This window comes from Lissotriton helveticus, chromosome 11 (assembly GCF_964261635.1).
Source record: "Lissotriton helveticus chromosome 11, aLisHel1.1, whole genome shotgun sequence".
NCBI classification, from domain to species: Eukaryota; Metazoa; Chordata; class Amphibia; order Caudata; family Salamandridae; genus Lissotriton; species Lissotriton helveticus.
The window spans coordinates 1,091,414,994-1,091,658,786 of record NC_136072.1 but is presented as its reverse complement, the minus strand read 5'-3'; the positions used below and the strand labels follow the sequence as shown (position 1 = coordinate 1,091,658,786).

At 46.0% G+C, this 243,793-nt stretch overlaps 1 protein-coding gene and 1 long non-coding RNA gene across 2 annotated transcripts; one reads left to right on the top strand and one right to left on the bottom strand.

Moving 5' to 3' along the window:
- The first annotated feature begins 5,362 nt into the window (after positions 1-5,362).
- On the top strand, positions 5,363-46,569 carry LOC144791522 (uncharacterized). The gene is made up of 3 exons (XR_013602412.1): positions 5,363-5,463; positions 5,551-5,643; positions 46,182-46,569. It is a non-coding gene; the product is annotated as an uncharacterized LOC144791522 (long non-coding RNA).
- A 6,623-nt stretch (positions 46,570-53,192) lies between these two features.
- Positions 53,193-115,419, bottom strand: DRG1 (developmentally regulated GTP binding protein 1). Its single transcript, XM_078667720.1, has 9 exons — positions 115,248-115,419; positions 113,692-113,815; positions 102,175-102,350; positions 92,510-92,579; positions 89,335-89,504; positions 72,145-72,275; positions 64,326-64,493; positions 56,685-56,807; positions 53,193-53,935 (listed from the first exon to the last, which is right to left on the bottom strand). The coding sequence occupies exons 1-9, from the start codon at positions 115,287-115,289 to the stop codon at positions 53,836-53,838; spliced, it is 1,104 nt and encodes a 367-aa protein (XP_078523846.1). The 5' UTR covers positions 115,290-115,419; the 3' UTR covers positions 53,193-53,835.
- Positions 115,420-243,793: the final 128,374 nt, after the last annotated feature.

Below are 243,793 nucleotides of genomic sequence, written 5' to 3'. Positions count from 1 at the left end.
CGCTTGCGTCCAAGATCAGAGCGCGACTGGAGCAGCACCGGGTTGATCGGATAGTGGATGATACAGGCGGGGCGCATTACACCCCAGAGGCCATAACGGAACAATTCCGTTGCTTTTATTCTGATCTATATGGCGAACGCACTACCGACCAGTGAGGACTTAGATGAGTATCTCGATGGTATAGCGTGTGCCTGGTTGTCAGACGCGCAACGCCAATACCTGTGTCTCCCTATCGACGAGCAGGATGTAAAGCAGGCAATAGCGGCGCTGGCTAATGGTAAGGCGCCGGGCCCAGACGGGCTCCCAGTTGAATTTTACAAGAGGTACGCTGATCTCCTTGCGCCACATCTTCTGGAAGTCTACGCAGAGGCACATGAGGTGGGGAGACTCCCTCCATCCCTGCGAGAGGCGCTCATCGTCACACTGCTTAAAAAGGACAAACCCCCGGAGCGGTGTGAATCCTATCGCCCTTTGTCCCTAATCAACATTGACGCAAAGATCCTGGCAAAAATTATAGCCACCAAACTGCAGCCCCTAATGCATGGTTTGGTCCTGCCGGATCAAACGGGCTTCATACCTGAGCGGTCCACATCGCACAATCTGCGCACACTCTTCTCCTCGACGCTGCTAAGGCGTTCGATTCGGTGGGGTGGCGATACATGCATTATGTCCTGAATCGGATGGGGTTCCCCCCTCTGTTCCTCCAATGGATAACAGTTCTGTACACCGCGCCGTCGGCCAGGGTGAGAGTCGGCGGCTTGACGTCTGAGCCACTGACAATTGAGCGGGGCACCCGGCAGGGCTGCTCGCTCTCTCCCATGCTATCTGCGATTGTCCTGGAGCCGCTTGCGTGTGTGATCCGACAGCGACATAGGGAGACGGCGTTGAATTTTAATCATCGTCCGGTTTCGATCTCCCTATATGCAGACGATATGGTGCTGTTTGTGCGCGAGCCGTCTTGATTTCTACTGCAACTGCTGCGAGAGCTTGTGAGGTTTGGATGTCTCTCTGGACTCCAGATAAATTGGGATAAGTCGTTCATAATCCCGCTCACGGCAGGGACCAGTTGCCCGGTTCTAGAATATCCGCTCGTGTGGTCAGACGCTCCAGTCAAGTACCTGGGAGTCTGGGTGCACCGCGATCCGACGGCTGTCGTGCGGGAAAACTACGGCAAAGCTTGCGTAAACCTTGAGAGCATGATTGAGAGTTGGTTATTGTTGCCGCTGTCAATAGCAGATCGTATAGCCCTCATCAAAATGGTGGTCTTGCCCCGTTTTCTGTATTTATTTGGGAACATTCCTATAGTACTAAATCTGTCCTTCTTTAAGACGCTTCGTGGACATCTGCTTCGTTTAGTCTGGGGGGGCAAGAGCGCGAGAGTTAAGTGGTCCACACTCACACTGGGTTATGAAAGCGGCGGATTTGCCGTCCCGGACTTCTATGTATATTATCTGAGCGCGCAGGCTCAATACCTGTACTACTGGTATAGACCGCATGCTTTCACGCCTCATGTCGCGGTGGAGGAGGGCGATGCGGCTCCGGTCCCGTTGCACAGCGTAGTCACGCACAGCTCGCGAGGTACTCCTAAAACGGAGATTAACTCAATAGATGCAACAATCTCAGCATGGCAACGAATAGGGCGATTGGCGCGGAAGTTGCCGCTTTATGCGCCAGACTTGAGATTGGAATGGCATGGGCGATTATCGGTCACCAGCGAGGGCCCGTCAATGAGAGTGCTCAGAGAGGCGGGAATCACTCACCTTAAAGATATTTACCCGGGCGGCACCTTCCTAGATCAAGGGGACCTTGGACACGTCGTGAATCAGACACTCATGTTCCGCTTCGCGGTCCATCGACTGAGAAGTGCAGCTAGGGAGCACTACACTACCTTTCCGGACGAGCCCCCAGCTCTGAGGTCGCTGCAGGCGGTTCTCACCGTGCCTAATAACAAACACCTATTGTGAAAATTGTATGCGCTGATTAAAAATGAATCAGAAGTAAGTGTTGATGAAAGCTGGGCAAAGTGGAATGCATGTCTGGACGCTGATATTTCGGAAGCCAACTGGAGGCATGTACGTGGGCTGACTGGCACGCTAAGTATGAATGGTAACCTCAGAATTATTCACTTCAAGTATTTGCATCAAGTGTATCACACGCCAGCACGACTGTATAAATATGGCCTACGAGACACGGCAAGATGTGATAGGTGTGGTCAAGACGACGCGTATTTTATGCACCTGGCGTGGAACTGCCGTCCGGTGGCTGCCTTTTGGGAGGCAGTAGTGAGTAGCATGTGTGAAATGGTTGGAGTTGATATCCCTTGTACGCCACTGGTGTGCCTCCTGTACTGTGTCCCACACATTAAAGGCGCGAATGGCAGGCTGGTGCGACTGGCGCTGCTTATGGCGGCAAGAAGGGTGGCGATGGCGTGGGGGAAGGGTAGACGTCCGGGTCTGAAGGATTGGCTGGCTGACTTGGTGTACTGCAGGGATAGCCTCAGTGTTTATGCGGAGGAACTGCCCCTTAGGTCCAGACCAAGGGACATCTGGGGCCCACTGCGCTTATATCTGCTAGCACATGCTGAGGAGAGCATAGATTGACCTCGCTGGGGAGGCATTGGCGTCTGTGGGGGAGAGATCGGGGATGGGCCCCCTAATGAGACACTGGAGCAGTTCATGTCTATGTTTCGACGCTAGGGGAGTACATGGATCGTTATGTCTGATATGGATGAGCTAGGATTGGATCGCGGTTTGCTTTATGTTTTTCTTTTCTAATTATTTTTCTGCTTATTGTTCAAAGAGAGTTTGTTTCTAATGCCTCAGGCAAGGTCCGCATTTGCAGAGCCCACTAGATAGCCGTGATGTACTCTCTTCGCATAGTCTAGACTGTGCCTGGATTGCAATGGAAACCTCACGTGCGACTTATCACATGTTTTATACTATGTTGCATATGTGGAAGTGTACTGTATTTGCTCCTATGTATGACAATTACTACTGCAAACTCAATAAAGAAATTTTAAAAATAAAAATAAAAAAAATAAAAACTTGTGGGGGAGGGAACTGTGACCTCACGGCCCCCATTCAGCTGTATATCACTTGCAGTGGTTCACCGCACCCTCTGGCTTACTCAGTCTATACCCCCAGCCAGGTGCCATTTAACTGTGTTGCTGCCTCAGGTTCTGCAAGTCTGCGTGGCCCGCAGGCTAGTCAGCACTGCTGCTGTGGTCTTAGTCTGATGGCGCTGATCTAGTGAAAGTTGGGTCTGCTTCGATCTGACACGGCAGTCTATGGACAGTTATTTATTCAGTGCTCACACTTTTGTGGGTTTGTTTGCAGCTTCCCGTAGTGCCGTTGCACTATTGTCCACTCGGGGCGGCCGGGCCCGGCACAGATGCACAGCCGTTAGGGATCAGCCGCCTCAGGCACTCACCCCCGTAGCACTGTCTATCCCGGTTCCGGGCAGCAATCCCAAATCCGCACGTCCCTGCCACTCACATCGTCTTACTGGCCTAGAATCTGGTTGCCTCGAGTTTGCTAGCCGCCGCAATCTTCTTCCTTCAGGAGTCACCCGCAGCCAAACAGTGGTTGGGGCTCTGCCCCTCAGGCTCACTCTCGGTCTCTTCCCTCTGCCGCGCGGCTTCACTTAAGCCACGAGTCGCAGCAGGCTCCAGACACCGGTTAGGTCTCATCCGCTCAGAAAATTGTGGCCGCCGACTTCTGCGACCTTGATTCTGGCTTGAGCATTTTTAGTTGGTACGGATACGTGTACGGATTAAGGGGATCAGAGCCACGGTAGTGTGCGGCCATCTTATCTGGCAGTTGGCCACGCCCCCTACAATGTAAATTTGTTGGGGCCAGAATTAATTTTCTGAAAAGAGCCACAGCACAGGGGGTTCATAATGTAAAGTACTGGTCCTCAGCTAGTTTTGAATTAAACCTGTTCATAGTATACACTTTGTGATGGTCCCTCATTCATCCTGAGTATAAATCTTAATGTGCCCATTGCAGATGGGCTGCAAAACCTAGTGCTGCACATTGGAATAGTTATGAATTAAGAATGGTGATGGATTAAACCCAGATCAGTTGACTGGGGTGAGTGTTTGATTTGCTCAAACGCTCCGTCCATCATCCCCTTTTGTATCGCTTTGTTCGCCCTAAGTGTGGCAGGGTATGCTCAGACGTGGTTCCCTTGTTCACTTGGCCACTGGATTCAAGATAGCCTGGCTGATGAGGATTATGAATCCGAAACCGGTCCCAGGATGCTTGTTTCCGGTCCAGGGAAGACATGGCTTGGCAGTTCGGGCTGGACTGTTCCCATGAGGCACAGGGTCAGACTGATTTGCATATGGCCATGTCTGAACTGGGGTGGCTGAGTAGCTAAAGAATGGTGATGGATTAAACCCAGAGTGTTTGATTTGCTCAAACGCTCCGTCCAGCATCCCTTTTTGTATCGCCTTGATTCTGGCTTGAGCATTTTTAGTTGGTACGTATACGTGTACGGATTCAGGGGATCAGAGCCACGTTAGTGTGCAGCCATCTTATCTGACAGTTGGCCACGCCCCCTACAATGGAAATTTGTTGGGGCCAGAATGAATTTTCTGAAAAGAGCCACAGCACAGGGGGTTCATAATGTAAAGTACTGGTCCTCAGCTAGTTTTGAATTAAACCTGTTCGTAGTATACACTTTGTGATGGTCCCTCATACATCCCGGGTATAAATCTTAATGTGCCCATTGCAGATGGGCTGCAAAACCTAGTGCTGAACATTGGAATAGTTATGAATGATGTTCTTAGCAGAAATATTGAACACCATGGGTGGCAAAGGGATATAATCAGGGTACGTGTTGTGGGAAGAAAAGTTCAGCTATTAAACTACTTGTATAAAAAGTGTTCACACCGTCTTGTCATAGTCCCCATTAATCAAGGTCATAATTCCCATTGCACTCCTAATGTTGGTATATAAAATATAAATGTCAGATTATGTCATACACAATGCCATTCCATTTGTTAAGCTATAACATGGTATATTGTCATTCAACTCCGCGGGCAGGTCTATCTACACTCGCTCAGGAATATAGTCTAAAAGGTGATTGAAGTCGTGAACAATCAGGGGCCCACCCACCGTGAGAGTAGTTGGGGTCAGAGAAAGGGCGATAATGGAAGAAAATTGTCCTCATTCACGAAAGGATACTATAGCGAGTCAGACTGTGCCCCATTATGCAAACAATTAAAAGGGCATAGACTCTTTATAAAATACAATGGGGGGTAGAATGGAGTGAATAGTGATAACAGTTATTAAGATCCACGAAAGAGCATAAGATGGTAATGTGTAATTACTCCATCATGGCCTTTACCTTTTTTCCCTCCTTTAGAATAAACTAAACTACCTAAGGATGGAAGAAGTTTGCTGAATTGCGGATATCTGACAATTACCCAATAATCAGTGACTTAATACTTGCTTAAAGGTAAATATGGCCGGATGTACGGTTTGGAGTGATACCTCTGCCACGCTGTGAAGACAGTATAGGTAACCTATTAATCTTTCTGTACAGGTACACATGATACACAGAACCTGTTGGCAGTACTGTTTCTGAGTTCCAGTTGGCATTATATTCTGGAGATTTTAACACTCCCAGAACTAACAGGTACTACAATGGCGAATTACTGTTAGTGATATGTTTACAAAAGTGTCAAAACATGAGGAAAAGTTTGAATGCTAAGAAGGATGCGAGAAAAATACCCTGAATACACCACCAGGATTATGCTAAATATAGGTTGAGGAACCTAGATATGGGTGGTGATATAATTAAATAAATGTATAGGTGAACCCCCGAAAAATATAGCTTTAAGAGATATTGAACTAATAGTGGTAAACTGGGTAGTTTACAGGCAGAACTGTGGGGCTTTTTTCAGTATGTATGTGTTGGCCTCAGTGGATTATGGTACGGACGAAGGGATGTTGTATTAAAAGAAGGTTTTGTTTATTAAATGACTGAATTGTATATATTTATTGTAACATTCATGTTTTTCAGATGTTTTCTTTGAGTGGGACTTTTTATAAATTTTCCCGAAGAAGCTGTTGGCCAACAATTTAGCGCCCACCGAAACGCGTCGATGCTTTTAAGAGAAAACCGTGTAAAATCTATAATGACAATTGTCTCTAATCACAGCATTTTTGTATATTAAGTATAGCTGTTACAATTGATCCGTGTATGATTTACTGGCTTTATTCTGCAATAGGAATTAGTTTTTCCTTGTATGTTCCCAATTACTTTTTCTGTATATTAATTTTGTGTATATTAATGTGTTATGTATATATACATTTGTGTTTTAAATAGAGCCTACACCGTATTCTAAAGAGAAAAAAGAGACAATATTTTTCCTTTCAGCCTATGACTGGAAGTGTTATAAACTTGTGATGTACATGGTGTTTTTAATTATTTTTAATTATCAATAAATGTGTCTATTTTTGGGCAGAAACCGGTCCTCTGTAGCTTGTTTCCGGTCCAGGGAAGGCATGGCTTGGCAGTTCGGGCTGGACAGTTCCCATGAGGCACAGGGTCAGACTGGTTTGCATATGGCCATGTCTGAACTGGGGTGGCAGAGTGGGCTAAAGAACGGTGATGGATTAAACCCAGATCAGTTGACTGGGGGTGAGTGCTTGTATTGCCAACGCACGTCCATCATTTCCTTTGGTTTTTATTTTTGGGCAGCACCCGGATTCGCCAGCCTCGCTACGCTCACGTGCACTGCTGGGTTGAGTCAGCGCCTGCCCGTTCCGATACGGCCACTGTGCCGATTGCGCGGAGGACGGAGCTAACTCTCCCACCTCCCTCACTTCCGATTACCAATCATTTCCGGTGGGTCGCGCTCCAGTCCTTCACCACGCCACTGTAATTAGGGGCTAGATGGGCGGGCGCCCAGCTGGCGTGCCGAAGAGCCCTGGCCACTTACTTCCCTGGTCCACAGATACACAACTAAGGAACTCCTACAGTTTACAAAGGCCAAGAATAGTTGTTGTAGTTGTTGTATCTTGAACCCTTGTGGAAATAGGGCAGTTTGCTCTTGTGGTTTTACACTCCCACCACAACAGACTATTCGAGCGCTCCACTCTCCCCCGCTTCCTCTGAGCAATTATTCGCCGAAACACTCAGCGATGATGGACATACACCGTGGGCTCACCAAAGTCAGGTCCCTCGCTAAGCACAAGTACGAAATTGCACACATGATTTTAGTTTTAAATTAGATATGCTTTTTATTACAGAAACCCAGGCAGATGCTGCCTCGGACTTTGTTACATCAACCCCACAGCATTTCGTTCTTTGAGTCAATAGGCCGATCAAAAGAGGGGGTGGAGTAGCGATCATTTTTAGGGAGCAGTTTGAGCTACTTTTCATCCATCTTCCAACCCCTTCTATGAGGCCCTACAGTTTGCCTTCGAACTCTGCCCTAGGAAAACCTTTAGAGGCATTTTACTCTATCGACTTCCTGGTGCTAGAAGCGCGTGTAAACAGAATTTAGACGTCTTCTAGAACCAACTCTCACCAGTAACGAGTTCACAATTCTGGGAGATTAAAATTTTTATCTCGAAGATATTGGGGACAAGGAGACTGTCGCCCTACTAGACACACTGGGAGCCTTGGGCTTATCTCAGCTGGTACAAACACCCACCCACGAGCCAGGGCATACACTGGATGGTATGTTTTCCTCGGTGCAGGGACCAGCATTAAAATAAACTCTCCCATTGACATGGACAGACCACTCCTTAATCAAGTTCGACTTATCAGTCCCCATTGTCCGGCAGGGTAGGACTACAATAACCCATTCTCTCACCTACACAGCCTGGAATAAAGTAGATAAAGTTACTCTCCAAACACATAGGGAGAGGTGTGGCGCCACGGCCAGGGCGACTGACGCTGGAATCTGGGGACCACGGTTCTATCCCCGGCTCCGGCGGCAGGTTAGCCCAGCACCATGTGACTCTGGGCAATAGCTCGCTTAATCTTCCCGACGGCCCCCAGCGCCTAGAGACCCTTACGGGTGATTGTGCGCTTTACAAATGTGGACTTTACTTTACTTTACTTTACATTTGGAGAGTACAGGACCACTGCTGAATGTTCCCCTGGAGTTAGCTGTCACTAAATACACAGACTGGCTCAACAAAGTGATTAAGGTCTCGGTGCCTACTAAGAAAACCTCAGGGAATAGGAGTTCTCCTTCGGCCCCCTCGACTGGAAAGACGCTGTAGAGTGAACTACGACACAGCGGATAAAGAGGTCTATAAAATTGCGCTAACCCAATATAAAAACCTACTGATAGTTGAGAAAAATCGATTTTTTCACTAAACAGACTGAGAAAGCTAGAAAATTCTCCAAAGAATTATTTGGGGTAGTAGACAAGTTGGCTTCTCTAACGAAGAACGTAGGGATTAAGGACGATCAAAAGTTTTGTGATAGGATCGCAGTAGCCTTTAAAACCAAAGTTATGGAGATCTATAACGCTTTCAAAGACACGTCAGCCCACTCCCACACAAAACTACTTAGGAGCCCGAATCCAAGGGAACACCCTTTATTGTTTCTCCCCAACATCATCGGAGGCAGTGGAAAAATACATAAGAGAAACTAAGTCGGGGTCTCCTTTTGACGCTTGCCCATCTGCATTTTTTAAAGAGATAGCGGAAGTGGTGAGCTCACAGAAATCTTTAACTCTAGGTTCAGCTCAGGCAACTTCCCATCTATATGGAAACATTTCTCCATCCTCCCATTGTTAAAAAAAAACTCAACCTAGATGTATCCTACCCAAACAACTATTGTCCCAAAGCGCGGCTGCCGCTCCCAGCCAAAATAGTCAAAAAAATTAGGGATACACAACTCATCCAGAAAACGAACTGCTATATCACTCTCAGTTTGGCTTCCGTCACAAGCACAGTACGGAAATGGCACTCATTAAAGCCGCTGAGGAGATCAGGGCTGTGATGGATAGAGGTGGCACAGCCACCCTTGTCCTCCTCGTCTTATCAGCCGCACTTGATACTGTTGATCACATTCTCCTGCAGCAGCAGCTGGAGATGTTGGGGGTCAAGGGAGCGACACTAGCCCTGCTTTCCTCCTTTCTGAACGATAGGAGACTAACAGTGACGGTAGATAGGTATCAATCGGAGCCATATGTCCTCCCATGTGGAGTTCCTCAGGGATCTTCTCTGAGCCCATCTCTTTTTAATGTCAATGTCTCGGAACTTGCCCCTTTGATCCGAGAATTTGGGTTTAGCTTGACATCTTACACAGGCGATACCCAGATAGTTGTAACAGCGTACAGACGTCATGCTTCTCTTCTACAGTTTCAGAACTGTATGAGAGACATAAATAGAAGGATGGTAACACATTGTCTTAAACTCAACTCCGAGAAGACCGAGATCTTCGGTAACCTGCTACCCAGCTGGGACAACCTCTGGTGGCCAGCGGAGATGGGTGAACCACCAGAGCAAAAGGCAACACATTTGGGAGTGTGGATTGATAACAAACTGGCACTCTCATACCAGACTAATGCCATCATCTCTGCTTCCCACTTTCTCATAAAGAAATTAAAGAAGATCCTACCTTACATCCCTCTTGACACTGGAAAGACGGTGGCAACAACGCTAATCCATTCAAAACTGGATTATTGCAATGGGCTCTACCTGAGCATACAGAGGCAATATCTAAAAAAAGCTTCAGACTGTTCAAAACACAGCTGCTCAATTGTTGGCAAACATCCCTAAGTACAAATCATTTACTAAAGAGATCCACAGACTTCACTGGCTCCCGGTAGCACAGCTAATTAAAAAGGCACTAGGTTTAGCATATAAGGCACTGAGCTACACAGGACCTTCTTTTCTCAGAAATCTTTTTGTCTGGTACGAGCCGGGCCAGACACCCACGCTCCACAGGTGCTAGACTCATGAAAGTACCGAGAATTTGATCTGCAGGCTGGGACGGCGTAGTTTCTACTATGGCACTGCAAAACTCTGGAATACGCTGCCTATTAAGCTCAGAAGTGTAAGCTCCCTCACCATCTTCAGGAAAGGGCTAAAAACCTGGCAATTCCAGAATTAGACACCGAGCTGGGTTTACTACCTTCATAGCGCCAAGACACCTCCGGGTATTCGCACGCTCAATAAATCTCATTAACAATAACATTACATTGTTTTATGAATGGGAAGGCGGCAAATGTTCCACACTGGAATTGGCCATTCACAGGTGGTAGGCCCCACAAGGTGTCGCACTTCTGAATCCAGGGGTTTAGTGCAGGTGTGTACCAGTTTGTTCCTCAGGTTAGTGCCCCTCTTAAATGAGAATGAGAGGCCAATCATTGGCAGTCTTACGAAAGATGTTACAACTTTTGTAATATTTTTCACTGCCGAAAATTTTTGCAATCTTGGTCACACACTTCAGCCTCTGACTTTTACTTAGGATGTGTTTCCAGGAGTGCTCCCCTAATGTCCAGTGCTTGTTTCTTGGCTTTGTTTGATTCTCGAAAGGGTATTCAGTGGCTCTCATCTTGTCTAAGTCTACCTGCCTGTCCTTTGAATATATCAATGTCGGAGCAGGGACATCTTATGCGTAAAAATTGTAGGTTTTTCCTAAGTGCTCGTGGATGATGAGCAAATCTGAGTAGACTAGATCAGTAGGTTTCTCATAAACTTTTGTTACAAACTTGTTGTTTTTAACCTGCATATTTAAGTCAAAAAAGTAATTGTCTCGTTACTTATGTGTGAATTTGAGGAAAATGTCCCTGATATTTACAGAATTATTGATATTCTGGGCAGACTCTCTATCCCCACGTTAGATCATGAGCACATTAATATATCTATGCCATATGATTGTGTGGGATGTCTGAGGAGTAGATGCTATCACAGTCCAATTGATGTACCTACAGACACAGGGTAAACGTGCTGCCCATCGAAGTCCCTTGTAATTGGTGGTATAGCGTTCTGTCCTACTCAAAATTAATTTTCAGTAAGATCTAAACTGGCTCATTCCAAAATAAAGTGAAAGGGAGTGGTGGTATCTATAGCAGCATTTCTCAGTGGGGTTTCAATGACCTGTAGCGTCTGTTCCTGATGGATACTGGTATACAGTGCCTCAGTTTTGTCATCAGAGGGTCCATAATAAAGTCAAAATTGAGGTCTTCCAAAAGACACAGGACATACTTTATGTTCTTAAGAAATTAAGGCATTTCTTTTACCAAGGGCCTATAGTACCAGTCACAGAATTAAGATAATGGTTCTAGTAGGGAGTTGATACCTGAAAGTATTGGTCTTCCAGGTGGTGAAACTTATTCTTAGGAATTATGGGAAGGATATAGAATTTGTTGCTCGTCTATCAGCTGGTTTAAAAACCACGTTGTGATTAAGATTCTTTAGAGCTCTTCTCTCTTGATTGGATAAATTGTGATAAGGTTTCTATTGCTTATATCCATGGCCTCAATTTCCCAGTTCACTGCCAATTCAAAGGTTTGTACCACTCCAGGAGTGGCTTGTGCTGGTGGCTGGAAGGTGGACCTATTCCTGAGGCCAGAATTCTTGAAGCCAGTCTAGGATTCTAAGGTATCCTGGAAAAAGGCCTAATGTTCCTAACAATTTGCCAGATCGCATCTTGTAGCTAATGTCTCTTTTTGTGGGGCTTCGATACATCCTAGTCTCTAATTCAGGACTTCAAGCTCCGTTACCGTAAATATTATTGGCCTTAAAGTTACCACTAAGTTTTACTCAGGCCTGTCTGACTGTTGTCCCTGCCCTTGCTCCTGGTTACAATTTGGGGTTCCTCTGCCCATTGAACCATGGCACCCTGTTTTTGTTTTCTTCTGCCCCTTCCTAAAAAAGAAGAGGGCTTTCATGTTGAAAAGGGAAACCTCTGCTGAAAATGTTAAGACTGAGGACACAAACCTGATGGGTATCCTGGATGTGGAGGGCCTAGTGGTGGTAAATAATGCTGGTATTGTCTTTCATTGTGTCTACTACGATCACCTGAACTGAAGGACCAATCAAATGGTGAGAGCAGACTCTTGGTATAGTTTTTCCTACTCAGTGGTTGTGCAGTGTTACCTTTTTATGTAATCAGTTTTATATGGAACAGTGTTTTTTTGGGCTGAATTTCTTAATCTTTTTGCACTTTGGTAATCTTTGAGTACGAAATTCCCTGTGGTGGGCCATGAACTTATTAATTTCATCAAGTCTCTTTTTGAATGTTTGTTTGGATTGCTGTTTTGAGATTACCTTCACTTGTCTATATCTGTATTTGCATGAAGTCTGAAATTACATCTTGGCTGTTTTAATGATTAATGCGAGCCCCTCCCATGTGCACTTCCAGGCGATAATGGCCATTCCTTTGGGAAAGTCAAATTGTCAGACAATGCGAGGTTCATTGGCCACTATAACCCTTTGGGGGCAGCCTTGGCTCGTAAATACTCAGTCATAATGGCACCATGGAGGGCTTTTTTTATTCGGTTCTTCTTGAGTTGTCAGTGTTTCCCAGTCAACTGCCTGGGCCAAGGATTGTGACAGTTGTATCACCCAGAATTGAAGGCACTTTCAACATATTGACTGTCTTAATCAAATGCTAAATCATTATGTTCAGACCTAGTGGGTGTGAAGTGTCTTGACCTCAATGGGTTAGCTTAATTGGATTCCAGGCAATATTAACCCCCTCCTCCGCCCCCTTGGCGGCTGTTCCTTAATCCCTCCTTCATCCTTGCCTGTATTCTCGCCAGGCCCTCCCACACTTTCTCCTATTTTTAGGACAACCTCAGGCTTTGTAGATCACTTGCTCAGCCCTGTGGCTCCAATCTAGATCTGCTTCCCATTCTGCATTCTCTGGAGGGGGGGTGGGGTCACTGGTCCCCACTCCCTTGCTTCCCATGCCCTTGCAATACATCTCTTGGCCACCCATGCTGTCAGCCTCGGCCAGATCCTGGTGACCCTAGGCCAGGTTTCCACAGTAATCCCCAGGCTCAAGCATTTCGTGTCCAGGAGCACCTGCCATGACATGACCATGGACATTATCTCAGTCGTTCTATTCCATTATCTCTGTGGGAGTGGGCCCTCCCACAGGACGTGGAAAACCATGCCCTCACCTTCACACCCCCTCCTACACAGTGGGGTCTATGCCCTACCTATTTTGTGTAAGAGTCTGTGAGTAGTAGGTTCCATGTAGTATTTTGAACGGGACCAACCTAAAGCGAACAAGAATGACTGCCTTGCGGGCTGTTGAGAGCCTCCATCCATCCCTCATCCTCTGTCTCTCAGGTCCCTTTCCAACGCTATTCTCAGCGGACCCAATATATCGGGGGGAGTTATTGACCAATTTCCGATAAATGCCGGACACCCGTTTGTCTGGCAATGCTTCTGCGAGTATCCAGTCCTCCAGAGGAGAGGACTCTGTAACCGCTCTTCTAATATGTGGCTCCGAGGGGTGTGTCCCAGATGTAAGTAATGAAAGGCCACCCAGGTTCTGCTAGAGCGTACTCATGGCTTATGTCTTCAAATCATATAATGGTTTGATCTCTCCAGACTATCACCCAAGTGTTCTATGCCTATTAGTTCCCACTTTGTGAACCCCTTCAGTTTTCCCACTTCAGACAGCAGTCGACTGTGCCAAAGTGACGTCAAACCTGTGAGTCTCCCTGTCCAGCACAGAAATCTTGTTGCTTTCACTCACATACCACATCATAGACACAGAGGTCCATTGCTCCTCGCCCCACTCTTTGGTCCCCCCTCGGGCCACAGCATATCTATCTACCCTGTATGCCGCGTGTTGGTAGTTCACGAAGACAAGGACCTATGAGGCCCAGTAATACTATCATACACCACTCTCTGCAGTTTGATCAGCGCTATTCTTGGAGTTCCGCCCTTCACAATAATTGACAGCCTGAGCAATTAAATTTCTTACAAATCTCCGGAGGAATTTTATAGAGCATATTTTGCATGATGTACAGAAAACATGGTAGACTCATTTTGTACAGGGCTGCTTGGCCCATTAGTGTTGGCAGCAAGCTGCCCCAGTGTCACATACCCCTTAGCCTCTTCAACTGGGGTAAAATGTTTCTACAGAGGTACTTCTGGGGATCTTGTGTATTTAATAGCCCCAAGTACCAAAACCCTTAGAAGGCAGTTGGAGCTCTACAATCCTTTGGCAGGCGGGGCTTTTGCCCAAATAATCGTAGGACCACAGTGGTCCCCAAAAACAGAACACCTGCATAATCTGAACTACTAAAGAAAGTGGTCACGTAACATGGAGGACGCCATCCGCATAAAGGAAGATCTGTTCCTCCCAACCACCTGAATCCCTCATATCAAGGGATCTTGGCAGACCCATGCCGCCAGTGGCTCGAGTGCCAAGGTGAATAACATGGGGGGGAAAGAGGGGAGGTTATCCCTGACGAGTGCCTCTCTGCAGCTTAAAGCTACAAGATGTCACACGATTCACTCGCACCCTGGTCATGAGGGACTGTTAGAGTAGCCTGATCCAAGCACAAAACCGCAGTCCAAAACCCAGGCTCTCCAACACAGCAAACATGTAACTTCATTCAACGGAGTCAAGTGCCATTCTGACGTCTACGGCCACTAGGACAGCGGAGTCCTCGGTCTGCAACTCCCTTCAGCTGTAGTACTCCATACAGGTGTCGAAAGTTAAGCTGTGTGCTCCTGTTGGGCATGAACATAGACCGATCTGGGTGCACAATCGAGGAGACCTCCCTCAATCGGGTTGCAAGGGCCTTAGCCAACACCTTGGCCTCCACATTCAACTAAGAGATGGGTCTATACGACCAACAGCCCATTGGAGTCTTGCCCTCTTTCTGTATAACAACTGTTCCCTGGTTCTCTGGTATACAACTGTCTTTGCTTGCCTCCTGAAGCATCGTGAGCATTGGCTCGTCCACTGTCAGCTAGCCCTTTGAACAGGCCAACCGCTAGCCGTTAGTGCCCTGTAGCTTCCCTGATTGGAGCTCGCGCCAGCACTGTCTGTCAGATCTGCCTCCAAGGTTTATCGCTTTTATCCAATAAGATCTTGAATGAAGATATCCTTGAGGAGATCGGTGCAGTCAGCAGCCTTGGTAGTATGCAGGGTCTCGTAATAAGAGGCAAAGACCTCTGCTATTGCTGCATTTTTGTACATGACACCAGTGCCATCTAGTATTGTAAGTACCCATGAGTTGTTCCTTATCTCGCCTGTCCAGCCAAACCAGAAGCTTACAGGCTTTATCTCCCACATCATATAGGCACCGCTGCGTTTCCAGTGCATGTTTACATACCAGATTCTCTGCCATTGCCTGCAGGACCTGTTGGCAGAGCTGCAATCGACTGTAGTGGTCCACACCCCCATGGCTCAGGCCACCTCCTCCAGTTCCTCTACTTCCTTTTCTATGATGGAGCACCGCAGTCTTGTTTGTTTTTCCCTCCTATGAGGGCCCCCCCAAAGTGTGAACGCTGACATGATTGAGCCTTGATTTTCTTTGACATATGTCTGCATTTTCACTCAGTTTGTCCGCCATTTTCCTAACACTAGATACCAAGTGTGAGAAGTTGGTCTGGTGTATGATGTCCATTAGTCTAGTGGGCACCCTGTACCAGTCGAAACAACCCTTATGGTGATGGTTGTAAAGTCAACCTAATAGACCAGCTATCCTAGTGGTAGCATGGACAAAGCAGTCTTAGGCTAAAACTTCGGAGAGCACGTGAAGTCAGCTGTTTTACCAATTATAATCCCTTGAATACCAAATGAAAGGACACCACACAAGGTATATATCAAATATAGATGTATTTATTACTAACATAACCCCTCTGCACTCTTTATGAGGTCAGAGTTCGAGATACATTACAAGTTACTCATTAAGCATACTATAAGTTGCACAAATACAATTCTGCCCTAGGGGCCTCACGAACCATATACTAAGTAAGTGGTATAAGAACCACTTCAGGAATAGTGAATAGGCCTAGGGAATCGGTGGGGCTACACTGAACAACCAAGGGAATGGAAGTAGGAGGCCCACGGGAGGCGTGTGCAGTTTCAACACACACGCGAGTTACCATAGAGTAGAATGGGAACGTAAAAGTTACAACATAGTAGATTTCGGACACTTCCGGATGGACTACGGTAGAACCCTGTTAAACTAGGACACTTGGATAGTTAATACCCTCGGGAGCACCGGAGTACTCGAGTTACCTCACCCAGGGAAGCCGGGTGCATAGGTGTTCTTTCGTGTCAAGTTTCGTCACTGTTTCCTATGGAGAGCTGCAAGAAAGTGCTGCAGGCGACCAGGAGAAAAGTGTCCGGGTGGATCCAAGGGTGGATCGGAGTCGAGAAGAACCTGAAAGCAGAGGGGACAGAGTCTGGGTCACTAGCCAGTGACCAGGAAGGAGCCAGGCGATGTCGAGATGCAATCAGGTGAAGAGGTGAAGCTTGTCTCTGCAGCCACGAGGACCAGGAGGCGTCGACGACGACCAGGCGCTGGATTCGAGCTGTCCCACGAAGGATCTTGTTGACTGCGGTGTCGGTATCTGGATTGGACCCAACAAGCCTTGGCAAACGCAATCCACGCAGGATGGGAAGATTGGCTTCAGGTCAGACCAGCAAGGTCTGGGGAGCTTCTCCTTCGCAGGGAAGCTGGAGCAAGCTCGGAGTAACCAGGCAAGTGGTGTAATTTCAAAAGGAAGTCTTCGTAGGGCTCACTAGCCAACGGGCTAGCAACCGGGAAGACGTGTCGAGCTGAAATGCAGGCGCAGTCCCCACGCTGCACTCATGGAGTGTGGAGGGCTGAGCTTCGGTGCAAATGCTGCTCGGGTCTGGGGCTTCTCAAACCATAATGCACAACTTCGAGGGTACCTCAGAAGCTGCACGGTTAGCAAAGAGCAGGTAGTCCAGGGTGTCCAGTCCCACGTCTCTTGTGTCTGCCACGGGTCTCAGCTTCGATGTGGAGCGGAGTCGGAGAGTCTGGAAGTCCAGTTCCTGAGTCGCTGAGTCTTCAGGTTCCAGCAGGAGCGTCGACAAAGCAAACCGGCAAGTTACTGGTGGTGCCTGTTTGCACAGGGTGGTCACTCCTTGACCACAAGGGAGATGTCTTCAGTCTTCCAGTCGATATGGAACGTCGAAGGTCCAAGAGTTTCGTTTCAGAGTTTATTTCCAGGATAATCTAATGTCTCTAGACACAGCTCCTATCTTTATACTAAACTAAGGGGCTGGATTACCTGCTAGGTCCCTCCTATGGGTGGAATCTGGGAAGGGGGTGGTTACATCCCTTTCCCTTTGTCCAGTTTCGCGCCAGAGCTGGGGCTGGAGTGCCCAAGCAACTGGTTTGAAACGGGCTATGCATTGAGCACCTTGTGTGCCCCAGGCAGTGTCTGGAAAAGCATCTTTGCATTGAACCCACCCTGCCCCAATACACTACAAGCTGTGTGGGAAGACCTATTGTCCAGGCCTCCCTTGCCGGAGTTTCGTCCAGCTGCAGGAGGTCAGACTCGTGTCTGTGGCAGCAGCATCCATTTTGGGATGCGGAGGCTCGGTTTAACTTTAACCGGGTAAAGCAGTAACTACATGTCTTCTCCCTCTAGAAGGGTGGAATGCTACCCCCACCGCCAGGACTGGCGGGGGGGAGGGGGGTAGTATTCCAAAGTTTTTGACACCTAACACAACATGTTTTGATAAAGCCAAACCAAAGTTAGCATTAACCGCGAGGATTATAATGCACTTAAGAGTATATGGTATGGCTATATCATAGAACAGCTATAAGGACCTGGTTCCGAAAGCTGCAGACGGGCTCAGTTCATGCTAGAGCACCATCTCACATAAAACTAAGCACTCTGCCTTCAGGATTGTCAAGGCCTGCCATAGGAGTGACTTATAGACATATATGTGTCTATATATAAGGGTAGATATAGGTATACTATATCTAAGCAAGGGGTGATTACACCACATTGCTCAAGCTGAGTGATCAGCCTGTGGTGTCAGTTTGGATGGCCAGCCAGGGGTGGCACAATTCATACTGCAGCCCCTGGTAGGCCTTGGATGCACCTATGCCCAGGGTACCTATGGTGTACTATACTGGGGCTCACAAGGTGACCCATTCCCCAATTTTAGGTATGTACCTAAAGTACATGGAGTCCATTTTACAGAGAGAGCAGATAGCCTGGGGCCCTGAATAGCAGGATCCCAGGCCAACTAAGTCAAACACTAGCTAAACACTAGGCAAAAAGTTGGGGTAACCATATAGTCAGATATTCACCTTCCTACACCAAGTATCTAGTCTGGATGCATCAAACCTTCGAGCTGGACCTAGTAGCTTGACCCCCACCAGGGAATGTTCACATTCACCACGTGAGGGGTATATTGTCAACCTTGACAACTGGGCTTGGTGTGTGAAATATGGTTCAGCTGGGAGAAGCTACTGTGCGAGGGAGAGAAGTACGTGTAGTGTCTATGCTGAGGGTTATGTTCCCTCCACAGGTCCACCAGTCAGAGAGCAGCTACAAATTGAGGCAGTAGCCCACATCACGGTCAGCGCTGCGCACCCTGTCTGACCCAGCTTCCATGATTGCATTTATGTCTCCTCCCATTACCATGACCCTGAGTGGCAATGTTGGTAGCAACTCTCCCAGGTCATAGAAGGTAATTGAAGGGAGCCGTGATGGGACATATGCTAAACACAGGTTTAATGTGGCACCCTCCCAAGTCCCCAACAATGCCATTAAGCAGTCATGGGTAACATGCTACACTCTGGGGTGTTAAGGGCATAGATTGGTTGATAAGGATCCCCGCTCCTCTAGAGTCAGTTGTGTATCCTGTGTTGGACTGTAATGTGTAAATGAACTTGTCTAGGACTCTGTACTCATTACCCTTAAGGTGTCTCCTGTAACATCACTGTCGGGCCATCTTGTCGCAAATGTTGCAGGACTAGTGTTAGTTTAATCTTGCTACCTAGACCATTTACATTCCAGGACCAGATGGTCAAGTTGCGTGTAACATCATGTCCCTGACATAGTAACCATCTGGGGAATTTTAGCCTTTACCACCCGAGCCGGTAGCCACAGCCTTTTTCATGCTCGAACCTGTCTGGAAACCCCTTACTCCCCTTTCCCCCCCTTTTCTTCTGTACAGTAAGTGCCTTATATAGTTTAGACAGATGTAAACAAAAACCAGGAAACAAACCCCCAAAACATAACTCACCCAGCAGCCCTGCATTTGTAAGTTCTGACCTACCCCCCCTCTCAAATTTGCAGAGCGAATGTCGCCCCTTAGTGAACAGCTAGTAACAGTGGTAGGCCTAGTTGGTGACAGTTCGCATAGGCTTAGCAACCAACATCTCCCTTGCGATGGAAGAGTACAAATGCTGTGCCAGCCCATCCTATATTTGTTTGGTTCCTGCTTGCCGCCCCTCCCAACCACTCCCATTCATGCACTTTAAGTCAAGTAGGGCACAGTGCTCGTTACTCAAAAGTTCTCGAAAAGGTCCCTACAAGTGCTGTTCAGGTGTCTGGTGGAGAGTGCTTTAATCTCTGGAGTCAAACTGTGGGGGAGGCTCTCCGCTCTGTTCACCCTGGTCCACTTCGGTCTGTGTTCATCATTTACTCCCCTGCCAGCCACTCTCCAACCCTCTAGCCAGTGCCACGCCACCTCATGCATGACAAAGTGCTAAGTCTTTCCCTAGGCAATTACTTTTAGCTTGGTGGGGAAAGCATCATGTATAACTTCTTTGGCCTGCAGCATCTTTTTATCTTCCTCCGTGCAGATGGCCCTACGACAGATGCTAAACTGCAGACTGTTCAGTCTCTGGTTTAGGATCCATGCCATTATAGTTTGTGGAGGGGCCCCAGGTTTTGGGGGAGGTCCCTGCCCTTGATGGGTCCTCCACTGAGAAATTAGACAGTCTTTTTGGTTTTAACTGGAGTACAAGGTCCTCCAGCAAGAGGTCAATGCTAGGACCCTCTGAGCCCTGAGGGATGCCCACCACTCTTATGTTATTTCTCCTGGTCCTCCAAATTTGCAGCCATGACAGTACTCTGCTTGGATAGTCTGTACTTGTTCCTCAAGCAGCTTCGTTGAGCGTAGTCTGATATGCGTCTCCGCCGCCACCAATTTTTCCTGTATCTTGTGGAAATCTGCCTGCAGTAGAGTAACACCTACAGTTATTGCATAGAGTTTGGGCTCAAGGTGCTATGGAGCTCTGCAGGTCCAGTAATGTGGCCATTATGGAGCATAGGAAAGGCTCCCCCTCCCTCCTGCTGCAGTTCTCCTTTCGCCCCTATAGTGTCTTAACCCCCCCCCCAACGGAAGACCACTTTACCGCATATTTGTCCAAGTAGGTTTGTTACGTGGATCTCTGGTGGCTGCCCCTTACCATGGCCCGGGCTCTAGCCACTTCCGAGCTTGCCAGCGCCTCGCTTGCCAAGTACTGTCTTTGCAGGCAGTGCCGGTGGGTTGTCACCTGTTTCCAGCTGAACCCCACAGCCCCCGCAAGTACAGTATCTAATCATGCAGTAGATGTGACATACAGCACTCTGTTGCTGAGGGGGAGAGGAGGTAGCCGGGCACCCTACTGACCCCATCTGCTGTCTTGCCACTGCAATTGGCTCCCCTGCTGTGGTGTGCTGGCAACACTCCTGCTCTGCCCCACCCTAAGCTTGCCTAGTTGTTCCTGTTGCGCCCTGCTGCTTCACCGACCAGGTCTTCTCTTCTGGCCCACCTGCTGAAGACCATAGGGTTCCACTCACCCGCACCGGTCCCCGCCAGGAGCCCTGCAGTCAGGGACAATGATGAAATCACCGGAGGGACGAGCTCACCATCTGTGAGCTTACATTGTGGGGGGGTTGCTCCCACTTACACCCTGTACCCAGTGGAGAGCTGGATGCAGAAGATTTATCCTAGCAGTACCCCTGCATGCCGGTAGGTGGCGTCAGTTGATGTATTCATCGTCATGTCTGTCATCAATATACACCACTCCAGTGCACTGTCAGTTCTTTTCTTTCCGTGCAAGCCAACGCCTATTCGTTTAAGAGAGCTACCCCCTATCAGTTTTTGACATTTTTTTCGATGTTTTGACAAGTCCTTTTGGTGTGTAGTATGTCATCCAAGAAGACCTCCGGCTTCAAGCTGTGTGGTGCCTGTCACTGCGCCATGTCGGTCACGGACCCACACTTAGTGAGTCTTTGGTGCCTGGAGCACCACCACGACTCAGTCGTGCTCCGACTGCTGGGCCATGGCGCCGAAAGCTTTGAGGGAGCGGTCCCTAAAGCTGCTCGCGGCCTGGGTCTGGCACTACTTAGGTTGCATCGCCTGTCTCGATCCCGGTCCAGGTCTCGGTCGAGAGGAAGGTCTGAGCACCGTTCCGGTGAATCGAAGACCTCTGTAGAAATCTTCGAAGTCTGGTAAAAGGCACCACAAAAAGCACAAGTAGTCAAAGTATGCTTCGGCTTCACCCTGCACGTCTCGTGACGTTGTGGAGGAACCTCTGCGTTCGAGGTCCCACCCCGAGGAGTGGGTGCCTGGTTCTGCTCTGAGTTTCCCTCCCTTTCCGGGTCTGGGAGCAGCCCCCGGGCAGCTTAAAGAGTTCTACAATGCCATGTGGGCTGTATTTGGGCTCTCTGACCCTGCCGGCATGCCTTCGGGCCCCTCAGGCTCAAATAATGGAGCGCTTGTGGGTTCTGCGGCTCCGGCCCTAGCGTCACTGCTTCCGGCTGGACCCGTTCCAGGGTCAGGACCGGCGCCAATTGCACCTCCATAGTGAACTTCCCCAGTGCCGCATCCAGCACCGAGGTCTTTGGCGTCGCCATCGCCCACCAGCTGCGCCTCCCCAATCCTCATACCCAATCTTGTGTAGCGTCCCCATCACAGACACCAGTGCCGACAGAGCAGCTGTACGACGCCATGTCGTTCACCTTGCCGTTTTCTGAAGGGTTGGGGATGGATGAAGAGGATTGGGAGGGGGGAGCAGGATCCCTTGGAAATCTACCAGCCACAAGAGATAGACTGGTCTAAGCAACAGGGTGATGCCATTGCTTTGGACACCTCCCCAGACTCTGGCATGCTGTCTCCACCTACCTTGGCTACAAAGCAGGGGGCTTCAATTGCCAAGGTGGTGGATAGGGCTGCGGAGGTCCTGGACCTGCAGCTCCCTACAGTGGCCGTCTAGATTAACGTCTTGACAGAGGTCCTGCAGCCTGGGGTCTCTAGCTCGTAACCCTTGCTGCCTTTTAATGAGGCTTTGACGGACGTCCTCCTGGGTACCTGGTCCAAACACTGCACGTGGGCCCCTTTCAGTAGGACACTTGCCTGCCACCATCTCCCTGCACAGAGAGACCCACATTTCCTCACCACCCACCCCACCCCACCCCACCCCACCCCACCAAGCTTGGTGGTCCAAACTTCCACTTTCTGTGGTGCGTTCCCTTCTGCACCTTCGGACAGGGAATCCAAAAGACTGGAGGATTTTGGGAAGAACATTTTTTCTTCCACCAGTCTTGCATTGCGGTCGGTGAACACCGCATGCCTTTTGGGCTGTTATTCCCATTCTATATGGGACATGGTTGCACAAGTTCTGCCCAGGGTCTCGGAGGATGACCAAGCTCTACTCTCCCAAGCTATTTCTGATGGGAGAAACGCAGTTAAGTTTTCCATCAGATTTGCCATCAGATGTGGCTTGGACATTACTGACTCGCTGGGCAGAGCGATTTCCATGACGGTCGCAGTCAGTCACCACTCCTGGCTGAGAACGTCTCGCTTCTCGGGGGATGTCCAAGCTAACCTCATGGACATGCCCTTTGATGGCTCCCGTCTCTTCAGAGACCAGGCAATTGCTGCCCTTGAGCGCTTCAAGTACTCGCGGGTCACGGCCAAGTCCTTGGGCTTCACCGCAGCTTACTGGACAGCATCTGCTTTTCGCTCCTTTCGTGGCTACAGTAGGGGCTATCAACCACGCCAACCCTTTTCTAGAGGGCCCGCAAGCTCAACAGCCTCTGCGTGGCCGTGGTGCACCTCTACCCCGCAGGTCGGGCGGCTAGAGGTTGAGCCAGGCCACAACCCCCTCCTCCACCACAAAACCTTCCTTGTCCGATCCTCATTTACAGCCAGTTGGCGGCAGAGTGTGCCGTCATCTCCACCACTGGAAGGATATTACGTCAGACAAGTGGGTGTTGTAAATAGTCTGAAGGGGTTACTCCCTTCCCTTTGAAACGACCCCTTCATCCATGCCTCCAGTATATGATCGGCTGATAGATTATCACCTTGCCCTACTACGCAAGGAAGTCAAGACTCTCTTGGCTAATGGAGCTTCAGAGAGGGTTCCCGGGTCAGAAGTGGGCTGTTGTTCCCGCTACTTTCTGGTCCTAAAGGACAGAGGCCTTTGTTCTACCCTAGATCTCGGACCCCTCAACTACTTATTCAAAAAAGAGAAGTTTAAGATGCTCACCCTAGCTCAGGTACTGTCTGCTCTGGACCCAGGAGACTGGATGGTAGCTTTGGACTTGCAGGACGCCTATTTTCATATCCCTGTCCTGTCTGCCCATTGTCTCTACCTGCGGTTTACGGTGTGCCACAAGCACTTTCAATCTACAGTGCTCCCCTTCGGACTAACCAGCGCACCTCAGGTGTTCATAAAGGTGATGGTGGTGGTCGGAGCTCATCTGCGGAGACCAGGGGTTCCAGTCTTCCCCTATCTCGACGACTGGTTGTTGAAGGCGGGCTCGCCCCAAACAGTTCTCTCCTACCTCCAGACTACAGCGAACCTCCTGCATTTGTTACTATCAACGTGCCAAAGTTGCACCAGACCCCCTCTCAGACACTCCCTTTCATTGGAGCTGTTCTGGACATGGTGCCGTTTCGAGCCTATCCTTCCGAATGGCGAGTCCAGGGTATTCAGGCTATGATACCGATGTTTCGGCCTCTATCCTGGATTTCCGTGAGAATGACTCGGCGGCTGTTGGGCTTTATGGGCTCCTGCATCCTTCTAGTGACCCATGCACGGTGGCCAGTGTGGGCTCTGCAGTTGGACCTGAAGTTTCAATGGGCAAAGCATTGAGGAAATCTCACCGACCTCAGATTTCAGAGAGACCTGCAGTGGCGGCTAAAAGACCGTGATTGGTTCAAGGGCAGACCCCTCTCCCTTCCACACCCAGATCTCATAGTAGTGCTAGATGTGTCCCTTCTGGGATGGGGTAGCTATCTGGGAGAGGTGGAGATCCAACGACTCTGGTCTCCGGCAGAAGCCAAGCTCCATATAAATCTATTGGAGCTTTGGGCGATCAGACTGGCACTGAAAGCCTTTTTGCTGTCATTAAAGGGAAGGGGCATACAAGTGTTCATGCACAATACTACCCCATACTGCAACAAACAGGGTGGAGTGGGGTCGTGGCCTTTGTCAAGAGGTCCTGCGTCTCTGAAATTGGGTGGAACAGGGGATTTCCCTGGTGGGTCAACACCTGGCGGTTCTCTGAACACCAGGGCGGACGAGCTCAGCCACAGATGCCTTGCGGATGGCATCTCCATCCAGAGGTGGCACAAAGTCTCTTCCAGCGGTGGGGAGAGCCTTAGATCTGTTTGCCTCTGAAGAGAACGGCTAATGTCAGCAGTTTTGCACATTGGAGTTTCCAAGGCGGCTCTTGCTTGGCAACGCTTTTTGCGGCGAGTGGAGCTCCGGCCTCCTATACGCCCATACCACTCCTGTCCAGAGTGCTCAAGAAGATCAGGAGCGACCGGGCACAAGTTATTCTTCTGGCTCTGGACTGGGCACGGAGATTTTGGTATCCCAAGCTTCTAGACATGAGCATCAATCCTCCGATCAGGCTACCCCTTGGGGAGGATCTTCTATTGCAGCAGCAGGGGAGGGTTCTCCACCAAAACCTGGCCACACTCCACCTCCTTGTGTGGAGATTGAGCGCCGACAGTTGACAGCTTTCGACCTCCCACCCGAAGTCTGTGAGGTTATTTTGGCAGCCAGGCGTTCCTCCACAAAATCAGTATATGCTTGCCAAATTTTATAAATATTGTGCAGACCGGTCTATTGACCCCCTATCTGCTTCTATATCTGAAGTCCTTCTGTTTATACTTTCCTTGGCCCAGCAGGGATCTGCTCTGGGCACATTGAAGGGCTCTCTTTTGGCCCTTTCCTCTTTTCTTCGGCTGCCTGATCAGCCTTCTCTTTTCAAATCACCTCTGGTGCAGAGATTATTGGAGGGGTTAGCCCACTTGTTTCCTCCTTCAACTTCTATTATGCCCCAATTCGACCTTAATTTGGTTCTCACTTTTCTGATGTGTGCACCGTTTGAGCAACTGCACAACTGCCTTCAGTGATTGCTCACCATCAAAACAGAGTTTTTGGTGGCAATAACCTCTGCCAGGAGGAGAACTCACCTTTGAGTAACCTTTGGCTGGAGAACACCATTGGTATCCACCTCCGTACCATCAGCAGATGGTCAGGGCGATGGCTGGATCCTTTTATTAATCTCATGTGACGACACTCCACCATTAAGGGTGGCCTGATGAGAATTTTTCAAGCCTTGGTTATTGCTCAAAAGGTAGAGCTGTATGACCTGTCTCCCTCTAGGTTCCACTCTGCGACACCACTTCCTAGACCCTAGTGTCCTTCTTCTTGTTTGTTTAGCCAAAGTCTGCAGCCCCCAGCCTTCTTCATGAAGAGTCCCTCAGCTGTAGATATTGGAAAAAATCTCGAGGCCCAATATTTAATATGTCCCTTACCACTTCAAAAGACGTAATATGCTCTCCTACTAGTTGATCCCCAATCCTTCTGAAGCCCCCATCTCCCATCTATTTAAACAATTATCCTGAAAAACCATGGGGAGCTGATCATTCCTAAGCAGAGGAGTATACCTACCAATTCTGCCCACCCCGAGTTTCTTCTGCACACGCCAAATTCTGAAAACTAATCAGAGTCTTGAACCGGGTTCTTTTAAAGTAACTTGGTTCGAAAACTTAGACAGACAGCCAGCCATTGGCAGTTGTCCCTATCAAAAGCTCATAAACTGAGGGAACATAGCCTACATCTACTTCCATTGCCTTGTTATCAAATAATGGGCTGTAGTATTGAAAGGCTGCTACTAGGTAACATAACTTAAAATTGGGGAGCCGCCCCCCTCACCTATCTCTGGTAGGCCCAAATGTTTTAGCCCTCCTAGTCCGACCATAAGACCAGATGAACCTTGCCACCATTCTCTCAATTGATTTGAACCAGTCGCTATGAACCTCCTGCGGAATCGCACAAAAAACATACAACAGCTTTGGCAATATCATCATTTTAACAAGATTGCATCACCCTATTATGGAGAACTTCAAATTATCCCATCGATAAAAATCCTTCTTGATCTTTTCCATAGTAGGGTTTAAATTTGAATCAACTATACATTCCACCTAAGCTAGGATACTGATTCCCAAGTAGATGGCTTCCTCTACAATCCTACTAACCGAGGCGGTCGTATGTTTATTTATCAAAACCTTTGTTTTAACTTCATTTCCACACAGCGGAGAGCCCCATCTGGATTGTGGGGAATATTGCCATGTCTTCCGCATAGGCCAATACTTTGTTGTCCCAGCCCTGAAGACTAACAGGAGGGATGTCCAGAGAGGCTTTCAGACTCCTACAAAAGGGATCGCTGGACAATGCAAATAGCAGGGAAGAAGAGGGACATCCCTGCCTCGTTCCCCTCCCGATCGAGAAGGGCTCCGATTTTGCTCCCATTATTTGTAATCGTGCATTGGGATTCAGATACATTTCCCAAATTGCATTGATAAAAGACAACCCCAGGCTGTTAGCCTCCATAGTCAGCCAAAGATAGTCCCATGACGCCCTATTGAACGCCTTCTCGGCATAGAGTAAGGCGCCCGCCATAGGTTTTGCAAGGACTTGGGCGGCATCTGTCATGCCTCGGGACTCCCCTACACTGTCCCTTTAAGAAGTGTGCTATTTAAAGCACCGGGACACAAGGAGCGACGCTTCACGTTCTTGCGTCAAGCTCCCTTCGTTTCCGCATCCGTCCTGTTTCCTGTGCCTGACTTCCGTTTTTGCCTTGAGTTCCTGTTGTGTGCGCTTTGCTCAGGAGAGTTTCCGTCTCTCCACTTTCCCAAGCGGTTCTTGGATTTCTCTTCTATTTGCACCGCATTTCTGTTTCCAGGCGTTTGCTTTGGCGCCTGCATGTACGAGTGCTGCCGGTTCACGGCATTCTACATTGAACTTCCTCCTGCCTTGCCTTTGAGTCCCGCCCGGCGGCCGGGCTTTGCTCCGCCATCCGGCTGGGCTCGAAACTCTACGTGAACCTTCCACTCACCTTTCCCTTGAGTCTCGCCCGGCGGCCGGGCTTCGCTCCGCTATCCGGCTGGGCTCAGCTTTGTGTTTTCCTTCGAGGGTGTTTCTCCAGACAGCCGGGCTTGGTCTCCGCTGCCTGGTGTTTGTTTTCCACACATCCCTTCATTTTCCCCCTTAGGTAGTTTAGCTAGTTTTCCTCCTACTAGTCCCCTTCTATTCCGCCCTCAAAATATTCCCTTACTGGATTCATCATTCTGGAATTCTACGCCCTGCATTTGGAGTGATTCTTGCGTGGACCATAGTGGGTACTGCTTTCAGCTTCACTACAGGGAATCACGGTAACAGTGCTTTTGCGCTACTTCATACTTTTATTGAGATTTGTTGTATTCATGATTATAATATGTTATGTTGATTTTCATAGAGGGTCAAGCCATCATAAGAAGAGTTGGGCTAAAGGTTCCTTATATACCACTCGCTAGTGAATGGTTCTTCAAGACTTCTACAAGACAACTGAAGTGAGAATTGTATCAATCAACTGTAGTATCTCTACTATATTTAGTACATGCCCATTAACACATTATGTCATCTTTGTCACAGCTCCAGATGAAGTTCCTTATATAAACTCTACATGTACATTCTACAACACGATAGGAACCAGGGGTATGTGTTGTTTCTATTTGTAGGTATCATAGTGTTTTCTTTTAGTGTGCAAATAGATTGTTACTTACTTACCTTTCTTTGCAGCCCACCAGTTTACCAGTTCCCCAATTGATGTACCACACATAGAATCCAGAAGATCACCATCGAACACCACTATTTCCATTCCCTCCTTTCCTTGTTTTGTTTCCCTGTTTTCCCCTGGCGTGTCTCTCGTACTCTAGTGCTTGATAGAGTCGGAAGGCCGTAGGGGAAGGCTGTGGACTATTCTTCGGATTCCTGACGCTCCTGCGGAACCAACCTGCAATCCTTACAGCATCGAACAATGCCATTACTCCAGTACATGGTCCGCTGTGCCTCTCCCCTGAATAAATCCATGCTGTTAGGGTGAAACAAGATGAAATGAAAAAGGCTTTTATATAGCGCATGGCTACCCGGAACGTTGTAGCAGCAACTAGAGTTGGCATGGCCCCTACGAAAAAAGCCAGGTCCATAGGTGTTTTCAAAATGTAAGGTGGTTGGATTCTTTACGAAGGTACAGCGGGAGGGTGTTCCAGAGATTGGTGGTGTTGTATGAAAAGAGCCGTCCACCGCTTCTGGCCTTCTTGATCCTGGGTATCGCTGCTAGGTGGAGCTCATCTGAGTGTAGTCTTCTGTTGGCCTTATGAGTTTTTGATGATAGGTGGTCCACTCCCTGCCAGAGACTTGTGGGCAACGCACAGGGCTTTAAATAGATTCTTTCTTGCACCGGGAGCCAGTGGAGAGCGCACAGTGCAGGCTTTGCTGAGCACTGATTGTGGGTCCACATGAGCAGTCTTGCGGCAGAGTTCTGCACTATCTTCAGTTTCATGACGGCGGAGTTTGGAGCACCTAGGTAGAGGGCATTGCCATAATCTATCCGAGACAGAATTAGGGCTTGGACCAGCAGTTTTTTGGCTTGACTAGGTAAGAGAGGAAGCACTTTGCGTATCATTATTAGCAGGCCGTAACATGATGCCGCCGTCTTCCTGGCTTGGACTTTAAATGAGAGGTCTTAATTTAACCAGATACCTAGACTTTTAATCTCAGGTTTTGGGATCGGAACCATACAGGCTGGCCACATGGTATTTGATTTTAAGCTTAGATGGTTGCCGAGAAGCATCAGCTCGGCCCAGTTCTATCGAACATTTTCATCTGAGTTAACCCCCTACCTGAAAAACGTCTTCAACGAAATAGTGGCCACATGACCGGTGTCATCCACCATGGGGGAAGCTTTAATCACTATAATCCCCAAGGCAGGAAAAGATCCAAAAATGTGTGCCTCAAACTGGCCGATAGCCCTCCTGAATTTGGACGCTAAACTCTTCTCCAAAATACTGGGCAGTTGTTTAGAAAATGTCCTACCTGCTCCAATTCACCATGCAGAAAAAACATCTCGGCGGCGCTTCTCTCACGAGATGCGGAGAAGGCCTTTAACTGCGTCGACTGGTCCTTCTTAACCCCTTCGATGCTTGTGACGGAACCATTCCGTCATCAGTCACGGTTGAGCTGTGCTGATGACGGAATGGTTCCGTCACGACCGCACCCTGTTCTGGAATGTCCAGCACAGGGGGGGAATCGGCGCCGCACGGAAGCGGTTAAACCGCACACAACACCTATTTGGGTTTAGCGAATCCTTTATAGGAATGGTGCAGGCCAATTATCACTCCCCCGGATCCAGAGTCCTCGTAAACAGAGAAGCCTCAGACTCTTTTCAATTCTTGCGAGGTACGAGAGAGGGCCGCCCCTTCTCCCCTATGCTCTTCGCTCTCTGTATTGAACCGCTGGCCACGCGGATAAGGGCGAATCCGACATGTCATTTTCAGCACAGACGAACATAAAATTTAGCTTTTTGCGTACAATGTTCTGCTACCCGTTACCGACCCGCTGGTTTTGCTGCCGGCTATCCAGGCTGAACTCCGCCTTTTTGAAAGGGACGCAGGATCCATAGTAAATCTGTCTAAATCCTCCTTCCTCAATCTAACGCGGCCTCAAGAAATTATGATTAAGGTAGAGGAGACTTCCCCTTTTTGATGCGTATGCAAAGAAATCACTTACCTTGGCATCAAAATCACCACAAACTCTCAGACCATTATAAGGCTAACTTCCCCTTACTGCAACAGCTCAAATCTGACTTTGAAAAAATGGGGATCTGCATTTATTACTTGGATAGGCAGAATAAATGCAATCAAGATGAATGTCCTACCCAGTCTCCTTTACCTCTTTCAGAGCCTTATGATTACAGTCGATAGAGAGATAAAAAAGATGACAACTAAATGTATTTGGAAGGGACAAAGGGCTCGCTTATCCTAGCAGCTATTGATTAGACCACACCTGGAGCCATAGCCAATAGGTCTCACCTTTGGGACCTTTTAAGTATTTAGTTATGTAGCATAATATCCTTGGTGCAACAACATCAACTGTTGCACGGCTAAACACTTATACGGTCTCAAAGGCGAAACCTATTGGCTATGCGAGTGCTTGAATTTCAAGGGAAGCTAAACCCCCCCACTATACACTCATCACACATATGGCTATTCATTCTTTGCCCAAAGGGAACATAAACTTCTGTAACCCAAGGACAGACTGGATCTTATGGGGGCAACCGGGACAATTCAAGTTAGACAGCATAGAGTATGTGCACCAAATTCTACGACCGATTCCGGTCCAAGAGTTTGTGTGGAAAGTACCCTAATAAATATTGAAATGAGAGCGACAGAAAGACAGAAATTGGGAGTAAGAGAATTAGTGAGCGGGAGAGAAAGACAGAGGGAGCGATAGAGAATGAATGACAAAGAAACTGAAACTAAAATATAGAGATGGAATTTCGTAATTAGGAGAGAATATGAGGGGAGGAGAGAGAGAGAAAGGAAAACGGCAGGTTACAGAGAGAAAGATGGAGGGGAGGAACAGGGAGATGAAATAATGTAAGAGACAAAGGTGGGTAAGTATTGAAGAGATAAGGCGGCTAGTGAACTTTGAAATTGGTGAGGCGCAAGACCAAGTACTGAATTATACTGTGCGAGGAAGTGCACTAAGTGAGCATGACTGCTACAAGAGACATTCATGGGAAATCTTCTGCTGAGAACATATAAATATATACTTTAAATGGAGTAAAGTAGTGAGTATTTTAGCAGTGTCTAAAAGAATTCGATCATAAATCCCCACAAATACCTTTCTTTGTGAGGGGTCATGTGGGCAGTGCACATATTGTTACCTTTGTGTAGTGCAGTAACCCTCTCTCTGCCATACTGCTCAGTGGCTGGTATTAGCAGATGGGTACACATGGACATGGGGTATATAAAGAGAAAGGAGTTATGGGATTGATGCTGGTGTGATTGAAAAGGGTTTAGGAGAAAGGGCCACCTTCCCTCTTCTGTGACCTTTACGCTCTTTGTTCCTTCCCTTCCACTATACCTCTCTCTCTATATGCCCACGCCTCTCCCTACTAGTTAATTGCATTCCTTTTCGCCTCCATCAACATGCCTCTCCGTTCCCTCCATTTTCCTTGCCCAGTATGTTCCCTCTTTCACCCAGTCCCTGTCTTGCCTTTACCAGATGCTTTTCCAATCGTTTTTCCTCAAAATTTCAAGTTGCCCCATCTCAGAAGTGAATTTAAGTTTAGAATGCAAAACTACAAACGCTAAAATGTAAAGACAAAAACTTTTTCATTTAAACTCCTCGCACCAGATCTGACAAAACTTCAGACCCCTGCCTCTGCCTCCCTTCTTTCTGACCTTCGGTACATCCTCTGTATTCCCTCATCCTCCTTGTCCCACTTCATCTCCAGCCTTCTCTCTTCTCTTCACACTGCCTTTTCCACTCAGTTACTTACCATTGTCTACAACCTTCTCTTTTTCATTGGATCTCACTTTAGTGATTTCAAATGGCCACAAGTGAGGTGTAAGCAGTTAGTCTATTTCGGTTTTCTTTACATTTCCCTACTTGTCGTTTCCTGTTTGCAAATGAAAAACAAGCATTTGCAATGCAATAGGTCTCGCATTAGGAAAGTGTGATCAATTGGTATTGTAAATGACAATTTTTTTTAATATGTGTTGGCTTTGAAAATATATAAATTAATAGCATCGTTATTCACAAAGCCAATAACTTACACTTTCCTAATGCGAGTCCTATTGGCTATGGCAATGCTTGTTGGTAGCAAGCAAGGACAGTGCTGTTGTGGTGCTGAGTGATGATGTGGTGGTGTTCCCGAGTGATGTGGTGGTATCCCCGAGTGATGTGGTGGTATCCCCGAGTGATGTGGTGGTATCCCCGCGTGATGTGGTGGTATCCCCGAGTGATGTGGTGGTATCCCCGAGTGATGTGGTGGTTTCCCCGAGTGATGTGGTGGTGCCCCCGAGCGGTGCCCCCGAATGATGTGGTGGTGTCCCAGAGTGATGTGGTGGTGTTCCAAGTGATGTGGTGGTGCCCCGAGTGATGTGGTGGTGTTCCCAGAGTGATGAGGTGGTGTTCCCAGAGTGATGAGTGTTAGGAATTAATCACATTGACATGCGAGGTTGCTGAGCTGTGGTCTTTTACCCAGGTCCCTAAGACCAAACAGCTAGTACTTTTCAGACGCTCCCTTAACAGTGAAAAGAGGCACGGCAGAACGTAGCCTTTGCTTGGCTTACTGTTCCGGTACCACGCCCCCTCTTCACTTCCTGGTTCCTGCCTCGATGTTTGGTGGCGTCCTGTGGAATCCAGCGAGTCTCCTTGGTCCCTTTCCAGCTTCCTTGCCTTCAATTCCCTGACCCTGCAGCCGCTGGCATTTCTTGTATTCTTAAGCGAGAGTTTACTCGCGACTACCCTTGCTTCTCTCACGAATTTCGCGGGCGTTATTTCGCTTCTGTTGTATGAAAGTAATACCTGGCGAGTTCTTTGTTGTTTAAACCCTCCTGTGAGAGTGAGCGCTCCGCCCTTGTCTCCTTTTAGGGCCGGGCGTCTCTCCTCGTGTGTGTGTGTGTGTGTGTACTGCTCCGCTGTTTCTGCCCACAACAGCCGGCCGGTGCTCCTCACATCCCCTATTTTTGTTTTATTTGTCTGGTGTGAATGTCCCTCGAGAGTTCAACTCCTCATATCCAGTCACCCATTATCCAGCTTCCCTTTCTTGAACTCTTCGAGGAAGTCTGCCTACTATACTAGTGGGGTAAGCACACCTGAATAATCACGCATGTCAATGTCTCCTGTATGAAGGTTAGTGAAATAAGGATATATTGTGTGTTTGGCCTATTTTGTTTTCTAGCCTGGACATCCACCTACGACTCCTGCTATACCCTGCATACCCCCTCGTATGAGGAGAGTGGTGGACACTCCTTGGGTAATTCCCTCATACTTTTAGGGGACAGTAGACAAGAGTGCGTTTCCATTCGCATTCTTGCTCCTGTGTCCTGGAGGTGTAGGGATCAGTCTTCGCTCCCGTGGAAACTTGGTGACTAACCTGACAATGAGGTGGTGTTCCCAGAGTGATGAGGTGGTGTTCCCAGAGTGATGAGGTGGTGTTCCCAGAGTGATGAGGTGGTGTTCCCAGAGTGATGAGGTGGTGTTCCCAGAGTGATGAGGTGGTGTTCCCCGAGTGATGAGGTGGTGTCCCCCGAGTGATGTGGTGGTGTCCCCCGAGTGATGTGGTGGTGTCCCCCGAGTGATGTGGTGGTGCCCCCCGAGTGATGTGGTGGTGTCCCCCGAGTGATGTGGTGGTGCCCCTGAGCGGTGCCACCGAGTGATGTGGTGGTGCCCCGAGTAATGTGGTGGTGTCTCCCGAGTGATGTGGTGGTGTCCCCCGAGTGATGTGGTGGTGTCCCCCGAGTGATGTGGTGGTGTCCCCCGAGTGATGTGGTGGTGTCCCCCGAGTGATGTGGTGGTGTCCCCCGAGTGATGTGGTGGTGTCCCCGAGTGATGTGGTGGTGTCCCCCGAGTGATGTGGTGGGTGTCCCCGAGTGATGTGGTGGTTTCCCCGAGTGATGTGGTGGTGCCCCTGAGCGGTGTCCCGAGTGATGTGGTGGTGTTCCCAGAGTGATGAGGTGGTGTTCCCAGAGTGATGAGGTGGTGTTCCCAGAGTGATGAGGTGGTGTTCCCAGAGTGATGAGGTGGTGTTCCCAGAGTGATGAGGTGGTGTTCCCAGAGTGATGAGGTGGTGTTTCCAGAGTGATGAGGTGGTTTCCCCGAGTGATGTGGTGGTGTCCCCCGAGTGATGTGGTGGTGCCCCCCGAGTGATGTGGTGGTGTCCCCCGAGTGATGTGGTGGTGCCCCTGAGCGGTGCCACCGAGTGATGTGGTGGTGCCCCGAGTAATGTGGTGGTGTCTCCCGAGTGATGTGGTGGTGTCTCCCGAGTGATGTGGTGGTGTCCCCCGAGTGATGTGGTGGTGTCCCCCGAGTGATGTGGTGGTGTCCCCCGAGTGATGTGGTGGTGTCCCCCGAGTGATGTGGTGGTGTCCCCCGAGTGATGTGGTGGTGTCCCTCGAGTGATGTGGTGGTGTGACTCGAGTGATGTGGTGGTTTCCCCGAGTGATGTGGTGGTGCCCCTGAGCGGTGCCCCCGAGTGATGTGGTGGTGCCCCTGAGCGGTGCCCCCGAGTGATGTGGTGGTGTCCCCGAGTGATGTGGTGGTGTCCCCGAGTGACGTGGTGGAGTGTGAAGTGTGGAGGATGGAGTGTGGAGGGTGCAGTCGGAGGGTGGAGTCGGAGGGTGGAGTTGGAGGGTCTGGTCAGAGGAGTATACATTAACAATATACATGCTGGAGTGAGAGGCATAGGGAGCTAACAGCATAGTATGGTTAGGTTTGGAATCATGTCAGCAGCGAATAGTAGCGAAAAACAAAGGTCAGGCCACAGATGTAATGCTGGCACGCTGAAAAAATGTTCACCTCTTGCACAAAATAATAGTAAAACAAACGCATCACCTAGAAGTCTAGGTTAAATTTAGTGTCCCAGCTAGAATATTTTTCAAACCTTCTGAAAAAAGATAGTTGTCTGTATACAATACATCCACAAATCATACACCTGGAGTAAGAGGGCAACTGTTGATGACATTTCTGAGACTCCAGTACAGCCCAAGTGGCTCTCGGCGGCCGATAGTGTTTAAAAATGCTATAAAAAGAAAGAAAGAAAGATATATATATTACCTACTGGCGGTCGCCAGTAGGTATATATAGTTAGGATTTTTTCTCTATGGGTTTTTTGAAAATTCTATGTCTAATAACTTTGGCGTTTGTGGACGGAATTGGCTGAAATTTTCAGGAAAATGGCACATTTTGTTTCTGAGCAGCCCTTGAAAATTTGGGGGGGGTTCGTCCAGTGGGGGCCGAGAAAAAAGGGGGGTCCCAAAACGTGTTTTTAACATTGAGTTTTCCATAGGGCGGTTGGCCTCACTTTTAGCCCGAACGGCTGAATGGATTTGCACGAAACTTGGCAAAATTGTAGGGACTGGTAGCCCGATGTGCCTTTTGTAGGTCTCAATATATGTGCTCCAGTGGATTTTGAGAAATTAACGTTTAAAAAAAGATATATATCTGTAACAGCGGACCGGGCAGCGCACTGGTTCGCGGACTTTTCGCGCAACGGAGCTTTGTGAAGCGAAGCTGATTGGTTCTCCGGCGTCTGTCAACATTCCAAACAGTCCGTAGCGGCCGCCATCTTGTCTCTCGGTAGGATCGAGAGACAAGAGGAGGTCAAAACAAAGGGGGAAATAACTATAAGGGGGCATAGTAGATCCTCGCTGACCCCCTAGGTTTGATGTGGAGGTTTTAAAAGGGCCCCGCGGGGCAAAAAAAAAAAAATAATAATAATAATTGAACGGCTGAATGGATTTGCACGAAACTTGGCAAAATATTAGGGACTGGTAGCCCGATGTGCCTTTGCTAGGTCTCAATATATGTGCTCCAGTGGATTTTGAGAAATTAACGTTCAAAAAAAGATATATATCTGTAACAGCGCTCCGCTTCGCGTAACGGAGGTTTGCGAAGCTGATTGGTCATTCTGTCACTGGGCTATAGTTGGGCTACATCTGGCTGATATTTGGGCTACATTTGTTTTTTTGTGTGTCTGGCGGCCATCTTTGGGCTACATTGGGCTACATTGGGCTTCATTGGGCTACATTCGGCTAATTAGCAAATAGCTCATCGCAAACTAGGAATGGTAAAGAATCGCTATTTATTCCTTAAAGTTCGCTATTTAGGAAATGCAAATAACTTTGATGATACATATGGCGGTTCATCTCTAACAAGATAAGAAGCATAGGGATACATTTATGATGACTGGCGCATCACCAGGGATGTGTTAGTCATTTTGTGCCGCTGTTCCGTCACCTATGGTGTGCTGCATTTACAATGCGGCGCATCATGGGGCAAAAACAGCACAGATGCGTGATGTATCTGTGCCGTAAAGGTGGCGCATTGCTGGAGTTGTATCGCAAGTGTGATGAAGCTCCAGCAAGGGTCGGGGGTGCCCCTGTCGCAGGGTTTCTGTTCTCACACAGAACTGTGGACAGAGGATTGGAACCTCGGCGAATTAGGGTGTCCCAAAACTCACGTTAGTAATCAAAAACTCCTTAGCAAGCTAGGTACAGTGTCACATTGGATATAACAAACTCTCAATGTTTAGACAATCCAGAATATGAACTTATAGTACCTCAGGATACGTGGAACTCATGAACAGTCGGTCGTTATAGATTTCTTAGAAACCAGAACATGGAGTTAAGAAGAACAGATGTGTATTTGAAATGTTTATTTACTAATGCCGTCTTCTCAGGCGTAGTACCTTAGATAATAAAAGTACACATATTATCAGTAGCAAAATTACCAGCATAGTTACTAGTACATAAAAAGTGAATGGTGATAGTATGTTAACATGCTGTAAATGAATAAGAGTTAGCAACACTTATAAGCAGCCGCGGGCCGTGGAGGGAGTTACGGTGAGGCAGGGAGGCGGGGAGGGGGAGAAGCAGGGTGGAGAATACAAGTACACATATTATCAGTAGCAAAATTACCAGCATAGTTACTAGTACATAAATAGCGAATGGTGACAGTATGTTAACATGCTGTAAATGAATAAGAGTTAGCAACACTTATAAGCAGCCGCGGGCCGTGGAGGGAGTTACGGTGGGGCAGGGAGGCGGAGGGGCAAGGTAGAGAGGGCTCCACCCTGCTTCTCCCCCTCCCCGCCTCCCTGCCCCATCGTAACTCCCTCCACGGCCCGCGGCTGCTTATATCTCACCCTCCCTAATACACATATTATATTATTTGCTAAGAAGGTCTCTTTGTGTTGGTTTAGGGCGTGCCCATACTTTAGTGTCTTAGATTTGAAGGAATCACATCAGCATACACCAGCTCTCTCTTCATGTGAACCGCATCAACTGTTGTGTATGTGTGTTCGGCAAAGCAATATAAAACCCGCCTCATGCCCAGAATTGGCAGAAGTTGCACTTATGTTATGAGTATGAAGTCGTGGAGATCAGACCTCATAACAATTCTGTATCGTGTTGTTCTTGAAACTTTAGCACTCGCTGTACAGATATAGTTTAACAAGTAAAGCAGATAGTAGACCAATAACATATTATTCTCATGTAAACCACGATGAACTACTAGGTGGAAAGCTAAAGCAACAACTAAGTGTCGTGTGCAGAAGTTGCAAAAAAGGAAAAATGGCGTTTAAACCGGTAATGAGCCCATGCTAACTTAACACGGTGTAAAGATATCCAGGACCTAGATGACACCTCCTCATGATCCGGAAACGAACTGAATAAGATAATAGAAGTGCCATCTCATGAGAGCAGATTGCAAGTTTATATGTGGACGGTCCGCAAGGTAAAGCATTAAAAACTAGGAAAATTTAATGCTAAAGAAAAATAAAACAGCCAAGTACTTTATCGAGTCTTAAGCCAATAGGCAAGGTAAATAATAAAAACTTGACAAATAAGTCAATGAATTGTCAATGAAATGCTAGTACTCAGCATATCAAACATGAAAAAGGTCTATGACATAACTGTGTATGCAAAATAAGCTGCAACAGCCTCCAATAGGAAGTCACCGTCTTCATCCGAAAACAGTTCAGCCATCCAATTTAAAAGCGGAAAAGAACATACGTGCTCTCCCAGCACCGGATCCTCTATCACCATCAGAGGACAGCTCGGTGGGTTTTCAAGAAAGCTCTGTTCCAAGAAAGACTGTGCTGCCGCCAGTAAATTCCAGGGACCAAGTAGTCCATGCATCAATGCCACAGCCATAATCCTTTCGCCAGGACAAACCAACTCGTGAGTAATGATAGGAGTCATCAGCTGATTAAAGTCGACGTCAGGAGAAACCGGTCCGCAGAGACACAAATCAATGGCCCAATCGAAATCACAGGTCAGGCAGTGAAATACAGGCTGGACACAGGTGAAGTAGGAGAACCGAAAAGATAATCCATATGCCGTGCTTAATATCGCCAACGGCATTGTGCCATAATATTCTAGCATGCGATTGCGGAACAGTGTCAGCAGCTGCAGGGTCGGAGGTTGCATAGGAGGGACATCCATATTTAAAAATGTAAAAAAGCACAAGAGCGTCCGCTGGTAATGCAAGTAAAAATGCCAATCTACGAACCAGAGTGCAGAAAATACAATGAAAGGAAGCAGGGATGACTCCAAAGATTTTCTCAAATGAAGTCACGAGACCACTGGTAACAACTTTAAAAAAGTGTGCCAGGGACTTTGTGGAGGATGCGTTAAAGATAGTCGGAAACATGTTACTGAAATTGAAAGGCAAATCTTAATTGAAAAGGGTGTGCACCTCTGTATGGGTGTTCGCTATGTGAAGTACGAAAGTTTCACGGGCCGAACTCAAGGCCACCTCTCTCTGAGACAAAAGAGCTCTTATTCTTGCCATGCCGTTGAAACGTGTCCCAAGGTTGGTATTTGTGGCCAGATTGAAAACTCCCTATGTTCATGTGTGGGAGGAAATAGAACATTTCTGCAGCAAATAACCCGTTCACTTACTGTTACGATAAAAGGAATACTTTTAATTAACTCAGAACAATCTTCATTATTGAGCATCAAATAACTACCATTTTCCAACAACTTGAACGTGGGGATGATAGCAGGAACTGGCGTGCCTTGCAACACGCAAGCCATATTTGGTCGGTGTTTGTTGCATGAACCGTGTAACTGTATGTGCCTACACATTAGTGAATGATCTGGCGTCTCAGTGCATTCCTCTCCATTCAGATAAACTTCTTGATCATCTTTGAAACATCTGTATGTGTATGGAAGCGACCAGACCTCATGAAGAAAAGCACTACCTAAAGGTTCATAACGACCTATTGGTATATATTTCATACAATTTGAAAACTTATATAAAGCAAAAGGCAGCGTTATTAAACCGTGGATAAGGCATGTTGCCAAAAAACCCGCAATCCTCTGCTGATGATGTCACTGAGCATGTCATGAATGATGTAATATGTGACATCATCAGCAGTGGATTACGGGTAATGGTATCTCTAGTTTACTCCCTTATAGCTGTGTTTCTTTTAACATAAGTGTCTGTTTCCTTCCCTTATACTTACTGTTTTTGGTTCGCTTCCGGTTCGCGTACCAGCGAGCGAACTAGGAAGCGAACTAAGAGAAATAGAGGTTGGCACAATTCCAAATATTGTACCAATTTTTTAATAACGGGGAGGTAGTTCTGAAAAGAACTTTTTTTTTTATTTTTCTGAACATTTTTTTACTGTTTTTGAATTTTTCGGAACAGTTTTATATTTTTTTGGGTTTTTCTTGGAGGGGGCAATGAAAACGATTCATTGTAAAGGGCTCAACAGGAGCAACAAAACAAAAAAAAGAAGTATTTATTATTTTGGGCGTTTCGGACAAACTTGCATATGATAGTCAATAGCTCTGTTGATCAGAGTGATGCTTTTTTCTCCGTAGGAAATGAATCCATCGCAAAATGCGCAGATGTGTTTTACATCACCAAATCTCATTTGTATATTTGGCACCATCTCCCTGCCCTCTGGTCCCGTTACTTCCGGTACAACAGATCTTCTGGCCATAATAGGGAGATTATCTAGGTCGTTCCGAAACTGTGCAGCACTGTAGTTGTTAGGATGCCACCTAGTCATATGGCGATGCATTGTGTAGTTTCCGAAACTGTATTTTTTGTCGGTCCCTCTGGACAGTCTATCTTGACATATAAGGCAAGTTACGTATCTTGCATTTACTTTTTTCTGACCTTTGGGAATTTTAAAAAATTGCCAAATGAAGTTTTCTTTCCGGTGAGACGTCCTGGGCTGCTCAGGCAAAAACTGCCTCTCTTCGTGCTCGTCCTCCTGTTCCTCTTCTTCTTCTTCTTGTTGAATTAGAACTTGAGCAGGTGGTCCACTCTTCCTTGGATGTGGTGGAGGTGGTGGGGAAGCACCAGCTGAAGCTACTAAAGAAGCCATTGCTCAGTGATCACAAAGGGTCTTTCTCTCACAATGATGAAAGTCAGAGTGAGGAAAGAAGGAGGGATTTTCATCATTTGGGAAAAACAAGAGTTCTCAACCAATCAAAAGTGTTCATTTTAGATTATATGACCTAGTCTTACATCATTAGGAAACCAAAAGTGAAATGAACCAATGAAAAGTGTTATTACCAAGTCACATGACTTGCTGTGTTTACGTTAAGCGCTTTGCAGGGCCTCCCGGTTTGCTTCCAGAAACCTGCGCTTTGCGACTCGCTTCGCGTACCAGTTCGCTAACGTAGCACGTCATATGACGTATCACGCGACAACGTGAAACGTCATGCGGACGGGAGGCGTCACGATGTTGTTTTCTAACGCGGCACTTGCGGTAAAGAAACGTTTACCGGCTCGCGGTCTATTTCGCGGCATCAAGGTCAGCTAACGGGAAGCTTCCCGATTCGCGAAGCGGGAACGAAGAAAAAAAAATATTTAAAAAAAAAATTATTCATAAACATATAAAATATATTTTTGGATTTAAAGAAGAATACATTTTACAGCTACAGATATTAGCTGTTAAAAAACCAATGAAATTCACAGAAAAAACCATAGGTTATAGACCATATATAGTTAGGAATTAGCATTTACAAAACCTTGAAAATTCACTGAAAAAACCATAGGTTATAGACCATATATAGTTAGGAATTAGCATTTAGAAAACCTTATTTTACTCACACAAAACCATTGAAATTCCATATATAGTTAGTTGCACTAACTATATATCGCGCACCCGCAATCCACTGCTGATGATGTCACATATTACATCATTCATGACATGGTCAGTGACATCACTGATGACATCACTGATGACATCTCAAATGACATCACTGATGACGTCTCATTTGGCATCATTCTTGTGCTAATACGATAAACCTCTTCAGACTCTAATATAACCTTAGATACACTCAGTGTATACAGACACTCACACACTGCCACTCATCCATGGAGTTACTCACACACCCAGTCAGTCATGCAAAGAAACAATCTCACCTCCATTTCTTCAACTATACAGTTATACACACCTTACTTATTGAAACATATACTAACACATATTTACTCTCTTATACAATCCCTGATACAAGTTCACAATGATCGATACAACCACTCACTCAGTGGCTCTCATGCACAGTTATTTATATATGCCAACTCTCACATGTACTGTGTTTTACATATGTACTTACTATGACATGTAGCATTGAGATATCCATTCACTCATCAATACACTCATGCACACAGTCAACTGCCCATGTAGCTGTTTCCACATGCACTCTTGAACTCATACACCTAGTGAATAAACTGCTCACACATCTATGCACAGAGTCACACACCTTCCAGCCACCCCCACACAAACTCAATCTCCCATAGAAATACTTGGGCAACCAATTAATAACACATATAGCCTCTCGTATAGCTAATGATCAACACATGCAGCAGTTTACATCACAACAGACATAATGATGCACAAATTAAGACAGTTTAGTCACTAACCCATGCATTCAGTGAGACACATTTAATCACTCACTCATACAGTCAGTCACGCACCTACTAAATCCTTCATCCAGACACTTATACATCCACTCATTCTTCAATATCTAAGACATATTTTAACTTTACAGAAACATACAGTCACTGGATGTTGTCATCAGTGATGTCATTTGAGATGTCATCAGTGATGTCATCAGTGATGTCACTGACCATGTCATGAATGATGTAATATGTGACATCATCAGCAGTGGATTGCGGGTGCGCGATATATAGTTAGTGCAACTAACTATATATGGAATTTCAATGGTTTTGTGTGAGTAAAATAAGGTTTTCTAAATGCTAATTCCTAACTATATATGGTCTATAACCTATGGTTTTTTCAGTGAATATATATATATATATATATATATATATATATATATATATATATATAGTGTATCCAAACACATTTGCATTCTGAGGTGGTTTAAAATATGTTTGGAGTCAGATTACCAGAGGCTGGCAGAGCTGCGGTCTCTGGTTTAAACCTGCCCTGGAGGTCGCCACAAATATTTACACACAGGTCTCTTATTTGTTGTGTTTTCAAAGGCAAACGTGGTGAATCCAGACTTTACCATTGGCAGTGTACATTCCCACACCGTCCCCACATAAAAAAATGTAAACGATTTTAACATAAGCCTTTCACCAGTCCAAACGTTTAACATTGAAGCTTAAAATAGGGTAACGTAGCGCAGTGCTACTACAGGCAAACTCCATACAGGCTTGGCATTCAGGACGGACACAGCAGGAAACGAGGAGTGACTATGGGGAAGTACCAAAACAAGCTTTCGGCATTGCGGGGGGGAGGGGGAGCAGCAGTAGCCTTTGATGTGGTGAGAAGAAAGAGTGTAAGTGAGAAATGGCAGAGGGGAAAAGAGCCACTGCGCTCAATTGGGCTACATTTGGGCGCTTTTGGGCGGCGCACCTCAGCGCGTATTCTCCGGCATTTCAAACACACTTTTTCGATTGGTTTTGCCGCTCTGCTTCTGATCGCCTTGACAGGTTGTAAAATACTGGCCAAAAGAGTGTGCACACGCTCTATATATATATTTTTGGTGATTGGCCTAGGTCTCTGACCTTTGACTACAGCTTTGCTGTGGGGGTTTGTAGGATACATTGAGTGTTTATACTTGTGTGCTGGTGGGCTGACCCATTCTACCCTTCGCGCCGAAGATTCAATAAAGGACGATTCCAGTGTGGCAACAACAGGGCAAACTTCAAAGCCCAGCATTCCGCAGGTGAGTGTTACAGATCATTCTAATCTTCCTCTGGGGGGTCGTACTCAACACTGCCTCCTGCAGTGGCAGCAGCTGACTCAGGACGTGTGGGTGTTGCAAACCGTCAAAGGTTTTCACTTAGAATTTTATACTCCTACTTTTCAGCGCGATCTCCCCGCAGATCTCCATTTTTCCCTACAAGATCAGTTTTATAACCAAAGAAATTGCAGAGTTGCTGCAGAAGCACGCGATAGCGCCGTGCAACAAGGGACCTCACGGCTCTTGCAGCAACGTCTTTATTGTGCAGAAGAAAGGGGGTGGGAACAGACTGGTTCTGAATCTCAAAGACTTCAATCAATTTTTCACCTACAACCATTTCAAGATGGAGGGGATACATCTGTTAGCAGACTTGTTGCAAGAAGGGGATTGGCTGGTCAGGTTGGACCTCAAGGACGCCTACCTCTCAATTCCGATCTTCCTGCCACACTGTCGCTTCCTCCAATTCCGGTAGGACGGTCAGTGGTACGAATATTTGGCCTTCCTTTCGGGCTCTCATCGGCTCCTTGGTGTTTCACCAAGGTGATGAAACCAGTGGTCGCACATCTACGGGAGCGAGGGGTAAGACTGATAATCTATCTGGACGATATTCTGATCATGGCGCAGAGTCCACTGATGCTCCTTCAGCATCTACGTCTTACAACGAACCTGCTCCAGAGCTTGGGGTTCGTGATCAACCTCGCAAAGTCAGTGGTTCTCCCGACGCAGTTGATAGACTTTCTCGGTTTCACGATAGACTCCAAGGCAGCTCAGCTGTGCCTTCCCAAGGCGAAGTTGAGAGATCTCAAAAAAGAAATCCTTGCCTTACTGAGCAAGCAGACTGTCTCGCTCAGGGCCCATTGCCAGAGTAGTGGGGATTCTTGCCTCGTCGATTCAGGCAATATTTCCGGGTCCTCTGCATTACAGGGCCCTCCAGCGTCTGAAGATCAGGCACCTTCAGAGAGGGTTGTCTTACGCAGACAACATACCATTGTCTCAGGAAGTCAGGACCGAACTACAGTGGTGTCTGGGCCACGTAGACGCCTGGAATTGCAGGGCCATCTTCGGTTCTCAACCAGAAGTGGTTATCGAGCTCGACGCCAGCCGCTGGGGCTAGGGCGCGCACTGCGGCGACATCTCCACTGGAGGAAGATGGTCTCCGCAAGAGTTGTCATTGCACATAAACTGCCTGGAGCTACTCGCCGGGTCTTTCGCAATTCGGACACTATCCCCGAAGCAGACCTCCTGTTGCATTCTTCTCCGCATAGACAACGTGTCCGCAGTGCGGTATATCAACAAGTTGGGAGGCACGAGATCGTCTCTTCTAGTCGAAATAGCCAAGGACTTTTGGCATTACTGCCTCAATCACCAGATATCAGTAATTGCGGAGTACATACCGGGCCAGTCCAATCAGGTAGCGGACTGGAATTCCAGACCCCTCAGGGACTACAGCGACTGGAAGTTGCTGCCCAAAGTGTTTCGGTGGCTTCAGAGAATTTGGGGTCCATTTCAGACAGACCTTTTCGCGTCCAGGCTCACGTGCCAGATCCCCCGTTTTTCAGCTGGAGACCGGATCCGATGGCATGGGCGACCGATGCTTTTCTCCAGGATTGGTCAGGCGCGATTCAGTATGCGTTTCCCCCATTCTTGCTGATCCCCAGGGTGATGACCCAGGTGATCAGGCAACGGGCAGAGATAGTCCTGGTGACACCGTGGTGGACGAAGTTGTTACAATGGAGTTGCGACCTTCCCGGGTTGCTCCCAGAGTCGAACTCGTTGCTGGGCCCTCTTCAGGAACGGTACCCCATGATTCTGGACGGGCGACTCACGCTGATGGCATGGAGGCTTTCAGGGAACAGTGGCACTTGCCAGGAGTTTCTGACAAGGCTTCGGAGTTTATCAAGCAAGCCTGGGCACCTTCCACCAGGAAGCGTTATTCCTCAGCCTGGAAAAGCTGGGTGGATTGGTGCTTGGAACGACATTTGGATCCCGTTGGGGCAGAACTAGTCCACCTGTTAAATTTCCTGTCGGACAAAGCGGTAGAAGGTCTGGCTTACCGCTCCGTCAACAATTTTCGATCAGCCATTTCAGCGGGGCATGCGCTGGTGGAGGGCAAACCAGTGGGTATGCACCCGGTTGTATGCAAACTCCTCAAAGGAATTAGGGTCGCTAATCCACCTAAACCCAGTTATTCGGGTCTGTGGGACGTTTCCTTAGTTATATCTTTGTTCAATCGTTGGCCTGTTAATGCCCTCCTATCTAGGAAGCAGCTCTCGGCCAAGTTGGCTATGTTGCTGTGCCTGTCGTCATGCAGACGTTCATCGGATGTGAGAGCCCTCCACATTACAGGTAGAGTATTTACCCCAGAAGGGGTTTCTTTCACTATTACTGGATGTACCAAAACATTGTCTTGTCATATGGATTAAAATGCTTTCCCAGAAAATGAGAAATTATGTGTAGTACAATGTTTAAAAACGTAGGAGGATTGTACAAAGGTCTTGAGAGCACAAGGTTGCTCTAAGCTGTTGATTGCACTGCAGAAACCAGTAACAGCTGCCACCATTGCCAGATGACTTCGTTTTATAATGCAAGAGGCTGGTATTGATATTCAAATGTTTGGTGCTCATTCTGTAAGGGGCGCTATGGCGTCAAAATCATACATGTTGGGTCCTAACATTCAGGACATTATGCGTTGTGCAGACTGGTCTTCAGAATCAACTTTTAAAACGTTTTATTATAAGCTGGTGGGTGATATTACTTCTGTGGTTTTTTAATGAGCGTTAAACTAGCATAATCTGAAGCCTCCGGTCCTGTAATAGAATCAAAAATTTGCTAGCATTCGCGCCAAGAATTTTCAATTCTATTAAGGACACGGAGGCGAGGATTATCCCACCCGGCTTTATTAGCAGTAAAAAAGCTTACCCGCCCATGTTCACTGTTCTGACATATTGGTTTATACAATGGTTACGGTTGTCTCATTTCCTTTATTTCAGGATCAGACAAGAAGTCTGAATAGAAGACGATGGATGACACGAGCTTACGCTTGAAGACTTGTTTATTCTTCCACGTTGGAGGAGGTTTTGGACTTATTGATGTGGATGTCTGGACTTGCGTTCTCTGCAAAGAAAGAGGATGATGGGACCACGCAGAGGGTTCTTATGGACTATGGAGGCGTGGCTTATATGTATGCATCATGGGCAATGTAGTTGTTTATACAAGAAAATGTGTTTCATTGGCTGCTGTGTTTCGCAATAAAGATAAGAGAAGCATAATCCTCGCCTCTGTGTCCTTAATGGAATTGAAAATTCTTGGCCCGAATACTAGCAAATTTTTGATTCTCCCCCTACTCCAGAGATAATCCAGCTGCCAGACTGCAGAAAACAATTGCAGCAGAAAAAAAGCAAACTGCAGCTGCTTTAACAAGCATTTGCAATGCAATAGGTCTCGCATTATGAAAGTTTGAGCTATTGGTCTTGTAAATGACAATTTTTTTATTTATGTGTTGATTTTGAAAATAGCTAAATTAATAGCTTTGTCATTTTCAATGCCAATAGTTATAACTTTCGCACATGTGACGACTATAGCATTTGTAATGCAACATGTTTTGTATTTACGTGACTTGGATGTATTGATATTACAAATAGCAACGGCTTTTAATTTTTTTAAATAATTAATACTTGAATAAAAGTGATTGTAATTTATATTGGCAATAGCTTAAACTTTTGTAAATAACGTTTGTGAAGATTATGTTCAGTGTATTTTATTGTGATGAAAATCCAAGAACAGAAGTGAAATAACATTTTTTTGTGACATTTGTAATAAAGCTTGAAACATTGAGAGAACATAATTGAACCAGTTGTTGTTGAATGGTGGCGCTGAGTGATGCTGTGGTGGCGCTGAGTGATGCTGTGGTGGCGCTGAGTGATGCTGTGGTGCTTCTGCACTCTGAATCTGCACTCACAATCTGCACTCTGCACACTGCACTCTGCCCACTGCACTCTGAATCCGCACTCTACATATGGTATGTTATGCTTACATACGTTCCATATATTATCCATGTATATGCCACATTTAGTTAAGAATATATGTTCTGTTTAGTTACATTACTTTGTTTGTATACCCTTTTATGCTGCTCTAAAGTTATTTCAATGGGTGAAATGCGGAGCCTGGGTAGCAGGAAGGAGAAGATAAGAGAGTGCATCGAGTGCGGACTTGTGAGCAAGCGCCTTAAGCCATCAGGATGCTACTTCAAGGCACGTAGACAGGGTCGTAATACCCAATGATACTCGTAAAGGTAGCTACAAAAAATGGCGTTAGGTTGTGCACACACCCTGCAAAGATGCGTGTAGCGCCTGAAGTCACAAGTTGAACCTGGTGTTGTTCGCTACAATAGACGATAGTTATCAGTGAGGTTTGTTCCACCATGAAACGAAAGTTGGCTGCCGAGAGTAACAAGGCAGTGCTGGGAGGGGGGCTGCGCACAAACTGAAGTGCTCTGGTTGCACGGCCTGCGGCCGTGTGAAGTGTTATCAGTGAGGTTTGTTCCACCATGAAACGAAAGTTGGCTGCCGAGAGTAACAAGGCAGTGCTGGGAGGGGGGCTGCGCACCAACTGAAGTGCTCTGGTTGCACGGCCTGCGGCCGTGTGAAGTGATAAGCCTTTGAAGTATGTCACGGCGCCTGAGGGGAGAGCAGAGAGAAGGGAAGGCTCGTGCGGGCAGAAAGGACGGCCGTGGGAGGAGAATTCGGCATGGCTGGGGAGGGGGAGGAGAAATGAAAGTAAAGGCTGTGCTTGCGGGGAGAGAGAGGGGAGGTGCTGGTGTGGGAGGAGTGCTGCTACGGCCTGGGGGAAGCTGGCTGGGGAGGGGGAGGAGAAATTAATGTAAGGCTGTGGGGAACAGAGTTTATGGCCCAAAAGCGCGTGCCTGTGGCCACGTGAACTTCAAGAAAACCACAAGGAACGAAGCCCTTGGTTTGACGAGGATTTCGAGCACTTGAATTCTCGCCCCCTCAATGCGCTTGCGCGCATTGTAGGTCACGAGACCTAAAAAGCTAGAAAACAAACTGCACAGCAAACTGGGAATATCTTGTCTTCCCTCTGTAAATCTTCTTGACTCAAATCTTCATGGGTTTTGTTTTGTGATGAATATTCGCAATACCATAATATAGCATTAACAAATGAAGACTTTCTGTGGAAGGCAGCAGGCCATGGACCGCAAACATTGCTTTATAAAATGCAATGCTGACATAGATATCGGCCAGTTTAAAACACCATTCACTGCCAGCCCCCAGCTACACGGAATTAAGTTATCAGGGCATTTGCAGAGGAGTACTCTATTTTTTTTTTTGTCTTATGTAGTGCTAAATGGAGTCGAAAGGATTGGAGCGCTTTACATGAAAACCAGCAACATTACTCACCGAAGAAGGAATGGCTTTTCATCTTCTTGACCAGACCAGCGTAACAGCAGGACAAACACAAACACCAGCATACTAATATGTTTAAAATGTGCAACCAGTCGTCATTAATGACACTTGTTGCACGCACAGTGGTTTTCCCTCCTACGCTCTTTCCCAACTCTTCACAGGCTGGATCCCACCCCAGCCTGTGACGAGTTGGGAGGTGCATCCTCGCTGAGTGACATACAGCCTCAGGCTGCACAGGGTTTGAACCTAAAGCGCCCAGGGTGCATTCAATCAGTGAGGATGCACACGTCACGGATGGGAGTGGCCCTACAGGCCTAAGAGGTGAAGTAGGCCAGGGCTGGAAGAAGGCAAGCCCTGAATAATATGCAACATAGCACATCCCCTTTATTGCACGTGCTTGTCAAACAGTTCCCCGACGCTGCCTGATGACCATTGCATAGAGCGAGGGTCAGAGGGACTAGGGGGCATATTATCATGGGGGTTTATCTCCGCTTTTTTGGCTTTAAAAGCCAAGAAAGCGGAGATAAAATGATCTCCCTATTACCTAGCTGTCGCTAACACCAGTTAGCGACAGCTAGTAGGAGATAGCGACCATCTTGGGCCCCACTTTGCATGTCAGTGATATTTATCACTAATGACATGCAAAGTGGGCGTGCCAAGATGTTAGCGACTGGAAACAGTCGCTAACATCGCTATCTCCTATTACCAACTTTTGGAGATATTCGCGCTAAGCGCGAATATCTCCAAAAACTAACACCTGCCCTGAGCAGTTCTTAGCCATGTTATCCAATGGGAGGTGGATAACATGGCTAAGAGCATTAGCTCGGTAATGCATGAATATCGCTGACTTTTCAGCGATATTCATGCATTGCGGCCGTTTTTTATCGCATTTGCGATAAACCTTGATAATAGCAAGGTTTATCTGCGATAATTTCTGACGATGCTTAGCGTTAAAAAATTCGTTGCTAAGCATCGTTAGCGATAAATATCGCTTAACGTTGGTAATATGCCCCTTTGGTTTTTTTTGTTTTGAAACTGAAAGTTCTTTTTATTATACACAAGGTGGAAACTGGGTCGAGTCTGCTGGCTCTGCGACCTCAGGCACGTTCAAACTTCCTGCCTAAAACAAAGTAGAAAACAGAAATAGTCGGAGGGGTGCAGCCCCCACGCCCATAAAAAGAAACTGCCCCTGCGGAGAGAGAAAGAGACCATGAGAATGCAAGAAAGCAAACCAAACAGATAGTGGAAAAGACAGTTAAAAATGGGGAGTTGGATAGAGAGCATTATACAATTGAGCATGATATTTAAGGCACTAAAAAGTAATTTAACATTTACGACAACTTCTCAGGTTGTCATACTCATATGTTCAGGATCATACTGAATGTACTGTATTTTGTTTCATTGCGGTAGCTATACAGCATGAACCTAGCCCCGAAGGTCAGCGTGACAAAGAGCAGACTGAAAGAGCCCTGAAACATAAGTAGGAATATAAACAAGTACGGACCATGTGTGCCAATTGATTTGCTGATCTTGGGGAAAACTATGTGCGTTTGGTTAATTTGAAAGATTTCGATTTTTTCCGAACAGTATTGCTACATGTAATATTCTTACTTCACTTGATATTTTTTCAGCCTTCAACAATGATATATGAAAAAATATTTTATAGACATTTTCAATTTTGCAAGGCCTTCTGCAGCGGAATTTACCTGCAGCGAGCATAACAACTGGCTTAGACTGCCATCTAGTGGTAGATAATTGTGTAGTCTTCTTGCTAGCAGAACAAAAGCATCCGCTTCGACTGTCGTCAATCCCTCACAACTTATTTCAGCAATCTAATGCCTTACGCCATGTATGTATTACTCTCTAGGGGGCTAGCCTAACCCCCCTCTTTCTTGCTTCTTTTTTTTCTAACTTTCTGTCCTTTCCTCCTTACATTTCCATTTTTCTAGTAAAATCCAACCAGCAGGAGGGCAATCACACTACACCAATGTACTAACTACATATGCCAATTGTGACTTACCCTGCAACAGTATTAATAATAGTATACAGTATATAAAAATAAAATAGAATGCAAGCATTTTTACATGCAAGGCCATCCCATGTTTATCTATTCTAGACCGCAAAGCGTCGTGCTCGCGCCAGTATCTTAAGCGAAGGACCTTTTGGAACTGCTGCTACTGTAAATGAATTTAGGTGGACCAATTTAGCAGTTCTGGGAATGAAATAACAAAAGAACAAACTATAAAAACAAAGATGAGAATAAGAGAAAAGGAAAGTGGGAAAAAGAACTAGAAAAATTAAACCTAACAGGAAAGTACGAAGTAAATAATCAAGAAAGAAGCAAAGGTGGGCTGAATGAAGGACACGAATGTGGACAGCAGTAAAGACAAGCGGTCTTCACTATTCAAGCACTCGCGTTTGTAATTAACGTGGCCGCGCCGCTGTTTGCTCCCGCAAAGTGGATGCCGCCACAAGCACGAGTGCAGTGATGGCTAAAGGCCCTCCTAGAGCAGCATCTGTAACTCTTGGCATATGAACTGTGCTTGGTGGAGCTACAATTGTTGTGTAATTTTCTAAAACCAATAAAAAGATTGACATAATATATTGTCCCCACACGGACACCCTGGGATGAAAATCGATTAGTCCAGATCTGGCATTAGTGGCCCTCATAAGGTCCTCATTATTCCTTAAATAGTTTAGCATCTAGACTGAACAAGAAGATTGCGCAATATGAACCACACTGGGAAGAATTTTGCCTGGTTTGGGAATCTGTTATTGCAGCATCCAGTCATGATTCCACCAGCGCTCCCATCTCTCCAAAAGGTGTAAACAATATAGTTACCAGTGATCTACAGATTTTATAAAAAGGCAGAGGTGCAGCTGTTTGGACCTGGGGCTTAACCCAGTTTCAATCAGTGTACAGTTCCGACCACTCCTCCACTGCGATTACGTCTTTCAAGGCCTCAGCTGGTGATTGGATTTTTATGTTTTGGGCCATGGTAGCATTCTAGGCACTCCCCCAATGGACTGCCCCCATTATACATGTTTTGGTACAAGTCCCGAAAGAACTCCGCTATATTCTGCCACCTACTCCCTGATCTCACAAACCCTATCCATGACAGCTTTTAGCTTTGCAGCCAATGGCCTCAGTTATGTGTTGCCTGACACAGAATTATGTTCGTGTTTTGAGAAGAGCATATTCCGCCTCGCCTACATCTAGTCCTTGGACTTGGGATCTGACCACCATGACCTTGCACTAGAATTTCTTTTTTAAAGTGTGGTATAATGAACAGATGCCTTGTTGTGGATAGAGTCTGATGGCGAATGGATGAAAAAGTGCCAAAAAGGCCAGTAGTAGCAGCATCAAAATATTGCAGCAGTCACTCAAACCAGCAAGTGTCTGCACTGTCTGTTGAGGGTCCATGCTCCACCTAGTTCACACCAAACAAGATGTGGACGCCTAGAAAACTCAGGTGATCTCCATGCTGGTCTCCTTATGATTTCTTTATTTATCACAGGAATCACATTCTATTTTGTTCATTAATGTTGGTTTATACGTTTTTGCAGTAGCAACAGTCATTTAGGTCCTGAAGAAAGCAAGGACAAATGTGTCCATAAGAATTGCTGAAACATGTTGGCCTCGCATTACATCTAGGCAGTTATTCTACAAAACTGTCACTGACTATTTTTAATGTTGGAGGAGTGAGTGGCACCACAATAAAAATGTTCAGTACTCCCTCATCCAATTTTAACACTTTTCTTTTTACAAATTTGTTTGCACTGCGACATCAGTCACTCTGTTCCACCTATATTCTCGAAACAGAGTAGCAAGACCATATTGAGACCTGTCTGAGCAGGTGAGGGCTTTTACCACCTTTGTCCTCATCTGTGAAGGACAGGAGCTCTTTCATATTGGTCATGAAGGAATCCCAAATGATGAAGGGCGGTTCAGTGTGGTGACTGATGGGTATCCTCAACTGACCGATTTGGGGGTTTGAGGTTAGATATTAGATTTTTGATTTAGATGCACAGAGTAGGTATAGCGGTGGTTTGGGTGTCCTGTTCACTTTAGCGTATATGTTTCTGTGTTAAAGACCCTTTGATACTTGTGTGTAGAAAAGTATTAGCAGGGAACGTGTCAAAGCTTGGTCTTAAAATTCCCTTGGGCCCTAGTGATCGTTGTGTTATTTCTCACACCAAACGGAGACTGAGAGGGCTGTGCAGCTCCAGGATACGAAGCTTTACATGTTAGGGATCAGTCTATATTGGTTATCAATTGTGCTGCAGTGTGCCTTTGGCTATACCTGAAGGATCTCACGGGTAGAAGACGGGTGTTAAGTGTGGTGGTTCGAATAGAAGACTGGGGAGGGAGGACCACAACAGCAGTGGTGAATGAGGGGATTGGTATCGATAACGGGTGGTGGTTTAATGTGGAGCACAAATCCCATGATTTGTTCTCCATCTGTCAAGCTCACCCTAGCATTTATTTTCCTTTGCAGTGTAAACAGTCATTTGCTTTGCCCGACATGCCCCCTCATGCACCTATCAGTTTTCTTTCCAATTAGTACAAGCTAAGCATGATTAGTTAATACATACGCATGAAAATATGCTTTGATTTTAATTTGTGAAGATGCATTGTACTCCTTCATAAACTACTCATTTGCAACAGGTTAAAGCAGAAATAAGATTTTCGTTGGATGAGCAGTCTTCGCTTTCTAGACCATATCCTTTGCCACCGACACTTTTACGATCAATGACAATGAAAGGTGGTTACAGGTCACAAGAGTCTACAAGTTTACATTGAATGGAGCACAATGTGGTCTTCCAAAAAACTGTTCCAAAACAAACGCACTGTACAGGAAACAAGAAGCAAACATCAGCAAGTTACATCTTATTACGACAGAGTACAATTTTGAAAGTTTGAGAGAATTAGCTAAAAAGCGTTTAAAACTGACCCGGCCTCACCAGCCTCTGGCACGTGTCACACGGAATAAAATAAGAATCCCTAAATTAGACCATGTGAGTAATTGAACGAAACCGAGAACATTTTGTTTTGCAGATTTACTGAAATTGATGTATACAGATGTTATGACAGAATGTCCCCAACATCAGATGGCAAGTAATGTTGACAGTTTGTTGCCAAAGCCATTCCTCCCACCTGAGCAAGTTTATTGACATGCCTGCTACAGTCTCTGGCATGCAAAAACAAGAAGGTGATGATAACTTATTTCTTCACAATCTGAATGACATCTTCGTCTTCCATAGTATGATCTTTCCCAACCTTCTGTGGGTTATGTTTCACGGATGACCCCCACACCAGGGAACTGAAGGAGAAGAGGAGATTCAATCAAAATTGATATACACCCCACAAAAGTCAACTCCTCAACTTATTTCTAAATCCGCTAAGCAGTCTCACCTACTACACTCCTCCCTGTAAACATAAAATCTCCTGCATTTCAGAAGCAACCTTCCATACCCAAAGCCAGCTTATGAGCAGCAGTACACAGTTCATCACAAAAAGTAATTTGCTTACATTCGTTCAGTACATACTAACATACCACAAAGCAGACTGGTCCAATGTTGATGCCAGATAAAAGACTCAATTGTTAAGTAAACATTTCCCACTTGGATTATAAAAGTCCGTTATTCAACTGCAAGCTACCCTTGGGCGAACATGCCCTTTACAAATGCACATTATGTTATTAAATATATGTACACATACCATATGTAAACAGCAGAAAATCTGGCATGTCAACGTGGATTAAGAAATTGACTCATGTCAGAATACTATACCATCAAAATATTGGCACATAAGCCCACAACGACATGCGTGTTTTTGCACAGTGTTTATGGGTAGCTAGTAAAACATACCAGTTTAACAAGCCACAGTCTAGTAAATCATCTCTGTTCGCCTAGTTTATCATCTTATCATTACAAGTTTGCCATCACAAATCATTTAGTCTGGCTGAAAACTCAGTGAAGCATGGTACCACAATCATTGCAGAAGTCAACAATGGTTTTGTAGCCCTTTCTTCCTACTTGACGTGGTTCCAAGGCCCTTTCAAGAAGGTCAGAAAATGGCTACTGCAATTTCCTTGTAAGGTTGGCTGAAGTTAGCGAGGAGTTGAAAATGTCAAGCCAATCTCTTGATCCTCCAGGCCCAACACCAAAAATACAAAAAACATCTTCAGAGAAAAATCCTTCTTTATCTGAGAACAACTGGACTGGTCAAAGAACAGACCCAAAGAACTATTTAAAATCATCAAGCAGCAAACATCCTTTTTCCCTCAACATGCAATTAACAAACCAACAAAACGCTGTGAAGAATTTGCAAACTTTTTCTATGAAAAAGTATCCAGTATTGAAGTCTCTCTTGAGCCTCCCTCCCCGCTAACCTGCACTAAGAAGTTGTTAGCAAAATACTTGGCAAACATGAAGCAGTCTTCGCAAATCTCAGACCCTCTTTCTGCGACACTTGTAATAAAGCTCAGTCACATCATCTGTCCGCAATGGACCAAAATCATCAACTCCTCCCTATCGCGCGGCTCCATTCCGGCTTCCCTCAAACTCAGCCAAGTAACCCCCATCCCTCAAAAAAAACGCCGACGTAAGGATCCTTAATAACTACAGACCCATAACTAACCTCCCTCTCCTCGCCAAAACCATTGAAAAATGTGTGCCTCCACAATTCGACACCCAAATTGAAAAATTCAACTTGCATTACACCTTCTAGTCGGGTTTAAGGAAAGGCTGCAGCACTGAAACTGCTGTATTAAACGTCAGATCTTCACAGATCACTGGACGAAAAACAGGCATGCCTCCTAGTCCTCCTGATTAATCAGCCCCCTTCGAAACCATCAACTATGACATTCTCCTAAACACCCTCTCAAAGAGAGCAGGCAAAGGAACTGTCCTACAGTGGTTTGCCCCTTTCTTCACCTAAACAAGCGCACACACAGCTAATCAAATTCAACAATAACATTTCGAATGCAAGCCCGTCTCATGAGGTGTCCCGCAAGGATCAACCCTGTCCCCTGCCCTATTGAACCTCTTTATGGAACCTCTTGCAGGGAACCTGATACAAGCTAGAATTGCACATCACCTTTTTACCGATGACACCTAACTACATGAACATCTCGTCAGTCAGACATCCAGCACCAAGTAGCACTCTACACACAGTTCACAGCCTTCTCCTGATTCTGCCTAAATTCAAGAAAGGGAACTTGCGTGCCAGCTCCTTCTCCAGGAATGCCGCTAGAATCTGAACGGCTCTACCTCAAGACTTGAGCGACAATCTTTACCCAACTTCAAGACAAAATCTAAACTCCTACTCCTCAACAAATATTTGAACCCACTCTCCTAAAGTTTGACTCATCCATGCTGCCAACCACAAAAATTAAAGACTAAACCTCATTACCTATATCGCTTGGGACCATCTATGGACACCCCTGAACTATTTCGCCCATCCAATCTACTGCATGCTATAGGCCACTGTTTCTACCTCAAAAATGCCCATCATTTTTTGCTTACATACTGCCATTGTGTCTTTATACCTACCAAAATATGTACTGTTAATATACAATGTTAAAACATTATCTAGATTTATAAACTGTTTCTACCTCAAAAATGTATCTGCTACCGATCCTAAAGCCTTCTTGTGTTTCGTTTACATACTGCTATTTTGCCTTCATGTGTACCCTAATTATGTGAACCACTTAAATATATACTATGCAAATACTGAAGCGCTCTGATGTCTTCGGGACAAGTTTGCACCATATAAAACTCTACAAATAAAATACAATTTGTAGATAAATATCGCAAACAAATCTATTGGTTATAATAGTAATATAGCACAATTTCTCAGAGGGTGGAAATGGTGCACAAGTATATTTAAAGAACAACATGCTTTTAAGTAAGAATAGGTGTAATCAACATCAGTAAAATAATTCTGTCAGGTCCCATCTTACAAGGGTTCAGCCTTACATGTGCACACAAACCCTCACAGGCCCACTGCAGACATTTTTGCATTAAATGCAGAATCACATCCACTCAAGTGCGCACACAAATACTTACTATTTAAAGTCTTTCATGAGACTTTTGTGGATCTTCGTGCAAAAGTCCTCCACGGTGGTCCTAGCGGATGGCAACACCACTGGTGAAGAATAGTCTGGTAATTGACCCTTGGGTTTTGTGTAGCTGAAACAAAGACATTAGTTCATTCTCACAGAATAGTTTACAGTTCATTGCAAGTTAATTATTGCCCTGATCCAGGATTTCAAAAAAAGACCGGAGGCTACCATTATGCAATAAACTTAATCGCTGCCCCAACATGCAGCCCTTTAAAGAACATACACTACATCATGAATAAAAACATTCCAAATAAGAACTTTCAAAACAGCATGTGTGTAGGAAAGTAGGATCTGCTTTCATGGTCACCCCTACTTTTTGCTGGTGCCATATTTTACCGTCTCGTCTGACTGGGATTCTGCTAATCATGACCCCAGTCTCTGTGCTTCTTCCCTAAATTGGACATGGTATGTACTTAGGTACACTCCTGATAAGTGTCTAGTATATGTTACTAAGGTAGCCAGGGCATAGGTACACCAGGGGCTGCGGATGGGCTGAAGCACGAGTTATGCTACCCATGGGAGATTACTCAAATTTGGACTACAGGGCTGCTGGTGCTAGCACCAACTATAACAGATATAGGTTTTCTTATATCTGATGTCACTGCACTTAAAACCCAAAAGTCACCCCTAAGGTAGGCTTTTCAATCCTGAAGGCAGGGTGCTCAGTTCTAAGTGTGAGGGTGCCCCTGCATGAGCAGGACATCCCTACAACCTTCGGACTTCATTCTCCCGGGTTGTAAGTGCATCATCCATTGAGATACATAGAGTGGCCATGCGTCATTATGCGACGACCATCTCTAAACATGCTGTAACGAACCATGTCGTGTTTTGTATCACACAAGCTCTTCCGGAAGGCCCTCAGTGCTCCCGGTACCAGTCTTCTAAACCCAGGCAGCAAGCTACGGCTGCTGCCGACCAGAGACACGATTCTACCCTCCTTCTGCTGAGACAAGCTTGAGCAGAGGAAGGCAGGACAATAGGTATGCTGTCATAGGGAGGTGTGACCACCTCCCAGATAGACTGTAGTGACCACCTCCCAGATAGGACTTAATGTATTAGGCTAGGGTGGTGGCATTTGCCAGCATCACTCAGACTGCTTGAAGGGCACATTTGGTGCCCCCCTTGCCATACTCCATTCCAACCCAGTTCAGGCAGCCGTTGGCTCCCACTCTGGCGTGAACCTGGACAAAGGACATGGGAGTATCCTCCCCACTGTCCAGCAATTCCTCTGGGAAGGACCCCTGAATAGTTCCAACCCTTTCCTTAGGGTACTTAAGGGCTTACCTGTGGGTGGGTCCCTAGATTAGTCGTGGGACAAGAATCAGATCATATACCACTTCAACTTCATCTGTCTGGGCACTCTGAACCTCGCTGGTCTTCGCATTGGGAACAGAGACTGCAACTGGGAAGACTACTGCTGCTCCTGGTCTCGTCGTCCTGCAAGTCTGCTGCAACGCCTGTCCCCGTGCTCTATACCGGTTCTTCACAAGGCCTGTGGACATCCAAGAAACCCGAAGGAATCTCCCTTGGAGTGAAGGACTGGTCTGCTGATCCTGAGCTCCCATGGACTTCGAAAGGCGCAGCAACACAGGTGGTGGTTGTGCAACTCCTGTGGCCTGCACGGTCTTCACACTGAGTTTGAGGTCTGTATCCCTCGTCAGAACCGCAGGAACAGAACCCCTGTGAACTGTGTCGACTTTGCGCTGCCAAGGCTGGTTGACTCTCACCTCCAGAGATCTTATGGCTCAAAGAAGCTCCAACCTCGTGCATCTTTTGCAGCCAAGATCTTTGCCTGCATCGCATCCTTTGCACTATGGGCCTGCATCCTTTGGTGAGCGGTTAGAGGTCCTCCTGCGGTTCCTATGCCTTTGGCCCGCGAGTCCTCTTCAGGATCTTCTTTGGATCCAGTGGGCTTCCCTGCTTGCTCGGGCCTGTTCTGACTTACCTGCTCATGGTGAGTCCCTTTGACCTTGCTGGTCCGGACACTGAACATTTTTCCTCACCTACATCGATTGTCATTGCCAAGGCTTGCTGGTGCCCCTGACAGACACTGACCCCTTGGCTTTTGACATCTGACGTGGGACAGCTCGTGCACGGCTCCTCGTCGTCCTCTGCGTGGGCTGGACCGTACAGCCTGGACCGTACAGCTGCAACCTCAAGGGTAGCCTCTACTCACCTGCATCCCAGACATCAGTGGCAATTTGTCTTGTGGACCTCCTGGTCACTCATGAGTGGCATAGACTCTGTCCCCTCTGCTTGCAGGTACCTCTCACCTTGAATCCACCTTTGGGTTCCATCAGACACTTTCACCTTCTTCGCCAGCGACATCTTTTCCAAAGTCCTCCAGTGTGGTCTACTGCGGTTTCTGACATCATTTCACACCTATGCACCTGGCTTCCCCAGTGTAGGTATCCTGGGGTATCCGTGGGTGGGGTGACTCTCCAACCTTCCATCTTCCACAGGATTTCTTTGGGGTCTGCTGGAAAGGGTCCTTCTTTTAAACTGCAACCTTGGTTGGTTCCTTGGGTCCCGGCTCTTCTACGTCTTCTGGGTCCATTCTTGACTTAGGTTATGGTTCGCATTCCACTATTTTAGTATATGGTTTGGTCTCCCCCTTTGGACCACTGTGTATTCTGTGCTACCTATGTAGTCTATTGACAAAGTATTGTGTTTATATCTCTGGGTAGGAGACAATATATTGCGTTAGCGAGTGTTAATAATAAATACTTATTTTTTTTATAACTAGACGGTGTGGTTCTTTTTCACTTAACATATACCATAAAACAAGCTGCTTTACACTCCTTCTGGACTAATCCTGGAAGCTGCTCTCCACAGCTACCTCCTAGAGTGCTTTCTAAGACCACTAAAACCTCCATAAGGGACTAACTGTAGGAACCTCTGTGTTGTGAATTGCATGAAAGTTTACAAACAAAAAATGCTTGAGTTCAGAACCGATGGTGAGAATCATTTATTGATTTCTTTTAGCAAACCCTATGGCAGTATCTACAGCTATTATTTCAAAATGGGTAAGAGTAGTGATGTCTGAGGCAGGGGTATTTTTGTCTAAACTCAGCGCACACGGTTCTCATGGTGCAATGGCCAGTAAAGTGTTCTGGGAAGGAAGTGCACATATATTGAAAGCGGCAGACTGGTCGAGTGCTTCAACTTTTGCAAGCTTTTACTTTATGATGTCAAGCATGTGAACAGTGTTATGTTATGTTAATAACATTTTTATAGCGCACAGCTGCCCCAGCCAAGGGGCGTCCCGGCGCTTCTGGTAAGGTCATCACACATAACACATCAAAACAGTGGGAGAGATATACTGAAGAGGAGTTAAAAAGGGATGAGGGAACAAATGAGTTTTAATAGCTTTCCTAAAGCTCAACAGCTCATCAATTTCTCGAATGCGGGAAGGTAAAGAATTCCACAGCTTAGCCGCCAGAACTCGAAAGGAACGACCTCCGGCTCTACTCAATCTGAATCGAGGGATCACAACCAGATTTTGGCCCAAGGATCTCAGAGCGCACGAGGGAACATAGAACTTCAAGAGATTATTAAGAATCGGCGGGGAGGCCATCCTGAGAATCTTGAATGACAGACAAAGGGTCTTAAAATAGATCCTCTGTGTGACCGGAAGCCAATGAAGCGAGCGGATGGTGCTCTCAGCAGAGCAGAACATTGGAAGCCCCACAAGGGCACTGGCTGCTGCATTCTGGATACGTTGCATTCGCATAATTTCAGCCTGGTTGGACCCCAAAAGTAATGAGCTGGCATAGTCAAGCCGTGATAGTATAGATGCTTGAATGACCAGCTGCCTAGTTGAGGCATCAAAAAACCTCAAGATTGGTCTTAGCCCTCGAAGAATACCAAAACATGTGGCCGCTGTTTTCTTCGTATGGCCACGAAAGCTGAGGGCAGGATCAAGCCAAACCCCCAAGTTCTTCGCCTCTGTCACAGGAATAGGGGTTACACCCAGCTCAGGGGACCACCACTCATCACCCCAGAGGTCCGCTCGCTTACCCACAATCATAACCTCCGTTTTTTTGGCGTTGAGCTGGAGACAGTTGGTATTCATCCAGCTAGCCACTGCCAAGAGTCCTTCCCGAAATCTGGGAGCGTCAAGGTCTGAGTCCCCACTCAGGGTGACCGCCAGCTGCGTGTCGTCCGCATACGAGGCCATAGTCAGACCCCACCGCCTGACGACATCGGCCAGCGGCCTCACATACAGATTGAATAGAGTGGGGCTCAATGATGAACCCTGAGGCACACACAGATCAAGGGGGTGGAGTTTGGACTCAACGGAGGAGTAGCAACCTTAAAGGTTCGGTGGGATAGAAAGGAGCAGAACCAATCGAGTGCCATGCCTTCGACCCCAGCCTCTCGCAGACGTTGAAGTAAGATTCTGTGCGAAACCGTGTCAAGCGGCTCAGGGAAGCTTTAAAATCATGCATAATGGTAACCTCCTGTTTTATAATAAAATGGCGATTCTCCAATTACCATACAGAGAAAATCTTGATTTCAAAAGACAATGGAGGCTAACATGATATGTGCCCAACCACCACACCCATGTGTTACTTTATAATGATGAAGTTGAAAGAGTTTTTGTGGGTTATGCATTAATATTGCTTATGCTGATTATTAATCTAATTATTGGGTGTGTCCCTCACAGAGGTAATGAATATTTACTTGCATTTTTCCCTATTGGTATCACTTCATTTTTTCCCCCAGAGAATTCTTTGCTGCAAGATTTTCACTAACCAAGCCAAGTGCAATTTGTTGAAATTTCCAGAATAAAGCAAAGTGGGATTTGTTGTTTTACTTCATCACAGCTTTAAGTGGAAGATACCTAGTTACCATGGGGCTGTATGCAGGGGCATAATAAAGGCCCCCGCATTGGGGCAGGCTAACCCATAGAGGGGGGGGGGGCCCTCAGCCCCTACTGATCTGAGTGTAGGTGGCCCCTTCAGCATATCTTGCAGGGAGGCCCCTCACGTTTTAATAAGCCACTGGTTATATGCGGTCTTATTTGAAATGTTTTTATTCACAATGTAGTGTATGTTCCTTAAAGCGCTGCATATTGGGGCAGCATTAAAAGGTTATTGAGTAATTTTAGCTCCGTTGTCTTTAATCACATCAAGATTATCTCTGTATGGTAATTCGAGACTCGCCATTCTCTTTCCACACACAACTAACAGCTGCATGTCAGCTGTAGCATTGCCAGACTGCGGGAGGAAACGCCAGAGGATAGGAGTAGCCCGCAGATCTTGGCCTGTAGCCAGTCCCTCTCCGTTTTATAGTCTTTTCCACAGACCCTGGTTTGGTACTGCAAGCCCAGGACAGGCCTCGTGTTGGCTCAACCAGTAAAAATCTTTCTATGCCAAGTTAAGTTATGAAGGCTTAGCCTGTGTCTAGTTTAAGTATTATAGTAAAGTCAATTCATACCCAACTCTCCTGGGCCCAACTAATGCTAATATCATAACAATCTTCTGCTGAAACCGCGAAGATTCCGGAAGGAAAAAACCTACAAACGCTCCTTCTCTGGTATGGCGCCCAGGATCTGGAACGCACTTCCTCCTGAAACAAGACTCATCTCTTCCTCCCTTCTTTTTAAGAAAGAAGTTAAAAGTATCCTTATGGCTAAATACACTTGAACAATTTCGCGTGTTTTACATTAAGAACAGTATTACCAGTCTGGCGCTATGATACTGCCTATATATTCCTATGCACGTGTTTATTTACAGCGAGTGGATGGCCGACGCTCCAATTTTGCCTGCTACCTCGTACCTGTACTATACGTTACATGAGTACTATGCTATATACTATATTGGTGCTATACGTTATATGAGTACTATGTTATATACTATATTGGTGCTATGTACATGAACCTGGTGATGACTTACGCTCCAACTATGCCCGCTACCTCACACCTGTACTTTACGTTATATGGGTACTATGTTATATACTATACTGGTGCTATGTACATGAACCTGGTGATGACTTACGCTCCAACTATGCCTGCTACCTCATACCTGTACTATACGTTATATTGGTACTATGTTATATACTGTATTGGTACTATGTACATAATCATGTTGAGCTACCTCCCCACTATGCCCCCTTGTTCCCCTGCCCTCCACCTGCCTTTGTAAAGCGCTCTGTTATCTGCAAAGATCTTGTTCGCGCTATATAAAACTCTCAAAATAAATAAATAAATAAATAAACAGTTCAAACAGGCTGCACAACACCACCCTTAAACAGCTTGAGAATTCTATATTCACGAAAGACAGATACCCTACGGGACTGTCCATCAGCCAGTACTATTCAAGTCCACAGAAAAACTACCAATCACCACCTGAACAGGCATGGAATAACTTTAGACATCTATCACATACCACTAGCCAACAGGGGACTCTAATGTAGTCCAACACGCTTTGCCCAAATAGGTACATACTAGGTATGCTTCTTAACATCTCACACAATCATATGAGACAATAATAAAGTTCATCCCAGCTCTTCCCACCCCACCTTCCCCACCAAGCAATGTCTGCTCAGGAACATAAACTGTAAACTAAAAATCTCGGAATGGACAACTGTCCAGTAACTTGCTCAGCATAAGGGGACCTGCGGAGCTGCTTAAAGAAGAAAGGTTACAGAAAACCGTAAACTCTCACACTTCATATATCACACTGCTAAGGGGTATGTCCTATAACACGATATCTTCACCTCAATGGTCATCATCAGGCACGACATGGGGCACTTTCCACATAGGGCCAAAATATAGACTATACACAGTGTAGCATGTTACTTATGTAGGCAAGTGCTTCAGCAGCCCATAGAGGGTAGAAACCGTAATATAAATGTTACAATAACTTCACGCTACCCAACACCGAGATGGTGAGCCATAGGGGATTGTATAGAAACTCATGAATAAATCAGTTATTGATGGATTCATGATTTGGGCAGGATGAAGGAAGGTGACCAATGGCCAATAACATTTTAATTCAATGTTTCAAGCGTCACCAGAAATCATGGCCAGGAGTGCTGGATGACATCCATGGGATAATTAGGACGTGCTGAGACTTAAGAGCCTCGAAACAGCAGCATCTGAACATGTTTTTAAGTAACCTGGACAAAGCTGCCAGGTCTTTTCACTCAACCATCCGAACTGAGCCAGAGTGGGACGTTCTTTGATAGTCTGAAGGGGTTCGAAAATCAAGACTAAGCAAGCAGATTTTATCATCTGTCAAAGGTTCCGACCACTAGCTCCAAAAACTACACATGTTTTAGGAAAAACGTCTGCAGGGAAAGTGATGAAACATCACAATGAAAAGGGAAGCCAAGTTGGCATAGCTATCATCCATGTTCCATGCCCTAGAGACAAAAAATATTTTCTTTGTCCTAACAAACAAAAAACCTGCAACGAAATCCTCATGTTGTGCTCGCTGATAGGGTTTTTTGGAGACTCCCTACTCTGGCAGTCATTTACATGTGTGGTCTGCAAAAGGAGATACAGCTGTATGTACATTCATCTTAGCCAAAATTCCTCTGCCATTCAGTGCACATAGAGTGACTTTGTACCACTTACATTCGCACCAGACGAAGGTAGTCCCACATCTTCTCCAGTAAGTCATCAAAATTCCAGCGGTGGTGAGCAGAGATGGGCACACAGTGGGGCACCTTGTAGATGATGTCCAGCTCCTCCAGGGAGATTTGATCAATCTTATTCAGCACATAAATACAGGGGATGTAAACTCTGCAAACACACAAACCAAACAAGTTCATCAGTAACTTATGAAAACAAGGGGAGAAGGGAGGAAGAAAGGTGACAGGCCAGCATTGTGTGGGTATTGAACATGTCAGAAATACTGAAACTATGAGAGAATGCAGTAAAGGAGACTAACAAAAGCTACATCTGAAGATCCAAAGAACTGACAGTCGGCAAAAGCTATAAAGCTGCAAAAAAAAAAAAAAAAAGGGAAAAAAACATTTCAAAGGAAAAGTTGCTTCAGAACAAACTTCTGTTGACAAAGATTTCTAACATGTCTATTTTCTTTAAGGATTTCTATGAGAGTTACATCTCTTTCTGGCTACCTAAGAGCACTATGATTACTGGCGGACGCGGTGCCTCCGTAGTAAGCACTGCTTAGAGTAGGTGAGGATGTGGGACTATAGTTTTGTGCCATAACAATGAACTAGTTCAGGAAATACACCAGTGGGTGGGGGAGAGAGGCAGCCTAACATACACACCCAGTTAAATCAATCAAATTAACTATAACCAGTGACAAGTCTGGATTGGGACCCATTACTCATCCCTGTAAACACCATGCCCAAAACTTGTGTGTCCAAGTAATTGGGATTAACAGTGCCTGCTAATACTTCAATAACTAGTGCACATTCATTTTGAGAGTATTTACCAATAGCAGCCAGGCTGACATGAAAGAGTAAACGGTACAAAGGAATCTCCATGATTTCATGAGCCATGCTGCTGTACAAAGTCTGGCTTTGGCACATAGGCCGGGTAACAGTCAGAGAACTGCTTGAGTTTGTTACGGTTCCCCTTTGTTTTCAAGAACTGAAGGAGCGGAGGAGGAGCTTCGCGCGCACCCAAGATGGTTGCGTGAGCACAGGGCTCCCGGACCCTCGCCACCTCCATCGACTATCCTGTAATTTATCCTGATTCGGACGACGGGTGTTTATTGGCACAGTTCTACTGCTCATTTATTTGTTTCAGCGAACTTTTTTGGACTTCGGGGTCCAGAGTTACAGACTGTCGCAGTTTCTGGCCTGCTCCAGGGTGACGCCCCGCGCTATCTTGTCTCGCTTGCCGTCCAGTAAGTGAACAACAACGGACTGCCAGACTTGCGTGGACTGGCGATAGCTTTCGGTTTCGATTCCTGTCCGGAGCTCAACCTGACTTTGCAGGCTCCGTGGACGGCCGGACGCTCCTACACCCTTGGTCTCTCCGTTCCTACTACCGATCTGTAGCGGCTTCCAGATCTGAGACTGGCACCACTTTCGCCCTTTTGGTCCTACATTTGCCTCCGCAGTCACCATTTTCACCCGTCAACAGGCGACCCGTATGGGTCCAGGATCCAAGATGGCCACCAAGCCAGAGGGTGGGAAGCGCGGGCCTAAATCGGGCGTTCGAGGGAGTGCTCTGCAAACTAACATTATGGACCGGTACACTCTAGCTAAGGGATCGCCGGGAGCAGTAGCTAAACCCTCGACGACAATGCCGGAGGACTCATCGATTGAAGACGAGCCCTCGCTGCGAGATCTCATGGGTGCCATCACCGGTATGAAGGCCTCATTGGGGCAACAATATGAGGCCTTGACTCTTAAACTGGATACGGTGGCGATTGATGTCAATCTGATCAGGGCGGACTTGGCGAAAACAAACGAAAAGGTCAAATCCCTGGATCTTCAGACCTCTAGCCTGGTCACCGATGTCTCTGAATTGCAGGCTGAAGTCGGGAATCTGAGGAAAGCCAATGATTATTTCTCGGGGCGCCTAGAGGACTATGAAAGCCGTGCCAGGCGCAATAACATCTGCCTGATTGGGGTCCCGGAATCATCGACTGCTGCCTCGACGGACCTATTGGTGGAAGACCTGGTGCTGAATCACCTGGCGCCCAAGGGTCTCAGCAAGTTCTTCGCTGTAGAACGTGCACATAGGATCCCTGGCGGCACACCTAAATCGGGTGCGAACCCTCGACCCATCATTGTGAGGATCTTTCATTTCCGGGACAGAGACGCTATCCTGCAGGCTTCACGGCAGTCTGGTCCCATCGCCTTTGAGAACTCTACTGTCAGCTTCTATCCGGACTTTACACAACAGGTCCAGAAACAGAGGCTGGGGTTCCAAGGGGTCAAGAAGAGACTCCGGGAAAGGTCTATGAAGTATGCCATGCTCTTTCCTGCCCGTCTGCGGGTGGTACATAGGGATCGTACCTTTTTCTTCGACCATCCTGGGGTAGTGAGTGACTGGCTTGACACGCTACCTACGGATCCTGAACCTTTTGAGGACTCTGGCAAGTCGGATCGGGCGGAAGGTGGCCCGACAGAGCAGGAGTAGCTGTTGACTTTGACCCCGTACCCTTCCCGTTGGCTTTGAACTGTGCTATGTTGTGTTCTTAGTGTTTGCAAGTAATGGTCTTTTTGGGGGTGGGTGGGGGGTGAACGGGTCCTTTCTCCTCCTGGGTTTTCTTTTCGTAGACTAGTTGGGTGGTTGGGCGACAGGCACACTGCAAGTTTATGGGGCTCTTTGGTCTTCAGCAGGGGTGCGGGGTGGGGGGTATAGTTGTTTTGACATTGTTGGGGGAACTGGGTTGTTTGTTTGAATTTTCTTGTTACTTGCAAGGCGAGGGAAGAGCGCAATCCTGTTTTTTGCAGTCACTTTGGGTGTGGGGCGGGGGAGGGGCTGAACACGGGGATGGGGGTAGGGGACTTCGGTTATTGTGTTGGAACGTAAACGGGTTGGGGGATGGGATTAAGAGGAGGGTGGTGTTGCAATTGCTGAAACGTTTGACTCCAGATGTTTTACTGCAGGAGACTCATTTGCTCGGCAACAAGTGCTACGCTTTGAATAGGCGTGGTTATCGCCTTGTGGCGCACTCGGGTTTTACTTCGGGCTCTAGGGGGGCGAGCATTCTGGTTCGGACCTCCCTCCCATTGGCCATTGATGATGTCATTCTGGATGATAAAGGACGATATGCCGCCATTGTGGGGCGCTGGGAGGGGAAGGTTCTTATTTTGATTTCTGTGTACGTGCCCCCGGGCCTCCAGGCCACCACATTTGCTGATCTGAGTGGACTTATCCGGAGTCTCCCCGAGGGTCTGCTTTTGATTGGGGGTGATTTTAATGCGGTGGTCTCGGGGATGCGTGATCGTCACCCTCCCAGGGAACTGCCGAAGGCCCAGACTTGGTTGAGTGACTTCCTGGAGACGCTGGGGCTCACTGATTGCTGGCGGTTGCTTCACCCGGGACAGTTGCAATACACCTATCATTCTGGTGCTCATGGTAGTCTCTCGAGGTTGGACCACGTATTACTGCCCTCGGTCCATGCATCCCTCATACGGGAAGTTAAACATCTGGCACGGGGCATCTCGGACCATTCTCCTCTTTGGCTGGTGGTTGATGCACGGCAGGGTTCGGCGGGCCGAGTGGCTCCGATCAACCCCTGGTATTTGAAGGACCCCAGGGTCAGGGATGAGCTGGTTAAAGCACATGATTGTTATTTTGAGGAAAATGTGGGCTCTGTTTCCTCCCCTAGTTTGCTTTGGGAAGCTTACAAGACGGTCATTCGTGGCCAGGCCCTCTCACTGATTGGTAGCGTGAAGTTGGCCAACCGCGCTGAGATGGTTCGACTCGAGGGGGAGGTCACGGCCCTGGAGGAGCGCTTGGAATCTGGGGTCACCGCTGAGGGGTTACATCTACTGGAGTTGAAGCAACATGAATACAGGGCTCTGGTCACTGAAGCTGCTAAGGAAATGGGGAGGGAACAGCAGGGACGCTTGTATGATGTGGGTGATAAGGCTGGGAAACTGCTTGCTTGGTTGGATAAGAGGGAGAATGCAAGTCGTGTCGTCCCTGTGATTGTTGCGGAGAATGGGGAGTGTTGTACAGACCCTGTTGATATTGTTGCATGTTTTGCCGATTATTTCCGCGAGGTGTACTCCCAGGTGTCTGATCGTTCAGAGCAGGACTCCTGCCTGCTATTGCGTGATATTGCACTTCCCCGATTGTCTGACATTGATAGAGATGCTCTGGATGCCCCGCCTACTGTGGACGAGATTGCCGCTGCTGTCCGTTCGGTCCGATCCGGCAAGGCCTCGGGCCCTAATGGGCTCCCCATTGAGCTATATAAACTGCGCCCGGATTCGCTGGCTCCTCATCTACGCTCTATGTTTCTTGAGTCTTTGGAGGTGGGTTTTCTCCCGCCGGACCAGAGACTGGCCACTATTTTTGTCATCCACAAGGATGGTAAACCTCGGGATCGCTGTGCCTCTTTTCGACCCATTTCGTTGATTAACGCGGAACCTAAAATCTTGGCCAGGTTGCTGGCGACACGTTTGGCGACCGTTATTGGTTCACCCTGATCAATCCGGCTTTATACCGCATCGTAACACGGCGCTTAACCTCCGAAGGTTGCATGGCGTCCTGGCACGGGCCGAGACGCTGCGTGAGCCCGCCATCTTGGCGTCCTTAGACGCTACAATGGCGTTTGATACAATAGAATGGCCGTATTTGTGGGCGGTTCTTGCTAAGTTTGGTTTCGGTTCGGAGTTCGTTCGGTGGGTCAAATTGCTTTACGCCGGTCCCATGGCTCAGGTGGTGGTCAACGGTCGGGTCTCTGCGCCCTTTGCACTGAGCAGAGGGACGCGACAGGGCTGTCCCTTGTCCCCCTTGTTGTTTGCTCTCGCCTTGGAACCGCTGGCGGCCTGGTTGAGGTGGGAACCGTCCCTGAAGGGCATTAGGTGGAACTCGGAGTTTGAGGACCGTGTATCTCTATACGCTGATGATATTCTGCTCTATCTTACATCACCCCGTAAATCCCTCATTGTGCTGTTCGATGTCTTAACGTCTTTTCGCAAAAACTCGGGTCTTGTCATCAACTGGTCGAAGTCCTGTGTATACGTCCTGTCGGGTGCCGCCCCCCTTCTGCCAAGTGGTTGTCCTATCGCGATTGTGAAAGATGGCTTTAAATACCTAGGCATTTTTATCTCACTGAGCCCTGCACTGCGGTTTGACCGTAACTTACTGCCCCCTCTTCAGCGCCTTCGGGCAGATGTGGTTGCTTGGGGGAAACTCCCTCTCTCTCCCCTGGGTAGAGCGGCATTGTTTAAGATGATGTCACTGCCCCGCTTCCTCTACGCATTGCAAAACACACTTGACGTCGTCCCGGCTACATACTTCCGTGAGGTTGAAAGTTTACAGAGGCAACTGGTGTGGGGGGGTAGGCCCCGGATCGCCATTGCTAAATTGTCGCTCCCGTGGTATGACGGTGGAATTGCTTTGCCCGATATCCGTCGCTATTATTGGGCGTCTCAACTGGGGGCGATAAATCATTGCATGTATGGCCCTTTGCCGAATCCGGACTTCGAGATGGACAAATGGTTATTACCGGGGGGTGACTTCAATAGAGCCCTCTACTCGAAACTCACCCCTCGCAACGTGACGGGCCCCACCAGGACGGCTGTCCAGGTGTGGCGACATGCTTCCATGGCGCTTGGGTGGACTGGTAAATTGACTCGTGCCACCCCCCTGTACGCGTCTGATAGACTTGGCTCACTTTGGCAGTTTCGGGGGTTCGATAGGTGGGACTTGATTGGTATCAGCAGGATTGATGATGTTTGGACTAAGGGGAGAATGAAGACGTTTGTGGAATTGAAAACTGAGTACGCTTTGAGCGATCGTGAATTTTTTCGCTATGTGCTCTCGGTCTTCCCTTCGGGTGTGGAGATACCGGAGTCGTCCCCGCTTGAGGACAGGGTACTGGACGGACATGTCCCTGACAGTACGATTTCGCTTATTTATAAAAAAATCAATCAACTCCAGGTCTGATCTCCTGGTTCGCCTTAGAGAGGTCTGGACTGGTGATGGGCTGGAGCTGGACGATGAGGACTGGCAGGCGGCGATCTCCTCCCCTAAGGAGGTGGCCATCCAGGCGCGCCTTAGATTTGTGCAACTTAAAATCCTGCATAGAGTGTATGTCACTGGTCCCCGTTTGGTACACATGGGCTTCTCTGTGGATGGTTTGTGTCGGCGTGGATGCGGTCTCCTGGGCACCTTTTTACATATCATCTGGGAGTGCCCTGAGATAGTGCGATTCTGGTCCCGTGTGCACGAGGTGATGAGTAAGGTTACGGGGGTGCGATCGATGCCGGAAGCTAGGAGATGCCTGCTGAACGTATGGGAACCGAATGATTACTCCGTGTCGCAGCTTCGGTGGGTGACCTTGGGCAATATGGTTGCCAAAAGAGACATTGCGCAACTGTGGGGCGCTCAGGGCCCGCCCGGGGTTCGGAAATGGAAACAAAACATGGACTGGTGCATGTTCAGAGAAAAAACTGTATATATTTCTCGAGGTACCCCCGTAAATGGGGGAAGATATGGACTCAATGGAACACTTATCGCGGTGATATATGTGCCCCTCCTCTTCCTGACCCAGATGTTACACCCACGTCCCCGTAACCCGAGGGTTCCTTCACATTCTATTGTATACTGGTTGCAATTTGTCTCTTCTGCCCCCCCCCCCTGTGTGATTCTTTCTAGATGGAACAAATGCTCATGGTATTGCCCCTCCCGCTCCAACGCCATGTACTGCAACGTTGTGTATACTGATGTCTCTTTTTCTTCTCTTCTTGCAAGTTGTTTGTGTTTGTGTTATAAAATCAATAAAAAGTTTTCAAAAAAAAAAAAAGAACTGAAGGAGCACGTAGATAAGAAAGACAACTGCTGATGTTGAAACCACACCTGTCCTCACACTATGAGAATGTATTCATGATCTGCTAAGATTTCGGTTTGATATTGTATAAGACAAACTTACGAAACACCACTGTCTGCCCACACATATGATTTAGCCATTTCAATGTATGTCAATGTAGTACAAGCAGTATATAAAGATTGTGCCAGCTCAGTTTGGCATACTTGGTAACCAACAGCTTTGTGTGTCTACGGCTTAAGCTTAAATAAATATACCTCCACAGCTTTGTTTGATTGCAGTCTCCTTTAACAGATAAAAGTGTACCTAATTTGTGCGTTCATACAACTCATACTGAAAGGCTTCCCAGGTCATCACTGATCTATGAAGGGCCTCCTCTGCAACAGGCTACCAGTGCACAGATACCAGGCTGAGTTAGAAGATAGCCTCACTAGCTCAGTCCACACGCGTGTATGCGTTTTCACATGCAACCAGCAGGGACCCTCTAACATAAGTAGACCTTTATCTTGAAGCTTGACACTAGCATTTAACACGCTCAATCCATTCTAACAGAGCTTAGAGAGAATGGAACTAGTGAGACTCACTCATGGGTGAAGTCAAACAACTGAAGTCCACACACAGATTAAATGGTTTGGAAACCATTTCACACAAATTATAGGGAAACTACAGAACCTTATATTAGGGTACAAGACATTTGTGGAATATGCAACTGAGAACATACACAAAAGATTTCGAATTGTTACTCTTTAATTAAAAGAACTCAATCGTAAATATTTCTTAATAATTTTTAACACAAATTACAATTTTAAAAAAATGTAAATACTGTTCCAGTGTACATTTCTAAGTAGTAATCATGCAAAGAGTTTCGTTTCATGATTTTACTTTTTCCATCTAAGTTTTGGAGCACTTTTATTTGATGCTTTTCTATACAGTGCAACCTGGTGGTAACACTCTACATACCTGTTCCCTTCAACCACATCTATGAGGTCATCAGCAGTGGCATCACTCCGTAGGGTAACATCAGCATTATGAATTTTATACTCTGCTAGAATGCTCTTCACGGTCTCATTATCCAACTCCGACTGAGTACACTGTGGGTTTCAAAAATAGAAAAGGTTACCAAATTTACAGCTACAGCGGGTGGAGGATGAGGGAGCCCTGCTATGCCTCGTAAAAAAAGTGCTTACCAACCACACTCACATCATTCTTGAACATGGATTGAGGATTTCCTTAAAAATCAACAATTAACACCTGTAGAACATTTCAGCCCTCGAGAAGAGGCTTAAATCACTGGTAATGGTTTGCGCAAAAACACATATTGGACACATTTATTCGCATAACCAAAAACTGTATGCTAAAGAAATGTTTGTGGTGAGAAGCTGATCAACTGGATCATCTTGTAAAAACATATCTGGTTGTTGAACTATACAATCCTAGCCTCTAATTCCTTTAATGTTATCTAGGCTCATGATCCGGAGGCTACACCCATATGGAGAAGATCAGACACAAGCACAGAACCCAAAACTGAGCAAAGAAAGTAAGCATTTACCAATAGAGATGGCTTAACCCCCGCCCCCCCCTCTCCCGCACAAACTACCGTAACATTAATGTACACACTCCTTTCTACTAAGTGCAGTGGCGAAAATTCCATTCACAAGACATAAGATTGCAAGTACACATTCAGGAAATAGGAGCAATATCACATTTAGTAATTAAGTAAGTGTCTAGGCCCTGCCTGCGGAGGAAGGTGAGCCAGGCACTGGAGGGTGATCCCAGGGGGTCCTGCTGCAGGAATCGGGGCAAAGTCACTAGGAGTCAGAGAGTGAGCACTAAATCGGAGCACAAAAAACACAGGACATGTGGGTTCCTGCAGGGACCAACCCGCTAGGATGGGCCTGCCTCCCACATGGGACTTTGGACCCAAACAGGAGAGAAGGGCATTGGTGTATTGCAGGGTCACCGGTATTATGCAGCTGCAGTTTTTTCCGCATAATTATGGATTTGCCGTACTTGCCACATAATCTTTCATCTGCTGCATAATCTGCCAAATTTAACCCCCCTCCTCTTCCAAAAAAGATTCTAGCTTAAATGGATCAAAAGATACTAATAATGCAGTGACATGTTCACAAGCAGAGGACGGTTCTTCGCAACAGTTAACTAGTCACCTTTCATTTTCTTATTTCTGTATTTTCTTGTTGGACTGATACTAATGATGTGAAATATTTGCCCAGACAGTATTACCATGTGTAACAATGACAAAATAATTACTCAATACTATCAAAACAATTTTCCGCATAATTTAGTCAACCCTGATGAATAATTTGGGGCTTCCCTGCTGCTTAATTCCAGTAGCTCTAGTGTATGGCCAGAGGGAGAGCTAACTCAAACAGAAAGCCTGACCACAGTAGGTAGAGAAAACCCCCACCGAACTTCCCATGTTATGAGGCGCACCGTCCCCTGCCAAAAATCTGTCACCTATGAGAAACAAGTGAATTTTTTGTTTATTACCAGGTAATATAATAGGTTTAAGTTTTGAAAAGTTAGATGTTGTACAGGATGAAAGGATGTGGAATGGGAGGATACATGCATGTTTATGGAGCTAAAACTACCATACCAAGAGCATTGACCAAGAGACTGTTCTTAGGGTGAGTGTAAGGAACTGTATTTATGTGGAAGCAAAGAACTAGAGAAAATATTGGGGGCAGTGAGGTGATAGTTGCACTGGCAAGCCAGACCCTAAAACACTTGTAGGTTAATGAATGCCATCCTCTGATCTGTGATGCTGCTGGAGAAAAACAATGTAAATTATCCAGCTACTTACAACACTTTGATAGCATTCTAATGTCATGTGTGCTACCATGAAATTTCACGTTAAGGCAGCTGGATAATTAAACAAAATGATCACAGTTGTGCGGAAGACAACCAGTTTTTTTGTGGAAGCACCCAACCCCTGCCCAATAAATTTTTTTACTCCTGGCTCTCAAATCGAGAGCGGAGCCAAAACCCTGCTTTAGTGAGCCTCACATAATTTTGTCTGGCGAAAGCTGGTCTGTCAAGTCAGATAATGAAAGCTGAATGCCGGGGTAAACACCCCAATAGTATGGGTGGGCGACTTCAACAATGCAATATCTGGAAACCCATGCTGACAACCAGCCAGGATGGGAAAGACTTCTAGATCGACAGCATGTCTTAAAGACTTATTAGAAACGATGGATCTAGCCAATATATAGAAGGTACAACATCCACAAGACTAAGAATTCACCATTCTGTTCACCCTCACACATCTCCTACACTAGGACTAACTATGTATTTATGTCAAAGAATCAGCTGAGGGATGTTCAGACACCTACTACTTGGGCATATTACTATCAGATCACTCGCTACATTGCTAACTAGTGACATCAGATTCGAGCCTCCACATGGTTTGTGAGAGTGGAAGCACTATCAGACAAGACATTTTGCGAAGACATGACAAAGTCTGAGTAGTCTGACAAACAACTAGAATAAAGCCTTAACTAGTTCACTAGAGTGGAACACATTGAAATCAACCTATAGACTATAGGAGAACACAGGAAGGGTGGCACCTTTAAATGTGTAAGTTCAGCACGTCTGTTGTACAAAAGCTCTTTTGGGTGATTTAATATACTACCCCTTTGCACCATGTATATTCAAAATATATCCCACATTGAGGAAAATCGAATTTTGCCTCGTCATGTGTGCCTACGTGTTCCCCATCCTATGTAATATGTGCATGATCAATATGCATATATCCCCCTATGACCGAATAAAGACGCCATTATAGTTGTGTCCAACGTTAGTATGTCAGTTATCCAGTCCCCGTGAAAGCAACGTGAATTAGGCTTCTAGGCCTATGTTGCCAACGTTTTACACTGTGCACGTTAATTCATCGAATTGTCCCCGTTTCTAGGCCTCATAAGGGCCTGAACACCAGATTCAAGCTCCAGTCTCCTGAAACCACTCCGAGGAGCGATGCAGCCCCTCCCGCATCCCTGACCCTTCGCTTACTTTCTGCCAAGCAACGCGGTGCCCGGCCTGGCCCGGCCTGCCTGCCTGTCTGCCAAGAATATGTTATGCCTCTAGTTATCAGTTCAGCTCTCCGTCTTCACATTCCTAAGCTAACGAACCGCATAAACATCTTCAGCTATAGTCTAGTCTTTCTGTCTCCATGCAAGTGAATTACTGTATTAATATCCATAGAAGATTCATAGTACACGCAATACATGAAGAATATATGCATGCACCAGCCTTAGTGTCAAGTAGCCTCTGCCCTGATGACTTTTAGACTCTATCAACATGTACTCCAAACACAAGATACCAGATATGCTATAGGTACATGTCGTCCTGACATCCTAGACTTTAGTCTCCTCTTCTAGTGCTAGAAGTCAGAGCCCCCAGTTCTCCCCAGTTACACGTCAAGGTTCCAGCTGCCCAGGTAGCCCCCTCCATGTATCCACCCATTTCATGACACTTATGTGACGTTCTCATCACATATCTTCGTGCACGCCCTGTGCACGCCTTCTTTGAACGCCCATGTGTTCTTATCTTACGTTTGTCACTTGTTACGCCTACTGTATGCAATGTAATTGTAATGTTTTCCTATATATACTATGTACTGTTGATGAGACGTTGCAGCTGCCATTCCATTCCATTACAGGCTGTTCCGATCCTGTCCCTTCCCTTGTGCCTGATTAAAGCCTGTTCAACTCAGATACCCCGGATCCTGCCTCTTATTTATTGAGCTATCTGTTTTAGTTAATGTATAGAAAAATAGTACCGGTAATTAATTATTTATTTACCACATAATGGCGCCCGAATAGGGACGAGCCCCTTCCCCACGCGCCGGAGATGTAACGCAGGCCCCCTGACCCTTCTACAGCCGTGACGGAACTCTACCGTGCACGTGCAGATATTTCTGCTTCATCAAGTCTCCCTCAGGCGCACGGAGGAGACGGAGACTGCGGTCCGGCATCCAGACGAGGCGGTGAGGAATGCGGTTCGTCCCGACCAGAGCCCAAGCAGAGAGAGCAAGGTCCGAGGTATCCGGAGGCCCACCTGTAACCGAAGCCCGAAGCGCATGCGTAGCAGTAACCAGACGTCGTAGCAGTCCAGTCCGAGGCCTTCAGTTTCTGCTTCCCGGTGAGTACCGTTGCGGGGGAAGTATCTAGACAGGTTCATTAGTTTGTCCCTGGTCCGATGGGTTTGGGTACACAGATCCAGTCCGAAGTATTCACCTAGGTGGATACGGTATGACGTATCTCTTTATGAGACCGGTATGTTCTGTACTGTTTTAGCAGTGCATCCAGCAATTCTAGTAAGCACGTTCTCGAGAAATTCAAGTGTTATGTTTTCAGTGTATCAGGTAGTATTCTGTTCGAACTGTTATTAATGTATTTCTATGTCGTGGTATGAGTGATTTGTTTGCCATTTCATTACTGTGATTATTGTGTATTTTGTTTAAGTTCAAGTACGACTCAAATATGCCTCTGTTTTCAAAGTTACGTCAGATAAGAACCAGAAAAGGGTTACTCGAAGAAGCAGTTCCTGTCCCTCCTAGGGACAGTCCTGGACACTTTATGTATCACAAGCATGGCTTAGATGCCATATTATATCTAGACTTATGGGTGGATTATACAAAGAATCTTGAAGAGAAATATAGATGGCCTGTATCAGGTACATGGGATGCCGAGTGCATCATGCGAGTAGAAGAAGCATTATGGAAAAGGAAAGACAGACAATCCCAGAAAGATGCCATAGAATTATGGCGTAAAGAATCCCATAAAAGATCCGAAAAAGATTTCAGAAAAGCAGAGTTAAGTAGGGAATCCTCAGAAAAAGCCCAAGAAAGGGAACTTCTAGAAGAAGGTGAACGAGTTAGAGCAGAACAGTCAGACAGACAGAGAAATGCCCTTATTAAAGGTATGTATCCTCTTCTTGCCGAGGGCTTGCCGAAGGCAACCCCGGAAGTACCCTGTAATTTACCGCCACCATTGGTCCCGACTAAGCTACGTCATAAACCGACTGCAGCTGAAATTTTCCTTTCGTCCTATTTGGACGATACAGTCCCCGAATATGCAAATCCTATTCCGCCTGCTCAACTTCAGCACCCTGTTAATAATGTAATTCCTGTTCCTCCAGCCACTGGTCCCGGGAACCCCATTAATGTGCCAGTACCCCCGGACCAGCCCACATTACATGTGCCCGTTTTGCCAGTCACTTTACCAGCACATTCAGTATTAACTGACGATTCTAGTTCAGGAGGAGCGGGGGGAGGTGCTCCTACCACCCCGCCTCAAGTAAAACGACTGACGCTGAGAGACGCAGCGTTACAGCGCACGCCAAAGGTGTCTACACACGCAGCCCTCAAGCAATACCTTACAGACTGCATATATGATTCAGTACCAGGCGAAGATCACATGATATTATATTCCGTACGTTTAAGACGAGTTGCCAACTTTTTGGCCACCCTGCCCGAGATGAAGGAACATCTAGACAGAATATATCATTTTATCCGAACAGGGGAGAATCCAGAGAGTATTCACGAAGCTATGACACACAGAAAGGTCGAGATTCAAAGTATGATTTTACAGTTCTTTATTAACTGTTTAATAAGAGAGCAGGATTATCCTGATAAAGACAAAGACGAGATGAAAGCCCTGACAAGGTGGAGTGACAATATAGCCGAGGGAAAACATAAGACACAGAATAGTATAGAAAGTATGTACAGGAAAATACGTAAAGAAATTCTAAGCATACACGAGAAGGAGAAAGCAATAAGAGCAACCGAGAAAGAGAATGACTCTTCAAGTGAAGAGGTAGACAGCAAGAATCCTGCCAGAATAGCGTATGTAGGTAGAACTAGATTTTCCGACCGACATTCACGCCTAGATTACAAGAAAGTTTTTTCCTCCTCCCGTACCAGAACAGTGTTCTCTTGAACAAGTATTCCAGGCCACCGATAAAATTCTGAAACTACGAATAGGTTATAGTGAGCTTAGTACCATGCATGAACAAGAACTAGCCCGATCAGCAGTCCGATGGACTAGTGATTCTACCACGTTTTCAGATGAAATAGTGGCCCAAACGTTTCTGAAGCTGCCCCCAGCCGAGCAGCGTCTGGTGGGTATGTACATGATCCAGCACCTCATTACACTGTATAAGGATCAACAGTCTGATCCAGGTCCTTTGTATGATGTACTGAACGAGTTACTCCTAAACAGATGGAAAGGTCTAGGTACCGATTTAATTAGTGTCATTTTAGAACAGCGCCACAAATACAGAACGTTCCTGAATCCACATTTTGTTCCTGTTCCACCCCCAGTAAGAAAATCATTCTACATAGACAGACAGAATCCGTTGCGAGAAGTACATCCAGTTAAGGGAGAGGGGGGGGGAGCTCGAACGAGTATTTGTTTACACCCCTATCACGAAAATAGAACTTCTAGAAATGAAAAAGTTAATACCCTGTCACGATAAAGATCCAGCAGGGTTCCACCGTGAATTGAAAGACATGCTCCGTATGGGAGAATACACGTATCCTGATATTATTAAAATGTTAAAGGTCTTGTTGCCTGCGGGCATATATGAAAAACTCAAAGAAAAAGAATGGGAGGTGGGAGAGAAAAAGATTGATTGGACCGCATTAGAGACTGAAGATAACACACGAGTTCCAGGTACCGGTCTTGGGGAAAAAGCTAAAGCATTACCCGAACTGTTAATACAAGTCTTGCCAAGATTACTAGCTACGAAAAAGGAAGACTGGGATGCCATCTCAGCCTGTAAACAGAAACAAGACGAAGACACTAGTGATTTTTATTCTAGATTTGAGAAATGTTTCATTATTAATAGCGGCCTGAAAACAAGTAGTGAATCGTATCCACATCTTTTTGTTACCAAACTAGTTGAGAATTCTTTACCACAAGTTAAAAATCGAGTACTGAAAGTCGAAAGTACCTGGCAAGCTAATAGTCCGTCACAAATGCTCCAGATGCTACAATATCACCAGAACAGAATCAGGGAGGAGCAAGAACATGAAAGGAGACGTATGAAAGACACGAAAATGAAAGTACTGGTTGCACAGTCTGTTCCACAAGATAGTCAGAAGAGGGGTCCGAATCAGACTAGTCATTCTACAACTCCTGTTAAAGGGACATGCAATTATTGTAAACAGCCAGGTCATTATATAAACGAATGTGCGGTTCTGAAACACAACATAGCTACTGGTAAAACGAAAGAGAGACCACGTCCTCCTAGACAAGAACATGTTCCGCAGAATGCCCAGCCACCGCAGAACGCACAACAGACAGTTACCGTACCGCAGCCTATACACAACACGTTACACAGCAGATGTACCAGTACGCACAGTCAGATTATCCAGACTATCAGCAGTATTCATGAAACAGCCTAGAGAGGGAGGTTGGCTTGCCTCTCATCGAGATTCCTGTAGATCAAGAGGGTCCCTATGTACACAGTCAAGTATTAGGGAAAGACAGAAAGTTTCTGATCGATACAGGGGCAAGTAGGACTACCATCAGTCATGACGAGGTTCCAGGGGCTCCGCTCTCAGGCTCTAGAAATGTTTCCCTTGGATTTTCAGGAAAGCCTATTGTTAATGAAATATCGAAACCAGTTTCCCTAGAAGTTGGTCCATTGTCCCGAACCACAGACTTGTTACTTACGAAATCCTGTCCTGAAAACTTACTAGGTATTAAGACATTGAAAGAATTAGGAGCAATCATTTGCTGCTCCCCAGAAGGAGTGAGATTGTTTTTACGTGATTTTAAAGGTCATTATGTATTACGTGATTTTGATCCAAGATTATTGAATGTACCACAGCATTTATGGGCGCAAGGTCCAACTGATGTAGGTTGTATGCACATTACACCATATCGTGTCACTCTGAAGCAAGGTGTTGTATTACCACGAATCCGACAGTACAAATTGCCACCTGAGGCTGTAGCAGCCTTATCAAAAATTATTGACGAGCTCATTGCTCAAGGAGTAGTTGTAGAAACTGACTCCAATGTATGTAATTCTCCCATCATTCCGATTCTTAAACGTACTGATCCAAATGCACCTCCAGTCTATCGATTAGTGATTGACCTTCGAGAACTTAATAAATCTATCATACCCCAGTACCCAGTGGTTCCAGATATCTCTTCCCTATTGACAGCCATTGATTCCGAAGCTACGTTCTTTACTGTTATTGATCTCAAGAACGCATTCTTTAGTGTCCCCATTCATCCAGACAGCCAGTTTCTTTTCGGATTCTGTTTAAATGGAAGAAGCTATAAATTCACACGAGCTCCTCAAGGCTTCACAGAAAGTCCTAGTATTTACAGTCAAGCACTTAAAAGACAACTAGACAATATTCATATGCCAACTGACACTGCCCTGCTCCAGTATGTCGATGATCTATTGATCACAGCCCGTTCTGAACGTGACTGCGAACGTGCGTCACTTACAGTCTTGTATTTTCTGGCAGACATGGGGCACAAGGTGTCCCCTTCGAAACTACAATTTTGTGTCCAGCAAGTGGTGTACCTTGGACACTTACTGTCCAAGAGGGGTAGGCAGTTGACACCAGACCGTATCCAGATAATAGCACATCTTCCACAGCCCAAGACTCAGAAGGAGGTACGAGCTTTTATCGGCCTCACTTCTTACTGCAGACAATGGATTCCTCAGTACGCATATCTAGCTAAACCACTGATACAGTTAACGACACAGGAGGCAGCCACATCGACTGTCCTCCCTTGGACCCAAGAACATACACTTGTTTTCAATGAGTTAAAGAAAGCTTTATGTAATGCACCTGTGTTAGCGACACCAAACTACAGTAAGCCTTTTACACTTTTTGTCACTGAACGTGATGGTACAGCATTGTCTGTTCTTACTCAAGATCAAGCGGGACAACACAAGCCTTGTGCTTATTTCTCTAGCACATTAGATCCGGTGGCCCAGGCTTTGCCTGCGTGCCTCAAGTCAGTTGCAGCCACAGCCCTAGCTATCAGACAGAGTGATTCCATAGTGTTAGGACACTCCCTGACAGTACAAGTTCCACACTCCGTGGAAGTTCTTTTAAACCGAACACAGACTCAGCATTTGACAATTGCACGTTTAACAGGATATGAACTGACATTGTTTCAGCCACACATAGAAATCAGACGCTGCAACATTTTAAATCCTGCTACACTGTTACCCTCAGTTACTTCAAATCCTGCCACACATGACTGTGTGGAAGTTGTTAACACCATGACAAAGCCAAGACAAGACTTGACAGACATTGCATTGCCTGATCCCGACCTGACGCTTTATGTGGATGGTTCATGTATGAGAACAAGTACAGGAGAACTAGTAGCCGCGTATGCAGTGACTACTGAAACCGAAGTTATAGAAACACATCGTATTGACACCCTGTCTGCTCAAACAGCAGAGCTCGTCGCTCTGACCCAAGCCTGCATACGAGCCAAGAACCTGAAAGTAAACATATACACAGATTCACGTTATGCATTCGGAGTCGTACACGACTTTGGAGTGCTCTGGCAAGAGAGAGGTTTCATGACTTCTCATGGAACCAAGATTCAGCATGGCCCCCTCATTCAAGCTCTGTTAGATGCAATACATTTACCGACAGCTATCGCCATTATGAAGTGCAAGGCACATACGAGAGTCACTGACATCATTTCCCAGGGTAACGACCTGGCAGATCGAACAGCCAAGCTTACAGCTCAGACTCCAGACATCCCAGTTAACACGACACAGACAGACGTCCCAGTTCAGACGACTTGTATGACAGTTAAGGACCCTACACAAGACGTACTAGATATACAGTCACATGCTACTCCCGATGAAATCAAGAAATGGTCTGAACAAGGAGGGGTCCAGACAGATCAGGGAATGGTTGACGAAGGGAAAAGCCACATGGTTTCTCCCCGACTCTATGGTTCAAGTCATTATTAACACCGCACATAGTCCAGCACACTTAGGAGAAAAAGCCATGTTAGACAGTATTCAGAACCTCTGGTTTAACAAACATCTACGAGCAGCAGCCAAGCAGAAAGTGCGTACCTGCATGATCTGTTGTCAGTTCAATCCAGGTAAAGGTGTCCCGGTGGAACAAGGTGGATTCCATCCTCCTGACCACCCTTTTGAAGTCCTCCAGATGGATTATATTCAGATGGATCGATGTCGAGGTTTCAAGTATGTCCTCGTAGTTGTATGCGCTTTGTCCAGGTGGACAGAAGCATATCCAGTTCCAGATTATACTGTCGCGACCACTGCCAGGCAGTTGGTTCGTGAGTATTTCCCCAGCTATGGATTACCGAGGGTCGTGTATTCAGATAACGGCCAGCCATTTTCCTCCGAACTCATGAAACAAGTATCCCTTCTGTTAGGGTACCAGTGGAAGTTCCACTGTGTACGACATCCCGAAGCAGCTGGTCTCGTCGAGAGACATAATCAGACCCTGAAAATCCGCATTGCAAAGGTATGCGCAGAGAAAGGCGTAGATTGGATGGTAGCACTGCCAGTCGCCCTTTTTTACATGAGAATGGTCGCTCACTCCCGTTCAGGTCTGTCCCCTTACGAGGTAGTTTTCGGTTGTCCCCCAAACATGTGGGGTACACCTAGGCCCCGTAAAATAACTGATGTTGACAGTAATATGCTGACAGATTACCTGGCTTCCTTGATGTCTGCACTACTCTCTTGTCGTTCACAGGTCGCCGCTGCCTTTCCAGACAACACTCAAGTGAAACCGCACGAGGTCATACCAGGCGACCTCGTTTTGATTAGAAATTTTGATCGTTCAAGTCCGCTGGAGCCCCGCTGGAAAGAACCAAAGCTCGTTCTGATGACAACAAGGACTGCGATTAAGGTGGAGGGCCGCAGAGGGTGGTTGCACTCCAGCCACGTGAAACGATTTCATGGACTCCGTCCAAAGACTTTTTTCAAAGACTGCCCCGTTCTCAAGGACTGCCCAGATACTGACTCTAAACTTCCCCTGTTAGAGAAAACTCCGCAGCAGGAGTATAAAGAAAAATTAAGGTCTAGTAAGTCAGCCAGTTTAATTGTCTAAGTCCCTCTCGGGTGAAACGGTTAGACAGGTTCCTGACATGTATGAGATAGACCCTCATAGTGAGAGAGTTAGTCGAAACTCTAAGAGAATACGTTATCACAAAGCTCTCCGAAGCCGATGCATTGTTACTCTTTTAATTTTATTATTTCTGAGTTTTGCGATTACAGGCATAAGTTATGTTTTATATGTATATTTTCCTCCTATCGTTTCACATGTACATTTTTCCTCTAATGTTACAGTAGAGCACACATTTAGTGAACTGCCTCCTCACGAGTTATCCTATCGTCTTGCCATGCGCAATAATACTTTTATCCGAATGTTACACTATTCACACCAGACCAGCAATGCCACAAATTGTTGGGTGTGTGGTCGACTCCCCCCTTTCCAGACACCGAAGGGAGTTCTGCCACTTTTTCCCTATCCGTTTTCACACAATGGTTCGTGTGGAGCATGGTCCACGTTAACGTCATCCTCAAACGATATGTCCCTTCTGAATAGAACATGTTTCCCAGACAAGGAAGGTCTTTCCCATAGAACAGGGTTAGATCTAGAAAATGAAGTATATGATCTAGGTAATTATTCCTCGAATTTCATGGTTTTGAATGTTCAGTCCGAGACTACTCCAGATTTGCCTGCTATTACAGTTCTACCAGTGAAAGGCGAATTATGTGTCAGAAAGAATGGTTCAGTACATCTAGGACACAGTGATTGTACTACTGTGGTCGAGTATAGTGACAGTGGGAAATCTACTTTCAAAGCCTCACGTCATTCTTATTTTGTATGTGGTCAGACCGCATATGTACGTCTGCCCCAAGATTGGGATGGAACATGTTACATTGCCTTCCTACTGCCACCAGTTTTCCTAGCCCCATCCGATTATCACAGAAACACACATCTAGTACACATTAGACATAGAAGGGAGATCGAGTCCCCAATTGTCGATCAGACTGAAACTGCCTTAGAACAGTATCAAGACTTCAATAAAGGTTTCTTTTTCTTCATAGGTCCTGTCCAAAATAGTAAGTTAATACGTAGGCTAACCAGAACCCTTGAAGCAGTAGTGAATGAGACTACTTCCGCTCTAGGTAACTTAACTGAAGAACAATCTGCTATGAGATTTGTCGTGCTTCAAAACCAGCTTGTCCTTGACGTCATACTGGCCGATAGGGGCGGAGCTTGTAGAGTAATCGGATCTAGTTGCTGCATTTTCATTCCTAATAACGCACCGCCTGTTTATTCAGCTATAACCAGACTTCATAAAATTGCCCATAAGTTGCACCAGAATCCAGGCACCTGGACATGGTCCGGTTGGCTCTGGAGTATAATATCTGCCTGGGGATGGAAAGTATTGTCATTCCTGGGTATAGCAGTAATGATCATATTCAGTTGCTGTCTCGGTTTACAATGTGGCCCTGCGATTTGCGGCTTGTGCGCTACATCTTGTATTCCAAGTCCAAAGTCCCGTTCCAAGAAGATTCGAGACGAGCAAATGATGCTGTATGAAATGATAGATGGTATCATGAATATTGATGTTTCCTGATGGAAACGTAGGGCACAAGGAGGGAATGAGGAAAATCGAATTTTGCCTTGTCATGTGTGCCTACGTGTTCCCCATCCTATGTAATATGTGCATGATCAATATGCATATATCCCCCTATGACCGAATAAAGACGCCATTATAGTGTGTCCAACGTTAGTATGTCAGTTATCCAGTCCCCGTGAAAGCAACGTGAATTAGGCTTCTAGGCCTATGTTGCCAACGTTTTACATTGTGCACGTTAATTCATCGAATTGTCCCCGTTTCTAGGCCTCATAAGGGCCTGAACACCAGATTCAAGCTCCAGTCTCCTGAAACCACTCCGAGGAGCGATGCAGCCCCTCCCGCATCCCTGACCCTTCGCTTACTTTCTGCCAAGCAACGCGGTGCCCGGCCTGGCCCGGCCTGCCTGCCTGTCTGCCAAGAATATGTTATGCCTCTAGTTATCAGTTCAGCTCTCCGTCTTCACATTCCTAAGCTAACGAACCGCATAAACAGCTTCAGCTATAGTCTAGTCTTTCTGTCTCCATGTAAGAGAATTACTGAATTAATATCCATAGAAGATTCATAGTACACGCAATACATGAAGAATATATGCATGCACCAGCCTTAGTGTCAAGTAGCCTCTGCCCTGATGACTTTTAGACTCTATCAACATGTACTCCAAACACAAGATACCAGATATGCTATAGGTACATGTCGTCCTGACATCCTAGACTTTAGTCTCCTCTTCTAGTGCTAGAAGTCAGAGCCCCCAGTTACACGTCATGGTCCGTTTGCGCGCACCACTAGGTTAAAGGTTCCAGCTGCCCAGGTAGCCCCCTCCATGTATCCACCCATTTCATGACACTTCTGTGACGTTCTCATCACATATCTTCGTGCACGCCCTGTGCACGCCTTCTTTGAACGCCCATGTGTTCTTATCTTACGTTTGTCACTTGTTACGCCTACTGTATGCAATGTAATTGTAATGTTTTCCTATATATACTATGTACTGTTGATGAGACGTTGCAGCTGCCATTCCATTCCATTCTGTTACAGGCTGTTCCGATCCTGTCCCTTCCCTTGTGCCTGATTAAAGCCTGTTCAACTCAGATACCCCGGATCCTGCCTCTTATTTATTGAGCTATCTGTTTTAGTTAATGTATAGAAAAATAGTACCGGTAATTAATTATTTATTTACCACAACATGATCCCGGACACTTGCTTCTTAGTTCACTAATAGCATTGTCATCAGGGGAGGGGTGGGGCGGCAGGAATGGTGTTCAGTTTAGATTTTAAAACTCATTTTTATTAAATATTAGTATAACATGATGTGATAACATTGAAGTATAGAAGGACTTTTCCATTGAAATGGCCACAAACTTTCCCACTCGCATGCAGTTTTACTAATGAAACAAATGACAATCTGTGAAAATCGGGTTTCACAAATTTTGCACATCCTCAAAGTATTTAGGTTTTTATATATCCCATTAAATCTTTGTTTTTATCACACTTCAGAATTTCAAAAAAGTCTTTGCCGAACTAATGAAGTATATTTTTAAATATTTGTACAATTTATAAGCTATTACAATAATTTACAAGCTATTTAAATACTGAGTGCCGAGCATGATTGACAGACAGTTCACTTTAAAAAAGACTAACTCTGCTGCCAGAGAAAGAAAAGTTAACACCAGTCTCCAGGGTAAAATAAGCAGCAATTTGTTAGAAGACATAAGTAGACATTTGACTATCCTTGAACGTGCAGAAAATCTGACAAGATAAAAACAAGATTTAAAAACCGGTTTATTGCTCATTCAGTTGAGCAGAACACCTGTTCTTTACCAGCTCAAACACTCTCACCGGGCTGGGCAAGTAGGCCTTAAAAACAGCACACACTGATAAAATATGACTTGCCATACATAGTAAGTGGGCGAGTATATTTCTCGAGGTCTGATCAGATAGAAGAAAGCAGTTTTCCAGTTTGTGGTATCTTCTAGATTCACATGCAGCACACTATTCTGCCATCTAGAGGTTGGGTATAGAATAGTCACTTCAACAAAGAATAGCAAGGGGTCAGCACAAATGCAAACTGAGTTAAATTCCTACGTGGTGAATAGAGGGAAAAGAAAGGGGTAGAACTACTAAGGTGTTGTGAAAAATACACATAGGGTCTCTCATCTTTGTGAAAAGATTCCCATCAGTCACCACTCGGATCCGCCCTTCATCATCTGGGATCCTTCTCCCTCGAAGGTAGATTATGAGACTCACTGTGGATTGGCAGATGTTGTGGAGCCTAATCCTACATGTGGTGCCCAGTGTGAGGAGAAAACATGATTTATAGTGTGGTGGCTGGAAGCAGTGCTCGGAGTGAGTGCAAAGTGAAGTTGTGAAAAACCTATAAAATTAGGTAAGGAAGAGAAAAAATTATTTATTGAGATTCTCTTCAATCCTAAAATAAAAAGAGTGCGTAGTGGTGTAAACAAATAACCACTAATAAGGATGGAAGGTCGACATGTTTCTGCAGACTAATTAGATCCACGTGGTATCTAGCTGCTTCCTCAGGACCATTACCGCTACTGCTTATGAAGAAATAAGTGAAAAAAAGATAAAATATCACCCGAAATATAGTGATAAAATCCTTCTCCTGACAATTGGGCAGGAGAGAAAAGTCCCACCTCACCTGGCTACAGCGCAGGTAAAACAGGGCACCGCTCTGTCCGTCGGTACCCCGGGCGTCCCTCTGGGCTGTCGTGGGAGGTCCCACGACAGCCCAGAGGGACGCCACGTGGATCTAATTAGTCTGCAGAAACATGTCGACCTTCCAAACTTATTAGTGGTTATTTGTTTACACCACTACGCACTCTTTATTTTAGGATTGAAGAGAATCTCAATAAATAATTTTTTCTCTTCCTTACCTAATTTTATAGGTTTTTCACAACTTCACTTTACACTCACTCTGAGCACTGCTTCCAGCCACCACACTATACATCATGTTTTCTCCTCACACTGGGCACCACATGTAGGATTAGGCTCCACAACATCTGCCAATCCACAGTGGGTCTCATAATCTACCTTCGAGGGAGAAGGATCCCAGATGATGAAGGGCGGATCAGAGTGGTGACTGATGGGAATCTTTTCACAAAGATGAGACCCTATGTGTATTTTTCACAACACCTTAGTAGTTCTACCCCTTTCTTTTCCCTCTATTCACCACGTAGGAATTTAACTCAGTTTGCATTTGTGCTGACCCCTTGCTATTCTTTGTTGAAGCGACTGTTCCTAGGGATAGTAGAATTGCTGGGTCGTTAAACCATCCCTTAGACCCTCACCCGCTCTGTTTGGTAATGGGTGTAGAATAGTCCTTTGTAGTCGCTCTCTTTTTTTTGCGTGGGCGTGGTTGACTCTCCAACTACTTGGTACTATGTCATCCTTGAGAGATGTCAGACCTACGCCCCGGAAGCGTCAACATAGTTGCATTGCCAGATTCTTATTTTGCCCTTCTTGGAGACTTTGATCTGCTCATTTCCTCAGTTTTTGTGGGTTTTTTGGTATTGGTTAGCATATACACCTCCCTTGGCAGAGGCAGATCGGTTGCATGTGAATCCAGAAAAATTCAAGCTGAAAAACTATTCCTACCAGTAAAATAACAATTTTGTTTTGATGTGTGCATCTATTCTGGATTCACAAGCTGTGCATTGATTATATAGCGGTATTCTGTTTCATGGGTTGGCTGGGTTCTCTGTAGCACTTGTTTTCAAACTTTTTTTTAGTACTCTTTAGCTCACTGTTGCGCCTCCTTGTTGGTTTGGATGTCCACAAAATAGTGTTTTGTGAAAGTGTGTTCAGAAGACCATGTGGCTGCAGCACAAATATCTTCCAGCGCCACCCTTCCTAAGGCCAGTGCTGTTCCCTTTTTTCTTGTCGAGTGTGCCTGTGGCCTCTCCTTTATTGTAACTCCTGCAGCCTTGTGGCAGTACTGGATTGTCTGGACTATCCATTTTACAATAATCTTAGAGACCAGTTTGCCCCGGTTCGTATGGGCAAAACAATTGTTCTTTCAAGACGATACATAATTGCTGGTCTTGCATCTAATGTGTATAGCTACTGTTCTGCCTGGGTCTTTGTATGTTGGAAAAAGTCTGGCAGGTGGATGGACCAAATGACATTGCAACCCCGATATAACCTTAGATATGACCCTTGGATTTGTTTGCATTACCATCTTGTCACACATACAGAACTTTGACTATGATTGCTTTAGGACTGTAGACAGATCACAATCGTCCAACTATTTAAGACAGTAATGCCAACACCACTGTGATTCTATGTTTCTCAACTCTTCTTTTTGTAAGCAGGTATTGCCCCCAGGTCTTACTGTGTATGCCTGCATATTTTGTCATCCTTGCATCCTGGGTAAATGCTCTGTAGATATATAGAGTTCTATTTTACCACCATTTGGAGCATGTTCTGTGCTGTACATTAGTCTATCATTAACTCTTGATCTTAACAGTCATTTCAAGCCCCCTTCTCTCAAACTTACAGTGGCGGTGAGGTTGACGCCTCCTTTGTCCTTTTTCTTGAAACCAATGTTCGGAGGTTGCTTGTTCAGACGTATTCCAAAACCCTCTAGTTCATTCTCAATTATCTTCTTGTGTCCTAGTGGCTTTAGTACATCCAGTACAATGAGAATCAGGTTGCAAGTGCGGGCAACTGTGGAAAGAAACAGGAATTAACCGATTTAGGGGATGAAGCGGGAGCAATGATAAAGAAGCCGACAGAACACCAATACCTCGCCTGAAAAATCACACACCGATGCCCTACAATCACTAATATTTAAATCACATGTCTGAATTTCAAATGCCCCAGACACTATTTTGACCAAGAAAATCTGAGGTGGAGTGACCCTTGAGTCTAGAAAATGATAGGCTAGCTTTGAGCTGCATTGAAAAATTCTCACTTTGATTCAATTACTGAATGTGCCTCAACGAGTTGGTACCTTAACACCCAAGAGAACATAACATCAACTGCTTCTAAGTGCAAGAGGCCACCAACAATTGGCAAGTGAAAAAGAAGTCCATTGTACAACTTCAGTGGCCAAGAACGATTTCCCAATATATTATTTAATTTAATTAAATAATAGCGTTTACATGTTGACTTGCAGGCACTTTGTATTCAGTAAGCCTACTCTGTATACAGCACATGCTGTTAGAAGCGATTTATACCCCAACCTGTGTGGTTGGTGTCATGTACCGGACAGACAAAAAAAATGGGGGGTATCTGCCAAGTAGAGGGTCCCCAGATGTATCCAAAAGGCTTCTTTGAACAGGGATGTTTCCATTTAGGGCTAGAACTACTACGCATAGGTGGTAGGGGACATCAGGATTTTAGATAATCTAATGGTATGGTCCAGACTCCAAACATCTTGATGTTTTCTTGCCCACTGGTTTCTCTTTAATTTAGTTGGTACACTGATCTTGACATGCAGTAGTGGGAAGGGATGAACCTTCTGAATCCGCCATGTGCTCGGGCCCCACATGATTAATGTCAAGCAAACAATCTTGCACTTGATTCTCCGCTCCACTGGATCCATGTGGGCGCCCTCATGGCAGGAGTTACAGGATTCACGATTGTTAGGATAAGGCAAAGCATTGAACCCCAATTTTGTATCAGTCAGCGCAGCCATAGGTCCTTTTGTGAGATACCTGCATTCACCTTGATAAAATAATACATGCAGGACAGGGCCACTGCTCTGTAGTCCAATCAGTGACATGCCCTCAACTAGAGGAATCTATCAGAGCATCATTAACTGTGGTTTAGTACTACTTACCAACCAATGATTTTAAGGAGAAATGCTGAAGTTAGAGTAGAACCAAAATGTGTAGTTCTTTTGGGCAAGGTATTTGGTCTGCTTGTGACGCCCGAGGTCAACTCAAATAGAATCACGTTTCTGTTATGTTGTAACGACTAGGAACATTTCCCATCCTCCGGTGTATTATAGCATCCTCAGCAAACATTTGGAATTGAAGTGGATGTCAGAGCAGATCCACCTGCTAACTCGAGGATGTTTAATAGTTGGGAGGGCAGGGAGTCATCCTGGAGAACCCTGGAAGTGTCAGTCTTTATTGGGAACAATGATGATCCAAGTAGACTAGTTAGAAATGAACAAAATAATGTTAAAGACTCATTCCTCAAACCCACTTAGGAGTAAGACTAGGAGACCTCGTGGTCCACCGTATGGTAGTCTGTGACTAGATTGAGAAAAATTTGCCCAGCGACATGTGGTAAAGGGCCTTCTCTTGTAACCTGCAAAGTAACCTCAGCTGACCTGCACCCTTCATTGGCAGTTATAAAGTAGTTGGTATGCCTTAAATTCTTTAAGGCTTCTGAGAAAACTTCCTGGGTGATTTTGCTGGCAAGGGAAGGTTTGTGACATTTAGATGTGAGTCCCGGAAATTTCTTTAGCACAGAAGTAACTATGGAATGTCCTAGTGCCTGAGGGGGGGGCGGGAGGGGGGGGGGAGAACTACACAAGCAGTTGCTTCAGCAAGATTGGAGATTTCAGTATTCCTCTGGCCTGAATAACCTAAGAGGTGATCATGAAGTAACACTGTATTGGTGATGCTAGTGTGCAGGCTAGAAAAGAGAAAGACATTGGCATCCTTTGGTGGTGGGGCACTTGCAGTTTTATAGCTTGGAATCTCATGTGCACTTCGAGTCAGTCTAGGACAGAAACAGAGAAATGCTTCCTGGGTATTTCAATACCTATTAGGAAGCAACCCAACTAAATCCGTGCTTCGAGAGCAGCCGCAAGGGCTGGTACCTTTTCAGAAGAGATCTGGCCCAAGCATGACCTGCATTGTGTACTGGGCCACTGACTGGTTGCTGGAAGCCAAAAGAATCAAAGTTGCGTGGGACAGACTGTGAATTTATCATCTAGTATATCTACTTACAAGCCATAGTCTTTCATAGGAATGACAATATAGAATGGGCTCGGTGCCCAAATTAAACCTGGATATCTACTCTAGGAACTAAAATTTGTCAATGTGATTAAGTGCCCCCTGAGATATATCATAAGCATTCAGTAAGTCTGAGTCCAGGATGCCCAGGAACTCAGTCCTTTAGATGATCACAAAACTCAGCGGCAACTTACAATATCGTTTTAACGTACAGTGGTGGCAGTTTCTCAGTACCAGTTCTTTGGATAGCTGAAGCTGGGTATTTTCAAGGAGAGCCTGCATCTTAAAATATCAGGTCTTCCTGTATGAAAAGCAGCAGATGAGTTCACAGTGTTCCAAAGTTATTCTGGGTTGAGTCTTAGTTCGGAGCAAGACAGTAAATCCTCTTCAGGGTGAGGCTTGGTCTAGACCCACAATTTGACCCTTAATGACTTGTTTGTGGCAGCCTCTCAGAACATTGTAGATTCTTTTTATTTGCCACCATCATAACAGTTCAGTTTCTTAAGGGGCCCCTGATGAAGTTGATACACTGTGACGGAATAACTTTACTGACAGTTTTCCGTATAACTGACATCTCCACATGACACTCCACATGACACTCAACATGCCTAAAACCTCACATCTTGAAAGTGGCTTGTTATCAGTATTATTACATGGACTGCAGGTGATAGTATAAGTATCAAAAGCATCCATGTTCAGTGAGAGCATGCTACATCAAAAGCTTAAGGTTAGAATTAAATGAATGGAAACTCTTCTCACCGGCAATGACTTGTCTGCCTCTGCCTTTTCCGTCTTTGGCACCTTCAATGATCCCTGGCAGATCAAGAAGCTGGATACATTGGAAAGAAAATTGGGAAAATTCAGTCAGGGCAATAAATTAGTCTCAAAATAATGGCAAACCAGCATAAAAAAATAAATAATCTTGAGGCAAACTTTTATCACCACCTTATTGAAGCATGCACTAAGCAGAATTCCACCTGAACGTCTGGGAAGCATGCACTAACAAACGACCAGGTCGCAAATAGCTGTGCAAGACAGACAGTCAAGCCAGTGAGCACATCCAGTCCTGAATGCAATTTCTGATGGCTGCTGGATTGCAATTTAACTTGGACCCCATGTGCTACACATCTTAACTATATAATGGCCCATTTCTTGAGGCTATAGTATATACCTATTTAAACTGGTTCACCTCCCAGTTGTGGCACATCCCAGAAATCCTTGCTCCCAGAAGCCACAGCACCCATAGTGCGGATCACAAACTTAAGAGGAGCCCTTACTGTCATCCACGAGCACACTAGTAAGCAAGTGAGATACAACCTAATAGAGCTTATCACTAACCCAATCTGCTACTTGCCAACTCATTTAATTGGCTAGTTCTCCCTTGGGTTCTCCAGCGCCAGGATGCCTCTCGAGGTGGTAGTGCGCTTTATAAGTATAATAAATAATAAATAATTCTCTTATCTCCTCACTACCTCATCTATAAAACATGCCTACACAAACCAACTGTGTGACTTAACCCTTCCAGATAAAGCAACAAACCAACTGTGTGACTTAACCCTTCCAGATAAAGCAACGTTGGGAAAGAAATTACTACGGCCATATTCTGCGCCAAGTCTTCTCAACTCTAAACAATCCAATGCAAACAACCCACATCCTTGCACTGGAAGAACTACCTTGACATACCTATCTCCCTTCTCAAAGTCGAACCAACAAACCAAGATCAGGGGGAGGAGCCAAGCTCGCGAGCGTAATGGTCGCCTTGTAGCTCGGCTCCGTCAGCCCTCTGGCCTGACTCGCATATCCTGTTGCATATCCTGCCCAGAGACCACATAATTCCGAAGAAATAGGAACGCAACGTTTCGCTCTTACTCACCGTTTGGCCTGGAGACTCCGGCGTGCTGCGGTTCCAAAGTTGTGCCCCCCGAAGGGACCTGGGCCTTCGTGGTGTTGAGACCGGGGCCTCGCCTATCGGATCCGACCTGGCGTTGTGGTGACCGTCGGCCCCGGCCGAGAGACTGCGCCACTGGTGAGAGCCGTTGTGAGAACATCCCGGTGACCCTGATCCGGGCCCGCCTTGACGGCCGTGAGGCTGGTGTGGGGCGCGGTGCTCCGTGGACTGATCGTGTGAAGGGGTCCCCCCGCCGCTGCTCCGTCCATCGACCCTGGACCCTCGTCCTCTGTTTGAGAGGAGCGCCAGAGATACTGCAGACGGCCCCCCGCCTTGGGCGAATCTCCTTTTTTCACCGAGGCTGCCATTGCTGGGACCCCCCGGAAATCTGTAAAGGCCCGCATTTGTGAACTGTTCCGAAAATCGCGGAGGGTGGTGAGGAGGCTGAATTCACAAAATGGCTGCCGACGACCTGTGCTGTGGGTCTCCTCGTGATGACGGACTTGGGTTGTTGGACTGCACGGGGGCCTGGACGTGTGTGCGTGAGCCTACGATTGGAGACGTTCTTGATGCCTTACGATCCTTACGCGCGGCCCTGGCCCCCGGTGCTCCGGGAGACTCGATTTGTTCCACCGCCATCTTGGGTGAACGCTCCTTCATGGTCCCCTCTTGTCTCAGTGATGCCACTGCCTCGCCTCCCTCGGTCGCTGCGAGGGTTACTGTCGCTATCCATCGACGGGTTTGCTGGCCGGTGGATTTGGAACCTCCTGCTCTTCGAAGTTTGGGGACTTGGGGACTTGGATGTCGTGCGGGGACCTGATCCTCCCCGGGTGCCTGAGAACAATGGTGGACCGCTGCCTGTTTTTGCCTTGATGAGGTCGTGTTTCTATTTTGCAGGGAAACCCCCGCTTTTCCTAACGGCGAGACTGAACTCCTGTCTATTATTGCCCTTGTTGCTATTGCTGAGACATTTGAACTGCCTATTTGAACTTTTGCCCACTTGCTTATTGATTGCCCTCCCTGGCCTACGCTTTGCTCGTACTTTCCTTCATTTGTGTGCTTGCCTCGCATCGTGTTGCTTACTTCACACTGTCCTGTGGTGGGTGGTAATTGTGGTTAGGAAGGGACTGGGGTGAGATGCACGGCTCCCGGTGGTTTATTGGTGTACAGATCCGTGGCGAAGTTGCTCATATTTCTAGTGCTGTGGGAGAACCCCCTGTACGTTTTTTTGGCGCTCGAGATTGTGTCGTTCTGGTTCACATGTAATATAATCGTATAGTTGGGTGGAGGGCTGTGGCCGACCGTATTTGTTTCTGTCCTTTTGCTCCTCCCTCCCATTTTTTTCTTTTTTTTCAGTTCCTTTTTTTTTTTGTCTCTATATTCTTCTTCTCTCTTGTCTCTACTACATTTCGGGTTCTGGTTTAGGGCGACAGGCGCGCTGTTTGGAGGGTAGGCCGTAGCCTTCTGCAGGGGTGCTGGGTGGGATGGGTGGGTTGGGTCTTCTTTGATGTTTTATTTTCCTCAGTTCTATGGCCCTTTTGTAACTCTTTATTGGAGTGCCGCGTCTGTCCTTGCCTTCCGTGGTATGATTGGGGTGGGGTCTGTAATGTCGCTGTTGTTCTTTTTGTAGTTCTGCTGCTTTCCATTGCGACTCCCATGCCCTCCTCGTTGCTGATATTACCGCTCTTTTATGTGTTCCTTGCTACGGGGCGCTTGTTTAGGCGCGGCATTCTTCTCTTTCGGTCTGTGTTTTCCTTTCCCCCTCTTCTTTCCTCTCCCCCCCCCCTCCCTTTTCCTTCTCTCCCAAGGTCAGTATGACGGGTTAGTCTTGGTGTTGTCGCTATTCCGGCCCCTTTGTTCTGTTTCCGATGTGATACTGGGTGGTGGGGATGCAAAGTTGTTCTTAATTATATACTGACTTGTGTTCACGGCCCTGTTTTTATACCGATATATACAGTGCTGACATTCCTGCATGGCTGCCCTTTAGCCTGTTACCAATGGTTTGATTTGGGAATCCGGATTCCTCTATATTGTCGTCGAGCCTGTCATGCTCCTTATTGCCCTATTATAAAAATAACCTTCTTTGCTCCTGTTTGCTGCCCGTTTGGATCCTCTCTCCTCCCCCCTTTTTATGATTGTATTGATTACGTTCCTCTATGATTGATTCTGCAACTTCATTCTGGACTTCTTGACTGCTTTCACGTATTATGGCCGGCCAGTTTGGTTGTAGGCCCAGATTTGTATATCCTGTCTATACCAATAAAGGTTTAAAAAAACCAACAAAAAAAAAAAACCAAGATCAACCGAAAAGTGAACACCAAATCATCAAATCCTTTTAAAGCCATGCCGCTGTGTCTGACATTTACATCTTTCTAAAAGGACTATAAACATATTTCTGGAAAAAAACCACACTCAAACTAAAACACACAGATGCAAGCTAAAATCTTCATCAGCCTGGTACTCCAAAGACCTCGCCGACAACAAATGCTATTTATGCCCAACAGGAAAAATAAATAAAAAATAGAATAGAAAACAGAAACTCAATGTCTTCACTCCATTGAAATCCCTCTGCACCACATGAGTAAAGCGCTAGAACTACCCCATCAATAGAGCTGCAAACAAAAAGCACAATTCTTTTTAAGACAATCAAGCAATGCATCAACACATTGGCTGACACGTCTATCCCTCAATCTGCAAACACGTGCAATTCCATCAAAAATACCTTGAGTGAAAAAATACAGAAGAGCCAACAGCACATCAACACTACCAAGCCTGCTTCTCCTCTTGGACCCATCCTATAATGGTCATCTTTCAACGCTCCATTGCACCGACATAACTTAATATCCTCAAAGCCCACCTCCTATGTAGAGAATGTCTTACAATCATCCTTCATTAAAGCGCTCTCCAGAAAAGCACACTCATCCCTATTCAGGATTGTTTAAGCCTCACTCAAGGCATCTTCTCAGAAGCTGTAACTACAGGCCAGATCCTCCACTCCGAAACTAACCTGCACTATGATGACGTCGCCCATCGCTCACCAACCTTTCATCTTCAAGATCAAAAAAGCAGTCTATACTCAACTCATACAGATCAACACCATCCATCTTCTCCACGACTACCAATATTGTTTTAGCCCATGCTACAGCAGAGACGACCATTCAGATCACTGACGACACCCTCAAATAGAAATGACAATGACCCCTATTTCCGTATTTGCTTGATATCTCAGCTACCTTCAACACAGTCGACTATTCTATCCTAGTCCACACCCTGAAGTTTTGAATGGGATTCACTGGTAAGGAGCTTCAATAGTTCTCATCCTCATCATATCTTTCCAAGTGACACCAATTCATTCATATGAGGACCTCCAGATCCCCATCAGGTGCAGAGTCCCCCAGAGTTACATACTGTTCCCAACAAATCTATAACTGCTACATTGAGCCTCGTTCAGCCCCACTCACCAATAACGTCATCAGTATTAACCAATTTGCTGACGATGGACAACTGCATTTCAAAGTCTCCTCTGCTCCACACATTCAACACTTCAAACATTGCTTGCACCTCATCCAGACCTGGATTTCCAGCACCTACCTGAAGCTCAGCCTCACCAAGAACAAGCAATACATAGTACAGACCTGGCTCAAGAAATAAACCTTAATAGCTATTGCCAAATCACTTAGATTAACCCTGGACAACAACCTTCCTCTCAAGAAACATATGGCCAAGAAGAGAAAGAGGGCATGATACCAGCTCCCCCTATTAAAGAAATTTAAGGCATTGCTCCCCGAAAGAGACTTCGGTACTGCCGTTCAGACCATCCTACTCCTGTAATTGAATGGTGGAAATATTCTGCACCCTGGCCTCTCAGGCTCTACACTCCTCAGCACTGCTAAGCCAGGCCCTGAAGAAACAGGATTATGGCACCCCATCCTGATAAAACTCCTGTCTCCTCTAACTGTGGCAGACTATCTTCAAAGCCAGCTGCATCATTTACAATGCTATCACGACCTTCACCCCTGCCTTTCTGGCGGACAAGTTTAGCATCTCTGGTGTCTTTCAGCATATCCACAGCCGTGACAAGATCATATTGGAGACAGAGAAGGGTGTAAAAAACATACATACACTAAGGACACAGGTGTTTCCCCATCTATTCATCCAGGATATGGAATGACATCCTGATATCCATCAGGTCTGCCCCTACCCACCTTTAAATTTAGGTAAGAGAAGTAGATATGCCTATTTAATACATCATAAACCAGTTAGTGGTGGGGGGCATGGCCTGACGTTACGCCGATGGAGTGAGCAGCGCTGCTCGGAGCTCCTCTCGGCCTACCCGTGCCCAGCACCCTCCTGATGTCCTGAGACCAGCTCGAGGGCCCTAATCATCCCTTCCGTGCTGTCCAACCACAGCAGAGTTACCACCTGAAGTGGCGCATTCCGGGGCAGAGGGGATAATGCTACAAGATATGGACGAGGAGATCGAGCGTCCGCCGGAGTGAAGATGGCGGCAGCCGCTCCGCTCTAACTGCAGAAAGAAGGGAGGAGACACGGTTGCAGCACGTGGGGCTAGAACGAAACTGGACCGCCCCGGAGCGAACGAGACCCGCTGTTGCAGCTGGTGGCACTGTGGCCGCTTCCACGGGACGGGAGCAGCCGTCCTTGAGAGGCTCTGCTGGGTGAGGACAAGACAAGTCCCAGCCCGCGCAGTACAGTCTAGCTGAGAATGCTGCAGTGTGAAATATAGCAGGCCATGGACCACAGAACCTGGAGGAGATTGGCGCCAAGGGCTTCTGTATTCCTCGGGTAGCGAAAGGTACTGGTACAACCCCCTCGTCCCCCCACCAGCCCTCCCCAGAAATGTTTAGGTCTCGCTGAGTCAGCGCGCAGGCGCTGCTCAGAGACCTTTAGTAAGTGAGTTTTGGAAATGCTGGTGGCTGACAAGCTTGAGTTCACGCGAGCGCGCACGCACGCACGCCAGCCTTCAGCGCCATCTGTCTTTTGGAAATGCTGCTGGCTGACAAGCTTGCGTCACGCGCGCCAGCCTTCAGCACCATCAGTCTTTCCTCTCGCTTTCTACAAGGCGCATTCTTGTTTGGCAGGCTTACAGTCCAGTAATTTATACAGTAAGCACTTTGGCACGCCGCGCTACTCCTTTAACAATAACGGACCCGTCATTAATTTTGTTGTGCACTTTAATTACAATAAAAACCTCCCTCGCACAAGATAAATCCGAAAACGCGTCCTCCGTGTACATTTATTTGTGCCCTGCCTCCCCTACTCCTCCGACGGCTTTTGTGAAAATGGGGCACTCATATGAAACAATACAATTTAATACCCTAAGTAAACAGTAAAGATGTAAAACCCATAACGAGGTCATCATGGCGTCTGTGGATACTATGTTATTGTTTAAGGCGCAGACCGCCACAGTGAGGAACAGGAGACTTCAAGCAGCCCTCTTATCCCGCCCCCTCCCCTTCCCATGCTGCCTTTGCAGAGCGCGTCAGATCGGGATCCAATTACAACTGTGCCCGTACAGCTCTCGCGTCTCCATGCGTCCTGCTCTCCTCATGGGGTCCCGCTCTTTGCTCCCCATGTACCTCCCTTGCTCCCTCCTTTTGCCCCTTTCTCCCTCTCCTTGCTTTCTTTTCACCTTCCCTACTTCTTTTCCGTTCTCCCACTTCACAAGCTCCTCCCGCCCTCACTCGCACGGACTACTCCATCCGCGCCAGAAGCTTCCCAAAGGAGTGAGTCATGGCTGCCAGGTGGCCCCGGGCCATGCGTGGCACTTTCAATCCAAGCAGAATTCCCAACCCGCGTTCACACACCTCGAGCCGCACGCGGACAATAGCCGCTATAGTGCCTGCACCATAGGAAACCGCAGCAAGGATCCCTGGAGATGCAGGCAGCAGAGCCCTTGCTGGGTAGGATTAAACATAACCGTAACTTACCAGGGTAGTCAGTGGGCCGGGTGCCTGCTGTAGAGGTGCGCACCCAACTGCCCGATTCCAGCTGGTTCACGCATGTTACACCCAAGATTAATGCGCAACCGCCAGTCCCACGTTTAAAGATGGTAGCTCAGCTGTTCATGTGCCTGCAGCATAGATCCCAACACAGCATGCAAACCGAGTTGGTGCACCAGCCAAGTGTGTGACTGCTGTTCCAAAGAGGATCGTGTGACCCCAATCCCAATGAGACAGTAGTTTATTCGGTTAAAACATGTGATGCCGAGTAGTGAGTAACTTTCAGATAATAATTCCAGCTGACAATGAGGCCTGCAGCAACGGTCTCTGCTTTCTCCCAGTTTGCATGCCTTTTTTCCGTATCAGCCATGCTCCACTTCTTTCCATTCCTGCCTCGCGTCTTCCTTCTTCACTCCTCGCTTTCCTTCCGACCCTCTGTGCTATCGAGAATGGACCTGGGGGGCACTGGCTGAGGTTTGGCGAGGTCCCTCTTTGGGACACTTTCCTGAGCGCTGGGAGAGGTGAGTGGGCTGGCGGTGAGTTGAACAGTGGACTATGCAAGGGTTGGGCAGACTGTGGTAGTAACAGACACTGTTGTGGACCCTCCCCCTGAGAGACTGCCAAAGCACGAGCCTGTCTCACTGCGCACTGTGATCCTTTCTGCCCTCAGAGTATCCAACCCATAGGCAAATATCTACCCACCTGTATGGAGTTTGCCCCACCCATTGGCCACTGCTTTTGAGGGACAGTTGAGGAAAACTAACCCCATCGGATTGAAGGTGCTAGTAATACTGGAGGGCAGGAATGCGGGGAGTCATGGTCTCCTGGCTTTGTCTCACCATGAGAAAATATGGTGAAGTCCTCCCATAGGTAGGAGCAGGACCCCAGGGGTGTGGCTAATCTACTGGGTGAAGGATGAGTCTCCGCCTGACGTCCTCTCTGGAGATCCCAGGCTACATGGCTGGATGGCATTCATTTCAGCTATTAATCTGGATGTCTTGACTGTTTGGGATGAAGGACTGGGGTCACTAGCACCACAAGTAACTGCACTTAAGCTCCTGGAGGTGGGCAAATGTCCACTAAGGTACTTTGAGAGAGCGGATAGGACCCTTATCCACATTACGGAGATCATCAGGCTCCTTATTATGAGCCCACTTCTGGTTCTCCATCAGGGTTCTACTAATGACTGGTGCACCAAACACAGAAAACTATTTAAAAGTATGCCTTGCATCATTATAATTGAGCCTTTGACCCTCACGTGTGTCAAGTAGCTCTCTACAAATCTACGGATTGATTTATGTGAAACCAATAAGAAATACTATTCTTTCATTTAGTAGACAAATAACACAAAATAGGTAATAAAAAACGGGATTCTATAACCGTAAATGAGCGTCCTGACTCTTTGGATCTCTGCAGCCTCCACACTGTTAATAAATTCCTCAGAAGTCACAGACAATGAAGGAGATCACCATCTCATAAGCACAAGACTGGCTGTTCACCAACCCATAGATCCTCCATCTGCACCTCTCATCAACAGTCTGCTTCAGCTCCGGGACACCCGCGTTGGGGGTAGATGTGCGCTTAATAAATTCCTAAATATATAAAGACTTTAAAAATGTTATAGTAATATATATATATATATATATATATATATATATATATATATATATATATATATATATATATTTTTTTAAATAATTGCTGTACCAATGTTCAGGTTTCAGGATCATCTTACATTAACGGTGGAAACAACCTTCTCACAACCCATTCAAGACTCTTGAAGTGCAAATAAGTTCCACCTCCATCATTTTGAATAACCATCCACAGGATTTCTTCTAGACCCTCAGAGGAAGCACCCTCAAAATCAGGATGCCACTTATTAAAGATGAGAAAGAGTAGATGACTGGACACAGGCCTTTGTTTAATGCTGGGTTATACAGATCTAGATGTGATAACTTGAATTGCTTTTGTCATGATGGTTGCACACTCCCAGTTATTGTTCAGCTCATGGTAGCATATAGTTTCACTATGAACCCACAACTTGTATATAATATTCTTTTTTTAAAGCAAGTCTCTTTGAAAAAGGCCTTTTCATGGATCTTCTCCACAAACTGCCAAGTCAACGAAATCAAACTGCTTTATGGTTCCGAACCAGTTGGGAATGACAGATTACGGAGCCAAACAAGTGCCTTCCAGTGCCTAAAGGGGGTGGAGGGGATCTTTCCTAGACTACTCTAAGCTTTCCATAGACCTCCTTCACCTAATGTTATTTGAAGGACGATGAAAACCCTGACCAAAAGCATCACCTACACCCAACGCTAGTGAACCTCTTTTACAAGCTTAAAGTAAGGAAGAGCTTAACTAAGAGAGCACACTTGAAGTTAGTTGCTTTTCATACCAAAATCAACCCTCTGATTGCAGCTCAACAAATAGATACATCTTTAAACTGCTTTGGCATAGTTGCTGGTTCCAGACTGCAAGAAGCACTAAGTGTCTTCAAGCTACTAACAGGGAAAATCATGTACCTAGCAGCAAGCAAACAGATTTTGCCACATCTGTTTAGCAAACATTCTTACCTGTATCTTGGCTCCTTTATATCGCACAACACCAGGCACTGTTGTCAGAGTGGTGAACTCATATGCTGCGACTTCAGAGTACACCCCAGCCAGGTTACTCAACAGGGTGGACTTCCCCACAGATGGGAAACCCACAAATCCAATTCTTGCATCTCCGGTCTTTGCAACATCAAAGCCTGGAAGATTTAAAATCATGTTTAAGGACACAAAAGGGCCTGTGAATGCGGTTTCCAACAAATTCTCTTCACAGATCTCAGTTTATTGCAAAAATGAAGGCGAAAAGCATATTGCTTACTACATTTCCAAATTATGAACAAAAACAAGCCTGCTTTAACCACTGTTCGGGATGCATCATTGTCACCTAGCTGTAATGTACTTGACCCATAAACTGGTCTCAAATTGTCAGATTGTATTTTTTCAGAGCCGCCTTGTTCTTCATTATCACATTTGAGAGCACCTCAAAAGATGCGAGTTCAGAATTTCTCTTGGGGAAAAAGAAAAACCTGTTTGATTAAACTTTTGCTCCGTGTATAAGAATCTACCCACATAAAGGGTACACGTGATTTGACAGGCCCCTGAGTTCACTCATAGCATTCCCATCAGGGCAGGGGGTCAGGAGTGTTTCTCAGTTCATGTTTAAAAACTCACTTTGAATATATCTTGCTAAAGCATGATGGTTAAGCGCACAACATTTACAGACAGTAAATTTCCCGCGCAAATGGCCAAAACCTCTCATCAACGTGCAGTTTACTGATAAAACTATATAGTGTATAAACAAACATTAATAATTTGCACATCACCAAGTAAGGTGCTCAGATTTGTTTTCACCCTAATAAAATACTTTTTCATCACAGACAATTACAAAAAAATGTGCTTTCATAACTACTGAAACGTATTTTGAAGTGTTTGTACAGTTCACGTTTTCGCTATTTGAATGTTGCGCGTTATTAAAAATCTGACACCCTACAGTCTTTCGTTTCACTTTGTACAGCACCTCAGACACTACACTTTACAAAATCCTTGAACTCTTCAGTCAGAATAAGAAAAGTAATTTTAACAAGATGTAAAATGACTTCTGACCTCGGTCTCTATACACAGAGCAGATGTGACAAGATAAAAATAAGACTTAAAGACATCTTAATGCTCCTTCACTTTTGAGTGAACAGAACACCTGCTCTGTGTCAGCCCGCCAACACAGGCGACAGGCCCCAAATATAACTCGCCCTGCTAAAATCTGATTCGCCACAGTGAGTGGGCAAGTCAATTCTAACAAGGCCAATGACTGGGAGGGTGGGAGTTACAAGTTTACAGTTTTAAGGAAATGCCTCTTTTTGTATGATTAAACCATACAATACAAAATACAATCCTCCTCTCCTTCCGCATTCTGCAATCACCCTCCTACCCAATAGATGTCCACCACCACCACGTCCACCACTACCACCATTACCACGTCCACCACCACCACCACCACGTCCACCACCACCACCACCACCACCACGTCCACCACCACCACCACCACCACCACGTCCCCCTGTGACGGGTAAAGCGTCACTGGAGGGCAGGGGTAACAGGAGTGTCAACCCCGGCTGGTTAAAGAACAGAGTCTTCCTCCAAGGAATTAAACTCTAGTGGGTAACTACTCCACACCCAATAGTTAGTTGTCCCGCAGATTATGGAACATTAAAACAGGATATCAATTCACATTTTATTAGTATCGAAAAAGTTAAATAAGGTAAACACTTAAAAACACATTAAAAATAGTTTGGTTTTTCATGTAACAATGTAAACTGTACATAAACAGCAGCCCATGGTGGAAACATAAGGCAACATACACAACATTACATCTTTGACATCGACATGAAAAGAATTTTTAACAATAATAAACACCTAACAAAGACACCATATGCGATAATATAATGAACAACAATACAGAAACAAAGACTAGACTATGAAAACGCCTACACGCGTTTCGGAACAAAAAACAGACATATACGCAGTTCCTTCTTCAGGGCGAAAAAATTGTAGCAGGTATTTCGAGGGCCATCTGCATACAATTGGAGCAACCACCGGATATGGGGTATCGCAAGCTCAAGCGGTTAATCTGCGGGAACAACAAAATAGATAAGGAACCTACACGATCTGATAAGACAATAAATAATAACAACCCAGTTTGAGCTTGAAAGGTGACATATGTCTAAGTATGTAAACATACTTGAAAGCAGCGTTACCAGTGTTTAGGTAAAAAGATCAGACTGCAGAAAAGACACCACCAGCTGAGGAGTAAAAAGGCTCAGCTTTGAGGCAGTCAGGCACCTACTGTGACAATTAAAAGTTTAGATCGACCCCATTTGCCCCTTTATAGTCGCCTTGTTTCTTTATCAGTGCCTGGAGTATGCACAGGTTATCGATTTTTCACTTTGTCTATATATTGATGCCAGGAACGCCGGTCTGGCCCATTTGGGTGTTTCTTTTCATTCGAGAACGCCGGTGCTCCATACTTCCGGGTTCCATACAGACGCGTTGCCTTGTGAGCACACTCCAGGCACTACTCCAGGCACTGATAAACACCAGCTGTAGAGGCTTCATTTGCTGGCGGTGGTGGCTCCGCCCCCTTCCGTCAGCATTTAAGGACGTCCGAATTGGGCGTCTTTCTCTATCACGGCAGGACCGGAGAGGCCGATACGGATACCTTCCATCTGTTTCTAGGTAAGCCATGCGTCCTTGCTTATACCCTTAGTATCCGTACTTTGTACCCGGAAGTGTGGGATCCTTTCCCCTGCTCGCCTCTATTTCACCGTGCCTCTCAGTCCTACCGCCATTGTATCCATCACTTTCATCTCTGGGTGTTCCTCATTTAAACGAGCGCTCGGTTTATTTAATTTCTTGTCTGACATGACCACTCGTTTGAGCGGGATTTCATTTCCTCCCTTTACACTTAAATCCACATTTAAACGAGTGCCCGGTTCGTTTTATTTCATTTTTTGTCTGACATCACCGCTCGATAGAGTGGGATTTCCGCTCCTCCCTTCTCAATTAAACCCATCCTCTTAACCTGTAGCCCCATGTGTGCCCAGGCTGAGGTTACAAACTCTTAAATTGACAGGTGGTCTGTCGGGAGGTCCCTGTGTAGGGTTTTATGTCCCGCGGGACTTTTCTCTCTTCTCCCCCCCACCCGGTCATGTTAATTGAGTCAGCTCAGATTAGAGAGGCTCATACTCCACGGTAGACTGCTTAAATGAGGTTTATATTTTTTGATATCGTGTTATTTTCCTAGAACGCCACACAGAAGCTTCACCTACCACTCCCCACGAGATATCACCCTTTTTTATCATAATTTTGTTCATCTATGGCTACTAGGAACAGGCATCTCTAGCTGTATGCAAGTATATCCTCTCTGGGCATTTCATATGATCTAATGGGACCCATAGCCTTCGGAGCACTCATGGGTTATTTATTCCTTTAGATTCAGGTTGTGACCTGCGCCCTTCTTTCTCTAACTATCTGTTTGGACACCAATAAGCTTAGGCACCAATAAGCCGTATCCTGCGCCCAGCCAGCTGGGTCTTCAGGTTGTCTGGTAGGTATACCCACTACTGCCTTTTGCAGCTCCCCTTACCCTATTTATTAGTAACCAGTAGAGAACCACACTTTTTCTGAACTTGGGGGCATATGTTTTGTCTCCTTAGTTCCCCGCAAAATCCTGGAAGGGGATGGTTACCTTTTAGTTCTACTATCGACAGTAAGCCTCTAGGATCCACCCACGTGTCGACTCACTATTGGTTCACATTGTGGTAATATTTACTTTTCATAATCTGCTCTTTTACTTCTGTTTTGTAACCCATGGTTTCTCTAGAGGAGGCCTCTCTAGTCATTCGTCTGTTATTTTTCTATTAGACTGCAGCGGATTTCTTTGACCTTTCTGATCCTTATCCTCATGGATTGAAGGACAACATTGGCGCTCTGTTTCTCCAGAGTAGGTGCTATAAGGATTATATGTATACGTAGACACTGACATTTATTTATCTTCTTTATCTAAACTTTTAATTGTCACAGTAGGTGCCTGACTGCCTCAAAGCTGAGCCTATTTACTCCTCAGGTGGTGGTGTCTTTTCTGTAGTCTGATCTTTTTACCTAAACACTGGTAACGTCGCTTTCCCGTATGTTTACATACTTAGACATATGTCACCTTTCAAGCTCAAACTGGGTTATTACTTATTGTAATATCAAAAAAGAGAGCAGGACAAAAGAGTGCAGAAGAGCAACGAGAGTTGTTGAAAAACACCTGGTCAGATAGTTTTTCTTGTAATCCGTTGTTTTGGCAAGCGTGCCGCCGAAAGTTACACAAAGGAGTAGTGGTGAAGCCAGCAGGTACTGGATAGTATGGGCTGTGACGGGGACAGAGAAACCTTCAGATTCATGGTTTCTTGAAAACAAAATACCTGGATGTTAAAAAAAAGTTTAACATTGTGTGACTTTGGGTGAAAAAGCATGTCACACTTTCAGAATTCATACGGTGAGGCTGTGAAGGGACCCTAATGATTTCTTCTAGTATCAGCTTTGCCAGGGTGGTTTCGTGTTTTAACTTCCAGGTGTATGCAACACATTCCTGCCATGAAGATGGACCTTGTGGGAGGTTTCTGTGGTATGTGCATGTGAATCAGTGCTGGGGCACATTGCTTTCCCTGTTTACACTGCATGTTAGTGGGCTGAGGTACAAAAAAGCGTTAGCTGTCAGGTATGTCGGGCAGTGTGTTTTTAAATCCCCGGAGGCCTGCTATGCTTGCTCCTTCACTGTTCCTGTTCGAATTTTTTTTTTGTATTTTAGTACATAAGCACTAATTACAAAACATGCTGTGCAGGGACACAGATGAGAGATAGCATGGGTGGACGGGGGCTAAAAGCACAGAGGTGAGAGCGCGGCGTGGACAGTAATAGAGCTCATAGCTGAGAGGGCAAAATAAACAACCAGTGGAAGGACTTCAGGAAGGAGCACAGAGAAGAGCATGTGAATCCTTCCTGCTAACAAAAGAGAAGAAAGGAAATGCCAGTGATGATGCAGCCAAGAAATGGACAGGCTTTAAGTCCCTTGCATGTAAAAAACAAGCATGCACCCATCAGAAACAATGCCCCGTCTAGGTTAACAAAAGACACAAACGATTATTTTTCCATCATACAAAACAGCAGTGGCCTTTGTTAAGATTCTACTCCCTGATTTCAGCATGTTTGCTCTACAGAACAGTGGCTAAGAGTGACACGGTTTCCTGAGGTAGGGCCGTACCGCACTACAGTGAGAAGCATCAATAGCTCTCCCACCCAGACACAAATGATTGGGGTCTTGGTCTGGATATTGAGTGTCCCTTAGTGGGAGGCCTCCTAAAGGAGCAGACAGCTGTGAAGCTTCCTTTGCTGGAATGCGGTGCCCACCTTGGTGCCCTGAAGATCCTGCGCAGCCTGCTAGACAATACCTAAAAAAAGATGGAGCAGTGGAGGAACTACATTCTGGCCCTCGATACTCCTGCCTCAAATGACTGGATCTGACGCCAACCCTGCAGCAGGGAAAAAACTAGCAGGACGGCACTTGGCAGCTTGTACAACTACTGCAGTTGTCCCTTGTGGTAGGCCCTGTGGTATGGCCTTGAACTGCAACCAATGCGAGGCGTACAACACTATGACATCAGGGATTTGCTGCAACACTCAGTGGAGTCTCCGGATAAATGATGTGAGCCCGAGGTGCATTGGACGACCCCCCATGTGAGGTGGATGGCATGTCCTGGCCTCCGGTTGCCATTGCGTGACTGCATCCTGCACCTGCCAGGGAAAGCTGAGTGAGACTGTGCAGGGCGGTCAACATTGCTCCTACCCAGCAGACAATAAAATGCAGATTACTCACTGCGTGTGGTGCCTGGACAGAGGTGTTTGCGTTTTGCAGGGAGGTTGCGGGTTACATGATGTTTTCGCTGCGCTGCAGCTGATGATGTGCCAGACCCGTGTATGTGTTTGTTTGTTTCAACTTAAAGCTACAAAACAAGAAAATTCCATTGTGCTCAGGAAGTGGTTGTTTTTGTGGCTCGCAAAGCAGCTGTGAAAAGTGATCAAAAAACAAAAGTGCTCCTAAAGTATACTAAATGCCATCACGAGTAAGAACACATGTAAAAGGGGCAGTCTGTATGGGAGGTTACAAAAGTCCAAAAGGAGGGACTAGTAAGCCATTTCACCAATCAAAAGTACCAATTTACGAAGGACAGTAAGAGGAACCAATGAAAAAGATGGGTGGTGCTTGAAACCCATATTGTAGATACAGCATGTCTCGAAGAGACAGCCTGCATGTGCTACCTAGGTGGGACTTAAGAAGAAAACTGAAAAACGATTTGCGGACATTACCACGATCCTTGTGAAAAGACCCAAAGCTATGTCTTGGAAATAGACAGTGGCACCACATTCAGCAACCAGAATTAAAGCATGATCAGAAACTGCACAAACTAAGAATACAGCCATAACCACACAAATTAGGTGGGTGACTGGCCACACAAAAACGACCAGCTGAACAAGCTCCTACTCACACTGGCTCCTAAAAAACACAATAAACCTCCATGAACAACTCATACCACAAACTGCCACATGCTTAACTATGCCCCTCATCCTCCCTTGAGGGTGTGAAGACAGATATTTGGAATGTACACATAACACAAAAATGAACCCTCTGACCTAGGCATTTTCTACCCACATTACTTTCATACAACCGCACACTAAATTAGGAAATAATAAAGTGTATTAAAGTGTATGATCGAAATAAGGAGAAACAAGATCCTAAAACTAGTTGTATCTGGAAAAAATAAAAAAGTTTCCAGCTGCCCAAAACTATAAAGTCTGTAAATAGTTCATTTTATATGCTTAACATGTTAATTGTGCTGTGTAATATAATTGGCAACATGAACATGACTAGCTACTGTGGCCGAATGCAGAGTGACTTGCTTAAAAAATTAAAGTGATTTAAAAATCAAAGAAATATATGCAAGTAAATCTTGGTCTCCAGTCCAGACTGAACCGAAAACCTCATAGTAAGCGGTCAATCTTCATCATAGTAGCTCATCTCTGGAATGCACTGTGTCCACATCCAAGGTATCAAAATAGTCTGGAAACATCCAAAACAAGCATTTACAATGCAACGGTTTCGCCTTTGGAAAAGTTAGAGCTATTGGCATTGTAAATGACAAAATTGTATTTATGTGTTGGTTTTGAAAACCGATAAATAAATGGCATTGTCATTTACATTGCCAATAGCTTAATCTCTCGCAAATGTGAGACCTATTGTACCCTACGGACGAGCTCAGCAGACAGCAATTACTACCACACACCCAGAGCCAGCCACACACACCCAGAGGCACACACACACCCAGAGCCCCACACACCCAGAGCAGTCACATACACACACCCACTGGAGCAGTCACACAAACACACTCTGGAGCAGTCACATACACACACACTCTGCAGTAGTCACATACACCCTGGAGCAGTCACATACACACACACCCTGGAGCAGTCACATACACATACACACACACACACACTGGAGCAGTCACACACGCACACACTCTGGAGCAGTCACATACACACACTGGAGTAGTCTCACACACACACACACACACACTCGGGATCAGTCACATACACACACACACTGGAGCTGTCACACACGCACACATTCTGGAGCAGTCACACACACACACACTGGAGCAGTCACACACACACTGGAGCAGTCACACACACACTGGAGCAGTCACACACACACTGGAGCAGTCACACACACACTGGAGCAGTCACACACACACTGGAGCAGTCACACACACACTGGAGCAGTCACACACACACTGGAGCAGTCACACACACACTGAAGCAGTCACACACACACTGGAGCAGTCACACACACACTGGAGCAGTCACACACACACACACTCTGGAGCAGTCACATACACACACACACTGGAGCAGTCACATACATACACACACTGGAGCAGTCACATACACACACACTGGAGCAGTCACATACACACACACTGGAGCAGTCATACACACACACACTGGAGCAGTCACACACACACACACACACACACACACTGGAGCAGTCACACACACACTGGAGCAGTCACACACACACTGGAGCAGTCACACACACACACACTCTGGAGCAGTCACATACATACACACACTGGAGCAGTCACATACATACACACACTGGAGCAGTCATACACACACACACACACACTGGAGCAGTCACATACACACACACTGGAGCAGTCATGGTTTTCAGGTGTTTTAGTCTAATTAGTTCAATGGAAGCAAGACTACAATACCCATAATGCATTAGGTGATGACAAAGGATGAGGACTGGATACGATGCCCCTAATGACGGAAAGAAGGCAGTCCTGCTATAGAGGTGTGGCACCAGCCTCTCCGTGGGGGTGTGGTTCCACACCTTGTCCCGCCTGGGGTTTTACATTTGAGGCTGTCACAGTGACGGTTTTCAAAGCCTGACCTGTTTTGCGTGACTTTCCACGGTAATACCACTGGCGCCCCAGGGTTGTAGCCGCAGCAAGTGTAAAACCCGGTGTCATCGAACAGAAATGGAGCAGCCCTTGCTTCCATCAAAATATCCATTCTAAATGTTTGTAGACTCTGGGGGTGAGACTACCACTTCCTAATGGCGAGCACAAACTTGCATGTAAAATAGGCTTCGGTGTCATGTTTATCACTGACGGATAATCTCTTATATATGCCTCTTAACATCACTTCCGCGCCCTCTCCCCTCCTGGGAGTGAAACATTGGACAGCTCCGTGGGAGATCGCCTTTATCTGCTTTTAAGGGGAAACCATGAACAGGTCCGTCTGAGACTCCCAGCTACGACCCCACCTTCTTTGATCCTGGACTGAACCATGTAAGAACCCCCCCCCCCTCCTACCCCTCCATCCGAGACCCTGAACAGATTTTTTTAATTTTTTTTTTATTTATTTTGTGAGACCCTGGAAAGTCCAGTATGGGCACCCCCCCCCACCCCCACCCCACCCCCCCCTCATGCCCTCCGTTATGAGACCCTTGATAGACCCCACCCCCCCCCCTTCCCGCCGAGTGAAAACCGAATCAGATCTTACAAAGCCCCATACCACGTCCAGTCCAGACATCAAAGCCCAGTGACCCCAACAAAACACAGCCACATCCTAGGCATATGCAAATAAGCCCCACAATCCTATTCCATTATTACCACCCCCATACTCTTTAGGGCTGTATCCCAAATCCCTCACATACTCGTAAAAAGCATTTTCCCGTGGGAGCGGTAGTCTTAGCCTCCCACCCCCTTCCCTCCCAGTGCCACCTGTGGGAATCCGCCGGGTCGAACTCCTAAGGGAGGGTGCATTTTAGAATTCCTCCAGCTGCGCACACCGCAGCCCATCAGCACCAATAACGGGGAGCCCCAGTCCTGCGGGAGGGGCCCACGGGAGCCTGGGGGGGTCTCCTCCGGCACCCGGGGAGGGAGCGCCGCGCCCGGGGGACTCGCACAACTTCACCCGATCCGGCTTTGTCACTCAGCATTGGCATGTGGGAGTCAGGCAAGGCGAAGAGGCGGGGGCGTGGGGCGGGAGGTGGAGAGAGGGCAATGGGTGCAACAGAGGAGAGGCAGGAATGGAGAAAAGAGGGCTAGACAGAGAGTGTCATGAAATGAAACATTCGAGTAACCCGAGAATTTTCTCCGAGACCAGTTCGTTAAGTCGTGATCCCGCTTGGCGTTAATAGGCTGCACTCACATCTCCGACTTTCTGACTGTGGGGGAACCGTGATAAGCCTGATTTTAACATATTTGCCATATAACATTGTATTTAAAGTTTCAAAATATTATCCATAAATTTAGTTGTCACTCCTCTGATGGGATTTGCAGCAGCATCTCAGTAACACTAATATGCTGCTGCTAGGCTGCTTCGCAGATACACAGACCAGCATTAGCGAGGAGGAAATGGAGACAAGTTGAGACAGACATTAGCCTGTTAACAATTAAGATGGAACTCCGTAGTGGATGAGGTCACTTTAATTACCGAAGCAATGCGCGCTGCTAAATTAAAATGAGAAGAAGGGGATTAGAATAACCTCTGTTGGTCAGAGTGAACATTGCAAGGCATCAATGTGCGGGCACGTGAACGCGGTTACTATGGTTACGCACGCGAGGAATCCCCGTGCAGGGGGAAGGGAACAGGGTCCAGGCAACCTCAACAAATATATCTTAAATTGTTTTATAAAGGCAGGACGAAAATGATGCTTCGCAACAGCAGCCAGCTCGATGCCGCTGGAGATTGCTGTTGTGAAGGCATTTTTTTTTATTGTGGCCAGTGCACAATAAAACTGTAAAACTATTTTTACAATGTATCAAATAAGCGACTGCACGTACAGTGGGCAACTAAATTATTAAACCAGCGGGCAAATAAATTGCTTTATAACCACGAGCTCTGCCTGGGGTAAAGTATACTTGTCGAGAAGATAGGTTTGGAAAGATGCACAAAGAGAAGGAAGTGTGGAAAGATGCACAAAGAGAAGGAAGTGTCTGATATTTGGATTAGACCCTGTAGTTTCAACCGGTCTTAACTGTGGGTAAAATTTGCAGATGCGCTCGGAGGAGGCACATTTTTGGGTAGAAGAGGTCTGATCAGGATACTACTTTAACCCCTTCCACGCTCATGACGAGCTGGGCTCGTCATGAAGTAGCCTCCTCGCACGCTCATGACGAGCCCAGCTCGTCATGAAACATGGGAATCAACAAATCTCAGCACAGGAGGGGAATATGCTGAGCATCCATGGGGTTAAGGAGATGGTAACTGCAACGTGGCCTAATCTGACTTGCTGCGGGGGCAAACAGAATACAGATGTCCAAGGAGTGACCACTACACCAAAAGCATCTGCCTCGCCAACCATCCCACTGAAAACAAGTCAGGTCCCGGGCCGGCCAGCCAATCACAGCGCGGCCCGGGGGATGACGTCACGGGGGTGTCCCGGGCCGGCAGCCAATGACAGCGCGGCCCAGGACAAAGGGGCGGGACTTAAAAAAAGCCCGAGAAACGCCCCCGAATCGCGTTTTCACGAGAAAGCGTGATTGACAGCCTCTGTCTCCCAATGGCTAGCCTCCATTTATGGAGCTAGCCAATAAGAGACAGAGGCTTGACCAAAGCCCCATATGTAGGTCATGAGATTTCGCCTTGGGCGGAGCAACTGCTACGCAGTTGCAACGCCAGGACGAAACCTAAAAATCTCAAATAAAGTCTCTTCAAACAAGCCTTTCCAACCATCCAGGACTCCTGTGTGCAGTCTGACCCCCACCGAACTAAAACGTCAGGAAGCAAAATCCCCCACAACTTCAACTGCAGTTCTAAACAGGATAGGGAATTCGAATCCACTTGAATCGGCTGTTAACACTGTTATTTAGCATACAGTCATAATTTGTCACAAACCCAGTAAAGAAAAAAAAAAGAGAAATAACAAACCTTCTCCTGGCCCTCCTCCACCACCTCCTTTTGGAGTTATTAGCTCCCTGCGAAGTTTGGCCAGGCGAGCTTTCAACAGCCCCAGGTGGTGAGCTGTGGCCTTGTTCTTCTGCGTACGGGCCATCTGCAAAGTGTCAATGACAAATATTTAAATTACAAATAAAATTTTTGGCCGACACAAGCTGAATGAAAGGGGGGAATTGTATTCTATAGGAACCTAGGGAAATCGCAAATACTATTGTGAGCATGCTGATACATAACAAAGGAAGGCCCATTTAGGAAAACTGTAAAACAGCAGATGTGAGAAGATGGGTCCAAACATAAATAAGCTGTATATTTCTTAACAGTTCCTGTTAATAGTTTTTTTTTTACCACAACCTCTGTATTAAAGCATCAATATCCCTCCTCCTGGAGTCTGCAGTCCAGAATTATTAATTTCCTTTCGGCTGTTCCCCCATTCACTGTTTTGAACAATGTGCACGCATATATTGAGGAGAAGGGGCAGATTCCTTTGCTCGTTCACCTCAAAGTATTGCTCATCTAAGTGGCTTCTCGCCTCATCAAGCTTGTAAAAACGTTTTCTTCCAAGGTGAAATATCACTCCACGCCACCACACACAGCAAACTTGCCAGCGTGGCCTACCTGCAGGCCAAAATATATTCTGGGGGCACCCCACGACCTAGTCTTTAACTCTGACATCTCTCATGTAGTCCCATACTGCCAGTCTCCTTCCGGTTTGGTTTGCCTCACTGTGGGCCTCTCTTCTCTTCCTTGAGGCCATTTCCAAAATCTCTAGTCTACACCTCCTCAGTGAATACTATATTTACGCCTCTGGCTCTCACGTGCCTTTCCTATGGCAGAATCCACCTTCACGGAGGTCTCAACTATCTCACTGGTTCCAACAATGGAACCCTGCACACGAGGCATCCTTCTTGGCATATATACACACACCTCCAGGGAACCGTCCCTTAAACGAGTCTACCCCTGGGGGCTGATCCGCCCTCACTGAAAGATGCTCTCCATCGCCTCGGTCCACACCCCTCACCCCAAACTCACAAGTGTCCTATTTTGTTACCGCCGTCCATCACTTGAGACCTGTCTTTTCACAAACTTAGGGACTGGCAAGGTATCCCTCTCAGGGACTTTCATCCACTTGAGTGAAGCTAATCCAGCTGAAATAATTCTACCTCCCTTCACCTTCCTGGTCTAGATCTCGTTCAGTAAACCCACAACCTGGCGGAGTTATTGAACTCTAACCTAGCAAAGGGGAAAGTGACTTCCAAACGTGAGCAGTTCCTTACTTTACATACTTATTTTCAGTTACTTGACTTTTGCTGTTCACATCTACTTTCATGCCCCCCTCAATGTATTTCCACACAACGAATACCTTTCTACATCTCGTCGCCGTGTTCTACACCCCCACCGTGGCTGAGGGGCTGTTCCAGCTCACAGGCATGTCTCTCTTGCCTGTGTCTCCCTCCCAGACTCGCCATTGCTTTTGCAGCCCCCTCCCCAGCCGCTCACTATGCCTGTCCTCCTCCCCCGCCCCATGGTACCTCGGCCTCAATCTCCGCTATCTTCGCCAGGGTCCCGCTCATGGTGCCGGTTCAGGGAGGCCCGAGGCAGACGGAAAGAACGAGCCCAGGAGCCCGTGAGCGGCTGGAAAAAAGACTGAAACACGCAGGCGCGAGCGCGAATCACTGGCAGGGCCAAGCTAATTAGGCATGTTTTGCATGCGTGCTTCCGTCACGCGCAGCACAGTGGCAAATTGATCCCGCCTCTCAACCAGCGCCAATGGGAACAAACTACGCCACAACCCATACATAGGCCTAAAGAAGAGCTAGACAGCTAACTTGTCTACTGGAATGTGCAAATGGGTGGCGGAATTCCATCAATTGAACAAGGAATCGAAAATTCGTGTCGTGAATGCTAGAATTGTTTTAATTCTAAAGTTATAATGCCATGTCTTGGCAGTATTAGGCCGCCAGTGTGGGTGGGGAATGGATGGGCAGAGTATTGTTTTTGATTCAGGCGTCAATGGAAGTCAATAGATAAATACATTTTCTCGATTATTATTTTAAAAAATCCTACTTTCTTCTTCTAAAATGTTTGCATGTATGCATCTTATACCAGTCGGGCTGTAACTCGCCTCGAACCTTTACGCCCCAACACTTTGAAAAGTCAATGAAAAGGATTTTTTGGGAATCAGCACCCATCAAAGAAAATTATCATATGTCTTTTGAAATAAATCAATCCAAGAAAATAATGATGGTAATGAACAGGTCCGGACTGGCTAAGAGAAAGTCACTTGTGTTTCTGGATTTTATTGTTTGGATGAAGTGATAAAGAATATATTCCTATCATCAGTGGAGTCCGGACCTGTTCATTACATCATTATTTCCTTGGATTGATTTAATTTCAAAAGACTTATATGATAATTTTCTTTGATGGGTGCGGATTCCTAAAAATTCCTTTTCATTGTTTTTTGGGCGTTTGCTCAATAGGGAGCAGATAGGGTTGTGCTCCCTGGTTTCCTAAGCACCATCGCTACACTAGTTAGCCACTTATACTAATAGGTGCAGTTCCTTTGCCTCGACCCTTTTTAGGTCGAGACCTGCGTAGGCTGCGCTTGCGCAGTCTCGCAGGGAGAGATCTTATGTTAAGAGTGTGGGGGCTTGAACCCGCCCCTCTTCTCCATTGGCTGGCTTCCTAAACGGAGGCCAGCCATTGGAGGAGAGGGGCATCACTCCGTTCAAGCCCCGTCTTTTTGGGATTCGGGGATGTGTTTTTTACTTTCTTTCTCTTTTCTTTCTCTCCTCTTTCCATTGGCTGGAATTTTACCTTCCAGCCAATGGGAAGAGGAGAAAAAGAAAAACAAGCCCCCGAATCCCAAAATGAGGCTGCGTTTCTGCCTCGCCTCGGAGAAACGTGGTGGTGTTGGACTGCCCTCCTGAAGGCTTGTTTAGTATCTCAGCAAGATGATGTCTCAGAGCGCTACGAGGCGGCATGGTAGTGCTATAATAGAGCTACATAAAACACATCTGCACACAAAGGCCTGCGCCGAGGCCAGCATACGTGCAAAAGCACCAGTCCTACTGTCGAGGCACATAAAATATTAAGTGCATGCTTTCCCAGGCGGCCCCTCGCCGGGGTGCATTCGGAGAGCGCACGCCTGCTTGCGCCTGTTTCCAGGGCTCCGCTAGCAAGACAACCGGAATTGAGTGATCATTGGTCAAGCCCATCCTGACGTCACGCCGCGGCAAAGTCAATAGGGCCAGCGCTGACTGCCTGCGAGCGCGAGGCGCGTTGCATACATATCTGCTGCTGTCTCCGTGGCAACAAGGAACTCCACGCCGGGTAGTAGGGGCCTGCACACTCCTGCCCCCCCTCCCTCCCTCCCTCCTCTACGGGTGGATTAGAGGCAAGTCTAAGGCTTTAATGTGTTTATCGGCTCTAGGAGGAGGGGTGGAGGCCGCAGGGGGCACTGTGGTAAATAAATAATTAATTACCGGTACTATTTTTCTATGCATTAATCAAAACAGATAGCTCAATAAATAAGAGGCAGGATCCGTGGAATCTGAGTCAGAAATGGCTTTAATCGGATGGCTCGAGCCTAAAGACCATAAAGTGGCATTCAATGAAATGGAATGGCAGCTGCAACGTCTCATCAACAGTACATAGTATATATAGGAAAACATTACAATTGCATTGAATACAGTAGGCGTAACAAGTGACAAACGTAAGATAAGAACATAGGGGCGTACAAAGAAGGCGTGCACGTAGACATGTGATGAAAACGTCACAGAAGTGTCATAAATGGGTGGATACATGGAGGGGGCTACCTGGGCAGCTGGAACCTTCAACCTACTGGTGCGCGCAAACGAGCCATGACGTGTAACTAGGGAGAACTGGGGGCTCTGACTTCTGCACTAGAAGAGGAGACTAAAGTCTGGAATGTCAGGACGACATGTACCTATAGCATATCGGATATCTCGTGTTTGGAGAACATGTTGATAGAATCTAAAAGTCATCAGGGCAAAGGCTACTTGACACTAAGGCTGGTGCATGCATATATTCTACATGTATTGCGTGTGCTATGAATCTTCTATGGATATTAATTCAGTAATTCTCTTGCATGGAGACAGGAAGACTAGACTATAGCTGAAGATGTTTATGCGGTTCGAAGCTTAGGAATGTGAAGCCGGGGAGCTGAACTGATAACTAGAGGCATAACATATTCTTGGCAGACAGGCAGGCAGGCCAGGCCGGGCACCGCGCTGCTTGGCAGAAAGTAAGCGAAGGGTCAGGGATGCGGGAGGGGCTGTATCGCTCCTTGGAGTGGTTCAGGAGACTGGAGCTTGAATCTGGCGTCCGGGCCCTTTTGAGGCCTAGAAACGGGGACAACTCGATGAATTAACGTGCACAATGTAAAACGTTGGCAACATAGGCCTAATACTCGTTGCTTTCACGAGGACTGGAAACTGGCATACTAACGTTGGACACAACTATAATTGCGTCTGTATTCGGTCAAGGGGGAACATATGCATATCGATCATGCACATATAACATATAATGGGGAACATGTAGGGACACATGACAAGGCAAAATTCAATTTTCCTCATTCCCTCCTTGTGCCCTACGTTTCCTTCAGGAAACATCAATATTCATGATACCATCTATCTGTTCATAGAGCATCATTTGCTCGTCTCGAATCTTCTTGGAATGGGACTTAGGACTAGGAATACAAGAGGTAGCGCACAAGCCGCAAATCGCAGGGCCACATTGTAAACATAGGCAACAACTGAATATGATCATGACTACTATTCCTAGGAATGACAGTACTTTCCATCCCCAGGCAGATATTATATTCCAGAGCCAACCGGACCATGTCCAGGTGCCTGGATTCTGGTGTAACTGATGGGCAATTTTATGAAGTCTGGTTATAGCTGAATAAACAGACGGTGCGTTATTAGGAATGAAAATGCAGCAACTAGATCCGATGACTCTACAAGCTCCGCCCCTATCGGCCAGTATGACGTCAAGGACGAGACGATTTTGAAGCACGACAAATCTCATAGCAGATTGTTCTTCAGTTAAGTTACCTAGAGCGGAAGTAGTCTCATTCACTACTGCTTCAAGGGTTCTGGTTAACCTACGTATTAGCTTACTATTCTGGACAGGACCTATGAAGAAAAAGAAACCTTTATTGAAATCTGTATACTGTTCTAAGGCAGTTTCAGTTTGATCGACAATCGGGGACTCAGTCTCCCTTCTATGTCTAACGTGTACTAGATGTGTATTTCTGTGATAATCGGATGGGGCTAGGAAAACTGGTGGCAGTAGGAAGGCAATATAACATGTTCCATCCCAATCTAGGGGCAGACGAACATATGCGGTCTGACCACATACAAAATACGAATGACGTGAGGCTTTGAAATTAGATTTCCCACTGTCACTATACTCGACCACAGTAGTACAATCACTATGTCCTAGATGTATTGAACCATTCTTTCTGACACATAATTCACCTTTCACTGGTAGGACTGTAATAGCAGGCAAATCTGGAGTAGTCTCGGACTGAACATTCAAAACCATGAAATTCGAGGAATAATTACCTAAATCATATACTTCATTTTCTAGATCTAACCCTGTTCTATGGGAAAGTCCTTCCTTGTCTGGGAAACATGTTCTATTCAGAAGGGACTTATCGTCTGAGGATGACGTTAACGTAAACCATGCTCCACACGAACCATTGTGTGAAAACGGATAGGGAAAGAGTGGCAGAACTCCCTTCGGTGTCTGGAAAGGGGGGAGTCGACCACACACCCAACAATTAGTGGCATTGCTGGTCTGGTGTGAATAGTGTAACATTCGGATAAAAGTATTGTTGCGCATGGCAAGTCTGTAGGATAACTCGTGAGGAGGTAGTTCACTAAAAGTGTGCTCTACTGTATCATTAGAGGAAAAATGTACATGTGAATCAATAGGAGGAAAATATACATGTAAAACATAACTTATGCATGTAACCGTAAGACTCAGAAATAACATAAACAATAAAGTGATTACGCATCGACTGCGCAAATTTTTATAATAACGTATTTTCTTAGAGTTTCGACTAACTCTCTCACTATGGGGGTCTATCTCATACATGTCAGGAACCTGTCTAACCGCTTCACCCGAGAGGGCCTTAAACAATTAAACTGTCTGACTTGCTAGACCTCAGTTTCTGTTTATACTCCTGCTGCGGAGTTTTCTCTAACAGGGGAAGTTTAGAGTCAGTATCTGGGCAGTCCTTGAGAACGGGGCAGTCCTTGAAAAAAGTCTTTGGACGGAGTCCATGAAATCGTTTAACGTGACTGGAGTGGATCCAGCCTTTGCGGCCCTCCACCTTGATTGCTGTCCTTGTGGTCATCAAAACGAGCTTCGGTTCTTTCCAGCGGGGCTCCAGCGGACTTGAACGATCAAAATTCCGGATCAATACTAAATCGCCTGGAACGACCTCGTGCGGTTTCACTTGCGTGTTGTCTGGAAAGGCAGCAGCGACCTGTGAACGACAAGAGAGTAGTGCAGACATCAAGGAAGCCAGGTAATCTGTCAGCATATTACTGTCAACATCTGTAATTGTACGTGGCATAGGCGTACCCCACATGTTCGAGGGACGACCGAAAACAACCTCGAAAGGTGACAGACCTGAACGGGAGTGAGCGACCATTCTCATATAAAAAAGGGCGACTGGCAGAGCTACCATCCAATCTACGCCTTTTTCTGCGCAAACCTTGGCAATGCGGATTTTCAGAGTCTGATTATGTCTCTCGACGAGGCCAGCTGCCTCGGGGTGTCGTACACAATGGAACTTCCACTGGTACCCTAACAGAAGAGATACTTGTTTCATGAGTTCGGATGAGAATGGCTGGCCGTTATCTGAATACACGACCCTAGGCAAACCATAGCGGGGAAAAAACTCACGAACCAACTGCCTGGCAGTGGTCGCGGCAGTGTAATCTGGAACTGGATATGCTTCTGTCCATCTGGACAAAGCGCATACTACTACGAGGACATACTTGAAACCTCGGCATCGATCCATCTGAATATAATCCATCTGGAGGACTTCAAAAGGGTGGTCAGGAGGATGGAATCCACCTTGTTCCACCGGAATACCTTTACCTGGATTGAACTGACAACATATCATGCAGGTACGTACTTTCTGTTTGGCTGCTGCTCGTAAGTGCTTGTTAAACCAAATATTCTGGATGCTGTCTAACATGGCTTTCTCTCCCAAATGTGCTGGACTATGTGCGGTGTTAATAATAACTTGAACCATAGAGTCGGGGAGAAACCATGTGGCTTTTCCCTTCGTCAACCATCCCTGATCAGTCTGGACCCCTCCTTGTTCAGACCATTTCTTGATTTCGTCGGGAGTAGCATGTGACTGTATGTCTAGTACATCTCGTGTAGGGTCCTTAACTGTCATACAAGTAGTCTGATCTAGAATATCTGTCTTTGTCGTGTTAACTGGAATGTCTGGAGTCTGAGCTGTAAGCTTGGCTGTTCGATCTGCTAGATCGTTACCTTGAGAAATGGTGTCAGTGGCTTTCGTATGTGCTTTGCACTTCATAATGGCAATGGCTTTCGGTAAATGTATTGCTTCTAACAGAGCTTGAATGAGGGGGCCATGCTGAATCTTGGCTCCATGACAGGTCATGAAACCTCTTTCTTGCCAGAGTACTCCAAAGTCGTGTACGACTCCGAATGCATAACGTGAATCTGTATATATGTTTACTTTCAGGTTCTTGGCTCGTATGCAGGCTTGGGTCAGAGCGATGAGCTCTGCTGCTTGAGCAGACAGGGTATCAATACGATGTGTTTCTATGACTTCAGTTTCAGTAGTCACTGCATACGCGGCTACTAGTTCTCCTGTACTTGTTCTCATACATGAACCATCCACATAAAGTGTCAGGTCGGGATCAGGTAATGCAATGTCTGTCAAGTCTTGTCTTGGCTTCGTCATGATGTCAATAACTTCCACACAGTCATGTGTGGCAGGATTTGATGTAATCGAAGGTAACAGTGTAGCAGGATTTAGAATGTTGCAGCGTCTGATTTCTATGTGTGGCTGAAACAGTGTCAGTTCATAACCTGTTAGTCGTGCAATTGTCAAGTGCTGAGTCTGTGTTCGGTTTAAAAGAACTTCCACAGAGTGTGGAACTTGTACTGTCAGGGAGTGTCCTAACACTATGGAATCACTTTGTCTGATAGCTAGAGCTGTGGCTGCAACTGACTTGAGGCACGCAGGCAGAGCCTGGGCTACTGGATCTAATGTGCTAGAAAAATAAGCACAAGGCTTGTGTTGTCCTGCTTGATCTTGTGTGAGGACAGATAATGCTGTACCATCGCGTTCAGTAACAAAAAGGGTAAAAGGCTTACTGTAGTTTGGTGTCGCTAACACAGGTGCATTACATAAAGCTTTCTTTAACTCGTTGAAAACAAGTGTATGTTCCTGGGTCCAAGGGAGGACAGTCGATGTGGCTGCCTCCTGTGTCGTTAACTGTATCAGTGGTTTGGCTAGATATGCGTACTGAGGAATCCATTGTCTGCAGTAAGAAGTGAAGCCGATAAAAGCTCGTACCTCCTTCTGTGTCTTGGGCTGTGGAAGATGTGCTATTAACTGGATGCGGTCAGGTGTCAACTGTCTACCCCTCTTGGACAGTAAGTGTCCAAGGTATACCACTTGCTGGACACAGAATTGTAGCTTCGAAGGGGACACCTTGTGCCCCATCTCGGCCAGAAAATACAGGACTGTAAGTGACGCACGTTCGCAGTCACGTTCTGTACGGGCTGTGATCAATAGATCATCGACATACTGGAGCAGGGCAGTGTCAGTTGGCATGTGAATACTGTCTAGTTGTCTCTTAAGTGCTTGACTGTAAATACTAGGACTTTCTGTGAAACCTTGAGGAGCTCGTGTGAATTTATAGCTTCTTCCATTTAAACAGAATCGGAAAAGGAACTGGCTGTCTGGATGAATGGGGACACTAAAGAATGCGTTCTTAAGATCAATAACAGTAAAGAACTCTGCTTCAGAATCAATGGCAGTCAATAGGGAAGAGATATCTGGGACCACTGGGTACTGGGGTATGATACATTTATTAAGTTCTCGAAGGTCAATCACTAATCGATAAACTGGAGGTGCATTTGGATCAGTACGTTTAAGAATTGGAATGATAGGAGAATTACATACATTGGAGTCAGTTTCTACAACCACTCCTTGAGCAATGAGCTCGTCAATAATTTTTGATAAGGCTGCTACAGCCTCAGGTGGCAATTTGTACTGTCGGATTCGTGGTAATACAACACCTCGTTTCAGAGTAACACGATAGGGTGTAATGTGCATACAACCTACATCAGTTGGACCTTGCGCCCATAAATGCTGTGGTACATTCAGTAATCTTGGATCAAAATCACGTAACACATAATGACCTTTAAAATCACGTAAAAACAATCTCACACCTTCCGGAGAACAACATATTACTGCTCCTAATTCTTTCAATGTTTTAATGCCTAGTAAATTTTCAGGACAGGATTTCGTGAGTAACAAGTCTGTAGTTCGGGACAATGGACCAACTTCTAGGGAAACTGGTTTCGATATTTCATTAACAATAGGCTTTCCTGAAAATCCCAGGGAAACGTTTCTTGAGCCTGAGAGTGGAGCCCCTGGAACCTCGTCATGACTGATGGTAGTCCTACTTGCCCCTGTATCAATCAGAAACTTTCTGTCTTTCCCTAATACTTGACTGTGTACATAGGGACCCTCTTGATCTACAGGAATCTCGATGAGAGGCAAGCCAACCTCCCTCTCTAGGCTGTTTCATGAATACTGCTGATATTCTGGATAATCTGACTGCGCGTACTGGTACATCTGTTGTGTAACGTGTTGTGTGGCAGCTATAGGCTGCGGTACTGTAACTGTCTGTTGTGCGTTCTGCGGTGGCTGGGAATTCTGCGGAACCTGTTCTTGTCTAGGAGGACGTGGTCTCTCTTTCGCCTTACCTGTAGCTATGTTGTGTTTCAGAACTGCACATTCGTTTATATAATGACCTGGCTGTTTACAGTAATTGCATGTCCCTTTAACAGGAACTGCAGAATGACTAGTCTGATTCGTACCCCTCTTCTGACTGTCTGGTTGAACAGACTGTGCAACTAGTACTTTCATTTTCGTGTCTTTCATACGTCTCCTTTCGTGTTCTTGCTCTTCCCTGATTCTGTTCTGGTGATACTGTAGCATCTGGAGCATCTGTGACGGGGTATTAGCTTGCCAAGTACTCTCGACTTTTAATACTCTATTTTTAACTTGCGGTAAAGAATTCTCAACTAGTTTGGTAACAAAAAGATGTGGATACGACTCACTACTTGTTTTCAGACCGCTATTAATAATGAAACATTTCTCAAATCTGGAATAAAAATCACTAGTGTCTTCGTCTTGTTTCTGTTTACAGGCTGAGATGGCATCCCAATCTTCCTTTTTCGTGGCTAGTAATCTTGGCAAGACCTGTATTAACAGTTCGGGCAACTCTTTGGCTTTATCCCCAAGACCAGTACCTGGGACTCGTGCATTATCTTCGGTCTCTAACGCGGTCCAATCTATCTTTTTCTCTCCCACCTCCCATTCTTTTTCTTTAAGTTTTTCATATATGCCCGCAGGCAACAGGACCTTTAACATTTTGATGATATCAGGATACGTGTATTCTCCCATATGGAGCATGTCTTTTAATTCTCGGTGGAACCCTGCTGGATCTTTATCGTGACAGGGTATTAACTTTTTCATTTCTAGAAGTTCTATTTTCGTTATAGGGGTGTAAACAAATACTCGTTCGAGATTACCCCCCTCTCCCTTAACTGGATGCACTTCTCGCAACGGATTCTGTCTGTCTATGTAGAACGGAGGTGAAACTGGAACAAAATGCGGAGTCAGAAACGTTCTGTATTTGTGGCGCTGTTCTAAAATGACACTAATTAAATCGGTACCTAGACCTTTCCATCTGTTTAGGAGTAACTCGTTCAATACATTATATAAGGGACCTGGATCAGAATGCTGACTCTCGTACAGTGTGATGAGGTGCTGAATCATGTACATACCCACCAGTCGCTGCTCGGCTGGGGGCAGTTTCAGAAACATTTGGGCCACTACTTCGTCTGGAAACGTGGCAGAATCACTAACCCACCGGACTGCTGATCGGGCTAGTTCTTGTTCATGCATTGTACTAAGTTCATGGTAACCTATTCGTAATTTCAGAACTTTATCGGTAGCCTGGAATACTTGTTCAAGAGAACACTGTTCTGGTACAGGAGGAGGAAAAGCTTTCTTGTAATCTAGGCGTGTGTGTCTATCGGAAAGTCTCGTTCTACCTACATACGCTATTCTGCTGGGATTCTCGGTGTCTACATCTTCGTCTAAAGAATCATTCTCTTTGTCTGCTACTATTCTTGCTTTCTCCTTTTGGTGTATACTTATAATTTCTTTACGGATCTTTCTGTACATGGTTTCTATACTATTTTGTGTCTTGTGTTTTCCGTCTGCTATATTGTCACTCCATTTTGTCAGGACTTTCATCTCTTCTGGACTTTTATCAGGACGATCCTGTTCTCTTATTAAACAATTTATCAGAAATTGCAAAATCATGCCTTGAATCTCGACTTTCCTGTGTGCGATAGCTTCGTGAATACTTTCTGGGTTCTCCCCTGTTCGGATAAAATGATATATTCTGTCTAAATGTTCTTTCATATCTGATATGGTGATCAAGAAGTTTGCAACTCGTCGTAAACGTACTGAGTATAATATCATGTGATCTTCGCCTGGCACTGGATCATATCTACAATCAGTAAGGAACTGTCTGAGGGCTTCGTACGTAGCCACTTTTGGCGTACGCTGTAATGCTGCATCTCTCAGCGTCAGGCGCTTTGTTTGAGGCGGGGTGGTAGGAGCACCTCCCCCTGCCCCCCTTGAACTGGAATCGTCAATTAATACTGGGTGTGCGGCTGCTGGTAACGTGACTGGTACAGTAGGGATACGTAATGTGGGTTGGTCCTGGGGGACTGGCGCATGGACAGGACCAACGACTGGAGGCACAGGAATTACATTATTAACAGGATGCTGGACTTGAACTTGGACTGGCGGGGTGGGATCTGTATTAGCATATTCTGGGACAGTGTCGTCTAAATAGGAAGAAAGAAAAATTTGCTGCAGTCGGTTTATGACGCAGCTTAGTCGGGACCAATGGTGGCGGTAAATTACAGAGTGTTTCGGGGTCGCCTTCGGCAAACCCTCGGCGAGAAGGGGATACATACCTTTAATAAGGGCATTTCTCTGTCTGTCTGACTGTTCTGCTCTAACTCGTTCACCTTCTTCGATTAATTCCCTTTCTTGGGCTTTTTCTGAGGATTCCCTACTTAATTCTGCTTTTCTGAATTCTTTCTCGGTTCTTTTATGAGATTCTTTACGCCATAACTCTATGGCATCTTTCTGAGACTGTCTGGCTTTCTTCTTCCATAATGCTTCTTCTACTCGCAAGATGCACTCGGCATGATGCACTCGGCATCCCATGTACCTGAAACAGGCCATCTATATTTCTCTTCGAGATGCTTGGTGTAATCAACCCATAAATCTAGATACAGTATGGCATCTAAGCCATGCTTGTGATACATGAAATGTCCAGGACTGCCCCTAGGAGGGACAGGAACTGATTCTTCGAGTAACCCTTTTCTGGTTTTTATCTGACGTAACTTCGAAAACAGCGGCATATTTGAACCGTACTTGAACTTGAACACAATACACAATGAACACAGTAATAAATAGCAAAACAATCATTCATACCACGACATCAAGAACACATTAAATAACAGTTCGAACAGAATACTACCTGATACATTGAAAACACAATACTTGAATTTCTCGAGAACGGACTTACTAGAATTACTGGATGCACTGCTAAAACAGTACAGAACATACCGGTCTCCTAAAGAGACACGTCATACCGTATCCACCTAGGTGAACACGTCGGACCGGATCTGTGTACCCAAACCCGTCGGACCGGGCACAAATGAATGAACACCCGTCTAGATACCCCCAGCAACGGTACTCACCGGGAAGCAAACTGAAGGCCTCGGACTGGACTGGACTGCTACGACGTCTGGTTACTGCTACGCACTACGCATGCGCTTCGGGCTTCGGGCTTCGGTTACAGGTGGGCCTCCGGATACCTCGGACCTTGCTCTCTCGGCTTGGGCTCTGGTCGGAACGACCCGCCTTCCTCACCGCCTCGTCTGGATGCCGGACCGCAGTCTCCGTCTCCTCCGTGGGCCTGAGGGAGACTTGAGCAGAAATATCTGCCGGTGCGCAGTAGAGGTCCGTCACGGCTGTAGAAGGGTCAGGGGGCCTGCGTTACATCGCCGGCGCGTGGGGAAGGGGCTCGTTCCTGTTCGGGCGCCATTTATGTGGTAAATAAATAATTAATTACCGGTACTATTTTTCTATGCATTAATCAAAACAGATAGCTCAATAAATAAGAGGCAGGATCCGTGGAATCTGAGTCAGAAATGGCTTTAATCGGATGGCTCGAGCCTAAAGACCATAAAGTGGCATTCAATGAAATGGAATGGCAGCTGCAACGTCTCATCAACAGTACATAGTATATATAGGAAAACATTACAATTGCATTGAATACAGTAGGCGTAACAAGTGACAAACGTAAGATAAGAACATAGGGGCGTACAAAGAAGGCGTGCACAGGGCGTGCACGTAGACATGTGATGAAAACGTCACAGAAGTGTCATAAATGGGTGGATACATGGAGGGGGCTACCTGGGCAGCTGGAACCTTCAACCTACTGGTGCGCGCAAACGAGCCATGACGTGTAACTAGGGAGAACTGGGGGCTCTGACTTCTGCACTAGAAGAGGAGACTAAAGTCTGGAATGTCAGGACGACATGTACCTATAGCATATCGGATATCTCGTGTTTGGAGAACATGTTGATAGAATCTAAAAGTCATCAGGGCAAAGGCTACTTGACACTAAGGCTGGTGCATGCATATATTCTACATGTATTGCGTGTGCTATGAATCTTCTATGGATATTAATTCAGTAATTCTCTTGCATGGAGATAGGAAGACTAGACTATAGCTGAAGATGTTTATGCGGTTCGAAGCTTAGGAATGTGAAGCCGGGGAGCTGAACTGATAACTAGAGGCATAACATATTCTTGGCAGACAGGCAGGCAGGCCAGGCCGGGCACCGCGCTGCTTGGCAGAAAGTAAGCGAAGGGTCAGGGATGCGGGAGGGGCTGTATCGCTCCTTGGAGTGGTTCAGGAGACTGGAGCTTGAATCTGGCGTCCGGGCCCTTTTGAGGCCTAGAAACGGGGACAACTCGATGAATTAACGTGCACAATGTAAAACGTTGGCAACATAGGCCTAATACTCATTGCTTTCACGAGGACTGGAAACTGGCATACTAACGTTGGACACAACTATAATTGCGTCTTTATTCGGTCAAGGGGGAACATATGCATATCGATCATGCACATATAACATATAATGGGGAACACGTAGGGACACATGACAAGGCAAAATTCAATTTTCCTCAGCACAGCGGGAAGATAAGCAATTAAACCCAAGAGGCAAGGCAGGGCAGCGCTACAACACACGTGACGAACTATCTAACCGCAAGGCGCTATAGTGTGATCCCGCCTGCAGCAGGAGACTACGAGCATCGGCACCGGTGTGCAGGGAAAGTGGGAAAACACAATGAAAAAGTGGAAGGGGGGGGGGATGAATGGACCACTTGTTCGTTCATCATTTCAAGGTGGTCAAAATAAATTCTACTGCAAAAGAGTGAGTGCTCACTGCAGAGAACATGACATTAAGGCTATCTCCTTGACCTCCTCCGCAATGAAATCTTTGCAGTCACCCCTGCTCTACCGCGGGATGTACATGGCAACGTTAATCTTTAACAGAGGCCCCCATGACACCGGCTCCAGTACTGGAGCCCTGGTCAGTGTTTGGCAAAGAAAGGTGCCGACTACGAGCGCCGCCAAGACAAAACGGCATGAAATGGGAGCACAATTCATGTTTTTCCAGACGTATGTCACGTGACGCAACTGACGAAACCGGTCCCTCAGATTAAGAAAAAGAGCACATGGAGGAGGTTCAGAGTGCTGCAAGATGGGGGGAGTTTCAGGTGTTCTCTCCAGCCACCGCAGTAGGGGCTTTCCTTGAAGGGCAACATTCCTGGAGAGACCAGAGATTGTATGAGAACCCTGACCTGAAGTTGTAACCGCATGCGCTCACATTGCTACGTGTCGGTCTCACAAATCCGGCACGATTTCCAATTTCAGGGGGGGCGGGGGGCTGGGTGCTATGGGTATGTCTCTGGATTTATTCGAGAGGTCTTATGATAGAGCAATTCAAATGCAAAGTGATTCAAGTAGTTGTACTACCTTTTATCCCCCCCTGCACCGCTGCCACATTTTTCCTGCCCCTGACATGGTCCGGATCATGTCACGTTGTTGTCATGTAACAAAATCAGATTCTTTCTTTGTACTGTGGACATTCAAGTTCCCTTTTGAAGAGATATACAGCTGTACTCTAGTCTGTGGACGTACTCGATTAAAATAACAAACTTAAATGGACAGATATTTCTACTTGGCGTGTACTTGGACTCAACAATTAGAAATGTCTGTGCATTTAAAGCACTGCCTTCAAGGCGCACACATCCACCACCACCGCATCCACCACCACATCCACCACCACCACATCCACCACCACATCCACATCCACATCCACCACCACTACATCCACCACCACCATGTCCACCACAACCACCACCACACACCCACCACCACCACATCCACCACCACCTCATCCACCACCACATCCACCACCACATCCACCACCACCACATCCACCACCACTACACCCACCACCACCTCATACACCACCACATCCACCACCATCACATTCACCACCACCTCATCCACCACCACATCCACCACCACCTCATCCACCACCACCACATACACCACATACACAACCACCACCACATCCACCAGTACCATATCCACCGCATCCACAACCACCACCACATCCACCACCACCGCATCCACCACCTCATCCAACACCACCTCATCATCCACCACCACCTCATCATCCACCAACACCTCATCCACCACCACCTCATCCACCACCACCACATCCACCATAACCACATCCACCACCACCTCATCCTCCACCACCACATCCACCACACCCACCACCACATCCACCACCACCTCCTCCATCACAGCTACCATAACCACATCCACATCCACCATCACCACATCCACCACCACCACATCCACCCCATCCACCACCACCACATCCACTACCACCATATCCACCACCACCACCACATTCTCCACCACCACCACCACATCCTCCACCACCACCACATCCTCCACCACCACCACCACATCCACCACCACCACCACATCCACCACCACCACCACATCCACCACCCCACCACCACTACATCCACCACCACCATGTCCACCACAACCACCACCACACACCCACCACCACCACATCCACCACCACCTCATCCACCACCACATCCACCACCACATCCACCACCACCACATCCACCACCATCACATCCACCACCACCTCATCCACCACCACATCCACCGCCACCTCATCCACCACCACCACATACACCACATACACAACCACCACCACATCCACCAGTACCATATCCACCGCATCCACAACCACCACCACATCCACCACCACCGCATCCACCACCTCATCCAACACCACCTCATCATCCACCACCACCTCATCATCCACCAACACCTCATCCACCACCACCTCATCCACCACCACCACATCCACCATAACCACATCCACCACCACCTCATCCTCCACCACCACATCCACCACACCCACCACCACATCCACCACCACCTCCTCCATCACAGCTACCATAACCACATCCACATCCACCATCACCACATCCACCACCACCACATCCACCCCATCCACCACCACCACATCCACTACCACCATATCCACCACCACCACCACATTCTCCACCACCACCACCACATCCTCCCCCACCACCACATCCTCCACCACCACCACCACATCCACCACCACCACCACATCCACCACCACCACCACCACATCTACCCCATCCACCACCACCACATCCACTAGATCCACTACCACCACATCCATGTGTGTGTGTGTGTGGCTGTGTGTGTGTGTGTGTGGCTCTGTGTGTGTGTGTGGGCAAATGTAATAGGTCTCACATTTGCGAGAGATTAAGCTATTGGCATTGTAAATGACAATGCCATTTATTTATCTGTTTTCAAAACCAACACATAAATAAAAAAATTGTCATTTACAATGCCAATATCTCTAACTTTTGCAAAGGCGAGACTGTTGCATTGTAAATGCTTGTTCTGCTATACTTTGAAAAGTCACCAGCCGCCACAGTTTGAGGAGCTTCTTCTCTGTTTTTCACTTTTCCTGAGCCTTATCTCAAATATATTCTAGCGATGATTGCTGCTAACTGTACCCTTGCAGAGCACTCTGATGCCCTCAGTCTGCGTTTCAGCTGCAGAAAATCACAAATAAACAAACACGTCCCGTCCTATGAATTATGTAGAAAGGAATACTTTTATGTCAGGACGGAGGCGAGGATTATGCATTACTTTCTTCACTCTTTATTAACAGCACGTTCAAAGATAAAGTAAAAACACAACACTGAAACTACAACTCCCATGAACACTAGGAGTAACCAAGGCCACCAATAGTCCAATCACATAACAGTCTGATAGTCTATATAATACTGCTGATGTAGTAGTCGTCTTTCTTCACTGCTGCCTCGTCAGTTAAGTCCGCTCATTCCTTCTTCCTGACTTAGTTGGGTAGATTTAGGGTTTGTTTGACGATTGTGTGCATTTAAAATTAAATTTGAAGGTGTGGGACATGCTCTGCGAGCTCTTCATTCCACTTCATAACCCGTGCGGTAGGCTTTCGGCCCAAGCACGTCTTCTTTTTTTAACCCTCCTGGGTGCGCTAGGTGGAGTACTTTCGCGCTTCCAGCTCATTATGATCGCACCACAGAGCAGCTAGGAGCGCTCCGGTGGTCGCGTTGCGCTTGAGGAAATTGAGTGCCCTCCCGCTCGTGCTTGCTTCCCTACCAACCCTCGCCTGACACCGCGCTGTGGTACAAATAAAGGACTTGGCTCAAAAGAAATATAAACATTTTTTTCACTTACCGTGCTTCCGTCCTTCTAACAGGTTATTTTTGGTGCTGTTTGTGACTGTCTGGTCAGGAAGTTTTAAGAGCACCGGCGAGGGGGCTGCCCTCATTATATCTCAGGGCTTATTTTTTCGTGCTCTTACCCTCCATAAACTATGCAGTCCCAGCGGGACCACGATTACGCAGCCTCACTTTCCTCTTAAGAGGAACGGCCCCTCCAATGGCACCTTCCTGCAAGGGTAGACAAGCTCCTCTCCAATGCCATTAACCATGCACTGGCCCCCCTTCAGGAGATCGTTGATAAACTCTCTGCCCAGGTCTTCAAGGGCACGGGGATACTGGGAGACGGGCGGTGGGCCTAGTGGGGTGACCCGGTTCACCCACGTAAAGCTGCCAAGCGTGACACGGGTCGCCTTGAGGGCTTTAGCCGGCTGACTGAAGTCTTTTATAAGAGCAAGCTCATGCTCAAGGAAGCACCCTACTAACAAGAGGACATACCCGAGGTATCCAGCGACGATGTCGCAACAGACTTCGACTCCGAAGAGGGGTTCCCCATCATGGGGGAGGGTGATATTGAGGACAAAGAGGGTTCCTCTGATGAGACCCAAGACTCTGGCAGGTTTTGGCGCCCGCACTCATCCAACTCCGACCCTTGTGAGGGGGACGGTGCCCCTCCTGACATATTCGATCCTGAGGGTACTTATAGACCGCGTTCTGCGGAGTGGGTCCCTGACAGGAAGGTGGCTGAGTACATGGGTAAAAAGATTAGACAGCCACTAAGCAAGGAGGTGAGGGCCGGCCTCAGGGTGGAATCCCCCGAGCATCATTGGCCGACAAGGTTACAGCAACCCCCGAGATAGAACCCAAGCTGTGCACCTTCTTCAGACAATAGTTGAGGGACCCCAAGAGGAGGGATTGACAGATCCTGGAGAGCTTGCCAGGACAAGCTTCTGGACGTGATGGGGCCTTTGACAAAGATCATAGAGCTTGCCGAATGAGCCAACCAGTCAGGGCAACCTATACCCATGGACGATGTGGTGGGGTGGGTGCAGAGGGCGGTCTGCATTCTTGGCAATGCCAACTGTGCCCTCTCCGCAGAACGTCGTTGTTGCCTCTTACTGAAGATGGACCCTAAGTTGGGGAAACTCTTGTACTCAGAGGCAGGTTCCGTAGCCCAGGGCTCACTCTTCGGCGACCCCTTTGTCAAGGAGCTAGGGAAGTTTGTGTGAATGTTTTCTGCACTTGAAAAGGCCCAGGTGTCAATAAAGAAGGTCGTCAATGGGAAGGTTTTTGGCAGGGCCGGAAGAGGCAGGGGCTGCTCTTCCGGCCAACGATCCTATCAAGACCCTAACAGAACCCATGCTAGATGGAACAATGGCTGGCAGGGTGGCCAGCAGGGAACCTTCCACACCTCCCGCGCGTGGAAACGGAAGAAACAACCACTGAGGGGCCCACAACAACACTAGTGGATACAATGGTAAGCATCAGTCTGTTAGCACCTCTTAGTTTGGGAGGGAGACTAAGAATGTTTTCTCACAAATGGATGGAGATCACGTCAGACCCTTGGGTTCTGGAGACTGTAAGAGGGTACCACATAGAGTTCTACAGAACCCTGTTCCAAGTAGTAAAGCCCCGTCCCTGTTTTTTTTCCTCCCAGGATGAATCCTTTATAGATATGGAGGTTCAGGACCTTCTGGCCAAGGGGGCAATATGTCATTCCGAGCGACACCCCAGAGGTTTCCTAAGCAACCTGTTTTTAGTGGAAAGAAGGACAAGGGATTCCGCCCCGTCATCAACCTCAGGTGGTATACCGCTACTTCAAGATGGAGGGGATTCATCTCCTCAGAGATCTACTGCTCCTGGACGACTGGTTGGTGCGTCTTGACCTCAAAGATGCCTACCTGTCAGTCCCACTGCAGGTTTCTCCAATTCAAGTGGAGGTGGCAGGTCTTCGAATTCCAGACTCTCCCGTTCAGCCTGTCAACAGCACCCAAACTCCTCAAACCAGTGGTAGAGAATCTATGGACCCTGGGCATCAGGCTGAGTATTCATTTGGATGACATCCTATTAATGGATCAGTCCCAAGACTGACCGATGGCTCACCTGAACACCACCATAATTCTTCTCCAGAGTTTAGGGTTCATTATCAACCAACAGAAGTCGGATCTGGTCCCGCAACAGAGCATGATATTATTGGGCTTCCGTTTCGATTCCAAGGCAACGACCCTGAATCTACCGGAGCAGAAGATTACCAAGATCAAGAAGGAGCTGAGGAAGGTTCTCAGACGGGACAGTATCTCTTTACGTCAGCTGGCCAAGATTGTTGGTTTGTTATCATCCTCATTACAGGCCATCTTCCCGGGGCAGCTCAACTACAGAGCCCTGCAGAGGCTGAAGACATCCCATCTCCAGAGGGGGCTTACTTACTCCGAATTAGTGTCTCTGATACAGGAAGCCAGGATGGAGCTCCAGTGGTGGATGGACCACATGGAAGCATGGAATGGTCAGGCAATCTTCAGCTCACAAGCGGACCTGGTGATAGAATCGGCTGCCAGTCACCTCAGTTGGGGTGCCAGATGCAGATCGATCTCCAAGGGAGGCAGATGGACAGAGGAGGAACTAGCTCTCTACATCAATTATCTAGAGTTTCTAATGGGCTTGTTACCTATTCGATCCCTTATGAGGGACAGAATATCGTGCTGTGTGCTTCTATGGGTGGAAAACATGGCAGCGGTACCGTATATCAACCGTCTAGGTGGTACCCGATCCAGAGCCCTAGCGGAGCTTGCCAAAGACTTCTGGCACTACTGCCTCCAACGTCAAATTTCTGTGATGGCGGAATATCTCCCCGGGGGTGCAGAACTCCATAGCGGACTGGAACTCCAGACACTTCAGAGATGCTAGCGGCTGGAGGATCGACCCAAAAATATTTTGGGCACTGATGGCACATTGGGGACCATGCCAAGTGAACCTGTTTGCCTCCAGATGGAACGCTCAACTGCCCCGATACTTCCGCTGGAGACTGGACCCGCGGGCAGAGGAGGTAGATGTCTTCCTTCACGATTGGTCAATGGAACCGGTGTATGCCTTCCTTCTCTTTCTCTTCATCCAGCAGGTGGCAGCGCAAGCCCGGCGCCACAGAGCCTTGCTACTCCTGGTCACTCCAATCTGGCGATCACAAGCAAGGTTCCCCTCTCTCCTCGGACTGGCGTGGGATGCCCGGTACTACTTCCATAATATAAGGAGATTCTGTTGGACCGTCTGGGCCAGCCCCACCCATTAGTTGTCCAGGCCATCTCCAGCTCATGGCATGAAAGATTTCAGGCGACTCTGGCAAGACATCAGACTTTCGCAGGGGGTTGAATTGGGAAACATCCTTTACAACGCAACTTTTACCACGCAGTGCTTTTACATCGCAACTTTTACAACGCAACCATTACAACGCATTGCGCTGGGGGGCGCTCTAGGATAGGGAATAGATTAATTTACTATCCAACACCTTCCCTACTATCCACGGGGACTGGAGTTGGAATAGTAAATTAAACTATTCACTATCCAGCACCCCAAAGCGCTATGTGTTGTAATGGTATGCGTTGTAAAAACTGCGATGTAAAAGCATGCGATGTAATGTCATACATCCGGTTGAATTCCTTATCCACCAGGCTTGGGCCCCGGGAACCACCAAGAAGAATAGATTAGCTTGGAGGAGATAGGTACGTTGGAGTGTGGAGAAACACTTGAATCCACCAGTGGCACCAGTGTTACAGACATAGTGAACTTCTTGTTGGGACTTTTTCAGGAAGAATTGGCGTATTGTACCATCAATTCCTTCAGAACGGCTATTTCAGCGGGTCATACACCTGTGAATAATGTTCCGGTAGGGGAACACCCCATGGTAAATAAGCTCCTCAAGGCACCAGGATTTCCCATCCCCTAGAATCTCGCTACGCGGGTGTTTGGGACTTCAACCTAGTCCTTCGCCTGTTGCCATCTTGGCAGGACAATCAATATCTGTCCAGGAAGGAAATATCCGCAAAGTTGGCAATGTTGCTTTGTCTCATCTCGTGCAAGAGATCTTCAGCTGTGAGAGCATTAGTCTATCTGCTAGAATCTTTACCCCAGAAGGGGTTACATTCAACATCTCAAGGAGGACGAAGAAGAGTACTGGGTCGGTATCCTATCCAGCTTTTCCTGAGTCTCCTAAGTTGTGTGTGTCAGATGCCTGACGGCCTACAAGGACATGACATTGGAGGTACAGCCTCCAGGGGAACGGCAACTGCTGATTGCGAATAAAATAAACTTCAAGGCTGTGTCATCCCCGACTAATGCCAGGTGGGTGAGATGGATCATGGCAGAGGCCACATCAATACTAGTGAGTTTACAGCACACTCCACTAGAGGGGCTATGGCTTCCAAGGCTGTCCAGGTAGGGGGCAGATTGGAAGATATCATGAATATGGGGGATTGGTCGTCTGATTCCACTTTCAAACAGTTTTACTTTAAACCAGTCCATGACACAGCCGCTCTGGTGATAATTAAGCTTTAAGAATGCATAATCCTCGCCTCCGGTCCTGACATAGAATGAAAAATTTCCTAGTTAGCATGGAGGAAAGTTTCAATTCTTTTAAGGACGCTGAGGAGAGGATTATCTCCCCTACGTCATCCTTTCTCTATACCTCCCTCCCTTGGGGGACGTGCGCAATGACCTACATGGATTCTACAGTAAGAGAACGGGATCCTGTGATTATCAGGGAAGTCCTGAAACTTCACGTAACTACCATGGTTTATTGTTATGCCTGTGGCTTAATATTGACAATATTCAGACAGCAACCAGTTTTTATATTGTACGTAAATGTCTAATGTGAGATAATGGATCTCCTTGGACTCATTTGATAATCATTATCATGTCCAGTGATATTCTCATGGTATAAAATTTTTGTTCCTGAATGTTGAATATAATGGTAAGAATCAACTAAGAGAGAGACTTTAACCTTTGATCCATATCTTCATAGGTTCGGAATCTAAAACTGAATAAGGTCCAGCAGGCTTAACTTCATTCAGTGAAGAGGAGGATGGACTACGACATCACCAGTATTATATGGACTATCTGACTGTTATGTGATTGGACTATTGGTGGCCTTGGTTAATCCTAGTGTTCATGGGAGTTGTAGTTTCAGTGTTGTGTTTTTACATTGTCTTTGAATGAGCTGTTAATAAAGAGTGAAGAAAGTAATGCATAATCCTCGCCTCTGCATCCTTAATAGAATTCAAACTTTCCTTCATGTTAACTAGGACATTTTTCATTCTATTATGGTCATAGATTATGTTTCTCTGTCTTTACTCTTCAATTTTCAGCAGCCAATCATATGAAACTTTTTTAAAACAATACATTTCCCATGACCACCTCATAGTCACATGATCAACCATAGAGTCAAAGCCCTATATAACCCTCTTGCAGCAATATAGCTTCTTCTTTCTTTACTCCAGGCCAAGGTAAAACAGTTACACAGTACGAGACCATGTAATGACAGGATCATTAACCAACTCACCATCAGCCTCAACGGGAGCCTAACTTGAAGATCTTGGCTGCACAGGACATGAATTCTTCCATCCGAAACATCAGGAAACGATCATCCGAAAGCAAACTCCCGAACCAGCGAAGCAGTTTTCCAGAATTTTGAAATGCTGTCAAAAGACAAATTAAGGAAGGTATTTATCCCTTATTGTTCCAATAATATGACCTCTGGAACCAGAAAAATAGATGAAACAATGTTATTTTAAGACCGAGTTTGTAGAAAGCAAAATGTTCAACTCTTGATTTAATTAAGAAGTAACTTTGGTGTCCTTGCAGTTCAAGCAACCCATCAAATAATTCTCCTCCAAGATTTATGACTTCTTATTGTGACCTTGACACCAATTATAGCTTTATCTGATTCTAAACTGAGGAACTTGGAAATGTAAAAGAAAATTCTTTGTCAAACTAAATATAATCAAATACAGCTTTTCAGAAAATCAGAACTGTTATTGGAAGCACTCGTTAGATAAATCTTTATTCTAATGTCACGGAGAAAGCTCAGACTTGAACGTTTAGAATTTATGAACAGTAATTGATGGAAGCACTCTTACCATCTCACAAGTAAGAGGATTTTCAGGAAAACAGCAGAAGTACCGGATTAATCTGCCTCGTTCCTCAACCGGAAGCTCTTTTAATAGCTTACCGGGTTATTGTGAGTCATTCATTACAAAAGGTTATAGAGCATCTGACTTCTACAACGATTCATGGGACGTGTAGTTCTAACCTTCTCCATCCAAAATTCTGCTTCTGTGATGCCCTATGAATTCTCTCATAAACTCCACCATCTTGTGAGCATATACAATAATGTCAGTAACTTCTGTTCTCCAGTAATCTCTACTGACAAATTGGCTATTATGGAGATGTTTTGCTTTGTGTCAGTGTTCATGTCCCTGTTACCCCTGACAATTTTTTTAGTTGTAACAGCTGTACCCCAGGGACAAGCGCATCCACTAGATCCTGCTCCAAAGACCCATCAGGGTCATCATAATAATTGCCCTCCATAACATCCTCATAGTACTCAGACGTCCTTAAATTTATGCCTAGCAGAGATATAAGAGCCTCAGTAGGGGATAGGACAAAAGGGCAGGAGGAGGATATGGCCAATCCACCAATCACGAGCAACTAAGGGGGAGTAAGCTGATCGCACCCCAGCTGTAGGTAACGTCTAATCATGTGGTGTGGTTGTAAAACACTTAAAATGTGGAGGGAGAACCTGCTACCAAACTCTAGGCAGAGCCTACGAGAATTTTCCAACCCTGTGAGAGAGAGCTAACCCACAAAGGTGTAGACGGGGTGCCAAAAACGAAGGGCGGAGGCAAAAGAAATGAAACTCACCTCACTGCATTCACAAACTGCCCGCTAACGCTAGAATGAGGCAATATGGCTGACGCGCATGGGCTGCCTAATCATTTGCATAGAAAGAGGAACATGCGACGGTCACGTATCCTCGCTCCCCTTCTTCACAAGGCTTCAAAGGCGGGGGTGGCACACTGCCTTGCCGGGAGGAAAAATGCTCTTGTTTTAACCACACATAGCCAATAATCAGCACAGTAAAAAAAGCGGCGTGCAACACAATCAGATGTCATATGACCAAAGGAAAATAACTATCAATCAATCAATCAATCAATGCATTTGTATAGCGCGCTACTCACCCGGAGGGTCTCAAGGTGCTTGGGGAGGGGGGGGGGGTCGCTACTGCTCGAACAGCCAGGTCTTGAGTTGCTTCCTGAATGCGAGGTGGTCTTGGGTCAGGCGGAGGTGGATGGGGAGGGAGTTCCACGTCTTGGCAGCCAGGTAGGAGAAGGATCTTCCTCCCGTGGTGGCTCTTCGGATGCGAGGGACGGCGGAGAGGGCGTGGCTGGTCGATCGAAGCTGGCAGGTGGGAGTGTAGAAGGTCAGGCGGTCGTTGAGGTATCTTGGGCCTTGGTCGTGGAGAGCTTTGTGTGCGTGGGTGAGGAGTCGGAACGTGATTCTCTTGCTGACGGGGAGTCAGTGCAGGTTTCTCAGGTGTACTGAGATGTGGCTGTGTTGGGGAATGTCCAGGATGAGGCGTGCTGAGGCGTTCTGAATGCGCTGGAGTCTTTTCTGGAGTTTTGCTGTGGTTCCCGCGTAGAGGGTGTTGCCGTAGTCCAGTCGGCTGGTGACGAGGGCCTGGGGGACCGTCTTCCTGGTTTCGGTGGGGATCCACCGGAAGATCTTACTTACTACTGCAAAACAGTAATGTTATACACAGTATAACAGAAGTGGTATACACAGGAGAAAGCACGCGACATGCAAAATAAAATCATAGTAGATAATGCTGGACAACAGTAATAAATCCAATGCCCAATATTAGAGGAATGCATTGAACTGGCTGCAAAGCAGGAAAGAAAGAAGAAGCTGCATTGCTGCAAGAGGGCTATATAGAGCTGGGACTATATCGTTGATCATGTGACTGTGAGGTGGTCCTTGGAAATGTAGTGTTTTAAAAAAGTTTCATATGATTGGTTGCTGAACATTGAAGAGTAAAGAAAGAGAAGGATAATCGGAACCTCCGGTCCTGACATAGAATTTAAGAACCAACTTTCACTCAACTCAGTGTGCTATAAGACACCAGTGGGTGTTAACTCTCAAACTTTAAAATCTAGCACCACATTTAACAATTAACACTAGTCACCAGATGAACGAGGCATACCAGATCAAATACAGAAGTATCACAATGCCCGCAATGAGTTGAGTAAAAGTTGTCGCAGCAAGTGCGTTAGTTGTTGGCATTGGAGATACGGACTCCCTGACAATCCGTACTGTGCTTGCAGCTCCGTAAACTGTATCATCCTGTCATCTCACCCAGTGGCATAGCAAGGTCAGGTGGTACCCGGTGTGGAAAATCTCTTGTCACCCCCGGCTTAACGTACAAATACAAACAAATAGCATGCATCATAACATTTACGTTACTTACCAAACTCAATATCATAGAGAAGAGGATGATCACAATGTATCAATGAACTAAAAAATGTAACAAAAATAAATTCAGAACAGCACTTATAAGCTTCAGTAATAATGCACAACTAACTCTACAGAATGACGTGGGGTGACTGACCAGCACGGCAGCGGGTTGAGTGATGGTGAGTCACCGGTTGTTTACGTCTCGCTCGAGTACAAACTGTACAGACAGACTTCGGCAGATAGAAACACCCCTCCCCTTCCTTATTCATACGCTCTCCACTACACAGCGTCAAGTTCAGCCGCGTTTAGTTGCATTTGTTGACTGAACTAAAAAGTTTCAATACGTATTATGTTGACTTGTTGAGGTTAATTAATTGTCAGACGAGGTTATTAAACGAGTTTTAAATAATATATATTTTTTTTTTTTAAATGTCGTGAGCCAAAAACTTTAATTTTAATTTTAAAAACACAAAATTTGCCATTTTGTCAACCCCCTTAGTGACACCCGGGGGTGGCCCACACCAACGGCACGCTCCTTCCTAAGCCACTGGTCCCACCACACATCCCTCACCTTGGGAATACCCAACAAGTGCCATTTTTCGTGTCCTCTATATCTCACCGTCCTTTCATGATGACTAACTCCCATAAAGGGGTTTCCAAAGTCAACTTCCCTGTCCAGCCCATCTTGCTGGTTGCCCAGTGCCATGTGGTAATCACTTTCGCTGTCGGTGTGGGCAGCGGCTTCGGTCCCCTCCTCCCATATAGCCATCAGATATTCTGGCTCCATCGCTTGCCTGACTGTCCACCAGCAGGGGGGGGCTCCTGCTGCACAAGACGGCCCAGTCATTTATCACTTGCAGTCATGTTGCCCAGCAATAGAGCCTTAGGTCTGGAAGAGTGATTCCAACCTTTAAAGGCACAGAGTGCCCATAGCAATCCTCGGCACCCCTCCCTGCCATAGCAACCCACTTGTCACTTCATCTCATGAGCAAAAGAAACTTTCTGGGATCCCAAAGGGTGTGTACTACAATATGTATAGAAATTTCTGGAGGCAAATTAAAACAAAGATACTGGTGGCCAAGCATGAGGAAACAAACCAGAAACTATGTTTTGGAATGTGAAATCCGCCAGAAAATGAAAGTTTCAACAGTGAAACGTCCTGCGCAGACCCCCCTGTTAATTTCTGATAAACCATTAGCATGTGTTTATCTGGACCACTGTGGTCCCCTACAAAGGGATGATAACTATAAATACATCATGGTTGCAGTGGATTCATTCTCAAGATTCATTTGGATGTTTCCTCAGCGCTCGACTGACGCCAGAACTGTTATAAAAGATTTGCGAGTCTTCAGCACATACGCAATTGGCAGGCTACATTCTGACCAGGGTCCTGCTTTTAGCTCTCGGGCTTATAAGGAGGCCATGGCCAGTTTGGGCATTGCATTGCGGTTTTGGAGTCCATTCCATCCTGAGGGAAATTCGGTTGTGGAGAGAAAACACCGTGACATAAAGCAATCTATAAGAGCTAGGGTATTAGGTTCGAGTGACGGGTGGGTCAAACATCTAATAAGTGTCCAATGTAGTCTTAATAACCTGCCAAGAAATTCTCTGGGTGGAATCACTCCATATGAAATCCTTTTTGGTACTAGAATGATGGTTGAAGACCTCGATCGTCATACTTCAGTGGTAGAACAAAAACCCTTTGATATCAAAGATCATTTGGCTGTTTTCCAGGACTTAAACGAAACAAGAAGAAGTCTAAGCAACACCATCCAAAAGCCAACGACCACTGAGCAAAAACCACCTGTCCCAGCAAGACCTGTCTGGATTCCAAAGATTGGGGATCTGGTCAGAGAGAAAATAGCGGATAAGAAGGAATTTGGGCCTTTTTACAGAAAACCAGTTCCTGTACTAGCAGTCCACGGCTTAAGAACAGTATTACTGCCGCCCCTTGCTGGAAGAAAGGAGAACCGTTCTGTATCAATTGACCTGGTAAAACCACATCATGTGGCCGATAATAAGTATAAGGCCCAGTGGACTCCAAAGATGTAGCAGACGACCAAATCTTGCTACTATCCAAGAGGTTCAATCTGAGAGACTCATCACCTTTGAAGAATCTGCAGTGCGAAAAGAAGGACTTTGCAATAAAGCCATGGAACTTGTGCCTCTTGAAACCCAAAGAACAGTTCGTCAAGAAACTCCCGTCTACCATGAGGTAGCATCTGACTATACTAACATGTCAAGGGAACTAGCAGCTCCAGCGATTTCAAATAATCCGGATGCAATACCAACAATTGACAGAACGGCTTCTGGCTGTTTCATCAACTTCGATGCCTTTTCTGAGGATACCAGTGAACCTGAAACAACGGCAACAAACAAAACTTTCAAGGAACAAGTAACAGAACTTTTTCACCAGCTTACAAATATATATCTAGTATCACCAAGGGCTGAATTTTGGATTGTGTTAGGTGTACTTTTTCTCCTACTATGGCTCATTCTTGTTTTAAGTTTGGGAAAGCTGATAGATGGAAAATATAGTAAAATGGACACAGCAAGTAAGAACATCAACTTGCTCCTGAAACCACACAAATCATCTCATTGTGAACAACGAGACCTGTCATCAGTGAACATCACAGCCGTTCCTCTACCTGGTGGTATAGCTTGGGATAGAACTGATTATGACATTTATGGCCCTGTTGAGCTGCTGAAGATTCCACACCAATTTAAGGTTTCCTTGAGTGATATTGTTTTCACCGAGTACATTTTCTGAAATTTGCAAAACATGAATACTTATAAGGTTCTTCAAATTATGAAGAAATGTATTGTTTTAATCATTTTGGTCATCATTATTTGCACAAATCTGCAAATCCTAGAAATATTTTTACTTATAATCAGTGGGAACATTGTCCAACAGATCCAAAAGGTAGCTCTAAAACATTCGAAAGAAAATTTCCATACTTTACAGGTTTTAATGTCACAAATCCAGAAAGCTTTTACTTTAAAAATGTTAATAAGACAGGCATGAAAAGTATGTTGACAAATACTAAAGAGATTTATTCTGCGGCCTTTTATGCTCAATTGTCCACATTAGGATTTGACTTTTTGAAAGACAACATTGAGACAAAAACTGAGGCACAAAAGACTGGCAGGTACAAGGTTTAGAAGCATTGTTCCGAGCCTGCATCATCCCAGAACAAATACAGTTCTTAAATGAAACTGTTCAACAGACATCTTGTCTTGGCCTGGCTAAGATAAAAGATTTAAACAAACCGTCTAACCTAAGCCCACACCTGATAGTAATAGAACTACAGATGAGGAGTGTTGGAAAACGAGGCAGCATCTGTGAGGCCTGCAAAAATAACATGATACATTTGTCCTTCACTGGGAACCAAACACCCTAGGGCAGCGCCTGACTCTCAGAGGGTAGCGTTGCAGAGCAGTCAGAGGCTTACTCAAGGGAGGTGGTGTGGGCTAGTAATCGCCATTTGCAGGTGCGCAAAAATAACACTCAATAATTGATTGTCCAGTCTGTACTTTGCTTTATAAAAGTAAGAGTACATTTATGAAACACACTAACCACTCAATACTATACACCAATTTACAAATATACATAAGCAGATGGAATTACTTTGTGACATTGCATAACATCTCCACCCCTCCCACAGGGGGGTGGAGTCTAGTACCACCACTCCCATGTATGCACATCATCTTGCCCCCAATGCAGTGAATTGGTCTCAACCTGGAGCGAGGGCCCTGCGCACTGGCACCATCCCAGTGGCGAGCCCCCCCCCCATTACCTCACCTATGCGCAGCAGCAAGAATACGTGCTTACGCACACTTTAGAATGACAGTACTCAGCACATTTGGATATCATTAAAAATGCCTTGCAATTACAGCCCCTAAAGGCATCACAGATGATCACAGGATTAAGTTGTAAATACAGTCAGACACCCTAGCAGGAGTGTCCCACTTAAATCCACTTTGCTTATGACATCACCTTACAAACTGTGAAATTCAGTCCCTCCAAAGAAATAACCATTAGTAAATGCATTTCAATGTCATTACACCTCCAAGGGATGCCCTTCGAGACATCTCCCACTCAGCCCTTCAATCTTTGATGCACTTCTCCCCAGACCCCCAGCTGTAGAACCAAAGTTCCAGCCTAGGAGGCGATGCAATCTTTGCCGAGCGTTGAGGGGTTATTCTTTTTAAAGCCTCAAGAAACTTAGGGTGGCACTTAGCTTTGTGCTGGGGGCGAGACTGCGCTTCTCCAGCAGCTCCCCCCAACACCTATTCACACTTAAGGGTGACACCTCTCCTCTGGGGGCCACCAAAACGCCAGAAATGATCCATTCCCCATGCCTTGCAAGGCATTATGGGGCGCTTCAGCTCCTGCTGCTGAATAATAGATGAGCGGCTCTCCCGCTGTGCCGGGGAGAGCCGCGCTGGCGCTTCGCTGCTTTCAGGGCTTCGGTGGGGGGCCCGGTCCCACCCGGACCCCCAGGTGAGCACATACGGCTCGGGGAGCACTCCCCCGGCTGCTCCTCCTCTTGTCTGGGGCCCGGTCCCACCCGGGCCCCTCGCACCACTGACGGTCTTCCCTTGGGGCCCCGGTCCTACCTCCGCCTTACTTCGGGGCCCGGGGACTAAGTCCCGGGCCCCCTCCATGACTTCGGGGCCCGGGCATCTTTGGAGGGGGGCGCGGCGGCGGGTCCCCCGCATCCCGCGTCGGTGGGGGGGGCAGGGTGGGCTCCTGGCACCCCCTGGGGGCAATTGTCAAGGGGGGGGCGTGACGGCGCTCCCCCGCCCCCCTCCTTCACATCACCGGGGGCCAGGTTGGGCTCCTGGCCCCCTTTAGGCATCTTCACGGGGGGTGCGACGGCGCCCCCCGGCTTTGCTTCTTCCTGGGGCAGCCCCCGGGACCTGCCCCACCCCGGGGGCATGATTGCGACCGGCCGCGGAACCCCACGCGCTTCGTCGTCGGTCCCAGGCGGGGTCAAAGGTCACCTACATTCTCGGGGGCATATCTCGGCCCCCTGGAGTCTGATTTGCCCCATTTGTGCATCTTCTCACTCCTGGTGGCGTCCCCCAGCCACTGGGATCACTCTCCTTCATCCTCCGGGTCTCCAAGAGGGTGCATTCTGCAGGGAGCGGTTTTCACTGGCTCCCTGCGCCTCTCTTCTCCCTGGCAGAGGCCTCTTCTTCTGCGCCCTGGTCCTGGGCTCTTCTTCTGGCGCTGTTAGGAGTCTGGGGCAGTCAGGGGTGTCCTCCTTCCAATTGCCCATTGCACCAGGCTCCAGCACCTTTCGCCTCAGCAGACCACACCCCAGAGTGAGCTTCTCTTCCTGTGCAAGTACTTTTAAAAGTTGAGTAGGGGGTAGGGAGGAAGTCTCTCTGTGTCCTATCAAACAGTGACACATCACTTCCCTGCCCCTGCTCCCTCCTTCTTGTCCAGTTTTTTGGTTTGTTCAAAATTGCGTCGTCCAGTGTCTCTGGCCACATGGCATCTGAAACCCAACTCCTTCCCCCCTCCTTGCCTTCTCTCCTGGGTGCAAACTGGTGCCTGGCACCCAGCGACAGCAGTTGATGGATTGGCTTTTAGCTTCCCCTATCTTTTCTCCTTGGAGGGAAGATCATCGCTCTGGGAAGAAAGGTCCTTAATCTAACCTACCATGGCCAGATCCCAGCCAGGGACTCAGAGAAATATGACATTTCCAGACGACCCAAAAGCAGTACAAATATGACTTTGGACTTTGCAGGATACTCATTTTCACATCTGCTACACTGGACATTAGTGCGTGTCTGGAATCTGTAGCCTTTGTGGAAGTCATTTTAGCCATGGGCCCCACATCCCCATAGGGAAATAATGAAGTGAAAACACAGTAAGACACACTGACTTTCCCTGGCATGTTCCTATCCAGTGTATAAAGCCTATTCCATGTCACCACCGAATTCTGCATAAGTCCTGCCACACCATTCACTCTGTAGCTGCTCCTGGACTGCGCACGCTAGGAATCTCCCCTGCGCAGCCCCTACACGTGTGCACACGCATGTACACCTGTGTCTGCATGTAACCAGCACGGTGTCCCATACTGCAGCTGCTGCGCAACGGCCCAGTCAAGCCAGGGGGACACCAGTAAAATCTCCATGCAGTCTTCTTCATTATGAGTTCACTATGGGTGAGTCCCAGATTATGAGGCTCCCCCACAGTAAAAGCTCAACAATTAGGTGCTCAAAAAGCGAAAAATCCGGGCGGCCCATATTGTCAGAAGCACCTTCTAACAAGGAGGTAGATGTAAATTATATTTTACTACAAAACAGAACTAATCCTGAATGGAAAAAATGGTTAATCTGGCCCACAGACACGAATAACTGTCAAGATAGATTCCTGAACAAGATACAAGGGTTTACAGTAACTCGGCCAGATCCAAGATATGTCCAGAGACAACATCCAGGGATAATAACAACTTACATTGTAGAAAAACTGTGCCTTGAATGGCTACAAAAGTCACGCAAATGGAAACAGCTGAATGAATACGAGAAATTGATCGTATTAATTTAGCGAAAGCTCTCTCTGTGGTTGACAATGGGTTAACAACTCTGTCGTCCAGAATTTATTCCTTGGACAGCATCGTATCCTCTGCCATTGACATAATGGAACAGGACTTGCTAATGTTACAACATGGCCAGTCTCAATTACGTTCTATAATGCTGTTAGGCTGGACGTTACAAAACCTTTGTTCTGGCTATGTGCCTTGGCGTCTAATCAACACTACGTCATTGTTTTCTGTTTTTAACCTTACAGATAAACAAACTCTTTGGCACAGAGGGGAGCAGACTATTCGGTGCTGAGCATAGAAAAACTGGAGAGATTACCATTGACCGTTTCTGAGAAACCGTCAGTTGAATGGATAATACATGGCACCATCAGGATACCAGTGACGATTTTCCAGTTTCAATATTGCTTAAAACACATACCAGCAGGCTTATATGAAAGGTTGGGTAAGGAATACATAAAGTCGACCTGGGATTTACCATACACACACAAATGTTGGAGTGGGGAAAAGGAGGTGTTTCTTAGTGGTAGAAACTGTGAAACCACATTAAGCGGTACACTTCTGTGTCAAGGCATTAATTTACATGGAGCCTGCGAGGGTTCTTCAAACAACTTATCATGCCACCTGCAGGGTTCCCCGGCAGCAGTGATAAATCCAATTTTTAGGCAGCTTTCCAATGGAAGCTACATAATGCTGAATGATCACAGCTGTTGTGGAATTATGCCAGGGACAGCCTATCTGGTTAGTGTGTCAGCCAGGCTCACTTGTTGTATGCAAGTATTGTTTCCAAAAACTAAGACAGGAGGGGGCGTGGCCAAGATGGCGTCGGAGTAAGACGCTTCTCCGTGCCTCTCCGGCGCCGATCCATCATAGCTGCTAATAGCTCGGTGTCACTGGCGCAGATCGGCCCCCGGACTGTTGGCGGAGGTCTATGAAGTAGTGCGGAGAGGTCCGGTGCCGTCAGCGGAGCGCTGCGCCGCACATAGAGGCGGAAGGAGCAGGGGAGCTGTGAGGCCTTGGAATCCCCGGCCTCGCATGTTCTGGAGGCCGGCCGGAAGTTCGGTGTTACCGCGATGGAGGAGGGGGCTCGCCCGCCCGAGGTCCTCCCCAAACGCCGGCTGCTTGGAGCGAGCCGCGCGGTCAGCGGAGGGCGGCGCTGCTTATCAGAGGTCACCGGTGGTGTTTCAGGCAGGAGGTGAGGAGAGGGCCTGATTTCGGAGGAGCACGGAAGCCCAGTAGTGCCGGCCCGGAGGGGTGGTGGAGGCTCCGGGTGCATTCCGGACGCTGCACGCCTCTGAGACACGCAGGGGGGCCCGGCCACGGCGCGTGGAGCTGCGCACCGGCCTAGAGGGGGAGAGTAGCTGACGGCCAGCAGCCCGAGCCGGGTGAGTGCAATTGAAGCAGGCTCGGCTTACTACAGTGCGGAGGAGCCCTGGGAATTGCAGCCAGCGCCGGCCTAGGTGGTGTGTGGGTCAGAGGAGACTGGCCACCGGCTTGCTGTGCATGGACGTCTGGGGGGTCTGGGGGAGCCCCACGCCTCTCCATGAGGCTTCGATTGTGCAGGCCCCGGACATGAGCTGTGGACTGGTGCAGGACTAGAGGAGAAGCTGGGGGAGTACACCTGGTGGTCTGGAGGCGGTCTGGACAGGGAGCGTGACGGCGCCATTTTGTCTGGCTCCCCTGGTCGTTTGAGTGCTTAGCGCAAGCGCCTGGATAATTGGCGTCTGTGTTGCCCCGCTGCACCGTCTTCTCAGGGACTTGCCATCGGGACTGGGGACCCCCTGTTCCCTGGTTTTTGTGCATTCCTGCCGATTGGGGTCTCGGCGTCCGGGGGCTCTCTGGGGGCCTCCGGCCTGGTGCGGAGAGGAGGGCGCCGAGTTGGGCTGCCCTGCGGGGCCGACTACTACGCCTGCGAGCCCGGGTCCCCATACCGATTGGCTTTGGAAGAGACTGGTGGGAAATCCGCCCCGAGAAGGTTGCCCGGCGTTATGTCTAACCAGGCCCGCAAGGGGCGTGTAGTGAAGGACGGAGCGGCTAAATCCTCACAGCAGCCGGCTTCCCCGGGTCCCAGTGGGTCGCCGAGAATGTCCGATGATGAGGCCCCGGCTACCAAGGCCTTTATGACCGAACTTTTTGCTTCCATCAAGGAGGATATCTCCGAGCTGCGGGCGCAGCTGGCATCCGACCTCCGGGAGGTAAGAAGGGATGTTGATGGAATTGGCGAGAGAGTGGCGACTCTAGAGGACCATGATTTGAACACGGCCAATGATGTACACTTACTCCAACAGGATGTCCTCCGTCTCACGGAACAAAACTTGTACTTGCAGGCACACACGGAAGACCTTGAAAACCGATCCCGTCGGAATAACATCCGCATTAGAGCGGTGCCTTGGGATGGCGAGGCGGGAGACCTGCGAGGCTATGTACAGGAACTGTTTCTGCAGATCTTGGACGAAGAGGATGTGAAGGACATCCAAATGGATAGAGTCCATCGAGTTGGTTTGCCCAGGAGAGGGGGGGGGCCGCCTCCGGACATCCTTGTCTGTGTTCATGATTTTCAAGTGAAGGAGCGCATCCTTCGTAAAGCCAGGGCCATCGCTTCGCTGCAGTTTAGGGACCATCGTCCTCAGCTTTTTCAGGACTTGGCAGCCTCTACGCTCCAAAAAAGGAGGGATTTTCGCCCGGTGACTTCCCTTCTGCGGGAACGCAACATCGCATATTCTTGGGGACACCCCTTCAGGATCATCTTCAGGTGGCAGAACCGACTGGTGCAGATACGCTCCCTCCAGGAGGCGAAGGATCTCTTGGGTTTGGATGATGTTGCACCGTCCCAGGGGTCGAATGCATCCCCATCTCGGCGGCGCCGTCGATCCTCCTCTTGGCACAGAGTGGGGTCCTCCCCAGCTCGGGGGCGCCCGGACCGCAATTCCAGCCAGCAGGAAAGGGGGAACGCAGTGGCTTCAGTAGTTTCAGCGACACAGGCCAGTTCGGGAGCGGCATGACGGAGAATTGATTGATGGCGGATCGGCGCTGGAGGGGACATCGGCCCCCCTGGTTTGGGAGAATGGATGTACTTTTGGAGAAGACTCCCCAGACCATGACCATGGGAGGTACCGAGATGGTCTCCCTACCCTGTCCCCGGAGTGGTCGGATCTCCGCGAACTTTGGACAGCTGGGACTGATGAGTATTATCTTCAATGTTCCTGTTCTGTTTACAATGTCACTGTTCCTTTTTCTTTCAGGGGGGGATGGAATGTTGGGGGGGCTGGGGTGGGAAATGTTGGTGGCGACTGGAGCGATTTGTGGCGCATATGGTGGGTCTGGAGGGGAGTAAGTGTGGCGTTTGGGGAACGGGCTGCGGCGCTGGAGGTTTTACGGGAGGCGGATGGTCAGGCTGATGAGGCATGGGAGGGGTCTTTGGGTCGCCTGTCACTGTTGTCACTGTTACTTTTGCACGAAGGATGGATGACTGTGGGGTGGGGGGCCCCAGTGCTGTCTATAGCGAGTTCTGGTTTATGGGGTCATCATGCCTGTTAGTATAGGGACATGGAATGTTAAGGGCCTGAACTCACCACAGAAGAGGCAGAAGGTATGGAAGTATGTGACTGATCATCAGTTGGATGTTGTGGGGCTTCAGGAGACCCACCTTGCGCGTAAGGACGAGCTGCGCCTTCGACATAAGGCATTTCCCATTATCTATAGATCTTCGGCGTCCACAAAGCATAGGGGGGTGGCTCTCCTATTTCGCTCTACGCTGCACTTCCAGCCTCATGATGTCTGTAGTGATAAGGATGGACGCTGGCTGATGGTAAAGGGGCTTGTCCGAGGGAGACTCTGTACTTTCGTAGTGGTATACGTCCCCAACGCTGGTCAAAATCAATTTTTGCAAGGTGTGTTGCAACGTGTGGGTGACTTTGCTGAAGGGAACCTGTTCCTCTTGGGGGATTTTAACCTGGTGTGGGATGCGAATGTGGATAGCTCTGGGACCCATAGGGCACATACAGGGGTGTTTTCTCCCTCCTCGCAGCAGTTGGTGGGTGAACTGGGACTGGTGGACGGCTGGCGTTTCTTCCATTCTACCTCCCGAGATTACACTTTTTTCTCACATGTCCATCATTCGTATTCCCGATTGGACCACATTTTTATTAGCCAGGCACTTAGAGGTGATGTCCTTGACTCCGTCATTCTTCCGCTCTCGGTCTCTGACCACAGTCTGCTGGTGCTTAGCCTCCGGTGGTCATCACCTGGTGATGGGCAGCGGAAATGGTACTTCCCGATTTCGGTGGTGCGGGACGATGTCTCTAGTAAGGCGCTACGTAAGGCCATCAAGGAATTTTTCGAGCTGAACCCAGTGTCGGACACCTCGGTCTCCAACACTTGGGATGCATTGAAGGCGTCCATCAGGGGCACTTGCTTGGGCCTCAATGCGACTCTTAATAAGGCGCGGCGCAAGGACAGGGAAGCTCTGGAGTCCGAATTGGCGAAACTTGAACAGGCTCACAAGCTCAACCCTTCTAGAGTGACCCTCCGGCCTTTGACCGCAATTCGTGGGAAATTGAGAGCCCATTACAACAACAGGGCCGAATTGACCCTATTGCGGTTAGGCAGGCAGTCTTATTCCTGCGGTAACAAGGTGGGAAGACATCTGGCACAGCAACTGCGGGATAGGCGGGAACGTGAGTATATCGGAGGGATTCGGGACGCTGCGGGAGGGTTGCATCACCGGGACGAGGAAAAGGCGGCCGTTTTTGGCCGTTTTTATGCAGACCTTTATGCTGGAGACGAGCTGGACGAGAGGTCTCAGAGGCAGTATCTGCAGCGCTTGACCCTTCCCCAGGTGTCCAAAGAGTGGAACGACGTCCTGGAGGCTCCAATTACCAGGGAGGAGGTGCTCGGGGCTATTAAGAATCTGAAACTGCACAAGGCCCCTGGGCCGGATGGATATACTGCCGTCTTCTATAAGACATTCGCCTCTGAACTTTGTGACTTCTTGGTGATTCTTTTTAACAGCATGGCTGAGTCCGGCTCCTCGAAGGGTTCCCTGGCCGAGGCGGTTATAACGGTCCTACCGAAGCCGGGGAAAGACCCCACCCAGTGTGCCTCGTTTCGCCCCATAGCGCTCCTTAACTTGGATGCGAAATTGTATTCGGCGATCTTGGTGCATAGACTGCAGGATCTGTTGCCGGCGATCATACACCCTGACCAGTCCGGGTTTATCAAGGGGCGCCAGACACACGACAATACGCGCAGAGTTGTACATCTCATTGAAAAGGCGGACAGGTTTCGCATTCCGGCGGTCCTGGTAGGGTTGGATGCCGAAAAGGCATTCAACCGTGTGGACTGGCGCTTCCTGTTTCATACGATGACGGCTTTTGGCTTTTCGGAAAAGTTCATCACCATGGTTAAGGCCAACTTCTGCAGTCCTAGATCTCGAGTGGGAGTCAATGGCCACTTGTCTGCATTCTTCCCGCATACCAGAGGCACTAGGCAGGGATGTCCCCTTTCCCCTCTCCTGTTCGCGCTGAGCATTGAGCCCTTGGCGGTGGCGGTGAGGGAACATGAGGGCATACGGGGCATTCCGTTCACGGGAGAGCAACACAAAATCACGCTCTTCGCGGACGACGTACTTCTCTCCGTTGCGGACCCAGAATGCTCACTGCCTTGTATTAGGGAGGCCTTGCTGAACTATGAAGAGGTGGCCGGCTTCAAGGTTAACTACAGCAAGTCGTATGTCCTGAATCTTACTCTATCGCCGGCGGACGTGGAACGCGTGCGCACTCTGACACCCTTAGCCTGGGCTACTGACTCGATTGTCTACCTGGGGGTCCACTTGACTCCTACTGTGGGCAAACTATTCGCGGCCAATTTCCCCTCTTTGTTGGCAAAGACTCGAGCCGAATTGGACAGATGGAAACCTAAATTTCTGTCCTGGCTGGGTAGGATCCATGCTGTAAAGATGGTTCTCCTTCCCAAATATTTGTATTTGTTTCAGGCCCTGCCCATCTCTTTGGACGGCGACTATTTTCGGCGTCTTAGGACGCAGATATTGCGATTTGTGTGGCAAGGGGCCCGAGCACGCTTGTCCTTTGCACTATTGCGTAGGCCGAGGTCCGAGGGCGGTGTGGGACTTCCTGACCTCCAGCTTTATTACAAAGCGGCACAATTGAGGATATTGGTAGAGTGGTCACAGCAAACATCGGAGAAGCATTGGCTGCACATGGACCGGAGTGTGGCGGGGAGGTCGGTGTGGGATCTGGCTTGGAAGCCTAAGAAGGACCGTCCCTTGAACGCCTATATTAGTACGCCTACGGGTACTGTCCTGAAGGTGTGGGACACCCTTGCTGGGGACGAACGTTGGACTACGTTCCCCTCACCCTTCACGCCCTTGCACTACAACCCAGCCTTCCCGCCGGCGCAACGAGAGGGGACCTTCGATGCATGGAGGGAGGGGGGTTGGAGGGCTCTGACCCACCTGTTCCATGGTCAGGTTCCCCTCACTTTTGCTAACTGCGTGAGGGACTATGGGGTTCCCCAGAATGACCAATATCGTCATGCACAACTGCTCCATTGGGCCACGTCGCCGGGGGTACTGGAGGCGGCCACGAGACCTCCTTCCCCATTCGAGGCTTTCCTACTGCGGACGTCTGCAATGAAGGGGGTCATTTCCTTCCTGTATCAGCTCCTGCTTAAATCAGCGGTCTCGCCTAGGCCTAGGTATATGGAGCAATGGGAAGAGATGCTGGGGAGAGATATCTCAGACACTGAATGGACAGCATTGTGGCGGGATATCGTGAAGTTTAATCACTCGCTCCACCTCAGGGAAGCCCCCCTTAAGACTCTTATGCAATGGTATTTATGCCCGACCAGGCTCCATCGCTTTGACCCGGCCACTTCCGATAAATGTTGGAGGGGTTGTGGGCTTCTTGGGGACTTTCGCCACATCTGGTGGGACTGCCCGGTGATTCGGCCCTATTGGGAAGAGATTCTCTCGCACATTAGGGATATTCTGCAGTATCCCATAGAGGATTCGATGGCCTCCGTCCTACTAGGCCTCCGAGAACCCGGCCTAGAGCACCAGACCAGGGCAGACAAGAAGATTTTGTGGCTTTGCCTGGGTGCTGCCAAGATTACATGGCAGCTGCCTGGAAACAAAAGGAGGCACCGGCAATTTCGCTGTGGCACGCACGACTGTGGAAACTTCTGAGTTTGGAGAGAATGGCGGACATATTCCTGGGTAACTTTAAGAACTTCCAATTCCAGTGGGGTCCATTGGTGAATTTCCTGTCTAAGGGCTTACCGTCCGCTGTCTGCCCCGCATCCTTGAGGTCACTTCATCTGTTTCAGGTCTAATTTTGTTGTCGGAAGGAGTTTTGGATTGACTGAGTCGCCACCATGGGGGGAGGGAATGGGTGGGGGGGGAGTTCTGTTTATCGGTTTATGGTTCACCGAGGTACATAGCGAGGATATCTGGCCTGGCTGTTTGGTTATGCCGTTCTATGGACGTGGCAGCTCTGCTCTATACTGAACCCTTTTTTCCTTTTGGCAGATCTGTTACGTTAAGAGACTACTGCCGTAGGCGCATGCCAAGGACTGAATTTGCCTATGTTATTACAAATTTGATGCTTTCTGCTTTTCTGCTCCCTGACAGGTCCTCCCCGAGAGGAATTGTATCGCACCTTGGTGAATTTCTTGTGTGTAATGTTTCTCTAAAACTGAAAATAAAAATTTAAAAAAAAAAAAAAAAAAAAACTAAGACAGATGGGGAGTCGCCGCTATGGCCTTCACTGAACATCTCTTCTATACGGATTGATACTTTAAGCAGAATGAAAGCCATTCTTTTACAAAAACCTGTGCCACTGACCTCGTCCAGAGAGACGTATGATCTGCAAGTTGCAAGGTCCTCTGCAGTGATACATGCATTATTATCAACAAACTGCCCCATACATTTTGCAGTAATGTTAGGTCGTATCTTAAACATGTCTGATACCAGTGGTTTTGTACATGTATTTAAGACAATTTTTTCGGGACTTTTAGCACTCTTTGAAGCAGTCCTGGGTATTTTTCCTAACTTCGTGCACTCTGTGTTCCGTGGCCTGCCTCTCATCTTGGGACTCGTAGCAGGGATCCTATTTGTATTCCTCCTGCTCCGTTATGGCAAGTCCGGCCACCAGCGATACCCAAATTACCATGGAGAATGCTCTTCTGGCCATGCAGTATCGTGAACGCATAACACAGATCCTTGGCTTGGCTCATTTGAGAGATCTGAATACCACATGGTTCCTGTCATTCAGACCAATCTGGAAAGATTGCATCTTACCTATTCTACGATGCCTGCTTTGTGGAGAGGAATGCATGTTGGATATCTGTCTAACACTTCCATCAGCAATGCCAACGGATGTTGACGCTTTACTGGGTCCGATCATGGCTCATGTATTGTGTTGCCCCCAACGGCTACCAATCCTGATGACGGCATTCATTAAGATCTCACCGGCAATTCCAGCTGAAGGTGAGATACACGGACCAACAGGCACACAGGTACCATCTGCTGCGAACATTGCTAATGCGACTGACGCTGACGGCGATGTTTAACATCTGTGTACAATTGACCTTCTTAATGAAGTGGTTCAACTCTCATCTACTGTGGTAGACGATTTCTTTGCTAGCCTAGACGACTTAATGTTTTCTCCTGAAATCGAGAATAACTTTTGAAGTTAGCACACAGCGTTCTTTGAAATCTGAAGTTCAACCTTCACTTTTTTCCAAACAAAAAAACTTCTAACTTTGGAACTCTATTTTTTTTTTCTTCTACGATTTGATTTGACTTTTTTTTCCAAAACTCAATGAACTTTGGTATAAAGCAATCTGCTTAAAGTATATCTATTCTTAGAGAACAAGACTTCTTTGAATACTTCCTAGAAACTATATTGACCTACTACGCATACCAAAACTGAAACAGTTTGTATATTCTGCTATGGGATGGTCTCGACTTTTTCTTCTGTAACTAAGAGCCATTTCATAAATGTAATTTTCGTGATTCATTCGGTTAGCATTGCTAATATCATATCATATGCCTACAATGAAATCATTGCTTTTAATGCGTACTGTACAAATGCTACAACCATTTTCAAATGCATTTGATGTATTTTTGGGTGGGATTGTAAACACATGCTCTAGATTATATGTTTTAGTGCTTGAACTTAGTTGAACATGATAACGTGGAGTGGGTGTTGTATAACATTTTAGGACCCCATTGTAATTTTCCCGATTCATGCCCTTATATAGGTATAAATCACCATATCCTTATATAGGCATAAGAATCATAACCATATTTAGACATAGCTCATGCAGTCCAAATACGGCAGGGTTACTTCCACTAGTTCTGAAAATCTACAACGATTTCTTGGAAAAGTCGGCTTCAGCAGCTAGGGACTTCCCATTGCTCGAAAACTGACTTGTCCAAGAACTCATGGAGTTTTCAAAGAACTGAGACTCTTTGATGACGTTATTATGTCCACCTTTACGTCAAACTCGGTACCTTCAAGGTATAAATATGCCCACACTTGCCATAGCAAACACGCGGTGGTTTGGAGCAGTTCGACTATCTACTTGCCCGACGCGCCCTGCTACTGCAAGTGCCAAAGGAAGCCGACCCTCCAGCAGACGCACTGAGGGAGACGCTGTCTTTTCTCCTGCCTAGAAATCCAGCTCCATTGTTTCCAAGCTACCCTTGCGGGTTGTTGAGAAATCGAGTCCTGAGCCTAACCTTCTTCATTTCAAATCAAGGTACGGAGCTGATAAGACCCTAAGAGAAATCTTGGACAGATTCTTGGCAAAGAATACTACATTTATGCTACACCTCACTTACTTCTTCCCTCGTACTAAGCTTAGGTTAGGTACATCGGGGTAGGCGTATTTTAGAAGCACCAGTTGAGTATTTTTAGCCTCTGTTATTTATGTATGTATTTATCTATGGTCTAGGAACCATTCAATGCTCTTACAGTATTATTTTATCCTACTCTTTTTACTGTATGCACTACATTTTGCAACCAGTGTTGCGATTGTAGCAGTTCATTTCTTATTCTTGAGAAAGAAGACTGTTCAATAAATCCTTTTATTGAAAAAGCCCATCTCTCTATTTCTCTGCACCTCTGGTGAAACGAAGCATGCACTATTGCAGAACTTTCCAAACTCTGTGTCGCGACACTTTACTGTGTCGGCTGCCATGTGTGGGTGTGTCGCGCAATGAGGACGAGATGCGGCCTAATCATCCTGCCATTCTTCCGCTGGCTAATTGCAGCAGCGGTGAATAATATACTGCGGCGTCAACCCAATACTCATTCGCTTCTGAAATCACCTGTCATTTATGTCTACACACATTGTTATTGAAATGGGGCGCAGCGGGGAGAGAGAGAGGCAGGACCCGCGGTGGACTACAGGGGCACATTCAAACCTACAATCAACACTCCCGGTGGCTTTTATCCTAATCCAAACTCACGGACAGCAATTCTTCACGGTTAATGTATGCAGCCATTTCATAGAGGAAAAAAAGATAAAACGCATCTACTTATGACATGTGTCTTGAGAGCAGTAGGACAGACTTTTCACTTCAGCAGAAACATTCTGTGCAAAACAAAATAACATAAGACACATTTCAAGACCAGATGTATGGCATCAAATGGTGTCAAATGGTGTCACCGAACAATTAATGCTCTGTTACGGTGAGAGCCGCTCTGTTAGCCGTTTGTCCTCAACCAGAGTCCAGTGCCCGTCAGGTCTGCAGTTTCGAGGTTCAAACACGGTTCAAAAGGGCTGTCTGCTTTCACTATGTAACTAGTCGTGTAAATGGAATGAGAATGGAGTTATGTGGTTGGATTTGCATATTTATCTCCCGATTGCTGCATCCTGATCTCGCCTCGAGGCAGTGGCGTAGCTGTCGGAGGTGCAGCCGGTGCAGTTGCACCGTGGCCCAGGGGTTTGAAGGGACTCAGTCCTGCCCTGTTTGCAGTGACCTAGGAGACCGCTCGCTCACGTGTTTTTAAACACAAAGCTTGCCTTGAGCCTGGCTCTGTGTTTAGTTTTTGTGGAGTTTGGGTGGAGCACGGGGGAGAAGGTCTAAAGGAGAAAAGGGATGAAATGAGAGGGTGAAAGATAGAATGGGGAGGCTGGAGAAAGAGTTCAGAATGAGAGAAGTGAATTATGATGGCAGAGAAACGATGATAAGGACGAGCAAAGAGGCAATGAAAGGGGCCAGAAAAAGAATGTGAGGGAGAAAGGAGACATGGACCAGTGAGAAAGCAAGCGAGGAAGGGGATGGGGAGTACGGAGGAGGGAGTAAAAGATTGGAAGGAGATGAGTGGAGAGAGGGAGAAGAGAAGACAGACATGCTGATTAAAGAACTTCGAGACATTAGCAGGGTCGGACCTATCATTAGTGCAGCAGGTGCAGTGCCTCTGGAGTCAATGGAGCGAGGAACCCACTGCACCCCATATAGCACTGTCTTTTGTATTACCGATTCAGCAGGGGTGGGGGCCAGGGGAAATTTGTCTTGCTTCCCTTGGGGCCATAGCATCCAAGCTACGCCACTGCCTTGAGAAGAACATTAAACCCAACAGGTTATCAAAATGCACCAATAAACAACAAGCACTGGCTAAGCCACTATGTGTCGCCCATTAGACCTAGTGCTTTAAATGGTCCAGTACTGAGTACCGGCACTTTTTTTATTTTGAGAGGGAGAGTACCGGCACTTCTCAAGAGAAAAAGAGAAATGCTATACTATTAATTGGAAAGCCCTGGAACTTCTCAGAAACAAGCAGGGACTCTGCTACAGAGCACCTGCACTTCGATTTTTCCATTTCAAGCACTGATTAGACCTATTGACTTTGCCAATCTTTTTTAGCCATGCTGTGAAGCATCTCGGCTGCACGCAGTGTGGCTGTTATAATTTTTTTTTTTAAAAAGGTAATGACATGACTGCTGCATAATTTTATAGGTCTGCACATGCGTTCAAACGTACGCATTTGTTTATAACATGACTTCGGCGTGTTTTTTTTCTTGGAGGGGGTTCCCTGTATCCCACATGATCATTCCAGCCCTGACAACACCTGGCTTACAGCAAGATATTTGCTGAGTATTCAATCCATGAACCACCCATACTTGGAAGTAATCCACATTCAGCCCTGGGCATCACAACTAGAGATGATGTTAACATAACGTCCCACCAGCAGCTCCAACAAATATCTGGACTTCCAACTGTTCCAGCCTCATCAATCCAGAAATGGCAACTCATGGATGGGGCCTTGGGCTTAAATTACTTAACACATGTGTAATTTACATTTGTTCAAAGCTTTTTGATATACACGATCCTTGTGTCGTCGCTTACCTCACTAATTAATTCACAGCATTCTTTTGCTCCACTGCTAGGTTCCTGCTACATAAATACAAATACCGATATATGCATTAACAAATACTGAAAGACAACAAAATGAAATGGCCATCACTAGGAAGTGCTCTGTCCTTGTCCTTGACACTCCCCTGACCCTGATGATGTCGAAATCACGGATGGCACTGCAGGCATGCCTGATGAATCCGACCACCACAGTACTGGTGAAAAACAACCCACCTACAAATCCTGACTACAAAGTATTCTCCTCTTTCACCATAAACAACTCTCATGCAAATCCAAGTGCTGCTGCTAAGCTGCCTCTGCCTACTCGCTGCCCACTACTTGTTGTCAATACTCAGTAAGTCTGTATGTATGTACAGTGTGAAAAATGATGCATGTCTAAAAATGCTGCTGTCCCAGGGGTCGAATCAAACCAAAAATCAATCAATCAATCAATCATTGCATTTGTAAAGCGCACTACTTACCCGTGAGGGTCTCAAGGCGCTGGGGGAGGGGACAGCCGCTACTGCTCAAAGAGCCAGGACTTGAGGAGTCTTCTGAAGGTCAGCAGGTCTTGGGTCTGCCGTAGGTGGATGGGGAGGGTGTTCCAGGTCTTTGTGGTGAGGTAGGGGAACGATCTGCTGCCTGAGGTTGCTCTTCGGATGCGGGGGACTGTGGCGAGGGCGAGGTCCTCGGAGCGAAGCTGGCGGGCTGGGGTGTAGAAGCTGAGTCATCCGTTGAGGTATGCTGGTCCGGTGTTTTGGAGTGCCTTGTGTGTGTGGGTGAGGAGCTTGAAGGTTATACTCTTGCTGATGGGGAGCCAGTTCAGGTCTCTCAGGTGGGGTGTGATGTGGATGCGGCGAGGGATGTCGAGGATCAGGCGTGCAGAGGCGTTATTTCTCCTTGAATGGTTCTCCAGTCTCTCAAGATTATCTTTGAGCTCTTTATTCTGGATGGATAACTTTTCCAGTTGAAATGAGGTAGTCTCCATCACGCTCTTAATCTTGGGGATTTCCTCTTCAATTGCATCCGTCCTTGCAGTGACTAATTCTAGCTTCTGAGCCAGAATCTCGCAAGAGGATCGAATGGCCGCCTGATTTACCTCGGAAACTAAGAACCTATTCGCCATTTCAGCTTGGTTTGCTTCAGACACAGTAAATCTGTTTGCCATCTCATCCTTCAGGGCCAGGAGGATATCTGCTAAGGAATGAGAAATTGGAGCCGAAGTGCTCTCGATTTCCGGGGACGGGAGGGTCGAGCCTTTAGTACACTGGCTGACAGAACTGCTTGAGTCTTCCATCTGCACTTTAGCCATCTCTTTATTTTGCTCCAATGTGACTGCCTCTGATGATTCTTGCTTATCCTTACCATAGCCCTCCTCCCGAGGTTGAGCTTGTTACGTTCCCTGCGACTGATCCAACCCCTGGACTGCCTCCTTCTGTTGACCTAATATGGAGTATCTATTGAGGAGAGTGATCGCCGGGTGCACGCCTAGATCCAGATTGAGTTTTTTAATACGTTCTACCGTATTAAGTGGTTCCTTCGGTTCAGGGAGGGCTTTTCCCCCCTGAGAACCATTCCGTACGCTTTTCTTAACCTCCAATGTCGTCACTTTTAGACCTTTAGAGGGGGAGGGAGGTGGAGGTAGTACCGAGACAAGCGTGGAGGACAAGGCAGACTCTGAGTTTGGCAGAGATACAGCTTTGGGTCCAGGAGAGGCTTGGGCTGGTGCTAGGGCTGAGAAATCAATTTAGTAGAAGAGAGAGACAACCTGGTAGTAGGTTTTCAATGACGGGGTAATTCTAACTTTAGACCCAGCTGATTTCTTCTCCCGCAGTTTCACCTTACCCCTTTGGGATTTTAAGATCACAGGGGTTGCTGGTGTTCCAATACTCCCCCCTGTTTACTCTGTTTAGCCAAGATTTTAACTTCAGCCACTGATGGTGAGACTCGCTGTGGCAGGATTGAGTGTGTAATCAGCTTATTTGATACAAAGTTAGCCGCCCTAGCCCGTAATGAGTATCTTGTGAGTTTAGGAGGAGAGATTCCCTCTTGCACTGTAACCCCGCTCTCCATGCTTTCAGAAAATACTTCTCCTAGAATGGCTCCCTCTGCTGCTTCCAATACACCTTTTTTAGGTCTCGTGGCGTTGAACAGCGCGAAGCGCTGTCTCGCCAGAGATCTATTGTTACTCACTCTGCTTCCCAGGAGACAGCACCTGGCCGCGCGCATTTCCTCTCCGAGAAGGCGATCGGAGCGGGCCACACGCTCGCGAACGCGCTCGCTGTGGCCAGCTGCTGTCTCCTGGGAAGCGCCAACACCACACACGCATGCGCATACACAGACACACACACACACACACGAGCGCCAATGCACGCACGCACCCACACATACAGAGAACCCCCCCGCCATCGCACACGCGCGCACACACACACACACACACACAAGTGCACCGACCCGACCCCCGTAAGGCCCACTTACCGCCACTCCGGACTTCAGCCGCCACCGCGGGGCTCTCCCTCGGGCATGGGAGCCCCGCGTCACCAGCACTGCTTCTCTGTGCAAGCACTCCGTGGGCGCGTGCGCGGGCTTCCGAAGACGGAAGTCCCGCCCCACGGAAGGTTTCGGTTTCGCTAACGTCTTGTTCTCGTTACTGCACGCACTCTATCCTTGTTGTTACTGGTTTCTACTGATACGATTATTTATATTCTACATTGTACAATGCACAACTGTAGAAAAAATAGTATCTTCATCACCATACATAATTAATTGATAACGTGTTATTTTTCTGGCGGTAATTGTAATTGGTAATTGTTAGTTTTTCTCCAATCAGAACCTTTGGGGACTTATACATTGTATTGCACAAACAGTGGGTACACAGCGGGTCTCCTTCACCGTGCAGCATTCAGACTTCACATACGCTGCTTTCTGAACTTTAGCAAGTACAAGCCACAGGAATTTAATAAAAAAGTGTCAGTTTGCTCTTGTACTGCAAAAGATGCTCTGGGACAGAAGACCGAGTGATATAACAATTCATATACCTGTGTGGATGAACTTGAATTCGAATGGGCAGAGTCTCTGCAGTCAGGCACCAGCAGCCTGCTAGAAGGCATGAAGGACAGTTGCAGAAGTGATGAAAGTCCTCCAGATTCCAGCAGCGATAGATACGCATTCCATTAGTGGTGTTGATTTTATTGAACAACTGGCCCACTCTCTTAGATGCCATGGGCGTGAGCCTTGTGGAGGACAGGCAGCCAGGTCACACTCTAGGGCTCGGGCGAGGCAGGTGTTCTTGGAACAGGAGGCCGGGATCCCCCATCTTGGGTCGGGACTGGATTTTATTTTCAGAGCGAGCAGATGTGTGGAATGCTGAGATGTCCCCTCCACTCCTCCTGTCAGCTGTCGAGGCCGGCATTGAAGTGCTCAGTCAGTGGCTCGTGCGACTCTGTCAGTGCCCTGGGCAGACTCTCGTAGACCGGGCAGGGAGGCAGCCAGGAAGAGGCCCTACCCATCTGAGTTTTACACTACTTTGCCTCAGAGGCCGGCTGCAACACGAACAATATTCGGATCTTTAACTGTGTTCTACGTGTTTCTCAAATGATGCAGTAAAATCAAACTGTTCTCTTGATACCTCTGAAGCCACCCCATCGGAAAACGTCATCTGAACTATGGTCAAGAAAAAAAACCAAATTTTGTTTCCCAGGTTAGGATGACCTATTGACCCTTTAAATCATTTTATGTCTAGGGTCCCTGGATGCAGTATCTCCTTTTGCTTTTTCAAACGCCTATGTTTTCTAGTGGCAGAACAGTTGTCATGAGTGTCTGTATGCCTAATAATCCCCCCTAGAAGTTATCCACTGTGGTCACTATAGTCGCTGAAATTTCATTGCTTTCTCAGTGGTGAAGGGAAGATCAAATATTTCTTACAAACACCTATGGGTATTGTCTTGGGAGAACAGTGTGGATGAGGAAGGTGTTATATTTTGAATATGTGAAATCATGGTTTGAGGGTTTTTTCGTATGAGGCTTTACAGAAAGATGTTAACAGGAGATTATAACACGTCCTAGCTTTCTTTTGTGTGTACATTTTTTATTTTATTAAGAACATCGAAACATGGCTTATGCCTCAGTGATATGTAGTCATCATGTTCTGTTCCGTTGCTTATTTTGTTCTGCTGTTTACATGGCTGCTGAGAATGCAAAATAATGAAATCAGAGCTGTGTGAATAATAACTGCGTCAGCCCCGTGCTGTGGTGCATCATCACAGCTGTGTGAATAATAACTGCGTCAGCCCCGTGCTGAGGTGCATCATCAGAGCTGTGTGAATAATAACTGCGTCAGCCCCGTGCTGAGGTGCATCATCAGAGCTGTGTGAATAATGACTGCGTCAGCCCCATGCTGAGGTGCATCATCAAAGCTGTGTGAATAATAACTGCGTCAGCCCCGTGCTGAGGTGCATCATCAGAGCTGTGTGAATAATAACTGCGTCAGCCCCATGCTGAGGTGCATCATCAGAGCTGTGTGAATAATAACAGCTGTGAGCCTGTGCCTAAGGTGCATCATCAGAGCTGTGTGAATAATAACTGCGTCAGCCTCGTGCGTGAGGTGCATCATCAGAGCTGTGTGAATAATAACAGCTGTGAGCAACGCATACTCTTGCACACACTCTCACTGCTCACCAATTCAAAGTTTGCTAAAAAAATTATGCAACGCATTGTCATACACAATGCCAATAACTCAAACTTTAATGCTGCGAGACCTATTGCATTGTAAATGCTTGTTGTTACATGGGGTGGTATCTTATTCCCAGTGAATTCCGATATGACTGTCTCTACACCCTGGGGTAATAGCCCCTCCGGCTGGTATTGTTGACAATAATCATTCACCATACACACCCCTATAGGGGAGCCCTGCCAGTTCCCAGTCCCAATCCCCTCTACCTGCTCCGGGGGTGGGTGGGAGATTCCACACCAAAAATACCGTCCGAGCAGTACAGCAGCAGGGGGGACCGCTCACTCCGCTTCCAAACACTTGCGGCATTTCCCCACCTCCAGCTTGGCGCCTGCTCAGCTGTTCTGCCCTCGCTAACCACTAGAACGCCGACCTCTGCCTGCCTTCCCTGCCGCCTGACCTTGCCTCGCATACTGGAACTGGAGGCTCGGAAAAATGCTCTCCGTGACGGCTCTGCAGCTTGATGAAGGAAACAGCAAAAAAAGGTACCGGGGCACTAAAACGAAATCCTCGCCATGAAGCAGTCCATACCATAACTAGAGGGGATGTTTAGTGGTCATTTAGCCTCAGAGTTTCGCCGCCAATAGAAGCCCGGAGAGGAGCGCCCGCGGCCGTTTCAGTCAGCAGCCGCCATGTTCCTCTGTTTTCCTTTTTCCTTCTTCATTAGATCCGATATCTCCCATATAACAGCGGAAAGACAGTGGGAATTGGGGACAAGATTAGCAGAGCTGAATGGGCTGGGGACGAAGGCCCAACTGAGGTTTCTTGCCACATTGCGAGTTATGTGGAATAACCATATGCACATGATCCGCTCTACGCAAGAAGTAGACACCTTAATTGCAAAAATACAGCATGATAAGCAAGGGGGGCTGTAAGGGAGAAATGCAGAAGGTATGCTCAGAGCCTCGAGTCTTGCCGCTAGTTTATAATTACCCTGTATGTAAATATTTATAGTCTGGAGGGAGGAAGAGCCCGAATAGGCAATCGCCTTTTGGAAGGTAGGGTTCCCAGGGTGTCGGGGGGTTTAGGGGTCACGAGGGGTTAGGGAGGGAAGGGGGGCGGGGATGGGGGAATGGTGGGGCACAGGGTGGGGGGAAAACTGTTAAAAAATACCTCTCATCTCACTGGCTATCAAGATCAAACTCCAAGTGTTACTGGCTAATCAGGGAAATGTATTGTGGAAAGGTAAAATGAAAGTGGGCCATAATATTCAATTTATCTCCTGGAATATAATTGGCCTGAGATGTCCTAGAAGACAAAAATTGATCTTTAAATACCTAGAGATGTTACCAGTTCAGGTCTGCCTATTGCAGGAAACCCATCTAAATCAAATAGAGTCCAATAGCATTTTTTCCAAACTCCCCTGGATACAGTGCTTCTGCCACTCCCAACAATCAATAAACTGTCGTGGGGTTGCAATCTTGGTCAAGAAAGGAATTACTTGTAAAATTAAATCGGTTCAGACAGACCAATCAGGTAGATGGATCATTGCTCAGTTAGATTTTGAAGGGGAAAAGATGACCTGCTCCTCCTTTTATGGCCCCAATACGGATGACCCTTCTTTCCTGGCCAAACTCCAAGGTAATCTCATTATAGCAACTCGCTCTATAATAGTGGGAGGCGATTTTAATGTCTGGCTAGACCCGGTAAAGGATAGGTCCAACTTGAGTCATGCTATTGAGTCCCCGCAGTCCCGGAGGGTCATGAAGAATCTGCTATTAAACATCAACTTGGTAGATATTTGGAGAGCTAAGATGGGAAGTGTACTGGGTTTCACTGTTCATTGTAAAAAGTACCATCATTCTGCAAGAATAGATTATGTTCTGATTAACAGACAGATCTTAGACAACATCCTTAGTATCTCTATATTACCAAGTCATCTTTCAGACCATGCCCCTCTGCTCCTCCTATATTCCACGAATAATATCTGTTCACAATCAAGGTGGACATTGAATAGAGCATTTTTAGCGGGCTCAGGGATTATTCAGGCAATCAAAGAGTCCTCTCTTGAATTCTTTACTATCAATTTAGGCTCTACCTCAATAGACCATGTTTGGGATGCCTATAAATCTAATTTGAGAGAGGTGCTGGGTTGCCTAATAAGTTCTAAAAACAAAACTAAGACTTTTGAATTACAGTCCCTGGAGTCAAAAATATCCGCTCTTGAAAAAGAAAGGAGCTTTATTAATCATGAGAATATAGGGAAATTGGAAGAGTTAGAGAAGAAACTCAAGGAAGTCAGACAGGATCTTAGGATCTTCCTAGATGAGTAATGTAAGGCCCAGTGGCAAGCACGGAACATGGAGAATTTCGAATACGGGGAAAGAGCAGGGGCTTTATTGACATGGAAAGCGAGGATGGACCGGGCAAAAAATGATATTAATGAGCTTTTCATTGATAGTGCTGGTACTAAATCAAGTAAGGATTCAGATATGCAGGAATGTCTTCGGTCCCTCTTCTTGACCCTGTATAGGGAGAATATAACACCCTCCCCTGAATCGATTGGCTTATGGTTAAGAGACAAGTCCTTACCCGTACTTACTGAATAAGCTAGAGATATGTTAGAAGCACCCATATCCTTAGAGGAGATTGGGGTTCAAATAAAAAGGCCAAAAAACAAAGAAGCATCAGGACTTGATTCTCTACCCAATAAAATATGCAAATTGTTATCTGAAGAGCGCCTACCCATACTTTATACTTTATTTAACTACGTTTATAGTACTACTGGGGTGGTCCCAAGATCCTGGAAAGAGGCCACAATAGTTTTAATATTGAAGCCAGGGAAAGACCCCCTGATGGCTGACTCCTACCGTCCGATCTCCCTGCTGAATGCCGACTATAAGATCTTCATGGGCATTCTGGCAGGGAGGTTGGCAAAATTGGCACCAAGCTTAATTAACCCAGACCAGAAAGGCTTTATGGTAGGGAGATCCATCCAGGAGCAAACTCAAATACTGATAGGGAACATCGACCTGGCAGAGATGCAGAGATTAGGGGGGATCCTTTAGCGGTAGTGGCCTTAGACGCCGCTAAAGCTTTCGATCGTGTGTGTTGGAGATATCTTTGGGGGGGTGTATGAGACTGTAGGTATGGGCCCAATATTTGTGCAGACCCTAAAGAACTGTTACTCTGGGGCTTCTGCGAAAATCTTGCTAAATGGTTCCTTGATCCCAAGCTTTGAAATTCAGAGAGGAACAAGGCAGGGATGCCCCCTATCTCTGTTTTTTTTTAATATCTACATCGAGCCCCTGGCGCAGTTGATAAGGTTGGACAGCGTTATTAGACCATTTGAATCAAAAGACTATCAGTGCAAAATTGTACTTTATGCTGATGATGAAATCATCTACACCAGCAATCCCGATATTGCCATTCCACGGCTTGAAATTATATTAAAGGAGTTTGGCTTGATGTAAGGATATCTTGCTAACTCGGCCAAAACCGAAATCATGTGTTGGAATACAGTCTATAGTGGAGGCCCTGTAAGTGAGGAATTTAGGTACCTAGGGATAAAAATCGTTAAGGACTTGAAGAAAATTCCCCTCTTAAATCTGGCTAAAACCGAAAAGGACATAGATCACCTCTTTGTTAGGTGGAAAAACCTTCCATTGACGATCTATGGAAGGCTAAACCTAGTAAAGATGTCGGTCTTACCAAAATTGACATATCTCTTCAATGCGGTACCTCTCACCTTTCCCCAGAAAAATATTGGTAAAATTCAAGGTAAAATTGGGAGCTTTATATGGGGTCAGAAATGCGCAAGGTTATCTTGGAAGAAGCTAAGAAGGAAACTCTTAAAAGGTGGCCTGGCCCTCCCAGATATTAACTGGTACCTATTGGCTTTTCAATTCAAGGGCATCAGGATGTTGTTATCTACACCAGTGGAATCTAAGTGGGGTAGGCTTCTGGGGGAAATGGCTTTGGTAGAGGGAGGCAGCGGGCAAGGCGGGTTCCTATATAAATTCGGGGCTCCCAGATTTTGTAAGCGTGTGCGTCTCAAGGTTTTGAAAGCTGCCCTGTCGACTTGGTACAAATTGAGACGCATTTAGAGTATAGGCTACTTTTTGGATTTTGCCCCTATTTGGGACTCCCCAGGGACTCCTGCATGCCTGAGCGATAGCCTTGTGATCCCGATAAGAAAAGCTGGTTTTGGGAGATGGTCGGACCTGGTGGATTTAGATGGGGTGCTTTCCTGGGAGCTGCTACTAGTTAAGATTGGTCCCTCCTTTTCAAGGTTTAAGTACCTTCAGTTAAGATCATGGTACGAGGCCGAAGCTGGAGAAATTAAAGGGAACTGGGATCTTGAGCAGCTACTACAAGACCCGCAACCAAAGAAAAAAGAAATATCTCTTTGGTACGCAAGAATTCTTGAAGCGGAGGATAGTGAGGCTCCCCCCCAATCATCGGTATGAAATTCCCTCCCACATGCCCATGCCATAGAAGATGGAAGATCGATTCGAAGTGGTCCCTAAAACTACTCTACAGATACATAAAGCCTGCTAGGCTAAAAAAGAATCACATTTTTGTGCTAAACAGGCTTTCTTACACCCTGGCAAAAATTGCCAAGTTTGCACCTGTCCCGGTTCCACAATGTCCTAGGTGTAAATTTGACAAAGCCGACGACACCCACATGTTTTTTGAATGCACCGAATTAAGTCTATTTTGGAAGAATGTGGGGGAAATATTGATAGGTGGAGAAGTGTGGCTCAATGGTTAGAGCGGCAGACCCTGATGCAGAGGTCTAGCCCGGGACCAGGGTTCAATTCCCCGCCTCGGCGGGTCTTGGGCTCAAAATTCCACGGACCTGATAATTCTCGCCTCGGTGCCTATTCCAATCATGGAGTCCCACTCTGCAACTCTGGGCAATAGCTTGCTTAATCTCCACAACGGCCCCCACAACGCTAAGGATGCCTGGCCTCCACCTTTGGGGTGCCCAGGAGTGGACACCTCACAGGGAAAGCCAGGATGGGTTCCACAGCGGTATTCGTACAAGCACCTTGAGACCCTTGTGGGTGAGTAGTGCGCTATACAAGTATCAATTTACAGTTTACAATTTATAGCTATCTTCGAAATTGATATTGGGATTGATCTCTACCTGGTGATCTTTGGTACAAACAATCTTATAAGGGGGCGCTGTCGCAGATACATATTGGCTTGTTGTTATATCTTATTATTCTAGCTAGGAGGGAGATCTGCATAAGGTGGAAGGACCCGATCCCACCAATAGAGAAAGTTGGTTAAAAGCGGCGTTGAATATGGAATGTTTAGATCAGGGAGGTGGAATAGGATCACATGAGAACATCTGGTCTCCCCTATTAATCTGGAAACGTCGCCTGCGCGTGATAACGTGTTAGATCTTTGATGGTCGAAGTCGGTCCAATGATTACACCAGGCCTCAAACACGTGAGGAAGGCCATGGGGGCCTAGACCTATGCAGTAAGCCGAAGGGTGCCCAGGTCCATATAACTCGGTTTGTTAAATCTGCTCTGGTCTAAGGTGAGATGAGGACCAAAAAAACAAAAAAAACAATTTAAAAAGAAATTTTAAAAAAAGAATTTCGGGAATTGACATGCCATAAATACCTGCAAGTTTTGGGGCTCTCTGATCTATCTGACACTAGTGGTTCTGGGACAGAATCATAGGTTTGTGTAGAACTGTGATGAATAAAGTAATAGATTCAAAAGAGTGTTGGGAGAGGGATGGGGATGGTGGGGAAAGTTTTTTTTGTATTGTTTCGTTCTTTCTTACGACACTGCTTTTTGCTGAACAGACAAAATACTGTATAGGAAATGTCATTTATCTTGCAAGTTGGCACACAAGAAGAGGATAGAACGTATTAAGGAATTAATTAAATTTCTGAATTTAGAGATTAGGGCAGTCATATTGAACTGGTACCCATGGGATAGTGACTTGGGAGGGGGAGCCCATGAAAGGGTTAAGGAATAGATTTTATGAAACCCTAAAACAATCACGTTGCCTTTTTCCCCTTAGTAAATACTCGGCTGAATAACCCTAATCAAGAAATTAAGGGTACTCCTTAGCGGGAAAGGTGGAATTAATCAGTAAGATTAGGATGGAGGGTGTCAATAGGAAAGGTTGTGGAATTACAGTTTAGTTTTTTATACATTTGCATTTTAAAATGTACTTTGTCTTATAGAAACACACGTGAACACTCCCTAAACGAGTGAGGAGAAAAAGCCACTTAGAGGATACCTGGGTTGATCTGACCAGACAATGTTTTTTTTCTGTAATCCCATTCCCCTTTCTCCTGGAAGCAGGTTTGGTCTAGAGTGCAGCATTGTGTCCAGTAGGCTGTGGCAGTCTTTTGGAGGCATTGAAAACCATCTTCCTGGACTGCACCTCGCTCCTGCAAGACAACCTAACCAACAAGCACTGGCGTTGCCAATAGGTCTCGCAGTAGGAAAGTTGGAGCTATTGGTTTTGTAAATGACACATTTTATATTTATGTGTTGGTTTTGAAAATTGCGAAAATAATAGTTTTGTCATTTACAATGCCAATACTTTTAACTTTTGCAAATGTGACACTCATAGAATTTGTAATGCAAATGTTTTGTATTTACGTGACTTAGATGTATTGATATTACAAATAACAATGATTATGACATTTTTAGGTCTCGCCTGTCGATGCGCATGCGCATCGAGCTTGCGAGACTATTGCGGCTTAACCACTCTTTAACTAACTTGCAAGGAATCGTGGCGATTCCTTGCAGTGCCCGTGACTTTTAAGCTCAATGCGCATGTGCATTGAGCTTAAAAGCGCGTGCACATCAGTTCCCTCAGCAGACCCTCTCCCCGCTCCGCCCCCTCCCCTGCCCGCCGTATCGCATTTCTCCTCCCCCTCCCCTTATCTGCCTTTCCCTCCGTCTTGTTTTTTTTTTTACCCGCTCCGCCCCCTCCCCTGCCCGCCGTGTCGCATTTCTTTTCTCCTCATTGCTCCTCCAGCAGCCAGCAGTTCTGTCACCTTTCCTTCTCTCCTCCCTTGTCCACCTTTTCATTGTTTTTGCCCACCTCTCCTCGTCTCTCGTGTTTCTCCTTTTTTTAATTATAGCCTTTCCTTTTAGTTTGTACACAGCTTTGCTCTGCAGACTTGGAGATCGATGTGCGGAAGCAGTACATGTGCAGCCATTACAGGGCACGTCACTGCTTGTATTGGCTATCTATCACTCTATTACTGCATTTGCAGCTTTTATCTCTCCTCCTCTGCGAGCTTTCCAATCGTTCCTGCCCCCCCTCCCCCATTTAATTTGTTTCCTGTCTCTTCATTGCTTGCCCGTCCCCCAAACCCTGTGCCTTGCTACGGTTTTCAGACTGCCGATTCTGCTGTGAAACCACTGTTTTGCCCTGCCTGTGTTTATGCTGCATGAGTTGTTTCTAACCCTGCAACAACCTTAATTCTCCCGCCCCAATCCGGCTTCCCTCCGGCCATTTGCCACACTCCTTGCCTCTGTCTTGCCTCCCCCTCCATTCTCCTCCCCTCGCTCGCATTCCCGCCCCCCACCAGGCTCTCCTGCCCCCATCCGGCTTCCCTCCGGCCACAGCCCTGGCACTCAGGTACGCCCTAAGAAATGCATGAATCTATTTGCATTACTGTTTTTCCGGACAAATGTCTATATTCCAGCGAAAACATACCAAGTATGAGTCATAATGTACATCATAATTGTTGTTCTGCTGATCCATTAAAATAACTTATAATAGAAAGATACTCGCATTCATGTGTGCAATGCTTTTCATGATCAGCTGTGAAAGTCTTCTGTGATGCTATCTCACTGTGATACCATGAAACAGTGCCTGACATGTACTGTTGCTTCATTAATTAAATTAATTAATTAATTAAAAATATATCATTTTGATGTTAAGTTGGTTATCCGATCCATACACCCTCAGTTGTGCACTGCATATTTCTTAAGTGACTGGTGTGTCTGTTGATGCACATCTGTGGGCTGTCTGCTTGGAGTGTTCATGCTTACAGTGCTGCGGAAAATAAAGCTCAATTTAAGAACAGTTGGTTAAAGCGTCTAAACCCGTTCCCAATATCCACTAAGCTGCAAAAACTAATTTTCTTTTACATAATTGTCTCGTTTGCTATTGTGGCGCAGATGGCCGTTTGCCGTTGACAGTTACGTTACCAAGTGGATTTAAGAAGTAATTCGTGGCCCCAGGCTTACATTTGTTTTCCCCACACAACATTTCTGCAGGCACACCATTTTTTCCCTCCTTGTTTTGTTTGAGGTCACCACAGGAGCCCACGGAGCTTCAAAGTGAGCGCTCTCACCTTCCGGATTGGTGTTGAGCCCTCCCCCACCCTCCGAGCACGAATGCAATGTTTCCCTCAACCCACCCTTCCCCGTGCATAGAGTGCGCAGCCATCCATGTCCTTACCTAGAAGAGGGGAAACTTTTAAGTCCTTTCTGTGGCATCATTGACCAGCTTGCAACACGCACTCATTAAGCTGGACAGGACGCTTTGCAATCAAACTTTTTTAGATGAATATTTATTTTATTGATAAAGTACCCTGAGCAAACTTGTATTTGCTATCTATCACTCTATTACTGCATTTGCAGCTTTTATCTCTCCTCCTCTGCGAGCTTTCCAATCGTTCCTGCCCCCCCCCCCCTTCCCCATTTAATTTGTTTCCTGTCTCTTCATTGCTTGCCCGTCCCCCAAACCCTGTGCCTTGCTACGGTTTTCAGACTGCCGATTCTGCTGTGAAACCACTGTTTTGCCCTGCCTGTGTTTATGCTGCATGAGTTGTTTCTAACCCTGCAACAACCTTAATTGCTGGGGGTTATATACAAGGGTATGGTCGGTGCTTAGGGGCTAAATGTCTGCGGCCGGCTCACCATGATTAAAAAAAGAAATATTCATTAAAAAGGAAATCACCCACGCAAGCCCACTATCAACCACGCAACACCACACTCACCCACGCAACGCCACTCACCCAAGCAACCCCACTCATCCACGCAACCCCACTCATCCACGCAACCCCACTCATCCACGCAACCCCACTCATCCACCCAACCCCACTCATCCACGCAACCCCACTCATCCACGCAACCCCACTCATCCACGCAACTACACTCATCCACGCAACCCCACTCATCCACGCAACCCCACTCATCCACGCAACCCCACTCATCCACGCAACGCCACTCATCCACGCAACACCACTCACACACGCAACGCCACTCACCCATGCAACGCCACTCACACATGCAACGCCACTCACACATGCTACGCCACTCACACATGCAATGCCACTCACACATGCGACGCCACTCACACATGCAACGCCACTCACACATGCAACGCCACTCACACATGCAACGCCACTTACACACGCAACGCCACTCACACACGCAACGCCACTCACACACGCAACGCCACTCACACACGCAACGCCACTCACACACGCAACACCACTCACGTTGCCAATAGGTCTCGCAGTAGGAAAGTTGGAACCATTACAATTGCAAATAACAATGCCTTTTATTTTTTTTTCATTTTAAAAACATAAAGGGCTTTGTCATTTACAAAACCAATAGCTCCAACTTTCCTACTGCGAGACCTATTGGCAACGCCAGTGCTTGTTTAAATAATTAATACTTAAATAAAAGTTATTGTAATTTATAATGGCAATAGCTTAAACTGTTGTAAATAACTTTTGTGAAGATTATGTTCAGTGTATTTTATTGTGAGGAAAATAAAAGAACAGAAGTGAAATATTAACGTCTTTTTCTGACATTTGTGTAATGTGAGAGAGTGTGAGTGTGTTTGAAAAGGGTGATTGATTGTGATATGATGTGTGATGCTGATAGGGAGTGTGAGTGTGTTAGTGTGTGTGATTTTTGAGAATGTTATAAAGGGTGTGTAAGGGTCTTTGAGTGTAATTGTGTGTGAGGGTGAGTGTGTGTGAGGTGGTGTGAGGGGGAGGGTGTGTGTATTCCGATGGTGTGTGGTGTTGTGAGGATGAAGGCGTGAGACCTCAAATTACACAGTAATCACAGAAAATATATAACCCGGTATACTTATTTAAGTATCAGTAACTAGCATCGCCGTCAAGGTGCTTAGATGTATGTAGAGGCTTTAACAGCCTTGATGATGTGGGATTTGCAGCGGAGACTGAGACGGGCACAAAAGCAGCCCATCGAAGGACCTACACACCACAGGCCCATCAGCAGATTGCCCGCCTTGCTACTCCGAGGTTGATTAAGTTCAATAATAGGTTTCTGGGGCTTAGAGCGATGCTGAGAACCTAAGGAACCTATGCTGATAGCTGTCAGTTTGGGCGCCGGTGGTGCTGTCAGTAGTGCTATGTCACCGTCAGGCGACAAGCGCTATATCGGCCGCTATCACACACCAGATGACCAGGATCTGGTCCCGTCTTCCCCAGGAAACAGAATAGCGCCCGACAAACTGAACAAGCCGAGCAATCACGTATGTTTCCGTACATCTGTGTCCTCTTATAGCAATGTATCAGTGCACAGAATAGAACGTGCCCAGGCAACATATCCATGTAACTGTACTTCTGCATGGCATTTTTGGTGAGTGAAGATTGATCCGTGAGTGAGGTAGGGTGCAGTGAGTGTAGTGACTCTCTGGCAAACAGCAAAAGACCCCCCATATAATACAAATATTCACTGTTCTAGTAAAGGCCAATAAGCAATTACGAGCGCCAACATATCCCAGTAATGGATACAGACGTCGCACAAAGCTGTTTTGGAGAGTGACGGGGGAGGAGTCCTTTGCGGCAGAGGCAAGGAGTGTGGCAAATGGCTGGAGGGAAGCCGGATGGGGGCGGGAGAGCCTGGTGGGGGGGCGGGAATGTGAGCGAGGAGCTCACGGGGAGAGAGGCCGGAGGGAAGCCGGATGGGGGCGGGAGAGCCTGGTGGGGGGGCGGGAATGCGAGGGAGGAGAAGTGTGGCAGGCGGAATACCTGTGTGCGAAAGCGCGATAAAGATCTGCACCCTGTAACAGAGGCATGCATCCATGCAGAGCACTGGGTCCACGTCACATGGTAAGAGGCGGAGCAGGGAAGAAATGGAGCATATGCTGGCAAGAGAGATAAAACATGCGCTCTGATGGAGTGCTGAAATAAAAACAAAAAAAAAATAGATTCCAGAAAGTAAGCAGTGGAAGGAAACAATTCATGTCATCCAATCAAAAGTGTAGTAAAGAGCCAATGCTTCTTTGAAGGGTCACATGCAAAAAGAAGGAAAGCCATTGGATAAGAAGCATACAGATGAGACTGACAAGAAAGCAAAGCAAATGTAAGGAACAGACTGGCTCAAAGATTTGTACGTTTTGGAGGCTGAGTTATCTGGAGAGAGGCCGGAGGGAAGCCGGATGGGGGCGGGAGAGCCTGGTGGGGGGGCGGGAATGCGAGGGAGGAGAAGTGTGGCAGGCGGAATGCCTGTGTGCGAAAGCGCGATGCGCTTGGAGAGAGGCCGGATGGGGGCGGGAGAAACTGAAAGTACGAGTAGGAGGGAGGCTGATGCGCGTGCTTGTTTGGTCACGTGATTCACGTGAACTTAAAGAAAACCGCAGCAAAAAGCCCTTGGTTTGACGAGGATTTTGAGGACATGAATTCTCGCTACGCTCAATGCGCTTGCGCGCATTGATAGGTCGCGAGACCTAATCAGATTAGTGATCAAGCGTTACACTTAAAGTTATGAATATGCCATTTAGGGTTATGCCAATTTAATTAATTTTAAAAGGATTTTCCTATTGGTTATCAGTGTTACAAGTGCAGAAGGATCTAAAGCCAGCAAAAATATAGGGTCCAGCAAAAGTTGAAAAATATAGGGTGATTAATCAGAAAAGGTAATTAGAAAAGTTGGGATTTCCTACACAGACACAGCAAGGTACATACAAATGAATGTAGGGTAAAACCGAATCAGATATAAGGGGATGCTGAGTACTGACATTAAAACAGAGGGCCACAAAACAGATGATGAAGACACAGAGACAAGGGGGCACAAACACAAAAACAAGTAGTTACAGACATTGTGACAAGGGACACAAAGGACAGGGGCACAAATACAGAGGGACTGGGAACTCAGGTAGAGCCCCAAAGACTGGAACAAAAAAGCAGAGGCTCAATAGGACAGAGTAACATGAATTCAGAGATTCAAAGTCAGGGATTTGAGACCACTACAGTAAGATAGAATGCTACCCGTACACAGTAACTGATATAGGAAAAAAAAATACTGTTAGCATACACCTAGTGCTTACACAACACAAAAGCTATTAATAAATATTATGGAAGCAGAAGCCGAGAAAAACATAGGATACAAGTTTACAATATAACCCATTGAAAGGAAACATGTACGTCAAAGCAGGGGGCGAGTGCTATTGGGCATAGAACCATACACAGTAATTGAATCACAAGACTTACACTGAGAAAGGAGCTTTGTGTGAGAAGAGAAGATTATAGAAACAACTACAACAAGCAATGGTAAGGAATCGGTTTCACCTATTGATGAATAATAGGCTATTTTTATCAATCTCCATCCGGGAGAAGGAAAGAGCTCCATGACAAGAATCATGGGAGTAGAGATGATGTGGCGCAGTGGCCAGAGCTGCTGACTCGAGAGCTGGGGATCCCGGTTTGAGTCTCTGTGGCACAACATCCTGTGATTCTTGGCAAATCCCTTAATTTCTCCGGTTAATAAGTTGCTACGGGCCAGATGTAGGTCGCCAAATACCGGTGGGTAACGGCCGATTTCGGTCGTTACCGACCGGTATTTTGGGATTTGACATGTAGGGGGCCTTAATTTTACCGATTCGGTAAATTTACTGATTCGGTAAAATACCGAATCGGTAAAGTTACCGAATCGGTAAATCCAGATGTAGGTGGCATTTAAATAGTGCCACAGCCATTACCGATTTGTTATTTACCACCAAATACTATTTGGTGGTAAATAACGAATACCTGTGTACATGCACATCTGTGCATGTACACCTGTGCCATGTGGCACACATACATGCCCTAAGGGCATGTATGTGTGCCACATGGCACACAAGCCAAAATCAGGGGTGCAACAGGGTGTCAAAGTGACACCCTGTTCCCCTTGACAAATCAGTATTTTTACCGAATCTGTATTTACCGGCATTTAAACAGTGCCACAGGCCATTACCGATTTGTTATTTACCAGCAAATACTATTTGGTGGTAAATAACGAATACCTGTGTACATGCACATCTGTGCATGTACACCTGTGCCATGTGGCACACATACATGCCCTAAGGGCATGTATGTGTGCCACATGGCACACAAGCCAAAATCAGGGGTGCAACAGGGTGTCAAAGTGACACCCTGTTCCCCTTGACAAATCAGTATTTTTACCGAATCTGTATTTACCGGCATTTAAACAGTGCCACAGGCCATTACCGATTTGTTATTTACCCTTAGGGCACACAAGCCAAAATCAGGGGTGCAACAGGGTGTCAAAGTGACACCCTGTTCCCCTTGACAAATCAGTATGTTTACCGAATCGGTATTTACCGATTCGGTAATTGACATTGATTCCTATGGGCCTCAAGGCCCATAGGAATCAATGGCAATTACCGAATCAGTAAATACCGATTCGGTAATTACCGAATCCTACCGATTCGGTAAAAAATACAGAATTTTCAGCTACATCTCATTTACCGAATCTAGAATACCGAATCGGTAACATTCGGTATTTTAGTGTCGGTAAATGAGGATTACCTACATCGGGCCCTTAATCTTCTGCAAGATAAAAAAGCAGAAAAAGCAGAAACAGGCAAAGTTTTAGGAAAAAATGGTTCCACCAATGCGGATGTTAACAGTATTTTGGTTACAGGAAACTGATAAGAGAAGGAGGAGGAACAAGCATTGGTAAATGCAGAAAAATATGCTACAGCCAATAGAAATTGAGGAAAAGTAAGTGGCAAGCGCAGGAACCAATGAAAAGCCAGGAAAGCGAGGGGCGGGATGTAGGCCACTTTTAAAGATTTATATTAGAAACAATAGATTTCACAAGCAAAGCACAAGCGCTGTGCAGGCGAAACCTAAAAAGCCCTAGCACGTGAACAGAGAAATGCGATTTGGGGAGTGAAGAGGCACTGAGAAAGACTCCGAATCAGGGAAACATGAAATACAATTGCAACAGTAGGGCAGTTATACACAGGAGTCACAGAGACTCAGCTAGGCAAAAGGGAACCCAGAATAAGTGCTCGGGGTCTCTGAGCTGGGAAAAGTAACCAGTACGGGTAAACACAGCCATGTGACAGGAAACACATACACATGGTACAGGTATTGGAACTAGGGCACTGTCTGGAAGCTGGACTGGAAGACTGAAGGTTCTGCATTAAGTGACACTTGGGGACTAGGATGGAAATGCAATGCAGAGACAACTGGAAAGGTGGACTAACAAATAAGGAAATACAGAAACAAGGCTCCACAAGACAAAGACTCAAAAAGGGGTACTACGATTGAAGAAGCTGATGAAGTACCTCGTGGTATAAAGAACCAGCCCTGCAGCTGTAATCATATTGGAGTAGTGGAACTTTAAGCTCATGAATAAACCTATATGGCGATGATAAAGAATCCAGTATCTTTGCCTAATGACTCAGAACAGATCCTTAAATGGCAAGCTCTGTTGAGATCTGGGCTGTGCCAGTAAAAGCCATGGCAACCGGACATCGCTGGGATCCATGAGCCTGAGTGACCCTCCTTTGCCGAGGAGAAAGCGCAGATATAAATGACATGCACTGTGATCTCATGGTGCGAGCACTTAACAGAGTCGGGGGTAAACATTTGCATCTGCTGAATGATGCTGCCTGTCTGATTACAAAGACCACATGCAGCTCAACCCCAACCCACACAACATCTGTGAGAAATACAGAGATAAATCCTCCCCAGGAAATTTGGCATCTATGGTCAGGAATACAGTGGGACCCCCTCAGGGGCACTGATAAAGCTGAATACACTGACACACCAAATGTTTACAGTGAGCAGTGATCGTACAAACATACATTCCTGGTCTCTAGATCCTTGCAAGGTTTGGAGGAAATTTGCAAGAGTAAACCCTCCATGGGGGAAACAGCCTGTACTATGTAGTCTTTAGAACAAAGTCCCTTTACAACACTGTCTTTACCACGTAGTGGCCTTTACCACGCATGCTTCTATCTCGCATTATGGTATTATGAATTTGAATTTGAATTTAAAAACACTTATGCACATATACCTAGTGGTTTCTTGGCGCTGACGAACTTTAGAACCTGGGTGGGAGCTGTAAGGAGCTAGGCTGAGAAGGCTTGCAGAAAGAGATGGGTTTTTAGGGCCTTACGAAAGTCAGGGTAAAGTGGGATGGATCCGATGGTGGAGGGGAGGGAGTTCCAAAAAGTGGGACCAAGAACCGCAAATTTCACCCTCCCATCCTCTTTTTCCTGAAGCGAGGGACTGAGAGAAGGGACTGGGAGGAGGATCGGAGCTCTCTTGCCGGGATGTAGCTGGAGATTGCCGAGTTTATAAAGGCTGGGGCAGTTCCAGCTCGGGCCTGGAACGCGGTACAGCCAAGTTTGAAGAGGGCCCGCTCCCTAATGGGCAACCAATGCAAGTTCTTTAATACAGGGGTAGCATGATGGAGTTTAGGGAGACCATAGATGAGACGGGCCGCTTGATTCTGAACCATCTGTAGGCGTCGGAGGGCATAAGCCGGAACGCCGTTATACAGGATATTACCATAGTCCAGCCGTGATAATACCATTGTCATCATGATGAGTTTAAGGGCAGAAGGGAAAAAGAATCTAGAGATTTTCCTGATAGTACGGAGAGTGAAGAAGCAAGAAGATACCACCATACTGATCTGGGAGTGCAGGGTAAGATTTTGGTCTAACGTGATCCCAAGTGTTTTAACTGAGTAAGAAGGTGAGGGGGGGACCAAGTGAAGGGGGCCAAAACATAGGGGTCCAGGGACTGGGTGCACCACCCATCAAAACCAACTCAGTTTTATCTGGGTTGAGTTTGAGGTGGTTGAAGTTCATCCAGTCCCTGATAAAAATCATAATTGATTGAAAATTATAGATAGATTCAGGAGAGTGCGAGAGGTTGAAGATCAACTGGAGGTCGTCTGCGTAATTGAAGACAGTGACCTCCAGTTGTTGTAAAGCAGAAATAAGAGGGAAAATATAAAGATTGAATAGAAGAGGAGAGAGGGAGGAACCTTGGAGGACACCACACTGCACCTTACGTGGGGGAGCAGAGAACCCTTTTAGATGGACAGCCTGGGTGCGGTCCCTCAGGAAGGAGGTAAGCCAAGCCAGGGGGGCCCACTGATGCCCGCTGCCCTGACACGGGTGAGAAGGATGGAATGATCAACCGTGTCGAAGGCAGCGGACAAATCTAAGAGGACCAAAGCCTGGGAGCGGCCCATATCCATACCCTCCCTGAGGCTGTCTAAGACCGAGACCACAACCCTCTCGGTAGAGTGGCGGGGGCGAAATCCAGCCTGACAGGAGGCCAAGTAACCACTGTCCTCCACAAAGGAACTGAGGACAGAGGCGACGTGGCATTCCAAAATTTTTCCCAGGTAGGGGAGAAGGGAAATGGGGCGGTAATTGGTGAGGGAAGCAGGGTCGGCACCAGGTTTTTTCAGTAAGGGGATGATTATGGCTGTTTTGTGAAGGTCAGGGACTATACCGTTCCCGAGGGAATCGTTCAGGAATACCAAGGGAGGAGTGGGGCAAGCCTGAAAGATTTCTCTCAGGATAGGCGCTGGGCATACATCGGAGGGGGAACCTGATTTAACTCGCACCGCCAGAGAAGATAACGTTTCTCTGGTCAGTGGAGGGATGTGATCTAGATGAAACCTATTAGGGGGGGTTCGGGGGCCGGGGGAAGGGGGGAGGGAGGGGTATGTTGGCCTTAATAGCTGCAATTTTCTCCACAAAAAAGTCGTTTAGGGAGTCACAGAGGGCTTGGGAGGGGGAAGGTTTTAGGGAGGTTCTGTCTGACAATGCCAACTCATGGACGGTAGAGAAAATTTCTCTAGACTGATTTCTAGATGAAAGTATTTTGTCAGAGAAATAATTGGTCTTGGCTAAAAGAATTGCGCTTTTATATGCATTAAGCATAAACGAATAGTGAGCTTTTAGAATTGGGCAATAAGCACGCCTCCATGCGCGTTCTGCCTGGCGGGCAGCTAACTTCTTTCCCTTGAGTTTGTCGGTGAACCATTTGTTAACATTATGGGCACGTTTCACAGCAACGCGTTTCAAGGGAGCCACCTGACTGCAAGACCTGGATAACCAGACATTGATAGCGGTGGCCTGGGAAGAAGGGGAAAGTTCCTCCAGGGCCGGGTAGGAGCTTTGAAGAGAAAGGCAGAGGGCAGGAATGTCAGCCTTGTTCCAGTTGCGGGCCCAGACATTCCTGGGAAGGGTAGGGCGCTTGGGCCGGTGGAGGTCTAAGGTGAACGAAATCAAAAAGTGGTCTGACCACAGGCAGGGTGTTATGGTAGGGGGAGAGAACGGGATGTTCAACGACCAGATTTGGTCTAAGACATGACCCTTGATGTGAGTGGGAGCGGACACATGGGAGGTAAAATTTAGACTAAGGAGGGAGTCTGTAAAGTCCCTAGATGCTGCGTCTTCCGCAGGGTCAGATGGCCAGAAGTTAAAATCGCCAAGAACTAACACAGAGGAATTATTAACTGTTAGTGTGGCAAGTAGCTCCTGAAACTCGGTCAAAAAATGAGGGGTATAATTTGGTGGGCGGTAAACAAGGACACAGGTGATGGGGGTTTGAAAAGAGGCAGGTCGCATCACTAAGCACTCAGCTCCCTTGATGACCGGAGAGGAGAGAATTTGGAAATGGAGGTCCGACCGGACAATCAGAGCAACACCTCCACCTGCCTTGCCCAGCGGTCGATCGGCCCGCAAGGCATAGTAAGTGGAGGGTAGTGATGCGAGGATGTTGGGAAGGGAATCTGGACAGACCCAAGTTTCTGTCAGAAATAAAAGATCGGGTTTGTAGGAATCCAGGAACACAAAAAGTTCTGATTGGTGTTTCACTGCTGATCTAGTATTTAAAAGGAAGGCCAAAATTGCGGTCACTGGCCTTGAAGGCTGGCCGGGTTCTAATGGAGGGAGGGGCAGGGGTGAAAGGAGAGGCAAAGTGGATACCGTGAAAGGAATAGAATGGGGCCGAGCAAGACCGAGGTTGGAAATAGTGGACGCTGAAGCGGCGCTAAGGGTTCCATGGCTTTGATAACAACGAAGTTCCTCTGAGGAGTAGGTTAAAAATTGGGCATAGTGAGGTGACCCTTGCCCCGGCCGGCTGCGGACGGGCGCAGACGGGCTTGCCGTTGGCGCGACACCGGCGCGTCCGCTGCGCGTGCGCATGGGGCGTCACTTTTGTAGCCTAGGTGCGCGATGACTAGAGCGCTACCCTAGGGAATGCTCTGCCCCTCCAAGATGGCGGCCGCAACCCCGTCAGCCCTCAGGATCAAGCGGCACTCAGCCGTGCCGGACCGGGGCTAGGGGAGCGGTGGTTGGAGCGAGGAGGCAGCAGCAGCAAGGTAAGGAAACAACAAGAGTGAAGGTTTAAAATTTGCAACGCAATAAAATTTACTAAGCGAGCCCACAAGCACCGCAGCAGCCGCAAACCAGCTGCCACCAGGTTCAAGCGCGTCCGCTGCGCGTGCGCATGGGGCATCGCTTTTGTAGCCTAGGTGCGCGGTGACTAGAGCGCTACCCTAGGGAATGCTCTGCCCCTCCAAGATGGCGGCCGCAACCCCGTCAGCCCTCCGGATCAAGCGGCACTCTGCCGTGCCGGACCGGGGCTAGGGGAGCGGTGGTTGGAGCGAGGAGGCAGCAGCAGCCAGGTAAGGAAACAACAAGAGTGAAGGTTTAAAATTTGCAACGCAATAAAATTTACTAAGCGAGCCCACAAGCACCGCAGCAGCCGCGAACCAGCTGCCACCAGGTTCAAGCGCGTCCACTGCGCATGCGCATGGGGCGTCGCTTTTGTAGCCTAGGTGCGCGGTGACTAGAGCGCTACTTTAGGGAACGCTCTGCCCCTCCAAGATGGCGGCCGCAACCTCGTCAGCCCTCCGGATCAAGCGGCACTCAGCCGTGCCGGACCGGGGCTAGGGGAGCGGTGGTTGGAGCGAGGAGGCAGCAGCAGCCAGGTAAGGAAACAACAAGAGTGAAGGTTTAAAATTTGCAACGCAATAAAATTTACTAAGCGAGCCCACAAGCACCGCAGCAGCCGCGAACCAGCTGCCACCAGGTTCAAGCGCGCAGGTAGGTATAGATTCCACCATTCATGTAGTGCATTCTTTTGTTAGTGAAGAATGGTAGCCATAAGCTCCAGGCATGATTGTGCCACCTACTAGCTGTAGACAGATGCAGCCAGAATCTGCATGGAAATGGTACACTGTCGTCCACTGAGCTATTTCCTTCCAGGAGGTCTCATGCTGAATCTGAAGATTGTTTGTATTAGTATATTGTTATTGTTCTCCAATAGTTTTTTGTTCTTTTTATAAAACTTTTTGTATTATTTCAACAAAATGAAGCAGTCGTTTACATAGGAAATCAGTATAGCACCACACTTCATTATTACACATTTCATCAATTAGCACAAAGGTACAGTTTTGCCAGCTTTCATCATTTAAAATCAAACCCCGCCCTGCCACCCACAGCCTCTCATCCTTCATCCGAATCTCAGTCATCATCTTCTCTATCTGACGGTGGATCACAAATATCCCCCCTGTACGCATTCCATGTCCCCCAGAATTTAGTCAATTTTTTAGGGCATCCTCTATTACCAAATACCGCCCTTTCGGCTATCATGGCTTCATCCATGTCCCTCCCCCACGCTGTAAGAGATGGTACCTCCGCCCCACCCCACTTTTGTGCTATGTTCCTCTTGGCAATCATTAATCCAAGCGCAACCCAACTCTGCCCATGTCGTGTGAGATCATTTGGCTCCCATATATTCAACAGGCATCGTCGTGGTTCAGGCGTGAGCGACACCCCTTCTGATTGTGATATAGTGCGCATTACTTGTGTCCAGTATGCTGCTATTCTAGGACAGTCCCACATAGTATGAAAAAAGGTTCCTTCTTCTCCACAGCCACGGAGACAGAAGGGGTGTTCTATTCTTCCCATCTTGTGCAGAGCGCGTCTGGTGTAGTATGATAGGTGCAAAATTCGGAGCTGCACAAGCCTGAGGCGTGAGGGTATGCCCACCTCCCTTGGGGACGCCAAAGCTTCTTGTTATTCTGAGTCATCAATATCACCTATGTCATGAGACCATTTAGCTCTCAGGGGTCCCGTCGGGTCGGGCTGGTTATTCACTAATTTGCGGTATGTATAAGAGGTGGCCCTCTTCGGCATGTAATCAGTTAGCAGCCTATCCTCCATAGGGGATGCCTCCGGGACTTCAGAGCCGGGTGGCAGTGCCGAAATCAGGGCATGTCTAAACTGAGTGTATCTAAATAATTCGGAGGGAGCCAATTCGTAGAGTTGTTGTAGACGTTCAAATTACACTATTTCACCTCCCCGCCACATATCACCCACCGTTGATATTCCTATGTCATCCCATTGATCGAAGCCTTTGCTGTTTCGAAGTCTGCCTAGTCTTTTCGTGTCCCATAGTGGAGTAAGCTGGGTCATTACCCCCCGCCATCCTAATTTGACCTGAGCGGTATGCCATAACGTCAGAGTGTGGCGCACTGGACCAAACATTGATGATGCCAGTTTCTTGTCATAGAGGGGATAAAGCATACCCCTCGTGCCAAGCTGCGTTCTGTCTGCCTTGAATGCCGGATCTGATTGCGGGACATGCAACCATTGGTTAATCACTTTCAGCTGCGCTGCCCAGTAATAGAGTTGAACATCAGGGAGCGCTATTCCCCCATCATACCATCATCGCACCAATTTGTCTTGTGCGATACGTGCTGGCCTATTACCCAATAGGAGGCTAGAAACCTGCGCCGAGATAGCCTTAAAATAGGTTGGCAGTACTTGGTATGGTGTATTCTCTAAAACATATAAAAAGCGAGGTAAGGGCATCATTTTAAAAAGCGCTGCCTTTCCTAATAATGTTAGCAGCAATGTCCCCCAGTGACGCACATCTCGCCTGAGATGCTCCAGTGGCGGCTGTAGGATCCTGTTAAGAAATTCCCCGGAGTCGGCGGTTACGTAGATACCCAAGTACTTAAACGTACTTCCCGCAATCTTAAGCGGGCAACTTTCAGGAAGACGTTGCTGGGGGCAGTGCAGCACATATAGTATAGATTTAGACCAATTTATGGTATACCCGGAAGGCGTACCGTAAACCGTACATACATTCAGGAGGGTCAGTATGGAGCGCCTCGGTGTGGTCAGATACAACAGGATATAGTCGCGTAGAGGGACACTCGGTCCTCCCAACTTTCGGTCCATTTAAGGCCTCGTATCATCGGTTCCCATCGTATCCATGCCGCCAAAGGCTCCAACACCAGCGCGATAAGTAGCGGCGACAGTGGGCAGCCCTGGCGTGTGCCCCTCGCTAGAAAAAAGTCTTCGGAAATGTGACCATTGGCAGTGACATGTGCCATCGGCTTAGCCTAACCCAGGAGCAAAATGTTGGTCCAAACCCCAGGTGCTGTAACACTGCGAATAGAAAGGGCCATTTGACCATATCAAATGCCATGTGTGCGTCCAGGGAGAGCTCCACCGCCGGCTCCTCCACATAGACCGCGCGAGCAAGTACCCCATGGAGTCTCCTCAGTTTAAGGGCTGTGCTATCGACGAACATATTTAATAAGTGAGGTGTAGTGGATTCTGCCGTTTTTTTATAAAACTCAACCGGTATGCCGTTCGGACCTACAGCTTTGCCCGACTGCAGCGCTCCGATGGCCGCCTGCAGCTCGTCGACCGTTAGATCACTCTCCAATTCTTTTGCTGCTTCCGGAGTTAGTTTGGGCATGTTGAGGTCTTGTACATAAGTTAGCGCCTCCTCTATGCCATCTCCGAATCTGATGAGTAAATGGTTCAAAAGTGTCGCACCAGTGTGCTCACTTTTTTCTCTCCTATCTAGCCATGCCAATAACTTCCCGGCTTTATCGCCGATGTCATATACTTTGTGTCGCGTTGCCTGTAGCTGTCGTCTGGTCAAGGCTGTGAGATGTTCTTTGTGTCGCTGCTGCTTGAGTCGGAAGTTGTGGGATGTGTCAGGGGTGGGTTCATTAGCGTGGTGGGCTTCTGCAGTGTGCAATTCGGACTCTAGATTCTTCAGTTCTAGCTGCCCCTCCCTATTATGTGCTGTAATGGAGGCAATGGCTTGACCCCTGATAACTGTCTTAAACGCCTCCCAAAGGGTGGTCGGTGAGGTAACGGAACACAAATTTTCTTGAAAGTACTGGTCGCTTCCTTTTTTTAGCGCCCTTCTAATATTTCGCGATTTGCAAATAACCCGGGCGTATCGGGTAAATCCGGCGCCTCTTCTGTTGGTGGTAGGTGTACCTAAGCAATATTGGAGAATGGTCAGAAATACCCCGGGCCTGATTTCTATAGTCTCTACATTTTTAAGGCTACCCAGCGTACCCGAGAAAATAATCTATCCTTGTCAGACTATTGTGGACCCCTGAGTGATACGTGAATTGTCGTTCTGTTGGGTGGTGTCTTCTCCACATATCTATAAGGCCCATGGCATCCAGAAAGCTCCCCAGGCGTGACCCTCCTGATGCACCAGTCCTGATAGGGAATCTATCTAAGGTTTCATTCAGAGTTGCATTAAAATCCCCTCCAATAATGAGCTCCCCCTCCGGCAGTCCGAGCAAGAACTGGTAAGGCCACTGTGTGCAACGCTGGGGGGATGTAAACAGACACTATGTTTAGGGGTCGTTCCTCCCACTGCGTAAGGTACACAGTCAAAATATCGAGTTGTAAATATCGACCTACACAAATATCGAGTTAGAAATATCGAAGGTAAAGAATATCGATGTCAAGAATATCGTTGGACAGAATATCGACACTAAGGTAAGTAATATCGATTTTTTTTAGCGATGTAAGTAATATCTAAGTCAGTATTATCTATATCAAATATATCGATTTTAGTCATTTTGATGTTACTAATATCGATATTTGTACTATTGTTATGTATTTTAGTATGTATTTAATATGTATGTTTTTTGTTAAGTATTTTACTTGTTTTAAGTTATATGTGAACTATTTTCATATATTTATAATGTTATTTTTAAGTCAATTTTATATTTTACTACCGGAGTGGGTTGTGGGTTTATAGGGGAATAGGGTGGGAAGTAATTTTATATTAAATTAATTATTACTTTTTAGGAATTATAAATTAATTTTAATTAATTTTTGCGTTTAAGTTCTGTAGCCGGTAGTGGGTTTATTGGGGAATTGGGTGGGAAGTATTTTAATTGTAATTAAGTAATGAATTATTTTTATTTATTGGTATTGATAATGTATGTATTTTTAATTAATTATTAATTGCCAATTAATAATTGTAATTGTTAATTAATTGTTTTAATTGGTAATGAATATTTGTATTTGGTAATTAATTTATTTAGTTGGTAATTGATGTTTGTAATTGGTAGTTAATGTTTGTAATTGGTAGTTAATGTTTGTAATTGGTAATTAGTGTATTTAATTTGTAATTCATTTTTGTAATTGGTAATTAATGTTTGTAATTGATAATTAATTTATTTAATTGGTAATTAAAAATTTTTTTATTGGAAATTATTTGTGAATAATTGGTAATTAATGTGTTATAAAAAGTCTTTTTTGGTATACAAATACTTTTATTGTTTAATGTTTTTTAATTGGTAATCAATTATTAATATTTTTTTGTTTTTGACAGTATTTTATTGCTTAATATTTATTATTTGGTAACTATTATTTATTAATTGATATTTATTATTAATGTATTGTTCATTATTTATTCAAATCTATTTAAAAAAAAATATTAATGGTATTTTTAAATGATGTTTAGTTATTTAAAAATTAAAATATTAATACATTTAAATATAAAAATTATTTCTAAGTATGTTATATTTAATTTTTATGGTATCCAATGCTTTCCTTAATGGTTGTACGCTCTGGAGTTGGAATAGTAATTTTTACCCCTACGCTATCCAACGCTTTCCCTACTGTTGCACTCTCTGGAGTTGGAATAGTAATTTTTACCCCTACGCTATCCAGCGCTTTCCCTACTGTTTCACTCTCTGGAGTTCGAATAGTAATTTTTACCCCTACGCTATCCAGCGCTTTCCCTACTGTTTCACTCTCTGGAGTTTAAATAGTAATTTTTACCCCTACGCTATCCAACGCTTTCCCTACTGTTTCACTCTCTGGAGTTGGAATAGTAATTTTTACCCCTACGCTATCCAGCGCTTTCCCTACTGTTTCACTCTCTGGAGTTAGAATAGTAATTGTTACCCCTACATTATCCAACGCCTTCCCTACTGTTGCACTCACTGGAGTTGGAATAGTAATTTTTACCCCTACGCTATCCAACGCTTTCCCTACTGTTGCACTCTCTGGAGTGGGAATAGTATTTTTTACTCCTGCGCTATCCAGCGCTTTCCCTACTGTTTCACTCTCTGGAGTTGGAATAGTAATTTTTACCCCTACGCTATCCAGCGCTTTCCCTACTGCTTCACTCACTGGAGTTTGAATAGTAATTTTTACCCCTACGCTATCCAGCGCTTTCCCTACTGTTTCACTCTCTGGAGTTGGAATAGTAATTTTTACCCCTACGCTATCCAATGTTTTCTTTACTGTTTCACTCTCTGGAGTGGTAATAGTAATTTTTATCTCTATGCTATACAGTGTTTTCCCTAATTTTGCATTTTCTGGAGTGGGAATAGTAATTTTACGTTTTACGCTATCCAATGTTTTTAATACTGTAGTTTTTTTTGGACTTTAAATAGTAGTTTTATTTATTATTTAGAATGATTTAGATAATGTATTATGTTATTAATTTTAAAAATATTGAAAGTATATTTAATTTTTTTAATTTATTAAAAATAATTATTTACTTTTGTATGTAATAATTTTTTTATGTGTGGAGATCTATTTGTAATTTATAGTATTTTTAAATAATTTATAAGTAATTAAAGTAATTATTAAAATGTATTATTATTTAAATATATAATATATATTTTACATATGTGTTTAATTAATCTTATATTATTATATATCTATTATTTATTAATTTTAAACATTACTAAATATTTTTAACAATGTTTATTTATTTATAAGTATTATTTACTTTATTTTACACATTATATTTTAACAGATATAAAACGATATTTTTAATTACGATATTTTTAACATCGATATTTTTGTTTCGATATTTTTGTACTTACCATGTTGTAGATAGGATGTCGATATACTTGCCTTCGATATTCCAGCGTCGATGTTTCTGTAGGTCGATATTTTGTCTGTCGATATTCTGTCATAGATCCCTGCGTAATTATGGCGGCAAATCTCCCCGAGCCATCAGACCTAACATCATGTATTATTAATGGGAATTGTTTCTTCAGCAGTATGCCCACCCCCTTGGACCCTGACGTGAATTCCGAATGAGCCACCATTTGGTATCCCCATCTGTCCATCGCTTTACTTGACGTGCCAGTAAGATGTGTCTCTTGCAGCAACACTACTGCCGGGCCACCCCTTTTAATGCATTGTAGAACTAAGCCACGTTTAATCTTATCACCAAGACCCTGTACGTTCCATGTGAGTAGGCAGAGAGTGGTCACCATAATACTGGGATCTACAGTTGATTCAACCTGCGCTGCGCCTTTCTGTTTCATGCCCGACATGACCGTGAAAACAATTGAAATGTTCCAGGATAGATTGAGAGCGTTCCTCAGTGTGTGCTATCACTGCATAACTAACAGTATACATAATCATGTAATAACAATCTTGTGAAAAAACTTGAAACAAACCCTTCCTCCCCACCCCCCTCCCTGCCTCCCTGACATGCGGACCCAGAACTGCCCGCCTCCCCAACTCAGCAGAGTGCTTAGAACCCAATCCCTTAACCATTACTTGTGCGATTGGGAGCGGGAAGTCCAAGGAAGACCACATCTTCCCCATGCCCCAGAGTCCTTATTCAGCGATGGCTCCATCGTTGATATATTACCAAGGAGGGCCTGAATCTACGTCAGTGGATGTATGACGTTACAACGCATGCTTTTACCACGCATGCTGTTACAACGCAGTTTTTACAACGCAAACCTTTACAACGCATAGCGCTTTGGGGTGCTGGATAGTGAATAGTTTAATGTACTATTCCAACTCCAGTCCCCGTGGACACTAGGGAAGGTGTTGGATAGTAAATTAAATCTATTCCCTATCCTAGAGCGCCCCCCAGCGCAATGCGTTGTAATGGTTTTGGTTGTAAAACCTGCGTTGTAAAAGCACTGCGTTGTAAAAGTTTCGTTGGAAAGGATGTTTCCCACGTCATTCTATATCTTCGTCACATGGTGGTGTGAAGTCACACAGGATCTCATTCTCCAGATTCCTGACGCAATTGGTCATCCTCGCCCTCTTCCTGCATAGTGTCCGCAAGATCGTCCTCCCTCCCAAGACGGCGGCGCCTCCTTTGTTCTCGTCCGGGCTTCTCCACCTGTCGCCAACCTTCTAGCCAGTCTTGCGCCTCTTCCGGTGTTTCAAAGAACCAAGTCTTAATGTCTGCTACAACTCGTATCTTTTCCGGGAAGAGCATTGAGTATGCTAGCTCGCGAACCCTCAGCGCCTTTTTGACCTCCAAAAAGCTCCTGCGGCGTGCCGAGACCGCCGCCGTATAGTCCGGGAAGAAGGAGATCACAGAGTTTTGCACTCGGATGGGCGGCGGCACTCGGGCATTTGAAGAATGGCGCCTCTGTCCCCTATGCTCACGTTCTACTGAAAAGTAGTTAGAAAGACCCTAGGCTGTAGTCTTGTTTTTATTAAGTCCTCAATATATAGGTCCATGGTGGGGCCCCCTTCCTTCTCAGGAATCCCCGTAATGCGCACATTATTCCGGCGAGATCGCCCTTCTTGGTCATCCAGTTTTGCTGCTATTCGCTTATTATCGGCCTCCAATTGCGCTACCTTCTTAATCAAAATTGTAGTGTTTTTAGTGAGTGATGTTGCCGCCTGTTCCACCTCCGTGACCCTGGCGGACATTTTTTGGAAATCCGCCCGTAGGAACGTTACGTCTGCTGAAATGGAGCCCACCGTCGTCTGTACATTATTGAGGGCCGCCATAATGTCCTCCAGTGTTATTTTAGGCGCACCCGTTTCCTCCGCTCCTTTATCTGCTTGGCCTTTCCGTTCTGGCAGTGGTGGAAATTCTTTAGTGTAGGCAAACTTGTCCAGCTTCCCCTGCTGGGTTGTGCGGGATACCTTTCCACTCATCGTTTGGTGCGCGGCCGCGCCCTTACACCACTCCACACCTGCCCAGAGTATGTGATAGCTTATGGCCGGAGGGCCACTGGCTGCCACCTACGTGGTGGCCCCACACGCGTTGCACCGCCGCTGTGATGTTTAACTCTGGGACCTGCTGCAGATCAACACCACCCTGGGAGGTATCTTACATGTGCCTCTGCCAATTTCAAACGTTATCTGCTCACCTCAGAATTCGCAATAAGTCACTCAGTCCTGCCCACTGCGTCTTTCACCTAGGTTGTGCCTTCCCGGCAGAGTTCACCTGATGTATTACTGGATGCAAGAGACTCTCATGCCCACCGTACCCTTGCGCCCTGCACTGCCTCCTGGTACCTCTGTCTGTGTTCCAAAGATAGAGTACTTACAGTAGGGCGATCGTTCAAGGCCTCACCAGGGGGCCGCCGCCTACGTCCCGGTGCGGTCCCCAGTAGAGCCACATGATAATATGCCGCAGGGCCTGCTCAGTTCATGTCGCAAGCCTCTCTACCCAGTACCAGACAGGCCTCCCTGCTCGGCTCGGCTCTCAGCCCACGGCTCCCCGTGAGTGCCACACTTCGTCTCCGCTCCAGGCTTTCAGCGCCGCCACCTCCTCCGATCGATCCTGCCCTCCGTGCAGAGAGGTGCTTTCTCCTCCGCACCCTACAAGATAGTCTGCACTTCAGTCTCGCTGGTTGGTCTCCAAAATTGAGCCCCCGGCTTCCAACAGTGAGGCTCTGGGCCACCCGGGTCAAGTGTTCCTGTGCCCGCTCAGTCAATTCCCATCAGGGGGCCGCCACCTATGCCCCAGCACGGCCCACTGTATAGCTGCCCAGGGTACTACTTCAGGGCTCGTGACTTCTAGGTGCCAGCCTCCGGACCCTTCATCCGACGGGCCTATGCCTCACCTCACCTCACCTCTGCTGCCGTCACGGGCATCGGCCATCAGTTCCACCGCGTCAGTGCTCTCACTCGCACTGATCGCCAAGGGGTGCCGTCTCCTCTGCGGCCGTCGTGACAGACCGCTCTCCAGTCGTGCTGGCCAGCCACCAAAATTGAGCCTCCGGCTCCCACCACTCGACCAGGCCTCAGTCTTCCGCCATCAATAACTTGAGCAGCCGACCATGGAGAATCATCAGTGTCGGCCTGTTCCGCTCCTCCTCCGCCGTGCATATATAGCCTCTGGGTATGATTTTAAGGACGGATAAATAGTCGGATTATTGGGGAGACAGTCTCACCCTCGGAGTCCCTTTAGACTGTGGACATCTTACACGGCTGCAGGCCACGACCCCCTGTCTTTTTGTTCTTTTAATGTATTCTTTGGCTCTACTTCCATGATCTTTGAGGCCGAGTAGGCATTTCATGAAGATATTGGTGTCTGTGTTCAGATGGGCTACGGAGTGATGTAATTTGTACTTGTAAAGCGCACTAATACCCATGGGTGTCTAGGCGCTGCAACGCATACCGCTGTGGAACCCTTCCTGTCTTTTCCCTGTGAAATGTCCACTCCTGGGCACCCCCAAGGTGAAGCCAGGCATCCCAGCGCTGTTGGGGCTGTTGTGGAGATTAAGCAAGCTATTGCCCAGAGTTGCAGAGTGGGACCTATGATTAGAATAGGCAACGAGGCGAGAATTATCAGGTCCGAGGAAATTGAGCCCAAGACCCGCCGAGGCGGGAATTGAACCCTGGTCCCGGGCCAGACCTCTGCATCGGGGTCTGCCGCTCTAACCATTGAGCCACACATTGAGCCACACTTCTCAATGGTGATAGAAGGAACACAGCGTGTGCTCTTTCCCTGGTTTGGGAATGAAGGAGATTTCAGCAGCCACCAATGTGGGTGTGCCCCCGTGTCCTGAGTAAAGGAGTTGAACATTGACAACAATTGGTCCTGTAGACTAGAGAGGAATACCCTGTAAACTGCAACAGGGAGCCTGTCCTGGCTCTGCATTTCACGGGGGCTCGGTGAAGCTCTGCGACAGAAATAGTGGTGCGACCATAGTGGGGATCGATGGAATCCAGTCCCGGTCAGGTAGATAATTATCTATTGCCTCCTGAGGGATTACATCTCATGCATTTTAAGGCTTGATAATAGTCGTGAAAGGCCTGCTGTTTGGCTTTTCAGTAGTTGCCCAGGTCACATCGCCCATTTGGATCTTAGCGATATGAGCCTTAACCTGTTTGTGACGTAGTTCAGATTCTCGTAGGGAGACAACCATATTCCCCCCTCGTAGTATCTCTGTTTGAAGGCCAGAAGGGAGTGCTCTACTTTATTGGTCCTGAGTGCTCACAGCTGTCCTCTCGGTGTGGGGGCTATTGTTTGTTGCATCTGGAGGAAGTCGTCTGGTCTAGTCTCTCTATAGTTTAAATCTCTGCTTCTAGATTTGTCTCTACCAGCCTCGCTTTCCTCGCTCCAGAAATTAAGATGGCTAAGATCACCTCCTTCATTGTGGACTTGAGCCCATCCCAAAGCACATGGAGCAATGTGTCAGGGAGGGCGTTAAGATCAAAGTAGTCTACAATCCCCTTCCGGATCTCCGCTGTGTCTATTGGGTCTCTGGGAAAGCCCCAGTGTGGGGGATTTCCACAGGTCCCCAAACCACTGGACCTCGCTTGTTCAACATGTGCATGATCTGAGATGGAGATGTCGGTGATGGCCACTGCGTCAAGGTCATGAAGGAGGGAGTGTGTGAGGAAGACGTAGTCAGTGCAAAACAGGAAGGGCCCGATTCACAGAACTAATCTGAGACAAAATCCTAAACGTACTACTTTTGGTATTCGCAGAAGGCACTTACTACTTTTTATTTATCTGCTTTTAAACATTGACATAAAAAGCAAAAAAAAAGAAGACTCATGAGTGCATGAGACCAAATAATCAACAGATACTGACAAAAGTAAAAGACAGAGAGTAGTACAACACTTCGTCTGAAAGAGAGCACAATCGAGTCAAGTAACATTACAAATATACATGTGCTGATGGTCACAATAGAGTCAAGCAGCGTTACACACAGTAGGTCAGACAATACGCAGTTCTGGGCTCCTGCCCCGGTTCACCCAATGTCAGAGGGCACTTACTACTTTTGGTATTCACAGAATGCATTTACTACTTTTGGTTAAACTTACTACTTTTGGTTAAACTTACTACTTTTGGTATTCACAGAAGGCATTTAGTAGTAGTAAAGTTAGGATTCCTAACTTTAATACTACTAAATGCCTTCTGTGAATACCAAAAGTAGTCAGTTTAACCAAATGTAGTAAGTTTAACCAAACGTAGTCAGTGCATTCTGTGAATACCAAAAGTAGTAACTGCCTTCTGTGAATACCAAATGTAGTAGGTTTAGGATTTTGTCTCAGATTAGTTCAGTGAATCGGGCCCGAAGAATGTACGTGAGAATAAAATTAGTACCCTTTTATGTCCATGTGCCAGTAACGCCAAGCATCGACTAACCCCAAATCTGCCAAATCGTGCTTGAGTTGGATGGACATTGCACCCGTGCTCTGATAGGAGGCCGTGCTCTGATATGATGCCGTGCTCTGATATGATGCCGTGCTCTGATATGATGCTGTGCTATGATATAATTACGGGTCCCATACAAGGTTGAAGTCACCTCCCACCAGTACAAGAATTGGCTTGGTAGTTTGGTTTGCCCTGTTCCCATCATGCACTGGGACACGAACAGACTAATTTGCATATAGCCAAGTTCTGAGCTGGGATGGTGCAGTGAGCTAAAAACGGTGATGGATCAAGCCCTGATCTTTGGACTGGGTAAGAGTGGTCTGCTTAATTCAGGCACTCTGTTCATCACCACCCCCTTTTCTGAGTCACCTCCCACCATGACATCCCCCACCATCGCTGCCAATTTTTCTTGAAGGAGGTCGCTAATGTTTAGGTCCTGTGCTTGATTGGGGGCATATAGGTTAAGCAAGGTGAGAGAGAGGGAGCCCCGTAAAACATGCTGCTTTCAAAACGCCCTTCTATGTCTTTTCCAACCTTTACAAATGAGGTGCAAACTCCTGCCTTGCACAGGATGGTCCACCCCCAATGTCTTGGTTGGAGCATGGGTCCTGAAGCATTGGGGGTATTTTGGATGGGATATGCGGTGGCTATTCTCCTTCCTGGGGTTTGTCTCCTGGAGAAGGATGACATCTAGATCTTTTTGAAGGACATTCAGTGAAAGCCCGAGTGTGGGCCGCCCCTCTGGATAACTCCGCAGGGCCCGCAGGAGGAGTCTGCTCTCTCCAGCTTCTGGTCGGCCATCACCCCTTCATGCCAACTCCGCCTCTCACTGTGTGCATGGGTTCCGCTGCCAGCAACCCCGGTATGGGTCTCCTCACCGTCCGGGGTGTCTCTTCGCAGGTGCGGGTCACAGACCGGTGAGTCCTTTAGTGGCTGACAGCGCTGGGGGGCCCTGGCATCACAGCTGTTCTGGGCTCCTCAGGTCCCCACATCTCGTTGTCGCGCCAGGTGGGTGCAGATGATGGAACGCCGCACAGCCCGAGCCTGGGATGGTCTTCTTAACAGGGCCACACCCTCACTATAGCATCCTGGCAAAGCATTATTGGGCCTGGAGAATGCAATCTTCCGCAGGCATGCCACCACTACAGGTTTGCTGGCCTATCACCCAGCCCCAGGGATGACCGGGAAGCTGCGGCAAGCAGGGTGGCCGAGGGAGTCAGGTCCCGTCGCTTCAGCGGTGCATGAAGGGCCCACAGGGATCCGGAGCAGAGAGGAAACACATCCTACTGCATTCCCATACTGGCAATGGCCCTTAGCTCTCAATTTAATTATTCACTCAGAGCTAAATCTACAGCATGTATCTGATAAAGCTAAGTTGGCTTTTTCTACTCTGGGTCAGTGTTTGGGCCAATACTTAGGCCAGCATGAACAGAGACATTATTGTAGATTTCCTCAAATTGGACAAGGGTGCTTCTATTCCCGGGCTAGCTTATGTTCAAAAAAGTTTTAAAGTATTGAGCCTACCATTTGTCGAAACCTGAGAACTAGGTCTTGCTCTGAAGCGTTTAGAATTCTAACAAGCATTTTCAATGCAATAGGTCTCGCATTATTAAACTTTGAGCTATTGGCCTTGTAAATGGCAATGCCTTTTATTCCTTTGCATCGGTGCGTAAAAAAGCACTTTGTACTTATAGTCCATGCTTATGAGAAGCAAGGCTGTCAGTCTCTTTTACTGCCAGCCTTGCTCATCGTAAGCAAGGACTATACGTTCAAAGTGTGTGTTGATGCACCGATTGCAGGTTTTAAAAACAAATGAATAAAAGGTATTGTCATTTACAATGCCAATAGCTCAAACTTTAATCATGCGAAACCTATTGCATTGTAAATGCTTGTTCTCTCCAGCCATGGCTTTGTATTTCACGCACTGGTGAACATGCAGCACAAACAGTCCTACTCTCCTCTGACAGAGATGCTCTCAAATCTGCAATCACATGGATCCCTCTGGTCATCCCTGTGATGGATGCCTTCCATAATGTTGGGCATATGGCACTGCTACAGCCAGTCAGCAGTTCTCTCAACAGGCATGCTTCACAGATACCCAGTGAGTCACCACTTTCCACCTAACATCTGACCCACCACACTCAAAGCGCGCGCACCACACTGGAATAGTGGAAGGGGGTATGCACTGCAACTCAACTGTAAAAGCCAAAAGGTCCCCTCCTGAACCAAACTGAACACCAATCTTGGTTCCTCCGCATCAACAACTATTTACCGGTCCTCTTTGGAAGTACAGTGGCTGACATTAAAATATTTATCAAAGTACTGGCAAAAGGACAATTAAATGTGCTAGAGCAACTAGTGTATCATTATCACTGTGGCTTTATAGCACGAAGAAGCACTTTGAGAACAGTCTAGCATCTCACTCACATACGTGCTCTATATTAACCGCGATAAAGAAAGCCACTACACACTAGCACTATTAGAAATAGAGAAAGTGTCTGACACTGTAGGATGGACATGCATGTGGGAGGTATTGGAGCACATGGGTATAGGCATCTCTTATCTGAAGTGGGTTAAACTATTATAATTAGCACATACAACATGATCAAATAAAAGGGTGCATAGTCTCGGACAGCCAGGAGCAGGGCAGGAACGCCCCTTATGCCTCCTACAGTTTATGCAGAAGTAGAGTAACTAGCATACCATCTTAGAACAGCTCTGTAATACTACGGGAATCAAAGTAGGAGCTACAGCAACATTGCATCCATGTACGCAGACGATTAACCAATACATCTTAAAGATCTAGTCTCATTGGTCATCATCAGCGCTCAAAACAAACTAGTATATATCCAAATCGTATCCGCCGCATGGATAAAGTGGGGTAACAAATGAAAGTAGGCCCAGTTCCAAGAAAATAGGCAGGCTAAATATAGACAGAGATATCACAAGACTGAAAGCTTCAGTAGAAGCTTGGAAAATACTGTCACTGTTTGCAATAAGCCGTGTATTGCTAGCAAAGGTGGCATTTCTCTCACAATGCTTATGCGCTCTACAGGTTTTCTAACCAAATCTGTAGAAGACCATCAAAATCTTAGATCAGTTACTAATTTCATTGAGACGGCCTGGGAAACGCAGCAGAATTAAGCTTGAGACTCTAAGATTAGAGTGGAGAATGGGTGGTCTAGCACTTCCAGTTAAAGAAGTGTATTACATGGCTACCAAGTTGCAACACACAGTGTAATGGTTAGAGATAGACAAAGTGGATAATTGCAGGACACGTACAAAAGTATAGAATGACAGAACTAGCTTATGATGGGGTAGTGGTACAGAACCTCCTTCCAACATACTGAAACACGTATGTTAAGTGTGGGACGGAATGGGGAAAACAGTTATGCAAGTTCCCCACACATTGTGGAGAAGTGTGGCTCAATGGTTAGAGCGGCAGACCCTGATACAGAGGTCTGGCCCGGGACCAGGGTTCAATTCCTGCCTCGGCTGGTCTTGGCGGATCTTGGGCTCATAATTTTCTCGGACCTGATTTCTCGCCTCGGTGCCTACTCTAAGCATGGGTCCCACGCTGCAACTCTGGGCAATAGCTTGCTTAGTCTCCACAACGGCCCCCTACAGCGCTAGGGATGCCTGGTTGCACCCTGGGGATGCCCAGGAGTGGACATTTCACGGGGAAAAACCAGGAAGGGTTCCCTAGCGGTATGAGTACAGCGCCAGGACACTCCGGAGTATCAGTGCGCTTTACAAATACGCCTACATTTACATTTACATTTACATTTACATACCAGATTTGCCTCTCTGGATCATCTGCCATTTGGCCAATATGGCAGAGGGGCAAGACATATCCTGCTGTCGCTCCTGCAGGCCGAGATGATTTCACCTTTTAGCAAGTCCATCCACTGCTAACAAGGAATGTAAGACCACGGGGAACATCCCAGAAGTCCGAGGGAGACTTATTTGCCCAGGAACCGCATTAGATTCAGCCCGAAGGGAGGAGGTGGTGCCTTGCTCCACTTGTTTACTATTTTGTATATGGTGTTTATATGAATGATTTTTTTTTACACAGTTTATGAAATGTTTATATGTACTATGGTGTTATATGTGAATGTCGTCATTTGAGTATGCTTTATGTCTGGATATATTGAAATGTTTTGCAAAAATATGAAATAAGTAAAAATTACTAAACAAAAAGTTTGCCTGCTTAGGATTACTGGCTAGGTGGGGCAATAATATATTGATCTAATCTATCTGGCCATCCTGTTGTTGTGTAAATTAGAGTGGTCTAGGCCAGGTAGTAAATAGACCCAAGCCTTTTTTGGCCACACAGAGGCAGGACCAGGCGGCTAGAGAAGAAGCAAGCAACAGGTAGTCAATTTTGGTTCTCCCACGACCCTGCTACATGCCACAAGTCACAGGATGACACCAGAGATGGCTGCAGAGCAGCTGAAGAGGCCCAGTATCAGAAGGGCCTGAGAACGTGGAGGAGGGAGAAATGGGCAACGTATTGCTGCCGAGGTGCCGACACCTGCCACATCTGACAGGAACAGTACTTATGAGCTCCCCAGACTGTAGGCAGATTAGCAACCCAGACCCACGTGGATGAGACACCTAGGTGCTTAAGTACAGGTCACTCCATCTTGAGAGGAGCAGGGTCCAGGGAACATACACTGGAGAGCCTAAAGTGGCCGCATGCAGGCAGCCGTTGGAGATTGATGAACCTCTTAGAACACAGCACGCTCTGTATAGAATGGGGCAAATAGCGGCAACTTTGTGGTGGCACTTATGCTAGAGGGCCCACTTTCCTTTATGCTACTTCAGCAGGCAACCTTTACAGTGTGAACCAATGGGAGGTGGACCCCTCTTTATGAGCTAAGCAGAGACGGGAGCCAGCTACACACATCAGGCACATTATATTTCGGGGTGGGGGACACTGCCTTGCGGCCAACAGGACTCCACAAGACCAAATTGGGCTCACTGCGAGGTGGGTAATCTACATGGCCCGCAAGCAGACAAAGCCCTCCTGCAGCAGCCTTTTCGCATATCTGGATAGACCTCAGCCAATACCCCCGACCTTGGAGCCCAAAGAATCTGGTTCTGCCATGGCACTCACCAATTCGGCCTCTTGGACAGTCTCCATGCCTTCAAGACTGAACTGCGTGACGAACTGAGGCTGGACTTTACCAAAGACCTTGCGGACTTTTCATCAAACCTGAGCGCGAGAACAGTCGTACTTTTAAGTGATGTGGACTAGGTGGGACTGTAGATCTTGGAGACTGAGGAGCGGCCAGAAGCCGTATTGAAGGGACAGATCGGCACGGCAGCGAAGATCACCACATTGAAGAACAAGCACAAAATCACCGTTGGGGGGCGGGGGCGAAACCAGGAAGTCAGGCATCCTTGCCCGTGACATGGGCGGGACCTGTGACGCGGCCGAAAGAGGCCGGTGTTGCTCGCTGATGCGGGGCTCCCGTGAGGAAGGGAGAGCCCCGCAGAAGCGGTGGAAATCCAGAGAAGACTCGGGTCCCAGGAGGGGGCCCAGGTGAAGTGGAGAGGCGGGGTGTGTTTCGGGGTCGTATTGCCCAGCAGCCCGGTGAGTGGGGCGCACCAGTGCGCTGACACATCTTGGGCATGGAAAGTGAAAGCGCCTTGCCTCTCAAGGGGGACAGGAGATGTGCATGGCGCGTGCGTCCACATTTCCAGTCCGGCCTGCGCGTGCCCCAGTCCGGACTGCAGCCTGCGCGTGCCCATCTCCTGTCTCCCTTGAGAGCCCTTGAAAGCATAGTCGAAGACTATAGGTCTCGCATTGTGACAGTGCTTCGCGCTGCGCCGCAGGTGCGAGACCTAAAAACTGATATCATACAGAAAATCGTTTTTAGTGTCAGTAGATATTTATTTGCCGTGGGTATATTAAGAGAAAAAAAAAGGCCTGAAATTTTAATGTCTAAAAAAATTAACGTGTAGCTTTAATTTCTAATATGTATTTTTTTTCTGCACTTGCACTTTGAAATTGCATAGAGCTCCGATTGAACACATTGCTGTGCTCTTTTCGTCAAGTTACAGTTCGCTTTCAAAGCACCCGCACTTTCAAAGCACCTGCACTTTGGTTGCTGTCTCGACTCTAAAGCACTTTTTATCTTAATGTATGCTTTGGTATTGTGTCTATTTGTCCCAACCTGGAATTTATTCTCTTCATGTTTTAACTATATAGGATTAGAAGCTTAGCATCTTTATTGCATTCTCATATATTTGATACATCGTTTGCCGGTGTTATTCTTAATATAAAAACTTTTAGTATTTGCATTTGCCTACGGTGGCACGGAGGTATGTCCCGTATGTTATACTGTGTTTTATCAGCAAATATGTATTAATTGTATACTATGCATCTTTTATGGTTTTATAAATCGAAATGAAGATTAAATGAGTATGAGCCTACCAGGCTTATTTGATCCACCCCACTCTTTAAAAAAGTCAGATAAGACGAAGGTTAAGCTTTGGTGTTTAGAGTTCTCTCATTTGCATAGATTGCACACTGAATCGGGTAAAAGCTCTACTAAAGATTATCTCATGTTTTTTGGATCCCGTACTGTATTTAACTTTAGCTCTCCTACGTTGGGAGAGATCCCTACTCTTTCGCTTAAGGGCTGGTGGCATTTAATAAGCTTCTCAGGTAGTAGTGGTCTTTTGGGGGCGTCAGTTTTGGCATGTCCTTGTGATGGATAGTTGGAGCAGACTGATACATTTTATGTATTTTTGTAAATTTTATAAACCTTTTTTCAGTTATTTATTAAGCCGATTTTAAAATCATTGAGGTTTAGGAAATGCAGGGATGCATTGCTTTATCTTCAGTTTTTAAGCAGCTAGGATGTTTGTTGGGGTGTTTGCTCCTGTCTTAAAGCAGCGGTGAAAAGCAGGAAATCGATGGAGGGCTAGTGCACTACTGTTTTTTAGGTCTCGACTATTTTATCCCGCAGGAATAAATAGGCGAGATTCTAGTAAGCGGTTTAAAAAGTCTGCCAAACTACTGCGGACCGCATACAGTTCATGTGATCTATGCGCGTGCACGCCAGCCACATAACACACCACCATTTGTCTGTGCCTCGGCATCAGACTTCAAAGGCTGCCGCTCCACCGCCCAATGCCGAGAGCTTCTTTACCCGTTTCTTCTTTTCTCTATCTGCCCCGCGGCCCTTTCTCTCTAAGCCTCGCAGTGTCTTTTTTTTGTGGTTCTGACGCCCATTCAAATTAAACTCTCCTTGCAAATGTTTTCATTTCCGTATCTCAACTCTCCCATTGTCACGTTGTCTGCATTTCTTTTCCTCTCGCTTGCCTCCTCCCCCATTTCACCCATTTCCAGTCTCGGTTTCTCTCTTGTGCCCTCCATCTATCGACCCTCTCCCTTCCTCCTCTTCCCTATCGTCTTCCTACCCGCTCCTTCCCCCACCTGTCTAAACTCTTTTTTCCCTAGCTGCCTAGATTCCAGTTTGCTTATGTGTGACTTTCCAGTGTTTGAAATGTACTTATATGTGAAATGTCATTTCAGAATGGGCGCCACTGTGAGTTACAGTTTATCGCAAGTCCAGCTTTCCCTTTGTTGCCAATTTCAGAATAACCTGGGCGACCTAGAAACAGTGGAGTGATTAGGAATGTAGCTGGGTACATTTTTGTTTCCGGTGTAAACGACATAACATGTTGGGTGTTGCATGCTTCCCAGGATAACTTATGAAAATATAAGAAAATAGACAAAGAACGGGCTGACTACAGTGCCATTTTACTAGGGCACAGCTGTCTGTATCAAGCACTGGTGTCAGCAGTTGCTGACTTCTGCCATACAGTTTGCTACCTTGCTTGCGCTACTCTTTCCCTTTTTTACTTGTTTCTTCTTTTCTCTATCTGCCCCGTGGCCCTTTCTCTCTTTGCCTCGCAGCGGCTTTTTTTGTGTGCTTCTAACTCTCATTGAAATTAAACTCTCCTTGCAAATGTTTTCATTTCCACGCCATCTGCGTATCTCAACTCTCCCATTGTCACGTCTGCAATTCTTTTCCTCTCACTTGCCTCCTCCCTCATTTCACCCATTTCCAGTCTCGGCTTCTCTCTTGTGACTTCCATCTATCTACCGTCTCCCTTCCTCCTCTTCCCTATCGTCTTCCTCCCCGCTCCTTCCCCCACCTGTCTAAACTCTTTCTTCCATAGCTGCCTAGATTCCAGTTTGCTTATGTGTGACTTATGTGCAGCTGCACGCTTTATTTCCGCTTTAAAATCAGTTTTTCATGTGCACAAAAAGACACTTTTCAAGATGATGCTGCAGATGCATTTCACATGCATTTCAAATATGAGCGCGAAAAAAGACAGAACAGTAAAATACACCATTTATAACACCCGTCAGCCACGTTCTAAGATATTACTACATCAGTTTTGCCTAATAATGTACAATTATTCAGACGTACTGTTTACAAAATGTAGCTTTTAATCTACTTTATGTCACAAATTTTACTTTATTAGCGCTGGACTGCCATTGCATGTTGCATTTTTTTATTCTCTCTACACCTCTCTCTCTCTCTACATCCCTCTCTCTCTACACCCCTCTCTCTCTACACCCCTCTCTCTCTACACTCCTCTCTCTACACCCCTCTCGCTACACCCCTCTTGCTCTACACCCCTCTCTCTCTACACCCCTCTCTCTACACCCCTCTCTCTACACCCCCTCTCTACACCCCTCTCTCTCTACACCCCTCTCTCTACACCCCTCTCTCTCTACACCCCTCTCTCTCTACGCCCCTCTCTCTCTACACCCCTCTCTCTACACCCCTCCCTCTCTACACCCCCCTTTACACTCCCCTCTCTCTACACCCCCCTCTCTACACCCCTCTCTCACTACACCCATCTCTCTCTCTACACCCCCATCTCTACACCCATCTCTCTCTACATCCCTCTCTCTCTTTACCCCACTCTCTACACCCCTCTCCCTCTACACCCCTCTCTCTACACCCCTCTCTCTCTACACCCCTCTCTCTCTACACCCCATCTCTACACCCATCTCTCTCTACACCCATCTCTACACCCCTCTCTCTCTACCCCACTCTCTACACCCCTCTCTCTCTAACCCCCTCTCTCAACACCCTTCTCTCTACATCCCTCTCTCTGCACCCCTCTCTCGCTACATCCCTCTCTCTCTACCCCCTCTCTCTACACCCCCCTCTCTCTAGCCCCCTCTCTCTCTACACCCCTCTCTCTACACCCCCTCTCTCTAAACCCCCTCTCTCTACACCCCCCTCTCTACACCCCCTCTACACCCCCTCCCTCCCTACACCCCTCTTTCTCTACACCCCTCTCTCTACACCCCTCTCTCTACACCCCTCTCTCTCTCTACACCCCTCTCTCTCTTTACACCCCTCTCTCTACAACCCTCTCTCTACAATCCTCTCTTTTTCTTTTTTTTTTGCTGAGTATTATATAGCGCGAACTTGACCCGAACCGAATCGGGTATCAGAGCGCTTTACATAGCACCAGTTACGTTACATGAGGACACACATTAATTTTTTTTATTAGGCACGGGGAGATTAAGTGATTTGCCCAGAATCACAGGATGTTTGGCGGCGTTACCGAGACTCAAACCCAGATCCCCAGGTCCGAGGTCGAGCGCCCTAGCCGTTAGGCCAAGTCCTCTCTCTACCCCACTCTCTCTACACCCCTCTCTCTACACCCCCTCTCAACACCCCCCTCTCTACACACCTCTCTCTAGCCCCCTCTCTCTCTACACTCCTCTCTCTACACCCCTCTTTCTACACCCCCTATCTCTCTACACCCCTCTCTCTACACCCCTCTCTCTCTACACCCCTCTCTCTATACCCCCTCTCTCTACACCCCTCTCTCTCCAGCCCCCTCTCGCTCTACACCCCTCTCTACAACCCTCCTTACACCCCCCTCTCTTTACACCCCCTCTCTCTACACCCCTCTCTCTACACCCCTGTCGTGTTCCCAGACCCAGGAGAATACGCAGGACACGATAGTATTGTACAGGTATGCCTTTATTCTTTTCCCTTACAGCATATGCATATCACGACCTCATGCTTCGAGGTCCAGCATCAGAATGTCCTCTCCCCACCCCTTGACCGGATGTGGTGTCCGTGTCACCTCGCCCCTGCGCTGCCCCAGGGTCCTAGTGCCCTTGTCCTGGACAGGACATCTCCCCCCCTGTTGCAAAACAAACATTTTGAGAAAGGAAAGAGAGAAAGAGAGAGAGAGAGAGAGAGAGAGAGGAGAGAGAGAGAGAGAGAGAGAGAGAGAGAGAGAGAGAGAGAGAGAGAGAGATGTTGTTCGATGGCCCAGAGGCCTCTTCTTTTACACCTCTTCAATTAGTCTCTTTCGTTCCATGTGCTTCCTTCTTGATCGCTGTTTTCTGATATCCGCTTGAGCTTCTTCCTTTTGTGTGCCTTTCTATAGTTCTTGCTTTGACCTTTCCGCTTCTCTTGCGTCTGCCTTGCTGACATGCGAAAGGTGCCCTGTGACGTGACACTGGCCAAACTGCCGCCTTTGCCATCCGTTCTTTTGCTTTTGTCATCTTCAATTTGCCTCCGGGGATCTCGTTGCTCCATTTCCTCGCTTGTCCTTCTTTGACCATCACAATGCCTCCTTTCTTTCTTTTCCGTTTCGTCGCATGTCTTCCTTTTTTCTCCTGAGCCTTTGTTGTTGCGTTTGCTGTTTGAGCTCTTACAGCAGTGTCTTCTTGTTCCACGCTTTTTCCTTTCTTGTGTGTGATAGTCTCACTCTTCTTCATTCTCTCATTTCCACCACCTGTCTTCGGTAATTTTTTTTTTTGTTGATGTTGTGTCACCTTTGCTACCAGTTCTATTTCGTTGCCATCTGAATTTGGCTTTCTGCGCTGTCCCCGGTCAGCATGTGCTGCGTCGTCCTCGGCCGTCATAGCAAGTCTTGTCTCTTTCAATTCTTTGTGGTGCTCTTCGGTCCACGTGACACGTTTTCCTTTGTTTGTTAGCCCCTTCGGTGGGGTGCTTGTGATGGCATCATCTTCTTCCAGTCTTTCAGTTGCCATAAGACCCATCATTTGCGTTGTGACGTTGCTCAACAGGCACGGCGCTTTTTCTTCTGTGAACTTTCCTCGCTCCGGTGGGGTGCTTGTGATGGCATCATCTTCTTCCAGTCTTTCAGTTGCCATAAGACCCATCATTTGCGTTGTGACGTTGCTCAACAGGCACGGCGCTGTTTCTTCTGTGAACTTTCCTCGCTCCATTTCTTTTGCGTCTGCTGTCGCTCTAGCCTCCGCTCTTGCTAGGGCCAGGATGTTTTCTAGTGATGTTGGCTCTTTTAGTATCTTTGCACGGAAGCTCCTGTCACGGCATCCTTCTATTATTCGCAATCTTATTGCTTGTGTGTTGTCAAATTTGTCAAATTCACAATGTGTTACAAGTTTCCTCAGCCTGGTCGCAAAGTCATCTGGTGTTTCGCCTATTTGTTGAGACACAGTTGCGAAATTGTATCTTTCAAGGTCAATATTTCTTTGCCGGTCAAATTTCATTGTTAAACATTTCTTTAGTTTTTTATAAGTAGTTGTTTCCTTTGTTGGTAGCGTCACTGGGAGGTCCCCAATGTCATCGCCTGCATAATTTAGTAATAGACCCAGTTTTGTTATTTCTTCTATTGTCTTTTTCTTTTGTTGTTTCCCGTGCTCTTTCTGGCACTCTTCTGTTTCCTGTGCTCTTCTTGGCACTCTTCTATTCTCCGTGCTCTTCCTGGCACTCTTTTTTTTTTTTTCTTGTTATTTCTTCTATTGTCTTTTTCTTTTGTTGTTTCCCGTGCTCTTTCTGGCACCCTTCTGTTTCCTGTGCTCTTCCTGGCACTCTTCTATTCTCTGTGCTCTTCCGGCACTCTTCTATTCTCCGTGCTCTTCCTGGCACTCTTTTTTTTTGTTTTTTTTTTTTTGTTATTTCTTTTATTGTCTTTTTCTTTTGTTGTTTCCCGTGCTCTTTCTGGCACTCTTCTGTTTCCTGTGCTCTTCTTGGCACTCTTCTATTCTCCGTGCTCTTCCTGGCACTCTTTTTTTTTTTTCTTGTTATTTCTTCTATTGTCTTTTTCTTTTGTTGTTTCCCGTGCTCTTTCTGGCACTCTTCTGTTTTCTGTGCTCTGCACTTTGTCGTCTTTATTTTCTCTTATGTGTCTTTATTTCCTTTCTTTCCTTTTACTTGTTGTCTTTTTCTCTTATTCACTGTTTTTGTCTTCGCTTGTGCTTTATTAGCGCTCAATTCCTTTAGTTCGATTCTCTTATTCGTCCTTGTCACCCTTTGTTCTGTCTTTGTTTTCTTCTTTGTCTGTGCTTTGTTCTCTTGTATCTTCTTTATTTGCACCTGTTCGTTGTGCTGTCACCTTCTTTTCTGTTCTTTGTTCTATTGCTCCTTGTTCAACCCTTATTTCCTTATTCTGCCTCTTTTTGCCTTTGCATATGCTTGTTTGTGCCTTTTTCTTTATTTCCTTTCTTTTCTTTCCTTTGTCCTTTTATTGGCCCCTCTTCTTCTTTAGTTGCACCTGTATTTATGTATTTATGCCCTCTTCCCTGGTACTATGTTCTGTATGCTGCCTTTTTGTCACTTTTTTTTTTGCTTTGCTTTTTCTGCCCTTTTGTCACTTTTGTGCTTTACTTTGCTTCTCTCCTTTTTGCTTTTATTTTCTCTCTTTTTCACTTGTATGGCCCTCTTGTTAATTGTCTTTTACTTTAACCACCCTTTGTGGTCTTCTTTTCCTCTTTTTCGGTGCCTTTATCCCTTATTTTTGTATTTTTTGGCTCTTTTTCGCGCTTCGCCTGTCTTCAAAATGGCCGCCGCACTCGTTCTTGGCTCCTATTGGTTTATATGCCTGTCTTCAAGATGGCCGCCGTGCTCTCGCGGGACTTCACGTCCAATTGCGGCGCTGCCTGACTCCAAAATGGCCGCCACACTCTTTGCAGTTTCTATTGGCTCCCGCGCCTGACCCCAAAATGGCCGCCGAGACTCTCGTGGGTCACGAGAGCTCGCGCTGCTTTTCTATTTCAATTGGATTTCGCGCTCTTTGCTAGGCGCTTACCGGAGGGGTCGTTTTTTGTTCCTTTCCTCGTGCAGCGGTCGGGGTGGGCTCCCGCGTCGCTGCTGCTCAATCAATGTTGCTGCACTCCTCCTTCTGGTCACGACGCGATCCAGGGTGGGCTCCTGGTTAAAATCGCGATTTCTCCACGTCGGATGATTCCGATCCCGCCTCGTCGCCAGGTGTCGTGTTCCCAGACCCAGGAGAATACGCAGGACACGATAGTATTGTACAGGTATGCCTTTATTCTTTTCCCTTACAGCATATGCATATCACGACCTCATGCTTCGAGGTCCAGCATCAGAATGTCCTCTCCCCACCCCTTGACCGGATGTGGTGTCCGGTGTCCCCTCGCCCCTGCGCTGCCCCAGGGTCCTAGTGCCCTTGTCCTGGACAGGACAACCCCTCTCTCTACACACCTCTCTCTCTCTACCCCACTCTCTCTACACCCCCTCTCTATACCACTCTCTCTAGCCCCCTCTCTCTCTACACACCTCTCTCTACATCCCCCTCTCTACACCCCCTCTCTCTCTACAACCCTCTCTCTACACCCCTCTCTCTACACCCCTCTCTCTCTATACCCCTCTCTCTCTACATCTCTCTCTCTACACCCCCTCTCTACACCCCCTCTCTCTACACCCCTCTCTTTACACCCCTCTCTCTACACCCCTCTCTCTCTACACCCATCACTCTCTACACCCCTCTCTCTCTACACCCCTCTCTCTACACCCCTCTCTTTACACCCCTCTCTCTACACCACTATCTCTCTACACCCCTCTCTCTACACCCCTCTCTCTCTACACCCCCCTCTCTACACACCCATCTCTCTCTACACCCCCCTCTCTCCACACCCCTCTCTCTACACCCCTCACTCTATCTATCTCTCTATTGCCATCACTCTATCTATCGCCCTCACTATCTATCTATCTATCTATCTATCTATCTATCTATCTATCTATCTATCTATCTATCTATCTATCTATTGCCCTCACTCTATCTATCGCCCTCACTATCTATCTATCTATCTATCTATCTATCTATCTATCTATCTATCTATCTATCTATCTATCTATCTATCTATCTATCTATCACCCTCACTCTATCTATCTATCGCCCTCACTCTATCTATCTATCTATCTATCTATCTATCTATCTATCTATCTATCTATCTATCTATCTATCTATCTATCTATCTATCTATCTATCTATCTATCACCCTCACTCTATCTATCTATCTATCACCCTCACTCTATCTATCTATCACCCTCACTCTATCTGTCTATCTATCTATCGCCCTCACTCTATCTATCACCCTCACTCTATCTATCGCCCTCACTCTATCTATCGCCCTCACTCTATCACCCTCACTCTATCTATCTATCTATCTATCTATCTATCTATCTATCTATCTATCTATCTATCTATCTATCTATCTATCTATCTATCTATCTATCTATCTATCTATCTATCTATCCACCTATCTATCTATCTATCTATCTATCTTTCACCATCACTCTATCTATCTATTGCCGTCACTCGATCTACCTATCACCCTCACTCTATCTATCGCCCGCACTCTATCTACCTATCACCCTCAGTATATCTACCTATCGCCCTCACTCTATCTATCAGCCTCCAACTATATATCGCCCTCACTCTATCTTTTGCACTCACTCTATCTATCTATCGCCCTCACTCTATCTATCTATCGCCCTCACTTTATCTATCTATCGCACTCTATCTATCTATCGCCCTCAAACTATATATCTATCGCCCTCACTCTATCTATCGCCCTCACTCAATCTATCTATCGCCTGTGTGTGTGGCTTTCTGTGTGTGTGGCTCTCTGTGTGTGTGTGGGGGGTCTCTGTGTGTGTGTGTGTGGCTCTGTGTGTGTGTGTGTGTGTGTGTGGGGCTGTGTGTGTGTGTGGCTCTGTGTGTGTGTGTGTGTGTGTGTGTGGCTGTGGCTGTGTGTGTGTGGGGGGGCTCTGTATGTGTGTGTGTGTGGCTCTGTGTCCGCTAATACTCTCTACTACTCTCTAATGCTCACCTATTGCCATTGTAAATGACAATACCATTTATTTATGTTTTAAAAAAAAAAAATGAAAAAAATGCCATTTGCAATGCCAATAGCTCTAACTTTAACAAAGACGAGACCATTGCATTGTAAATGCTTGTTAACTCCCTGATCTCTTCTCCTGTGCTGATCTGCTGCTCTCTTCCACCACACCTCCTTCTTTAATTCCCTGTTCTCTTCTCCTGTGCTGATCTGCTGCTCTCTTCCACCCCACCTCCTTCTTTAACTCCCTTTTCTCTTCTCCTGTGCTGATCACACACACAACACAACCACTCCCAACCACACACACAACCACACACAAAACTACACACACCACACACCCAACTACACAAACAACTACACACACAACCACACACACATACAACCACACACAAACACACAAACACAATCATACACACACAACCACACACACACACTCTATCTATCGCCCTCACTCTATCTATCTGTCGCACTCACTCTATCTATCTATCTATCTATCTATCTATCTATCTATCTATCTATCTATCTATCTATCTATCTATCTATCTATCTATCTATCTATCTATCTATCTATCTATCTATCTATCGAACTCACTCTATCGCCCTCCCTCTATCTATATATCAATCACCCTCACTCTATCTATCGCACTCACTCTATCTATCTATCTAGCGCCCAAACTCTATCTATCTATCTATCGCCCTCACTCTCTATCTACCTATCAATCTATCTATCTTTCTACCGGCCTCACTCTATCTATCTGTCTATCTAGCGCCCTCACTCTATCTATCGCCCTCACTCTATCGGTCGCCCTCACTCTATCTATCTATCTGTCACACTCACTCTATCTATCTTAACTATCTATCGCCCTCACTCTATCTATCTATCGCACTCACTCACTCTATCTATCTATCTATCTATCTATCTATCTATCTATCTATCTATCTATCTATCTATCTATCTATCTATCTATCTATCTATCTATCTATCTATCTATCACCCTCACTATATCTATCTATCTATTGCCCTCACTCTATCTATCGCCCTCACTATCTATCTATCTATCTATCTATCTATCTATCTATCTATCTATCTATCTATCTATCTATCTATCTATCTATCTATCTATCTATCTATCTATCTATCTATCTATCTATCTATCGCCCTCACTCTATCTATCTATCACCCTCACTCTATCTATCTATCTATCTATCTATCTATCTATCTATCTATCTATCTATCACCCTCACTCTATCTATCTATCACCCTCACTCTATCTGTCTATCTATCTATCGCCCTCACTCTATCTATCACCCTCACTCTATCTATCGCCCTCACTCTATCTATCGCCCTCACTCTATCTATCACCCTCACTCAATCTATCTATCGCCCTCACTCTATCTATCTATCTATCTATCTATCTATCTATCTATCTATCTATCTATCTATCTATCTATCTATCGCCCTCACTCTATCGATCTATCTATCGCCCACACTCTATATATCTATCTACCGCCCTCAGTCTATCTACCTATCACCCTCGCTGAATCTATCTATCTATCTATCTATCTATCTATCTATCTATCTATCTATCTATCTATCTATCTATCTATCTATCTATCTATCTATCTATCTATCTATCTATCTATCGATCTATCTATCTATCTATCTATCGATCTATCTATCTATCCACCTATCTATCTATCTATCTTTCACCATCACTCTATCTATCTATTGCCGTCACTCTGTGGTAAATAAATAAATAATACCCTATTTTTGACTAGGCATATATCATAACAGATAGCTCAATAAATAAGAGTCAAGATTCGAGGTAGTAGGAGTTTCTGCAGGTTTATTACAGCATAAGGACAGGATCAGGACAACCTGCATAGGAACAGAATGGCAGGGCTAGAGTGGCCCGGCAGCTGCCGGGGCTGGGTCTGGGATGAGCGCGCTAACTTTTCATAACAATACACAGGCATATATACATAGCGCGAACACATAGCATTACATTGCAGTAGGCGTAGCAGTGGGTGGAACAGAAGGCGTGACGCGTAGCAGTCGCGAAAGATAACAGTAAAAGTAGGTGTAACTGGGAGTATACATAGACATGTGGTGCAAACGTAACAGAATATGTCATGAATGGGGCGGAAACATAGGAGGGGGCTACCTAAGGAGCCGGAACCTCTGACCTGGTGGTGCTCGTAAACTGGCAATGACGTGTTACGAGGAGAAGCTGGGGGCTATGAACTCTGTGCTAGGAGCAGAGACTAAAGTCTGGAGGGTCGGAGCGACATGTACCTAAACCCTATCTAGTATCTGATGTTTAGGGAACATGTTGATATAAACTAGAAGTCATGAGGGGAAAAGCTAACTGACTCTAAGACTGGAGCATGCATTATTCTACATGTAGTGCGTGATGGAGAATACTAAATGACCATTTAAATACAGTATTTCTCTAACGTGGAGCCGTATAGGCTAGACAATGACGGGAACTATTGATGCAGTTCAGTAGCTTAGGAATGCAGAGAAGGAGGACTGAACTGATAACTGGGACTGTAACATACTTTTGGCAGACTCAGAGGCAGAGCCAGGCTGCACCGGGCACTGCGAGGCAGGAAGTAAGTGAAGGGTCGAGGATACAGGTGGGGGCTGGATCGCTCCTCAGCAAGGCTTCAGGAGACAGGAGCTGAATCTGATGTCCAGGCCCTTTTGAGGCCTAGAAACGGGGACTTTATAATGAAATAACGTGCACACTGGGAAACGTGGCAACGTAGCTTTACATAGGCCTAATATTCGTAGTATTCACGAGGACTGGAAACTGGCATACCAGAGGTGGACACAACTGTAATTGCGTCTTGAATCGGACATGGGGAGTACATATGCATATTGGTCATGCACACATAACATATGATGGATGAGGCGTAGGGACACAGAACATGGCAAAATTTACTTTTCCACATTCCCTCCTTGTCACTACGTTTCCATCAGGAAACATCAATATTCATGATACCATCTATCATTTCATACAGTATCATTTGCTCGTCTCGAATTGTCTTGGAACGGGATTTAGAACGGGGCTTGGAACTAGGAATACAAGAGGTAGCGCAAATGCCGCAAATCGCAGGGCCACATTGTATACAGAGGCAGCAGCTAAATATGATCGCTACTGCAATACCTAGAAAGGACAGGACTTTCCATCCCCATGCGGAAATTATATTCCAGAACCAACCGGACCATGTCCAGGTGCCTGGGTCTTGATGTAACAGATGGGCAATTTTATGGAGTCTGGTTATAGCTGAATAAACAGACGGCGCGTTATTTGGAATGAAAATGCAGCAACTAGATCCGAGGACTCTACAGGCCCCGCCCCTATCGGCCAGTATGACGTCAAGGACGAGACGATTCTGTAAAACGACAATTCTCATAAAGGATTGCTCTTCGGTTAGGTTACCTAGAGCGGAGGCAGTCTCATCTACTACTGCTTCGAGGGTTCTTGTTAACCTACGGATTAGCTTACTGTTTACAACTGTACCTAAATAAGGGAAAACACCTTTATCAATATCAATAAATTGCTCTGCGGCGGTTTCAGTATAATCGACAATCGGGAGATTTCTCTTGTGTCTAGTGTGTACTAGGAAGGAATTCCTATGGTAGTCAGGTGGGGCTAGAAAAACAGGTGGCAGTAGGAAGGCAATGTAACAGGTTCCCTCCCAATCGAGGGGCAGACGAACATATGCGGTCTGACCACAAACAAAATATGAATGACGTGAAGCTTTGAAAATAGATTTCCCACTGTCACTATACTTGACAACAGTAGTACAATCACTATGTCCTACGTGTACAGAACCATAACTACGGACACATAATTCGCCTTTGACTGGTAGTACTGAAATAGCAGGTGAGTCTGGAGTAGTATCAGACTGAACATTCAGGACCATGAAATTCGACGAATAATTACCTAAATTATACACTTCATTTTCTAGATCTAAACCTGTTCTGTGGGGGAAACCTTGCTTGTCTGGGAAACATGTGCTGTTAAGAAAAGACATATCTGTTGAGGATGACGTTAACGTGGACCATGCTCCACACGAACCATTATGTGAGAATGGATAAGGAAAGAGTGGCAGAACTCCCTTCGGTGTCTGGAAAGGGGGGAGTCGACCACACACCCAACAATTAGTGGTATTGCTGGTCTGGTGTGAATAATGTAACATACGGATAAATGTGTTGTTACGCATAGCGAGGCGGTATGAATATTCGTGAGGAGGCAGATCACTAAACGTGTGCTCTACTGTAGCATTAGCAGACTTATTTACATGAGGAACTGGAAAATATAGGAAAAAGGCATAACTGGTGCAGGAAATCATTATGCTGATGAATAATATGAAACTTAGAAAAACGATACATTGAATTGAACTTTGACTGACTCTCTCACTATGGGGGTCTATTTTATACATGTCAGAAACAGTCTAACCGTTTCACCTAGGGGAGGACTTATACAATCAAACTGACTGACTTATTTTGCTAGACCTGAGCTTTAACTTATACTCCTGTTGCGGAGTTTTCTCTAACAGGGAAGGGGTTGTGTCAATGTCTTTTGCGGGACAGTCCTTTAAAACAATGTCTTGGCAGTCTTTAAAATCCTGGGACTCCTTGGAAATGTTTTTAGAAACTGGTTTCAATCCATTGAAAAGTTTTACATGAGAAAGGTGGACCCACCCCTTCCTGCCTTCCAGCTTGACGGCAGTACGGGTGGTCAAGAGGACCTGACGTGGCTCCTTCCAACGAGGCTCCAGCGGACTTGATCTGTCAAAATTCCGGACCATCACAAGGGAACCTGGAACGATTTCATGCGGTGCCACCTCGGTATTGTCTGGAAAGGCGGCAGCAACCTGTGAACGACATGAGTTGAGGGCAGACATCAAGGAAGCTAGGTAATCTGTCAACATATTACATGAAACATCTGTAATACTTCGGGGTCTAGGAGTACCCCACGTGTTAGGGGGGCGGCCGAATACGACCTCATACGGGGACAGACCTGATCTAGAATGTGCGACCATACGCATATAAAATAAAGCGACTGGCAGAGCTACTAGCCAGTCCACACCTTTTTCTTTACAGACTTTGGCGATTCGAATTTTCAGGGTCTGATTATGTCTCTCGACTAGACCGGCTGCTTCAGGATGGCGTACACAATGGAACTTCCACTGGTACCCTAACAAAAGGGAAACGTGCTTCATGAGTTCAGATGAGAATGGCTGACCGTTATCAGAATATACGACTCTAGGGAGTCCATATCGAGGGAAGAATTCACGAACCAACTGCTTGGCAGTGGTCGCGGCTGTGTAATCTGGGACTGGAAATGCTTCTGTCCATCTGGACAAAGCGCATACAACTACAAGGACATACTTGAAACCTCGACATCGCTCCATCTGGATATAATCCATCTGGAGGACTTCAAAAGGGTGGTCAGGAGGCTGGAAACCACCTTGTTCCACCGGGACACTTTTACCTGGATTAAACTGGCAACATATCATACAGGTACGGACTTTCTGTTTGGCTGCAGCTCGTAAATGCTTGTTGAACCAAATGTTCTGGATACTGTCTAACATAGCTTTTTCTCCTAAATGTGCTGGACTATGTGCGGTATTAATGATGACTTGAACCATAGAATCGGGGAGAAACCATGTGGCTCTACCCTTCGTTAACCATCCTTGATCTGTCTGGACCCCTCCTTGTTCGGACCATTTCTTGATTTCATCGGGAGTAGCATGTAACTGGATGTCTATGACATCTTGTGTAGGGTCCTTAACTGTCATACATGTAATCGGATCTGGAGTATGTGTCATGTTAACTGGAATGTCTGGAGTCTGGGCTGTAAGCTTGGCTGTGCGATCTGCTAGATCATTACCTTGAGAAATAATGTCAGTAACTTTCGTATGTGCTTTGCACTTCATGATAGCAATAGATGTCGGTAAATGTATGGCATCTAACAGAGCTTGAATAAGGAGACCATGCTGAATCTTGGTTCCATGAGAAGTCATGAAACCTCTCTCCTGCCAGAGCACTCCAAAGTCGTGTACGACTCCAAATGCGTAACGTGAATCTGTGTAAACATTAACTTTCAGGTTCTTGGCGTGTATACAGGCTTGTGTCAGAGCAACTAGCTCTGCTGCTTGAGCGGACAGGGTATCAATACGGTGTGTTTCAATAACTTCGGTGTCAGTAGTCACTGCATACGCGGCGACTAGTTCTCCTGTACTAGTTCTCATACATGAACCATCCACATAAAGTGTCAGGTCAGGATCTGGTAATGGAATGTCTGTCAGGTCTTGCCTTGGCTTTGTCGTAATGTTAACTACTTCCACACAATCGTGTGTGTCAGAATTTGAACTAACTGATGGTAACAGTGTAGCAGGATTCAGAACGTTGCAGCGTCTGATTTCTATGTGTGGCTGGAACAGTGTCAATTCATAACCTGTTAAACGTGCAATTGTCAAGTGCTGAGTTTGTGTTCGGTTCAAAAGAACTTCTACTGAATGTGGGACTTGTACTGTCAGGGAGTGTCCTAAAACTATGGAATCACTTTGTCTGATAGCTAGTGCTGTGGCTGCAACTGACTTGAGGCACGCAGGCAACGCCTGGGCGACTGGATCTAATGTGCTCGAAAAATAAGCACAGGGCTTGTATTGTCCTGCTTGATCTTGTGTAAGAACAGATAATGCTGTACCTTCACGTTCTGTAACGAAAAGTGTAAAAGGCTTACTGTAGTTCGGTGTAGCTAGAACTGGAGCTTGGCATAAAGCTTTCTTTAACTCGTTGAAACTAAGTGTATGTTCAGATGTCCAAGGGAGGACAGTCGATACGGCTGCCTCCTGTGTCGTTAACTGTATCAGTGGCTTGGCTAGAAATGCATACTGGGGAATCCATTGTCTACAATAAGAAGTAAGGCCAATAAAGGCACGTACCTCCTTCTGGGTTCTGGGCTGGGGAAGACTCGCTATTAACTGGATACGGTCGGGTGTCAACTGCCTACCCCTCTTGGACAGCAAGTGTCCTAAGTATACCACTTGCTGGACACAGAATTGAAGCTTCGAAGGTGACACCTTGTGCCCCATCTCGGCTAGGAAATACAGAACTGTAAGTGATGCTCGCTCGCAAGCACGTTCAGAACGGGCTGTGATCAGGAGATCATCGACATACTGGAGCAGGGCAGTGTCAGTTGGCATGTGGATGTTGTCTAGTTGTCTCTTAAGTGCTTGACTGTAAATACTAGGGCTTTCTGTGAAACCTTGAGGAGCGCGTGTGAACATATAGCTCCTTCCATTTAAACAAAATCCGAAAAGAAACTGGCTGTCTGGATGAATAGGAACACTAAAAAATGCGTTCTTGAGGTCTATGACAGTGAAGAACATGGCTTCGGAATCAATAGCAGTTAATAGGGAAGAGATGTCTGGGACAACTGGGTACTGAGGAATAATACATTTATTAAGCTCTCGTAAATCAATCACTAATCGATATACTGGGGGTGCATTTGGATCAGTACGTTTCATGACTGGAATGATCGGAGAATTACATACATTGGAGTCAGTTTCTACAACTACTCCTTGAGCCATGAGCTCGTCTATAATTTTGGATAAGGCTGCTACAGCCTCGGGTGGCAGTCTGTACTGTCTGATTCGGGGTAACACTACACCTGGTTTGAGAGTCACACGATAGGGTGTGATTTGCATATAACCTACATCAGTTGGACCTTGCGCCCATAAATGCTGCGGAACATTAGACAGTCTAGAATCAAAATCTCGTAATACATAGTGACCCTTAAAGTCACGTAGGAACAATCGTATTCCCTCTGGGGAACAGCAAATAACTGCACCTAACTCTTTCAGTGTCTTAATGCCTAATAGGTTTTCTGGACATGACTTAGTAAGTAACAGATCAGTAGTGCGGGACAATGGACCTACTTCTAGAGTAACTGGCTTTGATATCTCGTTAACGATAGGTTTTCCTGAAAATCCAAGGGAAACATTTCTTGAGCCTGAGAGCGGAGCCCCTGGAACTTCGGCATGACTAATTGTGGTCCTACTTGCCCCTGTATCGATCAAAAACTTTCTGTCTTTCCCTAATACTTGACCGTGAACATAGGGACCTTCTTGATCTACAGGTATCTCGATGAGAGGCAAGCCTACCTCCCTCTCTAGGCTGTTTCATGAATACTGCTGGTACTCTGGATACTCTGACTGGGCTTACTGGTACATCTGCTGTGTAACGTGCTGTGTTGCAGCAATAGGCTGCGGTACTGTAACTGTCTGCGGTGCATTCTGTGACTGAGGAATCTGTGAAACTTGTTCTTGTCTAGGCGGACGTGGTCTTTCTTTAGTCTTACCAGTAGCTATGTTATGTTTCAGAACTGCACACTCATTTATAAAATGACCTGGCTGTTTACAATAATTGCAGTTCCCTTTAACGGGAGCTGCAGGATGACTGGCTTGATTCGGACCCCTCTTCTGACTGTCTTGAGGAACAGATTGTGCAACTAGCACTTTCATTTTCGTGTCTTTCATACGTTTTCTCTCGTGTTCTTGCTCTTCCCTGATTCTGTTCTGGTGATACTGAAGCATCTGGAGCATCTGGGACGGAGTATTAGCTTGCCAAGTGCTTTCAACTTTCAAAACTCGATTTTTAATTTGTGGACTTGAATTCTCGACTAATTTAGTAACGAAAAGGTGAGGATATGACTCACTGCTTGTCTTGAGACCACTATTGATACTGAAACATTTTTCAAATCTAGAATAAAAATCACTAATATCTTCATCTTGTTTCTGTTTACAGGCTGAGATTGCATCCCAGTCTTCTTTTCTCGTTGTCAATAATCTGGGTAAAACTTGAATCAATAATTCTGGTAATTCTTTACATTTATCTCCAAGACCGGTACCTGGTACACGTGCCTTGTCTTCTGCTTCTAGGACTGTCCAATCGATCTTTTTCTCTCCCACCTCCCATTCTTTTTCCTTTAGCTTTTCATACACCCCTGCGGGTAGCAGAACCTTTAACATTTTAATGATATCTGGGTAGGTGTATTCTCCCATACGGAGCATGTCTTTTAATTCTCTATGGAACCCTGCTGGATCTTTGTCATGACAGGGAATTAATTTCTTCATTTCAAGAAGTTCCATCTTTGATATTGGAGTGTATACAAACACTCGTTGCATTTCGCCACCCGTTCCTCTAACTGGGTGGACTTCTCGTAACGGATTCTGTCTGTCTATGTAAAACGGTTTACTTTCTGGGGGTGAGACATGAACAAAATGCGGGTTCAGAAACGTTCTATATTTGTGACGCTGTTCTAGAATGACACTAATTAAATCGGTACCTAGACCTCTCCATCTATACTGGAGTAACTCGTTCAGGATATCATGTAACGGGCCTGGATCAGAATGTTGACCCTCATACAGAGTAATGAGGTGCTGGATCATATACATACCCACCAGTCGTTGCTCGGCTGGGGGCAATTTCAGAAACATTTGTGCCACTATTTCGTCTGGAAAAGTGGTAGAATCAGTAATCCATCGGACTGCTGATCGGGCTAGTTCTTGTTCATGCATAGTACTTAACTCACTGTAACCGATTCGTGATCTCAGAATGTGATCGGTAGCTTGAAATACTTGTTCTAGGGAACCTTGTTCTGGTACTGAATGATGGAAAATAGACTTGGGTTCTAGACGTAAATGGCGATCTGGAAATCTAGATTTTCCTACATACGCTATTCTGGCGGGACTCTCGTCTTCCTCTTCAGGATCAGAGATACTTTCTTTCTCGCTTACTTGGGCTGCTTTACGTTGTTCGTGTATCTTTATTATTTCTTTACGGATTTTCTTGTACATACTTTCCATGGCACCGACGGTCTTGTGCTTACCCTCGGCTATATTATCACTCCACCTTGTTAGGATTCTCATTTCGGCAGAATCTTTAGACGGGTAATCTTGTTCTCTTATTAGACAATTAATCAGAAACTTTAATATCATGAGCTGGATCTCGGCTTTCCTTTGAGACATGGCCTCGTGAATACTTTCTGGATCATCCCCTGTACGGATGAAACGATATATTCTGTCTAGATCTTCTTTCATATTCGGTAAGGTGACTAGATACTCGGCCACCTTTCTTACGCGGAATGAATATAAAACCATATTATCCTCGCCTGGGACTGGATCATAGCAACATTCGGCAAGGGATTTTCTTATTTCTGCTACAGTCTGATATCTAGGCGTACGCTGTAACGCTTGTGCATGTAATTCGGCTAATGTTAAACGCTTGTGTGGCGGCGGGGTTTGAGGAGGAGCTCCTCCTGCGGCCCCTAAACTAGAATCATCGACGGACATTCTTCGTCCTGGCAGGGTCGGTAATTGTAACGTGGGCTGGACTTGTATGGCGGGCTGACCCGGGGGAGCTGTTAAGGGCACCCCGGTGTCTGGAAGAGCGGGAAGTGCCTGATTTACAGGGACTGGCGGAGCGCGAACAGGATTTGCATATTCTGGGACTGTGTCGTCCAAATAGGACGAAATAAAAATATCAGCTGCGGTCTGTTTGTGACGTAGCTTGGTCGGAACTAATGGTGGCGGGAAATTACTGGATGCCTCTGGGGTCGCTTTTGGCAAGCCCTCGGCAAGAAGAGGATACATACCCTTAATAAGGGCATGCCTCTGTCTGTCTGACTGTTCGGCTTTGACTTGTTCACCTATCTCGATTAATTCTCTTTCTTGGGCTCGTTCTTGGGATTCTCTACTTAACTCTGACTTTCTGACTTCCTTTTCGGTTCTTTTATGAGCTTCCTTACGCCATAACTCGATGGCATCTTTCTGTGACTGTCTGGCTTTCTTTTTCCATAATGCTTCTTCTACTCGCATGATACATTCGGCATCCCATGTACCCGATACGGGCCATCTATACTTTTCTTCTAACTGTTTGGTATACTCTACCCATAAATCTAAATACAATATGGCGCTTATGCCATGTTTCTGATACATAAAATGACCTGGACTGTCCCTAGGCGGGACAGGAACTGCCTCTTCTAATAAACCCTTTCTAGTTTTTAACTGACGTAACTTGGAAAATATAGGCATGACTGAACTGTAATCTGGACACAATACAATACACAATAAACACGAAATCACATCACACTCATACCACAACATTAAAATACATGAAGAACATTATAAATAACGGTTCGAACAGAATATTACCTGGAATACTGAGAACAGAAATACAAGATTTTTCTCGAGAACGGAACAGACTAGAGTTACTGAATGCACTGCTATAACAGTACGGAACATACCGGTCCCATAAAGGAACGCATCAAGACCCGTATCCACCTAAGTGAACACTTCGTTTGTGAGTCTGGGCACCACCAACCCACGGACCAGGAGTCAATTTAGATTGGTCCTGTCTAGATACTACCCCAGCAATGGTACTCACCGGGCAGCACGGAACGGAAGGCCTCGGACGGGACTGGACTGCTACGACGACGAACTTCGGACTTCGGACTTCAGTTACGGGTGGGCCTCCGGATACCTCGGACCTTGGACTCTCGGCTTGGGCTCTGGTCGGGACTCGCCGCGTTCCTCCACCGTCTCGTTTGGATGCTGGACCGCCTCCTCCGTCTCCTCCGTGGGCCTGAGGGATACTTGAGCAGAAATATCTGCCACTGCGCAGAAGAGTTCCGTCACGACTGTAGAGGGTCAGGGGGTCGGCGTGGCTTCACCGACGCGTGGGGAAAGGGCAAGTCCCTGTTCGGGCGCCATTATGTGGTAAATAAATAAATAATACCCTATTTTTGACTAGGCATATATCATAACAGATAGCTCAATAAATAAGAGTCAAGATTCGAGGTAGTAGGAGTTTCTGCAGGTTTATTACAGCATAAGGACAGGATCAGGACAACCTGCATAGGAACAGAATGGCAGGGCTAGAGTGGCCCGGCAGCTGCCGGGGCTGGGTCTGGGATGAGCGCGCTAACTTTTCATAACAATACACAGGCATATATACATAGCGCGAACACATAGCATTACATTGCAGTAGGCGTAGCAGTGGGTGGAACAGAAGGCGTGACGCGTAGCAGTCGCGAAAGATAACAGTAAAAGTAGGTGTAACTGGGAGTATACATAGACATGTGGTGCAAACGTAACAGAATATGTCATGAATGGGGCGGAAACATAGGAGGGGGCTACCTAAGGAGCCGGAACCTCTGACCTGGTGGTGCGCGTAAACTGGCAATGACGTGTTACGAGGAGAAGCTGGGGGCTATGAACTCTGTGCTAGGAGCAGAGACTAAAGTCTGGAGGGTCGGAGCGACATGTACCTAAACCCTATCTAGTATCTGATGTTTAGGGAACATGTTGATATAAACTAGAAGTCATGAGGGGAAAAGCTAACTGACTCTAAGACTGGAGCATGCATTATTCTACATGTAGTGCGTGATGGAGAATACTAAATGACCATTTAAATACAGTATTTCTCTAACGTGGAGCCGTATAGGCTAGACAATGACGGGAACTATTGATGCAGTTCAGTAGCTTAGGAATGCAGAGAAGGAGGACTGAACTGATAACTGGGACTGTAACATACTTTTGGCAGACTCAGAGGCAGAGCCAGGCTGCACCGGGCACTGCGAGGCAGGAAGTAAGTGAAGGGTCGAGGATACAGGTGGGGGCTGGATCGCTCCTCAGCAAGGCTTCAGGAGACAGGAGCTGAATCTGATGTCCAGGCCCTTTTGAGGCCTAGAAACGGGGACTTTATAATGAAATAACGTGCACACTGGGAAACGTGGCAACGTAGCTTTACATAGGCCTAATATTCGTAGTATTCACGAGGACTGGAAACTGGCATACTAGAGGTGGACACAACTGTAATTGCGTCTTGAATCGGACATGGGGAGTACATATGCATATTGGTCATGCACACATAACATATGATGGATGAGGCGTAGGGACACAGAACATGGCAAAATTTACTTTTCCACAACTCGATCTACCTATCGCCCTCACTCTATCTATCGCCCGCACTCTATCTACCTATCACCCTCAGTATATCTACCTATCGCCCTCACTCTATCTATCAGCCTCCAACTATATATCGCCCTCACTCTATCTTTTGCACTCACTCTATCTATCTATCGCCCTCACTCTATCTATCTATCGCCCTCACTTTATCTATCTATCGCACTCTATCTATCTATCGCCCTCAAACTATATATCCATCGCCCTCACTCTATCTATCGCCCTCACTCAATCTATCTATCGCCTGTGTGTGTGGCTTTCTGTGTGTGTTTGTGTGTGTGGCTCTCTGTGTGTGTGGGGGGGGTCTGTGTGTGTGTGTGTGTGGCTCTGTGTGTGTGTGTGTGTGTGTGTGTGGCTCTGTGTGTGTGTGGCTCTGTGTGTGTGTGTGTGTGTGTGTGGCTGTGTGTGTGTGTGTGGTGGGGGGCTCTGTATGTGTGTGTGTGTGGCTCTGTGTCCGCTAATACTCTCTACTACTCTCTAATGCTCACCTATTGCCATTGTAAATGACAATACCATTTATTTATGTTTTTTTTTTAAAAATGGAAAAAATGCCATTTGCAATGCCAATAGCTCTAACTTTAACAAAGACGAGACCATTGCATTGTAAATGCTTGTTAACTCCCTGATCTCTTCTCCTGTGCTGATCTGCTGCTCTCTTCCACCCCACCTCCTTCTTTAATTCCCTGTTCTCTTCTCCTGTGCTGATCTGCTGCTCTCTTCCACCCCACCTCCTTCTTTAACTCCCTTTTCTCTTCTCCTGTGCTGATCACACACACAACACAACCACTCCCAACCACACACACAACCACACACAAAACTACACACACCACACACCCAACTACACAAACAACTACACACACAACCACACACACATACAACCACACACAAACACACAAACACAATCATACACACACAACCACACACACACACTCTATCTATCGCCCTCACTCTATCTATCTGTCGCACTCACTCTATCTATCTATCTATCTATCTATCTATCTATCTATCTATCGAACTCACTCTATCGCCCTCCCTCTATCTATCTATCAATCACCCTCACTCTATCTATCGCACTCACTCTATCTATCTATCTATCGCCCAAACTCTATCTATCTATCTATCGCCCTCACTCTCTATCTATCTATCAATCTATCTATCTTTCAACCGGCCTCACTCTATCTATCTGTCTATCTAGCGCCCTCACTCTATCTATCGCCCTCACTCTATCGGTCGCCCTCACTCTATCTATCTATCTGTCACACTCACTCTATCTATCTTAACTATCTATCGCCCTCACTCTATCTATCTATCGCACTCACTCACTCTATCTATCTATCTATCTATCTGTCTGTCTATCTATCTATCTATCTATCTATCTATCTATCTATCTATCTATCTATCTATCTATCTATCACCCTCACTATATCTATCTATCTATTGCCCTTACTCTATCTATCGCCCTCTCTATCTATCTATCTATCTATCTATCTATCTATCTATCTATCTATCTATCTATCTATCTATCTATCTATCTATCTATCTATCTATCTATCTATCTATCTATCTATCTATCTATCACCCTCACTCTGTCTATCTATCGCCCTCTATCTATCTATCTATTTATCTATCTATCTATCTATCTATCTATCTATCTATCTATCTATCTATCTATCTATCTATCTATCTATCTATCGCCCTCACTCTATCTATCTATCACCCTCACTCTATCTATCTATCTATCTATCTATCTATCTATCTATCACCCTCACTCTATCTGTCTATCTATCTATCACCCTCACTCTATCTATCACCCTCACTCTATCTATCACCCTCACTCTATCTATCGCCCTCACTCTATCTATCACCCTCACTCAATCTATCTATCGCCCTCACTCTATCTATCTATCTATCTATCTATCTATCTATCTATCTATCTATCTATCTATCTATCTATCTATCTATCTATCTATCTATCGCCCTCACTCTATCGATCTATCTATTGCCCACACTCTATATATCTATCTACCGCCCTCAGTCTATCTACCTATCACCCTCGCTGAATCTATCTATCTATCTATCTATCTATCTATCTATCTATCTATCTATCTATCTATCTATCTATCTATCTATCTATCTATATATCCACCTATCTATCTATCTATCTATCCCCATCACTCTATCTATCTATTGCCGTCACTCGATCTACCTATCACCCTCACTCTATCTATCGCCCGCACTCTATCTACCTATCACCCTCAGTATATCTACCTATCGGCCTCACTCTATCTATCAGCCTCCAACTATATATCGCCCTCACTCTATCTTTTGCACTCACTCTATCTATCTATCGCCCTCACTCTATCTATCTATCGCCCTCACTTTATCTATCTATCGCACTCTATCTATCTATCGCCCTCACTCTATCTATCGCCCTCAAACTATATATCTATCGCCCTCACTCAATCTATCTATCGCCTGTGTGTGTGGCTTTCTGTGTGTGTTTGTGTGTGTGGCTCTGTGTGTGTGTGGGGGGGTCTGTGTGTGTGTGTGTGGCTCTGTGTGTGTGTGTGTGTGTGTGGCTGTGTGTGTGTGTGGCTCTGTGTGTTTGTGTGTGGCTCTGTGTGTGTGTGTGTGGGGGGGGCTCTGTATGTGTGTGTGTGTGGCTCTGTGTCCGCTAATACTCTCTACTACTCTCTAATGCTCACCTATTGCCATTGTAAATGACAATACCATTTATTTATGTTTAAAAAAAAAAATGAAACAAATGCCATTTGCAATGCCAATAGCTCTAACTTTAACAAAGACGAGACCATTGCATTGTAAATGCTTGTTAACTCCCTGATCTCTTCTCCTGTGCTGATCTGCTGCTCTCTTCCACCCCACTCCTTCTTTAACTCCCTGTTCTCTTCTCCTGTGCTGATCTGCTGCTCTCTTCCACCCCACCTCCTTCTTTAACTCCCTTTTCTCTTCTCCTGTGCTGATCACACACACAACACAACCACTCCCAACCACACACACAACCACACACAAAACTACACACACCACACACCCAACTACACAAACAACTACACACACAACCACACACACAACCACACACACATACAACCACACACAAACACACAAACACAATCATACACACACAACCACACACACACACTCTATCTATCGCCCTCACTCTATCTATCTGTCGCACTCACTCTATCTATCTATCTATCTATCTATCTATCTATCTATCTATCTATCTATCTATCTATCGAACTCACTTTATCGCCCTCCCTCTATCTATCTATCAATCACCCTCACTCTCTCTATCGCACTCACTCTATCTATCGCCCATACTCTATCTATCTATCGCCCTCACTCTCTATCTATCTATCAATCTATCTATCTTTCTACCGGCCTCACTCTATCTATCTGTCTATCTAGCGCCCTCACTCTATCTATCGCCCTCACTCTATCGGTCGCCCTCACTCTATCTATCTATCTGTCACACTCACTCTATCTATCTTAACTATCTATCGCCCTCACTCTATCTATCTATCGCACTCACTCACTCTATCTATCTATCTATCTATCTGTCTATCTGTCTATCTATCTATCTATCTATCTATCTATCTATCTATCTATCTTCCTCACTCTATCTATCTTTATCACCCTCACTCTATCTATCTATCTATCTATCTATCTATCTATCTATCTATCTATCTATCTATCTATCTATCTATCTATCACCATCTATCTAGCTATCTATCTAGTTATCTATCTCTCTATCACCCTCACTCTATCTATATATCGCCCTCACTATATCTATTGCCCTCTATCTATCTATCTATCTATCTATCTATCTATCTATCTATCTATCTATCGCCCTCTATCTATCTATCTATCTATCGCCCTCTATATATATATATCTTTCGCCCTCTAGCTATCTATGTATCGCCCTGTATCTATCTATCTTTCGCCCTCACTCTATCTATCTATCTATCTATCTATCTATCTATCTATCTATCTATCTATCTATCTATCTATCTATCTATCTATCTATCTATCTATCTATCAATCTATCGCCCTCACTCTATCTATCTATCGCCCTCACTATAGCTATCTGTCTATCTATCGCACTCACTCTATCTATCGCCGTCACTCTATCTATCGATCGCCCTCACTCTGTCTATCTATCTATCGTCCTCACTCTATTTATCTATCTATCGCCCTCCCTCTATCTATCTATCGCACCACCACAGCATCACTCAGGGGCACCACAACATCACTATGCGTTACCACAGCTTCACTGAACGACACAGCATCACTCGTTGCCATCCCCAACATCACTAAGCGCCACCACAGCATCAATCTGTGCAACCATTCAACAACAACTGGTTCAAATATGTTGTCTCAATGTTTCAAACTTTATTACAAATGTCACAAAAAGATGTTAATATTACACTTGTTCTTAGAATTTCCTCACAGTAAAATACACTGAACATAATCTTCACAAAAGTTAATTACAAAAGCTTAAGCTATTGCCATTATACATTACAATAACTTTTATTATGTGTTATTGAATCCCATAAACGACAGGTCTAATTTGAGCCACTATATAGGCGCTCCCAGGATACGTCGAACGTTGCTAAATATGATCCACAATTTAGATTTGGTGGATGTTTGGAGAGGTAAGGAAGGCGCCCGAAAGGGCCTCACATTCTACATTAAGAAATTTGGACACTCTTCCAGGATTGACTATGTCTTTACAGACAGACAATCCCTTACCGATATTAAGGAGATAGTTGTAAAGCCAAGTCACCTTTCAGATCATGCTCCCCTGCAGTTTGTCCTTCTGAGCAGAGGTTTGCAGGCTCAGTCTAGATGGACGTTGAAGAGAGCCATGCTTCTTAACTCAGAAGTAATCAAATCCATCAAGTCCTTTTCTTTAGAATTCTTCCCTCATAATATTGGGTCTTCAACCTTTGATTTTATCTGGGACGCCTATAAAGCCTGTTTAAGGGGGAGACTACATGGCATTATATGTACTAGGAACAGGGCAGAAGCCAAGATACTGAAGGATATCGAGAGTAGAATTAGTCAGCTAGAGTTGGATAGATCTGGCTTGAGCAGTGAAGACTCAGAACGACTTATGCAAATTGTACAGGAATTGGATGAGGCAAGACTGCAGTATAGAGGGAAATTGGATGCAAGATGCAAAGCTCAATGGGATTCCAGAAATATGGAAAACTTTGAGTACGGGGAGAAGGCAGGAGCTTTATTGGCTTGGAAAGCCATAGTCGACCGAGCTAAGAATGGTATTAAAGAACTAATCGTAAATAGCAACGGGGAAACATCGAGCAAAGTAGAGGACATGCAAACCTGCCTCCTTTCACTGTTTTCAGATCTATATAAAGAAAATATCGCTCCATCCTCTGAAACCGTACACATATGGCTGAGCAATAAAATATTGCCAACATTGTCCGAGGAGGGCAGGAATAGTTTAGATGCCCCTATCACTGTGGAGGAAATAGCAGAGCAGATAAAGAAATTGAAAAACAAAAAAGCTGCAGGCTCTGATTCGCTTCCAAGTGAAGTTTATAAACATCTAATAGAAGAGCTGTCTCCTGTGTTGGGTACAATTTTTAATTCTGTTTATTCACCTGCAGGCAGAGTGCTCAATTCATGGAAAGAGGCAATAATTGTCTTGATTTTGAAGCCGGGAAAGGACCCCTTACGGGCGGACTCGTATCGGCCAATCTCCCTGCTGAATGCTGATTATAAAATCTTTATGGGTATTCTAGCGGGGAGGTTAGCTAAATTGGCACCTAAGTTGATCCATACAGACCAGAAGGGGTTTGTGGCCGGAAGGCATATTGAAGATCAGATCCACTTCTTAATTGGAAATATGGATCTAGCCATACAAAGATCGGAACCCTTGGCCGTAGTCGCATTGGGCGCAGCCAAGGCGTTCGATAGAGTCTGTTGGGTGCACCTCTGGGCAGTACTGGGGGCAATGGGGTTTGGCCCTGTATTCATTCAGACTTTACAGAAGTGCTACAAGGGTGCCTCTGCGTGGATCCTCCTAAATGGCTTATTAACATCCAGCTTCAATATACAGCGTGTAACCAGGCAGGGGTGTCCTATTTCCCTGTTACTATTCAATATATATATTGAACCATTGGCACAAGCTATTAGGTTAAATGAATCAATCGCCCCGTTTCGGTCTGGGCCCTATAGCTCCAAATTGGCCCTCTACGCAGATGACTTGATTGTATATACGAGTGATCCGGACGCGGCGATTCCTTGGATTGAGGGGTTGTTGGCGGAATTCGGTTCTATATCAGGTTATGAGGTTAACAGATCAAAAACAGAGGTCATGTGCTGAAATTTGTATCAATGGAGGGGCACAGTGAGTTCTGAGTTCAGATATTTGGGGATATATATTGTGAAGGAATTGGACAAAACCCCCAGCTAAATCTAAATAGAGTGATCAGAGAAATAGACCGTCTGTTTAGTAGATGGAGGAATCTTCCACTAGCCATCTATGGGAAAATTAATCTTGTGAAAATGGTCATTCTCCCCAAGCTTACTTATCTATTTTCCACCATACCTTTAACTTTTCCAAAAAAGAACATCAGTCAGGTGCAGAGCAAGATAGGAAGCTTTGTATGGGGGGACAAAGGGGTCCGTTTGACCTGGAAAAAGCTCAGACGAAGATTGCTTAAAGGGGGGCTGACTCTTCCTGACATTAGTCTGTATGTAGTGACATTCCAGTTTAAGAGCATTCGGATGCTAATTATTAAACCAGATGGGTCAACCTGGGGTAGATTGTTGGGAGAAATGGTGAGAGTAGAAGGGAGAGGTGGAGGAGAGGCCTTCATGTATAAGTTTGGATCCCCGAAATTCTTAATGCAGGTTCGTCTGAAGGTTCTAAAGGCAGCCCTGGAGATGTGGTACAGGGTAAGGGTTAGCTGGGGGATTGGTTATTATTCAGATCTGGCTCCTGTCTGGGATTCACCCGGAATCCCGGAATGTCTGAGAGACACCTTGGCAATACCAATAAAGAGGGCAGGAATTACTACCTGTATGGAATTGATGGATGCTGAGGGGGTACACCCATGGGAATATTTGAGGGCAAAGGTGGGGATTGGACTATCTAGATTTAAATATCTTCAGTTAGTATCATGGTATGTAGCGGAACGGGGTGAGATAAAAGGTAATGGGGAAATTAAGAGGCTGTGTCAATCCATTTAACCAGTTAAAAAAGAAATATCTATCTGGTATAATTACCTACTAAAGGCTGATGATCTTGGGATCCCTCCCCCAGAGGCGTTGTGGAGCCAATCCCCCATGGCATTGCTGCAGAGGCCCTCTTTGAACCTTCTTTAAAGACACTATAAAGTACATAAAACCTGCCTGCTTTGTCGTTAATAGACTTTATTACACTCCCTATAAAATAGCAAATTTGCCCCAACACATCCCCCTAAATATCCGAGATGCCATACCCCGTTAGCTAACGACATACATATTTTTTATGAATGTAAAGAGTTGGAACATTTTTGGGAAGAGGTGGGGGATACTCTGTTGGAAGTTTTTAAGACCAGGGTGGTGGTCAATCTCTCTCTGGTCCTATTTGGAGATGATGGTCTTTTCTGTCAGACTGCCTCATGGCAGGACAAAGGTTTGTTATTTTATATGATCTTATTGGTGAGGAGAGAAATTTGCAGGAGATGGAAAGACCCCCTCCCCCCGAAAAGAGAGGACTGGCTTAAAGCAACATTTGTCATGGCCCGGCTGGAATATGAGGGTGTAGAGGATAAGCCATCCAACATCTGGTATCCTCTAATGAGTTGGGGAAGAAATCTAAGACTCACCCAGTTGGTCCAATGATTACACCAGGTCCCCGTACCAAAAGGGGAGAGGTCAGGCAACCTAAGTGAATGCGGTAAGCCAAGTGGTCCCCAGTTGGAGAATATGGATGTACAAGATCCGCATCGGCTTGATAAGGTGAGATGAGGACAAAATAAAAGTACAATAACTTTTATTTAAGTATTAATTATTTAACAAAAATAAAAACCATTGTTATTTGTAATATCAATACATCTAAGTCACGTAAATACAAAACATGTTGCATTACAAATGCTATAGGTGTCACAATTTCAAAATGTAAACGTATTGGCATTGTAAATGACAAAGCTATTAATTTAGCTATTTTCAAAACCAACACATAAATAAAAAATGTGTCATTTACAAGACCAATAGCTCAAACTTTCCTAATGCGAGACCTATTGCATTGCAAATGCTTGTTATATTCTTGCAAGTATTCATTGGGATTCATCTAGTTTAATTAAGGTTTAGACCGTTGTGCTGCTTGCCAAGGACGGTTGTAATTTGATTGTATTGTGTTGGGTTGACTTTCAAATGTTGATTTGTCTCTGTAATTGTATGGTATTTTATGCATGTCATTATTTGTACATCTTTTTAAGTTTTAAAAGAGATTTTATTTGATGAAAAGATAAAACATAGTATAATAATTAAAGATACATTACATAAGTATAGAATAATGCAGTTAATTCATACAGGAATGGGAAAATGAAAAAATGAAAGAAGGAAAAGAAAGGGAATATCAAACTCTATATCGGGTCTTATAAATGAAACACAATTATGTAACAATATTTCCTACTGTAATAACTTAGTCTTTGAACATAAGATAAAATATGTTAGAAAAATATTAATAACTACTAAATCAAGGAGATTTGGATATTTCTTCATTGCGAGGATTATGCAAAGGTAAGGTTTGAGCTGACACATTTAGGAAATTAGTGATAGGTAACCACAGTAGGTCTCCTTTAATGGCAAGTGTGATTGGATAAACATACGTCTTATCTAGTCTATGATTGTAGCAGACTCCATATCACCATGCTTGAAATGAAACATTTGAAGTATTTTTCCATGACTTGGTAATTTGTTGAAATGCTACAGCTGTAAGTAATCCAGAATAGGTTCTCTGTGCACAATACTTTAATCCGATTTGTGTTGTGCTGCTACATTCGTTGCACTTAGTCACTGTGCCTTACTTTGAAGCTGCAAATAGTTTGGTTAGGAAAATCCTTCCCCGTTGAATGTGCGCACTTTTTCTTGGAACTTCTCCTGTTCCTTATCAGCTATCAATAAATCCAACAGTTGATGCTTGTGTTTCAATTATTTTATTTTATTCATAATTCTTGTTGTATTTTTTCTTTCCAAAATCTTCCAAATATCTCAATGATTATTCATTCGAAACCCAATGCATTTCGGGTCACTAAAGTGGACCCTTGTTCAGGGGTCTATAAAATAAACATTAAACAAAAGCTCATCAGTTCTATGATGCTTTGTCTACAAAATGATATACAGTTCAGCTCTGGTTCATTGAATTGAGCATTATCAATAAAGTTAATTCAAACTGTGTAAAAAAATTCAGTTGTATAATCTAAGATCCTGACTTGTTGAAGGAGTAAAGGAGTAAATAAACGATATACGTGATATTCAATGTTTATACAAGCGGTAATCTATGGGTTAAACGATTTCGAGTGACTTAGCAGTTTACTATTTTGTGATTGTAGTCGAGTCAACAATCCAATATATGATGATATTTAGTGGAGTTACCAAGCGATGATAGAGAATAACTCAAAACGGTTATATCTTATTCTTTGCGAACTCAGTAAAAAAGTTGAAGCTAAATGATTAGTTTGCCTCTGAATAATTGGGACGTGCCTGTCGGCATGCCAAGTTAACGATAGTGGTTTACCAATTTAATAACATTGGCGGAATCCCGCTCATCGTTTAAACTGTGATTCTAATGCCGGAGTGACAAATATATGGGTTGCCCGCTTTTGACTTGTAACGCTCAAATCGAGTTCTCATATTATATCAAGCTTACCGTTCAATAGTGTTTAGTCGATTCTCAGCGGTTGCCGCATGTCAGCACTCGGGTGAAGTTTCAATCGCGAGTCTGTTCACCTAGCATTATTTCCGGTATCGGAACGTATTTTACGCGCTGCGCGTGATTTGAGGTGATCACGTGGTGCGGTTCATTTAAAGGGATACTCGCTGATAGCAAGTTCGTGTCTATAAAGAGTAGATGCATTATTAGGGTTATATAAGTATACGCACAAAAGAACAATTCAACATCTGCATATTGAAATTTTCAAAAGAAGCCTACAAAATCAAAAACATCATCAAAAAACACTGGCATATCATACAAAATGATAACGACCTTGACTGCATCTCTAAACACAAAATAATATTTGCGGTCCAAAGATCCAAGAATCTTAAAGAATTGCTATCGAAAAAAGCTTCTACTTCAACACAAACCAAGCATAAAGAAATGCAAGCATGTGAAAATTGTGTACATTGTCATAACGTCATCAAAGGAAATGATTTTCCACATCCCACGAAAGGATACAACATCAAGCTGCAACACACTAGTACCTGTGACACAAGGAATGTAGTCTACGCTATAAAATGCCCATGTGGCAAAATATACGTAGGTATAACAGAAAGGAAAATTAAAATTAGGATGACGGAACACAAGAGCAATATAAGAATGAGAAATGAAAAGTCATCAGTAGCCATGCACTGGCAAGAAGCATGCCATAATGTCTCACAACTCAGATTTACCATACTTGAACAGATGAAAAACTATCCTGGAATTGACCCACACAAGCAACTGCTTAAATCTGAAATTTTCTGGATTAAAAAATTGAATTCTTTAAACCTGCAGGGTTAAATGACTGTATTGAACTTACTTGTTTTTTATGAACATGAACCAAAGTAGATAATGATGATGGAAATGTAGCACTAATGTAATACATTGGATATTATGTTTGTTTTTAAAGGCATTTGATATTGTTTCTTCAGACAAACGTTTATTTAATTTTGCAGTTATAATGATACAGCACATACCACGTATACCGAGTGCGTATACTTATATAACCCTAATAATGCATCTACTCTTTATAGACACAAACTTGCTATCAGCGAGTATCCCTTTAAATGAACCGCACCACGTGATCGCCTCAAATCACGCACAGCATGTAAAATAAGTTCCGATACCGGAAATAATGCTAGGTGAACAGACTCGCGATTGAAACTACACCCGAGTTCTAATATGCGGCAACCGCTGAGAATCGACTAAACACTATTGAACGGTAAGCTTGATATAATATGAGAACTCGATTTGAGCGTTACAAGTCAAAAGCGGGCAACCCATATATTTGTCACTCCGGCATTAGAATCACCGTTTAAACGATGAGCAGGATTCTGCCAATGTTATTAAATTGGTAAACCACTATCGTTAACTTGGCACACCGACAGGCACAACCCAATTATTCAGAAGCAAACTAATCATTTAGCTTCAACTTGTTTTATTGAGTTTGCAAAGAATAAGATATAACCGTTTTGAGTTATTCTCTATCACCGCTTGGTAACTCCACTAAATATCATCATATATTTGATTGTTGACTCGACTACAATCACAAAATAGTAAACTGCTAAGTCACTCGAAATCGTTTAACCCATAGATTACCGCTTGTATAAACATTGAATATCACGTATATTGTTTATTTACTCCTTCAACAAGTCAGGATCTTAGATTATACAACTGAATTTTTTTACACAGTTTGAATGAACTTTATTGATAATGCACAATTCCATGAACCAGAGCTGAACTGTATATCATTTTGTAGACAAAGCATCATAGGACTGATGAGCTTTTGTTTAATGTTTATTTTATAGACCCCTGAAGAAGGGTCCACTTTAGTGACCCGAAATGCATTGGGTTTTGAATGAATAATCATTGAGATATTTGGAAGATTTTTGAAAGAAAAAAATACAACAAGAATTATTAATAAAATAAAATAATTGAAACACAAGCATCAACTGTTGGATTTATTGATAGCTGATAAGGAACAGGAGAAGTTCCAAGAAAAAGTGCGCACATTCAATGGGGAAGGATTTTCCTAACCGAACTATTTGCAGTTTCAAAGTAAGGCACAGTGACTAAGTTCAACGAATGTAGCAGCACAACACAAATCGGATTAAAGTATTAACATACAGTGTGCACAGAGAACCTATTCTGGATTTTCTAGCTTGAGTCAACTTATCTCTGGACGCACCGGCAATGAATTTCGATGAAATAGCCCAAATCACCATAAACAAAGCAGAAACCTTGTTATACACACCTGAAGAAGCAAGTGGAATCTATGAATTAATACAGGAAGCAGGCCATTCAGTCCTCAAGTCAATACGGTCACACAACTCCTGAAACAACTGGAATACATTAGTAAAAAAGAAATCAATCAAAGGCTTCATGCCACCACATTAATTCATTATAATAAGAATAAGCGCATACCAAGAGGTTTAAGAATAGTGCTAAAACCAATGTTATGCAGGAAGAATAAAACGTTTGTTGAGAAATGGTACCAAATCCTTAATAAGTGTTCACTAGACCTTATTTTGTTAATCGTGGAGGAATTGTCCAACATTCTGAAAGGTTTAGAGGAAGAAGTATCAAACATAAAGACAGAATTAAACAAACATCCGGACTTTCAAGATACATTGGATGAGATCAACAGAAAGTTAGATAAATATGCAAAAGAAATTCAGGGAAGAAAAATAAAGAAGTATCGTCGCGATATAATAGACTATAAACTGGAAGAAGTGTATACATGGGCAGAAGTCTATAGCCAAAGAAAATGGCAACAAAAATCCCATAAAGCTCATCTCAAGAAAGCGTAGTCTTTGATTAAGAAATTGCACAGAATAGGCCACCAATCAATGAAACAGCGAGTACATCCACACAAGCCACAAATATTCATACAGCTAAAACTTCGAAGGTGGCTTTTTTGTCCACAAGTACAGCAGCAAACAATGCACCAACCACAGAAAAACCAGGAGGGGCAAAAGACACAGATCCGGAGTCAATAAAGAGAGCATTGAGAAGCTCGACGAAGACAACCTAGTGGTAAACATATCTAATGTCGATTTAACTCAAGACCAAATTGAAGTATTATCAAAAGGAACCTCATTTGTTACCACATATAGCAGCAATACAGTGGAAACAGAGATAGCAATCTTCAAATTCTTATGTACACTAAAACTGAAATATTTCTTCAACATATCGCCAATGATCACAGAGGATACTCACACACAAGAATATAAAGAATTCAAGAAAAAAAGCACATTCTGTGCACCAATATCACACAAATCTATCGACATATATGAACGGCTAAAGCTGATTGCAGCAAGATACAGTTTGGAAAAACATCCAAGTCCAACTTTAATAAAAAAGAATGGAACATCCTACGAGACTTAGCTAACAACAAGGCCCTTACTTTCCAAAGAGCAGACAAAGGAGGAGCTCTAGTTGTCATGAACACTGCATACTACCAAAATAGTGTAATGGACCATATAAAGGATCAAACAACGTATATGAAATTAGACAAAGATCCCACCACAGAATTTCAGAAAATCCTTAGACAAATTCTGGATAAAGCCCGTGATATGGGCTGGATCAACAGCAAAACATATCAATTTCTTGATAATGAATACCCACGGTGTCCTAAACTTTATATGCTACAGAAGATTCACAAAAATTTACAGCAACCACCCTTCAGACCAATAGTATCTGCATGTGGATCAATCTCAGAACCAAGCGGCCAATATCTTGATTACTTTCTGCAACCCATTGTTCAATCATGGTCATCATACGTTAAGGATACAACAGCTTTTTTGAATCTACTGGAAACTCTCAATGATGAGGACAAATCTGAATGGATGTTATGTACCGTTGACGTTACGTCACTGTACACATCGATCCCACATAAAGAAGGTCTTAAAGCCATAGAAAGGTTTCTCATAAACAATGATTGTAAAGGAGCCAACAAAATTTTGATACTTGAATTAGTTCAATTCACGTTATACCATAGTTACTTCGAATGGCAGGGCACCTTTTATGCCCAATGTAATGGCACATCTATGGGCTTTGCTGGAGCCCCAACATATGCGAATATGTTTATGTCCAAGTTTGAATATGATAACATCATAAATGACAACACATGGAAAGAGAATTTGGTGACTTATAGAAGATATATAGACAATATCTTTTTAATTTGGAAAGGTGAAGAGCAAACCCTCAAAATGAAAATACAAGAACTGAACGAATGACACCAACGTACTAAATTCACACATCACATGGATAAAAAAGAAGTACCATTCTTGGATGTAAAGATACAAATCACTGACAATAAAATCACAACTAACGTTTACTCAAAACCAACAGATCGAAACAACAGCCTACATTACAAAAGCTTTCATCAACAATCATTAAAAATCCATCTTCCAAGATCACAATTCATTAGGCTCAAAAGGATCATCAACACAGAAGACACAGCCAATGAAAACATTCAAAATTACGCTAAAAGATTTCAAAAAAGAGGGTACCCTCCCAAGGTGATCAACGATTCTATTATGAAAGTACAACAAATGGACAGGAAATCACTCCTCAAACAAAAGTCACAATCAAAAGAACAATTCAACATCTGCATATTGAAATTTTCAAAAGAAGCCTACAAAATCAAAAACATCATCAAAAAACACTGGTATATCATACAAAATGATAACGACCTTAAATGCATCTCTAAACACAAAATAATATTTGCGTTCCAAAGATCCAAGAATCCCAAAGAATTGCTGTCGAAAAAAGCTTCTACTTCAAAACAAACCAAGCATAAAGGAATGCAAGCATGTGAAAATTGCGTACATTGTCATAACATCATCAAAGGAAATGATTTTCCACATCCCACGAAAGGATACAACATCAAGCTGCAACACACTAGTACCTGTGACACAAGGAATGTAGTCTACGCTATAAAATGCCCATGTGGCAAAATATACGTAGGTATAACAGAAAGGAAAATTAAAATTAGGATGACGGAACACAAGAGCAATATAAGAATGAGAAATGAAAAGTCATCGGTAGCCATGCACTGGCAAGAAGCATGCCATAATGTCTCACAACTCAGATTTACCATACTTGAACAGATGAAAAACTATCCTGGAATTGACCCACACAAGCATCTGCTTAAATCTGAATTTTTCTGGATTAAAAAATATAATTCTTTACAACCTGCAGGGTTAAATGACCGTATTGAAGTTACTTATTTTTTATGAACATGAACCAAAGTAGATAATGATGATGGAAACTGTGCACTAATGTAATACATTGGATATTATGTTTGTTTTTAAAGGCATTTGATATTGTTTCTTCAGACAAACGTTTATTTAATTTTGCAGTTATAATGATACAGCACATACCACGTATACCGAGTGCGCATACTTATATAACCCTAATAATGCATCTACTCTTTATAGACACAAACTTGCTATCAGCGGGTATCCCTTTAAATGAACCGCACCAAGTGATTGCCTCAAATCACGCGCAGCATGTAAAATACATTCCGATACCGGAAATAATGCTAGGTGAACAGACTCGCGATTGAAACTACACCCGAGTTCTGACATGCGGCAACCGCTGAGAATCGACTAAACACTATTGAACGGTAAGCTTGATATAATATGAGAACTTGATTTGAGCATTACAAGTCAAAAGTGGGCAACCCAAATATTTGTCACTCCGGCATTAGAATCGCCGTTTAAATGATGAACGGGATTCCGCCAATGTTATTAAATTGGTAAACCACTATCGTTAACTTGGCACGCCGACAGGCACGACCCAATTATTCAGAGGCAAACGAATCATTTAGCTTCAACTTGCTTTACTGAGTTCGCAAAGAATAAGATATAACCGTTACAAAGCGATACAAAAGGGGGTGGTGATGGACGGAGCATCTGAACCAATCAAACACTCACACCCAGTCAAGAGATCTGGGTTCAAACCATCACCGCTCAGATGCTCCGTCCATCACCACCCCCTTTTGTACCTCTTTGTTCGCCATAAGTTGGCAGGGTATGCTCAGACGTGAGTCCCTTGCTCCCTTTGCCACTGGATTCAAGCAAGCTTGGCTGAAGACGGCTGAAATGCCAGAAACCGGTCCTAGAAAGCTTGCTTCCGGTCCAGGGAAGGCATGGCATGGCAGTTCGGGCTGGACTGTTCCCATGAGGCACAGGGTCAGACTGATTTGCATATGGCCATGTCTGAACTGGGGTGGCAGAGTGGGCTAAAGAACGGTGATGGATTAAACCCAGATCTTTTGACTGGGTGTGAGTGTTTGATTGGTTCAGATGCTCTGTCCATCACCACCCCCTTTTGTACCGCCGAGCATAAGCAAGTCGGGAGCTGAAATTAACATGTACACTATCTGCTGCACACTATTAACAAAAGGCACGAAGCACGACGTGTGCTTTCACAATCCCTAATATATATTAGGGATTGTGAAGTGCTGTTAGGCTTGCCGTGTGCCTTTTGTAGATAGGGCGACCAGAATTTTAAAGCCAAAAACAGGACATTTCACTCAAACAGAAAATGGACTACATATAGCTGCCAAGGTTTCAGATTGCTATGTGTGACATTTTCAAAATGTCAGTGCAATCAGGGCACAACTCCTAAAAAAAAAAGAAGTGGGGGGGACTAACCTAGTTAGGCAGTATGCAAGTGGTATCAAGGCGCACAACATCACGGCACGCGACATCACACATGGCATCCCAGAATTGACGTATTAGAAAGTGGCATCACAAGCCACGACTTTACAGGAAGTGACATCAGATCTAAAGCCTTCACATATATGTTTAGCAGGTCTATCACGTGTTTGTTTGAGAGCATTGAGAAGTTAATAGCACAGTGAGCTATGTAAGAGGATATGTGACTTCTACACCTCGCAAGCCCCCAGTTTTATATTACACATCCTGTACATTATTTACAAACTTATATAACTTATTGTACATGTAATATGCACGTGTTGATGTAAAGCACTTTGACACCCTGCATTGGAATGAGTAGGGCTATATAAGAAAACATAGTGGTACTAAAATGATTTCAATGCCATCTCAGGGGAAGTAAGCTCTATATACATGTAATTTGCTTTGTGTAAATACTAGGTAAGACCAGCACATCTGATATTCTTCCAGTGCATGCATATCTCCTAACCAGGGGCTGCAGGGAGTGAACAGCTGCCTCTCTTAAGTAAGTGTGAAGAGCTAACAAGGTTTGAGCCTTTGTTTCCCCTCCACTTCATTTACATCAGGTGTGAGGCTCCTGACTGCTCACAGCCAAGAGACTCGAACAAAAGGTGGCCTAATGACCCCTCAAATTCCGCCTTTGTTATGGGCCCAGCAGGAGTGTTAAATAAGAAAGCCCCGTGCCCCCCATGAACGTTGTTGCTTGTTACAGATGGAAAGCAGGCAACATGCAGTTGCTGTTGAAAGTGTCCCAGTGTTTGAAATTACACCAGGACGAGTTCAGAACATTATTCAGTGGGGCCCAAGTTCTTGGCAGGGTGGACCGCATTCACCCTGTGAAAAAAGTGGGTGGATGCCATCCACCCACGTGTACCCCCCGACTCGTGCCCAGATTGCAATTATGAGTGACATTTCAACGGCTTTGAGTGACACTTTCTTGAGAGAAAATTCAGCCTTATTCTACCCAGTAAACTAGAACCCCATTCCCAATATGAACAAACCTGCCCCACACAGTGCATTCACACACCACACAGCCATTAGAACTGACTCCATTCATATCCACCAGAACCAACCTGCTCCTTTGCAGTCAATCTTAACCACATTCACATCTGCAGTGTTCAGCTCACCTGTGCCAAGCAAGATTCGGGCCAGGTTGAGATGGGGTTAGGGGTCATTGGTGTTGCTTTGCTGATTATTGCAGGAGAGAGGCCGGGCCTGGCCTTTCAGGACTGGCCTCACATTGTATGGTACTTCGTTATGGGTATTTGACAAAAGTGATAGCAAGGGATACATTGTCACATTGAAAGACTTTTAATGGAGAATATGCTTTTGAATACTGTATCCTTTTTAGGTATCTGTGGAAAAGTAAATTTTGCCATGTTCTGTGTCCCTACGCCTCATCCATCATATGTTATGTGTGCATGACCAATATGCATATGTTATTCCCCATGTCCGATTAATGACGCAATTATAGTTGTGTCCACCTCTAGTATGCCAGTTTCCAGTTCTCGTGAATACTACGAATATCAGGCCTATGTAAAGCTATGTTGCCACGTTTCTCAGTGTGCACGTTATTCCATTATAAAGTCCCCGTTTCTAGGCCTCAAAAGGGCCCGGACATCAGATTCAGCTCCTGTCTCCTGAGCCTCGCTGAGGAGCGATACAGCCCCCACCTGTATCCTCGACCTTTCACTTACTTCCTGCCTCGCAGTGCCCGGTGCAGCCTGGCTCTGCCTCTAAGTCTGCCAAGAGTATGTTATGATTCCAGCTATCAGTTTAGTCCTCCTTCTCTGCATTCCTAAGCTACTGAACTGCATCAATAGTTTCCGTCATTGTCTAGCCTTCACGTCTCCATGTTAGAAAAATACTGTATTTACTGGTCATTTAATATTCTTCATCACGCACTACATGTAGAATAATGCATGGTCCAGTCTTAGAGTCAAGTTAGCTTTTCCCCTCGTGACTTCTAGTTTATATCAACATGTTACCTAAACATCAGATACCAGATAGAGTTTAGGTACATGTCGCTCCGACCCTCCAGACTTTAGTCTCTGCTCCTAGCACAGAGTTCATAGCCCCCAGCTTCTCCTAGTGATACGTCATTGCCAGTTTACGCGCACCACCAGGTTAGAGGTCCCGGCTCCTTAGGTAGCCCCCTCCAATGTTTCCGCCCCATTCATGACATATTCTGTTACGTCTGCACCACATGTCTATGTATACGCCCAGTTACACCTACTTTTACTGTTATCTTTCGCGACTGCTACGCGTCACACCTTCTGCTCCACCCACTGCTACGCCTACTGCAATGTAATGCTATGTGTTCGCGCTATGTATATATGCCCGTGTATTGTTATTAAAAGTTAGCGCGCTCATCCCAGACCCAGCCCCGGCAGCTGCCGGGCCACTCTAGCCCTGCCATTCTGTTCCTATGCAGGTTGTCCTGATCCTGTCCTTATGCTGTAATAAACCTGCAGAAACTCCTACTACCTCGAATCTTGACTCTTATTTATTGAGCTATCTGTTATGATATATGCCTAGTCAAAAATAGGGTATTATTTATTTATTTACCACATAATGGCGCCCGAATAGGGACTTGCCCTTTCCCCACGCGTCGGTGAAGCCACGCCGACCCCCTGACACTCTGCAGTCGTGACGGAACCATACTGGCCAAGTGCAGATATTTCTGCTTCAAGTATCCCTCAGGCCCACGGAGGAGACGGAGGAGGCGGTCCAGCATCCAAACGAGACGGTGGAGGAACGCGGCGAGTCCCGACCAGAGCCCAAGCCGAGAGTCCAAGGTCCGAGGTATCCGGAGGCCCACCCGTAACTGAAGTCCGAAGTCCGAAGTTCGTCGCCATCAGTCCAGTCCAGTCCGAGGCTTTCCGTTCCGTGCTGCCCGGTGAGTACCATTGCTGGGGTAGTATCTAGACAGGACCAATCTAAATTGACTCCTGGTCCGTGGGTTGGTGGTACCCAGACTCACAAACGAAGTGTTCACCTAGGTGGATACGGGTCTTGATGCGTCCCTTTATGGGACCGGTATGTTCCGTACTGTTACAGCAGTGCATCCAGTAACTCTAGTCTGTTCCGTTCTCGAGAAAATTCTTGTATTTCTGTTCTCAGTATTCCAGGTAATATTCTGTTCGAACTGTTATGTTATGATATTGTTTAATGTATTTTCAATGTCGTGGTATGCCTGAATTGTTTTCCCAATTGTTATTGTTCTTTGTGTATTGTATTGTGTTCCGATTCAAGTTTACAATGCCGCTCTTTTCCAAGTTACGTCAGTTAAAAACTAGAAAGGGTTTATTAGAAGAAGCAGTTCCTGTTCCGCCGAGGGACAGTCCAGGTCATTTTATGTATCAGAAACATGGCATAAGTGCCATATTGTATCTAGATTTATGGGTAGAGTATACCAAACAGTTAGAAGAAAAGTATAGATGGCCCGTATCGGGTACATGGGATGCCGAATGTATCATGCGAGTAGAAGAAGCATTATGGAAAAAGAAAGCCAGACAGTCACAGAAAGATGCCATCGAGTTATGGCGTAAAGAAGCGCATAGAAGAACCGAAAAGGAAGTCAGAAGGTCAGAGTTAAGTAGAGAATCCCAAGAACGAGCCCAAGAAAGAGAATTAATCGAGATAGGTGAACAAGTCAAAGCCGAACAGTCAGACAGACAGAGGCATGCCCTTATTAAGGGTATGTATCCTCTTCTTGCCGAGGGCTCGCCAAAAGCGACCCCAGAGGCATCCAGTAATTTCCCGCCACCATTAGTTCCGACCAAGCTACGTCACAAACAGACCGCAGCTGATATTTTTATTTCGTCCTATTTGGACGACACAGTCCCAGAATATGCAAATCCTGTTCGCGCTCCGCCAGTCCCTGTAAATCAGGCACTTCCCGCTCTTCCAGACACCGGAG

Excerpts from the sequence above, each read along its gene's own strand:
- DRG1 (XM_078667720.1), bottom strand. The coding sequence starts at position 115,289 with ATGAGCGGGACCCTGGCGAAGATAGCGGAGATTGAGGCCGAG. Across the intron at positions 102,351-113,691 it reads TGGAGGAGGGCCAGGAGAAG|GCTTTGATGTTGCAAAGACC; the intron begins GTTTGTTATTTC and ends TAAATCTTCCAG. Across the intron at positions 92,580-102,174 it reads ATAAAGGAGCCAAGATACAG|CTTCTTGATCTGCCAGGGAT; the intron begins GTAAGAATGTTT and ends CAATGTATCCAG.